Raw genomic sequence first — 288,358 nt, forward strand, 5'->3', positions numbered from 1 at the left:
CGAAGGAATGAAACTAGAACATTTTCTCATACTACATACAAAGATAAACTGAAAGTGGATTAAAGATGTAAATTTAAGACCTGAAACTATACAATTCTGAGAAGAAAAGAAAACACAGGCAGTATGCTCTTAGCAATATTTTTTGGATCTATCTCCTGTAGCAAAGGTAACAAAAGCAAAAGTAAGTAAATAAGACCTGGGCAAACTAAAAAGCTTTTGCAAAACACAGGAAACTATCAACAAAACAAAAAGGCAGTCTATTGAATGGAAGAAAATATTTGCAAATGGTATGTCCAGTAAGGAATTAACCTCTAAAACATAGAAAGAACGTCCACAACTCAATATCAAAAAACAAGCAACCCAGTCAAAAAATGAGCACAAGACTCAAGAATGCATTTTCTAAGGAAGACATACCAATGGCCATCAGACTCAGGAAAAAATGCCCAACGTCACTAATCATCAGGGAAATGCAAAACAAAACCAGAATTAGCTGTCACCTCACACCTGTCAGAACGGCAGTTATCAAAACACACAAGAACTAAGAAGCGTTGGTGAGGACATGTAGGAAGGGGATCCTTTGTGTACTGTTGGTGGGGATGTAAATTGGTACAGCCACTATGGAGGGTGCATAAAAATTAAAAACAAAACAAAACAAAAAAAAACTGATGATACCATATGACCCAGAAATTTCACTTTTGAGTATCTATCTGAAGAAAATTCATAAAAATACATGCACGTCAGTGTTCATGGTAGCATTATTTACAATTGCCGAGATATGAATCAACTTGTGTCCAAGATTGTATGGTTTTATTAATTCTGATCAATTTCAGCATGCTTAAAAAGGTTAGGCTTAGAGAAATATTTTAAGACTGGAGAGGAAGTTAGATGCCAGGAGACCATAAAAATGATAGTCACAGAAACTGTTGTCTGCTTAGGTCTCAGAAGGTCATTTGTTGTTTGCTTGTTTTTTGTTGCTAGTGGTAAAAAAATAGACCCTAAAGGATTCCAGCTCCTTGAAAGGTTTTTCCTTTCGAAGTAACCCAGCTGTCCTCCGCGCCCTGTCCCCCACCCACCGCCCCCATCTCCTTTAGCCCCTCGTGAGGACTGCATTCCTCCCCTCAGAGGCCGGAAGGGGACACGCGCGCAGCCGGGACACCTCTGCAGTCCCGCCCGGCCCACCTCTCGCCACGCTCGGGCTGTGCCGCGGGCCCCGCAGCGCCCAGACCGCACCGGCGCGGACACCACGGCGCAGGCTCCTCGGCCGGAGCAGGCGCGTCAGCCCACCGCGGGAACGCGGGGACGGGGACGCGGGGACGGGGACGCGGCCGCTCCCCCCGCGGCCCCCCTCCCGCACCGGCGCGTCCGGCGGAGCGCGCGTCCTCCCGGGGCTGCGGGAGGGGCGCCTCAGGTAAGTCGGCTCCGGGAGAAGGGGCGGCGCGGGGGTCCAGGGATGCGCACCTCTGCGGCAAGGCCTGGCGGGGGCACCGGGCACTGCGGCGGCGGCGCGAGGAGGAGGGAGAAGAGGAGGAGGCGAGAGCATCCCTGGGGGTGGCGGCGAGCGCATCCCCGCGGGTCAGCGGTGTGGGTGTGCTCGGCTGGAGGGATGCTGGCAGCGGAGGATCAGAGGCGCAGTTGGCGTCCTTTGGTCTGGAGGGGTCCCTCAGTTCCTGTAGCCAGCCCCTTCGGAAGGTGGGGGGGTGGATAGAGAGAGACGGTGGAATTTCTCCACCCTCAGACCTCCAGGGCCTCTGGGCTCCTGGGCTCCTGGGGCTGAGTGGGCAAAGATGTGGGCACAGTACCTGCGGCCTTGGGCAAAGGTGTCTGCACCAGATGTCCCCCTAGGCTGGGGCGTGGGGGGAGGGGTCGGAAGTCTAGTGTTGCGAGTTGACTGAGGGCAGCTTGGGGGCCTGATAAGTCCCCTCTGTCGTGTCTTCAGGAGAAAGACCAGGGAGGAAGCCCTCACTGCTTGCTTAGGGACTGTGAAGAATAAATGTGGGAAAATAAGAGTTCCTAGGAAGAAGATAGGCGGAAAACATGCCACAGGAGAAGCAAAAATATGAGGAGTTGGGAATCAAGTTAATGTTGGGGAACAGGCCGGTCTCTTACTCGGCAGGAAACAAGGAAGGAGAAACAGTTTATGGTTTGGGAATGAAGGATGCGGCAGAGATTTAAATATTCCAGTGTTTAGAAGATACTTTAAGTTTTTATTATTGTTGTTGCATCAGATAGGCAAGAATGTAGTTCTCTTGGAGCATGAAAAATGTTATTAAAATATGGCTAAGAAGATTATTTGGAGGAATCTGACTATAGTTGCTAATTTATTTCTTGCAGTGTTGCCTAGAATTTCTAGAGTCAGAAATCATCTATTGAATGAGAAATGTTAGTACCATCTGAGTAGATCAGGAGAGCACTAACTTAAAATATTATGCACCTTCCTTTTTGGGTAAAAGGTAACTTGCAAATTTAATGTATGTAAAAATAACCCATGAATAGAGGGTGAAACTTTGATACTATTTTTTTCTTTTATTTCTGTCAGTCCTTTAATAATTAGAATTAACTTTTTCCTTGAGAATAATTTATATTGTTTTTGGAAAAATATACAAAAATCAAAGAACAGAAGAAATTTAAAAAATAAAACATAAATTTAAATGTACAAGCACAATCTTCACACCTTGTAAACATCTTTCCAGTTATCTTTCTAAGCATGTATTGATACACTCTGTAACTCAGTATTAATTTATAATTTTGTGAAACTATATAGTAGAAAATTTTACATACTTACTTTTTATTCCTCATGGTCTTATTTTCTATGAAGCAATTTTTAAACTAACTTTTACTATGAAACCATCACAGAGCGTCACAAAATATAAAGTAACATGCAGTTATTACAGAGATACAATTTACAGAGTTTTTCTTTCAAAGAAGAGAAAGAAGAATAGAAAATTTTACTGAGTATAATGTATTTAGTAAGCTTAAAATATGACAAAGCCTTCATGTTTGTGCATGTATGGAAGACAGATGTTTGCCAGGAGCAGTGAGAATGTGATGTACAAGCTCCCTGTCCATGGTAAAAACAGTCATAATCCTTAAAGAGTCATGTAATTGTCATTTGTCTCATGAATGTAAATATCTTCTTGTTCTTTCTTGTAGATCCATCTTCTGAAATTTAAATTTTCAAGATGAAGTTTTTATTGGCAGTGGCCTTTTTTATTTTAATTTCCTTGTGTATTGAAGAAGCCTACTCAAAAGAAAAGTCTTCAAAGAAAGGGAAGGGGAAAAAGAAGCAGTACCTATGTCCATCGTATGTCCTTCATGTCTTATATTCTTATACAGAGAGATGTTATTGCATTTTTATCAAAGTAAAGTGGTTTACTGAAACACGTCATCGGGACTATTCCAATCAGAATATGTACCCATTCGTTTCATAGGTAGAAAGTGACAGAGTGAGGAAGGCTTTAGTGTGTGAAAGCTAGTTCTCAGCTTTCAGATGAAGCTAGTAGAGTTTTATCAAGTTTGTTCATGCCCTGGACTTATATAATTTTACACATCTTTTATAAAAGTAGGAAAGAAGTTATTTCTTTCTTACCATGAATTCTTTGGATACTGAGATTATGTGTTTTGAGCAAGTACCAGTTCAAAAAGTTGACTTTTTAAAAACCACTTCTAAAAATGAATATTCATTAAAAAATCAGATACCTGGAACTATAATTTTAAGGTCTATTTAATTCATATTAATGCATGGCAAGAGAAAATTCACATGGTAGATCAGTTTTCCATTTCAGTGTATTTTTTTTTTTTTTGGTAAAAGATTTATAGTAGGAAAGTAGGATATTTCTCAGAAAATGTCATTAATTTTAAAGTTACTTATAAAAAAAAATCTAAGCCCAATTCCCACTCCCTCCCCACTCAGAAAAAAACCAGCAAGGTTTTGTGGTTTGGATTCCATTTTGTAAAATAAAGAGTTAATATTATTGGTGAATAATAGTATATATATAAATAACTGTCACAAAATATGCGCTTTTAGGTAGTAATGTTACAATGTGTGCAGTTATCTGGAATAAAAATTAATTTGCTGATACTGATTATTTTTACATTAAGATTTCTTAAGTGCCATATTGATCTAGGGTAACGTTATTCCAGCATCATCATTATTTAAATATAGACTGTATAGTTTCATAGATGTTCCATAAAAATTTTTAAGGTACATTTTAGGAAGTGTATTTTTTAAAGAAAATATATTGGAGTTTGTATTCAGGGTGGATGTTTGTATGAATATGTGAGACAGAAGTTCTGGGGCTGGTATGGTGACCCACATAAAGCCTTATTGTGCATAAATCTCTCTTGTTAAGCAGTACCTCCTGGTTTACAACTATAACAATTCTGCTTATTCCAGTTTACACAGTCTGATGTCAGGCCAGGTTCTGGGTGTGACAGGATGGCCCCAACTGCCTGGCTGAGTGTGACCTCCTGCCTCTGTCACTCAGCTTCACTGATACAGTTTTTGTGCAGCAGCTGGGAGATGAGCATTTTAGGGAACTGGACATGGTCAGGCCTTACTCTTCCCAAGCAAAAGGACACATTGTCTTGTTTTGGATCTTCTTTATATTAACCTTTTATTTGATAAATCATAGCATATTGACATGAACTGTTGCATTTGTCTTATAGTCCTAGTGATTCGGTTTATGCAGTCAAGTCATCTGTGATTACTGAGGAAGCTGATAGGAATCCTGTCTCCCTGCCCTTCTCCCACCCAGTCCCCCATCAAATGTCATGAACCAGAGTTCTGAATGTGGCAACTGCAAGCCTTATAACTATCACGTATCTTATAAGAGTCTTTTAGAGGGCATCCTGATAGCATAGCTGGTAAAGAATCTGCTTGCAGGAGACCCTGTTCGATTCCTGGGTTGGGAAGATCCCCTGGAGAAGGGAATGGCTACCCACTCCAGTATTCTGTCCTGGAGAATTCCATGGACAGAAGAGCCTGGTAGGCTGCAGTCCATGGGGTCACAAAGAGTTGGACACAACTGAACGACTTTCACACTTACCCTTTCCCACAATTATTCTATTGCCTAGGGCTTCCCTGTTGGCTCAGATGGTAAAGAATTTTCCTGCAGTTCAGGAGACCCAGGTTGGATCCCTGGGTTGGGAAGATCTCTTGGAAAAGGGAATGGCTACCCACTCCAGTATTCTTCCTAGAGAATTCCATGGACAGGGCAGCCTGGTGGGCTACAGTCCCTGGGGTCGCAAAGAGTTGGACAAGACAGAATGACTGAACACACACATATGAACTGACTTGTATATGCTTAGGGTGTCTACCATTAAGACAGATTTTTAAAGTTAAATCTGATAAAGAGTGAAACTCCGAAGGTTCTCTTTGGCACATATTGGTGATCTCTAAGTGGAAGGCCCAATATATACCTGGTAAGCCCATATCACAGTATTTTAGATATGTTGAGAAATCTATCTCAACCACAGTAGTCAAATTTTGATTATATTACTTCCTTTTGTGTAATAATAATGAGACTAAATAAAACTTATTAACAGCGGCCATAGCAATGCTACCCCAAATCCAACTTATTAAAAAGTAGATGTACTTTGGAGAGTTAGACTAGTATAATTTTTCTTTGAGCATTTTATAAGGAATTTTGATTTTAAGTGATCACTAAACCTCTGAAGGGAGAAGGCAATGGCACCCCACTCCAGTACTCTTGCCTGGAAAATCCCATGGATGGGGGAGCCTGGTAGGCCACAGTCCATGAGGTTGCTAAGAGTCAGACACGACTGAGCGACTTCACTTTGACTTTTCACTTTCATGCATTGGAGAAGGAAATGGCAACCCACTCCAGTATCCTTGCCTGGAGAATCCCAGGAACGAGGGAGCCTGGTGGGCTGCCGTCTATGGCATTGCACAGAGTCGTACACAACTGAATTGACTTAGCAGCAGCAAACCTCTGAAGACTAAGGTTTTTTTCTTTGAACATCCAGATTTGGAATCTCAGTTAACAATGGGCTGAGAAAGAATATGCAAGTTATTTGTATCTCATATGGTTCAGTTTGCCCATCTTGTATAAGTTGATTAAACATTAATCATCTTGATTAAGAGGAGTATTTGAGATCACAAAACCAAGAAGTCAGGTGGACTACTGTATACTCTTCAATATGGTGAAATTTGCCCAGTGATATTTTCATTTATTTAAACTATTTTTGGAATAGAGTTGAATAATGGAGTTGGATGGATAGACACAGTTAATGTGTTGTATTCATGTTGCAAACATGAGCAAAAACTTCCCATTTTACTCTTTTAACTTTTCCTTCCAAAGATGAGAAATAAGGGGGGAAATGTTTTTAAATGTAGAAAAAATAAAGAATTTAGGACCCTTCATATTCTAGGTCAGCGTGAAGCTTGAATCTTATGATAAACTTTTCCTGGCTTTTTATTATTTTTTTAACCTACATTGTTTTGAGAATCTTGGCTCACAAATTTATGCCATTATTCATTTTTTATGGTCTGTAATGAAAACAGCAGTACCAGGTTGACAAACTACCTGATAAATTTGAGTTAAAAATTTTCAAAAATTTAGTTTCTATTAATAAATATAAAATAAACTTAAAGTTAGAAAATATATTTTAGATTAAGTCCTTGGACACTGTTTAGCTTTCTCTTTTACAGGTTGAATTTTACATTGATGTTAATCTTTTGGTCTTATTTCCTATATATTCTGCTTTAGTGGTTGTGTCCAAATCACTGACTGTAACTCCATCCATTCACTATTAACTCCTCAGGCTCTGGTTTTAGCTCAGACCTCTCTTAGCTCAAGCCATACTCATACATCCAACTTTTCTATTAGTACCTAGTTATCCTGTCTTGATCTTAAAACTCAATTTAAAGTGATAAAAACCAAGTATTGAAACCCTCCCATCCTTTCCCAAAGTGCTGTTTCCATTTGCATTCTTTTCCATCCAAGCTCAGATCCTGAGGATTACCTGGGACCCTCTCTCTACCTTAGCTTCTCAAATCCAGTCAGTCATCACACAGACTCCAAGGTCAGAGTCTGCACAATGTTAGGAGTGTGTCAGTCACTGCCATCCCTATCATGCCCCTGCTTTCTCTCCACCTCTCACCTGTTTTGCCTGTATTAGTTCCTGGTATTAGTCTCTTTCCACTTTATTAGTCTCCTTGCTTCTTGTCCTTCATCAATTCCTACCCCACATCAACCCTAGCGTGTATTTTCTTCAATCTACTCAAGTTATTCCAATGCTTAGAGCCCTTTTAGGGATCCCATAGCCTCTAGAAAAAGTTCTCATTTCTTGGCACAGAACTCCTGCTGAACTGGCCTCTGACTCCCCCAGCTCTATCTCTCCATCCAACCCACACCCTTACTCAGGTGTCATATACACTTGATGTTTCAGACCTCTGAAATGTTCTTCCATTTTACCAAAATGCCAGAGGTTTCCTTCTTTCATTAACTTCTGACTCGGGGCTCTTATTCAAATCCACAGCTGCAAATACTACTTTTCACTGTTGACTTCTATATGTCCAGCCCAGATGTGTCTAGAGAGCACCACACCCACACAACCAACATTTAAATCTGACTGTTCTATAAGGACCTCAAACTCAATTCCACACAAACCTTTCTGTTTGCTCTGGGAGACCTTTCCTAAGCCTAACAATCTGATTTCTATAATCACACTCTGTTCCTTTGTGGTTCCCTAATTGCCTGTCCCGTTTATAAGGCTATCCGATGATATCGCCTGTAATTGTCTGCTTTCCCACTAGACTGTAAGCTCCTTGAGGGCAGCATCTTACTGCCTTAGTCACCAGAGATCAACATAATGCCAGGTACTAAACATACATGGAACAAACATTTGTTTAAAAAATGAATACAAACATCAGATCTTTGAATGACTTATGTCATTGTATCTAGATTTTGTTACAGTGCTGGAAAATAATATATAGATCTCTGTGGAATTTATTTAGACGTACAGTCTGAGTACTGGGAAAATTAGTTAACAACTAGGTAGCTAGTACAGCATTTCAACCTGCATGATGTTTCCTGATGAAAGTTTGGCGTCGTCATGTTAAACATGTTTACCAATGGCTAAAATAAGACTGTACAAGGGAAACACTCAAATGAAATAGATGGTGGATACGTGAGATAGAATTAAGATCTAATATGGTCTTGAATGTGCTTCCCTGGTGGCTCAGGGCTTAGAGCATCTGCCTGAAATTCGGGAGACCTGGGTTCGATCCCTGGGTCAGGAAAATCCCCTAGAGAAGGAAATGGCAACCCACTCCAGTATCCTTGCCTGGAGAATCCCATGGAGGGAGGAGCCTGGTGGGCTACAGTCCACAGGGTCGCAAAGAGTCAGACACGACTGAGCAACTTAACTTTCACTTTCACTTTTCATGGTCTTGAATGGCCAAAGTGAGGGGCTGAATCTAACAAAATTGAAGTATAAACTGCACTTTGTTTCAGAAAACATGTGTCCAAGTATATAGAATGGGGAAAGCATAGATTGACAGAGAGCAAATGGAAAAAATGTTAGATGCTATTAATAGTGTTTAAAAAAAAAAAGAAAGTGAAAGTGGCCCTGTTGTGTCTGGCTCTTTACGACCCCATGGACTGCAAGGCTCCTGTCTGTGTAATTCTAAGGCCAAAATACTGGAGTGGATAGCTGTTCCCTTCTCCAGGGGATCTTCCTGACTCTGGAATTGAACCAGGATCTCCTGCATTGCAGGCAAATTGTTTCCCTCCTGAGCTACCAGGGAAGCCCTATTTATAATATATTAATATTGTAACCAGTATATTAACAGGTAACCATGATACAGATGAAGCATTATGTAACATAATATAGTATAATAGAGAATAGTATATTAGAATATACATGATACAGATGAGTAACTATATACTTTCTTTCCATATCTTTCTCAGCTGTATATAACTATATTTAGTTACTTAAGAAAGAAATTAGTGTTAATATTTTACTAATTCTGTGTTAAGCATATTACTTCACTTAAAAGAATTCAGTTATTTAGAGCAGGTTTTACAGAGCTTTCTGTACTGTGATAGTTGGTACTTTCAGGGGAGAGAAATAAGAATAGCTGAGGTAATTACCATAATGTCATATTTGGAAGAGCTAAAAGAACTGAGGTATTTGACAGTTGTCTTTAATTTTTTGAAAAATTGTGATTTAGATGAGAAAGTCTTTGCTGCTTGACACCAATAGTTAAAACAAGGACTAATGAGTAGAAGACACGAGGAGGGATATTTTTGGCTCCAAATTAGGAAGAATTTTCTGATAGCAGTCTGCCAGATATAATTGCCTAGGCAGGGAGATAGTGGAGTTCCCAGTGACTCCAAGCACTCAGCCATGGGGATAATCGCTTGGCGGCATATTTTATAGAAAGTTTGGGTGTTGAATAGGTGGTTAGGCCAGATGGCAATATTTATGGACATTTCAGTTTGTGAGATTTTAAAGATTCTTTGATTCTAATATATTGTATGTGATGATAGCCTTATGACTATCCAACAGTAGAATGATACAGAATCATCTTTTAAAAATTTTATCTCCATCCAGACTTAAATAGATCAGCTGCTATTTTTGGTGCATTGTCTTGGAAAGCTCTACCATATAAAATAAATATATCTTGGTCTAATAATAAGAATTTAACAACTTTCAGTGATAGCATTTCTTCTTGAAATTTCATGAGTAATCAGATATTTTTTAGTATCTTTTAAAACCACACAATCTTTTTTTCTGGAATAAGCGTGTTAAGCTACTATTAATTTCAAGAAATAGTCATTGACAGATGACAAATATAAATTATCTAATGAATGCCTGCCATAATTGATATGCAGGAGGCATAGATTTATATTTATATCTCTATTGTATATGAAACCAGAACTTTCTAAAATATACTTACAGAATTTTTGATTGAATAAGCAAAAGCAAAACAAAATAGAACTATCACAACCAAAACCAAAACATAATTTATCATGTTTATTTGTGCTCATGGCAGACATAATAACACTTTTTAATACTGAATTTGGCCAGATCATAACCTTTTGGTACATATTACCTTTTTCTGCATCACTGAGTTAGGGAACCTTCTACTGTTAATGAAGGACTGTTTGAATTTCACCTGCTCACTCACTGATAGGTGTAACTAATATGCTTGCAAGCTATGTTTGAAATCTCCTTTCTCAGGCTTCCCTGATAGCTCAGTTGATAAAGAATCTGCCTGCAGTGCAGGAGACCTGGATTCAGTCCCTGAGTTGGAAAGATCCCCTGGAGAAGGGAAAGGCTACTCACTCCAGTATTCTGACCTGGAGAATTCCATGGACTGTATGGTCTATGGGACCGCAAAGAGTTGGACATGACTGAGAGACTTTCACTTCTCCCATTTTGGGCCCATATTCTATGTTAGGTGTGAAGAAGCTGTATAAGAAGCCCTTACTTGATACTTGATGAGGCAATGGCACCCCACTCCAGTACTCTTGTCTGGAAAATCCCATGGACGGGGGAGCCTGGTAGGCTGTAGTCCATGGCGTCCCTAAGAGTCGGACACGACTGAGCGACTTCACTTTCACTTTTCACTTTCATGCATTGGAAGAGGAAATGGAAACCCACTCCAGTGTTCTTGCCTGGAGAATCCCAGGGATGGTGAAGCCTGATGGGCTGCCATCTATGGGGTCGCACAGAGTCGGACACTACTGAAGCGACTTAGCAGCAGCAGCAGCTGTTATTTCTGAGTGTGTGGTCATGTTTGCATGTATTTATCTTCTTAATGATCTTTCTGTCAAACTGTTGGTGCATGCATGCTCAGTCATCTCCTACTCTTTGCAAATCTATGGACTGTAGCCCACGAGGCTCCTCTGTCCCTGGGATTCTCCAGGCAAGAATACTGGAGTGGGTTACCATTTCCTCCTCCAGGGGATCTTCTTGACCTAGGGATTCTATCTCCTATGTCTCCTGCATTAGCAGGCAGATTATTTACCACTGAGCCACCTGGGAAGCTCTCTTACTGTTGGCACTCTAGCTTTAAAATCATGGCATAAAGATTTGTGGTTCTCTCTGTGTGTAATGGGAAACAATATGACTTATTTTTACCAGTTTGTTCACAGTCTGAGAAAGTTGTGTGTGTATAAATGTGTTCGAGAATTTTTTGTCTCCTTGAGAGAGCTGTCGTACCATTTAATGACAGCATCTGTATACAACAGTTCTGTGTAGTAAGGAGGGTTGGATTACTGTGAATGATTAAAGCCATCATGTGTTTTCTAAATAATGTTAGCCGTTTTCTTCCTATTCTGATTTTTTTGCCTACTATAAAGTAGGACTTCCCTGGTGGCCCAGACGGTAAAGTGTCTGTCTACAATGCAGGAGACCTGGGTTCAATCCCTGGGTTGGGAAGATCCCCTGGAGAAGGAAATGGCAATCCACTCCAGGACTATTGCCTGGAAAATCCCATGGACAGAGGAGCCTAGTAGGCTACAGTCCTTGGGGTCGCAAAGAGTCGGACATGACTGAGCGACTTCACTTTCGCTTTTTGTGCATTAATAGTAATTAATTCTATTAATATAATGGGTTGATTTTTCAACTACCTAATGGGAATGTTCAAGAAAAATACATTGGCAAGAAAAATGGAATGCTGGAGAGCCTGTACAATGGATGCAATTGAAAATTGCCTATATTATTATCACTATAACGAAGTAGAGCAAATTTTTCATCGATGGGCAGTTATGTATTTTCTTACTAGCCATTGAACAGTTCTAATTTAATGACATGCTATTAATTTTCAGTCAGTTGAATTAATGATCTTCCTTTTACAAATAATTCCCTAGGTTTTAAAATAAGCTTCTTCGTTATTTCAGTTATTTGGGCATGAAGCTTAAATGCAACCTGTTTTCTCTTAAAGTGATCTCCTATATCTGTCCTATTCATTGCATCTGTGCTTACCATCATGTTCAACATATCTGCTACAATAGCTTCATACTTATTTACTGTATTTTTTGTCTGCTCATTGTTATTCGCCTTATATATTTTTTCCATTTTCATCTTGTTAATCTAATGTTCAAGACCCACAATGTTGTCTTATTCTTTGATGGATCCAGGGCAGACTCTTCATTATGACTTTGAAAGGCCTCTCTGATTCACATGCAGAACTTTGCATGAAACTACTCGCTTATCTCAGAAGGGCCAGTCTGTCATTATGCCAGTCTGCCACTTATGCTTAGACAGGCGTTTGGTGAGGATGACAGTTCAGTTCAGTTCAGTCGCTCAGTCGTGTCGGACTCTGTGCGACCCCATGCATTGCAGCACGCCAGGCCTCCCTGTCCATCACCAACTCCCGGAGTTCACTCAGACTCACGTCCATCGAGTCCGTGATGCCATCCAGCCATCTCATCCTCGGTCGTCCCCTTCTCCTCCTGCCCCCAATCCCTCCCAGCATCAGAGTCTTTTCCAATGAGTCAACTCTTCGCATGAGGTGGCCAGAGTACTGGAGCTTCAGCTTTAGCATCATTCCCTCCAAAGAAATCCCAGGACTGATCTCCTTCAGAATGGACTGGTTGGATCCCCTTGTAGTCCAAGGGATGACAACTTCCTGCTTAATCTATGCGGTCCTTCCAGGCACATCTCAGCTATTACCTTGCTTTATGAAATTAAAAATATATATATTTTATTTTGGAGTATAGTTGATTAACAATGTTGTGTTAGTTTCAGGTGTACAGCAAAGTGACTTAGACATATGTATGTGTATGTGTTTTATATATGTATATATATAATATATTCCTTTTCAAATTATTTTCCCATTTATTACTACAGAATATTGAGTATAGTTCTCTGTGCTATACATGAGGTCCTTGTTTATTTTATATATAATAGTATTTGTTAATATCAAACTCCCAATTTATCTCTCCTCCTACCTTTCCTCTGGGTAACCATGTTTGTTTCCTATGTCTATGAGTGTGTTTCTGTTTTGTAAATAAGTTCATCATATTACCTTGCCTAATGAAACTTGTAAAATGATTAGAAATTTCCATTGAGAAAAATATTAATACAAATTAATAGCATGCTGAAGTTGTTAATAAACTGAGTTCTTAGACCTTGATGGAAATACAGTGTTTAGATAGAAAAGAATGTTAATTTCCTGGCAGGTATATCATAACTGGAACCTTGTGTGGAATTCTGGCTGCTATTGTTTATGAGGGTTGGATTTACATGAGAATTTCTTCCAAGAACCATGATCAGGGTTTGCTGGAACATGAAAGTCTGTGGTTTGATCGATTGTACTCTGAGTTGTTTTCTTTAAGAATAGATGAGGAGTTTGTATTTAGACCTCAAGTTACAGAACCAAGACCAGAGAGAGAAACATAGAAGAAGACATTTCAGTTTTATAGTTTAGGATATAACTATCCAAAGAAAAAATGAATTTCCTTGGGTGGTTCTTTGCCACCAGAGTGATCAACATGCTTGACTAGGGACAACACTCAGACCAAGCGTCACTGGGAAGCTTGATTAGACTTTATGAATATAGTATTGTAAAGTAAAATAAAGTAAAAATAAAAATAAAAATAAACTAAAATTAAGCTTCTTCTTGACCTCTTAGAATCCTTTTTGTTTATGTTGTATGTTTTGACAGTTGATTAGATTTAATATTATTACTCTTTATATGATAGCTTCTATTTTCTGACTGAAATGTTTATATTAACTCTAGCTAAATTACAAATACTTGAGATGAGATGTGCACTCTCTCCACTTTCATTATAGTATATACACTTTAACTTAGGAAGCATAAATGAAGCTCTTATGCAAAGAATTTTGATGTAGGCAGAATATATATATATTTAAATATGTATATACTTTATGAAAGTGTATGTGTGTATATGAATAGTTTCTCTAGTTTCTTATATAGAATATAGATATGAATATGTAGTTTCATATGAAATTATATATAGAATTTCATAAATTATATAGTTTCATATTCTGCCTACTTCAGAGTTCTTTGTATTTGAGCTCTGTTTGTATTAATACTTAATAAAATGGAATCAGACAGGTGATGGAGTATATAGAAAAATCATAAGTTAATCATAAATTAATTCAGCGGCTCCCTGGGGCCCTATTTAGAGACCAGCTTGGAACATGTGCCATTTAAATTCCCTCTCTATTTCTGTTTAATCTTGATGGGATGAACACTGTAATTGGAGAGAAGGAGCACTGCTGTATCTCAGAACGGTTGCTGATGGGCTTTATAATTTTCAGTAAGTCATTTAATTTATCTTGGTATCAATTTTCTCATTGCATGGTGAAACAGTTTATCTCAGTAGTCTCCTCATTTCATTTATTTATTCCAGTTCTATCTATTATGATACAATCCTGTTTTATTTATGATTGTTTTGGTACCTTAATATTCAGGGCTATTTTTTTTGTCACAATCTTTTTGTTTTCTGATTTAGAACCAATCAAGCCTAAAAAATGGAAAGAGAATATACAAAATTCTATTTCTTAAGCAAGTTAATTACTAAGGGATATGATTGCAGATTTGACTTAGCAAAATATAGGTATGTAACTGTCCTTCCAAATCAAAGAATGGCATGTGTCCAAGGTGAATAATCAGTGTTCTTAGCTCTATAACGCTTTTTTAAATTTTTTTAATTTTACTTTATTTTACTTTACAATACTGTATTGGTTTTGCCATACATCAACATGAATCCGCCACGGGTGTACACGTGTTCCCAATCCTGAACCCCCCTCCCACCTCCCTCCCCATACCATCCCTCTGGGTCATCCCAGTGCACCAGCCCCAAGCATCATGTATCCTGCATCGAACCTAGACTGGCGGTTCGTTTCTTATATGATATTATACATGTTTCAATGCCATTCTCCCAAATCATCCCACCCTCTCCCTCTCCCACAGAGTCCAAAAGACTGTTCTATACATCTGTGTTTCTTTTGCTGTCTCGCATACAGGGTTATCGTGACCATCTTTCTAAATTCCATATATATGTGTTAATATACTGTATTGGTGTTTTTCTTTCTGGCTTACTTCTCTCTGTATAAATCGGCCCCAGTTTCATCCACCTCATTAGAACGGATTCAAATGTATTCTTTTTAATGGCTGAGTGATACCAATTAGCTCTATAGTTCTTTACAAGTTATAATTATCAAAATGTGGAATTTGACTCACAAACTTATGCCTCGTGTTTGCTTTTTGTTTCTTTTGGGGTTGAATGCTTTCTGTAATGCAGTACAGGAAGCAGTAGCTTTGCAAAAGTTTCCTGTATTCTCCCTACGCTACTGCCTGAGAAAGGCACATCACTGCTGTCCTCCTGAGAACAGAGAACTCTTCATAAATGAGTTCTTCTGGCCCCAACATTTTTATGGAAATTTACATGTAGAATTCATAAAGCAAATTATTCAAATTTATGTACATATAAATAGCTCCTCTGAGAGATGATGTAAATAGGAAATTACATTTCTCAGAGCTCTGATTGGAATAATAGCAAAACACCGATTAAATCACTAATAGACTCTGTTAAAGAATGTGAAATATCTGACCTGTATGAGTCCTCCTATGAGAAGACAGTGGTAGAAATCCATGATGATTCAGGATTCAGGGAAGTTTAGGACTCTGAGCCTGAGAGCAACCAAATAGAATAGGCCCACCTTTAGTGAGTGGATTTGCAGCCTTCTGTGCATCACTGTTCAGCCCTGAGTTACACTGTGAACCTTGCGGCTGAGACACCCCCAAGGTCTTATTGCAACATTCTTTGATATCTCCTAGAGGTTCCAAACTTATTTGATTAGAATGTCTATAATGTTTTTATTTCATTTTCCAAATGTTGCTTGGAATCTCCGTTGGTTTGTTTTGTGTGTTGATCTCGCCTTTTCTGGGTCTTCATTGCGGGGCCTCCACATTTACTTGGCTCTTAGTGGCTCCATTGTTCTCTTTTCCTAACAGCGGTTTCAGTCCTTGATCAACAGCCCTTTCAGTCCTTGCCTACAGTGTGAACTTCAACATTAAAGGAAAAGAAAAAATAGAAGCCACTGGACAGTTGCTCCCCGAACCCCTCCTTCTTCCCTCCAAAGCTGCCCATGCCATCATCCTTTCTCTTCTTGCCTCCTGACCTAGAGGAAGGGTCTTGGATTCCACCCCCCACGCCTCTGAGACTTCCCCATCATTGCACTCGGCTCTACCACGTGTCATCATCTTCTCTTCTTCGACTCTTTTTTCCAAGGGCTTAAAAATACGCTGAAGTTTCGCCTACCTGAAAAAGTGTGTAATTTTTTTTTAACTTTTAATTTTTGTTTGGGTATAGCCAATTAACAATATCATGATATTTTCAGGTGAAAAGCAAAGGGGCTTAATCATACATATACATGTGTCCATTCTCCCCCTGAACTCCCCTCCCGTCCAGACTACCACATAACACTGAGCAGAGTTCCTTGTGCTATACAGTAGATCCTTATTCACTATCCATTTAAAATATTAAAAGTGAGTAGTTTTTATATTCCTGTTTCATCAGCTTTGTTTCTTGCCCTATGTTCATTGTCACGCTTCTTAAACTGACAGCCCACAGCAGCCTCTACTTTCTCAGCTCTGTTGTTGACTTGCCCACTCCAACTCTTTGCAACCTCATGGATGGAAGCACACCAGGTCTCTCTGGCCTCACCATCTCCCAGAGTTTGCCCAAGTTCATGTCCATTGCATTGGTGATGCTGCCCAGCCATCTAATGATCTGATGCCCTCTTCTCCTTCTGCTCTCAATCTTTCTCAGCTTTAGGGACTTTTCCAATCAGTCACCTCTTTGCATTTGGTGATCAAAATACTGGAACTTCAGCTTTAGCATCAGTCCTTCCAATGAGAGTCCAATTTAACCCTTAAGATTAACTGGTTTGATCTCCTTGCTGTCCAGGGGACTCATGACTCTTCTCCAGCACCACTTTGGCATTCTGCCTTCTTTATGATTCAGCTCTCATAGCCGTATGTGACTGCTGGGGAGACTATAGCCTTGACTATATGGTTGGTTCATTGTTGGCGGAGTAAAGTCTCTGCTTTTCAACACACTGTCTAGCTTTGTCACAGCTTTCCTGCCAAGAAGCAATCGTCTTCTGATTTCATGGCTGCAGTCACCATCTGCAATAATTTTAGAACCAAGAAGAGGAAATCTGTCGCTCCATCCACCTTTTCTCCTTCTATTTGCCATGAAGTAATGGGGCCAGGTGCCATCATCTTAGCTTTTTTACTATTTAGTCTTAAGCTAGCTCTTTCACTCTCCTCCTTCATCTTCATCACAAGGCGCTTTTGTTCCTCTTCACCTTCTGGCATTAAAGTGGTATCATCTGCATATCTTGATCTGTTCAGCATCTACTAGGTCTTTACCATTTATGTCCTTTATTGTGCCCATCTTTGGGCAAAATGTTCCCTTGATATTTCCAATTTTCCTGAAGAGATCTCTAGTATCTCCCCTTCTGTTGTTTTCTTCTAATTTTATACACTGTTCATGGAAGAAGGCCTTCTTGTCTCTCCATGCTGTTCTTTAGAAATCTGCATTTAGTTGGGCACACCTTTCCCTTTCTCCCTTGCTTTTCACTCTTCTTCTTTCTTCAGCTATTTGTAAGGCCTCCTCAGATAACCACTTTGCCTTCTTGCTTTTCTTTTTCTCTGGGATGGTTTTGTTTACTACTTCCTGTACAGTATTACAGAGCTCCATTCATAGTTTTTCGGGCACACTTTCTCCAAGTTCTAATCCCTTGAATCTATTCGTTACCTCCACTGCATATTTATAGGGGATTTAACTTAAGTCATATCTAGCTGGCATAGTGATTTTCCCTGCTTTCTTTAGTTTAAGCCTGAATTTTGCTATGAGAAGCTGATGATCTGAGCCACAGTCAGCTCCAGGTCTTGTTTTTGCTAATTGTATACAGCTTTTCCATTTTTGGCTACAAAGAATGTAATCAATTTGATTTTGATATTAACCATTTGGTGATGTCCACATGTAAAGTTGTCTCTTGTGTTGTTGAAAAAAGGTATTTGCTATGACCAATGGCTTCTCTTGGCAGAATTCAGTTAGCCTCTGCCCTGATTCATTTTGTTCTCCAAGGCCAAACTTGTCTGTTACTTCAGGTATCTTTTGAGTTCCTACTGTTGCGCTCCAGTCTCCAATGATGAATAGAATATCTTTTTTTTTTTTTTAATTTGGTGTTAGTTCTAGGACGTCTTCTAGGTCTTCATAGAACTAATGAATTTCAGCTTCTTTGGCATCAGTGATAGGGACATAGACTTGGCTTACTCTGATGTTGAATGGCTCGCCTTGGAAATGAACTGAGATCATTCTGTTATTTTTCAGGTTGCACACAAGTACTGTATTTTATACTCTTTTGTTGATTATGAAGGCTACTCCATTTCTTTTATGGGATTCTCGCCCACTATATATTCTATATATATACTACTGTACTATATGCTATTTCCCTGATGGCTCAGGATAAAGTGTCTGCCTGGAATACAGGAGACTTGGGTTTGATCACTGGGTTGGGAAGATCCCTGGAGAAGGAAATGGCAACCCACTCCAGTACTCTTGCCTGGAGAATCCCATGGAGAGAGGAGCCTGGAGGGCTACAATCCACAGGGTCGCAAAGAGTCGGACACGACTGAGTGACTTCACTTCACTTCATACTATATACTATACTATATAGAATATATGCTACTATATTCTATATAGTAGATATAATGGTCATCTGAAATAAATTCATCCAATCCCATCCATTTTAGTTCATTGACTCCCAAGATTTTGATGTTTATTCTTACCATCTCCTGTTTGACCACATCCAATTCACCTTGATTCAGTAACCTAACATTCCAGGTTCATATGCAATACTGTTCTTTGCAGCATCAGATTTGACTTTCATCACCAGAAATCCTCAAGTGAGCATCGTCTCCGCTTTGGCCCAGCCACTTCATTCTTTCTGGGGCTATTAGTAGTTCTCCTCCATTCTTCCCCAGTAGCATATTGGACACCTTCCAACCTGGGAAGTTGCCGTATCTTTCATTGTCATATCTTTGTCCTTTCATACAGTTTATGAGGTTCTCATGGCAAGTATACCGGGGTGGTTTGCCGTTCCCTCCTTCAGTGGATCACGTTTCGTCAGAACTCTCCACTATGACCCATCCACCTTGGCATGCCTCATAGCTTCATCAAATTACACAAGCCCTTAGCCACAACAAAGCAGTGATCCATGAAGGGGGATCACTGAGATCATTCTCAGTTCTAATTCACTATTTTTTCCTTTTTTTACTTGAATTCCTTTAAATTACAAAAGCTGGACATTACTGTTGTAACAAAGGAAGCAATGCAACCTCAGTAATTCTCCCATTCACGTTGACTCCTGTCACCATTCTCTTTTTTCCTTAATTTATTTATTCATTATTTACTTATTTGTTGTTGTGTGTGAACTTTCTCTAATTGCTTCCTGGTGGCTCAGAGGTTAAAGTGTCTGCCTGCAATGTGGGAGACCTGAGTTCAATCCCTGGGTCAGGAAGATCCCCTGGAAAAGGAAATGGCAACCCACTCCATTATTCTTGACTGGAGAATCCCATGGACGGAGGAGCCTGGTGGGCTAACGTCCACAGGGTTGCAAAGAGTCGGGCACGACTGAACGACTTCACTTTCACTTTCTCTAATTGCAGGGAACAGGGACTAATCTAGTTTCAGTGCTTAGGTTTCTTATTGGGGTGACTTGTTGCAGAACAAGGGCTCTAGGGCGAGGGCTCAGTAGCTGTGGCACACGGGCTTCATTGCCTCGTGGCAAGAGGAATCTTCCTGGACTAGGGATTGAACCCATGACCCCTACACTGGCAGGTGGATTCTCAGCCACTGGACCACCAGGGAAGTCCAGCCATTCTGTTTTTTGATGAAGATATTCATTTTGTCCCTTTAAAGAAAATATGCTAAATTTGTTTTGAGACCTTATAATATTTGATAAGGACTAATGTTTGTCTTCTGTGTCCTGAAATGACCATGTCCCCCACCAGTCCCAATTTGCCTTCCAGCATGTATCTGGTTAGACACCTTCCCTGGCTATTCCTTTATGTCTGTCAAGAAATAGTGGATTTTACCAGATATCCATATCCTCAGTGCTGCTAGAGGTTCATCCTTGGTCCTTTTATTTTCTTAGCACGTTCCTCCTAAGTTCTACTTGTATCTGTGGGTTATGCATACATCCTTATCTCCAGGTGTAGTTATTCTTGTGAATTCCAGTTAATTATGTGTAACTTCCTCTGGATCTCAGAGTTAATGTATCAAGCTGGCTCTGCTCTCAACCTTCCTTAGCTTTGCACCTGGCCTTTCATGAGAAAGGGCTTAAATATCTTCCATTCTGTCCCAGGCATTCACCTTAATCATCTCATCTTTATTAATGTGGATATTAATGTGGACAGATATTAATGTGGAATTAATTGAATTGATACAGAAGAGGAAGAATGGGATTGAAATTCAGAAAAATGGGGTTCTAGTTCACTCTGTCACTAACTTTCTTTGTGTCCTCAGATAAGTTGCTGTGGACCTTAATAGTCTTGATCTGTAAAATGAAAGAACTGCCAAAAGAATTAATGAATTTTTCATAGTCAATGGAAGAGAAGTTTGCTCTGGAGGTTTAATAGGTGGGAACAACGTTGTCTTGAGTACAAAGAGACTATTCTGGGATGGATCACTTAATACATTTGTGACCTTTCTTTTGACCCACCTGTGCTCAGTTCTCTTATCTGTAAAATAGAAATGATGAACTGGTTTACAGTGTTTATCTGACAATATAATTTGGCATTGTGTATGAAATTATCTTTTGAACCCTAAACATTCTGTAAAGTGGACTGCCTGTGTTTGTGATATTGAGTTTCTTTGAAAGAGCTCAAAGGGGTTTTGCATATGTTACATGATTCTAGCTGTTATTCTTCTATTGTGACTTAAGCTAATTTTTAGAGACAGAAAACCTAATTTTACAGCTAAACAATACCTGTGTCACTTTATTGCACATATTCTCCTAACATTCAGGATTTTAGGACTGGGGTGAGTACAACACATGTCCCACCTATCTGTGCCAGGCCAGCACTGTGAGCTATGTGTGAGACTCAGAGCTGGGCAGATTCTCAGATGAGTTGATACAACAGGCAGTGCCACCCTCCCTTTACACATGAGCAACTTGTGGCATGTGTTTCTTAAGATCATAAGATTAGTCAGTGATATTCCAGTGATACTCTCTGGTGGGTATTGTGGCTCATTTTTTTGATCATTGGGTACATGTCATAGTTTATCCTGTTTATCTAGGAGATAAGAATGCTGGGGTCCCAGGAGGTAAGATTTTTTTTTTGCCAAGGGCATAGTCCTGGCCAGGAGCCAGAGGAGAACATAGACTTCTGATTTCCAGTCCAGGTCTTTCCATGAGCTTCCTTACCACCATGTTTGTGGTTTTTTAGTTGTTGCCCTCACCAGTAAGAACACTTTATCTTGATTTCACTTTGTATATTTTTAAGAAGCATTCATTAGGTTTATTGTAGGCTTTTCCTAAGACTTAACACTTATTGAAGTACTTTGTAAATAACAAGGGATGCATTCTTTGTAAATAACAGAATGTGACAAAATTGTTTGTGTGTTATTGTTTTTAAACATTTTTAAAGTGTAATTTGCATATAGAAAGTGCATTTATCTTAAGCACACAGCTTAAGTGTTCAGATGTAACTATGTAACCAGCACCTGGATTTGTAAATAGAATATTGTCAAGTTAGAAGCTGCTTATTGTCTGCCCATTTTTGAAATATGCTAAATGGAATAATCCTATAAATATATGTAAGATTGATCCATAGTGTTAAATGTAGCAAGAGTTCAACCATTTTTCATTGCTGCATAATAGTTCATGATAGAAATCACTGTCTTTTATTTTTCTCTCCTTTTTGTAGACATTTGTGTTGTTTCCAAATAGATAGACACACGCGTGCACACACACACACACAGCCTAATGAAGACTTTTATGGAGAATATATAAGAAACGTTTAGAAATCATTAGGAAAAAGGCAGACAGCATAATTGGATATGCCCAAATGATGGCAGCCAAAAGGCCAGAGCCGTATTTAAAAATGATCGACTGCATTACTCGTCAAGGAAATAGATTAAAATGCCAGTGGGACACTATTCTATCCTCAACAGAGTGGCTAAAGTGGAAGTGAAAGGGAAATACTAGATGTGCATAAGAATGTGAACAGGTACAATTTCATTCTCTGCTGGTGAAAGTCCACATAGGCAGCACCATTTGCTAAGCCACTTGGCAGTGTCTCCCGAAACTGAAAATACATACACCCTATGACTCAGGCATTCTATTCATATATATAGATACTGAGCAGAAACATGTATACATGTTTACCAAAATACAGAACAAAATGTTCATACAAGCACTGTTCGTAATTACCAGAAGTATAATTCATCTTTTTTAGCTTTGTCTATGCTTTTTTGATTCCAGAGGATTCAAAATTTTTCAGACTAAAATAATATTTAACATCACTCACGCTAGGTGACCAGAACTTTAGTAGTACTAAAATAGATTGAGTTGGTTAGAATAAGAATTGTATGAAAAAGGCAAAATTCACCTTTGAAGCTGTAATTAAAATATCCAAGATAAAGACAAACCCCTGTAAGTTATCCCTGGAATTATCATGCATCTTTTTGCTTAGCAAAATTAGATGTGTCTAGGCAGCTCTGAATTATCAATGAAATGGTAATAGTCTTATAGTTAACTCTAAATAAAAGGTACAATCATTAGTACTTTGAGTGCATTTATAATATTCTATTCTGGGATTTCAGAAATCTTAAGCAAACTTCCAACTTAGAGTAAATAGAAAATGATTTCTCTATGACTCATAACTGGCTTGCTGTTTCTAATTTTATTTTTTAAAAAGGGAATTGTTTAACTTATTCAATTACTCTTTTTTCTCTCTCTTTTTTTAAAATAGGAGTTTCTTTTCTTTCTTTTTTTTTTTTTTTAAGTAGGAGTTTAGTTGCTTTACAATGCTGTGTCAGTTTCTACTATACAGAAAAGTGGATCAACTGTATGTATACCTGTGTTCTTGTTTAGTCGCTAAGTGGTACCTGATTCTTTTGCAACTTCATGGCTGTAGCTGGCCAGACTCCTCTGCCCTTGAGATTTAATAGGCAAGAATACTGGAGTGTGTTGCCATTTCCTTCTCCAAGGATTCTTCCAACCCAGGGATCAAACCCACATCTCCTGCTTGGCAGGTGGATTCTTTACCACTGAGCCACTTGGGAAGCTCAGCAATCCCATACATATGTATGCCTATATCCTCTCTTTTTTTGGATTTCCTTCCCATTTAGGTCACCACAGAGTACTACGTAGAGTTCCCTGCGCTGTACAGTATGTTTTCACTCATAATCTATTTTATACATAGTAGTGTATATATGTCAGTCACAGTCTCCCAGTTCATCCCACCCTTTTGCCCTCACCCTTGGTATCCAAAGGTCCTCTATGTCTGTGTCCTCTATGTCTGTGTCTCTGTTTTTGCTTTGACATAAGTTCATCAGTACCGTTTTTCCTACGTTCTACGTATTGAGCTTCTTCACTGTGCACCTGTTAACCTTACCGTTTATTCTGTGCTAAGACACAGATTCAAGGCAAAATACTTTACATACATATAAGTTCCATACACAGCTATAAGAGTCAATATCTTCTGATGGCAGAACATAGCGGTATTTCTTCTAAGCCTCTGTTATAGAAGCACACAGGATCTGTAAAACCTGTGTAGGCATTAAGTGACCGTGCTGTGCAGTGGATTATGGGTGTGGTTCATCGTCCTGTTTCCCTGCATTCCAGGAGATTCGTTTACAGCATTTCAGATTGTTTTCTCTACACATATTTGTCTGTCTGTCTTTGGAGGCCTATTTCTAAGCAATATTGCTCAAATAACCTTTCAAAAGTGTGTAACTTTTTACAGGAAAACCTACTTGAATGGGAATATTAAAATAAGACTTCCTTGTGGATAGCAGAAAATAGCATTGATTACGACATGATTCTCTACTCTCTTTTACATGCTATTGTAAGCGCTTCACATCAGAAATGAAACATTTTTGAAATAGTTTTTATTAGCTCTTTATGTCAAAATGATCAATGGCTCATTCAATTATTAAGTATAATAGAGAATTTGTATTTAATTAAAAAAGCCAACTTATTAAAATTCTAATTGATAATGTTCATAATTCTTAAATCCTACCTCGTGTGAAAATTCTTAAATTTCTACTTTAAAGAGCCTGCATAGCTTATATCATATATTAATAATATCTGCCTATATTAATTCACAGTCACTTGTCACATTAGAAAGTCTTTTGTCCTCAGAGTGTGTCCTGCCAGAATCCAAAATAGACATGATAATTGATTGTTTGTTATTAAGGACCATATTAGTTAATTATATTTAATTATTAAGTAAATAGTACCTTTACTTATGTAACTTATATAAGTAATCTATAATTATATTTTCTTTTGGCAATAACCAGAGGAGGGGAGTTAAAAGTTAGCTCAGTATGTCCGGAATTTGAAGTAGGATTTTTTTCTGCATCAGTTTTAGTGAGGTTCCAAAGGCCAAGAACAAACATGCCTGCATCCTAGAGTTGGGAAACAGACCTCTGATGCAGTCATGTTCGTGGGACCTGCAGCCCACCATCTGCATCCATGGCCCAGCAGAGTTAGAATGGAGAAGACCAGTGGGAGAGCCTCTTTGGAGGAGATTGTGGAGGTGTTGTGGCAGTTCTCATGGTCCCCAGCAGATGGAGAGGATGCTTTTCCTTATCTAGGTGACTCCAGAGGCAGAGTCACCTGTGTCCCCCGAGTGGGGGGGCTCATGGCCACCTGGTCCCTGGACCCCATGGAAGTGAAGGGATGGCTGTAACTGTGGGTGGCAGACAGGAACAGACAGAAGAGGTTGCTGTGAGTGGAACTATGTTAACTATTTGTCAGGAGAAAGAAAGTTTGAGTCCTTCCTGCAACTCAGATGTGGTCCCAGGAGAGAGAGGAAGAAAGTGCAGTGTGAAATTAGCAGTAGAGGAGCTATGCCTGGAGGCCCAGGAGGGTTCTGAAATCCAGGCGTGCAGGCTACAGGATGCTTGGGCGTAGGGTTGGAATCTGATTTGCCAGCTGGAGCAAAGCCCACAGTCATCATACATGGGGAATATAGGCAAAGCAAATTAATTGGGAATGAGGATATTTTTCGTAACATTTCAATAACCGCCTTTTTATAACTGTGGCTGGATAGTGGGTATTTGAAACCATATCAAATGCAAACCTTAGCACTGACTGATATTCTTTTAGGACTGGAAACTGGGGGTTTGGGGATTCCTATCCAGTGATTATACAGTGGAAGTGAGAAATAGATTTAAAGGACTAGATTTGATAGACAGAGTGCCTGATAAACAATGGGCAGAGGTTCATGGCATTGTACAGGAGACAGGGATCAAGACCTTTCCCTGGGAAAAGATATGCAAAAAAGGAAAATGGCTGTCTGAGGAGGCCTTACAAATAGCTGTGAAAAGAAGAGAAGCAAAAAGCGAAGGAGAAAAGAAAAGATATAAGCATCTGAATGCAGAGTTCCAAAGAATAGCAAGAAGCTATAAGAAAGCCTTCCTCAGTGATCAATGCAAAGAAATAGAGGAACAGAATGGGAAAGACTAGAGATCTCTTCAAGAAAATTAGAGATACCAAGGGGACATTTCATGCAAAGATGGGCTCAATAAAGGACAGAAATGGTATGGGCCTAACAGAAGCAGAAGATATTACGAAGAGGTGGCAAGAATACACTGGAGAACTGGACAAAAAAGATCTTCATGACCCAGATAATCACGATGGTGTGATCACTCACCTAGAACCAGACATCCTGGAATGCGAAGTTAAGTGGGCCTTAGAAAACATCACTACGAACAAAGCTAGTGGAGGTGATGGAATTCCAGTTGAGTTATTTCAAATCCTGAAAGATGATGCTGTGAAAGTGCTGCACTCAATATGTAAGCAAATTTGGAAAACTCAGCAGTGGCCACAGGACTGGAAAAGGTCAGTTTTCATTCCAATCCCAAAGAAAGGCAATGCCAAAGAATACTCAAACTGCCGCACAATTGCACTCACCTCACACACTAGTAAAGTAGTGCTCAAAATTCTCCAAGCCAGGCTTCAGCAATACGTGAACCATGAACTTCCAGATGTTCAAGCTGGTTTTAGAAAAGGCAGAGGAACCAGAGATCAAATTGCAACATCCACTGGATCATAGAAAAAGCAACAGTTCCAGAAAAGCATCTATTTCTGCTTTATTGACTATGCCAAAACCTTTGACTGTGTGGATCACAATAAACTGTGGACAATTCTGAAAGAGATGGGAATACCAAACCACCTGACCTGCTTCTTGAGAAACCTATATGCAGGTCAGAAAGCAACAGTTAGAACTAGACATGGAAAAACAGACTGGTTCCAAATAGGAAAAGGAGTATTTCAAAGCTGTATATTGTCAACCTGCTTATTTAACTTCTATGCGGGGTACATCATGAGAAACGCTGGACTGGAAGAAACACAAGCTGGAATCAAGATTGCCGGGAGAAATATCAATCACCTCAGATATGCAGATGACACCACCCTTATGGCAGAGAGTGAAGAGGAACTCAAAAGCCTCTTGATGAAAGTGAAAGAGGAGAGTGAAAAAGTTGGCTTAAAGCTCAACATTCAGAAAATGAAGATCATGGCATCTGGTCCCATCACTTCATGGGAAATAGATGGGGAAACAATGGAAACAGTGTCAGACTTTATTTTTTTGGGCTCCAAAATCACTGCAGATGGTGATTGCAGCCATGAAATTAAGAGACGCTACTCCTTGGAAGGAAAGTTATGACCAACCTAGATAGCATATTGAAAAGCAGAGACATTACTTTGCCGACTAAGGTCCGTCTAGTCAAGGCTATGGTTTTTCCTGTGGTCATGTATGGATGTGAGAGTTGGACTGTGAAGAAAGCTGAGTGGCGAAGGATTGATGCTTTTGAACTGTGGTGTTAGAGAAGACTCTTGTGAGTCCCTTGGACTGCAAGGAGATCCAACCAGTCCATCCTAAAGGAGATCAGTCCTGGGTGTTCATTGGAAGGACTGATGCTAAAGCTGAAACTCCAATACTTTGTTCACCTCATGCAAAGAGTAGACTTATTGGAAAAGTCCCTGATGCTGGGAGTGACTGGGGGCAGGAGGAGAAGGGGACGACAGAGGATGAGATAGCTGGATGGCATCATCAACTCAATGGACATGAGTCTGAGTAAACTCCATGAGTTGGCAATAGACAGGGAGGCCTGGCGTGCTGCGATTCATGAGGCGCAGAGAATTGGACACGGCTGAGCGACTGAACTGAACTGATCCAGTGACGATTACTTCGTGAGTCAGGGATTGAGCTCTGTGAGGACGGTGTGTTTGTATGTTGTTTTGCTTGTGCATTTCCAATGTTTAGGAAAATACTTAGCTGCGGCTGGCTCATTGTGTAATGCTGTGTATGCCGAATTGAAGTTTTGTTTAAGTTTGAGTTCTGTGAGGGAGAATTATTTGCAACTCTTTGAAAATTTGCTTTCAAAGAACACCCCCATCCCCAAAATGTAACAGATATAAGCAACTATAAACCAATTGAAAATAACCATGCTTAGTGAGTCATTTTGCAACAGTCCTAAAGAGTTAATTTCAGAATCAGTTACACTGATGTTTTGCTTACCTTTACTGTTTAAAATTGTTTTAAAATACAATTCAGTGAATTTCATTTATCTTCTAGGTGTTTGTGTGATAACTTAATTATTGGCAGGTAAACAGGAAAACTGTTCTGGATTGCTGTCATGAAGCTTTTGAGGACAGGACGTCTGTCTGACTCGGCTATCCCTAGGCATGTGATCCTGCCTGTGTCCTCTTCTCCCTTCATCTCTTTCAGAGAAGGGGCTCCCTTCATCCAGCCAAGGCTAATTCTCTAAACCATGATGTAGATTTCATTGACTCCTGTTTTTTGGGGGTAATCTGAAATTGAGATTAATGTGTTCAGGTTTATCAACTCAACTGCATCTTTCATTACATACTTGGATTTTGCATCACAGACTAAGGTGAACAGAAATGTCCATGTGTCTCTGAAACCCTTACCTCTTTCTAGTCGCTTGTTCTCCTTTTCTGGAATCAGCAGTCAACGTCTTCTTTGGGGGGGAGGGTGAATTAAAAAGGTAGATTTATTTTATTGATTTTTGAAGTTGAAGTGTTCATGAAATGTATTCAATGATGTTTTGTCCTGCTAATGTTCAGTTTTTTATCTCTTCATGGGCCAGATTTTCCTTAGAAGGAAGCCAGGGCTTTACATTTGGCTTTTAAATATTAGCTATGGAAATAGTTTTAATAATCTATTTGATTTTTAAAAAAGGCAAACTAATAATTTAACTGCTTTTTTCTCTATTAAATTGAGCAGTAACTCAGTTAAAATAAATAAAATTAAAAAAACAAAACAAAACAAAAAAAATAATATATGTATACATGAAGTGTGGATTTTCTTTTGGGGGAAGTTGTTACTGAAAAATTTTTTTGACGACCCTGTATGCAAGTCAGGAAAAAAGACACAGATGTGTATAACGGACTTTTGGACTCAGAGGGAGAGCGAGAGGGTGGGATGATTTGGGAGAATGGCATTCTAACATGTATACTATCATGTAAGAATTGAATCGCCAGTCTATGTCTGACGCAGGATACAGCATGCTTGGGGCTGGTGCATGGGGATGACCCAGAGAGATGTTATGGGGAGGGAGGTGGGAGGGGGGTTCATGTTTGGGAACGCATGTAAGAATTAAAGATTTAAAAAAAAAAATTCATTGTGGCAAGGGCACTTAACATGAGACCTTCCCTTTTTCACCAATTCTTGTGTCCAATACAGCATGGTTGACTGTAGGTAGTTGTACAGGGGATTTCTAGGACTTATTCATCTTCCTTAACTGAAATTTTAAACTTGATGAGTGACTCCAGTTCCCGCCCCCACTCCAGCCAACTCCCATTTTTTCCTTTGCTTATGTTAGTGTCTTTTTTAGGTTTTTCATAGAAGTGGAATCCTGCAGTTTTTGTTCTTTCCCTGGCTTATCTCACTTAGCATCACGCCCTCCAAGTCCATCTGTGTTGTTGCATATGGCAGGATTTCCTTTTCAGGGCTGAGCAATATTCCATTGTATGCATAAACTGCCTTCTTAAAAAATGCATTCATCTGTCAATAGACTTTGGGTTGTTTCCACGTGCTGTCCATAGTGCAGAATGCAGCAGGATTCCAGGGGGTGCAGATATGGGGAGGATCTGGGGTTTCAGAGCCCAACACTGTGTGCTAACGGGGCAGGAAGGTTGCCACCGGTGCCCTTCATTCCAGTCCCAGCTTTGTTCTCAGTGGTCCACAGGGAATGGAGGCTGCCAGCCCCTTCATGGTCCTGAGACTGGAGAGCTAGAAGCCTGTCCCTGGGGTGGTACCTGGGTGAGCTGGGATGCTGGTCCCACTCTTTCCCTGTTCTCAGTGGTCTATATCTGGGAGTGGGTGCTCTTGGGGAGATGGTATCTCCCCTTTTCCTACTGGTGCCATTGGGGCTGGTTAGGTGGAGAAGCCTCTCAGCTAATTTCTGGATTTCTCACAAAGGGAATGGATCTCTGAGATGCTCTTGAGTCAGTGTGTCCACAGGGGAAGGAGAGTACAGCAGTTCTTGCTCTGATTTCTGAAGTCTCTCCAGTCAAGCTCTTCAGTCCTTATCCCTCCCTACCTCTGACCAATCCACCCACTCCAGTGTGGCTTCTATTTCTCCCTCATCTGGAAACACCTCTCCCTTTTGCTGAATCCTTGGAAAGGTCTTTGGTTCTCATCTTACTGACCTCTCAGCAGCCTTGGTCCTGTGAACCAACCCCTCCATCAGATATTTTTTCCTGGATTTCTGTTGATACCACACCTATGGGTTTCCTCTGTCGACTTAAAAAATTCACAATCTTAATGTTGGAGATTATGTTTTATTTGGTGGACAAAACAGAGGATGTAAACCTGGGATGCAGCATCTCACATAGCTCTGAGGGATGGCTCCAAAGAGGCAAAGGGGAACCAGGCTATATAAGAGTTTCCGCAACAAAGATCAGGCAGTCAAAACTTGAAAAATTACTGTTGATTAAGGAAAACGAGATATCTCAAGTTAAGGAATTTAGTGCTTTCTGTGTATGGGAGAATACAAGAGTCTGGGCTCACTGAAGTCATTTCTTTGATGTGTATCTCAGCTGTCTGGGGCCAGCATCCTGTGAGTCTCATCCTAAATCCCCTCGGGGTACATAGCTGGGGCAGTTGCAGCAGCTGACGGCTTGATGGTTGCAGCATTCTTTGCTTACTAATGGGGCAGGTGACATTCGTAGGTCACACCTCCTTCTTGGGCAGCTCATTCTTCGTTTTAATTGTTGGCTTGTGCTCTTCCATCTGCTCCTTAAATGTTGGGGATCCTCATATTACAATCCATGTCTGCTTCTCATGGAGCTTTGTTTTCCAACAAGTGATTTGTCTAACCATTCAGATCATCTGAGAAGCCTTTAAAATCCTGATCCCATGTTGACTCAACCTGAAGGTGGGGTATGGGGCTCAGCACCTGCAGTTTGCTGAGATCCTCAGGTGGGTTCAGTGCAACCAAGCTTAGAATTACTGGACAAGTTCATTTTATGTCAGAATCATCCACATGTGTGTTTGACTCTTCTATGCATAACTGGCACATGGCATGTTGTGAATGCCAAGAGCTTTCTTAAATGAAACCTTTTTAAATTAAATTAAATTAAAGTAGAAGAGACATGTAGCATATTGGTAGTTGCATTACTGGTGAAGCTTGGTGGTTCTTTAAGGAATCTTATTTAGTTTATATCATCAGTTGAATTTTCTCAGAAATAGCCTCTGAGATGAAGATTTCCCTGTAGAAAGAGATTGTTTCTAGAAAAAGACCTCTTGGATCTGAGAGAGGTGGATTCAAACACAGGAACAATGCAGATGAAACTGAGGCTTTAGTTGGTGCTGCGGGAGCTCTGAGACTGGGATGGACTTTCAGAATGGCCGCTAAAGTTAGTAGAGAGGGACTTGGTGCCTTGGTGTCCCCCCCACCACCCCATCAGAGTCTTCAGAGTCAGGTTGCCTCCAGGGCAAGCCACGTCCTGTCAGCTAAAGGCTGTTCCCAGAGTTTTGCAGCTCAGACCTCTGAGCTCTCGGCAGCCTCAGTTCTGCTGGGTGATCTGAGGGGCACAAGGTCTCAGCCTTCATCACAGGGCGATTCGGATTGTAACCTGAAGGATCTTATCAGTCACCTCATTTAAACCTTCATTTAAAGTGCATGGAATACACGAAGGCTCAGAGAGTGTAAGTGATTCACTGCTGTCACATCGGACCCTCACAGCCTGTCTGACACTAGAACACGTGTCCACCCTTAAGGGTTTCTTCAGTGATATTCGCACTTAACTTTATTATGTGACTGTGGGGCTTCTCCTATTACCACTTATATTAAGCCAGACAGGAAATATTTTATATTAATGCTGTGTGTGGGAAAAGCTGAGTGAAGATAAGTCCTGTTCCAGTTGTAATTAGTCTCAGAGTCAGCAGTATTTCTATGGATACCAATCTGCTGGGCTAGGTGGAATACGATTTCTACATAGTATGGAAAATAATTGCACAGGAAACATTATCTTTGGATTGAGGTTTAATTCGTTGTGTCATGAGGCTTCTATCCAAAGGACCGTAGTCTTTGATGAGTTTTGGAAATTGTCAGTATCCAGTATACAGCGCCTCTCAAAGAGGTGTTTCTACTTTGTGAAATATATTTTTCAAAGAGCCATGGATAAGTAATTGCATAATTTAAGATATGAAAGATTTTAAAATGTTTCCATGGAATTCATCAGTTCCTTAAGCCTAACTGGGGTGATAAATAAAACAATTGCTGAGGAACACTGTTGGTAATTACAATTCTTAGCCAATTATAACACAACACACTTTACCACCCACATACACATATACCCATAAACACATTCTTTTCAAATACTATAAACTAATTAAACTGACCTAGTGATGGTAGAGGGTATCACTCCCTGTATGTTTAAACCTTCAATTCATAATTTAATCTGGGAAAACCAAGTGGAAAATAAATACAAACGATTTCAAGAGAAATGATAATAAATTACACTATAGTTAGGCAAATAATAAACAAACTAAAGTACTCTATAATAACCCCAAGATTATCTAGATTCTTGAGATTCTTAAATAACTACTGACCAAATTTATTACCTGGATATAGAAAGTGTTTATCTATCTTTGTATGTCTATCTGATTATCCAACTGAAAATTATTCCATGTGGATGAATAATGGAACCTTCTGGTGAGGCGATATGTACGGACTTGTAGCAGCGGTTTATCATAAGCCGCAGCCTTCACATATGATCATAGTGTCAGTTTTACACGATTTTATACAGAGTTTACAGAGTTATGAAGTAAGAAAGATTTTAGGATAAGAAAGTGTAATTGCCTCTCTTGAATCTTTTAGCTTCTTTCCTGTTCCTTTTTTTTTAAACTTTGCTTTTCTAGAGCTTCTTTAGATTCATAGCAAAATTGAGAGGATGGTACGAGATTTCCCTGGTACCCTGCTCAGCCTCCCACATCATCAACATCCTCCACCAGATGGTACCTTTGTTACAGTCGATGACCCTGCCTCATAATCACTCAAAGTCCATGGCTTACATGAGGATTCACTCTTGGTGTTGTCCAAGTTCTGTGGATTTTGACAAATGTATAATGGTGTTATTCATCCATTACAATATCCATTATCATGACGTCATATGGATTGTTTTCACTGCCCTAAAAATCCTCTGTGCATCATCTGGTCTTCCTTCCTCCAAACTTCCAACCTCTAGGCAACCACTGGTCTTTCTGCTGTCTCTCATAGTTTTGCCTGTTCCAGAATGCTATATAGTTGCAAATGTACAGCCTTTTCATATTGGCTTCTTGTACTTTCATGGCTTGACAGTTTATTTTGTTTTAGTGCTGTTCCACTGTCTGGATGTTTGCCAGTTTGTTTATCCATTCACCTACTGAAGGACATCTTGGTGGCTTCCAGTTTGGACAGTGATGAATAAAGCTGCTGCTGTAAACCTTGTGTGCAGGTTTCTGTGTAAACATGTTTTCATCACCTTTGGGTATACACCAAGGAGTGCTATTGCTGGATCATACTACATAAATAGGTTTCGTTTTGTAAAAATCCACCAAATTGCCTTGCAAAGTGGCTGTACCAGTCTGCTTTCTCACCAGGAATGAATATGTGTTCCTGTTGCTCCATATCCTTGCCAGCATTTGGTATTGTCAGGGCTCTGGATTTTGGCCATTCGAATAGGTGTTCTGTGGTACCTCATTATTGTTTTAATTTGCATTTCCTTGGTGATACAGGATGTGGACCATCTTTTCACATGCTATTTGTCATCTTGCTCACCTTTGCAGAGGTGTTTATTATTATTATTTACCCCCTCTTCTTTTTTTCTCAAATACACTTTGAAAAAGTTATAACAGCTTTAGACTTGACATTTTAAAATGTCAATTCTAGAATTGACAATTTATAGAAAAATTGTCAAAGTGATATAGACTTCCCAATACTCTGTGCCTAGTTTTCTCTATTATTAACATGTTATATTAGTTTAGCACATTTTTTTACAATTCAAGAATGAATATTGGTATACCATCATTAACTAAAATTTATGCTTTATTTATATTTCTTAGTGTTTATTTAATGTCTTTTCTCTGTTCCAGGATCTCATTCAGGTTATAAATTGCATCTAGTCCTCATGTCCCCTCAGGCTCATGTTGGCTGTGACAGTTTCTCCGACTTTGTTTCTTATGACCGTGGCAGCTTTGAGGAACGGTGGTCAGGTAGTTGCAGAACATCCCTCCACGGGGACTTGTCCACTGTTTTTCTCATGGTTATATTGAGGTTATGTGTTCTGCGGAGGAAGAACACATGTTTAGAAATAACATTCTCATCATACTATATTGAAGGTACACAAAATTAGCATGATTTATCATGGGGTTAACAGGTTAAGTTTAATCACCTGGGTAAGGTTGTATTTGTTAGGCTTCACCAGTGTAGAAGTTGCTGTTTTTCTCCCTTTCCATCCTGTGGTCTTTGGAAGGATGTCTCTATGCACAGCTCATACCAAGGAGGGATGTGATGCTATACCAGTTTGAGGACAGAGATCTATGCCAGTTACTTGGAATTTTGCATGGGAGATTTGTCTCTTCTCTACCGTTTATTTATTTATTCAATCAGTCATTTTATTTACATCTTTATGGACTTATGGGTTTTTATTTTGTACTTTGGAGTATAACCCAACTTGATTGTATTTTGTTGCTGAAATCATCCTAGATTTGGCCATAGGAGGCTCTTTCAGTTTGTTCCTGTGTCTTTTTGACAAAGTCCCATCAGAGTCTCATTAAAAAAGAAAAAAATCTTCCATTATCTCACTTTAGGTGAGGATGACAGCACTAGTTTCCATGAAGAATGGTTTCTTTTCTTTCTTTCTCTCTCTCTCTCTTTTTTTTTTCTAGCCATGATCTATGGCATCCCAGATCTTAGTCCCTCGACCAGGGACCAAACTTGTGTCCCCTGCAGTGGAAGTTCAGAGTCCTAATCACTGGATTGCCAGGGAGGTCCTGAACGAGGGTTTCTTAATCTGTGGGGCACAGTCTGGGAAACCTCAGAATTGCAAACTTTGTGGGCAATTTTTAAGGAAAGAACATAACTTTTATCAGATTCTCAGCATGTCTGTGGTGCTAAAAAAGAATGAAACAACCACTGCCTTGTAAAGAGGAAAAATAATAAAACCTACACATTGTGCAAACTTCACTCTTTGCTTGCTGTCCTGTGCTTGTAGGAAACTCTGCAGCTCCCATCTTAAGATGACCCAATCTGGAGAGATCCATGCCACACCCAGGTCTGAGAAGATGTGTGATATTGTTGCTGCATTGTACCTCACCGGAAAAACAAAATGATCCTTTGTCTCAGGTTCCTAGTTTGAGGGAGGACATATAGCCAATATGTCTGTGCACCCCAGTTTTGAAGTGCTGCTGTGCAGTGTGGCCACTAAAGGGTCACGGAAAATAAGAACATTCTGCCGTTAACAGAAAACTGAGCTTCCCCCTTTGGAAAGACATTTCTGGATTTTCCCTTTAGTTCTGGAAAACATTACATCATCCAGCTATACAGCCTGGTCCATTCCATGCATATCTTTATATATTAGTCATGACATCAGTTCAAGTTTAGGCAAGTGAACAAAAGAGGACAGACTGTAAAAAGGCTTTTGGTCCAAGACATTATTTTCTCTAGTCATCTGATCACTTTGCCAGAATAGACTCAATTATTGTCTTAAATTAATATCATATTTCCATGAAATCAATCTTGTTGTATAATAATATCAAAACTGTTGACAGATTGGTTGAAAGAAAATAAAGTGGCTTATATATATATACTTAATGGGTAAATATGACTTTAATGTTGTTTTAGGATTGATGAAGCTGAAAAAAAAAAAAATTCTGTTTTTTTAGATAGGGAAAATGCCCTGGATTCATGTATGTGAAAAGAAACTACATGAGACTTCACTTAAATTTTAAAATATCTTTGAATTTCTAATATAAAGAAAGTGTTAATTAAAGATTCATATCCAGTTGCTTGCAGCAAAGACATGAAAATATGTACTGACACAAATAAGAATAAAGAAAAATACCTATAACATATTTGATATACTCTTGTTTTCATTTCAAGAGATTTTTTTTTGTCAACCAAAACTACTTTTGTGCTTACTAGCAAGTAAGATATTTTAAAGTTTGACTGTGGAGAGAAGTCCAAGTGTCTGAAGATGACTACAGGAAAGAGAGACCCTGGCAAGTTGTAGAAAGGGTAACTTCAGATTGTCAGGATAAATGATTTTGGAAATTGGTAAGATTAACGTCCTCTATCACATAAAGGAGCATATGCTGCTGCTGCTAAGTCGCATCAGTCGTGTCCGACTCTGTGCCGACCCCATAGATGGCAGCCCACTAGGCTTCCCCGTCCTTGGGATTCCCCAGGCAAGAACACTGGAGTGGGTTGCCATTTCCTTCTCCAATGCATGAAAGTGAAAAGTGAAAGTGAAGTTGCTCAGTAGTGCCGAACTCTTAGCGACCCCATGGACTGCAGCCCACCAGGCTCCTCCGTCCATGGGATTTTCCAGGCAAGAGTACTGGATGGACAGTAATAAAAAATAGATAATATTCCATTTTTATTATGGCAAGTTTGTGAAATGATGGGTGGTAGTGGGGGTTACCAGGGTTCATTCTTGACTCTCCCACCTCGGAAAATCTCTTAAGCTTGCTGTGTCCTGGTTTTCATAGATACATACCTTATGGCCCCATTTACTTTGGCCACTTCATGCAATGAGTTGACTCATTGGAAGACTCTGATGCTGGGAGGGATTGGGGGCAGGAGGAGAAGGGGACGACAGAGGATGAGATGGCTGGATGGCATCACTGACTCGATGGACTGGAGTCAGTGAACTCCGGGAGTTGGTGATGGACAGGGAGGCCTGGAGTGCTGCGATTCATGGGGTCGCAAAGAGTCAGACATGACTGAGCGACTGAACTGAACTGAACTGACTCATCTATTGCTCACTCGCTACCTATCTCTTTTTTCCTCTTTCTCTGCTGAAAAACTATTCTCTCTGTGGTTCATGGCCCTCCGATGTAACCAAGTGAGTGAGTGTGATGATCAAGTGAAATCGTGTAAGGGACATGGTGGTTGGTTCTTCAGTATTTGTTCTTTACCAGACTATAGATCTGAGCCAATCATGATTGCTTTTTCCTCCTTACTAGTGATTGGTTCAGGAGTGGCCAATGCTGGGAAGCTTCTGAGAAAAAACAAAAAACAAACAAAAAAAAAAAACCTTTCTCCTAAGAAAATTTCTGAAGAGCAAATGCTCTTCATGTGGAAATGTTGAGCAAAGCTGCTGCCACTATAGTACAGCCCAGCATCCAGAGACTGAAAGTGACGTAGAAAAGCTGGCAGGTGGAGAGTGCCTGGTGTATTATATATTTATTGCCACATGAGTGTAGAGAATTACAAAACACAGAAGCTATGGTTCCCTCAAGAATCAGTCAGTACATTCAATATAATTAGCAATATACACATAGATATGAAAAAAGCTATCAAAAATTCAGTCAGTTCAGTCTCTCAGTCTTGTCCTACTCTTTGAATCCCATGGACTGCAGCATGCCAGGCTTCCCTGTTCATCACCAACACCCAGAGCTTGCTCAAACTCATATCCATTGAGTCAGTGATGGCATCCAACCATCTCATCCTCTGCCATCCCCTTCTCCTGCCTTCAGTCTTTCCCAGCATTAGGGTCTTTTTCAATGAGTCAGTTCTTTGCATCAGGTTGCCAAAGTATTGGAGCTTCAGCTTCAGCATCAGTCCTTCCAATGAATACTCAGAACTGATTTCCTTTAGGATTGACTGGTTGGATCTCCGTGCAGTCCAAAGGACGCTCAAGAGTATTCTCCAACACCGCAGTTCAAAAGCATCAATTCTTTGGTGCTCAGCTTTCTTTATGGTCCAACTCTCACATCCATACATGACTCTGGAAAAACCATAGCTTTGACTAGACAGACCTTTGTCGGCCAAGTAATGTCTCTGCTTTTTAATGTGCTGTCTAGGTTTGTCATAGCTTTTCTTCCAAGGAGCTAGTGTCTTTTAATCTCATGGCTGCAGTCACCATCTGCAGTGATTTTGGAGGCCCAAACAATAAAGTCTGTCACTGATTATATTGTTTCCTCATTATTTGCCATGAAGTGATGGGAACAGATACCATGATCTTAGTTTTTTGAATGTTGAGTTTTAAGCCAGTGTTTTCACTCTCCTCTTTCATTTTCATCAAGAGGCTCCTAAGTTCCTCTTCACTTTCTGTCATAAGGGTGGTGTCATCTGCATATCTGAGGTTATTGATATTTCTTCTGGCAATCTGGATTCCAGCTTGTGCTTCATCTAGCCTGGCATTTTGCATGATGTACTCTGCCTTTAAGTTAAATAAGCAGGCTGACAATATACAGCCTTGACGTACTCCTTTCCCAATTTGGAACCAGTTCATTGTTCCATGTCCAGTTCTAAATGTTGCTTCTTGACCTGCATACAGATTTATCAGGAGGCAGGTAAGATGGTCTGGTATTCCTATCTTTTTAAGAATTTTCCACAGTTTGTTGTGATCCACACAGTCAAAGGCTTTGGTGTAGTCAATAAAGCCGAAGTAGATATTTTTCTGGAACTCTGTTGCTTTCTCTATGATCCAATGGATGTTGGCCCGAGTATATTTTTCAGTTTGAGTTTATTAGAGTAAACCAGTATAATTGAAGCGTCATTTTAGAGGGGCAATATTAAAGAACAGTGTAGATTAGTTCAATGATGAGTAGGAATTATGATTTTCCACTAAGGGGGGCTGACAATCGGGAGAAAAATAAAATCTGGTAGTGAGTTGAAAGGGCTAAAAGATGAGTTTGGGTAACTTGACTTACAGCTGTAAGGGAGAAAACATTTCTTTTTCATCCCCATCCCATCCTCAATAGCTGGGTCTGTGAAGTAGTCTGACAACAGGCATGCTAACAGAATAAAAGGTATGCACATTTATTAATTTTTAATGTTATGTGCATATGGGCCAGCATCAGAGAAAAACAAAATTGATTATGGGAGAGAGTGGTGAGTTTTGGGAATTTATATATCATCTTGAAAGAGGGAGGGGAGGAGAATGTGGGCCTCCAGAGGGAGTGGATGACTTTTAGAAAAGATGACTGGTCTGGAGAAGAAGAGATGAAAGAGGTGTGATGTTTGTGACTCAGTTTTCTTGGGTGTGGATCAAGTGTTGGTGTCCTCTCCCGTGATGAGTCATCTTATTCAGTTGATGAAACCTCTGGGAAGGGGATTGAAGACAAGAGGGTTCCTTTTACAGAAACTCTTTCTCTGTTTTTTTTTTTTTTTTTTGAACTTTTTATTTTTTATTGGGGGTATAGCTGATTAATAATATTGTCATAGTTTCAGGTGAACAGCGAAGGGACTTAGCCATGCATCTACCTGTATCCATTCTTCTCCAAACTCCCTTCCCATCCAGGCTGCCACATAGCATTGAAAAGAGCTCCACATGCTCTACAGTAGGTTCTTGGTTATCGATTTTAAATATAGCAGTATGTCTGACTGTAGGCAGATAAGAATTCAGAGAAATCTTGCCCCTCTGTTTGCTTTTCTTCAAGTGCTTTTGGTTCAAAATAATTTTTATGCTGAAGAGGTATAGATTGTGGGGTGTTGTATTCTGCCTCCCTTCACAGCTAGGGAAAAAAAAATTCAGGCTGAAAAGTTCTCTACCACAAAATTATTGTGAGACTTGGCTGATATTTAGGACTCCACACTTCCAATGCAGGGGGCATGGATTTGAGCCCTGGTTGGGGAACTAATCCTCCATGGCATGGCCAAAAAAATAAATAGATAAATTATTATTTATTGTCTTTATGATGTCTGGTTCTTCCATTACTTAGAAGAAACAGACTTTTGAAAGATTTTACTTTGAGAGATAACAATAACAGTTCTTAATTGAGCCTATTCAAGTGTAGTTTGTAATCCATCAATTCTATCTTCCTTCCTTGAATGAGAAAACCTGGAAGATGAGTTTGGACACTAATTTGCATCCTAATATCCAATTTTCTGAAATAGCCTCATTTTCTTTGAAGTTTTCTACCTTTTGCTTAGGAATGACAGTTGGCTCTAAGAAGGTTACAATTTCCCTTGCAATGAAATGGAAAAATCTCACTACCAGTCCCCCAAATCTGCAACTAGGTAGGATGTGAGAGCTGATAAAGTCAAGAGATACAACTTAAACCTACTTAATCTCCTGCTCTTTGGGGAGATTTGACTAATTGGTTTTCACTTTATTTCTCCAATGTTTTGGATTCTTTCTGATAGCTACTTGAAAAGTTTATCTGTATCAACTCATGGTATTTTTAGATTTTTTTTTGAATGCTAGTTAATGTCATATTTCACCTATAGTGGTTATATATTACCAGCACATAGTAGCATAATTAACAAAGAACAAAATTGCCTGATACATCAGAGCTGGGATCTCAAAACAAAGCAAGTGTATTACATTATTTGCTTCCTATAAATTAATGTCAGTTATGAAATTGACACTTTTACCATCTCAATGGGGTTTCCCAGGTGGCTCAGTGGGTAAAGAATTTGCCTGCAATACAGGAGACGTAGGTTCAGTCCTTGGGTCAGGAAGATACTCTGGAGGAGGACATGGCAACCCACCCCAGTATTCTTGCCTGGAGGATTCCATGGACAGAGGAGCCTGGCAGGCTACAATTCATGGGGTTGCAAAAGAGTCAGACAGGACTGAAGAGACTGAGCCACAGGGGCGCATCATATTAATACAGAATAGACAATGCTGGGTGCTCAAGTGTAGTTTTAATCTTCCTTGTGATTTTCATGGATATTATTTTTGGACTGTGGTATTGGAGAAGACTCTTGAGAGTCCCTTGGACTGCAAGGAGATCCAACCAGTCAATCCTAAAGGAAATCAGTCCTGAATATTCATTGGAAGGACTGATGTTGAAGTTGAAACGCCAATTCTTTGGCCACTTGATGCAAAGAACTGACTAATTTGAAAAGACCCTGATGCTGGGAAAGATTGAAGGCAGGAGAAGGGGACAATAGAGGATGAGATGGTTGGATGGCATCACCGACTCAATAGACATGAGTTTGAGTAAACGGGAGTTGGCAATAGACAGTGAGGCCTGAAGTACTGCACTTTATAGAGTCGCAAAGAGTCAGACACAATTGAGCAACTGAACTGAACTGAACTGATTTTTGGATGGGGAAAATGATTATATGATAAGATTTTATAGGTGGTAATAGATCCCAAACAAACAGTAGACAACAGAACAGTTTTCAAAGACCTCCAAGGAAGAGTTTAAGTGCTCCCAAGCAGCTACCAATTTAGTCAAGATTCATTGTTCAAAGTTAATTACAAAAGAAAAATATGGCAGTTTTTTCTCTTTTTGATAGTTGATAGCAAATATGTACATATATTGAATAAAAGAAAAAGGCAGCTGTATCTCAGACCTCTATACTTTCCTTAATTTAGTTGCTCTGATAGTAAAGGAGCTGCTTTTACCAATCCAGAGTTAATGGCTTCCCTGATGACTCAGTGGTAAAAAATCCACCTGCCAATGCATGAGACTAGGGGTTGATCGCTGGGTCCGAAAGATCCCCTGGAGTAGGAAACAGCAACCCACTCCAGTATTGTTGACTGCAAAATCCCATGGACACAGGAGCCTGGCAGGCTGCAGTCCATGGAATCACATAAGGGTCAAACACGACTTACCAACTAAACAACAACGAACTCCAGAGAGAGCGTTCATTGCATGTTTCTTACACAGTATCATTTTATAAGTGTCAGATGACTTTTATAAATTTTATAAATTCTTGTACTGTCTCTTTGTCCATATCATCTTGTAGTCTTCACATACATTTTTGCTTAGATAGAAGGTTAACATTATATATTATTCAAAAACTATCTCTTTTTTCTCTTAACTCCTTGTCTGCCCTTCCTTTGTGCTTGTCTAGATTTTGATTGCATACTGCTTCAGGACAAGTAAGAGGTCTGCTTAATTTTATTTAAAAGAAAGAAACATGGATTATCTGGGGCAGTGTTTTATGCATTTGTTAAAATTAAATGCTGCATTACTTTTCTGTTTTTTTTTTTTTTTAATGACAGATATCTTTGGGGCTTCTGATAATATCTATTACTTTTCACTTCTGTTTGGAAAAGACATGCTATATATTTGTCTCAAAAAGCAAAGTCTTTCCTCTAGTGAAAATCAGCCATGCCTGTTGCTTGCTGTTTCTAAATACTTACCAGGGTTTTGTTTTTTCTCTCATAGGCAACAGTCAGCAGAGGACCTAGCCCGAGTACCCGCCAACTCCACCAGCAATATCTTGAACAGGCTGCTGGTCAGTTATGATCCCAGGATAAGACCAAATTTCAAAGGTTTGTCTCCCCCCCATCAATATCTCCATTCTTTGCAGTTTAAAACCTAATTTTATCTGTGTAAAATCATTTGTTTTGGATATTCAAAACAGTAATAACTGTTCTGTAATGTTCTTATGTCTGAGCAATTAAATGCAAAAAATGTTTAAAGATAAGCAAAACCTTACTTGTAATAGTTGTATATGGTTCTAGGGTTTAAAAGAAAAAGGTATATTGTGAATCAATAGGCTAATCCAAGTGACGGGTTTTCTATTGTGAATTAATAGGCTAACCCATGTGATGGGTTTTCTAAGTACTTTGTATTCTTAACCTTAATAATTTAAATTTAGGCTCTGGCTCTCATTCAGACACCAAAGTTCTACTTTGTAGGAGAACAGCCATATACTCATTTCAGAAGAGAGAAAGCTCTGATAGGCATTTACATTATTTTTTTACTCTTTGTTAGTTTTTTACATTGATTAAAAAAAAAAAAACCCTCTATGTTTTGGCTGAAAAAGAAGCCATATGGTTTTTAAAAACATGTTAACTTTGTGAATAAACGTAACTATATTTTTACTCAAGTAAAATATTACCACCTGTCACACCATTTAAAAACCGAAACTGTACTTGCAGTAAAAGTTGTGGGAAGATTGTATACGTTTGCCTGCCTTTCTTTCTGCCTTCCCTCCTTTCTTTCTTTCTTACTTTCCCTCTTACTTTCTTCCTCTTGCTGAGTTAGGAAGTTATACGAACATATCTCTGGAAAACTGCCATCTTTGTTGCTGGCTAAGGACAGGTATTAATGTAGATCACATTAACATTAAGAGGCTTTTTTTTTTTTTTTTCCTTTACAAGGAAAAAAAACAAAAAACAAAAAAACAAAAGTAAAGCCTGCAGCTGCTTCTAGTCAACTGAAGTTATACAACGATGTTGTAAAAACAGAGTTTTTTGTTCATTACCAGAACCTACTCTGTTACTTTCAACAGCGCCATGGTCTGGGTTGTCACATGTCTACCATGTATTGATTGGACACCTGTTTTTCATCAGTCAGAGGTTATGTGGCCAAAAGGCTAACTTCACATTTTCCCTTTGTTAGCCCAAGCAGCAACCCACAATGAGTGAAAAAAAAAAAAAAGAAAGCAAAAAAGAAATTGGCAACATTATACCTTAGTTCTCACTCTATGAACTCTAAAATTATTTTCCAACAGGTCAGGCAAAAATCTTTATAATAATTCTGTTGTATGTCTGATTGTTTACATTTTCATGGATTAAAAATCAAAATATAGTAATTGTTGTATTCTGCTTGCCATTTAAGCTAAAAATTTGAAAGACTATAAAATGAAAAACATAAATCATATTTTAGGTAATGTTTAAAAAATAATTTATAATATCTTAAAGTAAATGCATCAGCTCAGTTGAAAAATTTTTAAGGTAAATGTATTTTCCCAGAGTCCCTACAATTTAAGAGAGAAATATTTCTGAATAAATAATGCTATGAAGAACAACATAACTAATTTTTTGTTTGTGTGTTGATCCCTATTTAGAAGAATAAGTTAATAGCAATTGTGAACATGTATCTTGAAACCATAGGTTTATACATCTGTGTAGATTGGAGAAAATATAACAATCAACTGTATAAACCATAAAAATATGAAGATTCTGACAAGGTTTTTACAGCCACTAAACTATATCCTTAATTTTTACTGACAGGCATTCCTGTTGATGTAGTAGTCAACATTTTTATCAACAGCTTTGGATCTATTCAAGAGACAACAATGGTAAGATTAAAACTCATTTCGTATTTTTAGTTGTGAATAGTTTAACTGGAAAATATTAGAAGAAATTATAACTGAAAAATAAGGAGTAATTTCCAGGAAAAAGAAAATGCATGCTCTTTCCTAGTATAAATATTCAAATTTCAGGGTTTTGTTGAATTAGTGATTTCAATGCCTTTGTATTTTTGCAGTTCACATTTAGTCTTTATACTGCATTGAAACTTACAGAATTGGGAGAATTAACATTTTCACTCTGAACAACTAAGTGGATGCCACCTGGGAAAGGAATTTGTGCAATTAATATTCTGGTGCAACATTGTTTCCTAAGACACTTTCGTGTATGAACATTAAAAAATATTTGTGTTCATGGTCTTTTTTGTCTTCTAGTCTCCTGAGGATAATCTTTGTTTTCTCTCTTGTACTAATTTTGTGATATGTGAAGTAGAGAACTGTAAAAAGCAAATTTGATTTTCCTGAAGTAGAGCAACAGAGCTCCCTGAAAAGATTATGTTATAGGAAGAAAGAACAAGGAAAGGCCCAGGAAGAAAAGGAAGAACAGGAAAGAGAGGCTTGGGATGGGGCTGCTGACTGGCATGAGTTGGGTGTTAGGGACAAAGAAGCTTGTGAAGGATGATTTGTGGATTCCCTGAGTGACGTGTGGTTCAATTACCCTTCAGCTTCTCAAAGACATTCAGGAAAGTCCACTTGCTTATTAATGTTTTAAAATACTAATATACCCTTTCTGAAAACCACATGCTGAAATGGTATTTCAGGTGGGAGGAAGAAGGCTTAAAAGTTTTGTTTTTGGCATCATTTTTTGAGATACTTATATGTTTCTTAAGTAATAATATAAGGTGTAGATTAAAAGCTTAATAGTAATGATTAGAACACAGTGTATCTTTTCAGGGAATATCTCAGACCAGAAAAAGAATGTATTCCTGTATTCCTAGGAGCAGCATAGTATGTTATAAGATTGTATGTTGCATTTAAATTATGACACATTTTTATATTAATTAATATCATAGTAAAATATATTGTGATGAGAATGTTATTTATTCTTCATACAAGCATGTCTTTAACTCTGAATACTTAATTTTTTTAGAGAGTGTGTAGTTTGAATAATTCGTTATTTTGAAATCAAGTCCAAAATTCACTCCAGTGACTTTTAGTTAACCTAAATGGCTGTATATCTAGTATATTATAGATCAAGAAAGCTCTTAAACAATGTAAAGACAAATATGTATCACTGAGGAGACAAGAGTTGCATTCATCATTTGAAAATATGACTAGTTTAAGCACTTCCCATAAGAAGAGTGAGAAATGTAATTCTCTCAAGGTGAAACTTCTAGGAAATTTATTTGGTATCTGTGCTTTTCCCTGTACCCTGTTTTATCTTTCATGGCACCACTATACTACCCCTAAAACACCATGATTGAGCTGTTACATCCTGTTGGAAACATCCCCAATACTATCCCACATTTTAGGACAACTAATACAGGTTTTTTTTTTTTTTCTCATTTGCACAAGAGCAACACATGTGTCCTAGCTCATTAAGTACCATTAATGTATCTATTCTTTAATAAATATTGAATGCCTTCCAGTTAACAGACACTGCACTTCTTTTGGTCCCATCAGTCCATCTTTGATTGTATCAAGCTGAAAATACCTGGGGTAAAAGGCTGACAGAAAAGGGGTAGGAACTTTCTCACAGGTTATTTGAGGATCATAATATAATAGTGCATGGTTTCTCAATATGATCTTCTCTCATCCTTCTGCTCACTCTTCACAGTAGTGAACCCAGAGAACCAATTGCTGGGGCCAGATTCCACCGGTTTTCAGCCTGCACTCTTACCTCTGACCTCCATCTCTTGTCTGAGCAGAGCCTCTTACTCTGAGCTACACTCACTCACTCTCTGCCGCCTTTTCCATCCATGTCTTTCATCTCTATCATTTATTTGTTTGTTAAACTGTTCACTTCTTGACTGTAATTCAGCTCTTTTTGTGTGTTTTAATTTTGTTCTCTGATGGAGTATTAATCTCTCAAAGTCAGAAACAGTGCGTTCTGCTTCTTCATTTTCCATAAAATACAGAAGACAGTAGGCCCTCAATGAGTGAGCCCATAAATAATGCCGTATTATTAACTAATATTGATTAAATAAATTAATAAATTCTGCTTTTGCCTAGCAAAAAGTGAGCCCAGGTCACCGTAAAAGTATTGGCAGAGCAAACTTTAAAAATAGACTCGTGTTGAATGTGTGCATGTGTACGTGCCAAGTGCTGCAGCCATGTCCAACTCTTTGCAACTCCATGGACTGCAGCCCACCAGGCTCCTCTGTCCATGCCCTCCTCCAGGGGATCTTCCTGACCCGGGAATTGAACCCGAGTCTCTTACATCTACTGCATTGGCAGGTGGGTTCTTTCTACTAGCGCCACCTGGGAAGCCCATGTTGAATTTATTGATTAAATAACAGAGTAAAGAATGCTGTTACAGTAGAGTGTTAGTTTTGTCAATTTAGAGCCCTTTATGCAGGGGAGCCAAATTATTTATATTTGCTATTTCTTTTCAGGAAATAACCAATCTTTCCCTTTGTGTTGTGCAGATATAGCCTACAGGTTCAGAATTGAAACAATGCTCATCAAATAGACTTAAATAATCTACTTTATTGTAATGATTATTTTTTTGGTTTTGGCAATGTTTATTTCATACTTCTAAGACAGATTTTTACAGATGTCTCTTTCAGGGCTGTGATATTTTATAGATTTGCTCACTTTTTCCAAAAAACAAACTCTTTAATACCTTGTTGTGTAATAGTTAGGAAAGGTACAAGCTATTATCCGTATAGATGTGACACTATATGTCTTCTAAGGGGAAAAATGTGTTGAAGACAAAGCTTGTTCTTCATGACTTGTTACAGATAACAATTGGAAATCGTAGCGATGACTCAGGAGGGTAACTAAGAAGATACACAGGTGTGGAGAGCAGTTATATTATAAGCAAGTATTTCTTTCTTTTTCCTCCTAGTCACCAAGAGTGGGCTTATTTACTTTTCAGCTTTACTGAGGTATAACTGACAGGTGAAATTGTAAGAAAGTTAAGACGTGTGTGATGATTTGATATGCTTCTACATTGTGAAAGGATTTCCCCCATCGTGGTAATTAATACATCTATCATCTCGTGTCTATTTTTTTTCTTCTATAAGAACATTTAAGTTCTGTTCTCTTAGCAAATTTCAAGTACACAATAGTGTTAACAACTGTGGTCCCCATGTTACACCCTAGATCCTCAAACCTTATTCATCTTATAACCGTACATTTATACCTTTTACCAACCTCTCCCTGTTTCTCATACTCCAAATTCTTGGCAATCACTTTTCAACTCTTCATTTCTATGGATTTGACTTTTTTTTTTTTTTTAATTCGACATATAAGTGATACCATGGTGTATTTGTCTTTCTCTGTCTGGTTTGTTTTACTTAGCATGATGCTCTTCAGGTTCATCCATGTTGTTGTGAATGATAGTATTTTCCTTCTTTTCTTAAGGCTGGATAATATTCAACTTTATATGTATGTATATGTCCGTGTGTGTACCGCATTTTCCTTGTCCATTCATTCATTGATGGGTGTCTAGGTTGTTTCCGTACTCTAGCCATTGTAAATAATACTGTAGTGAACATGGAAATGCAAGCATCTCTTCTAGATGTCTCGTTTCCTTTGGGCATATACCCAGAGATGGGATTGCTGGACCTTATGATAGTTCTATCTATAGTTTCTTGAAGAATCTCCATCCTATTTTCAATAGTAGCTTTACTGGTTTGAATTTCCACTAATAGTGTATAATCTCTTCACATTCTAAACAGAACTTGTTACTGCTTCTCATTAAAAAGAAATTATTATCATATAGTTGATTTACAAAGTTCTGTTAGATCTCGTCTTTTTTTGGTAATAGCCAATTGCAGATGGTGACTGCAGCCATGAAATTAAAAGACGCTTACTCCTTGGAAGAAAAGTTATGACCAACCTAGATAGTATATTCAAAAGCAGAGATATTACCTTGCCAACAAAGGTCCATCTAGTCAAGGCTATGGTTTTTCCAGTGGTCATGTATGGATGTGAGAGTTGGACTGTGAAGAAAGCTGAGCGCCGAAGAATTGATGCTTTTGAACTGTGGTGTTGGAGAAGACTCTTGAGAGTCCCTTGGACTGCAAGGAGATCCAACCAGTCCATTCTGAAGGAGATCAGCCCTGGGATTTCTTTGGAGGGAATGATGCTAAAGCTGAAACTCCAGTACTTTGGCCACCTCATGCGAAGAGTTGACTCATTGGAAAAGACTCTGATGCTGGGAGGAATTGGGGGCAGGAGGAGAAGGGGATGGCCGAGGATGAGATGGCTGGATGGCATCACTGACTCGATGGACATGAGTCTGAGTGAACTCCGGGAGTTGGTGATGGACAGGGAGTCCCGGCGTGCTGCGATTCATTGGGTCGCAAAGAGTTGGACATGACTGAGCGACTAAACTAAACTGAACTGAAGGAGCATATATCTTTAAAAACAAAAGAAAGTAAGCAAAAAGATATCTCCAGAACAAAAGGCTGGAAAAGTAGAGCGACTTAGATTTGTCTAAATACAGAATATATGTTCATGGAAATAGTATGCTGAACAGTATTATATGGTAATAGTTCATGGTAATAGTATGCTGAACAGAGAGGCTTGTGCTTGAATCTTTTGTGTACTTGATGTGTTACACCCTAAAGTGAGTGAAAAAACTACAGAAATTAAGGAACAATATTTTTTCTGGCATCGCCACCCTAAAGGACATTGACTGTAGGGTTGTGATGCATCTGCAAGTTAATGTCATATTTTACAGTAGAATCTCATCCTAAAGAAAATGAACCATTTGTTAGTAACTCTGTTGTACAGTTGAGGTTTTGTTTATTAATATCCCCTTAGAAATTTCCCTACAAAGGTCTGCTGAAATAAAGGAAGTCCCAAAATTTGGAAGCTTCAATATTGGCCAGAGCTTTCGTCTGTAGTTCAAGCCTTTCTGCTTTAACTCCAGAGCCTGGTGGTGGATGCAGCATTAAGAGCTGCAGACAGAGGTGGAGCAACTTTTGAAGGAAGGGGGCAGCCCTTTTCCCCAGTGTATAAAGTTCATTATCTAACAAAGAATCCATTGAAGTGATGGGCATTAACACTATAATGATATTTTAGCCAATTCTGTTTGTAAAACATTCCTTCCTGCTTATTTGTCTTTTAATTCAGATGCTAAATGTCAGTGGCTAAACAGAATGCAGTTTCACATTTATTCACAATCTGTAACTGTGTAGTAGAAGAAAAATCACAGCCATATGAATACTCCTGAAACTCTCCAACCTCCAGGGCTACGTGCTTCTTCAGCTTGTTTTCGCATCTCAGTTTTTAGCTTTATGGTTCCTATTTCTCATGTCTGTGTCTTCATCTACATTCTGCTGCCTTCCATTTCTGTAAGGTCTCATTATTAATGCTGTAATTCCCTGGTGGCTCAGATGGTAAAGCGTCTGCCTGCAGTGCGGGAGACCCGGGTTCAATCCCTGGGTTGGGAAGATCCAATGGAGAAGAAAATGGCAACCTACTCCAGTACTCTTGCCTGGAAAATTCCATGGACTGAGGAGCCTGGTAGGCTACAGTCCATGGGGTCGCAAAGAGTCAGACATGACCGAGTGATTTCACTTTCACTTTCACCAAAATCATCAAATAAATGTAATCATCCTCTTTTGAAGTTGTTACAACAGTCATTTATTATATCAGTTTATATGCTGGTGACAACTGAACTAAGACCCTCAAATCAGTGAGAATATAGGTTTGTTAGAGGCAAAGTGGCATCTGCTCTACGGTTATGCTGAAAATATTTGTTGATTTCTCCATTCGATTCCTACCTTTGGCTGAAATCTGTGGGTTTTTATAATAGAAAATGTAAACTTTTATACTCATGGGAGACAGTTAAGTATTATGATATATTATAACAATCTATATACATATTTTGCCTTGTCAGAAATACATAAGAACTCTTTCATGGAAATAAAGCCTGTTTATAAAATCCATTTTCTTTAGTGTAGATATGCTTTGTAATTATATCGAATTATTGTTACACTACAATCCATGATCCTGCCAAACTTTCTATGCCTTTCCGCTGCATGAGTTTTCTGTGTGTTTTAATAGTAGGCTGCCGGGGTCCAGCCCTGTGGATCCAGGGTGATTCAAAGGTGGGGGGACGGCGTTGGCGTCTTTGGAAAAATACATATTTAATTACAGATATAGAAAGAGATTAGAAACGGATAGTGTAGTAGGAAGATTAGTGGAGAAAAGGAAGCTGAATAACTTGGATTACGTGGAATAGCATCCATGCTCCAGATGGGAATTCGGCCAGGAAAACGAGGAGCAAGAAAGAACGACATGGGGGAATCAGTCTTTCCAGAAACTGATCCAATTTCTTTATTTTGGGGTTTGCTTATATACCTTTTGTTATACATAGGGATGAATACAGAGCCATGCGGGAGTCAGCAGTCCTGACCTTTATCGAAGGTGCTTCACATAAATGTATAAAAAAGGTACATCATCTTCTGGCCATGAGTGAGACCTGCTGACATTTTATGATCCTTTCTTTCTGATAACCAAAAAACTTATTTCTTCCAAGGGTGTTTTTTCTTAAACGAGACACCACCCTCCAAATAAAGTTACATTCCTATAGGGTGAGGGTGTAGTGAGTTACAGTCAAGAAAGGAATTTATTTAACCCAAGGTTAACATGATTAGTCTTAAAGGTTAATACTTATTTCTCCTATATGCTTAAATGTTAATACTTATTTCTTCCTATATGCTAGTTATATTCATTATAAGGGCAGGGAACATGGAGATTTAGCAGCAAACATCAGCCCAACAAATGAAAATCCTTTCACCAATGCTCCCCTTAAGATCTATTTAGTCTTAAGATAGTGATAAAGTTACATTTTTACATAGCAAGAACACAGTGATTTATAACAAAGTACAGTGATCTATTACAAAAGAGAAAATTCATTAACTCAAAAAGTCTAGTAATGCTAACATCAAGAGCTACTATATTTCCTTTTCTATATTCCAAATACATTGATTAATATATTCCCAGGTGCCTAAGGATATGGAGGCCTGGCGGCAATCATTGACTCAACAAGAAGAAAAAGCCCTGTGCTAATTAAGACTCTCAAAATACTCCAAAACTCTCTGTGCTGTTTATGGTTGAGAGGTAGTAAACAATCATGTGCCTAGTGGCAGCAGTATGGATAATCCTGTCACACAAGCTAGTCTGTCAGCAGAGAAGTTTGACCTGAAACATCCTTGTCCCACCCAGAGCAGGGAATTAGCAGCAATTATTGACACAACAAATGAAAAACCCTTCACCAATATAATTCCTAACCAACCCACTATACTAATAATTTCTAACTCCCCATAAGAATTTGCCTTTAGTAAGTCTAAAACACCTCGTGCCTCTCAGGTTGGGAGGCTGTAAACAATCACATGTGGCCAGACGAACCTATACAGGTGGGCTAGATAACCTTCAGAGGAGTTCGTAAGCTGAAACACTCTTGTTACGCCCAAGAATTTTTATTGCCTTGGAGCTTCACGTTTACTCCTTCTCCAAGAAAAACGGTTATGGAGGAGAGCATAAAACAGACTCTGGTTTTGGGGTTTGATGCTCGGGAACAGGGAGTTTCCTGAGGCTTGATCACGCCTTTGCATATGCCAAGCCTCCTTCCTCATGACCTTTGCCATGGGCAGAGTTCCTCACGCTGGCTCCCGGCAGTAGGCTTCATTTCTGTTTGGGCAACACAGTTGTACCTGACAAGAAAAAACTCATATTTGGGTTCAGCTAAAACAGCAGTGGCCACAGGGCTGGTAAAGGTCAGTTTTCATTCCAATCCCAAAGAAAGGCAATGCCAAAGAATACTCAAACTACTGCACAATTGCACTCATCTCACACACTAGTAAAGTAATGCTCAAAATTCTCCAAGCCAGGCTTCAGCAATACCTGAACCGTGCACTTCCAGATATTCAGGCTGGTTTTAGAAATGGCAGAGGAACCAGAGATCAAATTGCCAACATCCACTGGATCATGGAAAAAGCAAGAGAGTTCCAGAAAAAGTTCTATTTCTGCTTTATTGACTATGCCAAAGCCTTTGACTGTGTGGATCACAAAAAACTGTGGGAAATTCTGAAAGAGATGGGAATACCAGAACACCTGACCTGCCTCTTGAGAAACCTGTATGCAGGTCAGGAAGCAACAGTTACAACTAGACATGGAACAACAGACTGGTTCCAAATAGGAAAAGGAATATGTCAAGGCTGCATGTTGTCACTCTGCTTATTTAACTTCTATGCAGAGTACATCATGAGGAATGCTGGGCTGGAATAAGCACAAGCTGGAATTAAGATTGCCAGGAGAAATATCAATCACCTCGGATATGCAGATGACACCACCCTTATGGCAGAAAGTGAAGAGGAACTCAAAAGCCTCTTGATGAAAGTGAAAGTAGAGAGTGGAAAAGTTGGCTTAAAGCTCAATATTCAGAAAACGAAGATCATGGCATCCAGTCCCATCACTTCATGGGAAATAGATGGGGAAACAGTGTCAGACTTTTTCTTTTTGGGCTCCAAAATCACTGCAGATGGTGATTGCAGCCATGAAACTAAAAGACGCTTACTCCTTGGAAGAAAAGTTATGACCAACCTAGATAGCATATTCAAAAGCAGAGACATTACTTTGCCGACTAAGGTCCGTCTAGTGAAGGCTATGGTTTTTCCTGTGGTCATGTATGGATGTAAGAGTTGGGCTGTGAAGAAAGTTGAGCGCCGAAGAATTGATGCTTTTGAACTGTGGTGCTGGAGAAGACTCTTGAGAGTCCCTTGGACTGCAAGGAGACCCAACCAGTCCATTCTAAAGATCAGCCCTGGGTGTTCTTTGGATTGAATGATGCTAAAGCTGAAACTCCAGTACTCTGGCCACCTCATGCAAAGAGTTGACTCATTGGAAAAGACTCTGATGCTGGGAGCGATTGGGGGCAGGAGAAGGGGACAACAGAGGATGAGGTGGTTGGATGGCATCACTGACTTGATGTACATGAGTTTGAGTGAACTCCAGGAGATGGTGATGGACAGGGAGGCCTGGCGTGCTGTGCGATTCATGGGGTCGCAAAGAGTCAGAGACGACTGAGTGACTGAAATGAACTGAAAAGAGCTTGATTCTGGTTCTTGGAAATTACTTATCTTTGTTGTTTTAAAACAATTTTATTTTATATATTTTCTCCTATATGTAAATTTAAATTTCTTTTCTTAAAACTTGTCTTAGTTTACTATTCTTTTTGCTTTTTGCTTAATTTTTCTCAATATGACATTTTAAAAAGTTTTATTAAATACTGTTCTGTTACACTGTATGACTATCTAAATTTTTCTTATTGCTTTTGTTATTAACTTTCCAATGTTGTTTCATTTATTATAGGATAATATTGACATGCTTGCCCCATTTTTTTTTGTCTACTTTGCATCTTAGATACTCGAATCTTAAAATATTTAATTTCTTCTCTTGCTATTCATCTTCAGGGCTTGTGCCCTGTGCTAGGCTAAATAGTTGTCCCCTAAAGAGGACCTTTTCCTGATCTTTGGAACCTGTGAATATGTTATTTTACACAGTGAAAGAGACTTTGCATCTGTGATTAAATTAAAAGTCTTGCAATGCAGATTATCCTGATCATCAAGTGGGCCCAGTATAATCACCAGGGTCCTTAGGAGAGGAGACAGGAAGGGAGAGTCAGTAACAGGAGATGTGATGTAACCAGTGCTGTGGAGGTGACATGAAGAGGATCCAGGTGAAGGGATGCAGACAGCCTTGCCATGGTGGGCAAAGCAAGGGATCAGACTGGCTGCTCAGACCTCTAGAGGGAACCAGCCTGGACCTCAGCTCAGTGACTCTGATTCTGATGTTCTGAACTCCAGACCTAGAAGGTCAAGATTGGTCTTGCTTTAAGCCACTGACTGTTGGTAATAGTTTTAGCAGCATTCAGGAACTGATACACATGCTGGTGGACACTAGTTAATAATTTTTTTCCTCCCAAATTCTCTTGGAGAATTATCTGATTACATATGACTTTCTCCCAAATGCTGCTAGAGGGCTATCTGATTACGTACATTACTGTTTCCATATATGGAAATGCCAAAATAGCCAGTCATTTTTTGTGCAGTGATTATTAAAAGTCTTACTCACTCAAGTTAATCATCAAAAGGACATAACCAGAAAGAGAAGCTATGTTTTTATTAGTTATTATATACTGTATTTCTGTGTCTTTTCCTTGTCAGTTACTTTTTAGTGGATTTACCTCAAAATGATGGTAAATCCTTTTTACTCTATTTCTTCTAGCTGTTTCGTTCAGAAGCTTTGGTGATTCAACATCATAAGTCATAGTATTATGCAGTTGGCTCTTGAACAACACGAGTTTGAACTGTATGGGTCCGCTTTTACCGTTTTCACCATAGTACTATCTGTGTATGAGGTATGGCTGTTTGGTTGGCTTAATCCATGGATACAGAGGGCCAACAATAAAGTTACATGTGGATTTTTAGCTGCATGGTGGGTAAGCACTACTAACGCAGTGTTGTGCAAAAGTCACCTGTCTTAGACAATCAGGAAAGATGAGAAACACCCCAGTTTTGTTTTCCCTTCCTGTAATTTGTCACTATCAACTGATAAAGAAAATTTGCACCATTACATAAGTGGTGTAAATAATGCTGGACCAATCTCCTAATCTGTTGAAATGTCATGGAAATTACTTCTTCACTACTGTGTTTAACAGAAATATATTGAGAACTTTCTGTGTATCTGATCTGGCAGATGGCAACGTTTATGGAGGTTATAGTTAAAGTGGCCACATTGCACCACATAGCAGGCACCCCCAATCAAAATGGAATATTGGCATAGATCTAGAAAAATTTAGATAGTCATATGGTGTTACAGAACAGTATTTAATAAAACTTTTTAAAATGTCATATTGAGAAAAATAAAGTGTAACCTAAGAATTTTTACTGACGTTTGGTTAGCTTGCAGTTCTTGCATGAAATGTCTAACCTCACCAAGGATTAAATTTAAATCCTTTTCAAACCAGGCTTGGTTGAAAAACAAGCTCTGTTGCTAGAACTTTAAATGTAATCCTGCCGGATACCATGAGATTTGATCTTCTTTGTTTCCATGAACACCATTTTTTATCATAAAGAAAATAAAAGAGTAAAAATTGCATATATAAGTGTTAGGTAAAAATTACAAGTAACCGTGCTAGCTATCCTAATGATAACACAAGATATAAAACAGTTCTTAAAACTAAAATATCATTAATGAAACAAACTAGTTTTAATGTCTTCTTGTGAAATTTTTATTGCCTTGAGAAGTAGCTTAATTTGGGTGTTAATTGGTACTGAAAATCTTGGAGAACATCCATTTTCCAGATCATGACTGTTAGTGTGCTATTTGTGATGAACAATGATAGTATTTGTCACCAAGTTCTTTCAAAACAATTAAGTAATTTTCCAGTGATAAAAGAAGTCTTTCCGATGGGAATTTCTTCATTGCAAAATAATATGATAGAGTTTTAAATATAGTGATTGAGTAATTGAAAATGAAAATAAATAGGTTTCCAAATTAGTTATCTTAACATAGAGCATTTGAAATGCCAGTAACTAGCAATTATTTAGAAATGCTCATTAAAAAATGAACGAAAGCATCCTAACTAATAAGCTTTTATCTTCTAATGAATGTGGAGCCAAAGCTATTAATTTAAATTGTAAAAATTTTAAACACCCCTTATATAAACTTGCAACAACTTGTATTCACTATAATAATATGTAGCTACGTAGCTAATAGAAAAGCATCTTGGGAGGACTTTAATAATGAGATAATAAATTGTAATGACCAAGAATAATACAATGAAGTAACTGATTTCCAGTTTTTCAGTGATGCTCATTCTAAAACAACTCTGGAGTTCTATTAAGAAATAAAATTTGATACAGGATTATAGTAGAGAGCCCAAACTAATAGTGTTTTGAGCTTATCCCAGTGCAGCTAGAAGCAAGAATTTCAGTAGATGCTCAAGGCACAGTTTCAAGATTTGTGACCTTAGAAGGGGATTACTATTTAGTGCAATTGTAGGTCAGTTGGCACAGTACTGAGCAAACCCAATGAATTACAGTATAGGCAGGATTTTTTTTTAAGCAAAAAGCCTATTAACCACTATTAGCAACATTATAAAAGAATAGCAACATAATGAGTATGTCCCAATAAAACAAAATGCTTGCTTAGCACATAATATAGTCAGGTGAAGTTCATGTACTTTACGTATGTTTTCCCATTTATTCCGTATGAAAACCCTGTAATGTGGGTGTGTTATTTTATCTCCATCTGATAGATAGGAATCTTTGTTCACCTCTTAACCCTCTGCCATCTTCTTTCGTTATATGCCACTCTGCTGTGGGTAGTCACTCAGTCGTGTCTGACTCTTTGTGATTCCATAGACTATAGCCCACCAGGCTCCTCTGTCCTTCCATGAGGGTTTTTGCTGAAATTGTCAGTGGCTTCCTCATTTGCTCAAGGTATTCAGTTTGATTCTATTTGACCTTTGATGGTGTTTGCTCTGTTGACCATCTTAAAGCTTTTGACTCTAGTTTGGTGAAATCACATTCCCAGGGTTTCCTACCTTTTCTCAGACTTCTAGCCAGCCCTTTAAATGCTTTTCTTCCCCAGGGTTAGCTTTGCCTTTGTATCCCTGCTCTAAGTAGTAATACTAGGCAAATTCTTCCTTAGTCCTGATTTTTAGGGGTTAATGTTTTCAAGAGTCATTCATGCTGTAACATGTAACCCAATTTCTTTCCTTTTTATGGCAGAGTAATAATCCATGATGTATATGTGTGTGCAACACTTGGTTTATCCATTCATCTGTTGATGACACTTGCACTGTTTCACCTTTTCACTATTATAATTAGCACTGCTATGAAAAAGGGTGTACAAATATCAGTTGTCGTCTCTTCTTTTAATTTTTAGGGGCACGTGCCTAAGAGTGGAATTGCTGGGTCATATGATACTTTTGTGTTTTGCTTTTTGAGAACAAAGCACAATTTTTAAAAGGTTGAAACAACTACATTTTGTGAGGACATGTCAGTGATTCATTTAACGCATTAAAAAGGGAATCAGCATCCCGATTTTAGCAGCTACACTGGCAAAGTTGCCTGGGAGCCATGCCTAAATAATGCTGAAAGACTCTTGTCAGTATGTGGCAATTTCTCAACAGTTACTTCACTTTTATCCAGCCCTGTTTCTAGAGGTGATTTGTGGTATCTAATAATAACAAAAATACGATGAAGTAATTGAAATAGTACTAAATGTTCAGCAGCCATACAATAATACTCATATCAGGAAGTGAGCTATGCATTAATTCAATTGGCTATAACAAGGATCCCTAAATCCCCAGGCTGGGAACCAGTACCAGTACTTGTTAGGAAATGGGCTGCACAGCAGAAGGTGAACAGCTGGTGGGGGGGGGCGAGTGAAGCTTTATCTGCCACTCCCCATTGCTCACCTTACGCCTGAACCACCCCACCCCCTACCACATTCATGGAAAAATTGTCTTCTAGGAAACCAGTTCCTGATGCCAAAAAGGTTGGGGACTGCTGGGCTCTATGGCTTAGCTTTTAGTTCCCTGAATGCCAGACAAAAAGGAAAACATGATGATAGGCTTACATTGTATTTCCCAGTAATAGGAAGCATATACAAAGATCTTTTGTAAGGCACTTAGATCAAATATGCCTAGCACACAGTAAATACCTGTATAATGATATTATAGTTTTATATGGATTAAACAAGTGAAAAATTAAATCATCTTCAAAATTTTCATGTCATGATCACTGACCGAAATAAGATAACATGGCTTTAATAACAGGCTTATAAAAGATACATCAGCACTGTTATCTGACCCTTAAATATAAGTTTAGGACATGGTATTTTATCATAATACCACAAATGCATATTTGAGATACTGAGGATTAAAGATGCAGTTTTTGATGATTTGATAAGACATAGTAGTTATGTTGTTGTTTACGTGGCTAAGTTGTGTCTGACTCTTTTGTGACCCCATGGACTATAGCCTGACAGGCTCCTCTGGGATTTTCCATGGGAAATTCCAGTCCATGAGATTTCCCAGGCAAGAATACTGGAGTAGGTTGCCATTTCCTTCTCCAGGGGATCTTCCTGACTCACGAGTCTAACCCATGTCTCCTGACTTGGCAGGCAGATTCTTTACTGTCTGAGCCACCAAGGAAACCCTCCACAGCAGTTAGAGGAGGTAATAAAATAGCTTTTAGTGTGTATACTTTTGGAATACCAATCATTCTGACTGATTATTCAGTGCAGTTCAGTTGCCTAGTCATGTCTGACTCTGCGACCCCATGGACAGAAGCAGGCCAGGCTTCCCTGTCCATCACCAACTCCTGGAGCTTACTCAAACTCATGTCCATTGAGTTGATAATGCCATCCAACCAACTCATCCTCTGTTTTCCCTTGCCCTGCCTTCAATCTTTCTAAGAATCAGGGTCTTTTCAGATGAGTCACTTCTTCACATCAAGTGGCCAAAGTATTGGAGTTTCAGCTTCAGCATCAGTCTTTCCAAAGAATATTTGGGACTGATTTCATTTAAGATGCACTGGTTGGATCTCCTTGCTGTCCAAGGGATTCTCAAATAGTCTTCTCCAAGAACAGAGTTCAAAAGCATCAATTCTTCTGTGCTCAGCTTTCTTTAGGAGAAGGCAATGGTACCCCACTCCAGTACTCTTGCCTGGAAAATCCCATGGACAGAGGAGCCTGGTAGGCTGTGGTCGATGGCATTGCCAAGAGTCAGACATGACTGAGCGACTTCACTTTCACTTTTCACTTTCATGCATTGAAGAAAGAAATGGCAACCCACTCCAGTGTTCTTGCCTGGAGAATCTCAGGGATGGGGGAGCCTGGTGGGCTTCCATCTATGGGGTCTCGCAGAGTCAGACACGACTGAAGTGACTTAGCAGCAGCAGCAGCAGCAGCAGCTTTCTTTATAGTCCAACACTCACATCCATACATGACTACTGGAAAAACTATAGCTTTGACTAGATGGACCTTTGTTGGCAAAGTGATGTCTCTGCATTTTACTATGCTGTCTATGTTGGTCATAACTTTCCTTCCAGGCAGCAAGTGTCTTTTAATTTTATGGCTGCAGTCACCATCTGAAGTGATTTTGGAGCCAAAAAAAACAAAAGTCTGTCACTATTTTCCACTATTTCCCTATCTATTTGCCATGAAGTGATAGGACAGATGCCGTGATCTTAGTTTTTATGAATGTTGAGCTTTAAGCCAACTTTTTCCACTCTCCTCTTTCACTGTTGTCAAGAGACTATTTATTTCCTCTTCGCTTTCTGCCATCCTTATGGGATGGTGTCATCTGTATATCTGAGGTGATTGATACTTCTGGCAGACTTGATTCCAGCTTGTGCTTCATCCAGTACAGGCATTTCTCATGATGTGCTCTGCATAGAAGTTAAATAACCAGGGGTGACAATATACAGCCTTGATGTACTCCTTTCCCAGTTTGGAAACAGTCTATTGTTCCATGTCCAGTTCTAACTGTCACTTCTTGACCTGCATACAGATTTCTCAGGAGACAGGTCCGGTGGTCTCATAGTCCCATTTCTTGAAGAATTTTCCAGTTTGTTGTGATCCACCTAGTCAAAGGCTTTGGGTGTTCTGGAACTCTCTTGCTTTTCCCATGATCCTGCAGATGTTGGCAATTTGATCTCTGGTTCTTCTGAAGTTTCTAAATTTAGCTTGAACATCTGGAAGTTCACGGTTCATGTACTGTTGAAGCCTGGCTTGGAGAATTTTGAGTATTACTTTACTAGCGTGTGAGATGAGTGCAATTGTGCAGTAGTTAGCATTCTTTGGCATTGCCTTTCTTTGGAATTGGAATGAAAACTGAGCTTTTCCAGTCCTGTGGCCACTGCTGAGTTTTCCAAATTTGGTGGCATATTGAGTACAACACTTTCACAGCATCATCTTTTAGGATTTGAAATAGTTCAACTGGAATTCCATTACCTCCATTAGCTTTGTTCATAGTGATACTTCCTAAGGCCCACTTGACCTCACATTCCAGGATATCTGGCTCTAGGTGAGTGATCACCACTATTGTGATTATCTGGGTCTGAAGATCTTTTTTGGTATAGTTCTGTGTATTCTTGCCAACTTTTCTTAATATCTTCTGCTTCTGTTAGGTCCATACCATTTCTGTCCTTTATTGAGCCCATGTTTGCATGAAATGTTCCCTTGGTGTTTCTAATTTTCTTGAAGAGATCTAGTCTTTCCCATTCTATTATTTTCCTCTATTTCTTTTCATTGATCACTGTGGAAGGCTTTCTTATCTCTCCTTGCTATTCTTTGAAACTCTGCATTCAAATGGGTATATCTTTCCTTTTCTCCATTGCTTTTTTTTATTTTAAATATACTTTTTTTTTTTTAATTTTAAAATCTTTAATTCTTACATGCGTTCCCAAACATGAACCCCCCCTCCCACCTACCTCCCCATAACATCTCTCTGGGTCATTTGTTTCTCCTCTTTTCACAGGTATTTGTAAGGCCTCCTCAGACAGCCATTTTTGCTTTTTTGCAATTGTTTTTATTGTAGATGGTCTTGCTATTTTTCTTCCATTCCTGTCCATTTTAGTTCGCTGATTCCTAGAATGTGGATGTTCACTCTTACCATCTCCTGTTTGACTACTTCCAATTTGTCTTTATTCATGGACCTAACTTTCCAGGTTCCTATGCAGTATTGCTCTTTACAGCATCAGACCTTGCCTCCATCACCTGTCACATCCACAACTGGGTGTTGTTTTTGCTTTGGCTCCATCCCTTCATTCTTTCTGGAGTTATTTCTTCACTGATTTCCAGTGGCATATTGGGCACCTACCGACCTGGGGAGTTCATCTTTCAGTATCCTATCTTTTTGCCTTTTCATACTGCTCATGGGGTTTTCAAGGCAGGAATGCTGAAATGGTTTGCCATTCCCTTCCTCTAGTGGACCACATTTTTCAGAACTTTCCACCATGACCCGTCCATCTTGGGTGGCCCTACACAGCATGGCTCATAGTTTCATTGAGTTAGACAAGGCCGTGGTCCATGTGATTAGATTGGTTAGTTTTCTGAGATTTTGGTTTTCATTCTGTCTGCCCTCTGATGGAGAAGGATAGAGGCTTATGGAAGCTTCCTGATGGGAGAGACTGACTGAGGGGGAAACTAGGTCTTGTTCTGATGGGCATGGCCATGCTCAGTAAATCTTTAATCCAAATTTCTGTTGATGGTGGAGCTCTTTCTCACTTCTAATAGTAATATTAGATCTTATTATTTAATAAAAGATAAGCTATTATCTCTTCCTGTTTAAATATTTACATTTTGATTTGAAATGATGATCTGTTTCATTTTTATCATATCAAAAGGCTATGGATAGGTAATATTTTCTGAATTTTGATAACTTGAAAATAAGGATGCTTAAGTCAAAGTGGTTTACACCTTGGACATTTTTGTGGCGTATTCTCAGTTCAGCATCTAAAATTAAAAAAGACCTGAGCATGATGCCACAATGCTGAGTTTGAGTTTATATATTAACAAGCCAATGTGTGTCAGAATGCCATTTCACTGGCAAATAAATGTATTAAGGTGTTAAAATATGTTTCTAGGGTCATATCTTCTTAGAATCTCTGTGTCTTGATATAATTCAAGTTTTACAAAGTTGTAAAATTAAAACTTTAGAGAGAGGCAAAAAACTGAGTAAGCAGCTATTTAGTGGATTTCCAAACCTTTTTCTACTATTGTTGAATATAGCATCACATGTGCAAATTTTGTACATACTTTTGTGCATACTTTCTACTCTTTTGCATAATCCAAATCTTATTTGAATACCTCTCTAATCATTTACTTATATGAGTTATTGAGGATAATTTTTCTTTTCTTTCTCAAATATATATATAATCCAGTGTTATATATAGTTTTATTTTTATTTATTTCACTTTTATTGAAATATAGTTGATTTGTACTGTTAATTCTGCTGTACAGCAAAGTGATTCAGTTATACATAGGCATAGTCTTTTTTCATATTCTTTTTCATTATGGTTTATCACTAGATATTGAATATAGTTCCCCATGTGCTGTACAGTAGGTCCTTACTGTTTATTCATTCTATATATATAGTTGCATCTGCTAATCCCAAACTCCCACTTCATGCCTCCACCACCACCCTTGTAGTTTTATACACATATAAATTATTTTTGTAATTTGCTGTTGAGTAAAAGACAAGTGAAATATTTTCTCTTGGCTTCTTATTTATTTTTAACTAAAATTTATCCTACTTTGGTGGGAAGAATAATGGTAACATTTAGCAGTCCATATGCTTTTATGGCAATACAACTAACCCCCTGGTATAATTAGTGTTTGTGTTAGGGTAAAGCAATTATTGGTAAAGTACTGTGATGGCGTTTGAACTTGCAAGTGCTAAGAGGATAGCTTGTAGAGTCATTAGAAAGACACAAACGATACCTGAGCTATTGTGATCCTAGTTGATGTTAGACAAGCAAGCATGTTTGTGCTGCTAATCTTTGAACCCTTTTTTATTCTGGTGCTGAACGTGTTCTTAAAAATAGCAGTAAACACACACATGCACGCATATTTTTTTCCAGGATTATAGAGTCAACATCTTCCTGAGCAAAAATGGAACGATCCCAGGTTGAAGCTCCCTAGTGATTTCCGGGGCTCAGATGCCCTGACCGTGGACCCCACAATGTACAAATGTCTGTGGAAACCTGATTTATTTTTTGCAAAACGATTTTTTTTTTTTTTTTTTTTTTTTTTTTTTTTTTTTTTTTTCACCCAAATCAAGGACTATCTGTGTATGAGGTATGGCTGTGTTGGCTTAATCGCATGATACAGAGGCCAACAATAAAGTTACATGTGGATTTTTAGGCTGGCATGGTGCGGTAAGCACTACAGGACGGAGTGGTTGTTGCAAAAGTCACCTGTCTTAAGACAATCAGGAAAGATGAGAAACACCCAGTTTTGTTTTCCCTTCCTGTAATTTTGTCACTATCAACGTGATAAAGAAAATTTGCACCATTACATAAGTGGTGTAAATATGCTGGACCAATCTCCTAATCTGTTGAAATGTCATGGAAATTACTTCTCACTACTGTGTTTAACAGAAAAGATTGGAGAACTTCTGTGTATCTGATCTGTTGCAGAATGCAACGTTTATGGAGGTATAGTTAAAGTGGCCACATTGCACCCACATAGCAGGCACCCCCAATCAAATGGAATATTGGCATAGATCTAGAAAAATTTAGATAGTCATATGGTGTTATAGAAACAGTATTTAATAAACTTTTTAAAATGTCATATTGAGAAAAATAAAGTGTAACCTAAGAATTTTACTGACGTTTTGTTAGCTTGCAGTTCTGCATGAAATGTCTAACCTCACCAAGGAATTAAATTTAAATCCTTTCAAACAGGCTTGGTTGAAAACAAGCTCTGTTGCTAGAACTTTAAATGTAATCCTGCGGTATACATGAGATTTGATCTTCTTTGTTTCATGAACACCATTTTTTTATCATAAGAAAAATAAAGAGTAAAAATATATAAGTGTTAGGTAAAAAATTCAGTAACCGTGCTAGCTATCCTAATGATAACACAAAGTATAAAACAGTTCTTAAAACTAAAATATCATTAAGTGAAACAACTATTTTAATGTCTTCTTGTGAGAATATTTTATTGCTTGAGAAGTAGCTAAATTGGGTGTATTGAATGAAACTTGGAGAAATCTTTCAGATCATGACTTGTTTAGGTTGTGCACGTTTGTGATGAACAGTGATAGGATTTGTCACCAAGTTCTTTCAAAACAATTAAGTAATTTCCCAGTGATTAAAAGAAGTTTTTCGATGAAAGTTTTTCATTGCAAAATAATTGATATAGAGTTTTTAAATATAGTGGATTGAGTAATTGAAAATGAAATAATAAAGTTCCAAATTAGTTATCTTTAACATAGAGCATTTGAAATGCCAGTAACTAGCAATTATTAGAATGCTCATTAATGAACGAAAGGCATCAACTATAAGCTTTTAATCTTTAATGAATGTGGAGCCAAAGCTATTAATTTAAATTGTAAAATTTTGAAACACCCCTTATTATAAATTGCAAACAACTTGAATTCACTATAATAATATGAGCTACGTAAGCTAATAGAAAAGATCTGTGGGACTTTTAAAATGAGATATAAATTGTAAGAACCAAGAATAATTACAAGAAGTAAGATTTCCAGTTTTTCAGTGATGCTCATTCTAAAACAACTCTGGAGTTCTATTAAGAAATAAATTGATACAGGATTAAGTAGAGAGCCCAACACAATAGTGTTTTGAGCTTAATCAGTGCAGCTAGAAGCAAGAATTTCAGTAGATGCTCAAGGCACAGTTTCAAAATTTGTGACCTTAGAAGGGGATTACTATTTAGTGCAATTGTAGGTCAGTTGGGCACGTACTGGAACAACCCAATGAATTACAGTAATAGGCAGGATTTTTTTTTAAGCAAAAAGCCTATAACCACTATTAGCAACATTATAAAAGAATAGCAACAAATATATGTCCACATAAAACAAATGCTTGCTTAGCACATAATATAGTCAGGTGAAGTTATGTACTTTAACGTATGTTTCCCATTTATTCGTATGAAAACCCTGTAATGTGGGTGTGTTATTTATCTCCATCTGATAGTATAGGATCTTGTTCACCTCTTTAACCCTCTGCCATCTTCTTTCGTTATATGCCCTCTGCTGTGGGTATCACTCAGTGTCGTGTCTGACTCTTTGTGATTCCATAGACTATAGCCCACCAGGCTCCTCTGTCCTTCCATGAGGGTTTTTGCTGAAATTGTCAGTGGCTTCCTCATTTGCTCAAAGGTATTCAGTTTGATTTCTATTTGACCTTTGATGGTGTTTGCTCTGTTGACCATCTTAAAGCTTTTGACTGCTAGTTTGGTGAAATCAAATTCCCCAGGGTTTCCTACTTTCTCAGACTTCTAGCCAGCCCTTTAAAATGCTTTTCTTCCCAGGGTTAGCTTGCCTTGTATCCCTGCTCTAAGTAGTAATACTAGGCAAATTCTTCCTTAGTCTGATTTTTAGGGTTAATGTTTTCAAGAGTCATTCATTGCTGAAATGTAACCAATTTCTTTCCTTTTTTATGGCAGACGTAAAACCATGATTGTATATGTGTGTGCAACACTTGGTTTATCCTTCATTCGTTGATGACACTTGCACTGTTTCACCTTTTACTATTATAATTAGAACTGCATGAAAAAGGGTGTACAAATATCAGTTGTCGTCTCTTCTTTTAATTTTTAGGGGCACGTGCCTAAGAGTGGAATTGCTGGTTCATATGATACTTTTGTGTTTTGGCTTTTGAGAACAAAGCACAATTTTTAAAAGGTTGAAACAACTACATTGGAGTGGAATGTCAGTGATTCATTTAAAACCATAAAAAGGGAATCAGCATCCCGATTTTAGCAGCTACACTGGCAAAGTTGCCTGGGACCATGCTAAATAATGCTGAAAGACTCTTGTCAGTATGTGGCAATTTCTCAACAGTTACTATTTTATCCAGCCTTGTTTTAGAGTTGATTGTGGTATCTAATAATAACAAAAATACGATGAAGTAATTGAAATAGTACTAAATGTCACAGCCATACAATAATACTCAATCAGAGTGAGCTATGCATTAATTCAATGGCAACAAGGATCCCTAAATCCCCAGGCTGGGAACCAGTACCAAGTACTTGTTAGGAAATGGGCTGCACAGCAGAAGGTGAAACAGCTGGTGGGGGGGGGGGAGTGAAGGCTTTATCGCCACTCCCCATTGCTCACCTTACGCCTGAACCACCCACCCCCCTACCACATTCATGGAAATTGTCTTCTAGGAAACCAGTTCCTGATGCCAAAAAGGTGGGGACTGCTGGGCTCTATGGCTTAGCTTTTAGTTCCCTGAATGCCAGACAAAAGGAAAACATGAATGATAGGCTTACATTGTATTTCCCAGTAATAGGAAGCATATACAAAGATCTTTTGTAAGGCACTTAGATCAAATATGCCTAGCACACAGTAAATACCTGTATAACATGATATTATAGTTTTATATGGATTAAACAAGTGAAAAATTAATCATCTTCAAATTTTCATGTCATGATCACTGACCGAAATAGAAACATGGCTTTTAATAACAGGCTTATAAAAGATACATCAGCACTTGTTATCTGACCCTTAAATAAAGTTTAGGACATGGTATTTTATCATAAAACACAAATGCATATTTGAGATACTGAGGATTAAAGATGCGTTTTTGATGATTTGATAAGACATAGTAGTTTATGTGTTGGTTTACGGTGGCTAAGTTGTGTCTGACTCTTTTGTGACCCAATGGACTATAGCCTGACAGGCTCCTCTGGGATTTTCCATGGGAATTCCAGTCCATGAGTATTACCCAGGCAGAATAACTGGAGTAGGTTGCCATTTTCCTTCTCAGGGGATCTTCCTGACTCAGAGTCTAACCCATGTCTCCTGACTTGGCAGGCAGATTCTTTACTGTCTGAAGCCACCAAGGAAACCTCCACAGCAGTTAGAGGAGGTAATAAAAAGCTTTTAGTGTGTAATCTTTGGAATACCAATCATTCTGACTGTTATCAGTGCAGTTCAGTTGCCTAGTCATGTCTGACTCTGCGACCCATGGACAGAAGCAGGCCAGGCTCCCTGTCCATCACCAACTCCTGGAGCTTAACTCAACTCATTCCATGTAGTTTGATAATGCCATCCCACAACTCATCCTCCTGTTTTCCCTTGCCCTGCCTTCAATCTTTCTAAGAATCAGGGTCTTTTCAGATGAGTCACTTCTTCAACTCAAGTGGCCAAAGTATTGGAGTTTCAGCTTCAGCATCAGTCTTCCAAAGAATATTTGGGACTGATTTCATTTAAGATGCACTGGTTGGTCTCCTTGCTGTCCAAGGGATTCTCCAATAGTCTTCTCCAAGAACAGAGTTCAAAAAGCATCAATTCTTCTGTGCTCAGCTTTTCTTTAGGAGAAGGCAATGGTACCCCACTCCAGTACTCTTGCCTTGGAAACTCCATGGACAGAGGAGCCTGGTAGGCTGTGGTCGATGGCATTGCCAAGAGTCAGACATGACTGAGCGACTTCACTTTCACTTTTCACTTTCATGCATTGAAAGAAAGAAATGGCAACCACTCCAGTGTTCTTGCTGGAGAATCTCAGGGATGGGGGAGCCTGGTGGGCTCCATCTATGGGGTTCTCGCAGAGTCAGACACGACTGAAGTGATTAGCAGCAGCACAGCAAGCAGCGGAACTTCTTTATAGTCCAACACTCACGATCCATACATGACTAACTGGAAAAACTATAGCTTTGACTAGATGGACCTTTGTTGGCAAAGTGATGTCTCTGCATTTTACTATGCTGTCTATGTTGGTGCATAACTTTCCTTCCAGGCAGCAAGTGTCTTTTAATTTTATGGCTGCAGTCACGCATCTGAAGTGATTTTTGGAGCGCAAAAAAAACAAAGTCTGTCACTATTTCCAACTATTTCCTATCTATTTGCCATGAAGTGATAGGACACGATGCCGTGATCTTAGTTTTATGAATGTTGAGCTTTTAAGCCAACTTTCCAATCTCCTCCTTTCACTGTTGTCAAGAGACTTTATTTCCTCTTCGCTTTTCCTGCATCTTTATGGGATGGTGTCATCTGTATATCTGAGGTTGATTGATATCTTCTGGCAGACTTGATTCCAAGCTTGTGCTAACCAGTCAGCATTTTCATGATGGCTCTGCATAGGAATTAAATTAACCAGGGTGACAATATACAGCCTTGATGTCTCCTTTCCAGTTTGGAAAACGTCCTAATTGTTCATGCGTTCTACTGTCACTCTCTTGACCCTGCAACAGATTTCTCAGGAGACAGGTCCGGGTGTCTCATGTCCATTTCTTGAAGAATTTTCCAGTTTGTTGTGATCCACCTAGTCAAAGGCCCTTTGACGGTGTTTCTGGAACTCTCTTTGCTTCCATGATCCTGCAGATGTTGGCAATTTGATCTCTGGTTCTTCTGAAGTTTAAATTTAGCTTGAACATCGGAAGTTCACGTTCATGTACTGTTGAAGCCTGGCTTGGAGAATTTGAGTATTACTTTACTAGGTGTGAGATGAGTGCAATTGTGCAGTAGTTTAGCATTCTTTGGCATTGCCTTTCTTTGGATTGGAATGAAAATGAGCTTTTCCCAGTCTGTGGCCACTGCTGAGTTTTCCAAATTTGTGGCCCATATTGAGTACAACACTTTCACAGCATCATCTTTTAGGATTTGAATGATAGTCAACTGGAATTCTTAACCCTCATTACTCTTGTTCATAGTGATACTTCTAAGCCACTTGACCTCAACATTCAGGATATCTGGCTCTAGTGAGTGATCACACTATTGTGATTATCTTGGTCTGAAGATCTTTTTTGAATAGTTCTGTTATTTGCCAACTTTGCTTAATATCTTTCTGCTTCTGTTAGGTCCATACCATTTCTGTCGCTTTATTGAGCCACTGTTGCATGAAATGTTCCCTTCGGTGTTTTAATTTTCTTGAAGAGAATACTACACAATTGCACTCTCTCACATGCTAGTAAAGTAATGCCAAAATCTCCAGAGCTTCAGCAATATGAACGTGAACTTCCAGCTAATGCCAAAGATCTTGCGCTGGAAAAAGCAGAGAGTTCCAGAAAACATCTATTTCTTGCTTTATTGACTATGCCAAAGCCTTTGACTGTGTGGAATCACAATAAACTGTGGGAAAATTCTGAAAGAGATGGGAATACCAGACACCTGACCTGCCTCTTGAGAAACCTGTATGCAGGTCAGGAAGCAACAGTTAGAACTGGACATGGAACAACAGACTGGTTCCAAATAGGAAAAGGAGTATGTCAAGGCTGTATATTGTCACTCCTGCTTATTTAACTTCTATGCAGAGTACATCATGAGAAACGCTGGACTGGAAGAAGCACAAGCTGGAATCAAGATTGCCGGGAGAAATATCAATAACCTCAGATATGCAGATGACACCACCTTATGGCAGAAAGTGAAGAGGAACTAAAAGCCTCTTGATGAAAGTGAAAGAGAGAGTGAAAAAGTTGGCTTAAAGCTCAACATTCAGAAAACGAAGATCATGGCATCTGTCCCATCACTTCATGGGAAATAGATGGGGAAACAGTGTCAGACTTTTTTTTTGGGCTCCAAAATCACTGCAGATGGTGATTGCAGCCATGAAATAAAAAGACGCTTACTCCTTGGAAGAAAAAGTTATGACCAACCTAGATAGCATATTCAAAAGCAGAGACATTACTTTGCCGACTAAGGTCCGTCTAGTGAAGGCTATGGTTTTCCTGTGGTCATGTATGGATGTAAGAGTTGGACTGTGAAGAAGTTGAGCGCCGAAGAATTGATGCTTTTGAACTGTGGTGTGGAGAAGACTCTTGAGAGTCCCTTGGACTGCAAGGAGACCCAACCAGTCCATTCTAAAGATCAGCCCTGGGTGTTCTTTGGAAGAATGATGCTAAAGCTGAAACTCCAGTACTCTGGCCACCTCATGCAAAGAGTTGACTCATTGGAAAAGACTCTGATGCTGGGAGCGATTGGGGGCAGGAGAAGGGGACAACAGAGGATGAGGTGGTTGGATGGCATCACTGACTTGATGTACATGAGTTTGAGTGAACTCCAGGAGATGGTGATGGACAGGGAGGCCTGGCGTGCTGTGCGATTCATGGGGGTCGCAAAGAGTCAGAGACGACTGAGTGACTGAAATGAACTGAAAAGAGCTTGATTCTGGTTCTTGGAAATTACTTATCTTTGTTGTTTTAAAACAATTTTATTTTATATATTTTCTCCTATATGTAAATTTAAATTTCTTTTCTTAAAACTTGTCTTAGTTTACTATTCTTTTTGCTTTTTGCTTAATTTTTCTCAATATGACATTTTAAAAAGTTTTATTAAATACTGTTCTGTTACACTGTATGACTATCTAAATTTTTCTTATTGCTTTTGTTATTAACTTTCCAATGTTGTTTCATTTATTATAGGATAATATTGACATGCTTGCCCCATTTTTTTTTGTCTACTTTGCATCTTAGATACTCGAATCTTAAAATATTTAATTTCTTCTCTTGCTATTCATCTTCAGGGCTTGTGCCCTGTGCTAGGCTAAATAGTTGTCCCCTAAAGAGGACCTTTTCCTGATCTTTGGAACCTGTGAATATGTTATTTTACACAGTGAAAGAGACTTTGCATCTGTGATTAAATTAAAAGTCTTGCAATGCAGATTATCCTGATCATCAAGTGGGCCCAGTATAATCACCAGGGTCCTTAGGAGAGGAGACAGGAAGGGAGAGTCAGTAACAGGAGATGTGATGTAACCAGTGCTGTGGAGGTGACATGAAGAGGATCCAGGTGAAGGGATGCAGACAGCCTTGCCATGGTGGGCAAAGCAAGGGATCAGACTGGCTGCTCAGACCTCTAGAGGGAACCAGCCTGGACCTCAGCTCAGTGACTCTGATTCTGATGTTCTGAACTCCAGACCTAGAAGGTCAAGATTGGTCTTGCTTTAAGCCACTGACTGTTGGTAATAGTTTTAGCAGCATTCAGGAACTGATACACATGCTGGTGGACACTAGTTAATAATTTTTTTTCCTCCCAAATTCTCTTGGAGAATTATCTGATTACATATGACTTTCTCCCAAATGCTGCTAGAGGGCTATCTGATTACGTACATTACTGTTTCCATATATGGAAATGCCAAATAGCCAAAACCAGTGTGCAGTGATTATTAAAAGTCTTACTCACTCAAGTTAATCATCAAAAGGACATAACCAGAAAGAGAAGCTATGTTTTTATTAGTTATTATATACTGTATTTCTGTGTCTTTTCCTTGTCAGTTACTTTTTAGTGGATTTACCTCAAAATGATGGTAAATCCTTTTTACTCTATTTCTTCTAGCTGTTTCGTTCAGAAGCTTTGGTGATTCAACATCATAAGTCATAGTATTATGCAGTTGGCTCTTGAACAACACGAGTTTGAACTGTATGGGTCCGCTTTTACCGTTTTCACCATAGTACTATCTGTGTATGAGGTATGGCTGGTTGGCTTAATCCATGGATACAGAGGGCCAACAATAAAGTTACATGTGGATTTTTAGCTGCATGGTGGGTAAGCACTACTAACGCAGTGTTGTGCAAAAGTCACCTGTCTTAGACAATCAGGAAAGATGAGAAACACCCCAGTTTTGTTTTCCCTTCCTGTAATTTGTCACTATCAACTGATAAAGAAAATTTGCACCATTACATAAGTGGTGTAAATAATGCTGGACCAATCTCCTAATCTGTTGAAATGTCATGGAAATTACTTCTTCACTACTGTGTTTAACAGAAATATATTGAGAACTTTCTGTGTATCTGATCTGGCAGATGGCAACGTTTATGGAGGTTATAGTTAAAGTGGCCACATTGCACCACATAGCAGGCACCCCCAATCAAAATGGAATATTGGCATAGATCTAGAAAAATTTAGATAGTCATATGGTGTTACAGAACAGTATTTAATAAAACTTTTTAAAATGTCATATTGAGAAAAATAAAGTGTAACTAAGAATTTTTACTGACGTTTGGTTAGCTTGCAGTTCTTGCATGAAATGTCTAACCTCACCAAGGATTAAATTTAAATCCTTTTCAAACCAGGCTTGGTTGAAAAACAAGCTCTGTTGCTAGAACTTTAAATGTAATCCTGCCGGATACCATGAGATTTGATCTTCTTTGTTTCCATGAACACCATTTTTTATCATAAAGAAAATAAAAGAGTAAAAATTGCATATATAAGTGTTAGGTAAAAATTACAAGTAACCGTGCTAGCTATCCTAATGATAACACAAGATATAAAACAGTTCTTAAAACTAAAATATCATTAATGAAACAAACTAGTTTTAATGTCTTCTTGTGAAATTTTTATTGCCTTGAGAAGTAGCTTAATTTGGGTGTTAATTGGTACTGAAAATCTTGGAGAACATCCATTTTCCAGATCATGACTGTTAGTGTGCTATTTGTGATGAACAATGATAGTATTTGTCACCAAGTTCTTTCAAAACAATTAAGTAATTTTCCAGTGATAAAAGAAGTCTTTCCGATGGGAATTTCTTCATTGCAAAATAATATGATAGAGTTTTAAATATAGTGATTGAGTAATTGAAAATGAAAATAAATAGGTTTCCAAATTAGTTATCTTAACATAGAGCATTTGAAATGCCAGTAACTAGCAATTATTTAGAAATGCTCATTAAAAAATGAACGAAAGCATCCTAACTAATAAGCTTTTATCTTCTAATGAATGTGGAGCCAAAGCTATTAATTTAAATTGTAAAAATTTTAAACACCCCCTTATATAAACTTGCAACAACTTGTATTCACTATAATAATATGTAGCTACGTAGCTAATAGAAAAGCATCTTGGGAGGACTTTAATAATGAGATAATAAATTGTAATGACCAAGAATAATACAATGAAGTAACTGATTTCCAGTTTTTCAGTGATGCTCATTCTAAAACAACTCTGGAGTTCTATTAAGAAATAAAATTTTTGATACAGGATTATAGTAGAGAGCCCAAACTAATAGTGTTTTGAGCTTATCCCAGTGCAGCTAGAAGCAAGAATTTCAGTAGATGCTCAAGGCACAGTTTCAAGATTTGTGACCTTAGAAGGGGATTACTATTTAGTGCAATTGTAGGTCAGTTGGCACAGTACTGAGCAAACCCAATGAATTACAGTATAGGCAGGATTTTTTTTTAAGCAAAAAGCCTATTAACCACTATTAGCAACATTATAAAAGAATAGCAACATAATGAGTATGTCCCAATAAAACAAAATGCTTGCTTAGCACATAATATAGTCAGGTGAAGTTCATGTACTTTACGTATGTTTTCCCATTTATTCCGTATGAAAACCCTGTAATGTGGGTGTGTTATTTTATCTCCATCTGATAGATAGGAATCTTTGTTCACCTCTTAACCCTCTGCCATCTTCTTTCGTTATATGCCACTCTGCTGTGGGTAGTCACTCAGTCGTGTCTGACTCTTTGTGATTCCATAGACTATAGCCCACCAGGCTCCTCTGTCCTTCCATGAGGGTTTTTGCTGAAATTGTCAGTGGCTTCCTCATTTGCTCAAGGTATTCAGTTTGATTCTATTTGACCTTTGATGGTGTTTGCTCTGTTGACCATCTTAAAGCTTTTGACTCTAGTTTGGTGAAATCACATTCCCAGGGTTTCCTACCTTTTCTCAGACTTCTAGCCAGCCCTTTAAATGCTTTTCTTCCCCAGGGTTAGCTTTGCCTTTGTATCCCTGCTCTAAGTAGTAATACTAGGCAAATTCTTCCTTAGTCCTGATTTTTAGGGGTTAATGTTTTCAAGAGTCATTCATGCTGTAACATGTAACCCAATTTCTTTCCTTTTTATGGCAGAGTAATAATCCATGATGTATATGTGTGTGCAACACTTGGTTTATCCATTCATCTGTTGATGACACTTTGCACTGTTTCACCTTTTCACTATTATAATTAGCACTGCTATGAAAAAGGGTGTACAAATATCAGTTGTCGTCTCTTCTTTTAATTTTTAGGGGCACGTGCCTAAGAGTGGAATTGCTGGGTCATATGATACTTTTGTGTTTTGCTTTTGAGAACAAAGCACAATTTTTAAAAGGTTGAAACAACTACATTTTGTGAGGACATGTCAGTGATTCATTAACGCATTAAAAAGGGAATCAGCATCCCGATTTTAGCAGCTACACTGGCAAAGTTGCCTGGGAGCCATGCCTAAATAATGCTGAAAGACTCTTGTCAGTATGTGGCAATTTCTCAACAGTTACTTCACTTTTATCCAGCCCTGTTTCTAGAGGTGATTTGTGGTATCTAATAATAACAAAAATACGATGAAGTAATTGAAATAGTACTAAATGTTCAGCAGCCATACAATAATACTCATATCAGGAAGTGAGCTATGCATTAATTCAATTGGCTATAACAAGGATCCCTAAATCCCCAGGCTGGGAACCAGTACCAGTACTTGTTAGGAAATGGGCTGCACAGCAGAAGGTGAACAGCTGGTGGGGGGGGGCGAGTGAAGCTTTATCTGCCACTCCCCATTGCTCACCTTACGCCTGAACCACCCCACCCCCTACCACATTCATGGAAAAATTGTCTTCTAGGAAACCAGTTCCTGATGCCAAAAAGGTTGGGGACTGCTGGGCTCTATGGCTTAGCTTTTAGTTCCCTGAATGCCAGACAAAAAGGAAAACATGATGATAGGCTTACATTGTATTTCCCAGTAATAGGAAGCATATACAAAGATCTTTTGTAAGGCACTTAGATCAAATATGCCTAGCACACAGTAAATACCTGGTATAATGATATTATAGTTTTATATGGATTAAACAAGTGAAAAATTAAATCATCTTCAAAATTTTCATGTCATGATCACTGACCGAAATAAGATAACATGGCTTTAATAACAGGCTTATAAAAGATACATCAGCACTGTTATCTGACCCTTAAATATAAGTTTAGGACATGGTATTTTATCATAATACCACAAATGCATATTTGAGATACTGAGGATTAAAGATGCAGTTTTTGATGATTTGATAAGACATAGTAGTTATGTTGTTGTTTACGTGGCTAAGTTGTGTCTGACTCTTTTGTGACCCCATGGACTATAGCCTGACAGGCTCCTCTGGGATTTTCCATGGGAAATTCCAGTCCATGAGATTTCCCAGGCAAGAATACTGGAGTAGGTTGCCATTTCCTTCTCCAGGGGATCTTCCTGACTCACGAGTCTAACCCATGTCTCCTGACTTGGCAGGCAGATTCTTTACTGTCTGAGCCACCAAGGAAACCCTCCACAGCAGTTAGAGGAGGTAATAAAATAGCTTTTAGTGTGTATACTTTTGGAATACCAATCATTCTGACTGATTATTCAGTGCAGTTCAGTTGCCTAGTCATGTCTGACTCTGCGACCCCATGGACAGAAGCAGGCCAGGCTTCCCTGTCCATCACCAACTCCTGGAGCTTACTCAAACTCATGTCCATTGAGTTGATAATGCCATCCAACCAACTCATCCTCTGTTTTCCCCTTGCCCTGCCTTCAATCTTTCTAAGAATCAGGGTCTTTTCAGATGAGTCACTTCTTCACATCAAGTGGCCAAAGTATTGGAGTTTCAGCTTCAGCATCAGTCTTTCCAAAGAATATTTGGGACTGATTTCATTTAAGATGCACTGGTTGGATCTCCTTGCTGTCCAAGGGATTCTCAAATAGTCTTCTCCAAGAACAGAGTTCAAAAGCATCAATTCTTCTGTGCTCAGCTTTCTTTAGGAGAAGGCAATGGTACCCCACTCCAGTACTCTTGCCTGGAAAATCCCATGGACAGAGGAGCCTGGTAGGCTGTGGTCGATGGCATTGCCAAGAGTCAGACATGACTGAGCGACTTCACTTTCACTTTTCACTTTCATGCATTGAAGAAAGAAATGGCAACCCACTCCAGTGTTCTTGCCTGGAGAATCTCAGGGATGGGGGAGCCTGGTGGGCTTCCATCTATGGGGTCTCGCAGAGTCAGACACGACTGAAGTGACTTAGCAGCAGCAGCAGCAGCAGCAGCTTTCTTTATAGTCCAACACTCACATCCATACATGACTACTGGAAAAACTATAGCTTTGACTAGATGGACCTTTGTTGGCAAAGTGATGTCTCTGCATTTTACTATGCTGTCTATGTTGGTCATAACTTTCCTTCCAGGCAGCAAGTGTCTTTTAATTTTATGGCTGCAGTCACCATCTGAAGTGATTTTGGAGCCAAAAAAAACAAAAGTCTGTCACTATTTCCACTATTTCCCTATCTATTTGCCATGAAGTGATAGGACAGATGCCGTGATCTTAGTTTTATGAATGTTGAGCTTTAAGCCAACTTTTTCCACTCTCCTCTTTCACTGTTGTCAAGAGACTATTTATTTCCTCTTCGCTTTCTGCCATCCTTATGGGATGGTGTCATCTGTATATCTGAGGTGATTGATACTTCTGGCAGACTTGATTCCAGCTTGTGCTTCATCCAGTACAGCATTTCTCATGATGTGCTCTGCATAGAAGTTAAATAACCAGGGTGACAATATACAGCCTTGATGTACTCCTTTCCCAGTTTGGAAACAGTCTATTGTTCCATGTCCAGTTCTAACTGTCACTTCTTGACCTGCATACAGATTTCTCAGGAGACAGGTCCGGTGGTCTCATAGTCCCATTTCTTGAAGAATTTTCCAGTTTGTTGTGATCCACCTAGTCAAAGGCTTTGGGTGTTCTGGAACTCTCTTGCTTTTCCCATGATCCTGCAGATGTTGGCAATTTGATCTCTGGTTCTTCTGAAGTTTCTAAATTTAGCTTGAACATCTGGAAGTTCACGGTTCATGTACTGTTGAAGCCTGGCTTGGAGAATTTTGAGTATTACTTTACTAGCGTGTGAGATGAGTGCAATTGTGCAGTAGTTAGCATTCTTTGGCATTGCCTTTCTTTGGAATTGGAATGAAAACTGAGCTTTTCCAGTCCTGTGGCCACTGCTGAGTTTTCCAAATTTGGTGGCATATTGAGTACAACACTTTCACAGCATCATCTTTTAGGATTTGAAATAGTTCAACTGGAATTCCATTACCTCCATTAGCTTTGTTCATAGTGATACTTCCTAAGGCCCACTTGACCTCACATTCCAGGATATCTGGCTCTAGGTGAGTGATCACACTATTGTGATTATCTGGGTCTGAAGATCTTTTTTGTATAGTTCTGTGTATTCTTGCCAACTTTTCTTAATATCTTCTGCTTCTGTTAGGTCCATACCATTTCTGTCCTTTATTGAGCCCATGTTTGCATGAAATGTTCCCTTGGTGTTTCTAATTTTCTTGAAGAGATCTAGTCTTTCCCATTCTATTATTTTCCTCTATTTCTTTTCATTGATCACTGTGGAAGGCTTTCTTATCTCTCCTTGCTATTCTTTGAAACTCTGCATTCAAATGGGTATATCTTTCCTTTTCTCCATTGCTTTTTTTTTATTTTAAATATACTTTTTTTTTTTTAATTTTAAAATCTTTAATTCTTACATGCGTTCCCAAACATGAACCCCCCTCCCACCTACCTCCCCATAACATCTCTCTGGGTCATTTGTTTCTCCTCTTTTCACAGGTATTTTGTAAGGCCTCCTCAGACAGCCATTTTGCTTTTTTGCAATTGTTTTTATTGTAGATGGTCTTGCTATTTTTCTTCCATTCCTGTCCATTTTAGTTCGCTGATTCCTAGAATGTGGATGTTCACTCTTACCATCTCCTGTTTGACTACTTCCAATTTGTCTTTATTCATGGACCTAACTTTCCAGGTTCCTATGCAGTATTGCTCTTTACAGCATCAGACCTTGCCTCCATCACCTGTCACATCCACAACTGGGTGTTGTTTTTGCTTTGGCTCCATCCCTTCATTCTTTCTGGAGTTATTTCTTCACTGATTTCCAGTGGCATATTGGGCACCTACCGACCTGGGGAGTTCATCTTTCAGTATCCTATCTTTTTGCCTTTTCATACTGCTCATGGGGTTTTCAAGGCAGGAATGCTGAAATGGTTTGCCATTCCCTTCTCTAGTGGACCACATTTTTCAGAACTTTCCACCATGACCCGTCCATCTTGGGTGGCCCTACACAGCATGGCTCATAGTTTCATTGAGTTAGACAAGGCCGTGGTCCATGTGATTAGATTGGTTAGTTTTCTGAGATTTTGGTTTTCATTCTGTCTGCCCTCTGATGGAGAAGGATAGAGGCTTATGGAAGCTTCCTGATGGGAGAGACTGACTGAGGGGGAAACTAGGTCTTGTTCTGATGGGCATGGCCATGCTCAGTAAATCTTTAATCCAAATTTCTGTTGATGGGTGGAGCTCTTTCTCACTTCTAATAGTAATATTAGATCTTATTATTTAATAAAAGATAAGCTATTATCTCTTCCTGTTTAAATATTTACATTTTGATTTGAAAATGATGATCTGTTTCATTTTTATCATATCAAAAGGCTATGGATAGGTAATATTTTCTGAATTTTGATAACTTGAAAATAAGGATGCTTAAGTCAAAGTGGTTTACACCTTGGACATTTTTGTGCGTATTCTCAGTTCAGCATCTAAAATTAAAAAAGACCTGAGCATGATGCCACAATGCTGAGTTTGAGTTTATATATTAACAAGCCAATGTGTGTCAGAATGCCATTTCACTGGCAAATAAATGTATTAAGGTGTTAAATATGTTTCTAGGGTCATATCTTCTTAGAATCTCTGTGTCTTGATATAATTCAAGTTTTACAAAGTTGTAAAATTAAAACTTTAGAGAGAGGCAAAAAACTGAGGTAAGCAGCTATTTAGTGGATTTCCAAACCTTTTTCTACTATTGTTGAATATAGCATCACATGTGCAAATTTTGTACATACTTTTGTGCATACTTTCTACTCTTTTGCATAATCCAAATCTTATTTGAATACCTCTCTAATCATTTACTTATATGAGTTATTGAGGATAATTTTTCTTTTCTTTCTCAAATATATATATAATCCAGTGTTATATATAGTTTTATTTTTATTTATTTCACTTTTATTGAAATATAGTTGATTTGTACTGTTAATTTCTGCTGTACAGCAAAGTGATTCAGTTATACATAGGCATAGTCTTTTTTCATATTCTTTTTCATTATGGTTTATCACTAGATATTGAATATAGTTCCCCATGTGCTGTACAGTAGGTCCTTACTGTTTATTCATTCTATATATAATAGTTGCATCTGCTAATCCCAAACTCCCACTTCATGCCTCCACCACCACCCTTGTAGTTTTATACACATATAAATTATTTTTGTAATTTGCTGTTGAGTAAAAGACAAGTGAAATATTTTCTCTTGGCTTCTTATTTATTTTTAACTAAAATTTATCCTACTTTGGTGGGAAGAATAATGGTAACATTTAGCAGTCCATATGCTTTTATGGCAATACCAACTAACCCCCTGGTATAATTAGTGTTTGTGTTAGGGTAAAGCAATTATTGGTAAAGTACTGTGATGGCGTTTGAACTTGCAAGTGCTAAGAGGATAGCTGTAGAGTCATTAGAAAGACACAAACGATACCTGAGCTATTGTGATCCTAGTTGATGTTAGACAAGCAAGCATGTTTGTGCTGCTAATCTTTGAACCCTTTTTATTCTGGTGCTGAACGTGTTCTTAAAAATAGCAGTAAACACACACATGCACGCATATTTTTTTCCAGGATTATAGAGTCAACATCTTCCTGAGGCAAAAATGGAACGATCCCAGGTTGAAGCTCCCTAGTGATTTCCGGGGCTCAGATGCCCTGACCGTGGACCCCACAATGTACAAATGTCTGTGGAAACCTGATTTATTTTTTGCAAATGAAAAAAGTGCCAATTTTCATGATGTCACCCAGGAAAACATCCTTCTCTTCATTTTTCGAGATGGAGATGTCCTTGTCAGTATGAGGTACTCTTTTTATGGCTTATATTTGTGGATTTATATTTTTCTTTAAAAATCAATGTGTCACTGAGGCATGTGTTAAATGAGTTCTAAGACCTCTGCTTCTGCTTTCAGGTTATCTATTACTCTTTCCTGCCCTTTGGACTTGACCTTGTTTCCCATGGATACACAGCGTTGCAAGATGCAACTTGAGAGCTGTATGTAAATGAGACCCTAAGTGACTATAGGAATAAAATGCTTAAAATTTCGAGACAATACGTGCTACTAATATCATAGATAACAATGCTGAAACTAATGCTTTTGATTGTAAATAGGCATTAGAATTGGAGAAGGGAAAGGCTACCCACTCCAGTATTCTGGCCTGCAGAATTCCATGGACTGTATAGTCCAAGGGGTCGCAAAGAGTCGGTCAAGACTGAGTGACTTTCACTTCACTTCATTTCAGGCATTAGAATGGTAGCTCAGAAGGTAAAGAATCCACCTACAATGTGGGAGACCTGGGTTTGATCTCTGGATTTGGAAGATACCCTGGAGAAGGGAACGGCTACTCACTCCTGTTTTCTTTGCCTGGAGAATTCCATGGACAGAAGAGCCTGCCAGGCTACAGTCCATGGAGTCCCAAAGAGTCGTACATGACTGAGTGACTTTCAGATCACTTCAGGCAGTAGAGTAATTTATGTAGGGAAATTATAAATTTTATATTTAAAATATTTTATATTTTATTAGAATTATGTTTTACTATATAATTTGTACTAAGATAATCTTTTTGCTATTTTGTTTTGGCATTTTATTAGTTTTTTTAAAATTTCAGTTGAGTTGTTTAGGTGTAGTTTTACAGTTCTAACTTATTCCAATTGCCATCTTGATCTGAATTAGTAATATAGACAATGTAAAGGAGAAAATGATGTCTGTCCTAATAACTTTTCTAATGTTAAAACTATATTTATCACAGCAAAAAATTTGGAAAACCCTGAAAAAATATTAACTAAATTTTACCAGGCATTCACTTTCTATGGATCTATAAAAATATTGTTTACAAAATTGGATTTTGTATTTTCTTTGCTTCTGTGATCATGTATTTTTCAGTTTCTGAAAGATATATGTCTTCACCAAAAAGACTAGCTCTAAAATAAGGTAAATTGCTATGAATCTTGTCATGTGAAAATAAAAGTAGGTAATAAAACATGAAAAAATAACACTAGTGTAAGGAGTCTTCAGCCTGAATACCCATATTCTGTGTCCTATTTCTACAGAGAATAACCTTATAAAATGTATTGTATGTACTTGATGATACACTTTACAGTTACTTAGTGGTTATTTGTTGTTGTTGCTATTTATTTTTAATTTACTGAAGCTGGATCCTAAATTTGAGCAATATTTATTGCTTTCTGACTATAATTTGAGATTTTGCAGATGGAAGTATATGTATGTACTTTGTGAATGTGTTGTATATGTGTGTCTGTGAATCAGTATATATTTGTATAAATTTCAAATGTGTATATATATTCACTTCTGTTACTGTATACACTAAAGTATGGCTTTTAAAAATACAGGCATGTAAGAGTTGAATGGTAGGCTATTACATACCATAAACCCATGGGCCCTTGCATTATAGCCAGGTTACCTAAGCCCACAGTGTGGGCTCCCAGAGGCACTAGTGATGGAGTGATGTCCCTCTGAGGAGCTGTTTTACTGTTTTTCTGAGGCCATGCAACTTCTTTAGGGAAGTTGGTAGTTAATTCTTCCAGAAAATTTGTTTTGGTGCTTAAGTTTCTCTAAAAATTTCCAGGTAGCATATGGGCATGGTTTGTCAATGTTTACATTCAGGAAGCTAGTATCACTTATTTCTTACTATTTTATTGATGACAGTTCAGAATTCTGACAAAGACAAATGTACTACCATTTTTGACACCCTGGGATTTTAACCATTTGCCATATGCCGATTACTTTAGTTTGTCATTTCCTTAAGCCAATTATCTGTAACTTTTGTATGAATACTTGCATTAGTGGCCATAGATTTTTACCTCTTTACATTTCTAACAGAAGTTTCATGTAAGAATGGCCTATTGTTTTACCATTTCTATATTTAATATTTGGATGTTTCAATATTGAAAAAGTGTTAATGTTATATCCCAAGCTAGTATTTTGTTTATTTTTGTTTATAGTTGGTTACACAACTGATGACTTAAGATTTATCTGGCAGTCGGGGGATCCTGTCCAGTTAGAAAAAATTGCCTTGCCTCAATTTGATATTAAAAAGGAAGATATTGAATATGGTAACTGCACAAAATACTATAAAGGCACTGGTAAGTAATGTCCTTTAAATTAAACAAAATGAAGTCTTATTCCAAAGATTCATTTCAATACTGTATATGCTAAGGACAGAATAGAGTAAACTAGTTAAAAAGTTCAAAATTTATAGATGGTTCATACTGATATATTTAAATCTTTCATAAAATTACATTCAGTAAAGTTAAACATTTTTTTTACTCAGTAGATAGTTCTGCTTTTCTTTATGTAATTACAAGTAAAAGAGTTTTAAATTTTTTTTTATTTTATATTTTATTTTCCAGGCAGTGATATTCTTAGATGTTGCCAAGAAAGTCTGCTTTGGGAAGGGCAGACATTATGGATGTGAACCTTGTAACCCATTTATAGTCATCTGTTGTCATTAGGGCAGTTTTTTGATGTTAGTTGACTGCATATTCTTGATTTTCAAAAGCATTCATGTGTATACTCTGCAGGAAATAATTAGCACATGAGGTAATTGGGCATTGGTAAATAGTCACTACATAATATTCTCAGCCTAGGTTATGGAGCAGCCAATTGTGAAATCTCAACAAATTAATCTTATTCATTAAATTACATCAAGCTTTGCAGAAGTGAAAATGCAGTACTCACTGATCAATACTTTCATAATATGATTAGTATTCAAACCTTTGTGTCTCCTATGGTAGTTATAGGTTATTGAGGACGTTAGATATTAAATATAGTTAAAATCTTAAAGTTTAAGATTTTGCAACATTTATGTTGACTTTGCAAAAATAAAAATATATAGTATGATTGTGGAAAATTTACAGAGATCAAATGTTTCCACTAAAATTCTGCCATTGTGACATCATTAAGCAAGGACAAGATATGACTTAAAACATTCCTATCTGACACTAGAATAGAAGCGTGAACAGTTGCATATCTGCATCATTGTAATAAACACATGACAGAGGCCAGGTCGGAAATAAAGTTAGTTTAAGCATCTGTTATCACTGACCTTCAAATAAATTAACAGATTATATAACATTTATATATAAAGAGTCCCTTCTCTTGTAGAGTTTATAGTATTTTAGGACAAGAAGCAAAATAAGCAAATACACTACTGAAAGAATTGCCGATTTTTTTTTACTGGAAAAAAGGAGCACTCTTAAAAATCTGACCGTCAGTGTACTCAATGAAGAAATCATAGATTTCAATGATTGTCGGATATGGACATGATCTTTTTGCTTATTCTGAGCCAGCTCCTGTATTGAACACATAAAATAACTAAAACACACAGCGAATGACTTACTGAATGTCAGGGGACAAGTCATTGTCAGCTGTGACCTGGGCACAGTGTTCTTTCTCCTCTCTCTGCTCCTCACTCAAATTATAGAGCCTGACTACAGTTTTTAGGGATTTTTACAAATCAACTGAAAAAATGAACTTGAAAGCCGAGAGAGGTATTTTTGGGAGGATTGTTGTATAGAAACACATTTAGTAGATGGCTTTTTGAGTTATTGCTGTAAGGCATTGTTTTAAGTGCTTTGTAGGAATTCCATAATTTAATCCTCACAGGAATGTTACGAGTTCAGTGAGTGTTATTTTACTTGGAAAATAGTTACCCACATCCAGATTATATGCTTCACATTTTAAAATGAATAATCTCTAAATTGTTTTGAGAAGCTTGAAATATCTTTTATTGAAGTTTTAAACTTCATCTAGAGATGAAAATAAAATTAGTAATTTTATATCTAATTTTATGTAGTATAAGATTATGTAAAAGCATTGAAAACTCTGGTGTTATTCATTTTTTCACCTTTAAGCTCTGCATTTAAAAGTTGTCATTTGGGGATTCAGCAGAAAATTAAGGATAGACCCCTGCTCCTTTATAGATCCAATGGCAAACAAATAAATGAAATATAATCCCTTTTAGTTCGAAGAAGGAACTAGGGTGTGCTGTGGTGGAGAGTATTTGGGGAAATACTCAAGATTTATGATTAGCAAATCTTTCCTAGATTTTTGTGTATGGTATTTTTTTGATTTATCATAAATGAGTCAATTATATCTCATTATTTACAGAAAATAACAAAAACTCATGGCTAAGAGAGTAATAATTGAAACTATATTTCAGTAAACATGCTTTATCAACATTTATATGAATCATTGTATGTCTATAAGAAACATTTTAGTGTTTGGATAATACTTAGAAATGTATGTAGAAAAATAGAACATTCAAAATATATGGAATGCTTAACAGTGTAGAATAGTAGATAAGACAGAGGGCAGCATGTACAAAAAGGATGGCCAATATTTTCTTTAATTTGTATAAAATCATCCAAAAATCATGATTTGGCTTTAACTGTATTAAAAATTACTGTTTTGTAATTATAGAAATTACACAGATGGAGAAAAATACAGGTATGCAAGTATAATTCCAACTTCAATTTCTATACTTACATTGGAAGCCTGAGTGAATAATAATCAAATAAAGCCTCATAGGAAATAGTAAATTGAATTTGCCAATGAACATTTATATCAATTAGCTGCCCACCTGCCTCTAATAAATTTAACAGTACCACGAAAACATCAAAAAAAGATCAAGAAATGTTTCTGATAAAAGCTTATGGAACAATTCACTGTTATATCCAAGCATGTATTTCTCTGCCAAATGCATCCAAGTCCTGGGAAGTTCCCCCAGGGGTTGCCTTCAGATGAAGGACTTAAGTTTCTAGGCTGTCATCTAAATGTGAGGGGATAGGATACAAAATACATTTGACTGTATTTTGTTGGCTGCTCACATATGTGAGCACACATATAAACACATATGTGTCCTTCCCTACTTCATAGGCACTAGGTGGATGTGAAATTACCTTGAACAAGTAATGCTCTTATAGAAAATTATTATGATATTTGTGACAACCTAGGCTCCTCAGTTCAGTTCAGTCACTCAGTCGTCTCCGACTCTTTGTGACCCTATGAATCGCAGCACACCAGGCCTCCCTGTCCATCACCATCTCCCGGAGTTCACTCAAACTCACGTCCATTGAGTCAGTGATGCCATCCAGCCATCTCATCCTCGGTCGTCCCCTTTTCCTCCTGCCTCCAATGCCTCCCAGCATCAGAGTCTTTTCTAATAAGTCAACTTTTCGCATGAGGTGGCCAAAGTACTGGAGTTTCAGCTTTAGCATCATTCAATCCAAAGAACACCCAGGGCTGATCTTTAGAATGGACTAGTTGGATCTCCTTGCAGTCCAAGGGATTCTCAAGAGTCTTCTCCAACACCACAGTTTAAAAGCATCAATTCTTTAGTGCTCAGCTTTCTTCACATCCATACATGTCCAACTCTCACATCCATACATGACCACAGGAAAAACCATAGCCTTGACTAGACGGACCTTTGTTGGCAAAGTAATGTCTCTGCTTTTCAATATGCTGTCTAGGTTGGTCATAACTTTTCTTCCAAGGAGTAAGCATCTTTTAATTTCATGGCTGCAGTCACCATCTGCCGTGATTTTGGAGCCCCCAAAATAAAGTCGGACACTGTTTCCACTGTTTCCCCATCTATTTCCCATGAAGTGGTGGGACCAGATGCCATGATCTTCGTTTTCTGAATGTTGAGCTTTAATCCAACTTTTTCACTCTCCTCTTTAACTTTCATCAAGAGGCTTTTTAGTTCCTCTTCATTTCTGCCATAAGGGTGGTGTCATCTGCGTATCCGAGGTGATTGATATTTCTCCCAGCAGTCTTGATTCCAGCTTGTGTTTCTTCCAGCCCAGTGTTTCTCATGATGTACTCTGCATAGAAGTTAAATAAGCAGAGTGACAATATACAGCCTTGACATACTCCTTTTCCTATTTGGAACCAGGCTCCTAAAGATACATAATAAACACATGTGTGTCCTTCCCTACTTCATAGGCACTAGGTGGATGTGAAATTACCTTGAAAAAGTGATGCTCTTACAAACCAAGGTACTTCAGAACCGCTCATAGAAAACACTGTGGGCCTTCTTGATCACAGCAAATAGACTTGTAAAAGATGACTTTTTGGAAGTTTTGAACATGATTGTTAGTTGGAAGCTTTTGTTCTTATTTGTCCAGGAAAGAGGCTGAAATAAGAGATGGGCATTGAAAAAGGAGAGGAAGTTTCCATCGGTTTGCCTTTCATGTCTTTTTAGAACCTGTGCACGATTTTCACAAATTGCTTAGTTTTAATGAAATTAAAGGGAATGGCAACCCACTCCAGTATTTTTGCCTGGATGATTGCATGGACAGAGGAGCTTGGCAGGCTACAGTCCATGGGGTCGCAAAGAGTCGAACACACTGAGCAGCCAACACTTTCACTTTCAGTGAAATTAAAATTTAAAAAAGACAAACACTGTACATTGCTTTTATTGATATAATATGGAAACATTTGGCATAATTAGAATTTACTTCAGTTCAAATCAGCTCTTTATATTTGTTGCATATTAGCCCTAATATCTTTCTAATCTCTCCGAGGTATCAATCATTATAATTCACATTAGGAAAAGGATAGATTTCTAATCTAAGCTATTTGATAAAAGGATAAGAATAGCCATTCTTTTATTCAACAGTTTTTAAGATGTGGATTGTGTGCCATTACTAATCTAGATACTACTAACGAATAAAAATGACATGACAATTATTCTAGCATCTGAAGTATATGTCTTCTTTCCAACTAGAAAAAAGAGATAAATACAACTTTTTAAACTAAAGCATAGTAAAAAGTAATATTGCCTTTTGCCCCATAATTATTTTATTTATTCACTGTTCATTCATTTGTTTTGACATTTGAAAATAACTTTGTACAGTTTAAGCTGAGCACAGCTGAGAATATTTTAACTTTTTGAAGTTCATACATAACCTTCCTTTTGTTGAATGGGAAATGACATTTTTATCTAAAGTAAGCATTAAAAGAAATCATCTCAGACATCTGGAAATGTCTCTTCTATGCAAGTGCTGCGAGAATATTTGTGTCACTTATTTTCTTTCTCCAGTCAGCAAAGGTTTTTATGAGGCTGGCCATAATTTGTGATTAATTTGGGAGACTAGTTGATATCATGGTAGCTCTAGAATGATGTTGTAAAGTGGTGTCTGCTTTAGTCTATGTCTGTGAAAGTGAAATCCTTTCCCTCAATTAGGGAACATTCCAGGTCCTGGAGTGGAGCCAGGGGAGGCTGGGGAGAGATATCAGATGTCTGCTGTCTGTCACCTTTCATCTCCATGGACTGGGGACATTCATTTGTTATCCTTGCTAATGTTTACCTCTAACACTGTCTTCAGGGTTAAGGTATAAATATGCATATGAGCAAAGGAAAGATGTAAGCATCTGAATGCAGAGTTCCAAAGAATAGCAAGAAGAAATAAGAAAGCCTTCTTCAGCGATCAATGCAAATAGAGGAAAACAACAGAATGGGAAAGACTAGAGGTTTCTTTAAAAAAATTAGAGATACCAAGGGAACATTTCATGCAAAGATGGGCTCGATAAAGGACAGAAATGGTATGGACCTAACAGAAGCAGAAGATATTAAGAAGAGGTGGCAAGAATACACAGAAGAACTGTACGAAAAAGATCTTCATGATCCAGATAATCATGATGATGTGATCACTAATCTAGAGCCAGACATCCTGGAATGTGAAGTCAAGTGGGCCTTAGAAAGCATCACTACGAACAAAGCTAGTGGAGGTGATGGAATTCCAGTTGAGCTGTTTCAAATCCTGAAAGATGATGCTGTGAAAGTGCTGCACTCAATATGCCAGCAAATTTGGAAGACTCAGCAGTGGCCACAGGACTGGAAAATGTCAGTTTTCATTCCAAATACAAAGGAAGGCAATGCCAAAGAATGCTCAAACTACCGCACAATTGCACTCATCTCACATGCTAGTAAAGTAGTGCTCAAAATTCTCCAAGCCAGGCTTCAGCAGTACATGAGCCATGAACTCCCTGATGTTCAAGCTGGTTTTAGAAAAGGCAGAGGAACCAGAGATCAAATTGCCAACATCCACTGGATCATGGAAAAAGCAAGAGAGTTCCAGAAAAACATCTATTTCTGCTTTATTGACAATGCCAAAGCCTTTGACTGTGTGGATCACAATAAACTGTGGACAATTCTGAAAGAGATGGGAATACCAGACCACCTGACCTGCCTCTTGAGAAACCTGTATGCAGATCAGGAAGCAACAGTTAGAACTAGACATGGACCAACAGACTGGTTCCAAATAGGAAAAGGAGTACGTCAAGGCTGTATATTGTCACCCTGCTTATTTAACTTCTATGCAGAGTACATCATGAGAAACGCTGGGCTGGAAGAAACACAAGCTGGAATCAAGATTGCTGGGAGAAATATCAATCACCTCAGATATGCAGATGACACCACCCTTATGGCAGAAAGTGAAGAGGAGCTAAAAAGCCTCTTGATGAAAGTGAAAGGGGAGAGCAAAAGAGTTGGCTTAAAGCTCAACATTCAGAAAACGAAGATCATGGCATCTGGTCCCATCACTTCATGGGAAATAGATGGCGAAACAATGGAAACAGTGTCAGACTTTATTTTTTTGGGCTCCAAAATCACGGCAGATGGTGACTGCAGCCATGAAATTAAAAGACGCTTACTCCTTGGAAGAAGAGTTGTGAACAACCTAAATAGTATATTCAAAAGCAGAGACATTACTTTGCCGACTAAGGTCCATCTAGTCAAGGTTATGGTTTTTCCAGTGGTCAGGTATGGATGTGAGAGCTGGACTGTGAAGAAGGCTGAGCACCGAAGAGTTGATGCTTTTGAACTGTGGTGTTGGAGAAGACTCTTGAGAGTCCCTTGGACTGCAAAGAGATCCAACCAGTCCATTCTGAAGGAGATCCACCCTGGGATTTCTTTGGAAGGAATGATGCTAAAGCTGAAACTCCAGTACTTTGGCCATCTCATGCGAAGCATTGATTCTTTGGAAAAGACTCTGATTCTGGGAGGGATTGGGGGCAGGAGGAGAAGGGGACGACCAAGGATGAGATGGCTGGATGGCATCATGGACTCGATGGACGTGAGTCTGGGTGAACTCCGGGAGATGGTGATGGACAGGGAGGCCTGGCGTGCTGCAATTCATGGGGTTGCAAAGATTCAGACACGACTGAGCGAGTGAACTGAACTGATGCATATGAGCTACTGTAGCTATCTGGCCAGTCCTCCCAGATAAGAAGTGGTTCACAGGGCTGAAAGTTATGTTAACAATGCATAATCCAGGAGTGTTTCTTTGTAGATTTGCGCTGCTTTGATTTGCTATTCCCAGTGGCTCTCAGAGTACCCAAGGATAATAAAAAGTTTGTCATTGAAAAATCTCTGAACAAAGACTTAAAATTTGAGACTGGGTATCACAGAGCAGCATGGATGTCTGCTTCTCAATCTCACAATGGAGTTGCGAAAGGTTGGGTGAAACAGGTCCCATAATTCCATCCTCTTAGATCACATAAATGATGTATATCTACAGAAAAAAATACTCCATTTTTGGTGGAGGTCACTTTGTGAAACTGCCTCAAGCAGAAATGACTCCTAATTTATGTGCACACTGATTTTGCAGTCGGATGTGTCAGGAACCTCACTCCTGTCTGCCTCTGTGTCTGGCAGGGTACTACACGTGCGTGGAAGTCATCTTCACCCTGAGGAGGCAGGTGGGCTTCTACATGATGGGCGTCTATGCCCCGACCCTGCTCATCGTGGTTCTCTCCTGGCTTTCCTTCTGGATCAACCCCGATGCCAGTGCTGCCAGAGTGCCCCTGGGTAAAGTGTCTCTCTCGGGGGGTCAGGAGCGTGCTTGCATCTTTATAGAAGTGACTGCATAATTTTGAATTCATACTAAATCATTTAGAAACAATGAGTCTTGGAATGGTTTGTGACTTCCTCAGACTTTCTCCAATCCTTGACATTGAACTAGATTTTCACTCTGTTTATGCATTCTATAATTAAACCAAGTTTTCTATTTTTGTGTCCTTGGGGTACTTTAAGCAGTTAATCCATGCTAAATTGATGCTCATGAAATAATTATTAATAAGCGATTTTCATGGATAATGGAAGCCTAAAATCCCCAGTAGTGCCAAGCTTGAAAATGAATGACTATTTGGGTAGAAATCTTTCTAAATCATTTTATATACTATCTCATACTTTTCATCAGGAAATGTGTAATAACATTTATCATTTTAAAAATGACTTGGCATCATTTTCCTGAACACTAATTATTGTGTGGGTACCATCAGGAGAGCTAGAGAAAATAGAATCTGGCGATCCTATAGATATATATCAAGCCTGTTTGTTATTTTTAATGCTCTGTGACATAGAAACACCAATTGCCAGAGTTGGAAATTATATCTGTATTAAGGCTTAAATAGTCTCTGGTTGGGAAAATAATTGAGAGTCTTTATTATGGGTAAAGTGAATAAACTTCAAAGTAAGAGCATCGTAACAACACATTTTGATTGCGTGGAGAGTTTTAAAATTTTTCGCTCATGTGTATGTGTGTGTGTTTTCTGAACATCACATGGAACTTATATAGGTAAGTCTATGAAATATCTGACCTCTCAGCAACCTGATTAGTTTCAGCATTTTTTTTTTCTATCATCAAAAAGGCCTTGTGCAAGCCTTCCTCCTGACTTACTGGAGGAATTAAATGAAATACAGATATTAAAGAATAAGAAATCAGGAAAGAGCCAATGAAAATGACAATTTTATCCAGATAAGAAATTTGGTGATTTTTCTCTAATAAAAACCACAGAGACCAGATCTATATCTTAATAAGCAAAAAAAGTGAGAAATTTCATTCTAAGAATTGTGTATCTCTAATGAAGACAATACAATTGATAGATTAATCCTGTGGAAAGTAGAATTAACTTTGTAGATATTGTACTGGGACTAAAACACCTCAAAACTTGATTTAAAGTCTTGTGCTTGTCAAAAATATCATGCTTTTCCCTTAAATTGCTGAGAGTTCTCTTACTCTCATGCAGTGATATAAATGGAAATGTCAGCCTTCCAAGGATGCTGTGGAGACATCCCAATCTCTGACTTGTTTTTGGAGGAAACTCTCTGTAAGCCCTCATCTCTTATAGGACTTCTGATTATAAAATTCTTGAGCTATCACTTAGCATCCAGCAGACACACTACTCAGAAAGAAGTTAATGGTTAAATATCAATCTCTAGAATCAAACCAGGTCTGAATTCCAGCTCTGTGCCTACCAGTTGTAACAACTAGCCATCAGATCCAGCCTCTATGAACATACTCTTGGACATCAACAGGGATGGAAAAGTACTGCAGGGACTTTTGGAAGTTTGGGAAAAAAAGTGAGTGTTAAGCCCATTCATGAGTTCATAATGTGCCTCATTTACATATTACTTTACAAAGCACTTAGACACATTCTAGTTTATTCAGGAGATACCTATGGAGTACTGACTATGGGCTAGGTACTATGCAAAATGATGGGGATGTGGTTAAAGAGTAAGTAGTGAATAAATAGTTTATAAAATAGATTTTAAAAAGCACAACTCAGCCTCAGTTAATTTATGCTCTCTTGGGAAGAAAGAGACACCAAATAAGTACAGCATATATGTAAGATGGAGACACAGAATGGAAAGTTGAGGGCAGCAGCCTGCTTGTGGAGAATTGCCTCAATGAGAAAGTGATGTTGAGAAGAGCAGGAAGGAGGGGAGTGAGTGGACCACTGTGGATTTCTAGGAAGGGAGTGTGACTGGTCAGTGATCAGGGCAGCATCCTTGAGGCAGAAGCCTCCCTAGGACACTAAGGAGTCCAGTGAGAGAAGGGGGAATCAGTAGATGAGATCAGAAAATTAACAGTGGTGAGAGATGGGCTATGGAACATTTCATAAGGAATTCTGGTGACTTTGGCTTTTATTCAGAGTGAAATGTGAAGGCCCTGAGGGCTTTTGAGTATGATCTGATTGAAACTGTAACTGTATCTATTTACTCCTTTGTTTAGAATAGGCTGAAAGGCAGCAAGCGGCAAAAATAGAAGCAAGGACAGCAGGTAGGAAGCCTGAAATAATCTCTGGTGTGAGCCAGGAAGTGTTAGTGGAGGTATTTATGAATATTCAATGATGGATGTGGTAGAGAGAGATTTGTAGATGTGTTGCATGTGGGATTTAAGAAAGTAGAATAAACTTAAGAGATGAAATTGCCATTAACAGAGGTGAGTAAAGCTTCAGGTAGAGTAGTTTTGAGAATGTAGGGAGGTTCTGGATGTACTGACTTTGAGATATCTGTTAGGTGGAGATAGCAGGTAGGCAGTAGGCTGTACAAGTCTAGGGTGTCTTGGAGAAAACAAAATTGGAGATACGAATTTGAGATTTCTCAGGATTTAGATGGTATTTAGAGGGATGAGTGGAATGGAGGTAGCAGAGTCTCAGGGCTAAATCCTTGAGATTGAGAAGATGAGAAACAAACCATGTGATGTGGTTTCCTAGAATCCTGCCAAGTGGATAATTATGTGTTTTCAGGGAAGGAGAGTGACCAGTCAGTGCCTGTAGGTCAAGGCCAGGGCTAAAGATTGCCGTTGGCTTTAGCAGCCTGGGGAGTCGCTGGCGTGCAGGACAAAGAGTGTCCATGGAGTGAGGAGAAGGAGAAAGCCTGGTGGGAGTGACTTCAGGAGAGCATAGGAGGGGGACGTGGAGATGGGCAGTGTGAACAACTTGCTGGACACTGTTAGGTGCCAAAAGTAAAAGAAGATGGGTAAATGGTAGGGGTGGGAATGGGAGTCAAGAAGGTTTCTTGGTTTTTTTTTTTTTTTTTTTTTTTTTAAAGGCAGACTATCAGTGCATGGTTATTTTCGGTGGAAAATAATCAGTAGGAAAGGAAAAACTTAGCAGTGGAAGAAATGCAGCAGTAGTGAGGGAGGATGAGTGGTAGGGAAGGGAGAGACTGGCCTTTGCTAGATCAAAGTCAGTTTTTCCCTGGGGTCGGCAAACTCCTTCTGTAACAGACTGGAGAGTAAACATTTTAGGTTTCTGTTGAGACCCCCCAATCTTCTGTCATAGTGCTAAAGCAGCCTTAGACAATACATAGCTGAAGAAATGAGGATGTATCCCAATAAAACTTGATTTATAGAAATAAGCGGTGAGTTACATTTGCCCTGTGCATTGAGATGACTGACCCTAGTCTGTAGGATCAGGAGAGAGGGCAGAGCAAGTGGGCACAGAGAACGTGGACAAATGTGGTCGTGGGGCTTGCCATTGAGTTTGGTTTCTTAATAAAGGAGTAAGAAAAATCATGAGTTGCAGGTGTGGTATGAGAAAGTGTTGTGGGTTTGAAGGGAGAGAGAAAGTAGTAAAGGAACAGAGGAAATACACCCTGACTACCTGGTAGGATCCTGGACTTCTTGAGGTCAATGATCATAAATTTAAACTGGGATCAGTCAATATGTTGGTAGCATATGTCATAGCTGGGCTTCCCTGGTGACTCAGACGATAAAGAATCCACCTGCAATGCAGGAGACCTGGGTTTGATCCCTGGGTCAGGAAGATCCCCTGGAGAAGGAAATGGCTACCCACTCCAGTATTCTTGCCTGGAAAATCCTATGGATAGAGGAGCTGGCGGGCTGCAGTCCATGGAGTCGTGTCACAAAGAGTCAGACAGGACTAAGCTAAGTGCACATGTCACGGCTACAGTCTGGTAATCGTGTAGTTAACTTCTCCGCCTGGTGGGGGTTTCAACATCTCCATGACGGCTCACAAGATATGACTCAGAATATTATCTCTAGCTTCTGAGAAGGAACTAAAGATTCTTGTGCATGCATGCACACATGCTTAGTCATGTCTGACTCTTTGTGACCACATGTACTGTAGCCCACCAGGCTCCTCTGTTTACAGGATTTTTCCAGCAAAAGTACTGGAACGGGTTGCCATTTCCTCCTCCAGGGGATCTCCCCAACTCAGGGATAGAACCTGCATCTCCTGAGTCTCTTGTGTTGCTGGAGGATTCTTTACCACTGAGCCACTCGGGAAGCCAAAGGTTTTTGACGATGCTTAACGACTAAACTATTATTATTTGGTGTCCTTTGTTTTCTTTTGTTTCTGCATTTTCTCACTTCTCTGATTAAACTTATTCCTTGGCTTAAGTTTTTCCACAGACAGACGGCAGACAGAAGACATGAGGGACAAAGACCATAGGGTCCTGCTCCACTTCAACAGTAGGCTTTCCTGTTAAACAGTTGTTGGAGATTTGGGTTGTTTCCAGTTTTGGAGTATTACAAATGATGCTAGGAATAATTATGTGCAAGCCTCTGTGTGGGCATATGTTTTCATTACTTTTAGATAAACACCTAGAAATGAGATTTCTTCATTTTATGGGGAAAGTATGTCTTACTTTTCTAAAATAGTGTTTATCAATGTAATGATACCGTTTTGCTTGTTTTATATACTCCTCTGTCACATACTCCCCAAACACTTAACTTTTCTGTCTTCTTGTGGTGCCTCTAGTACAGTGTTGAATAGAATTGTGAGAGTTGTTTATTCCTGACCCTGGGTAGCAATAGTTGAAGCATTCACTGTTGTGTATAATACCGGCTCTCTATTCCAACTTGCAAAGAGTCAGACACAACTGAGCAACTGAACTGAACTGAACTGATCATGACTGTTGAATTTTGCCAGTTGCTTTCTCTGTGTATGTTTAAATGTTTATGTTGTTTCCCTTTATTTGATGAATTTTACCAATTGATTCCTAGGTGATAGATGAGTTGGAAAAAATTATTAGCACAAACATGTTCATAATATTGATTTTTTCCTTTTAATGTCTAGCTGTAGCAATATGTTCATTCCTATATATTCCTGATATTGTTAACTGGTGAGGTTTTTTTTACTGCTCTAGCTAAAGTCTTATTCCATTTTCTTGGTATTTTCAAAACATCAGCTTTGATTTCATTCATTTTTTCTATTTGTTTTTCTTTTTCATTGATTTTAGCTCTTTATTCTTTCTTTTCACTTAGTTTAGATTTTTAATTTTTTAAAATTAATTTGTTAGGAGCAATAATTTTTATTGCAGCATAGTTGATTCATAACGTTGTGTTAGTGTCTGCTGCACAGCAAAGTGAATCAGCCATACAGAAATATACACCTACTCTCTTTTAGATTCTAATAGATTTTATTTGATCTTTTTTTTGATGCTTTAAGTAGAAACTCAGTTCATTTTAGGTCTTCTTTCTATTTTAATTTTAGCACTTAAAGTTACAAATTTCCTTTATAAGCCCTCCTTTAGCTAAAGTGCACAAATGTTGATATATTTTTACCTTCTTTCATTAAATTTTTTTTCTTATTTACATTATGATTTCTTATTGGGCCCATGGATTTTTTTAGATAATGTGTAGTTTGGTTTCCAAATATTTAGGATTTTCATAAGTACTTGAATACGATTTGTTTTTAATTTTATCAGGGAGCAAACTTTATGGTTTCAATACTTTTATGTTTACTGAGCCTTCTTAATGGCCCAGCCTAGCATGTTTCCTAGCATCATCCCAGGTACACTTGCAGTGCTTGTTTGTCATTGTTGGTGTGGTATTCATAAATAAGAATGCAGTCAAGTTAGTTGATAGTACTTTTAAAATCTTTCCTGTCTTTTGTCTAGGTCATAGTTATTGATGAGGGTATTGTTAAAATCTCCAACTCTAATTATGGAATTATGCTTCAGGTATTTTGAAGCTCTGATATTAGACTTACACATATTTATAATTTTACCCAAAAAGAAAAATGAAATCATGTTACTGACTTAGATTAAATTTCAGGATATTCTGTCAATATGGCTATTTTGCCCCAGTGTATATTTCCTTTCTCTATTTTTTCCCTACATTGTTTCAAAAGATTACAAAATTAATTTTCCAATCTTTTCCTAGGATGGCTCATATTATTTTTCAAAATTTAGGAGAAAAACATGTATCATTTACCCTAGATTCATTTTGCTTTTTTAAAGCGGTTTTGTATTCTAGCTTTATTTTTCTTCCTGTCTTTTTGATTTACATTCTTTACTGTTAACAAAAATCAAAGCTTCTGTGAATTTTACGTAGGCTTTGTCTCTAGCTATTTCTTTAACTATAAAAGTGATTGTCGCAGGAATGTCTTATACTTTTTACTCTAAGTAAGCTTTAACATTTTTTTCCCTGGTAGATAAAATGCTTTCGTTGCTGCTAAAAAAGGATTTTTAAAAATAAATAATTTTAATCATAAATGTAAAAAGATGAGTAACTCAGGTCACAATTCAGATCTCTAGCAGGCCACGTATAGTACCTTTCTTGATTCTTATAGTCTTTTCTTATCATCTGGAGCATGATTCAAGATCTTTTTGATTGTAAGAAACTCCTTCAAAAATTTCAAAAGTATTTTTTGGATTTGCACATGGTAGCAACTGTAGTTTTGCTTTTAACTGTCCTTTGGTTAGAGTGATGTGAAATGATAACATGCTGATACAATAATTTAGCAGTATTTCTAAATGAATTTTCATGTTATTAATAACAACTACATACATAGGAATTTAGAGAGTATTGTAATTCATTTCAGTGTGGGATAAAAAAGGTTTTAGGTTTAGATAGTAGCTGCTATGCACAATTTCTCCTAAACTCGCTCTGTTGGTTCTATTTGTTGTGAATAGAACTCCCTTTCTTTTCCTTTCCATTCTTCACACTTTTCCTTTTTTTCTTCTTTTCCTTTTTTGGTCTTCTAGTTTTGGGTATTTCTCTTTAATTAAGTGCATTCCTAGCATACATGCTATTAAAGAATCATCCTACAGATGTTTCCTCTGAGATTGGCCGAATGAGAACTCTCTGGACATCCCGCAGTCAATCAGAGTTCACTATAAAATAGTGGTCCTGTAAGGATTTTATCACTGTAGTATTTTCTTTATACTGATGAGCTAAACAACTTTCTCTTCACCCTGAATTCTTTATAAACGTTTTTGTCCAAGTCAATTCTTCATGTAATTTATTATTGCTTCAATTTATATTATTTGTCAGCCGTAACATTTAATATATGTAGACCTCCACATCTATTTATCAGAATTGATATAAATGTTATGGCATATTCCCTGATTTGAAGTCTAGACTTGATTTGTTTTCACACTGCTGCTGCTGCTGCTGCTGTCGCTTCAGTCGTGTCCGACTCTGTGCGACCCCATAGAAGGCAGCCCAGTCCCTGGGATTCCCGTCCCTGGGATTCTCCAGGCAAGAACACTGGAGTGGGTTGCCATTTCGCACTAGGAAGAGAAAACTAACAAATGACAAATAAGGACTATATATTTTAAACATTTTTAGAAATATTAAACCAAGAAGTCCTGACATTTATTAGAGAGGTGCTCCATTAAATAGGGATATTTTATTAACAATACAATATTAAAATTATAAAAATCCACATTTGTATGAATGATGGGCTTCACGTTTCTTTTTATTGGTTCATAATATAGTAACATTCAGGCAAATTTTCACGATGGATTAGTTAGAAGTGAAGTAATCCCATCTGACAGCTGTCTTAAGAAAATACTGAATTATTTGTCTAGAGAAATGTTATTTTCTCAAATTTCTTATTTTAGGATAAAAGAGCAAATGGACGTTTCCTATTTTAATGATTTCCTATAAACAAGGTACACAGTCATGTCCCTCAGTCCATCTCCATTTCCATTCCTGCTTCTTCAAAATGGTACAAATCTTAGTGGAATTGGCCACCATGGTTTTTATTAACTTAACACCTGGGACTTTAAATACCTCTCAAATGTCCATTAATATTCTATTCCTCCTAATGCTTCTCTGCTCCTTTGATCCCCTGTTTCTGACGCCCGAGCATCCCTTCCTGAGTCCCTCCCCTTTTCACCATGACGCCCCTGAATGATACTGACTGACCAGTTTGTCCTTTCACAAGTTCCCAGGTGCCCGGTGCTGAGTGGTGGTTACCAGTTTTTTGTTTCTAGACCCTTATCTGACCTAACTAGGTATTTTCCTTTCAAAGTCACATCTTTTCTATGGCCTCCTACTCCTATCATGTATTTCGTGCTTCCCCAGTCGTTCTGTCCAGAGATTTGCCTCAGTCTACCTTCTTTCTTTAATCAGTAACCAAGTTTTAAAAAATGTTTCCTCCAAAATCCCTCTTTCTACATCAATCCTATCATTCATTTTGTTATTCTTTGTTTCTGCAGCTCCTGTTTTCTCTTTCTTAGTCTATTTCTATATCCCTACTAGAGGGGCATTGCTGAAACATTCTTTTGATAATATCATTTCTCTACCAAATACAATTAGAGATCCACACTAGGACTTTCAAGACCTTCTATAATCTGGCACTATTCTCCATTTCATTCATAAGGTTGCTAATATGTCAAGATAAAAGTTAAGGTATGCTATGAAACTTGCTACAATGTGATACATTCTGTTATTGATGAGAATGAAATGCTATGAAAACACAGAATGGTCAGTATAGTCTATCTCAAGGCCCCTTTTTACTTAAGTTGACATAACATTTGATTAAAAATTAAGAAAAAATGATTTGGAAAAATGACTTACCTAATGAGTGCCCATAAGTATAACTAACTGAGGTTAGGGCAATGATTGAGAAGATCTTGGATTTTTATGCTACTTTTCACTTCCAGGTTAGAAAACATTAAAACTTATGTTAACTTTTAAAATATAGTGCTGTTACACAATTAGTTTTCATCAGGATGAAGGATAGTTACTATAATAGCAAATGAGATGTTTAGCAAGCCTAAATATATATGTAATATTATTATATACATGTACATATGTAATATTGTTATATATGTACATGTATATACTTAATATTGTTTCTATCTGCAGAAGTTATATTTTACAAAAAGTCTCTCTTTCTGGGAGTCTCTTAGCTCTTCTTCAATATAAAAAATCTCTACACCTCTCAGGAGCCTCTGAAATGACGCAACTGGTGGAATATATATTTTTCAATGTTTTAGCTGATTATTGATCCTAGTATAGTACTTACTGTATTCCCAGTACAAGAGCAAAGACAGCCAAGTACATCTTTCATCATTAGGGTAATACATTCACTGGCTCTCAGAAGTGGTCACATCTAGGAAGAGAAAGGTGCACACAGCCCCATAATTGAAATTCACTCTCAGAGCCAAGGTAAAACCCGCTCCTGCTTGACTTAGGGTGAGGCTTCCTTGACTTTCCCTGAGGCTTCAGCCCAGTATGTGGTGGTGATTTTCCCAACAAGTCAGGCTTCCCAGCCCCTCTTCTGAAAATACCGAGGAAGGAAGACCCGGGGAAAGCTTAGGAGTGTGGCAGGAGGGGAGAGAAAGAGGGAGGTGAATTATTGCTATTCTCCTTTGAGATTTTATACTTATTTGTCTTAAATTGATACACAAATAGTTAGCATCCCACGAAAGTTAATAAAACATATAGGAAGATTTCATGTTTTCCTTAAAAAACTAGAATCATTTGTTTTCCCTGAAATAATCCAGGATGTTCTTTGCTCTGTCTTTTCTATTAGATTTTTAAAAATTTTGAACCTTATCAGAAAATTGCTTTATATGTTCTATTCTTGTTCTGACTTAGTAGTTCAGGGAGCAAAACTCAGCACTATAAATGTTTAGAGTAAAGCTAAGAAGTGAAATAACTTCTCTAATCAGAGAGCTCTGTGGCTTCCTTAGAGATACTATGGAAGAGTTTTAGATATCTTTAATATTTAGATAAGGTCCAAATGGTGGGTTTTATACCTTGGTTTACATTTATATTTATTTTTTAAAACATGTTAGGTGTTTACATGCATCCTCACTCACATTAAATAATTCGTTCATAAAAATTATATACATAGTATTTCTTGTACTCTTTTTGCTTTAAAGGAACTTGAGTGGCAGTGGGTTATTGGAGAGGTGGTGGTGGTTTAGTCTCTAAGTCATATCTGACTCTTGTGACCTGAATGGATTGTAGCCCACCAGGCTTCTCCATCCATGGGATTTCCCAGGCAAGAATACCAGAGTGGGTTGCCATTTCCTTCTCCAGTTACTGGAGACAGATTTCATCAAAGAGCAGTGATTGTACAACATTTCATGGGAGTAAGAAGCATCTTGGAGAAGGAAATGGCAACCCACTCCAGTATTCTTGCCTGGAGAATCTCGTGGAGAGAGGAGCCTGGTGGGCTGCTGTCCATGGAGTCACACAGAGTCAGACACGACTGAAGCAACTTATCATACATGCATGCATTGGAGAAGGAAATAGCAACCCACTCCAGTATTCATGCCTGGCGAATCCCAGGGACAGAGGTGCCTGGTGGGCTGCCATCTATGGGTTCGCACAGAGTCAGACACAACTGAAGCGACTTAGCAGCAGCAGCAGCAACAAGACGCATCTTGAATTCTGGTCTCTGTCCTGCAGGAATCTTCTCAGTACTGAGCTTGGCCTCTGAGTGCACAACCCTGGCTGCAGAACTTCCCAAGGTGTCCTACGTGAAGGCGCTGGACGTGTGGCTCATCGCATGTCTCCTCTTCGGCTTTGCGTCCCTGGTGGAGTATGCAGTCGTCCAGGTGATGCTCAATAACCCCAAGCGAGTTGAAGCAGAAAAAGCCAGAATTGCCAAGGCTGAGCAAGCAGATGGGAAGGGGGGAAATGTGGCTAAAAAGAGCACTGTGAATGGCGCAGGCACACCTGTTCACATCAGCACCTTGCAGGTAAGGATGGCGTCTGACGTTGGCCAGTGAAATGCGTTCTGTGGGTGTAAAGGTTTGTAGAATTGATTCACACTCATTTCTTGCTCACAGATGAGAAGGGATTAAGCTCAATCTACTTTTTTGGAAAAGAACAGAACACTTAGCGAATCAACCATCAAATTGATAGATGACTTCCGTGGAATTCAAGGATGCTTAAATTCCTTCAGTATCATGTTCACAATCAAATGTGGAGGTCTTGCCCAAACTCTAGACCCCAAACTCCAGTCTTTCCTACAGTTTCTTATGTGCCAATCCTTCATGAACAGCCAGGGGGCTGTCAGGGGAGCGCTGAAAGCATAGGGAGTCCATGTTCTTAATTCAATCTCCCACCTCTTCCTCATCAAGTTGGAGGGCTTCACAAAGCACATGTCAGGCAGGCTACTTCTTTATTGGATGCCTGGCCCATAGGGAAACTATGCCCATGGTTTGGTATATGTCCAGTGCAGGGTGAGTAGCTGGAGAAGAACTGAAAAAACATAACCTCGCCTTGTCGCTTGGTGATCGGCTAAGAATAGTGAACAATGCCTCCAGATTCAGGAAATGATAAGTCCTTGAGCCACAGGCAATGTCATGGGTTAAGGACACCTGTCCACTTATGCCATTATGCCTACTTGATATCCTCAAGTCGAGAAGACCCTTATCCAGGGGACCAATTCCATGGAACTTAGCATGGGAAGTTCCACAAGAGACTAACAGGTCCAGACCATTCTGCAGCTGGGAAAGCTTGCCTGCCTGCCTACCCTGGCCCCGGACCATGTCCATTTGCTCACCACCGCCACCACCAGTGAACCCTAGAGTTTTAGACACACTTTTAGATACAGAGGCCAGTAAACTGTGCTCAGGTGGTTCTGCCTGCAGCTCTTTTTTTGTTTTTCTGTCAAGTCATCAACTCATTTTCTGGGCCTTCAGTCAAGTCTGCTTGCAAATTCTTCATTGCTACCTTATAGGGAGGTTCCTCAGGCCCTAGAGCTCTTTATACCCTATTCCTCTTCATGAAGAATAAGTATAAAATATCCATTAATGTGGAGTTATCATGGCCTTAACGAAATCGTGTCTTTAACATATCTCTTTCCATCCTTTTCCATGCATCATGTCTATATCATTCTATGTGAAGTGAGTTTCTTGTGGGCAACATATGGTTGACTGATGGCTTTTAATCTTCTTTGCCATGGTTGTGTTTTAATTTTTATGTTTAGATCATTTAAATTTAATGAATTTATTGATATGTCAGGGCTTCAGTCTATTTTAAATTTTATTTCCTGTGTATTCTATATTTTTTAAATCTTTCTTTTTTTCCCGGTTGTGTGGATTGCTTGTACAGTTTCTAGCATGACATTTTGAGTTTCCCATATTGTTTGTAAGTGTATCACTACCTTGCTTGATCATTGTTCTAGGTGTTACATTATATATATACATGACTTCTTCACACTCTTAATGTCATTATGTTACAAATTTGTGTGATGTTACCTCTCTTAACACCTTTTATTTTCCTCTCTATATGACAGAATTATTGAAAATATTCCTTAGAACCTAATTAGAAAGTGTCATAATTTTTGCTGTGCCATCAAAAATAATTTGGAAAACTCAAAGGGAGAAGGAAATTTTTTTGTATTTGTGGATACTTTTCATTTCTTTGATCTTTCTTTTTTTGTAATTTTGCAAGTTCTTTTATTATTTTCTTTCCTTTTAGAGAATTTCCTTTATCCATTATTTTAGATAGCTCTTCTGGTGACAGGTCCTTCTAGTTTTCTTTCATCTGGGAATGTCTTGGTTTCCATTCATTCCCAAAGGATGCTTCCACTGGGAATAGGATTCCTGGTTGATGATTCTTTTATTTCAGCACCAAAAAAATACTGTGTTCCTTCCTTCTGGCCTCCGTGACTTCTGAGAACTCTGTTTCATTCACATTGTTTTTCTTCTTTAGGTAAAGTCATTTTTCTCTGTATGCTTTTAAGACTTTTTTTTTTGTCTTTACTGTTGAGAAGTTTAATTATATATTTTGATGCAGTTTTCTTAGGGTTCATCCTGTTTGGGGTTTGTTCAGCTTGTTAAAAATGCAGGCTTTACTGTATAGCACATGGAACTCTGTTTAATGTTATGTGGCAGCCTGGATGGGAGGGAAGTTTGAGGGACAATGGGTACATGCATATGTATAGCTGGGTCCCTTCGCTGTTCACCTGAAACTATTAAATCGTTAATTGACTATGCTGCTGCTGCTGCTAAGTCACTTCAGTCATGTCTGACTCTGTGCAACCCCCTAGACGGCAGCCCACCAGGCTCCCCCGTCCCTGGGATTCTCCAGGCAAGAACACTGGAGTGGGTTGCCATTTCCTTCTCCAATCCATGAAAGTGAAAAGTGAAAGTGAAGTCGCTCAGTCGTGTCCGACTCTTCGAGACCTCATGGACTGCAGCCTACCAGGCTCCTCTGTCCATGGGATTTTCCAGGCCCCAATATAAAATAAAAAAGTTTAAAATAAAAAGATGCAGGCTGTACATAAGTTCCCGTGGCAGATTCATGTTGATGTATGGCAAAACCAATACAGTATTGTAAAGCAAAAAAAAAAAAAAAAAAATTTAAACTGTATAGGTAAAAAAAAACCCACTGCAATATTATAAAGTAATTAGCCTCCAATTAAATTAATTTTTAAAAAAGAAAAAAAGATGCAGGCTTAGGCTTCTTGCCAAATGGGAACATTTTTCAGTGATTATTTCTTTGAGTACCTTTACCTAGTCCTTTCAGGACTGTGATGCCAGAAATGTTAGATGCTCTGTTATGGGCCCATATGTCACCAATGCTCAGCTCATCATCCTAGGCAGTTCTTTGCCTTTTGTTCAGACCCAGTAATTTCTCCTGTTATATCTTTAGTTTATGGATTCTTTACTCCACCCTTCATCTTCCTGTTGAGCCTATCCACTGATATTGATATTTTGGTTTAACATGTTTTTCAGTTATAAAATTTCCATTTGTTTTTTTTTTTCTTTCTTTCTTTCCATTCCTTCTTTTCTTTTCTGTCTGTCTTTTCAGGGATTTTGTACTTCTTTTCTCAGGCTCCCCATTTCTCATTTGTTCCAAGCATGTTCATAATTGCTGATTGATGCATTTTTGTCATGCATGCTTTAAAACCTTTCTCAGATAATTCTAACATGTTTCACCTTGGTGTTAATCTCTACTGGTTGTATTTTTTTTTATTTCAATTTTATATCTTCTCCTGCTGTTTGTATGATGAGTGATTTTTCTGTTGCAACTTGGACATTTCATATTATGTGATAAGGTTCTGCCTCTGTAAACTTTCTGTTGTTGCTGCCTTCCCCTGAGTGTTCTTCCAGGAGAAGGAAGACTGCTTTTCCTTGCTGCTAGATGGGCCCCTCACAGTTAGGTGAGAGGTCCCATTGCTGTCTGGTGGCATTGGGCATTTTTTTCTTCCCGGTGTAGCCTCCTGACACTGGGGTACCTCCGTATGCCTGGCCATGGGGAGAGCCCTTCCTCCTAGGACAATGACCCAGGGGAAGGGGAGAAGCAATGTGGTGCTTGCTGCTGGGTGGGGAGGCAGCCCTGCCTGCACCATCCCCTCCAACACCCACCGCTCCCCAGGGAGCAGGGCCTGTTACTGGTCCAGGTGGAATGAGGGCCAGCTCCCTGCTTGGCCTACTGCAGTACCCTCCAGGGAGGGCTGGGCACCTGTCACAGCATCTGGAAGGCAGAATGCTGCTACCTGCCTGGTCCTTGCTGGTGTGAATAGGGGTGGGGCCACAGCTGTTTCTGTGACGCTGGGCTCCAGTAGAGAGGTTATTGTATCAAAGATTTCTGTCTCCCTAAGCTGCCCCTTCCTTTGTCCTCTGTCTAGAAGGAGGGGCTGTTATTGGGGCTATTTCTGTCTATACCCATTGGCATTTTCAGTTCCTAATCTAGGACATCTGAAGCAAAAAAGAAATGCAAGAACTCACCACCGTGTCCTTCTTTGGCCCCCAAGGTCTCCAGTTGACCTGCTTCCTTTTCTCTACCTCCGCAGCCTTATGTTAGCTTTTTATAATGTCCAGGGTGTGCCCCCTCAACCTTCCTGGGGCAGAAGGGCCCCATGTTCTTTCGAGGGCCCTCAGCATTCCTTGTAACTGTACCTTGCCTCCTTCATTCTCGTGAATAGAGAGGTATCATTGGGCTGCTCTTAAGCATCTGTTCATGTTGCAACCCTCCTATCTACTAATCCAGTTCAGACCTACTCCCTTCATGCATCAGGAACACACCTTCTCAAAGAAATCACGGTTCTCTTTCCCAGGATTTTACTTTTTTCTCTGTTACCACCAGTGCCACCCAGTGGTACCTAAAAGAGCCAATGACTGATGAAAGGCTCGTGTTGGCACATCAAAGAACTGGCATTTCTTTATGAGAAGCTTAGATTTCCTTCTGAAACATACATGTGTTTCTCCAGGGCACTAACAGAAGGAGGGATCCCTGAGGCCCTTACACCCCAGGGTGATGTTCACTCTTTGGGTTTTTGACTCTGTCAACCACTCCATTCATGTCTCCCTGTCTTTTCCCACTTCCTCATGTTTCCAGCCCACTGATCCCCCAATGCACTGACCTGAACCCTGGTCAAGAGATCTGGATTCACACAGTGAAGCTGTGCTGAAGAATAGGTGTCCGATCTCCAGCAGTGTCAGAGTCAGCTGCGTTGTCTGAAATGTCCTGGAACCTGACTAACTGCAGAAATTCCCAATCACAGAGAATGTCCCATGAACTTGGAATCTTAACATATTCTGCTGACTGGAGAAAAATGCACAAACTAAAAGTTGAGATTTATGTTCTATTTGGGGGGTATTCTTAGGACTTCAGTCCTGGGAGGCTGCATCTCAGAGAACCCTGAGAGAACTGCTCCAAAGAGGAAGAGGGGAGCCAGCTTACACAAGAGTCTTTACAAAAAAGACTAGGTGGGTGGAACAAAAGGTTATTGTTAATCTTTTAACAGATTAAAAACCAGACTTCTCAAGGTAATGAATTTCGCTCTTTTCTCTGTAAGGGAAGATGCGAGAGTCTGGGCTTAGTGAAGTCATTTCTCTGATGTGCACCTGTGTTTTCTCATCCTGAGTCTCCTTCGGATGCATCATTGCAGGTGGCTGCAGGACTGACTGCCAAATGAGGGGCATCCTGTTTCCGTCCTGAGTTCCCTCAGGGCTCACTAGAGAGGGAGGTGGTGGCTGTTACGTGATTGGTTAATGACTGCAACATTCTTTGTTTACTGATATGCCAGCAGAATTTTAGGTCTTCATTTTACGAACCAGTGCCTTGGTGGAAGCAGATTCTTTACACTCAGATTTTCAGAGTAATAGAGAACATGCCAGCATGATCTGTGAACATAGATATAAAAGATAAGTAGGATCCAGGATATTAGACTGAATCATCCTAAATTTGTCTTTCAAGCTTTAAAATAACTACCCAATGAATAAAACAACATATTTAAATAATTTAAATAAACACACACTTAAATAAATCAACATATTTTAAAACTCCTATGTTTTTATTCTCTATGTTTTTAGCAACGAGTAATAGCATACATGCCTGGATTCTGAAACTACTAGAACATTTTGATACTAAAGTCATAGAATAATGCTTTAGAGTTGAAAAGTTGACCAGAGGTTTTCATCTCCATGGTTTTCCTGGTAGCTCAGCTGGTAAAGAATCCAAATGCTGTGCAGGAGACCCCAGTTCGACCCCAGTTAGGAAGATCCGCTGGAGAAGGGATAGACTACCCACTCCAGTATTCCTGGGCTTTCTTAGTCTCTCAGCGAGTAAAGAATTCACCTGCAATGCGGGAGACCTAGGTTTGATCCCTGGGTTGGGAAGATCCCCTGGAGAAAGAAAAGGCTACCCACTCCAGTATTCTGGCCTGGAGAATTCCATGGACTGTATAGTCCATGAGATCTCAAAAAGTCAGACACAACTGACTGACTTTCACTTTTCATCTCCAGAAATCAATTTAAGATACTCTTATTTCTTACAAAATGAACATTTGAAGATGCACAGGAACCTATGTGAAATTTGTATCCTGAGAAAATCTTCAAAATGAAAATGAGTCCAAAAATAACTCAACCTTAATAGGCACATCCAACTTACAGCAAATGTGTAAGACTGACAGATTCAGAAGATTGTTATACATTGACACGTGAAAGAAAATATGAAAAAGGAAGTTTAAAAACCATTGCCCTTTTAATTTATTGAATTTGCTGATGTAAAATATAATTATGACTTTAGTTTCAAAATACTTTGTTCTAGTATATTTTTGCTTTTCAAAATACAAATTTTTGCTCAGTAACTTCAATCAGGGAATATATCACTTATTTTCAGACAGAATAACAATAGTGATTAATGAAAACACAGTGAAACTTGAATTGTAGAAATATTTTGATACTGATTTTTAAGATCACTTGCCATCAGGCATATATAATTGTTTAGGTTTCTCCCTTCCCCAAATCTGGTACTTCCTCCACAAATCCTAATATTTTGTTTATTGATTTGTTTCATTCATATATTTCTACTTTTATTCAGTCAAAACAGTTGAGGACTTACTGCTGTTCACATGAAACTATTTCCAGCCCCTAGTGTCCTTCATAGTCTTCCTTCATAGCTCAGTAAAGAATTTACCTGCAATGCAGGAAACCAAGGTTTGATTCCTGGGTCGGGAAGATCCTCTGGAAAAGGAAATGGCAACCCACTCCAGTATTCTTGCCTGGAGAATCCCATGGACAGAGGAGCTTGGCAGGGGTCCATGGGGTCGCAAGAGTCAGACATGACTTAGTGACTAAACCACCACTAGCATCCACCAGATGAGTCAGAGCTGCATTTCATGCAGCATGAATATGATTGCTATTTCTTTATGATAATGATATGTACTTTAAAATAAGAATTGATTTAAATATGGTTAAGTATATAGGAGTTATTCCCTTCTCAGAATCTTTATCATCTGTGGAGGATACCTTTATCACCATGAAATCACACCTAAGTCTTCTGGCCAAGAAATATCATCATTGAAAAAAAGAGAAAAAGAGTTTATTTTTTGTTCCAGCCAACATCTCCCTAAAATTAAAAAAAAAAAAAAAAAACGTTGTTGACTGTGATTCACTTTTGCATGTGTGAAGATTCAAGCTGGGAAGGACCACAAAGACAATCTTAGAGGCTACAGCTGGGAGCCTTTGGAAGTTCTTATGTGCATCATTTTTCATCCTCGACAGTCTCATTATTGTAGCACTAATGCCTCATTTTTGCTACCAGTAATTTTCAGAAATGACAACTTTATATGATGAAAGTAAATGAGTCATATGTTCATAAGAGGAGCAATGGGGGAATTATAAATTAGAGAATCATAGTACCAAGATCACCTTTAAGAATGTGTTAAGGAGGGTTACTGTCTTACTTTAAGTAGTTCATTTAATCCCTATGCATATAATATTATGATGCTTAAGATAGTATTTATTTTGTCAATAATAGTATTTACTAAATAATATTTATTTAAAGTATTTATTAAATAGTATTTATTTTGTAAGTACAAAATAGTATTTATTTTATCTTTGTACTCTTGTGTAAAGGTTTGATTTGATATCAATGTGCAGAGTGATAACCAAAGAAAGTTGTGTTTGTATAAAGTCTTTGATGATCAGAAGATGAGACCAGTTAACTAGATAAAGAATTATGAGTGGTAGCGAACCTAATTTAACTCCTTACTCAATTCTGTCACATCATTGAAAATTACTTCCATTGTAGACATTCTCCCCCCCAACACACACACACACATACTCACACTCCTCATTTCAAATACCAAAATCTCCAAATACATTTATAGAAGAGGGTTTAATAAATTAAATGATTAAAAATTTAGTATAACCAAACTGAAGCTTTTAGGGGTACTTTTTCATGTTATCACTTTAACATTGAAGTAATTATTCTTCTTTTAGGTATTTACTATATTTAAACAGTCTTTCAGAATAAATAACATGCATTGTCTGCATTTTTAATAAACTGTATAGATATTAATACAATTTTATAATGATTAACATTGCTGGCTGCTAAGTCACTTCAGTCGTGTCTGACTCTGTGCGACCCCATAGACGGCAGCCCACCAGGCTCCCCTGTCCCTGGGATTCTCCAGGCAAGAACACTGGAGTGGGTTGCCAGTTCCTTCTCCAGTGCATGAAAGTGAAAAGTGAAAGTGAAGTCACTCAGTCGTGTCCGACCCTCAGCGACCCCATGGACTGCAGCCCTCCAGGCTCCTCCGTCCATGGGATTTTCCAGGCAAGAGTACTGGAGTGCCAGCAAAATCTATTAATAAGAATAAATTATGTTTAAAAACTAGAAAATTTGAGGTGTTTAAATGTATGACTTCGATTATGGTATATAAGTTTGGCTACTTGTCTGGTTACTTACAGATAATGAAATCATTCGTGAAGTCATGAATAAAATACAGCTCAGAGTAAATGCATTTCTGTAGTAAACGTGTACAGCCTTCTTTGTGAAAAAGTAAGAAAAAGAAACTGATAAGCATCATGCTTCCTGATTTACTTTCAGAAGCTTAAGTCCTCCTTTCTTTTGATATGTGGATTCCAAAGCATCATTAGTGCTTTTGGAGTGGAGGATTCTAAAGGGAGGAAGGGTCTGAAGTACCCACAGAAGGCTGCTCTGAGAGTGAGAATAATGCAAAGGTTTGTTACATAGAGGCTGTTCCCAATTTCTGTTCCAGTGCAGGTTGTGATTCAATTTTTATGCAGTTCGCTTACACATACTTCAAACTACACTGAAAAACTGGAGCTTCAAATTGTGTCTTCTGTTTGTGACACTTACTGGGAGGGTGTGTGAGTGGAAATGTGTGTGTGTGTGTGTGTGTGTGTGTGTGTTTGTGTATGTGATGATGGACTGCTTGCTGAAAGTGACCTTTTAAAATTTCAAATTGGAGAATTTCAATAGATGACATGGGAGTAAATTTTAAATATATGTATTCATGCATATATATGAATGATTCCCCAAAGTTGCATTTAAATTACTTCGATTCTAGTTGCTAGCGTTGTTCTGTCTCATTATATTGATGAGTCTTTATTTTCTCCAGACATTTTCCTAGATGCTGTGTAAAATTGATTTGGATCAGACTCTGGATCAGTAGTGACTCCATCAAGACATAATTCCCCTTTAAGCCCCATTGAGCTCTCACACTGGGGTGACTGAAATTGCACATTAAAAAATGGGGATCAGGATCCCCTTTTTTCAGGTTTGCTTCCTTTAGCTCAAAGTCCAATCAAACCAGGATGAAGCTAGATAGGCATTTTCTAAATATTTTAATATGTTGATGATTCCCCCCCCCCTTTTTGTTTTAACATATAAGACGCTCAAGAAGGATGAACTTCCAGAGCCTCCATCTCATTCCCACTTATTAACAGTCTCTTGTATACTCCCTGTTTATTATTTGTTTCTTTGGTTGCTCTGGGTCTTAGTTGAGACCCATGGCATCTTCTGCTGTGGTGCGTGTTATTATTTGTTTCTTTGGTTGCGCTGGGTCTTAGTTGAGACCCATGGCGTCTTCTGCTGTGGTGCGTGTTATTATTTCTTTCTTTGGTTGCGCTGGGTCTTAGTTGAGACCCATGGCGTCTTCTGCTGCTGTGCGTGGGCTTCTCTAGTTGAGTCGCGTGAGCTCAGTAGCTGTGAGTGTACAGGCTTAGCTTCTGTGCAGTATGTGAGATCTTAGCTCCCCAGCCAGCAGTCGAACCCATGTTCCCTGCAATGGAAGGCAGATTCATAACCACTGGACCAGCAGGGAAGTCCACTTCTTGTGTGCTTTTGTCCTATGATATTACCTAAACTATTTATTTACCTAAACATCTTTTTCAAAAGTTCTTACCCAACAGGACTGTACAAATATCTATGTGGTCTAATATAATGGTAAAGCCAACATTTGTAAACCAGCTTTAAGAAGCATTACTAGTGCTTGTTCAAGATTGAAAAATATAGAAATAACTTAAATGCACAAAGCCAGGATGATGTGTAAACATGTTTTCACTTGTTTTTTGACTCAATGTATGTTGGTTGTCTTTGCTATCCACCTCTAAACACTGCCACTTGACTTGGCCCAGAAAACATGCCTCAATGTCTGTTCAGATAAAGGACAGTGTCCTGGTACCTGGAAGACTGCTGGAGAATAATTTGTTTATGTCTTACATTGAGCGTCATTTTTACCCAGGTGTAATCTAGTAAATATAAATAGAATTCAAAAAATTACTCAACATATTATAATAATAAGGCAAAACCTAGTGTAACTCTAGTATACTGAGAGTTATGGTAACATGGGTTCCTTTTTTGGTAAAAGTAGTAAATATTTTAGTGAAGACTCCAAAGGTGAATCACGAAGGTTGAAAGTAAGGACAGTGGTAGATTAAGCAGTGGAGGCACTGCTTAAACCACTGGTCAGCACTATACATCTGTCTTTTCCAGGAACTTTTCTGATGGCCAGAGAGAGTTCAGTGTGAAATAATGATTTTGTATATTATAGGAAATTGAGTCAAATTTAGAAATTCAGAGATGATCAACTGAATATTTTCTGTAGGATATGATCTGGTTGAAATATACCCAATTTCTTTGGATTCTCTAGCTATTTTATCTTTAGTCAACAAGTGGTGAGTGCCGTTCATTCATCAGTCTTTGGTTCATGATCATTGTGACCATTTTTAGTTCTTTGTGAGTGTGGTTTATAGATGCAGTCTGTCTCACTGAAGGGATACATGCTTCAGTCATTTATAAACCACTCAATTTGGAAATAGAATCCCTAGGAAAGTCAAAGGTTAGAAGCACCAGAAGATGTTTGTATTCTGTATCGTCTACTAATGATATGTGTCATAGTTCAATGTTGGATTTTTATTATTAATCAGTCTTTCAGCTGAGAACTCTCACAAGCCTGGAAGCACCTAAGATAAACGACGATAGATACCTTGATCCCTTAACATAAAACAACCTCCTGAAAGTTTATGTCCATGACTTAAGCCTTGTTACATAGGCAACATTTTAGAGCCCTGCATGTTCAAGTAATTATGTGGTTTAATCAGTGGACTATTATTTCTGTTAGTGGATTAAATGAGACACTAGCCAACTGAATAAACCATCAAATTTAAAAAAATACATTTTTGAAGATTCTTTATAAATAGAAAAATTCTCAATACCCTCTGTCTTTAATTGTTATTCTCAGGTTGGTGAGACCAGATGCAAAAAGGTTTGTACGTCCAAGTCTGATCTGAGATCTAACGACTTCAGCATCGTGGGAAGCTTACCGAGAGATTTTGAATTGTCCAATTATGACTGCTATGGAAAACCCATTGAGGTCAACAACGGACTTGGGAAGTCTCAGGCCAAGAACAACAAGAAGCCGCCTCCTGCCAAACCCGTTATTCCGACAGCAGCAAAGAGAATTGACCTTTACGCGAGAGCCTTGTTTCCTTTCTGCTTCTTATTCTTCAACGTTATCTACTGGTCTATATATTTATGATAAACCCTTTCCATTCATATGAAGTAAAATCCCATTGCATTGTGACCAACCTCGTTCATAAATGCCAACCTGTGAACAATCTTTGCATTTTCATAGCAGTGTATTGCATTTTGGATGCCATGGGATTGTAACACAAATATGGCACCCTCATGTGGAATGGCAGCATGACTGTGTTACGTCTGTGCTCTAATCATGATGTACTTAGGTAAAGCAAACATAATTGCTTCAGGAATAAATGAAGGATAAGCATACTACATAAAATAAAACCCAAACATTTCTCTCCAGTTAGTGTAAATTGCAAACACTTCTGATAATTCTGATAATAAAATGGTATGCACGCTGAACCCTGTTAAGATCAGCATCCCAATGTATGTAGCATTTCAAATCTTCCTTGTAACTTTCAGAGAAAGCCATCTTATTCTTGTATAATTTTAGATGGTATTATTACAGATAAAGCAAAATTATATTACATATGGTATAACTTTATAAGTAGAAATATATCAGCTATAATTATGTGGGGGCTGTGGAGAAATAAAGTTCAAAAAGATTCCTAATTTGTAAAGTCAGCTAATTTTAAAGTGTGCCCATGTTGGCAATGCCAGAAAATAAAATCCAGTAAGCATTTTTGAAACAAAGGGAAATCTAGATTTACCTACATTCGTGCTGAATTCTGGTTTCTGATAAGAAAGTAGATATATTGATTAAATATTTCTGATAAAAGAAACTCTATTTAGTCCACTTTAAAACCTAAATATATTTTCACGAATTTTATTTTGTTGATACAGAGTATACAGAATCATTGTGCCTTAAAGAGTCATAAATATTTTAAATTGGAATATAGTAATGAATATTGTGATTTCATACCATTTTTAAGAAACCAAGAAGAAAATACCTTATTACTAGAAGTAACTTGAGTTAGGAAGAAAAATCCATAATCATTAAATTAAAATCATTAAAAGATTTTAGCTTCTTTATTTTATTAAAATGCTAGCATATTTTAAAGTAAAATTCATTTTTTTCATTTCCTTTTTTCTTATTTGAATAATGTTTGACTTGTTACAAAACATTTAACAATTAAGTAAATGATTACTTCATTAGGCCTCACCTCTAGTTGGATTTTCTTTCTTGCTGAAAGTCTGGACTACTTAAATTTACTTGCTTTGATCTTGTTCCAACTTGAAAATAAGTACTTTCTGGTCTATAAGACTTGAATTTCCTAGTAATATCAGAGCCAAAGTACCTTTTTATTTCTCCATAGCTGATACTAGGACTATCAGTAATCCACGTAACATAAACATGAGGCCAAATAAGTATATTTACATTATGTGAAGAATTTCATAGCAGCTGAGATCTTGGATGGTTAATTCAATAATAAAGTGTGTTTACATACAGTTTATGCAAACTGCAACCTATATTTCAAGGCTATTTTATTGAAGACTTTAATTTGTAAAAGAGTCACTGATTACTAAATCTTTACAAAATGAGATGTATCTAATCCTCTGTGGTCTTTCAGCACCCTCTAGTTGCAAAAGCTTAGCCATCTGAATCATTTTAAAATTGCCACAAGTCACCCTATCGGTAGACTTAACATCCTGCTAGGACCCAGGGCAGTAGTATCTTAATGGTACTGTGATAGGAAAAAAGTGTCTTGAAAAAGACTTAGACCATTTAAATTTGTATTAATAATAATTATACTTCCTTATAGTCTCTTTTCTTTACCCTTGCAAATTTCATTCATATTAGGGAGTTTGATTTCCATACAGTTTTAAGTGGGATATGTACCCAATGGAAAATAGCTCTCATTTTGTAAGAATTTATTTCTTGAAAATAATGTGAATGAATTTCTTTCTGTAATATAATATTGCAGCCTCCTAAGATCCATTTTACTACCCAAATATATACAAATAGCCACCCCAGGATTAAGTGTGTACATATAACTACAAATAGAACATTACACAGTGATCATAATGCAGCACAATCAGTGTCCACTAACAGTTGCTTTCTATCGTTACGTTGAGAATTTAGCCAGTTAACCCCAGGGTAGTTCTGATCTGTGTACTTTAAATATTATGTCTTTCTAGGAAACTTGCAGTATTTACCTGGATATCAGTGTTGCAAATTTGATCTTTCCAAAATAAAAATGATCTTCTCCTTACAAATCAGTGGCTTCTCTTATTTTCTGTTCCTGATTAAAAAAAAAAACAAAAAACAACTCACTATTTCAGTCCTCTGAAGTCCATCCACCTTCCTTTCTCACATGGTACCCGATGTCAAGTTCCAAGCCCTAAACTTCTCTCCCTTATTTCTCTCCCTGGTCTCCATTTCTGCAAACACCACCCAATTTGTTTCCCTGTTATGTTCATCAGACTGTTACAGCAGTCTGAAGGCTCCCTCCTTCATAACTCTGTTTTTGAATTTACTTTGTGATGTTTATTTTTTGATTGCATAAGTAATACATAGATATCTTGTTGCATTAGAAAAACAGATGTATTTAAAGTAAGCACTTAATGCTGGTGTTATCACCTTCTTTCTACAAACTCTCCTCTCTTCCCAGAGGTCACCACTGTCTTTGAGCATCTAGACCTTACTCTAAGCATCTACAACCTGTATCTACTTTTTAAATATAAAGGACAATTTAATATCAATGGAATTTTACCATATGTACAGTTCTTCAGTTTATTAATTTTTCATCTATTGGGGATCTTTCTATTTGGAGTCATATCAGATGTCCATACACCTATATTTGAGTGAGTGAAGTTGCTCAGTCGTGTCCGACTCTTTGCGATCCCGTGGACTGTAGCCTACCAGGCTCCTCTGTCCATAGGATTCTCCAGGCAAGAATACTGGAGTGGGTTGCCATTTCCTTCTTCACATCTATATTTGGCCTCCTATTATTCTTCAGTGTGAATGTACCTGAATTTAGCTACTTTTTAAACACAAATTTTTATTGTTTTTGCTTTCTTTTTAAAAAAATTATCTTTTTTTTTTTTTAAAAAAATTCATTTGGCTGCACCAGATCTTAGTGGCACATGGCATCTTTAGTTGCAGCAGCTAGAATCTAGGGATCAGTCATTTACCTGGAACCCCTGCTTTGGGATAGACTTTTAGCCACTGGACCATCAGGGACATTCTGTTTATCCCTTCTAATGCAAAACAGCATTGCACTAAATGTTTTTGCTCACATATGGATATATTTCCACAAGGTAGATATCAGAAGAGGAGTTACCGAGTTGAAAAATGTCTGTTTTAATTTCTGGTGTGTGTGCTCAGTCTTGACCAACTCGTGGCCCAATGGATGGTATGTGGCTTGCCAGGCTCTTCTGCTCCTGGAAGATTCCAGGCCAGAATACTGGAGTGGGGCGCCATTTCCTACTCCAACCCACATCTCTTGCCTCTCCTACATTGGCAGATAGATTCTTTACCACTAGTGCCACTTGGAAAGCCCATTAAATTCTGGTAGTTTCTGCTAAAAGTCCTTCCAAAACTCCTCTAAAGTAGATTGTCAGGATGCTGTGTGCAAACATTCACAGCCTAGCCATCTCTTAACCTGTTGTATGCTGTGGACATACTACTTTTCTTTTTTAAACACTTTTTTGAGATTGTTTCAAACTTTCAAAAAACGTGCAAAAATATTACAAAGAATTCCTGTGCACCATTCATCCAGGTGCCCAAAGGTTAGTATTTCATGACAGTTGCTTTATTTTCTTTCTCTCACTTTGTGTGTGCTAAGGAGAAACTTTTTTTCTGAAACATTTAAAAGAAAGTAGCAGATATGATGATGTTCCTTTACACTTACACCCTTCAATGTGTGTTTCCTAAACAAGAAACTCCTTTCATAATTACAGTGGTACTAGGTAAAGTGGAGAAGGAAATGACAACCCACTCCAATACTCTTGTCTGGAGGATTCCACAAATGAAGGAGCCTCGTAGGCTGCAGTCCATGGGGTTGCAACGAGTCAGACACGACTGAGCGACTTCACTTCACTCACTTCATACTTAATCGTTGGAGAAGGAAATGGCAGCCCACTCCAGTACTCTCACCTGAAGAATCCCATGGACAAAGGAGCCTGGCAGGCCATGGTCCATAGGGTGGCAGAGAGTCTGACATGACTGAAGTGGCTAAGTACGCACGCATTAGGTACCCAGATCAAGAAATTGACATTGATGAGTTAGTATACTCTAGTGACTTTATTCAAATTTGCCCATTGTCCCACCTTTTTTTTTTTTTTCTTTTTTTGATCAGGATGCAATCCAATATCACATTCTTTACTTGTTTGCCATGATGTTAATTTCTTTAAAATAAAGGTGAAAGTCAGTTTCACTGGTGGCTCTGTGGTAAAGAATCTGCCTGCCAATTCTGGAGACATGGGTTCAGTCCCTGTTCTGAGAGGATTCTACATGTTCCAGAGCAGTTAAGCCTGTGGGCCATAACTGTTAAACCTACGCTCCAGAACCTGGGAGCCTCAACTGCTGAGCCCACGTGCAGCAGCTGCTGAAGCCCGCACGCCCTAGAGCTTGTGCTCTGCAACGAGAGGCCACCACAGTGAGGAGCCCACACACCGCACCTACAGAGTAGTTGCTGCTCGCCACCACCAGAGAAGAGCTGGCATGGCAAAGAAGAACCAGGACAGCCATTAAAAAAAAAAAAAAAAAAAGACAGGAAAGTCAATTCCAGAATGAAAATCCTCACTTGAATTTAGAACAAGGAAAAGTTAGAGATTACACACCCACCCTTCACCCCACACACACACAAAGCTGAGATCATGGCATTCTGCTCAGGTATCTTTAGAGCTTTGTGTTGCCCAATGAGCTAAGTAAAAAATCCACTCTCTGACATATAAAATTCAGATTGTTAAATGTTTAACTTATTTTGTAGCCATTTCATACTGCTCACATCTTAAATGCCAACCAAACCGAAGCTGACCTTTACGTTTCACACTTAGCACTGGCAGGAATGCTAAGTTCAGCCAGGTTCCTTTCCTTTTAGGCTAGTGGTTAATTTTACGTCTCATTATTTCTCTAAAGTGGATCGTTCTTGGATGGTGTGTCTTCAAATACTTATTTTAACTGAAGTGTTTTCATTCAACATTAAGCATTTTTCAGTTATGCAGTTTCCTCTCTATTAAATAATGAAATTAAAATATTTACCATTACATATGCAGCATAAAGATTAAGCTGCTCTAAAACCACTCAATTTATCATCATCCATATAATGGAAAATTTCAGTTTCAATAAACAGTTGGGTATAAAATTTTAAAGTACCAAGCCTAAGATAAGAAATAGTTTAAAACAATTTTTATAACCTTTAATAAGGATTTATTGTTAGAATATCATTACCTTGCTTTAGAAAAGCAGAATTTGCCACTTATATTTTCAAATTAAATTCATATGCTTATACAACATATCAATGATCTAGCATTCAGTCACTCCCCTCTAACTTTTTTTTTTATGAAACTAGTCTTAACCTTTTAAAAGGTTAGTGTCCAGTTCTTTCTTTACATCAATGGAGTATATATCTATACTTTACAGACTTTCTTGTGATTGATATTAATGGGTAATAGAGATGCCATATTCAAAGGTGATTATAATGTCAGTGTGTGTAATATGCATAAACTTGATATTTTTAATTTTGACACAGACATGCATTTTCTCTCTATACACACACACACACACACACACGTATTATTAAATTTTGTACTTACCCAGTAAGAGCAATGAGAAAATTCATGAATTCTGTTCTACTTGGAATTTCTGTACTCCAAAAAATAAGTGCATTTTGACTCCCATAAGTATTTTTTTAATTTCTCAAACCAGAAGTCAAGGGATACCTGTGTGTGTGTGTGTGTGTGTGTGTGTGTGTGTGTGTGTGTGTTAGTCACTCAATCATGTCCGACTCTTTGCAACCCTATGGACTGTAGTGCCCCAGGCTTCTCTGTCCATGGGATTTCCCAGGGAAGAATACTGGAGTAGGTTACCATGCCCTTCTCCTCAAGAGATACCTGGGTAGCAGGCAAGTTGGGCCTTGGAGAACAAAGTGAAACAGGGCAAAAACTAACAGAGTTTGCCTAGAGAAGGCACTGGTCATAGCAAGCACCATCTTCCAACAACCCAAGAGATAACTTTACACATGGACATCACCAGATGGTTAATACCGAAATCAAGTTGGTTATAGTCATTGCAGCAAAAATAAGACTGGGAACTGACTGTGGTTCAGATGATGAACTCCTTACTGCAAAATTCAGACTCAAATTAAAGAAACTAGGGAAAATCGTTAGGCTATTTAGGTATAAACTAACTCAAATCCCTTATGATTATACAGTGGAAGTGACAAATAGACTCAAGGGATCAGATCTGATAGACAGAGTGCCTGAGAACTATGGATGGAGGTTTGTGACATTGTACAGGAGGCAGTGATCAAGACCATACCCAAGAAAAAGAAAGGCAAAAAGGCAAAATGGTTGTCTGAGGAGGCCTTATAAATAGCTGAGAAAAATAGATGGAGAAACAGTGGAAACTGTGTCAGACTTTACTTTTTTGGGCTCCAAAATCACTGCAGATGGTGACTGCAGCCATGAAATTAAAAGATGCTTACTCCTTGGAAGAAAAGTTATGACCAACCTAGATAGCATATTCAAAAGCAGGGACATTACTTTGCCGACTAAGGTCTGTCTAGTCAAGGCTATGGTTTTTCCAGTAGTCATGTATGGATGTGAGAGTTGGACTGTGAAGAAGGCTGAACGCCGAAGAATTGATGCTTTTGAACTATGGTGTTGGAGAAGACTCTTGAGAGTCCCTTGGACTGCAAGGAGATCCAACCAGTCCATTCTGAAGGAGATCAACCCTGGGATTTCTTTGGAAGGAATGATGCTAAAGCTGAAACTCCAGTACTTTGGCCACCTCATGCGAAGAGTTGACTCATTGTAAAAAACTCTGATGCTGGGAGGGATTGGGGGCAGGAGGAGAAGGGGACGACCGAGGATGTGATGGCTGAATGGCATCACTGACTCGATGTACGCGAGTCTGAGTGAACTCCGGGAGTTGGTGATGGACATGGAGGCCTGGTGTGCTGCGATTCATGGTGTCGCAAAGAGTCGGACACAACTGAGCAACTGAACTGAACTGAACTGAAAGGCAAAGGAGAAAAAGAAAGATATATCCATCTAAATGCAGAATTCCAGAGAATAGCAAGGAGAGATAAGAAAGCCTTCCTCAGTGATCAATGCAAAGAAATAGAGGGAAATAATAGAAAGAGAAAGACTAGAGATCTCTACAAAAAAAATTAGAGATACCAAGGGAATATTTCATGTGAAGATGGGCACAATAAAGGAGAGAAACAGTATGGACCTAACAGAAGCAGAAGATATTAAGAAGAGGTGGCAAGAGTGCAAAGAAGAACTGTACAAAAAAGATCTTCATGACCCAGATAACCACAATGGTGTGATCACTCACCTAGAGCCAGACATCCTGGAGTGCAAAGTCAAGCAGGGACTTAAGAAGCATCACAACAAACAAAGCTAGTGGAGGTGATGGAATTCTAGTTGAGCTCTTTCAAATCCTAAAAGAGGATGTTGTGAAAGTGCTGTACTCAATATGCCAGCAAATTTGGAAAACTCAGCAGTAGGCACATGACTGGAAAAGGTCAGTTTCCTTCCCAATACCAAAGAAAGGCAATGCCAAAGAATATTCAAGCTACTGCACAGTTGCATTCATTTCACACACTAGCAAATTAATGCTCAAAATGCTTCAAGCCAGGCTTCAACAGTACATGGACCAAGAAATTCCAAATGTTCAAGCTGGATTTAGAAAAGGCAGAGGAACCAGAGATCAAATTGTCAACATCTGTTGAATCATAGAAAAAGCAAGAGAATTCCAGAAAAAGGTCTTCTTCTTGCTAAAGCCTTTGACTATGTGGATCACAACAAACTGTGGAAAATTCTAAAGAGATGGGAACACCAGACTACATTACCTGCCTTCTGAAAAACCTATGTGTAGGTTAAAAAGCAACAGTTAGAATCAGACATGAAACAATGGACTGGTTCCAAATTGGGAAAGGAGTATGTCAAGGCTGTATATTATCACCCTGGTTATTTAGCTTATATGCAGAGTACATCATGAGAAATGCTGGGCTGGAAGAAACACAAGCTGGAATCAAGATTGCCGGGAGAGATATCAATCACCTCAGATATGCAGATAACACCACACTTATGGCAGAAAGCAAAGAGGAACTAAAGAGCCTATTGATGAAAGTGAAAGAGCAGAGTGAAAAAGCTGGCTTAAAATTCAGTATCAAAAAACTAAGATCATGGCATCCAGTCCCACAACTTTATGGCAAATAGACGGGGAAACAATTGAAACACTGAGAGACTTTATTTTCTTGGGCTCCAAAATCACTGCAGGTGGTCACTGCAGCCATGAAGTTAAAAGATGCTTGCTCCTTAGAAGAAAAGCTATGACCAAACTAGACAGCACATTAAAAAGCAGAGATGTTACTTTGCCAACAAATGTCCATCTAGTCAAAGCTGTGGTTTTTCCAGTAGTCATGTATGGGTGTGAGAGTTGGACCATGAAGAAAGCTTAGTGCTGATGAATTGATGCTTTTGAAATATAGTGTTGGAGAAGACTCTTGAGAGTCCTTTGGCCTGCAGGGAGATCAAATCAGTCAATCCTAAAGGAAATCAACCCTGAATATTCATTGGAAGGATGATGCTGAAGCTGAAACTCCAATACTTTGGTCACCTGATGCAAAGGAGTGACTCTTTGGAAAAGACCCTGATTCTGGGAATGACTAAAGACAGGAGGAGAAGAGGACAACATAGGATGAGATAGTTGGGTGGCATCACCGACTTGTTGGACATGAGTTTGAGCAAGCCCATGGAGTTGGTGATGAACAGGGAAGTCTGATGTGCTGCAGTCCATGGGGTTGCAGACAGTTGGACCCGAATCAGTTACTGAACTGAAATGAACATGTATCATGCCCAAAACAGTCTTTCTAAATCTTCTCAGTGTAGAATAGTAAATAAAAAATTGTAAATACATAAATGCTTATTGGGTACTTAAAAATATTCAAGGTCTTGTGTTAGCTTAAAATGAAGAAAACTTTTAATGGTGGAATTATTCCTTATTGATAGTCAACAGTATGAGAGAGAAAAGTATGTTAATTGCAGAAATCACTATAATACAAATCAGAATGCATAATGCGTATCATTTAAAAACATAAGAGAAGAAAATCATTAAAATTAAATACCTTGTCTTAAAGAAAAATAAGGAAAAATTGCTTCAGCCAAATAAAGGTCATTTTACTACAGATCACAGAATTTTGAAGCTGGACATTAACTAAAAGAAAAAGTTCTAACTGTAAAGTGTAGAAACATTGCCATTAAAAGTTAAAGTGCCATTTGAATTTTATTTCCTAGTTAATGTGACGGAGCAAATAATGAACAGGAAAGCAAACTTTCCATAGCTGATGATGTAAAACATTTACCTAGTGTTTGTTTCTTAACCAAAATCCCCATCTGATCTTAATCCTATAACTTGAAACAATTTTCCGGAAAAAAAAAAGTCCCATTCGTAGCCTGAGGCAATGGCAGTTCAGTTAATATGATTCACAGTGAGGTGAGCAGGAGTCAGAGTGCTCTGTGATGCAGTGAGAATGCAGTCAATTACCTCATCAAATAGGGATTTTATTAATCAATTAGCATTACCTTGCCCCCATGCCTTGGCTGACACATAACAGAAAACCTACTTTGTTAGATGGTAAACAAGATGAAGCGGCAAGTGATTTTAGCTTTTGAAAGTCTCAGCTGAGCTTATTGTATGTTCTCAAGGGATGTACTTTTAAGTGTTTATAGGAGTTGCAAATGTAGCCGAAGGAACACGGCACTTCAAAATATTAAATGCTCTGGCTTCTTTTCTTGCAGGACCACAGCCTAGTTCCATAAAGCTTTTAGAAACCTCCTGAGGACATGAACTTGATACACAAGAGCAGGAGCATCTCTGCTGCTTACTAACAAAGTTAAGCATTTTTTCATAAATCTAAGTCAGAATCTGCTGGCTTGTCAGCTACAAAGATGATATTTCACTCACTGAGAAAATATAACATGGAACTCATTAGCAGGAATACCTAATAAATTTTGCCTTGGACTATTATAAAGCCTCTTTCTAAGCCCAGCTGCCTGTCTGTGGTTAATTCCTTTGTATACGCAAAAGCCCTTTCATTCAAAAATCACTAGAGTCTCCTATCAGTCCACTGGCATCTCAGAAGCATTCAAATTTCCAAGGAATTAACTTAAATGTCCAAATAAAAATGTGAAATTTCCCAAGAAATATACATGGGACATGCATCCTACAGAAATAATCACAGAGTCTATGCTGTGTCAGAAGCCTATCCAGTATGTAGTCACAGAGGGAGCAGGAGAGAGTAGAAAGATTGGGCTAAAAGAAATAATAGTGTGTAGTTATATCTTTGGGTTTGTCATTTACAACCCTGCCGACCTTGTTAAAGAATCTTCTTCTCAATTACCCTATTTTCAAAGAGGGATTAAAAACAACCTAAAAATTACCAATTACAGCATACAATTCTATCTTTTGCAGTGTTTTACAACAAAAGACTTTGAAGCAGGTAGTCTGAGGTAGCGTCCCATTCACTAGAGTAAATGTTGGCAAATTTTTTAACATCCTGAGCCTCACTTTCCCCAATGGAAAGAACATAGTAACATTAATGTGAGGATATAATGTATTATTATACTTAGACTCAGCAGAGTTCCCAGTGCAGAGTAAGTGTGCTGAAAAGCATGGTTATTATTATCTCCTTTTATCTATTTTTACTACTACACTATTTCTAGCACTACGCGACTTTTAATGAAGTTTCAAACTTTCAAAATTCCTTCATTAGTGCAAAATCTCTCTATTAGCTAATAATGTGCACTGACATCCATAATCATTGAGCTCGATTTTGAATATAAAACAATTTAAAGAGAGTAGCAATAGCAGGAAATATCAATGTACATTAAAATGTTCTTGGAATATTTTAAGGAGTGTTTGGATTATTTAATTGGAGACCCATAATTTAGGAATTAGGCTGCGGCCAATGGAATGTCCAAAATTCAGAATCTACATAGTTAAGGGTAATATTTTACATTTATCCTATAAAAAGAAAAATAAATAAATGAGAACGCTTCAGAATTTAAAAAAAAGAATAAGGAAAAGAATTTCCAAGATGCATTAAACAGGCTGTACAAATGAAGGCTATAATAACTCATGCATGTATGGAAGTGATTCATGTATTACATGATCTCTTATAACTCATGCATGTATGGTACTAATAAAAGATAATTAATGCTCATAATGATCATCCTGGAAAAATACATCTTTGCAAAATTCTTTCAGAAACAAAGAGAGAACACTAAATTATGTTCAATAGTATTGTTGTGTAAATATTTTATTGTATTCTCCTTCTTTGAAGATTTGTAATTCAACTACTGAACAATGGTTATTCTCAATTAAAAAATATCCAATTAACTAGTTCTGTATAGATGGTAATGTGCTGCATTCAGAGTTCACATTAAAAATGTGTGAGACCAACCTCTAGGTAATAAAACCATGTTTAACTCTCCTTAAGGTAATATGTTTGATATTATAGTCACAGTATTTATCCATTTATTGAAGAAGGCTTGCTAAATACTTAAAACATAAGCATAATTCCAAGAAGATACTAGATTTTAAAAATACATACATACATACAGACATATGAATGTATATTATATGGATGTATGTATATACGTGTGTTTGTGTGAATAGGTTTATGCAAATATATGTATATATTTGTATATGTATATTTGTTAAAAAATGTTATTTGCTCAGTCATGTCCAACTCTCTGCAACCTCATGGACTGTAACCCCAGGTTCCTTGTCCATGGGATTCTCCAGGCAAGTATGCTGGAGTGGGTAGTCATTCCCTTCTCCAGGGGATCTTCCCAACCCAGGGATCAAACCTCAGTCTCTTGTATTGCAAGCAGATTCTTTACTGTCTGAGCCACCAGGCCAGCCATATATACATACATATAGTATGTCACATTAATTGGTATTTTATTTGCAACCAAGAGATACTCCATTTTTGCTCTTTAGGAACTCCTACAGTGTACCTATTTCATGTATATCTGAAACAATTTCACATGAATGTTACATTAGGTGCTCTTTAAGGGAATGCCTATTTAAAGATCAAATAAAATAAGTGTATGCTAATTAATATGAACCAGATGGCCCACAGAAAGAAGACTTAGTCTCAACAGATTGTTCCACTTATTTATTTATATGCAGTACACTGAAACACACTCTCACTCTTGAATGTATCTCAGTTCCATTCTGTCCCAACTCATAAAATGCACAGTCCGTTCCCCTACCCCATCATTCCAGACATCAAGAGCAGCTCTTCTTTTCTACCTGCCAAAAGGTTCTAGCAGGAAAAATGCCCAGTTGCATCCATACTCACTTTGTCTTATTCTTTTGGACTCACATGCTCTTTAGGGTGAATCTAAATCCTTCCACATACACCAAGTCCTCCAGGGCATTTTGACACTTGCAGAATGTCCCATTTTGTTGGGATGTATATCTTGATACCCCACTCTTCTATCTTATTTCCTTTGTGCCTGCTAGAGTGTCTGTGCCATTATAAATTAAACCCACACATCCTGAAGCTTTCTGTGTTTTACTTCTATCTCTGCCATGCATGCACCTAACCAGAACTGTCCAGAGAATTGTTTAAGTTAGATGTCAAACCATGAAACAGATCTCAAGCTCCGTGTGTTACAAGTAGCACCTGTTTATTTTCCTTCACCATCTAGGGATATGGGACTCTAATTAGCATTTTCCTTGTTCTCTAATGCTCTCAAATAATCTCTCCTAGATTATTTATCTACCTATGTGTAGAGACAGAGAAGGCACTGGTGACCCATGCCAGTACACTTGCCTGGAAAATCCCATGGACAAAGGAGCCTGGTAGGCTGCAGTCCATGGGGTCGCTAAGAGTTCGGCACTACTGAGCAACTTCACTTTCACTTTTCACTTTCATGCATTGGAGAAGGAAATGGCAACCCACTCTAGTGTTCTTGCCTGGAGAACCCCAGGGACGGAGGGGCCTGGTGGGCTGCCATCTATGGGATAGCATAGAGTTGGACACGACTGACGCTACTTAGCAGCAGCAGCAGCAGCATGTGTAGAGAAATACCCATAGGTACAGAGCTTAAGCTTTAACAAATCACCATAGACTGGGTGGCTTAAACCACAGACATCTATTATTGCTCATGATTATGGAGGATTTAGGCCCAAAATCAGGGTGCTGGTGTGGTCAGGTTCTTGGAGATGGCTCCTTCCTGGTTACAGAGGAGTGTCTTCCTGTCTCTTTCACCCTCACATGGCAGAAAGAGAGCTGGCCAGCTCTCTGTCCACTTGTATAACAGCACTAATCCCCTTCAAGAGAGCTCCACCCTCATGACCTAATGACCTCCTTAAACCTCAGTTTCCAAATACCATTACATGGGGGTTGGGGTATCAACATTTCAACATATGAATTTGGGGATAGCAGATATTTACAACATTGCACTATGTAAAATTCCTTTCTTTTTTTTTAAACAAATGGTGTGGCTGTGTGCCAATAAAACTTTATTTATGAACGCTGAAGTTTGAATTCCATGTAATTTTTGCATGTCATGAAATCTTTTCTGATTTTTTTAAAAAACTACTGTAAAATGTAAAAACCATTCTTTTTAAAATGTTTTTTCGATTGTGCTAAAAGTCATATAAAACGTACTATTTTAACCCTATTTAACTGTGCAGTTCAGTGGCACTAAGTACATTCACATTGTCGTATACCTTTCACCATCATCCATCCCCCCAAATTTTTATCTTCCTAAACTGGAATGCCATCCTCATTAAACACTAACTCTCCATCCCTCTCTTCATCTCTCCCAACCGCCTCAATCCCCTACTCCTACTTGTACTATCTCCCTGTTTTATGCTTTTATTTTGTGTATATGAGAGATAGATTGAGAAAGAGAGACACACAGATAGGGGTGTGAGTCCATAAAAATCAGAAAGATGGTAAAGGAAATATAATAATTACCTATATTCCAACATAGAATTAAATCACCTCAACTTCCCAGAATATTTGATTGAAGTTTTATTTTACTCTTTTTATTGATAAATAATACATGAACACTTTGTCTTAAAAAACAAACAAACAAAAAAACACCTTTAAGATAAACTTGAAGTCATCATGACCTCCAAGTCTTTATCTTGATTCTCTGTATTTACTCCTAGAGAGAACCATGATTATCAGTTTGTTTGTATTTTTCCAAACAAATTTAATACTATTTTAAAGAAAAAAGTATACAAGTATCAATGTTTTTAAATTTACATTAATGCTAACTGTATGCATCACTCACAACATTAGGTTTTTTGAGAACTATTCACAAAGATACACAGATTATTTAATCATATGAATTATCATATTTTACTTAATTAAGTAATTATATTGTTTCAAAATTTTAATTTCAAACAATGCTGAAATAAACATTTTTTGGTTTTGTGCTCTATTATTTATCAGAGAATGACTTTGTGTCGCAGATAACTACAGATAGACCCTCTGTGCAATTAAAAAATTAGTTGGTAACAAAATTTTTCTACAGTAATGGTATCAAATGACACTTCTGTCAAGACTGTAAGAAAGAACTTATTTCACACCCTCAATTCAACAAGTGGTGTAATCAGAATTTAACCTGTAGAAATTTCACCAAGCTGATATGCATAGTTCAGTTCAGTCGTTCAGCTGTGTCTGACGCTTTGCAACCCCATGGACTGCAGCACTCCAGGCCTTCTTGTACATCTTCCCTGTCCATCACCAAATCCCGTAGCTTACTCAAATTCATGTCCATAGAGTTGGTGATGCCATCCAACCATCTCATCCTCTGTCATCCCCTTCTCCTCCCACCTTCAATCTTTCCCAGCATCAGGGTCTTTTCCAATGAGTCAGTTCTTTGCATCAGATGGCCAAGATATTAATGTTTCAGCTTCAGTATCAGTCCTTCCAATGAACACCCAGGACTGATCTCCTTTAGGATTGACTGGTTGGATCTCCTTGCAGTCCAAGGGACTCTCAAGAGTCTTCACAACACTACAGTTCAAAAACATCAATTCTTCGGCACTCAGCTTTCTTTATAGTCCAACTGTCACATCCATACATGACTACTGGAAAAACCATAGCTTTGACTAGATGGACATTTGTCAGCAAAGTAATATCTCTGCTTTTTAATATGCTATCTGGGTTTGTCATAGCTTTTCTTCCAAGGAGCGTCTTTTAATTTTATGGCTGCAGTCACCATCTGCAGTGCTTTTGGAGCCCAAAATGATATGCTAAATAAACTCATTGTCTCAATTTGCAGCTACTGACACAATTATATTGCTTTTCTCTCATGAACTGTAACATACTGTGTTAAAAGACTTTCTAACTTGAAATAATATCTGGGATAAACTGTTTTTTTTGTCTGTGACATATTTTTTAGCACATTCATTTTACATTTAGTACAGTCTTTAAGAGTTATGTGAATTGTTTTATATGTATGTAAGTGACATTGGCTAATAATATCATTTTCTTATAGCATCCATATTCTATTTATGCTTCAAGATTATACTCATTTCATAAAATGTACCTTCTTATTTCTTCCTAGACTGGAAGAAATTAAATAAGCCTGGAGCTTTCACTCCCATAAAACACATCTAGCGTTCTGCTACTGAAGGTAAATTGAAAGACATTTATTATTCTAAGTACATTTTTTTAAAAATGCACATTGGTCTATGCAGATTCTTTTCTTCTTAGATGAATTTTGATATGCATTTTTTTCCAGGAAATTATCCATTATATTTGGTTTTAAAATTACTGACAATCGAAGAAGGCGATGGCACCCCACTCCAGTACTCTTGCCTGGAAAATCCCATGGACGGAGGAGCCTGGTAGGCTGCAGTCCATGGGGTCGCGAAGAGCCGGACACGACTGAGCAACTTCACTTTCACTTTTCAATTTCATGCATTGGAGAAGGAAATGGCAACCCACTCCAGTGTTCTTGCTTGCGGAGCCCCAGGGACAGGGGAGCCTGGTGGGCTGCCTTCTATGGGGTCTCACAGAATCAGACACGACTGAAGCGACTTAGCAGCAGCAGCATCCATGAAATAATGCTTTGGAGCATCTATACTCTAATATGATTCGTATTACTTTCTATCTTTGTGATATTTAGTCATAACTTCCCTTTTCTTAATCACAGAAATGTTTTCAATTTTGCTAGTCTTATGAGAGAACTGGTTTAGCTTTTTATTGACCAACTCTGATTTGACGCATATTCTACTTCATTAATTTATCTTTTCTCTTCAGTATTTTCTTTCTTCTATTTTCTTTGGATTTATTTGGATGTTCTTTCCTAAACTTTTTGATTCAAATGCTCAGCTTGTTTTTCCAATCATTCATATTTTCTGAATGCATTTACTGCTATAAATTCCTCTTTAATTACTGCTGCATGCCACAAATTTTATATGCATTTCTGTTGAAGTTGAGTTACAAAAGATTTTATTTTTAGTTTATTCTGTAACTAAAATTACTTAGAAGTGTGACTTCTAGAATCCAATATCATGGTATGTTTGGCTATCATTAGGGGTAAATTATGGGGGACCTACTATTTTATTGTTGATATCTTTATTTACTAGATGTGATTGTGAAAAATGACTTCTCTGATGGTCTCGTGGTTAAGAACCTGCCTGCCAATCCAGGGGACACAGGTTCGATTCCTGCTTTGGGACGATCCCACATGCTGCAAGGCAACTAAGCCCATGTTTCACAACTCCTGAGCCTGTGCTCTAAAGCCTAGGAACCATAGGTACTGAACCCATGCACCTAGAACCTTAGCTCCACAAGAGAAGTTACAGCAATGAGAAGCCTGAACACCGCAAACAGAGTGGCCCCCACTCACCACAACTAGGAAAAAGCCCACATGTAGCATCGAAGACCCAGTGCAGCCAAAAATAAAGAAAGAAATAAATCATTTTTTATTTTTTTATTTTTTTTAATCATTTTTTTAAATCTGTGGAAAAAATGCTTAAAATTTGTCATTTTCTTGTGGTGTTGGAGAAGACTCTTGAGAGTCCCTTGGACTGCATGCAAGGAGATCCAACCAGTCCATTCTAAAGGAGATCAGCCCTGGGTGTTCTTTGGAAGGACTGATGCTAAAGCTGAAACTCCAGTACTTTGGCCAACTCATGTGAAGAGTTGACTCATTGGAAAAGACTGTGATGCTGGGAGAGGCAGGAGGAGAAGGGGACGACAGAGGATGAGATGGCTGGACGGCATCACCGACTCGACAGACGTGATTCTGAGTGAACTCCAGGAGATGGTGCTGGACAGGGAGGCCTGGCATGCTGAGATTCATGGGGTTGCAAAGAGTTGGACATGACTGAGCGACTGAACTGAATTGAACTGAACTGAATCCCATTAGATTTGGCTCTGTATATTTTGAGACTTCATAAATATTTTTCTCTATATATATTACACACACACACATATATATAATTTGCACACATTTGAATTCAAGACTGACATTTTGTGTTGCATTACTGCATTTGGTTGCATTTTTTCCTAAGAATGGTGCTGTTTAGCCTCATTTCACACCTTTCCACTTTAATTCTACATTTTATTTTGCCTGATGTTAGTTTCATCATGTAACTTTCTCTTTGTTGATCTTTCCATCTTTTTGGTGTTCCTTGGCCTTAGTTGTGTTCTTTACAAACTTTGTATGACTATGTTATGTGGGTTATTTTAAAATCTAACTTGAACGCTGGCTTCATCATAATAAAATGTTAGAGAAAGTCAAACTGAGGGACATTCTGTGGCAACTTGACTAGTCCTCTTTGAAAGTGTTAAAGTTTAAAAAAAAATACGGAAACACTCATGGTTTGGAGGAAGCTGGGAAGACATGAGAACTAAAGGCAACATGGAGAGACCATGGAACATTGACAAAAATCTTAGGGATACAGAAGGGAGTCTGTAACTCAGCTACAACACTAATGTTAATATCCTAGCATTTGATATGCATACCATGTTTATTTATTATGTCAATATGAAAGAAAGCTGGGAGAAAGGTAAAAGGAACTCTGTATTTTCTTTGTTACTCTTCGGTAAATAGACTTTCATTTAAAAATGAAAGTCCACAAATATAACTTGAGGCAATCCTCTAGTGTGTGGGGGCCCCCGCTCAATACCCCCATCTTCCTGCCATTCTTAAATCCATCACTTCTATTTTATTTATTTTTGTAATTTTTATTTTTAAATTTTATTGACATATAGTTAATTTGCAGTGTTGTATTAATTTCTGCTGTACAACAGAGTGACTCAGTTATATATATATATATAAGCATTCTCCTCAGATTCCTTTCCATTGTGATTTATCACAGGATATTGAAGAGTTCTCTGTGCTATACAGTAAGACCTTGCTTATCCATCCATATATAATAGCCTACATCTATTCATCCTACTTCTGTTTTATGAATGAATTTTGCTGTGTGGCTCTCTTCCAGTGAGGATGCTTCTAAGACATCACCTCAGTGGTCATCAGCATTTCTGGCCTTAGATTTATTTAACCCCTTCTGTGGTGGGAAAGATTGAAGGCAGGAGGAGAAGGGGACGACAGAGGATGAGATGTTTGGTTGGCATCATCATCTAAATGGACATGAATTTGAGTAAGCTCAGGGAGTTGGTGAGGGACAGGCAGGCCTGGGGTGCTGCAGTCCATGGGGTTGCAAAGAGTCGGACACGACTGAGCAACTGAACTGAACTGAACTGAACTGTGGTGGGTGAAGTTTCCATTAACCTAATTACAAGAGAACACTTTCCTTTCAAGTAGTCTAGAATGAATAGCAGTCTTAAGAAGTTCTCAGATCTGAAAACTTTGAGGTCTCATCTGGGGAGGCTATTTCAAATTTTTCCCAAAGATTTATTCTGTGTCTATTTGGCGTGCACCTTGGTCCTAGGGGCTTATGGTGGCTGCTGGAGACACCACTCTGTAACTATTTAGTGCTAGCTTCTACTCAGAGCCCAATTCTAATTCAGATTCCCTTAAAATAAGTAACAAATGAGGACCTACTATATATGCAGTATACATATTGGGAACTATATATATACATATATATTCCTGTATATACATACTGGGAATTATACTCAATATATTGCAATAACCTATATTCCTGGATTAGGAAAGTGATTTTGACAACAAATCAAATAAATTGAATGAGTCAGAAGATTCACCCCCATTGAACCTTTAATCATCTATTGTTCATCTTTTGCTCCTGCCTGACATACTGGCTGAATAGAATTGTGACAAAGGGAATTACCCTTTAATCATGTCCTTTATCAGTATAGTGATTGCTTATTGTCTTTCTGGATTTTTATCTCTTTGACCTAGATAACCAAGATGGTCACTCACCTAGAGCCAGACATCCTGGAGTATGAAGTCAAGTGGGCCTTAGAAAGCATAACTACCAACAAAATTAATAGAAGTGATGGAATTCCAGCTGAGCTACTTAAAAGTCTAAAAGATGATGCTGCGTAAGTTCTATGTCAATATGTCAGCAAATTTGGAAAACTCAGCAGTGGCCATAGGACTGGAAAAGGTCAGTTTTCATTCCAATTCCAAGGAAGGCAAAGCCAAAGAAAGTTCAAACTACTGTACAATTTCACTCATTTCACATGCTTGCAAGGTTATTCTGAAAATCTTTCAAGCTTGGCTTCAGAAATACAGGAACTAAGAACTTTCATATGTACAAGCTAGATTTAGAAAAGTTAGAGGAACCAGAGATCAAATTGCCAACATCTGTTGGATCATAGAAAAATCAAGGGAATTTCAGAAAAAACATCTACTTCTGCTCACTGACTATGCTAAGGACTTTGACTGTGTGGATCATAACAAACTGTGGAAAATTCTTAAACAGATGGGAACACCAGACCACCTTACCTAACTCCTTGGGTATCCTTACTCAGCATCTTTGTTGCCTCTGGGATTCAATCCTGGGCCTTTCTTGCACAATACATGCCTCCATGAGGATGACCATACTTTGAGCCCTGAGCAGGGAGGCATGTCCTTGGCATCTTAGTCCAGAAGCTCAGTTCATTCTCACCCGCTTCCTCTTTGCCCTATATTGTTCTCCTGGTCACTTGTACTTATTGAGAATTTGACAAGTGCTATTGCAGACCCTTCTGCATTTCCCAGATCCTCTCAGATCTGTTTCTAGCATCCATCTTTCAGTTCAGATGTATCTTTATGTGGAAAGACCATGGCTAAACCTGCTTCAGGGGGTGCTCTGGACACGGATGTGGCCTGGTCAGTGGAAAGGGCCCCCAGCTCATGTGTTTTCTGGTCAGGACAGCCTGAACCTAGAACCGATTGTGTGCATGACAGAAGTCCAGATCCTTCACTCTGAGGTGGGATTTACATTTCTAAATCCCCAAGGATTCCCTGAAGGGTCAGATTGAACCTGGGGCTCCCTGGGGAAGTTGCGCTCTCCTCAGCGTTTTCCCTTTTGGCTCTGGCTTTTCTTTCTCTACTTGGTTTCTCCTGAGGGCAGCTTCATATGTCACTTGCATTTGGATCTGTCATTCAGGTTCTGCTTCTAGGGAATCTGACTGGAGATATTGAATAACACCCAACTCTTGCCCAACCTTCTTTTCCTGGTGAATCTCATTGGGTCTTGCTTTGTCTCGAAAGAACTCAGAGATGAAGCGGTAGGTAAGAAGTGGATCTATTTAGAGAGAAACACACTCCACACACAGAGGGTGGGCCAACTCAGAAGACAAGAGAGAGCCTTGAAATGTGATGTGGCTAAGTTTTATGGGCTGGGCGATTTCATAAGCTAATGAGTGGGAGGATCATTCCAATTATTTTGGGAAGGGGGGGCGGAATTTCCAGAAATTGAGCCTCTGCTCACTTTTTGACCTTTTATGGTCAGCCTTGGAACTGTCATGTCACCTGTGGGCATATCATATAGGTGAAGTGTGAGATGAGTGTATAATGAGGCTGAAGGTATAGTGGAAGTTGACTCCCTTGCCATTCAGTTCAATTGCTCAGTTGTGTCTGATTCTTTGCAACCCCATGAACTGCAGCTTGCCAGGCCTCCCTGTCCATCACCAACTCCCGGAGTTTACTTAAACTCATGTCCACTGAGCCAGTGATGCCATCCAACCATCTCATCTTCTGTCATCCCTTTCTCCTCCTACCTTCAACCTTTCCCAGCATCAGGGTCTTTTCCAATGAGTCAGTTCTTCACACCAGGTGGCCTTTAGGATGGACTGATTGGATCTCCTTGCACCTCAAGGGACTCTCAAGAGTCTTCTCCAACAACACAGTTCAAAAGCAACTGTGGTTCTTTTGACTCCCCCGCCATCTTGGATCTATTTTGTTCTAATCAGTTTATGTCATGTCCTCAGGCTATGTCTTTCTTTCAGAGATTTTGCCCTGACCCCTTCACACTTGTTTCACTTCTGGTTAAGGCTTCTGTCTTAGAGAATGGGTTGCACTTTGGCCCCAGGCTCTCCTCTGACCTCCTATCCTGTCTCTTAACGCAGCCATGGTACACATCCTGCATCTTCCCTGCTAACCTCAGATGCCGCCTTGGAATTCTGTCCAACAAGTTTTTGAAAACCCCTTAACTGTTTTCACCTCAATAAAAAACAATAGCAATACATAATAACAAATCTGTGCCTTTAACCACTCACTCTTCCCAGCCCCGCTATCTGGAGAATTTCCAGTGTAAATACGACTAAATCCATGCCATATTCTGAGCTGCTTAGTCTGCTTATAGGTAACTGTGCACTGATGTTTTCTTCTCTTTTCAAGAAGGAATTTTAAAAGGATTCTGCAACTACGTGGCCGGGGAGAAAGAGCACAGTATTATTTTTTTCTTAATTTATTTATTTTTAATTAAGGGATAATTACAATATTGTGTTGGTTTTTGCCATATATCAACTTGGATCAACCATAGGTATACATATGTCTCTTGCCTCTTGAGCCTCCCTCTCACCTCCCACCCCACCCTACATCTCTAGGTTGTCACAGATCCCTGATTTGAGTTCCCTGAGTCATTCAGCAAATTCTCACTGGCCATCTATTTTACATATCTTAGTGAATATGTTTCCTTGCTACTTGCTCCAATCATCCCACCTTCTCCTTCCTACTCCCCCCTCACTCTGTCCATAAGTCTGTCCTCAATGACTCTCAGCATCTCCATTGCTGCCCTGCCAATAGATTCATCAGTATCATCTTTCTAGATTCCATATATATGTGTTAATAGACAATATCTGTTTTTCTCTTTCCAACTTATTTCACTCTGTATAATAGGCTCTGAGTTCATCCACCTTACTAGCACTGACTCAAATGCATTCCTTTTATGGCTGAGTAATATCCCATGGTATATATATACAGAAGCTTCTTTATCTATTCATCTGTCAATGGACATCTAGGTTAACACATTAATTTATTGTTGATCACTGGGGTATCTTGGGGCAATCATCAGTTTCCCTGGGGTGTGCCTCTGGCTCCTTTGAATGACATGAACCCCAAAGCTGAACTTGGTAAATGTGTTGAAAGATGTGGTTCTTTCTTCTATTCCTTTAGATAACAGCTTTAAATTGACTTTTCAGATGACTCTACATTAAAAGACAGTGCTGTCTGTCTACTTCTTCCCGTTACTTATGTAGACTTGATAATGTTTGACTTTCCATCAGAAAACATTAAACAAAAATTTCATAAGAACAGGAAGATATCTGACATGTTTGTCTTTGGATACCCAACACCACATTGCCTGGCACAGAGGGCTTCAAGAATTATGTGGTGAACAAGTTAGTGATGATTGAAATAGTAGGAAGAAGCATGCATATATCTAGACAATGGAATATTATTCAGCGTCAATATAGATGGGTCTTCAGGGTATTATGATAAGTTAAATAAGCAAGGCAATGAAAGAAAGATACTGCATGGTAGCACTACTATGATTTTAGTATGCATTTAAAATGTAGAATCGTGGGTCACATATGGTTTTAGAGATGAGACACAATCTATATTTACATCCTTTGTCTGCCATTTACTACTACGTCAGGGTGACGTAAATTTCAGGACTGTTCCCCTTTAAAATAATATTATGCAGAATAGGGTTACAATGAAGATAGAATGAGGCAGTATCTGGCATATAGTAAGTACTCAGTAAAGATAGCTGTTTAGAACTTCCTGCATACAACACTATTCCTTTTTATGCACTTTGAGCGTAAATGGAATGAAGCAATACTACTCAACATGAACGATAGCAATACACACTAGTGTGAACACAATTTTATTTACCTGAACAATGATATCTTGGTTCTAAATTGTAGCATAAAGGCTGGAGATCATCCCGCCCACCATTCCACTAATCAATTTCAAGGTTAATAACCAAGATTTGCTGTTCATATTCCTTTGGCAATATAAAATAATTTTGAAACACTGTTGGATTTTAAAAGCTGCTTTGAAATTTCTACACCAAACATAACAAATAGTAAACAGAGAAACACCATTTAAAGAATGCCATGGATATGTGTGGTTCTTTTAGGCTCCGATTTCCTTGCTTATCTATGGAGAAATTTGAGGTATATGAATTTTATTCTACTTAACCTTAGCCTTCTTCCTGTACCTTGTTTTTATCATAACTGGAAAGCAAAGTAGTTCGGCTAGTTTCTGTATATGTTTGCATTTGCAGAAAACGTTACTTGAAAAGGTCCAAAGTTTCTGTGCTCTGGTGACTCTTCCCTACCGGTTTGTTCTCTTATTAACTCTAAAAGCTGCTTGGTAGCAAGTGTTCTAAAGATACCTCTACCCGAGTCTGTGGCTGTTGTCATCCTAATACAATAAATTCTGTCTTCATCTCATTCTGTTTCCACTTTAAAAGGGGCTTTAATGTCGACTGAAGCATTTTAAGTAATTCTTTCTATCTTCTGTTTAGAAGTTGAAGAAGGAAATTTTTTTGATATTTGGAAATGGCAACTCAAAGAGAATTTTGATGGTTGGTGTCAGCTGGACAGCAGCGCTGAACAAAGGTTAAAATAACAAACAGAGAGTGTGATTTCCACTTATACTTGTAAGGAAGTGTCAACTACAAATTGGCACTTGCCACGGGCACTTGCCATCTGCCTCTACAAGGATTAAATCATGTGCTACTGCAGCTGCTGACCATTAACACCTGAACTCCTTAAAGAGCAGAAATGCAAAGAGCAGTTTTGGAGAGCAGAAATGAGACACTCTTTGCTCAGGGAAAAATGACAGAATAAGTCCTTAGATAGCTACATATTTTCAGGAGCCAATTTTATGAGCCCAATTCTTGTATCTCCTCGTACCTAGAAGAGCACTAAAATCTTTCATGGTGGTGACTGTTCCTCATGGCTAGCCCTGTGGTCTGGGTGCGGGTTGGAAAAGAATTTCCAGACATGAGACAGAATGAGAGGGAAGTAAAGTTTATTAGAGTGGGAGACGCTGTTAGAACAGCGGGCCAGCTCAAGGGAGGACCGACCTTGAATGGGGGGTCTTAGTTTGCTTTTATACCCGGGGTACAGGGAGTGGGATAGGGTTCTTGCAGGTCATTTGCTAATTGGGTGAGGCATGTGTACTGGGTGGGAGGAAGAGTAAGGCAAATGCCTCCTCCCCAAGTGGTAGGTGGGGAGACAGGTTATACTGTTACAGTAATAGTTACAACATAGGGAAAGGAAGGATGATAAGGGTCTGGTTTTTCCATTCCTGCATTCCAAGACCCTTCTTGGTTTTATCTGCTCTTTCGTCCTTGGGTCACCATAGCTAGTAGAAACCTGCAAAAAAATGTGTACTAGAATGCATGTACTCTCCCTTCACCCAAATCACATATATACGGATGTACCCACCTGCCTATTGGGAGTAGTGTCTCAGAGCTCTCTGAGATGCTGTCTCCCAGGCTGCACTTCTCACTTTGCCTCAAACAGAACTTAACGTGCAACTCTCCTGTTGTGTAATTTTTTTTTTAAGTCAACAGAAGGTACAAGAAAAGTCTGTAGTGCCCTTATTTTGCTAAACTTAATTGAATCTATGCCCTCATTTCCCCTGGGTGGTGAGAAATTAAAGTTTGTCAGTACTTTCTATTTCAGAGGACCCTCTCCTTTCAGATGGTGAACTGGAGAACTTAGCAATGCTTGGCAAATATGAGAAAGAATTCCTGTTTCCAGGGCATCAAGCCATTTTCTGAGGTGCATGATCTTTCAGATGCTGTGAGCAGCTCCATCTTTCCACTGGAGCCTGAGCACAGAAACTTTGCCCAACATCAAGGCCATGGTGCTTAGGGTTCTCTGTCCAGGTCCTCACATGCCACCCCTTTTGGGCTTCTGCCAGCCCCCAAGCCCTTCCATATTTTCCCACGTCTTGCAAAGAACCCCATTCCTCACAACTCTCATGAAAAATAAATCCAAAGTAAACAAGAAACCCATCTCCATCCTTCACATCAGAGAAATTGTCTCACGGTTGAGACATTTTCAGTCTTAACTTTCCGGTAACTTCAGAACTACACCCTTCAGTGTTTGACACTTTAATTCAAAACCCATTAAATATGACCCTAGGACTAGGGCATCCTTCTGCCTCTAGGACTAAAAACCCATGACCCTAGGACTAGGGCATCCTTCTGCCTCTAGGACTAAAAACCCATGACCCTAGGACTAGGGCATCCTTCTGCCTCTAGGACTAAAAACCCAGCAAAACATTTCAAAGGGGGTTAGAGGTGAGAGAAAGAAAATAGTTCCCCTTCTTTAGGATTCTTCTGAAAGACGGAGAACAAAAGCCTTCTTGCCATTAACATCCGCTCTGTGATGCATTTCAGTGAAAAGGAAGGGGAATGAGGCATCTGAATGAGGTTTTTGTGTCTAATTTGACTGAAGTGCTTTTTCAAAATTAATAAAAACCTACATAAACAGTGAAAATTTAAAATTAACTTTTGCAACTTCAGGTGGTTGGTTTCCTCATTTTGGTGAGTACTTTTCATACCTAGGTGAAATAAAGTGTACTTGAACTGAGATTCTGCTTTAATGTCACCATCAGAAAAATGTTTTTTGGTTACACTCTTCCGTATGGAGCAGCAAAAATCTCTCAGACGTGGCTCTGGTTTTAATGCCTAGTGAGAGGAAGAAAACAAACAAAAACCAACCAACAATAAAAACAAGTCTTGTCTTTCTGTCAGGACATCATAAAATTTTGTTAAATTGAATTTTTAAAAATAGCTGTCCAACCATGCACAGTCACATAAAATACCTAATTAGTGTGGCCAAAAAGAATTTGAACTAGGATGTTTGTGGGCTAGAAATTCTTTTATGGAACTCATTAGTGATATCAGACCCAAAAATATTTATGATGTTATAAAACTGCTGGGAAAAGAGATGGTATTTAGTGCAGTTGAGGGTTAATTTGGGCCTCAAAGCACTTTCACGGCCTTGAACTTTTCTCAAGCTGTACTGCGGTAGCAAATGATGCTGTTGCACCAGAGTTTATGGTGTGAGCGGAATTTATACAATGTTCAAGGAATAGCCTTTGAAATGAACAGAAGGCTATAATCATAGCACATAGTATTTAAGTGATTGAATCAATGTAAATGCTTCTAAGATGAGAGAAAGCATGTTTCTCCTATAAAGTCATAGAATTTCTCCTTTATTAGGATTATGCTCTCTGGTGGACAGGATGATCTCTCTGCTTTGCACTCCTTTCTCCCTCCTTCTCCTTGGTCACAGCATCACACAGCCACTAACTCCTGGCTTTAGTGGTGAGTCCCAAATCCAATCCCTATTATTTCTTCTTTCCTGGACACAAGCACTAGGTTAAAGCTGGACATGTGACCTAAACAAGTCCATAAACATATATCTTAAATCTTCAAATGTTTTGTTGGAAAGTTGAAAAAAAAAGTGCTTTTGCTTTGGCTAGAGGAAACACCAGTTGCTACCACCATGAGACTTCATCTTTTTAAAAAATTGAAGTATAGTTGACTTACAATGTTATATTTGTTTCTGGTATACAGGAAAATGATTTATATATTCATATACCCTTTATACACATATATCCTTCAAACATCACTGCCTTGTCATGGCATAGGAGCTTGTGCAACTCAGCGAATCTATGAGCCATGCCAGGCAGGGCCACTCAAGATGGGTCAAGTGACGAGTTCTGACAAAACGTGATCCATTTGAGAAGGAAATGGCAATCCACCCCAGTATTCTTGCCTAAAGAACCCCAAAGACAGTATGAAAAGGCAAAAATATATGATGCTAGAGGATGAGCCCCTCAGGTTGCAAGGTGTCCAGCATGCTACTGGGGAAGAGTAGAGGGTAATTACTAACAGCTCCAGTAAGAATGAAATCAACTGGGCCAAAACAGGAATGACACTCAATTGTGGATGTGTCTGCTGGTGAAAGTAAACTCTGATGCTGTAATGAACAATATTTCATAGGAATCTGGAATGTTACATCCATGAATCAAGGTACACTGTACATGGTCAAGCAAGAGATAGTAAGATTGAACAGTGACATCTTAGGAATTAGTTCAGTTCAGTCGCTCAGTCATGTCCGACTCTTTGCGACCCCACGAACTGCAGCACACCAGGTTTCTCTGTCTATCACCAACTCCTGGAGCTTGCTCAAACTCATGTCCTTTGAGTCAGTGATGCCATCCAACCGTGTCCCCTTTTCCTCCTGTCTTCAATCCTTCCCAGCATCAGGATATTTTCTAATGAATCAGTTTTCACATCAGGTGGCTAAAGTATTGGAGCTTCAGCTTCAACATCAGTCCTTCCAATGAACACCCAGGACTGATCTCCTTTAGAATGGACTGGTTGGATCACCTTGCAGTCCAAGGGTCTCTCAAGAGTCTTGTCCAACCTTACAGTTCAAAAGCATCAATTCTTCAGTGCTCAACTTTCTTCATAGTCCAACTTTCACATCCATACATGGCTACTGGAAAAATTGTAGCTTTGACTAGATGGACCTTTGTTGGCAATGTAATGTCTCTGCCTTTAAATGTCTAGGTTGGTCATAGCTTTTCTTCCAGGGAGCGAGCATTTTTAATTTCATGGCTGCAATCACCATCTGCAGTGATTCTGGAGCCCAAGAAAATAAAGTCTCTCACTCTTTCTGTTGTTTCTCCATCTATTTACCCTGGAGTGATGGGACCAGATGCCATGATCTTTGTTTTTTGAATGTTGAGTTTTAAGCCAGCTTTTTCATTCTCCTCTTTCACTTTCATCAGTCTTTAGTTCCTCTTTGCTTTCTGCCATAAGGGTGGTGTCATCTGCATATATGAGGTTATTGATATTTCTCCCAGAAAGCTTGATTCCAGCTTGTGATTCTTAGAAATAAGTGAACTAAAATGGACAGGAATTGATTAATTTAATTCAGATGACTACTGTATCTACTACTGTGGGCAAGAATTCCTTAGAGCAAATTGAGTGCCTTCATAGTCAACAAGAGTCCAAAATGCAGTTTCTGTGTGTGTGCTAAGTCACTTCAGTTGTGTCCAACTCTTTGCCATCCTATGGACTGTATCCTGTCAGGCTCTCTGTCCATAGAATTTTCTGGGCAAGAATACTGGAGTGGGTTGCCATGCCTTCCTTCAGGGGATCTTTCCAAACTAGAGATAGAACTCATGTCTCTTAGGTCTCCTGCACTGGAAGGCAGATTCTTTACTACCAGAGCCACGTGGGAAGTCCCCAAAATGCAGAACTTGGGTACAATCTCAAAAAAGACAGAATAATCTCTGTTCATTTCCAAGGCAAACCATTCAACATCACAATAACCCAAGTCTATGCCTCAACCACTGATGCTGAAGAAGCTGAAGTTGACCAGCCCTATGAAGATCTATAACACCTCTAGAACTAGCAAGAAAAAAAAAAAAAAAAAAGATGACCTTTTCATCATAGGGGATTGAAATGAAAAAGAAGGAAGTCAAGAGATACATGGAAAACAGGCAAGTCTGGCCTTGGAGTGAAAAATGAAGAGGGCAAAGGCAAAGAGGGCAAACATAGTTTTGTCAAGAGAACACACTGGTAATAGAAAATACCCTTTACCAACAACACAGTAAGCGACTGTACCTATGGAGATCATCAGATGTCAATACTGAAGTCAGATTGACTATATTCTTTGCAGCTAAAGATGGAGAAACTCTATATAGTCAGTGAAAACAAGACCTGGAGCTAACTGTGCCTTAGATCGTGAGCTCCTTATTGCAAAAAGCAGGCTTAAATTGAAGGAATTAGGGAAAACAACTAGCCTATTCAGGTATGACCTAAATCAAACCCCTTACTGATTATACAGTGGAGGTGAGGAATAGATTCCAAGGATGAAATCTACTAGACAGACTGCCTGGAGAACTGTGGATGGAGGTTCATAACAATGTATAGCAGGCAGGGACCAAAGCCTTTGCAAAGGGGAAAAAAAAAATGAAAAAAGTCAAAGTGGTTGTCTGAGGAGGCTTTGCAAATAGCTGAGGGAAGAAGAGAAGTGAAAGGCAAAGGAGAAAGAGAAAGATATACTCAACAGAGTGCAGAGCTCCAGAGAATACCAAGGAGAGATAAGAAGGCCTTCTGAAGTGAATAAGGCAAAGAAGAGGAAAACAATAGAGTGGGAAAGGCTAGAGATCTTTTCAAGAAAATTAGTGATACCAAGGGAACATTTCATGCCAAGGTGGGCACAGTAAAGGACAGAAACAGTATGGACCTAACAGATGCAGAAGATATTAAGTAGAGGTGGTAAGCAAAGGCATTAATGACCCAGATAACCACAGTGGTTTGATTGCTTACCTAGAGCCAGACATTAGGAAGCATTACTAGAAGCAACGCTAATGGAGATGATGGAATTCCAGCTGAGCTACTTAAAATCCTAAAAGATGATGCTGTGAAAGTACTGCACTCAATATTTCAGCAAATTTAGAAAACTCAACGGTGATCACAGGATGGGGAAAGGTCACTTTTACTCCAATCCTAAAGAAGGGTAATGTCAGAGAATGTTCAAACTACCATACAACTACACTCAGTTCACATGATAGCAGTATGTGAACCGAGGACTTCCAGATGGACAAGTTGGGTTTTAAAGAGGCAGAAGAACCAGAGATAAAATTGACAATGTTTGTTGGATCATGGAGAAAGCAAAGGAATTCCAGAAAAAGACATCTATCTCTGCTTCATTGACTATGCTAAAACTTTTGACAGTTTGGATCACAACAAACTGTGGAAAATTCTTAAAAAGTTGGGAGTACCAGATCACCTGTCTCCTGAGAAACCTGTATGGATGTCAAGAAGCAATAGGTAGAACGGGACTTGAAGCAATGACTGGTTCTAAATTAGGACTCTCCTAATTTTGAAATATTGCCACCTTCTTTATTTAACTTCTTTGCATAGTGCATAATGCAAAATGCTGGACTAGATGAATCACAAGCTGGAATTAACATTGCCAAGAGAAAAATCAACAGCCTCAGAAATGCAGATGATACCACTCTAATTTCAGAAAGTGAAGAGGAACTAATGAGTTTCTTGATGAGTATGAAAGAAGAGAGTGAAAAACCTGGCTTAAAACTCAGCACTAAAAAAGTTAAGATCATGGCATTTGGTCCCATTCCTTCATGACAAACAAAAGGGAAAAAATTGGAAGCAGTAACATATTTTACTTTCTTGGGCTCCAAAATTACTGTGGACTGTGACCAGCCATGAAAATTAAAAGACCTATGTTCCTTGGAAGAGAAGCTATGACAAACCTAGACAGTGTATTAAAAAGCAGAGACATAATTTTGCTGAGACAGGTCCATATAGTCAAAGCTATGGTTTTTCCATAGTTATGTATGGATGTGAGAATTGGGCCATAAAGAAAGCTGTATGCTGAAGAACTGATGCTTTTGAATTGTGGTGCTAGAGAAGACTCTTGAGAGTCCCTTGGACTGCAAGGAGATGAATTCAGTCAATCCTGAAGGAAATCAGTCCTGAGTATTCATTGGAAGGACTGTTCACTGATGCTGAAGCTCCAATACTTTCTGCCTGATACAAAGAGCCAACTCATTGGAAAAGCCCCTGATGCTGGGAAAGATTGCAGGCAAAAGGAGAAAGCTGTGGCAGAGGATGAGATGGTTACAGAGCATCACTGACTCACTGGACATGACTTTGAGCAAACTCTGGGAGACAGTGGAGGACAGAGGAGCCTTGTAAGCTATAGAACATGGGGTCACAAAGAGTCGCACATGACTTAGGGACTGAACCACCTAAGACAAACTTCCTGGACGTGGAAGAAACCTAAATGTCCATTGACAGAGGAATGGAAAAAGAAGATCTATATAGATATCTATCTATCTATAGATAGTGGAATGTTACAAAGCTACAAAAAGACAAAATCATTTAGCTTCATCCTCTTTGCCATTAGCAGTTGGGGTATAGACTTAGATTACAGTGATATTGAATGGTTTGCCTTGGAAATGAACCGAGATCATTCTGCCATTTTTGAGACTACATCCAAGTACTGCGTTTTGGACTCTTCTGTTGACTATGAGGGCTACTCCATTCCTTCTAAGGGACTCTTGGCCATAGTGGTTACCTGAATTAAATTCACCCATTTCCATCCATTTTAGTTCACAGATTCCTAAAATATCAGTGTTCACTCTGTCACCACCTGTTTGACCTCATCCACTTTACCTTGATTCATGGACCTAACATTCCAGGTTCCTATGCAGTGTTGTTCTTGAGCAAACTCAGGGAGATAATGAAGGACAGGGAAGACTGGTGTGCTACAGTTTAGGGGATCACAAAGAGTCGGACAGGATTTCATGACTAAACAACAGAAAACAAAATGCCATTTGCATCACCACGGATGCAGCTAGAGATTATCATATGAAGTGAAGTAAGTCTGACAGAGAAATATAAATATGATATCACTTATATGTGTAATCTATTTTAAAAAAGGGAGAGAGAAGATTTCATCTTAAGTCTTAGATGACAGTGATTAGGTCAATCAAATCCTATTGTAAATCTGGTATTATAGTTCTATGAGTCAATATAGTTATTTTATTTTTAAGGCATATGGAGCCAAATTTTTGTTGTTGCTATTTGTATAAAACTTCATGAACCAAACAAATTATTTTTTTTTTAAGAAAAGGAAACTGTTCTTCAATCCTCTTTCATTCAGATATAAGAATTTAAGCATGACCCTGTTAAAATAGATTAATATTTTCAATCTTTAATAGTTATGTATTTTCCCCCCTTCAAAGAAGAGCTTTGTAAAATATATGACAGAGCTGTAGCTATTGCTCTGAATATCCAGAACCCTTGCAGTGACTTCTTTCTTCTCTCTGTTAATGTGGAAGTGAATCTTAAACCTCACAGCAAAGTTTCACAGGGAATTAGGGCAAAGGTTACATCTTAGCAGGACAAGCTAACTTGGAATACTAGATTCATTTTTTTTACTAAGTACTTTATGTCCTTTTTCCCAGGAATTTTTGACCATCTTCTCTGTAGGATCCTGGTTCCTGCTATGCTGTGTTTCTTCACTTCTCCATTTTCTGAGTCACTTATACTGAGTGTCTCCTGGAAATTCAACTCTATTCCTTTTAAAAAATAAGTAGAACCTAGTTTCCTCTGCCTCTTCTTAGCTATAGATCCACTTTTGCACATCCAAAGACTTGTTAAAATGCTCTGTTAAATAAAACATTAATCCAGCTCAGCCTTACATTTTGCAGTTCAAAACTGGCAGAGACTTTAAGATTGAAATCTTTCTTATTTTGCATTTCTACAGGTCTCTGTGGGGGGAAAAATTTTATCTTCTCTGTCATTAGAATCATGCCTCTTCTTTTTTGAGGAAAAGTAACTTCCTATAACATTTTATTCCTTCATTGCAACAAATTGTTTCTCTCACTAAAATAGGTGCTTTCTGAAGGCAAAAACTATCACATTAACCTCAGTTTCACTGGTGCTCAACATACATGACCAATCATATTTATTGAATGGATTAAAATGTAACTGAGCAATAAAAAATTCAGTATATAAAGAATTTAAATTGACTTGATCAAATATAAGCATTTGTACAATCCACCCAAGTATTATACTCACTTGTTATTCTCCATATGATATCTTAAAAAATTTTTTTATCAGAGCATTGTTGCTTTACACTGTTGTGCTCTTTTCTGCTGTACAGCAAAATAAATCAGGCATATGTATATTTGTATCCCCTCTTTTTAAAATTTCCTCCCCACCTCAGTGTTCATTACAGCACTATTTACAATAGCCAGGACATAGAGATAACCTAAATGTCTATTGACAGAAGAATGGATAAAAAAGATGTGGTGCACGCACACGCGCACACACACACACACACACACACACACACACACATATATATAATGAAATATTACTCAGTCATAAAGAGCAAAATAATGCCATTTGCAGAGACATGGATGGACCTGGAGACTAACATACAGAGTGAAATAAGTCAGAAAGAGAAAAATATTGTATATTAACACAAATATGTAGAATCTAGAAAAACGGTGTAGATCAACCTATTTCCATGTGAAATATTTCTAAAATTATACTGTTCATTCTTTAATATTATTTGTATTAGAATTCCTTAGGATAACTGCTCCACTAATAAAGCTTTTTATAAATTATGTTTGCTATATTCCAGGAAAAAAAAAAACTACCAGAGGATATTTTTTAATACTTATTAGTCTATATTGAAAACAATGACAAATTTGTGTCTTTCTACATCCAAAGGTGAGATTGTATTCCTATTAATAATGTTACATCTGAGAAAGTTATTACAGAAGATCAGAATAATTTCAAGTTTGGTCATAGGAAAGGTAACTAATCCCTTAAAAACTGACCCCAATGGTATAAAATGTGTTTCCCCAGGTCTCTTCAGGCTATGAATTCAAAATTGGTAATTTTTAATAATAATGCTCAAAATTTGATTGGCTTTTGTCTTCTGCAAAATACAGTACTTTGCCCCAAAGTACTGTACTTTGAGAGTCTCTGGTGTTGTTTCATGGGGACTCACGAAGTCCTGCCCAGGTACCCGACTCTGGCCCTTTATCAATCCCTCGTGGATAATGAAAGCATTTTACATTCTCACCTCCGATGCTAGTGCCCTATGTGAGAGCATCTACGTGCTTTAGGAGGTGTTCCTATAGTGACAAAGACCTCACGCTGCCAAGCTGGCATAGAACTGCTTGGCTCTTCATTCTGGCCATAATAGCAGGATCCCCACAGAGCCGGGGAAGGGCTACTCTACTGTGGCACTGACTGCACCACAGTGGCTCACAGAGACTCCTGTGAAATCATTCCTCCATTACGTTCTCTCTCAAGGTACAGTAAGTGTATCTGAACCCAAATCAGCCAGACGAATGCTGTCTGTCCTTTTCTGCCTTTCCTCTGGGAACTACTGCCAAGTGGAACAATCAAACAAGCCATCTACTTGTAAACCACTGAAAATGAAAATAGTGTCTTCCCCATAGATAGCTGTCATGAAGCAGTTTATCTCATATTCTACCCTTTAACTGAATCTCAATCCTGTTTAAGAAATAATGGCAAAACCAATACAGTATTATAAAGTAAAAAAATAAAATTTGAATTAAAAAATAATAATAATGGCTCTTATGTACGGGATATATCTTCATTTCTTCTTCAAGTTCACTCCCTTCCCTTCTCTATCCTGTAGAAGCTCACCTCTAAGAGTGACATTAATCATTAATAGCTTTCCTCACTCTGCTTCCTGTTGACTTTAGCCAACAGGGAGCTTGCTCAGGTGACTAGACGAATAAAGCAGAGAGAGGTTAGGATATTTCTTCCTCCAGCTTCCTTCTGACAGTTCACTTCAGGTGACTTGGGTCCTTTAGCCAAAGATCACTGTACCTTTCAAGATGGCCATCTCAGAACTGTCCTTTTGGGTTCAGGTTACCTGTTTACTCTCTCATCGCCTTCTGCTTAAAGAGGTCAACAGCTCTATGGCTACTATCCTGGAATTTTTTTGTTTTTACTAAATTTTGAGGTTTCCTTTGCTCATATGCACTTTGTAAGTAAAATACCCTTGAAACATTCCTTTGTGTATGTCATCTATTTTATGCTAGGACCTAGACAGAGAGTAATTGGTGTTGCAAATGGCCCTAGGAAACAGAACCTCATGATGGAATTCAAGGATTGGGTTGCTCACACATTTGAGGAGCAAGGGATGTGCTTTTTACAAAGTGGGTGGGTAGGACTCGGGTAACTTCTGGCAAATGGTGACATCATCATTATCAGCATTGTCACTAACAAAGGGCAGAGGGGGCTGGAGGGAAGTCAAGTAACTGTGGTGTTTTGTGGATATGACAGCAGCAGTGCTTTGAAATACTGGAGCTTTCCAGCTTCTTTTTTCTGGTCCCAGAGGACAAACACAGGGGAACTGAGAAATTAAAACCTATGAGCATAGAATTCACAGTATGCATGGAGAACCAGGAAGCATCTTTGAAGTTTGAATGAGTATCTCCTCTCATATAGTAGCAGGAAATTTATGGCTTGGGAAAGCCTAAGTAAACAGTGTGCACTGCCAATAATTAAGGGCTCTGCCACAGGGCCCTAAAATAATGGAGCTCTGGTGCGTTGAATGAAGACACTGGTACTGACTTGCGTGAGGCTAGAAACCTAGAAACCCAAAATTTCCCAGAATTCCTGTGCAAACAGAAACAACCTTTTAACTCTGTAAGGGAAAAGTGAAAGTCGTTCAGTCGTGTTCGACTCCTACAGCACTGAATTGTAGCCCACCAGGCTCCTGCGTCCATGGGATTTCCCAGGCAAGAACACTGGAGTGAGTATCCATTCTCTTCCCCAGGGGCTCTTCCTGACCCAGGGATTGAACCCAGGTCTCCTGCATTGCAGGCAGATTCTTTACCGTCAGCCACTAGTGAAGCACCATCCCCTATATGCAAATATATATGCATGTATGTGTGTGTTGCGTGCCTGCCTGCTAAGTTGCTTCAGTTGTGTCTGACTGTTTACAACCCAATAGACTGTAGCCACTAGGCTCCTCTGTCCATAGGATTCTCCAGGCAAGAATACTGGAGTGGGTTGCCATGCCCTCCTCCAGGGGATCTTCCCAACACAGGGATTGAACCCAAGTCTCACATCTCCTGCATTAGCAGGCAGGTTCTTTACCACTAGTGCTGCCTGGGAAGCATATCCATGCAAGAAAATTTACTTCCAAAAAGAAGCCAGTTCTTTCTCACACCAACATCTTTCATTGTCTTTAGGCCAATAATAAGAGTTTTATCCTGCCATTTCCTCAAGAGAGACACAGAAACTGCTCTGGATGTGATAATCTCTACAGCAGAACTTTAAGTGGGGTACATTATATTGATGACACTATGCAAACTGCACCCTATAAGCCAGAAGTAGCAAGCCACTTAGATGCCTTGTAAAAACATGTGTGACAGAGTATGAGAGATAAACCCCTCAGAGGTTAGAGTGTTTGCCTCACAGGTAAAGTTTTTAAGCATCATTGATCTGAGGTTCGTTGTTGGTTTTGGCATGTACCACACAGAAGAAAGGAAAGCCTGGTAGGTCCGCTTGGATTTTGTGTACTTGGATTTTTGTGTACAAAACAATGTGTGTACGCATCATTTTGCAGATGATGTGTACCACATGTAGGCTTGCTGCTGTGTCATATTTATTGGTATTCACATATAAGGCTGCCGGTTGGGCCCCAAGAAATAAACTACAACAGTAGGTACAGGCTGCAGGGCAGGTTACTTGACATCTAGTAGACCCAATGGTATTTGAAGTGTCTGAGGCAGACAGATGCTAGTACAGAGACTATGGCAACCTCTAATAAGAGAATCACAGCACAGATGCCTGAGGTTTGAGGTAAGACCTTGTTCCCTGCTGCTTGCAACTCTTTTCCATTGCAAAAATACTTTCTGACTTGCTACTGGGCACTAGTAGACTCTTGACTTCTGTCCACAGAATACAACATGATTCTATAACCCAATATTTCTGTCCTATATTATCCACTGAACCATGAGACCGCACATGCATGACAACATGCCATGCTGAAAAAATGGTGTGCCCTGAACTGGGGAGAGGATAAATGTATATACAGTAGAGAAACGATTCACAGCCTACTGCAGTGTCTCTTGTATTCTCTTGTCCAGTAACCACCGCAAAAGAAAACTCCAGAAGTTCCAAAAAGGGAAGATCAGAAGGGACTCACATCCTGGAGGAATGAAAGTTTGGGTTCTATACATCAAAGAAAGACTTCTGACTAGCTGACGTGCTTACAGAAGTAATGTGAAGGGTTTGACTGGTGGCTCAATGGCAAAGAATCTGCCTGCCAATGCAGGAGACACGGGTTTGATCCCTGGTCCGGGAAGATCTCTCATGCAATGGAGCAACTAAGCCCGTGTGCCACAACTACTGAACATGTGCTCTAGAGTCTGGGAACTACAACTACTGAGCCTGCATGCCACAAATACTGAAGCCTTCGTGCCCTAGAGTCTGTGCTCTGCAACAACAGAAGCCACTGAAATGAGCAGTCCAAGAACCACAGCTAGGAATTAGTCCCTGCCTGCCACAAGAGAAAGCCCATGCAGCAATAAAGACCTGGCACAGTCAAAAATAAATAAGTTTTTTTTTTTTAATTTTTATTTTAAGTGTATTTTACTTTACAATACTGTATTGGTTTTGCCATACATTGACATGAATCCACCATGGGTAAGTTTTTTAAAAAAGTAATGTGTATGGCTTATTCATGTTGATGTTTGGCAAAAACCAACACAATTCTGTAAGGTAATTATCTTTCAATTAAAAAATAAATTAATTTTTGAAAAGAAATGTGGAAAAGGAGAGAGTGAAGAAAGAGGCTATGATTACATATTAAAATCTACTAACTATGTGCAGATTTGGAAACATTTGTAGCTATGTTTTATATTATTTATTTGTTTCTTTTCTTCTCCTTTGGCCCCCTCTTACATGACATGAGAAATACAGGGGAGGTCTGCTAAATAATTTTGGTTAGCAGCTTGCCCTTCTCATTTTTGCTTTTACCCATTGAATGAGAATAAAATGTATTTTTTTAAAAAAAGAAAACTTTTTTTGATAGTTGGAATTTGATATTGTGATTATATACTTTCGTTCAAATACTTTGTAAATTGTAACATGAAAAGACAAATGTTGAAAACTCTGTTGAACGTTCTGGAAAGAATCAGTCATGCAAGTAGGCACAGAATTTTATTTTGGTTAACAGTGAGTAAGGTTATCATAAAATACTAGAAAAAAATCCTAAAAATGGAAAAGGACTTAGTGTTAAATTTCTTCACAAATATTCTTAAATTCTTGTCCCACTTTAAAGTAAAGACTGAAATGGGAAACGGTTCAGTAGAGGCATGTTCAAGGTAATGGTCTGGATCCTCCTCAATTAAATGGGAAGAAGGTGCATTTATCAGTGTGAAGTGAAGGCAGGATTTTTAAGGTATGCATATGTCTTCTCTTTTTTGGGATTTTTGCTTTAACTGCCTTATTAAAAAAGCAGTAACTATCATGTGAAACACCAAAGGCTGATGATTCTCAAAATTAAGTTCTAGATGTAGTCTCTTCCCTGAATCTCAGAGTTAGTGTCAAGAGCTAACACACCAGCTTGAGTTGGTGTGTCCCATAGACCCTATAAACCCAAGACCACCACCTTGCTTGCATATCTCCTTTCCAATATTCTCTACAGCCCATCCTGAGACAAGGCAGCATTCTCTTGGGCACTCAGCCTCCTGTCCTGGTAATAGGATTTGTTTCTTCTTAACATTATCTCCAGCACATACAAGTTCATTGATGATTTCCACTAAGTCTTCATCCTAAATATTTTCTGAGACCAACTGTTCCTTATTCTCTTAATCCAGAGTCCCATCACCTCCACCAGAAATACAGCCCGTTACCTGGTATCCCTACATCCAATATATTACTCCAGAGACACATTCTCTACCCAGGATACAGAATGTTCCGTCTAAAATACAAGTCTTAAGAACTCATCTCTTGCTCTTCTGGATCAAAATGGTAGAGTAGAAGCGCATGTGCTCATATCCTCTGAGAGCACCAGAACTGCAACAAGCTTTTGAACAACCACCCACAAAATTCACCAAAAAAGTATGCCTCATATTCAAAGACAAGGAAGAAGCGACAACAAGATGCTAAGGAGGGGTGCAAACACAATAAAATGAGATTCAATATCTGCTGGATGGGTGACCCACAAACTGGAGAACAATAATACCAAATAACTCCAGTGGTTATGAAGGTTCTGAGCCTCATGTCAAGCTTCTCAGCCCTGGGGATCCAGGAAAGGGACTGGGAATCGCCAGGGAACCTGACTTTGAAGTCCAGCAGGATCTGATTACAGGACTTCACAGGGCTGGGGGAAACAGAGACTCCACTCTTGAAGGACATAAACAAAATCTTGTGTGTACCAAGACACAGGGGAAAGGAGCAGTTAATCCACAGGAAACTGAACCAGACCTACCTTCTTATGGTTGGGGTGTCTCCTGTGGAGGTGTGGGTAGGCAGCAGCTGCTGCTGGGGTGGGGGCACTGGCAGCAGCACTCCTGGAAGGTGCCCTTTGATATAAGTCCTCTTGGAGGTACCCATTAACCCTACTATATAGCCCGTATACCTCAGAACTGGGTCACCTCAGGCCCAACAACTAACAGGGAGGTAGTGAAACACCACCCATTAACAGATAATTGGATTAAAGTCTTACTGAGCACAGCCCTGCCCACCAGAGCAAGACACAGTTTTACCTAGTCCCTCCCATTGGGAAACTGACACGTCTCTTAGCCGCATCCACCAGAGGGCAGAGAGACTAAGCAAGAAGAACAAAAATCCTGCAGTGGCTAGAATGGAAAGCACCTTACAGAAAGCTAATCAGAATGAAAAAGCAGAGGGTTATGTGTCAGATGAGGGAACAAGATAAAGCCCCAGAAAAATAACTAAACGAAGTAGAGATAAGCAATATTCCAGAAAAGAAAATCAGAATAATGATAGTGAAGATGATCCAATATCTCAGAAACAGAATGGAGAAAATGCAAGAAAGGTTTGCTAAAGACTTAGAAGAACTGAAGAACTAACAAACAGAGGTGAACAATACACTGCTGCTGCTGCTGCTAAGTCGCTTCAGTCGTGTCTGACTCTGTGCGGCCCCACAGACGGCAGCCCGCCAGGCTCCCCTGTCCCTGGGATTCTCCAGGCAAGAACACTGGAGTGGTTTGCCATTTCCTTCTCCAATGCATGGAAGTGAAAATTGAAAGTGAAGTCACTCAGCCGTGTCCAACTCCTAGCGACCCCATGGACTGCAGCCTAGCCTACCAGGCTCCTCCATCCATGGGATTTGCCAGGCAGGAGTACTGGAGTGGGGTGCCATTGCCTTCTCCCGAACAATACACTAGTAACCATCAATAGCAGAAAAACTGAGGCAGAAAAACAGATACTTGACTTGCAGAACAGAATGGTGGAAATCATAGCTGCAGAACAGAATATAGAATAAAGAATGAAAAAAAGTGAAGAAAACCTAAGATATCTCTGGGATAACATTAAACACACCAACACCTGCATTATAAGAATCCTAGAAAAAAAAGAGAGAAAGAACCCAAGAAAATATTTGAAGAGATAATAGTTGAAAACTTCCCTAACATGGGAAAAGGAACAGTCAACAAAGTCCAGGAAGTACAGAAAGTCTCAGGATAAACCCAAAGAGGAACACACTGAGACATATAGTAATCAAAATGATAAAGATTAAAGACAGATATAAGATAAAATATTACAAGTAGCAAGAGAAAAGTAGCAAATAACATACATAGGAATTCCCATCAGGTTGTCAGTTGATTTCTCAGCTGGATACTGAGAAATGGAAATGGAAGCTCCGCAAGCCAGAGGGAATGGCATGATATATTTAACGTGATGAAAGGGAAGAACCTATAGAAAGAACCTATAACCATGAATATTCTACCCAGCAAGACTCTTGTTCAGACTTGATGGAGAAATCAAGGCTTTCCAGGTGAGCAAAAGTTAAGTGCCACCAACCCATCTTTACAGAAAATGCTAAAGAATCTTCTCTAGGCAGGACATACAAAAGAAGGAAAAGACCTACAGAAAATAAACCTGAAACAATTAAGAAAATGGTAATAGGATCATGCATGTTGATAATTACCTTAAATGTAAAGGGATTAAATGCACCAACCAAAAGATGCAGATTGGCTGGATGGATGAAAATATATACATATATGTGCTTCCACTTACCACATCACTCTACTTAACCTGCCTAAATTGTATGTAATTATTTTGCATAGTTAGGTTAATTATGTTTCCATTACAGCTTGCAATTGTAATTATTTTTTTATTTTTTGACTGGCTATTGATTGTGAAAACTGATAAAAATTTTTTCTGATAAACATTTTTTACTAATGTAACTATTAGATAACTATTATTCACTTAATACCACCTGGAGAAGGAAGTGGCAATCCACTCCAGTACTATTGCCTGGAAAATCCCATGGACAGAGGAGCCTGGTAGGCTACAGTCCATGCGGTCTCAAAGAGTTGGACTTGACTGAGCGACTTCACTTTCACTTTCACCATCGGGAAAGTAGTACATCAAGGCTGTATATTGTCACTCTGTTAATTTAACTTATATACAGAGTACCTCATGTGAAATGCTGGGCTGGATGAAGCATAAGCTGGAATCAAGATTACCGGGAGAAATATCAACAACCTCAGATATGCAGATTATATCACATTAGGGGCAGAAAGTGAAGAGAAACTAAAGAGCCTCTTGATGAAAGTGAAAGAAGAGAGTGAAAAAGCTGGCTTAAAACTCAACATTCAAAACACAAAGACCATGGCATCTGGTCCCATGATTTCATGGCAAATAGAAAAAAAGTAGAAACAGTGACAGATTTCATTTTCTTGGCTCCAAAATCACTGCCATTGGTGACAGCAGCTACAAAATTAAAAGATGGTTTCTCCTTGGAAGAAAAGCTATGATAAACCTAGATAGTGTATAAAAAAGCAAAGACATTATTTTGCCGTCTAGTCAAATCTATAGTTTTTCCAGTAGTCAAGTACAGATGTGAAAATTTGACTATAAAGAAGGCTGAGCACCGAAGAATTGATGCTTTCAAATTGTGGTGCTGGAGAAGATGCTTTAGAGTCCCTCGGACTGCGAGGAGATCAAAGAACTGATCCTGAAGCTAAAGCTCCAATATTTTGGCCACCTGATGCAAACAGCCAACTCATTGGAAAAGACCCTGATGCTGGAGAAGATTGAGGGTAGGAGGAGAAGGGGACGACAGAGGATGAAACGGTTGGATGGCATCACCGACTCAATGGACCATGAGTTTGAGCCAGCTCAGGGAGATAGTGAAGGACAGAGAAGCCTGGTGTGCTGCAGTCTATGGAGTTGCAAACAGTCAGACGTGACTTATCCACTTAACACAAGGGGGACAACAGAAAATAATAGAACTGTATCACCATAACTACCATTTAATAGAAAAATCTATAGTCATTTTCTAAAATCTAGATGCATATTGGATTTATCTTCGAATTTTTTGAAAAATACAAATTTCCTGGTATTCTTTCTTTTCTCCAAAGCTCCAGATGTGTTTCCAGTGAGCAGCTGTGTTTAAAAACAACTGGACTATATTATGATCTTTTATTTTATCTAGCTTGTTTCATTTTTTCTATTTCATATTCAGTGCTGCTCTTTCATTTAGTTTATGTTTTCCAATTTCATTATTGTTCTTTCTCAAGCCTTTATTATGCATAATAAAAAGCTTTTGTATACATATATATAAATAAATAGTATATATATAATATATATTTTTATGAATTTCTGAATTTTTGCCTGCCTAAAAAATTTGTGATATTTTGATTCCACTGTTTGACTTAGTATGAATAGAATGCTAGATTTCTAATTTATATTCACTCAGAAATTCATTATAGTTCCATTTTGTTTTGGCATCTAGTATTACTGCTAAAAGTCTAGAAAATTTACCTTAGTGTTTTTAAAAAAAAAATTTGAATGAGGCTTGAAACTTGTAATCCAATTCTGAGACTATAAAGAAATACTATGGTGCAAAAAAACACAAAAAAACAAGAAATTAATATGTACTACAGTATTATTGATTAAAGTATATATCTTATTCAAATTTCACAAAATTTTATACTAGTGTCCATTATTTTTTTTCATACCTTATCCAAGACTCTACATTGCATTTAATTGCATTAAGTAGCCTCAGTTGCCTGCAACAAACTCTGGTAAATTCTCTTTTCATTTTTATTCTTTGTAAATATTTCCTAATTTTCTTTGTAATGGCTTCTTAGATATACCTATCATTTAAAAATGGACATTTATTTTCCAAATTCATGGGATTTTTTTAAGTATCTTTGATATTAATTTCTCCTTTAAATACTTTTTTCTCTGCAATCACCTTCTGTGTTTTTTCATTCTAACTTTTTTGAGGCTTTCAATGTTTAAGTCAAAGCATCTTTTGGTAAATATCACATTGTACTTGAAAATATGTGGGTTGTTTTCACAAATCTTTTGATATTGACTTCAAACATAATTCCATAGTGATAAAAAAGAGACTCTGTATGATTTCAATATCTTTAGACCATGATATTTTTACACCTTGTTTTATGTCCCTGGATATGTTCCAGAGTATCCTGGTTTATAATCTATGGGAACTTGAGTAGAATATGTATCCTACTGTTATGTTAAAATTGTATAAATCTTAATTATGCTGAATTGGTTCATAGTGCTTTTCAGGTCTACTGTATCTTTCTACTTCTCTGCATATTCATTCTATGAATTTTTGAGAGTTTGATATTCAAATTCCACCTAAAAGTCTTAATTTATCTACTCAAAAAATAATTGTAATATACAATAGAATTATATGTAACCTTGTTATGAATTTTCAAGTCTCCTGTAAATAAGTTATCACACTTCAACAATTTAAAAATTAAAAAAAGAGAGATCTAAAAAAAAAGCAAAAAGAAAGAAAAAAAAAACTCACCTCTTTCCTTAAAACTCTCAAATGGTTCTGCTTTCCTGTAGGATAAGGTGTATATTTCTTACAATGGTCTGGTGTATTCTTATTACTCCTTGCCTTTCACTTCCTATCCTGTGAACAATGCATTGTGTCTAATATCTGGATCACGCTAATGCTTTTCCTGATGGGACTGCATTTAAATGAAGTGTTCTTGGGGTCAAGTAAGGTTGCAACACAGGAGACTCACTGTGGCTTGTCTGTCTCAGGGTTTAGCACAGAGGAAGCAACAAAAATGAAAGGGATCTTTTGAGTCTCCTAGGATGTAAATACAGAAAATATGGCTAATATTTGTAATGACTTTAAATGGAGCATAATCTATAAAAATATTGAATCACTACACTGCGCACCAGAAACCAATATCATATTGTAAATCATTGATTAAAAAAAAAAAAAGTTGCTGTAGAAGGATCAGGCTTCTGACTTAGCACACAAATACAGGTAGCCAAAACCCTCCCTGCAGACTGGGGAAGCTTGGGGCACCTCTTCTGCTTTCTCCCTGCAGTCCTCTCTAAGTTGCCCCAGATTTTATGGCTGCTGCCCAAGGGATGTGTCCCAGGATCACCAGCTCTGATAGCTAACAAGGCTTGAATTCATAAAGAAGGAGTTCTTAATGGTTGTAGGAGCACCCTCTCCATTCTGTTGTGGCAGTACACCACAGTCCAGTACAGAGGGTGCAGGAAAAACACACATCTTTAAGTTTACCCCTGGAAGGAGCTTAACCATTAACTACCCCAGCTGCTGAGAGAGGACCCACTTTCCAAGCAGCCTGCATCTGTAGGTGCAGAATATGATTCGCCAATTTGGGCCACTGACATGTTCTCAACTACTGAAACAAGAATGAAGATGGTGGCTTGGACAATTAGGAAGGTTTCAGAGACAATCAGGAGCTTAGGCCAGTCTGACTGACAAGGATTATCTTCCACCCCGGACCACTCTATCAAGACTGGGAGAGGTGGCCATTTTATCTAATGTGCAGAGAACAACACACAGAGCCAAGGAAAATGAAGAAACAGAGTAACACATTCTAAACAAAGTACAAGATAAATCTCCAGAAAACAGATCTTATTGAAATGTAGATACACAAGTTACTCGATAGAGAGTTCAAGATAGTGGTCATAAAGATTGAATCATGAAGAAATATAGGGTCTGAGCATACCAATTACCAGTAAAACGATTGAATTAGTAAACAAAAACCTCCAACAAAAAAAGCACAAAATATTATGGTTTCTCTGGTGAATTCTACCAAATATTTAAAGAAGAATTAATACCAGTCTTTCTCAAAAACTTCCAAAAGTCCGAAAAGGAAAGATCTCTTCCAACCTCATTTGATGAGGCCCTAATCATTTGGAGAAGGAAATGGCAACCCACTCCAGTATTCTAGCCTAGAGAATCCTGTGGACAGAGGAGCCTGGAGGGCTGCTGTCCATAGGGTCGCACAGAGTCGGACACAACTGAAGTGACATAGCATGCATGCAATCATTTGCTTATTTGAATGAAGTCTGGAAATTTCCTGTGGAAGGCTTCTTTTCTGTCCATCTTTTACCCATTGTGTCAAGTTCATTATCTAGACTCTTCCCAACCCAGGGATTGAACCCAGCTCTCCTGCATTATAGATGGATTCTTTACCATCTGAGCCACCAGGAAAGCCCAAGAATACTGCAGTGGATAGCCTATCCCTTCTCCAGCAGATCTTCCTGTCCCAGGAATCGAACCAGGGTCTACTGCATTGCAGGCAGATTCTTTACCAACCGAGCTATCATGGAAGACATTATCTAGAATATCCTTGTCATATTTAGTTTGTTAAATTAATTAATTAATTGAAACACTTTTCCAATTTCTGCTACAGGATCATTTGTGGGTTAAATTAATTGAAATCCATATAATCAGAGCCCCAAGGAAATTAAAATGAAAACTTCACTTATTCATTCAATTTTTGGACTTTATTCTAAGTTCATTTTACAAAAAATACACAAAAGTTTGACTTCAGATATGTGTTTTGAATCATGCAGTTGATCTTATTCAATCAGTGATTTAAAAGTGTGTCGCAAAGAAAAGAATAATCAATACTGTCTCAATCTGAATAGCTTTTTTTACTAGCATTATTCATTATCTTAATTAAAGAACTGAAACTCCCCAGAATGAATATCTCTATTTCCAATCCTGAGTGATTAAAATCCTCATGTTTTCCCTTCTGTTTTATAATTTTTCTGTCTCAGTCAATAATGTCTCATGTTTGGGACCTAGGTTCATTCTGTAGGATCTGCTACCCTTGCTATCTTTTGCTGAAAGGAGCATGGAGCCACTTTCCTTTTTAATGCTGAGTTGCATCCGAGCCTTTCAAATAGCCTTCCCAGTTCCAGAGGATCAATAGGAAGGCAGGAAACTTCTTGTCACTTCATTGCTTGGAACCATGATGCTGACATTTATAATCCAATTTTGATAAGGAATTCAGCTAAAATTTGATCTGCCAGTCATTTCAAAGTTGTTACCCTCACACCCCACCCAACCCCTCCACAATGATTTTCCTAAATGCTTTTTCATTATGGAACACAAATTAAAACTACACAAAATTCATAAGCGTATATAAAATCTTAACCATTTCAAAGCAGATTTTAAAAGAAAATAATTGCATCTTATACTGAAGAAAAGACTGAGTAAAATAGAAATGAAAATGCTATGTATAATATTGATTTCTAGCCTTAATGCTAAGATTATATTTAAACATACACAAAAAACAGCAATAGTGAAAGCGATCAAACACACAAACTAATGCTAGAATGGTTAAATTTTTATTTCTTCCATTTTTACTGTTATTTATCCTTGTTTCATAACAATGCTTGCATTTTAGATAATTACCAAAATTGAACAGCAGAGGGCAGAGAATAGCAAACTGTGTCTTTGAGCACACTATTCTATTCAATTTTAGTCTCAGTAGTTTTGAAATTTTCAAATTTGATTTTACTACTGATCAATATGAGATATATTCTTGAAACAGGAAGTTTCTAAGTATTAAAAATAAATTACAGCATTTTTCATTTATTTGCATAACCACTTCCTTCAGCCGATTTAAATTTATTTCATAGTATTCTGTGCCTGAAAAATGCTATATGATAAATACTATCGTGAATTTGAAAAAGTTCATTAATTATAATACAAGCACAACAATGCCAATGCTGCAAGAGATGTATCTGTCTATATTTGATGTGAAAGGTACATGCCTTGTGAAAAACAGTAACAAAGTAATAGTTGAATTACAAGTAATGCCTACTAAATTATTTATATTTTATATATAAATTATAGTTGGTCACTAAACACTAATATTTCCTTGAGATCTTACATATTATTTACTAGGAAAAATGTTTCTATGATTCAGCAAATTCTTATTTTATATTATTTATTTTTATAGATTGTAATTCAGTCAATTCTGGGTTCACCTTTGTCCTTGACTTTGAAATAGATTACGATAAAAATAGCTTTTGAAGCGACCTCTTTAAAAAAAAAATTAATTTACATTGACCCATTCTTTAAACATGACCAATTCTCCACATTTAACCTTCTCTCTCTCTCTTCTTTCATTATTAGTTACTTAAAAACTGAATGAAGAAAAATGATGGCTAAAAAATTTTCTATTTTGCTATGAGTTGTTATTCACTCTTGTATAATAAAGAGCTCAAATAGAGAATAATGCAAATCATTTTTGTGCCTTATATCACTACTAGTGATTGAATAGATCAGATGTATTTAATTATCCTTTATACTGTTAATATGGATATATATTTATGTATGTCTTCCTTACTATTTTCATTCTTAATTTAAAAAAAAAAATAAAGGAATTTTAACTCACAACACCTGTCTCATATACAAAGAAGTGTATATTAATGGACTAAAGTAAATTCTTGGTGATAGAATTGAGTGGTATTTTTACCTGCAGTATAAAATCTTATTAATAGGTTATGGATTCTTTTACTTCCTGGCCTAGGAATATATACAGATAATCAAAAAGAGGGAAAGACTATGACTTGGAATTCCAGAATTCCATGATTAGAGAGCCATAGAGTCCACTTTGCTCATCTTTCTCATTTTAAAAGTTGAGGCCCAAAGTGATTAAGGGGAAGTATAACATGCCACAGTCAACGAGGAGGCTATACTAGTGATATTATTGTGACAATTGCATGGGAAAGCAGACTAACTCTTGGCATTCTGAAATATTACTAGGCTACTCCTTCTGTGATGTGGGATCCAATCTCCTGCCTCCTGGAACAGTCTCTTGTACTCAACCATCCTTTATTGCTTTGTTTAAACCACTAAAGCCATAAACTCAGTGAGGAATTTCTGCCAAAGCAGGTCCCAGGCGTCGGCTTGGCAGGCTGGGCAAGTCACAGCCCGGTGGAGCAGTGTAAAAATGGGATTTCCATGCAAAGAGTTCCAAAGAGTCAACCTTGATCTTCTGCTATGCGGTTTTGACCTTTATAGACAGAATTTTAGGTTTTCCTTGGATCCTGCTACGTCCCATTTAGCTAAAGTTCACACTTTTGGAGCACTTCTTCATCAGTGTTTTGTTTGCTTTCCTGCGGGTCAGGTGAGGTGGGTGGCAGAGTTTCCCTATTGCTAGGTGGGATTTACAGGCTATAGAAGATAAAAAATAAGCATTGCTTGCATCCTAAGACAGCAGGCCCTGGTGAGAGAACGCTTCACCGCCAACAGCAATTAGCAGTTTGGCTTTTGCACGGCAGCCGGAAGTGGGCTTTGCTGCATTTGGTCCAGGCTGGAGCATCTATCTCCGCTGCAGTGGCCGCGGAGGCAGAAAGGTAGCGCGGCACCGAGTGGGGCGCTGTCCGCGGTGCTGAAAGGCAGATCACTGGTGGGCGCGACAGCTCGCGAGACCCGAGGTCTCTCCCGGGGGGCAGAGGCGGCCGGGCTCGGAGCCTCGCTGCCAGCCCTGCGCGCGGGAGACGCCGGGGCGCGGGGGTGGGCGGGGGAGGGGCGCGCCAGCCGCCCCCCGCGCCTCGCGCACGCGCGCCGGGCCCGCCTGCCGGTCTGTGACTCGCGTGTGTCCGTGTGTGTATGTGTGTGTGCGCGCGCGCGGGTGTGAGAGAGGGGAGAGGGAGAAGCGCGCGAGGGTGAGTGTGTGAGCGCATGGGAGGGTGCTGAGTGTTCCGAGGCGCTGGGACCACAGCGGCAGCCTGCTGGAAACTGCATCTAGCCGGTCCTCCGGACTTCGGAGCAGGCGCGGGGCGCAGGGCGGCAGCCACCCGCAGGACCTGGAAATAGGGATTCTTCTGCCTCCACTTCTGGTTTTTAGCAGCTTGGTGCTAAATTGCTGTCTCAAAATGCAGAGGATCTAATTTGCCCAGGAAAACGGCCAAAGAAGGAAGAGGAGGAAAAGGAAAAAAAAAAAAAGAAAGGGTATTTTGTGGATGCTCTACTTTTCTTGGAAATGCAAAAGATTATGCATATATCTGTCCTCCTTTCTCCTGTTTTGTGGGGACTGATTTTTGGTGTCTCTTCTAACAGCATACAGATAGGTAGGTACCCTTTGTGCTCTGCTTTTGAATTGTGCATAATTTGGTGGTAATCTTTGTTCACGATGGACAAATTAATTCATGTCATGTAGAGTTATGTCATACCTTGACTGCATTCCAGATTTAAACTGCCTAAAATATACATGTTTTTCTTAGGATAAAGCAAAGGCAAAAGACTGTGTCTCTGACACAACAGAGGGAAAGGTCTCTTTTCGAACCCCCAAATTTTATTCATTTCGCCTTAACAACATTTTCCCGTTTGTTCAGAATCTCTAGGGGTCTGAATGCACAGCTTGTGATCACTAGGGAAGGAGAACGTTTCTGGCCACCCACCTGACCCTCGAGCTCCTTCGTGTCTTGATCCCCTCCGTGTCTGGTCTATACCCTTTGGATATCCACCCCAGCTCCCCTGTTGCCCGGGTCCAGGGATGTGTTTATTCGTCCTATTAACGTTAACCAGGGACTCCTGGGCAGTCCCCCGCTAGCGGGTTCCTCTCCTCCTCTCGGGCACTGACACTGTCCTCCTTGCTTGGTGTTTGTTCCTTGCAGGGGGGCTGTTTCCCAGGGGCGCCGATCAGGAATACAGTGCATTTCGTGTAGGGATGGTTCAGTTTTCCACTTCGGAGTTCAGACTGACACCCCACATCGACAATTTGGAGGTAGCCAACAGCTTCGCAGTCACCAACGCTTGTGAGTAATGAATATTCATGCCCTTTTGGGCGCCGCACGCGGAAAGCGGGCTGGTGTGTGTGTGTGTTTCTGCGTGTCAGTGTGCGGGTGTAGTGACTGCACACGCGCGTGCGTGTGACGGCGTCGGGAGAAAGTGGCTGCGTTCTCGGGGACCCCCGCTGGCTGAGAGTTGGGGGCTGAAAAGGAAGCGAGAATTAGGGGAGAGTGTGCGCACTAGGGAGGGGGGTGGGTGTTGAGATCGAAGGGGCTTCCTTAGGTTCCGGGGGTCTTGGCTTGGCTGGAGTCTTCAAAAGAAGCCCCCTTCCCCTGCTGGCCTGGTGGCACCCCGCGCGAGGGGAACACGCGGTGCCCCAGGGCGCGCCGTCGGGCTGCGGGGTAGATCCCCCGGCCCCGGGGTGAAATCGGCAGGCCTCCCTCCGGGTCACTGCGTGAACCCCGCGAGCCTGTATTCTGCCCCGAGACGGGACAAGTTGTCACACTGGTCCCATAGTCGGCTTGGGGTCGTTACATAAGGCCCACCGAGGGGTGCAGCGAGGCTGACGCAGGCCGGGGAACCCGTACAGTCCTTCCTCGCTGCCCTGGGAGCCGCAGCCTGAGTCCCGGGGCGATCGTGTGCCGGGCACCGTGGGCCCTCGCGGGCCGGGGGCTTTGTTCTCAAGTCGCGGGGCTCCCACAGAGGATGCGGGAGGAAAAGGACTTGAAAGAGGTGGCATGCGCCGAGTTTGGAATCTGGAGAAGTAGCCAGCCGATCAGCCATTTTAGTCTTCGCAGCCATCCTGTTAGTCCCAGCGCGGCGTGCAGTACTTGGGGACCCGCCGTGAAGCTACATCCAGGCTTCAAAGTAATAGGATTCAAGCAATTAAGTCTCCGCACGGTTCAGTGGAAAGACCGCTTGGCCCGGGTCCAGGCGCGGCCACCCCCGATCGGACGTGGGCGGTTCGGCTACCGCCGGACCCCCTGCCCTCTGCCGGCAGCTGCTATCCTGCCCTGGCGACTAGGTTGGGGCGACTGCTTTCTGACTTGATGTTCTTGGTGTTTATTTCAGAGTTGACTGTTTCGCGGGGGGATTTGCAGATGGTTCACCTCCCACTCTGGCTTCCCTGTAAAGGACTGAGCGGAAAATTACCACCGAAAAATCCCAACTGCAGTGTCCCCACGTTAGACAAACAACTGGTTATCATCCCACGTCCCCATGTTGAGCTTTAATCGTATTCCATGGGTTAGCTTGATTGTAGTATCAGGAACACCCTCAGCTCGTTTTGAAACTGCCATCAGCCAAATGAATGAAGGAATGAAACAACTGTCTGATAGAACAGGGGTCATTATTATGGAGCTGTTTGATGCTTAGAATTCAACTGTTTATGAAAGCATATTTAAGATTTCAGCACTGTATATATTTTTTCACATGTTGATTCCAGGAGAGAAAAGGAACTGGGCATGATGGGAAGGAAGTGGGAGGAAGAGAGACTCAGACTTTAGTAAATTTTCAGTTAAAAAAAATCTTCCTAAAAGAATGTAAGAATATCTTAAAAAATTTTAGCATGTAGATACACAAAGAAACCAGCTGTAGTTTAATTTTTGAAGTCCTTTATAATTTGACCTATTTATCTACCAGAATTAGATTATTCATTTGAATTGATACCAGGTCTCCAGTTTTTTTCCCCCTCTGAATTGTGAGTTTAGACACAATTGGTCTAAAGATACAACTGTTTGTAATTGTATATTAATGTGAAAATGCTGTGGAAAGTAATGAACCTAACTCAAGACTAGGATTATTGGGAGGATTTAGGTTTTAAAAACTAGGTGAAAAGAATCGATATCTCTATGTTTTGAAAACGGTCAATGATGTAGAAGTTCATTCATTGGTGAGAATTATGCCAGGGCCTGGCTGAGAGCAGAGGAGTTAGGTCCACTGAAGGAAATGAGTATTTCCTCATTCCAAATGCTGAATGACTATGTTGGGGCTTGTAAAGACTAAAGATTATGGTCAGTTAAGGTTAAGTGACTAGTTTAGGTCCTCAATCTCAATATTTTTGAATAATTTATTTAATGTAAATTTTATTGAAATAAGATACACAGGCAGAAAATATACACATATTAAACACAGATATAAATACATAAAGTTCCACAGAATGGATACATCCATGTAATAAGAGACAGATTTCATTAGAAAAACAGAGACAAAATTTAATTTGCTTGACAATTCTAAACCATCCAAGTGAGTGGAGTGAAAGTCACTCAGTTGTCAGACTCTACGAACTCATGGACTATACAGTCCATGGAATTCTCCAGGCCAGACTACTGGAGTGGGTAGCCTTTCCCTTCTCCAAGGGATCTTCCCAACCCAGGGATCGAACCCAGGTCTCCTGCATTGCAGGTGGATTCTTTACCAGCTGAGCCACAAGGAAAGCCCAATTCTAAGAAAATGGGCAAATCAAATCTTCATTTTACATGGATATTTTGTGTTTCTCAGAAAATAAAGCTGAAATAAAAGATTGCATGTCTCCATGTCGCAAAGTTACTCCTGCATGGATTACTCAATGACACTAAAATAATGACAGTGAGGATCTGAATGTATTTTCAAGTTTCTGGCATGGGAATTCAGAACCATGGCCTCTGCAACTCCTGTGCTATAAGCAATCTTACTGATTGCTGAATAGAACTAGTTACAGAAGAAAAAATTCTATCACTCACTGAATAGAATTTTCAGGAGTTGACATTAACTCATCTACTCGGCACCTAAAATTTCTGTGGCTCAATTTTTTCATTCCTTTAGGAATTTTACAATACAGAGTTTGCAAAATGAAATGGAGTGTTTGTATCCTTCTTTTCTTCTTTTTAAACTAAAAGTAATAGAGAATGTAAAATTATTTTATTTCTTTTCAGAGGGAGAGATGCTAACATATAAAATGCACTCACAAAGTGAGCAGTCCAGAAATGAGTGGAAATCTCTGATACCGAATTTATTAAAGATGAGTCTTGATCACTTAAATCCTGCTCAAGGCATTTTCTCCAATGCTTAGCCTTTGTTTCCTTGGCTCCTCAATCAGGGGAATCCTTGATTCTTTCCTTTATGAAGTGGAAGCAGCAGCGTCAAACATGCAGGTAGCGGAAACCAACCTGACTTTCTCCCACTTCCTACAGAAATCTAAGGAATTCTACTTCATAATTCTACCATTAAAATATGTATCATCAGTCAGCGTTCATAAATTAGCTTGCCCTTCCTCTGAGTTAAAACATAAAAATCCCATAGGGTAAATTTAACCCTAGGTATAGTATATAAATTTAATGCATTAAGAAAGTAAATTTGTGAATCTTAACAATGTAATTGTAAAATAGCAAAGACTTTAGTTTGCTAATTTAATTGTATTCCTGAGATGGAAAGGCTGCCTTGGGAATGCTGAGACGGACATGGCAGGATCCACTGAATGGGTTAAGGTTTTGCAAATGAAATAAAGTCATTACATTCTGAACCCAGTAAATGCTGTGCAGGCTCTGAACTCCCTCCCACGCCCTCTTTCACAGTCACAGTGGGATAATTCAAGTACCTACTTGTTCCCATTTGTTTCCATGGTACCTGAGGAAATAAAGACAGATTTTCAGTTTTTTGCCTTCTCCTTTTTCTGCCTCCCTCCCCATTTCCTTTCTTCCTTCTTTCTTCTTAGAGAGCCTACTAAGGTTTTATTTTTCTTCCCCCTCAAGCCTGCTTCAACGTAAGACTTCAACATGAGAAAGTCCATGAAACCAGAAAAATAAGTAACTTAGCATCCGATGTTCAACAGTTAAATCAGTGATGGGCCTCAAGAATTCTTTCCTTGCTCGCTCCTTTCCTTCTTCTCACCTCCCGCTTCAGCTTCAGTGTTTGTTGAGTACCTTCTAGTCATCAGAGAATAAATGAATGCTATTCCTATAGCAACTCATTTTCCCCTAACCTTTCCCCTTAATTCTCTTTCCTATAGTTTTCAAATCCTTATGGGCCTGGAGGCCTTCCCTGTACACTGCCACTGGGTCTTGTCTAAGCAGTTTGGTCTGAGGATGTGATGATATTCTAATAGTTTTTCTACAAAATCAATTTATTACAGTCAATATTTTTATGAAAATAATAGATGTGATATGCACATATTGTGGAGAAGGCAATGGCACCTCACTCCAGTACTCTTGCCTGGAAAATCCCATGGACAGAGGAGCCTGGTGGGCTGCAGTCCATGGGGTCGCTGAGCTGGACACAACTGAGCGACTTCACTTTCACTTTTCACTTTCATGCACTGGAGAAGGAAATGGCAACCCACTCCAGTGTTCTTGCCTGGAGAATCCCAGGGACTGGAGAGCCTGGTGGGCTGCCGTCTATGGGGTCGCACAGAGTCGGACATGACTTACTGACTTAGTAGCAGCAGCACATATTGTATATAGGTTAACAAAATCAACAAGTTTTAGGAAATAATAAACATTTTTACATTCTAAAAAGTTTTGATAAACTTTAATGTTGTGCTTATTATTAAAACTTGGTTTAAATAAAATTGTCTAAAAGAGTTATGAACATATTTGATCACATAGGGCTTTGGAATTAAAATTATTAAATGTCTTCTTCAAAATTGTTCCTATTTTTTAATGAATGACTAATAGCTATTAATCTATTTAAAATAATTTAATACTTTGATATTTCAATTTCATGAAAAATAAATTGTAAAAATATTAAATTTAAAGAAATAGCAGATAAAAATCTGCTTTTTCTCTAAGCCAGTAGATGGAGATGTTGGAGAAAACATAGTTCTTTCGTAAAACTGTTGCGCACACTGAATACCCTTTGAAACATTGTAAACACATTTATTTAGAGAAATTGAAAAACTATGTATAAGTGGCATCTGTTTTAGAAAAATTCATTTAACATGAGGTATTTGAAAAGTAACTCCTACTGCCTTTTATTTTTGATTTTATTTTTTAAATAGATTATCTTAAATATCCTTGTGAATTTGATTCATAAAGAAATTCAGGAATAGCATTGATTATATACTCTTGGAAGAAAGAATTCTAAAAGTATGTTTTTTGGCTTTTTAACCTTGATTCTTCAGGTGTAATCTATTTATCTATTTATTTTATTGAGTATATTTATTTTATTGAAGTGTAATTAATTTGCAGTGTTGTGTTAGTTTTATATGTGCATGCATGCATGCTAAGTTGCTTCACTTTTGTCTGACTCTTTGCAACCCCATGGACTATAGCCCCGCAGGCTCCTCTGTCCATGGCATTCTCCAGGTGAGAATACAGGAGTGGGGTTCCATGTCCTTCTCCAGAGTTTCATATGTACAGTAAAGTAATTCAGATAAATATATGTATGTGTCCTTTTCCAGATTATTTTCCCTTATAGGTTATAAAATAATAACCTATATAATATAAAATATTGGTTTTATATTAAAACCAATTATATAGATTAAAATAACCTATATAATATAAAATATTCATTATAGTTCCCTGTACAATACAGTAAATCCTTCAGGTATTATTTTAAGGTGTATTTCTTATCATTGCATTTTAGTCATGAATTATTGAGACGTATATCTGTGTTCATCACATTGATGCTTGCTAAATTTGTTACGCTTTGCATGAATTTTTCTGTGTGTGTGTGTGTAATTATATTGTAATTATGGATTGTGAGTAGCTATAGTTTGGGTAGGCTATCATGTTTTATTATTCTATCAAGATAATTACCAAAGCCTAGAGTTATGTATTTTAATGTATGCAAAAATTTTCATACAACCAGAATCAACTTGGATACTCTTAAGCAATCATAAGAATTTGTAGTGTACCAGACGCAATACCTTATAACCTGAGGTTAAATCTTTGATTAAAATCAATTGGAGGTTACGAAGAATAAAATAGCTCTTTAAATGTAAGAATAATTAATTTGTTGTTGGATTTTTTTTTTTTTTTGTAGTTAAGTTTTCAAACTCCAAGTATCACAAGAGAATTTTAGGAAAATCAGACATTATATTCAACAGAATTTTAAAAAATGGCATTGGTTGAAATACTCAGTTTAAGATATGAGAAACTGAGTATTTAACTAAAAATGAGTATATGAAACTATAGGAATTTAGTAGTAATCGGAATTTACTCTTATACTATTATTGCTTTTTGAGGTCTTGCAGACTTCCGCATACTGACTTGAGAAGTCTGGGGCTTTTCCCTTTCATATCAAGCCTTTATAGTGAAGGGGTCGTTGCACCTTGACATTAAGACAGTAGAATGCTGATTCATGTCAGAGCCTGTATCTTCTTGGAATTTCTTCCAAAAACCACCTTTCAAGCTTCCTGGAGCCCTGACCATTTTTGGGAAGGCAGTAGAAGACCGGTTGTTTCCTGGTTATTCTATCAGGTGTTGCTGTATGGTTGACTTTTCAAAGAGTGCACTTTTTTTTCCCCCCTCTTCCTCTGTTCTTCTTTTCCCTTTTAAAAAGTCAGCGAAAGTGCTTAATCTGCACAGCAGATGCTACTACAAGGAAGTAAACTTAAATTGAAATGTTTTTTATTTTTTTAAGTAAGCAGAGGATATATTACAAAGAGCTAAAATCTTGTATTAATAGTAGATTTAAACGTTTTATTGGGATGCTATTGGCCAGTGGGTAAATGTATTTCCTTTCTTCTTTAATTGAGTTCTACTGAAGATTCCCCAAACAAAATTGAAATACCAGATTTTTTTTTATTATGCCAATTTTCATTCAGAATTTCTGAGATTTTCTCTAATGATCTGAACAACTCATTGCCAAATGTCTTAAATGACTATGCCTCTTCAATAGGATAGGAAAAATCATTGTTGAATTAAAATCTACCCACAATTTCTTTCTCAAATCTCAAAATCACCCATAATTTAAAATTTTTCTAGCAATAAAAATATTTTTCAAAAAAGATTTCACTAATTTTGGAGAAAAATGAATCTGCTTCTTACAGTGGTGTTTGTTAGTAGTCTAAAACCTGTTATTTTTGGTTACTATTCAAAGTATCTTGTCATTTTTTATTATTACAATTCATAGAAACATTTAAAATTAACATGGAGAATGAAAATATGCCTTTCTTAAAGTCAGGGTCATGCCACTGTTGGCTTTGTATGCGTCATGATTTTTAATCTATTAAACAGACTTCATATAGCAGAATTTCTTGGTATAGAATTATATTTATTAAATTCAAAATATTGCTATTACTCTACATTTGGATTTTATAAGAAACAATTTCTTTGGTATCTGCTTCCAGTCTTATTCAGATAGAGCTGTGATGCATTTTTCATTTTCATCTACAGGTTAGATATGTTCAAAGTTATTTTTTCCCCTACAACTACATCACTCTGTGTTAAAATGCTTTGCTGAAAGATGGGATGATGCAGAAGCCATGTTGCAGTGGTTAACATACAGGACTCTATTCTCAGTACTCTGAGGGCTGTGGGAGTGTCGGTTGTCCATTTTTGTTTGAATTTTCGCAAAACATGACTGTACACGTTTCCTTGAATAGCCACAAAATTATCTTAGTCTCCCCCTCCATCCCCATCCCCAGGATATTATATACCATGATTTTCTGTTAATTCTTTTAGAGTGCCTGCATTCTAGTGTGTCTATAATACTTTGAATAGGGCATCATATTTCTACTGAGCTATTTACCCTTTGTGTAAAATTAATTTCAAACTATAACTACTGTGATATTCACTTACTTTATGCTACTCTAATTCTTACACTCTGATTGAAATTCAGTGAACCTCAGAATGTGCAATTCAATGCAAATATTTTTAGTCTAATCTTTATAAATACAAAGTGATACTGATGGAAATGATAGAAATATATTTGTATAATCTGAGTATACCTATGCTTATTATGAAATCAGAATAAATGTTACCTAATTCTTCATCCCTTTGGCAGAATATCAGTCATATCTAACTTCAGCATAAAATTGACTGAAACTCATGTTACATAATTTAAGAAAAGGTTTTTTCAGACAGTAAAGCTTTTGCAGCTTATACTAAGGTTTTGCATTAAAATACTATTCTCTTTCAGAATTAGTATTCATTTTCCAATTTCCCTTGCATTAGCATTTGGTCCACTGCAGTAAGACTATGTCAGCCATGTGATTATATATTTTTTATTACTTACACAAGAATAAAAAGATAGGTTGAGCATTTTGAAATAATTATTTTTTTCCAAAAGGGAAAAAAAAATATTTTTCTTCATTGTAGATTGAAATTGAAAATTTTCTTTAAGTGTAGTGATGGTGCCATGGACAAACAGGGAAATCTTCGAGAGGCAGCGTAACTTGGTGTGTAGTAGGCAAACGAGTAGGAATTTGGAACTGAAATTTTTTTTTTTTTTTCTTTTCATTCTCTCTTGGTTTAAGCTTCTTCTTTACCTGGTGTTTGCTTTAGTTTGCCTGTCTGCAGTCAGGCTTCTACACTACCACTGAGCTAGTACAAAACAATGAATTCTTATCATAATATTACTTTTGATGGATACAATTGGCTGCTGCTGCTTCTGCTGCTAAGTCGCTTCAGTCATATCCAACCCTGTGCGACCCCATAGACGGCAGCCCAGTAGGCTCCCCCATCCCTGCTTCCGGAGGGAGACAAGAAAGAAAAGAAGCATTCTGGATCTTTTATAGGCAAAAACACCACTTTCAGGCACTTTATTATTCAGGGCTGGTAAAAAAAAAAAAAAAGTGATTCTTGTTAATCATGAGGTACTAAAACACTGTAGCTAAAATACGTAATGTGGAAGAAATATACTACTAGAATTTGAATTTATGAGTTATAATAAACTATACCTCCTATATGGGGTTCTTGAGACATTATAGGAACACATCAACTGATGGGGTTTATTTGCAGAACACAGAAAAGTTTGTCTTTTTGATTGTATTCTGGTGGTGATTTATTGTTCTTTAACATCTGGATAATAGTTTTAACAATCCTCAGTATATATTAAAATGTGTCAACATGTCTTACAAGAATATTTAACAAAATTAATGATACTTCTCGAACAATATGTAAGTTTTAGTCATTAAGGTTAATTATGCAAAAAATCATTAAAGCACAGTTTGGGGCTGAAATGCAGGACATAATGAGCAGTTTCAATTTGAAGAATAAGGATGATCAGGAAAGGGGAAATCGAGTTTTATCGACATACTGGGAAATATTGTCATCTACATTTTAGTGGCACTCATTTGGAGTATTTTAAAGATATTCTTTAAAGGCTTCATGTAAGTTATTTGTTAGGAATTGCAGATTTTAAGGGATTGTCTGTTTTCAATAATCCAGCTACCACAGAAGTAGCTCTTTCAATTCTCAAGTGGGAGAGGGGCTTCTCTTTAAAATAAAACAGTCTCTCTTCCTCACAAGAATTTAGCAAAGAAAGTCCTGGAAATGCCAATCTCCAGGAGGGGTAGGAAGTGTGTGTTTGCTAGTTTTTCTTGGAAAACACAGTTCAATTTAGAACGTGAGTTTTAAATTTATTTATGTCTTATCCTTTGTTTGGGAGGGATTGAAAAATTTCAATCTTGTTTTTAGTTTATGTGTGAAATGGAGATATTGAACTTTATGATTTCCAAGCACTTTACTATTTGTAGCTTTATTTGTTTTATCAGTTGTTGTTGTTGTTGTTTTAGTTTTTACTGGTTTGCAATGTTATTACTAATTTTCATGTGGAGAGGAAATCTTAGGAACAGAGGCAAGAATTCAGAGGAAGTATCAAGAGTTTCAGTTTTTTCCTTTATCTCTTAGAACACAGCCAGGTCAAAATCATCATCTTAATGATAAATGTGTAAGTGCTTTGTGTATGAAAATAAAAGACATTGATTCTTTGTAGTTTGCAGCCATGGTATTGTAAGACACAAAGTAGCATTAGTCAAATCTGAACTTGGAATGAAATTCTGATCTTGCTCTTAGGTGTGTGACACTGGACAAGTTTAATGCAGTCTAAGTCTGTTTCCACCGTTGTAAAAAGGAATCATATGTTATAGGACTATTTTGAAAATAGAGAATAGGCATAAAAGACTATGTGTTTGGTGCATCTAAGTGCATTGTAATTAGTGGACTTTATTACTTTCTGGTTTAGATAAACACTTTTTGAGGACAGAAGAAAATGCATTTCTAGTTTCTTGCTGGAATCTTCTGTTTCTTGTACACCAGGGCAGGCCTGTTTGGTGACAAAGGAGAAACCAACGAAGCAAACCACATAAGTCACTTAAGGATATGTTTAATGCATTGAAGAGGAGAATGGTTTTCAAAAGCTGAGATGCTGAAACGTGAGCAGTATCACATCTTTTCTTTGGTCACATGCCACTTCCATGAAGATGTTCAATAATGTGGAGCTCTTTCATTCCCGGTGAATCTCGCAGCACATAATTAAGATACGTCCACACATTGTCTAACTGCACATTTTAGATTCCTCATGGTTTATTTCACCTAATTAATCAAATTATATCTATTTAAATGAAAAGCAGATGAGAGAATACAAGCTTTAGAACCAGGGTTTGAATAGGATTTGTAGCTTTGTGACATAAAACATGTTTTATTTTCTCTTTGTGGAATAAGGCTGTTTCCTCATCACGTAGATGTCATTATTGGGGGTTTAAATGAGAAAATCAGTGCCTTGATTAGTTTGTCATAAGTGATCCCAATATGCGCTTCTTTCCTGTATCTCAGCCCTTTACAGTGAATGGAAGAGTGTGCTCAGATCAGTGGAGGAGAATAACATAGAGATCATTGCCTTCAGAGAGCTTATGTATTTGGTAACTTTACATTTACATATAACTTTTATCTTTTCAAAACACTTTCACAGCTGTTTGGTCTTCACTGTAGCTCTCTGCAGTTTATAGGATAAATGAAATTATTATTATATTCATTTCCAGATGAGAAAGCAAATTTAAGTGAGTTATTTCTAACCTGCTTTAAATTTGTGGGGAACTTCTTTTACTTTTTTATTTTTGCATATGTGCCTATTTGATTTTAACTTACTATTTTCACTTTTAACTATAGAAAAACATAAAAGCACATACCACCACGTTTAAAAAAAATAGTTGCTTAGTATTCTCTTTCTAAAGTATCCTTGCTTTGGTCATTTCGACTTTTTCCCATTATTTTTCATTCCTACAGATATTGCTCTGGCGATCATTCTTTCATACTTTTACCTCTGTTTGTGGATACGTATCTGTGGGGAAATTCCTGGAAATATAAGTGCTGGGTACATTTGAAGTTTTGCTGGGCATTGCTTGCCAGGAAAGGTTGTGCCCATTCAAGAGAGCTGAGCTGAGCTTCTGTGAACCTCCCACTTGAGGAGGACAGGTTTCCTGTGCCCCTGACATTGTGCTGCTCCTCTTGTCTGTTGCATCCACTCTAGTGGTCGAACCTTCTTGCTTAGCTGCTGAACTGGAATTAATCAGAGGCAAGATCTTGGCCAGGTTTTAGAAATTCAGCTGCAGGCATCAAGTGGAAGAACTCAAGACTCTGCCTGGAATGCCCACCCTCGGTCCTCATTAGACCAACTGGCTGGATGACTACTTTGGCCCAGCTCTGGGGGAACTTCTTTTAGAAAAAAATGTATTATTTTAACATCTACTGTGTGGTTGTCTCTGTTATGGATATTGAGAATCTAAAGAAGGTGAAGTTGTAAGTTTACACTGTAATTGCTGAAAAAAATGTTTAAAAATGCACTGGGCATTATTATGCAAAACAGGTGTACATACTGTTTTATTGAAACAGAGAAATCCAATTCTGAAAAGTAAGAAAATTGGTAAACATGGTAATGCTCTGCTGAAAATCTTGACCTTCTTCAAGAAAGAAGTAGAATGGAATTGGGTAAGAGCATGGTTTCTGAAATCAAAAGACAGAATTCAAGTCTAACTTCTAACTCCCATCTTGTAAGGTAAAGCAATGAAAACCACATTACTTAGCATTTATAAAATTTTCTATCCTTTCTAACAACTTTGGAATAATAATGGTATCTATAAGTAAAGTTTAATAATGAAAATTACACATAGGCGTCTGATTTTATAATTTAAATATGTATGCTTACTAAATCATAGCCTTAAAATGTATTTTGAAGAAAACCAAATTCAATGACAAAATAATTGGAAGAATGGAGACCTGCTTCCCTTCTTCTTTTCTTCTTTCTTTCGTCCCACTTTCTTTCTTGCAGGATTTAGAATATTAATATTTCTTCACAAATCAATAAACAATCAATAAGAAAGAGTAAATACGTCTGCTGCAGCCTGAGTCAGAGTTTTTCCAATGTCGGATGGCAGTGTAGCCAGTTTATTAAAATAAGCAGATTGGGTGTGATATGATGGCTCCAAAATTTACCAGCTGTGTGACTTTGTAAGTGTCATGTAACTTTCTAATTTTCTTTCTTCCCCTGTAAAAGGGAGGTTATTATAATACCTGCCTCCTAATGAAATTGTCAGATTCAGAGGGTAATCACTGCCCTATATAACACAGAGATTGATGCTGCTAATTTCACTGATTTCCAGTCCCCTGAGTGCACATTAATTATATACACTTAGCTCCATGCTTGTAGATTCATGGAAGGGAAGTAGCTACGGAGATCTAATAGAGCTTGCTGTGTAATTTTCAAATTAATGAGCTTCTTTAATACAACCATTTGAGCTAATAGTGGAGACTAGAGCTTTATTGTTTTCGTTTTTAGAATACTAATAAATACGCACAAATAAGAATGATGGTGGTTGTTCTCCATGATGAGGATGACATCAGACCTGGGACTGGCTCTTCCTGTTGTGGCTTCTTCCCTGTGGATCAGTCCTCTGCCTCTTAATGCTGGTCGAGAGGCCCTTTCACACTTTCCCAGGAAGTTCCTGCCTCAGTGTGAATAAGGGAGGCTATTTGCCTGTTCCTTGTCTGTCAGAAAGGTCTTGAAATTGAAAATTTTTCAAATAGTTTCTTGTCCAGAGATTACTTTCTTTGGAGAATGGAAAAAGAGTTTTTGAGGAGATGTAATCACTAAGGGTTTTTCCTGTGGTCATGTATGGATGTGAGAGTTGGACTGTGAAGAAGGCTGAGTGCCGAAGAATTGATGCTTTTGAACTGTGGTGTTAGAGAAGACTCATGAGAGTCCCTTGGACTGCAAGGAGGTCCAACCAGTCCATTTTGAAGGAGACCAGCCCTGGGATTTCTTTGGAAGGAATGATGCTAAAGCTGAAACTCCAGTACTTTGGCCACCTCATGAGAAGAGTTGACTCATTGGAAAAGACTCTGATGCAGGGAGAGATTGGGGGCAGGGGGAGAAGGGGACGACTGAGGATGAGATGGCTGGATGGCATCACTGACTCGATAGATGTGACTCTGAGTGAACTCCGGGAGTTGGTGATGGACAGGGAGGCCTGGCGTGCTGCGATTCATGGGGTCGCAGAGTCGGACACGACTGAGCGACTGAACTGAACTGAATCAGTAAGGAAGTCCCATGAATGAGTTAAATATTTTCCTCGTTTATAAACCATTCACTCCCTTACTCTGCATTGACTTTCTTTATTCTGAGCCTTCCTCGTGTTGCAGAAAACAGCAACATGGAGACTCTTACATATAGGGTGGTAAGGACTTAGGTCAAAATTTCTCTTTTAAAGCAAAGGCATGTGTTTATAAGATATGTTGTATTGGTGACTTTGGATTTGGGCCTGAAGTGGGAAACATTGGGGAAAAAGTCAAATGCTTGTCTTCAGGATGCTTCCATCCCCGTTGCTTGCATGTATCAAAATCCATCGCAGGATTCTCTTTTTTTACCGTTTCTCAAACTTCAGTAGATACCTGTTTAACGCCAGTCTTCTAGGTCATGTCTCAGGTAACAAAGAACAGGATAAGTTTCCATTTTGGAAATTATTCATGGATGCAGAATTATTTTTATGGCAAAGGTAGAAGCAATTAATCCAGTAGAAAATCTACATGATTTTCTTATTATTTTAGCATGTGAAGAATAGTCATTGTTTCCAGGTCATTTGTAAATATTGTTCTATAACTTGGAACTATATTTGAATCAAAGTGTCGTAAAGAGCAGAAATGGTAATTGTAAAAATTATGAAGAAAACGTAAAAGAGATGAACACTAAAAAGCCATTGTCTTGCACACTGATTTAGACTATGTTGCTGAAAATGGGGTGATTAAATGAGGAGTTGGTGATATTAATGGTGGTGTGCATTTCAGATCTTTTAAAAGCAATTTTAATTTTTGAATCATGTTTGGAGATGATAATTTATATTTTATTTTGCAAGTTTTTTCCCTTTTTGGCTTCTCTGCTACATGTTCTTCAATTTAGTTTGAAACATCTTGGAGACACTTACACCTTGCTAGTTCTCTTGTAACTATACACATAACTATTAAGAGCTTGAAAATTTCAAGTGGCAAAATCTTGAATATCTGAAAAATATGATTTGGGTTTAACATAGAGAAAAAAGTATATAAAAGGATTAAAATATTTGTTGGCAATTCCTTTTAGGTATCATGGGTGATTTAAAACTTATAACCTGCAAAAATGACAATTTAGATTCTAAAGGTTTATGTTTTGAAATTTAAACATTATGAAGTAACTCATGGTAATCTTTAAACTTTACAAAAGGGGTATAACAATTGCTGTCTATGTCTCTTCTCCTCTAATTCCCCTTCTCTCAGATAATGATCATCAGTGGTTTACAGAAATGCTAGCATCATAAACACAATGTTCTTTCTGTATCTTGCTAATTTCCTATTTAACATAAATTGGAGACCTCTTTTATCTGCAGTTTCCTCCTTCTTTAGGGTTCCCACATGGTATTCTACTGTTATTTATTCTGTCATTTATTGATAACTTTCTAACTTTTCCTGACTGTATTAATAATATGTGCAGATGGGTTTGCAGAATTAATTTCTATGAGTGGTATATCTCAGTCAAAGAATGTTTGCGTTTAAAATTTTGCTGAATATTCAAAAAGATACATGATGTACATCCTACCTAAAGCATAGGAGTGTGCCTACTCTCATCTGCTCTCAAGAGTAGTGTACAATGTTGACCTTGTTTAGGCTTTGCTATTGTTATTTCACTGCTTAAATTTATAGCAATAAGTTTTGACTGAAGTTAAATATTTCTCACCACATTATTTGCCTTTCTGTATATAAGTGTGTGTGTGTGCTTGCGCTCAGACTCTTTGCCCATGTTTCTCTTGGGTCGTGGCTCTATTTATTATTTAGCGATACGATATCTGTTAAAATAATATGTACTTGTCACAAGTTGTCACCATCTTACCCAGTTTTTTAAATTGAAGTATAGTTGATATACAATGTTGTGCTAGTTTCTGCTATAGAGCAGAATGACTCAGTTATATATGCATTCTTTTTCATATTCTTTATTCTTTCATATTCATTATGGTTTAATCATGGGATACTGAATATAGTTCCCTGTATAGTAGGACCTTGTTGTTTATCCATCCTGTATATAATAGTTTGCATCTGATAATCTCAAATCTCAACCTATTCCTCCCCACCTCCTTCCCCCTTGACAACCACAAGTCTGTTCTTTATGTCATTTTTCTTTTAATCTGTTTATGATTTTTTAAATCATATTCTTAGATTTCCTGTAGTCAAATTTAGAGATTTTTTATTTTATTGCTTTAGGATTTTTGTGCCTTGCTCAGAAAGCCTTTTCCCATTCAAGGTGCTTTAAAGAAAAAGAACTGCTATTCCTTTTATTTAATACCCATCCTATTTTGGTTTCAAGATTGAAAATGAATGTTTCATCTGGATTTATTTGGTATAAATACTAAAACAGGTATACAGCTTCTTTCATAAATTTAGCCAAATTTCACAGCCTATAAACAATCTAATTTCCTCCCTGCTTGATTTGAAATGCCATCAGAAATTCTAAACTGTTCCTCAGGAATTTAAAGACAAACAAGGAACTTATACAGAAAACAAAATAAATAATATTAAAACTCTATTACAGGCAAGAGAACGTAATTTCTATAAGGTACTTGTTTCCTGAGTAATGCTGTCTCTATAAATTGTGCTTCTGTGTCATTGTGGTCTCATATCAACAAAAAGGATGTCAGACTGAAGGTTCACTGAGCCCAGAGGGATAAATAGAGGACTGTGTTATGCTTTTGGCTTGCATTACAGTACTAATATCACTTAAATGGACTGCTGGTTTGTGTATTTCTTAACCTATGTCAAGGCTTGAATAATGGGTTATGATTATTACTTGGTTTTTGAATGTCACTTTGAAGACAACTTAGTGTAAAATTCAAGGGTTCACAAATAAAATATTAAAACTAGAGACTGCAATGCAATAAAGGTAAAGGAATTCAGATGCTCATGGTTTTATTAACTAATATATAGTTGCAGCTTCAGTTTGTCTTAAAAACTAGTTATGTGGTCTCTCTAAAGCCAGTATCAAGCAACTTAATTTAAGGTATAAATCTGATTTAAACTGAAACACTAGATACAATACTAAACTGTTACTTTCATCAATAAATAATTTCAGTTTGCCTTAAGGTGTATGACGTGCACTGTGTATTTTTGTCCAAACATCAGGGAATTTGTACATCTTTTCATGATAACTTTTTGTGGAACTCTGAACTTAATGTGGCCTTGAAGTGCCTTTCCATAATTATTAAAATGGAAGGATTCTGACTTTCAAAACAGTTTCATAAAACGTATTTTATTAAGTTTCTTTAGGATTCTACTCATTTGTTTATATTTATAATACCCTTTATCGAATAGAAAAATATTACCTGGGTGAAAATGTAGAAAAAAAATTTGCATCAGCAGAACCACAGTGTTCATTTTTTTTATGCTAATACTTTAAACAAACTGAATATTTTGCAAACATTGACTTGAGCTTCCCTGGTGGCTCAGACGGTAAAGCGTCTGCCTGCAATGTGGGAGACCCGGGTTCAATTCCTGGGTCAGGAAGATCCCCTGGAGAAGGAAGTGGCAATCCACTCCAGCACTCTTGCCTGGAAAATCCCATGGACGGAGGAGCCTGATAGGCTACAGTCCATGGGGTCGCAAAGAGTCGGACACGGCTGAGCAAGTTCACTCATCTCATACTATTCCTAAAGGCAGAGGAAAGTAAGAAAAAGCCATCTGATGCCAGGATACTAAAGATGCTGATGCACCATGAAGGGTGTCCATAATGCAGTTCTAGTCTTATAGTTGAGCAGGACCAAGGTATGCTAAGCAGACAGATTTTTCTAAAAGATTCCATGGAACACAGACCCTCTTCTCTTTTAAGGGATGACTTCTGCTTTTCTTGGTGTTTTTGTTTGTTTGACTTAACACTTGCGTCTAAGTGGATAATAACTTTTTTGTTTTGATTTAAGAACCTCAATGTTTGGTTTACTTTCCCATTTAATTTTCTTGATGGTGGTGGTTTAGTCACTAAGTCATGTCTGACTATTGTGACCTCTTGGACTGTAGCTGGTCAGGCTCCTCTATCCATAGGATTTTCCAGGCAAGAATACCAGAGTAGGTAGCCATTTCCTCCTCCAGGGGATCTTCCTGACTCAGGGACCGAACCCAGGTCCTCCTGCACTGCAGGCAGATTCTTTACCGACTGAGCTCCCAGGGAAGCCCTTAATTTTCTTTGGCACATTCAAATTTCGAAGCACTCTATAACCATATTTGTCTTGTTTCCATTCACTTTTCTTTATCTCTAAGTTTTTTTTCAAATTGCTTGTGCATCATAATGTTTCTCAGGTGAATTTAAATCTTCCTCCAAAATTAATATAAAACCTTTATGAGGTTCTGAGTAGACAGTTCTTCTAATTCTAAAAGTACTTGTTCAGATGGAAAACACAAAAGAAAATAAAAATCAGCATTCATTTTACTCAAGGAATAATCATTTGTTAATATTTACCCTTATTCTTTTGTACTTAATGTCATGCCCAGATCTTTTTGATGGCAGTAAAGCCATGTGTAAACTTGATTCTCATGGCTTTGTAATATTGATCTGTAGCTTAATTAGTCAGGTCCTATTTTTACAGATTTTTTTGTATCCTTCTTTTATCCATATATTCCTGCAAATGAAAATCATCTATGTATGTATTTTCCCTCATTTCTGATGATTGAAGTATTATTACTGGATAAAAGGCCATCAAGCATTTAGTTAAGTATTTCTGAGTAACACAAAGGAAATCCACACCAATTTATAAGCCTATCAACAGTCTATGCAAAGCGTAATCTCTCAGCATCATTGCTATTTTTAAGCGTTTTTATATATTTCATCACTAAAAGATCCTTCTTGTTATATAAAACATATTTCATATTAATTACTCATTTATGTTTCTTTTTTCAAAACAATCTTATACCCAATTTTCATTGCCATCTTGATATTCTTTCCCATTGAATGGTATGAGTTATTTATTCAAGATCAATATGGCAGGGGAGTAAGGGGTTGTTAGGCAGTTGTCTAGCCAACAGTTTAATTATCTGGCTAGGACAAGGACCAGGCCACTCATCCGTTTCATTGGGTAGAGTTGTTCACATGGAACATGTTGTTCATTGGGACATGCCATTGAGTTGTTCACATGGCATGTCCAACTCCAAGGGAGTGGACACTAACTGCCCTTGTGTCCAGAAGAGGAGAAGATTTTTAGTGTCTCCAACAGGTAAGATTGCTTCGCCTGTCAAAACCTGCTTTATTTTTGCCTTAGTTTTATTTTTCCTTTCAATTTTGTATAAGATTATTTTTAAAATATTATTTCAAAGTGTTTTGTTGTTTTGGAATTTTTCCTCTCCAGTATATATACATGTTTAAAACTTCTAATCAAATAGGAATGCAAGGTGGAAAAGAATTTACCTTTGTGTCTCCTTACCTGCCTGTAGTTTCTTCCCTAGAGGTGACCAGTTTTAACCATCACTGTCATTCTTCTGGTGGTTAACTTTATATTCATAACCACTATATCATTAATTTTATATTTCTGTTTTTCATTAGAGTTTGTATTAATATACTCAAAACCATATTTCTTATTTTGACAGTTAGAGATGTTCTTTTTCAACTGCCTACCTGATGAGTTGATAGCATTGTTGAATCTAGATTAAGAATATTTACATTCTACTCTGTGTTTATAATAGGTCTGACATACATATCTTTTATATATAAGTTTATTCTAAAAGCTTAAAATTAGATAAGTATTATTTATATAATGATCTGTAGCTATTTGGGGCTTCCTTGGTGGCTCAGACAGTAAGGAATCTGCACCTAATGCAGGAAACTGGTTTGATCCCTGGGTGGGGAAGATTTCCTGGAGAAGCGAATGACTACCCACTCCAGTATTCTTGCCTAGAGCATTCCGTGGACAAAGGATCCTGGCAGGCTATAGGCCATGGGGTGGCAAAGAGTCGGACATGACTGAGCTGCTAATGCTTTCACTTTCATAGCTATTTTACTATTTTTTGTTGTTGAGTGTTTTTTCTTTCCTGGACATTTGAAATTCCCAATTTTCCTCTTGCATGATGTATCCTTAACGTATCTGTAGGCTGTTACTATTGTATATCTGGTTCATGAAATCTAGTCTTCCAGAGACTTCCATCCACCTTCCTTATGTAGCCTGGACTGACTGCTCTGGATCCTTCTGTGCAGCTGACACTTGGGATGGCACCATCTTTCTGTGGTTGACCATGTTTTTAACTCTTGGCTTATTTCCTCATAAGCCAAACCCATTTTTCTCTATCTTTTATAATAAATTTTTTAAAACAACTTTCTAAAATAATGAAACTTCATAACTTCATTCTCTCTATATATACACACACATGCACAAGCACACACACACGCACAAACACATTCATGTGCGTGTACACATACACAGATACAGAAAACCTTGTATACTGATTTCGCACATATAAATCACATTTTCTTAGAACTAAGAAGAAATTCTACACATTTTCTATTATCCTGGTTCTTTTGGGCATTTATTATTCCCTTTTTGAAAGCTTTATCTTTAGTCTCCTAAAAAAAAAAATCACAGTGATGGTCCCAGATGGGTATTTATTTCCCCATCATATTCAATATTCAATTTGAAAACAGACTCCTATTTTAGATCCAGGAAATTTTTAATCAGTATTATTTAGAGGATTTTCCCTCCATTTTCATGAAACTATACTTCTAAACATTTTATTAATATAATGCTGCTAAAATAAATTACATAGTATTTATTTGGCTAAAGATAGCACTAGCCACTTAATGAGATTGTTTTGAACATTTATACCCAATAATACTTAACCAAACATCTGCCTTTTCCCTGCCTAGTCATTACATGACTATATGGAAATATAGCTTTTGTGGAATTTTGAAAATGATAATTACTGGGCTAAGAGAAACATTTAAAAGTGATGATAAAAACAATACAAAAGCAAAGACTGACCTTTAGAATGAGGAAAATAGATGAGCAAGTGAAAATGAGCAATGACTTAAGTAATTTTAGATATTTGATTTGTATATTCCACATTACTGGCTCTTGTCTTGTATTTAATTATAAGGTGTTTTTTTTTTTCTTTTGCAACAGTTCTGTAAAATTTGTACATAGTTGACCCTTTGTATCTGCTGTTCCTATGTCTGCATTCAACCAACCAAGGATCAAAAATATTTGGGAAAAAAAAGTTAAAGTTCTCAAAAGCAAAACCTGAATTTACCTTTTATGGGTAACTACTTGCATAGTCAAGGCTATGGTTTTTCCAGTAGTCATGTATGGGTGTGAGAGGTGGACTGTAAAGAAGGCTGAGCGCCAAAGAATTGATGCTTTTGAACTGTAGTGTTGGAGAAGACTCTTGAGAGTCCCTTGGACTGCAAGTAGATCCAACCAGTCCATTCTGAAGGGGATCAACCCTGGGATTTCTTTGGAAGGGATGATGCTAAAGCTGAAACTCCAGTACTTTGGGCACCTCATGTGAAGAGTTGACTCATTGGAAAAGACTCTGATGCTGGGAGAGATTGGGGGCTGGAGGAGAAGGGGATGACCCAGGATGAGATGGCTGGATGGCATCACTGACTCGATGGACATGAGTCTGAGTGAACTCTGGGAGATGGTGATGGATAGGGAGGCCTGGCGTGCTGCGATTCATGGGGTCGCAAAGAATCGGACACGACTGAGTGACTGAACTGAACTGAACTTGCATAGAATTTGCATTATATTAAGTATTAAGAGATGATTTAAATTATATGGGTCTGTAGGTTATAGGTAAATATAATTAATATATATTTTATACAAGGGACTTGAGCATCCTTAGGTTTTGGTATCCAAGGACCAGTTCCCCATGGATTCTAAGGGACGACTATATTCACAACCTTCATCTTTGCCATCTCCTTCTTTTGGGAGAGTCTTTCTATGTTGCCAGCATAGTTGAATCTTTTATTAATATATCTTTTTGATATTAAACCATAGGCATATGGATTTTGAATTTTAAAAGTGAAGATTACCATAAACTTCATTTCTAGGATCTTAACTCTAAAAGTGAGCCAGGTTGAGGCTTCACCTATGTTTTACCAGATACACCACTAGTGATCAAATTGGCTAAAAATGTTAGGTAGAAAATATATTAAGTATTTGGTAGAAGAAAGAGAGCCCTGGAGATTTGGGGGATTTATTTTAGTTGTTAATGTTTCCTTTTTCTTGGTGATAATGGAGATCCCTAGCTTCAGAAAATGAAAGAACAGCTTTCATGACTAGGTAACCACGTGAATAATGCATTTCTAGCTGGGAGAAAGTACAGTTCCCGAAATATTAATAATATGTTTTCTGGTAAAATTCAGGAAGACAGATTTGAATGCTTTCTGATAATAGAGGCTCTCCTGAGGTTACCAGTGTCACGTAATTCTTCAGAAGAGTATAGCACTCCTTTTAGAAAAGTACTGTTGATTTTCATTATTCACTGTAGTTATTCTACGAATCACTGTGAACACTGAATTAGTGAATACTGACCATTGCTCCTGGGACATATAGAACCTCTGGTCACAACATTGTCATCAGTTGATCAATACATGACTTTGATGTGTTTCTCTGTTTCAGATGCCTTATTGAATATATATTGTTGATGCCCTAATGTTGAACTTGTGGCCAAAAGCACTATAACTCACACCTGGACAAAGATGAAATAAGAGTCAGTAATGTGGCATGCGTAAACCTGATACCTAGTATTACTGAAGTCATCACTCACATTTACGTGCTCATCTGTTTTCCTTAGGTTACTGTTCAGTCTTTGCTGCTTGTATTGGTTCTATCATTACTCTCAAATATGTTTCTCTGATCCCAGTGATTTTCTGTGGTTTTCAAAATTCCACAAAGGCTATATTTTCATGTAGCCATGCAATGGCTAGCTAGGGAAAAGGCATATGTTTGGTCAAGCATTATCAGATATAGCTATTCAAGATAGTCTCAGAATTTGTTGGTTTTCTCGTTAGCCAAACATATGCCCTTTTGCTCTCAGGAACACAAGACTTCAGCACTGTGCTTGGGGCCATTTTAAACAGCACAGGCACTCACAAAGAGACATTTGTATATAGTATGAGGGCTGGAGCAAGAGGCAGTGCCATCTTATTTGACCTCAGCTGGGCAACCTGAGTATTGGGCGACCCTTCCACATACCTATGAATCACTGCAAAAAAAAACTGCAGGTATTAATTGTGTGTGTTAGTCACATAGTCATATCTGACTCTTTGCAACCCCATAGACTGGGGTTGCCAGGCTCCTCTCTCCATGGAGTTCTCCAGGCAAGAATACTGGAGTGGGTTGCCATTTCCTTCTCCAGGTATTGATTAAGGGCTTATAAACAGATTTGAGTGAGTAGGCAAAGTTTCTCATACAAAATTTGTGAATGATGAGAATTGACTCTATTTGTTTGATTTAAACCAATTTTGGCAAGTCAAATGGCTCTCTGTGTCTTTTGGTAGTCTGCTATGGCTTAAAAGATTTCACCCAGCTTTGAAATGTTTGTAAATACCTATGCTGACAAAGCTCCTCAGATTTGAAAGGATAAGAAACCAACAATTCTTTAAACTCTGCTGAAGGAGGCAAAAGGAGAAGAAAATACTTTTGCCTACAAATTCAAGTTCATGATGGCACAGCTGAAGGATGAACGTTTTATTTTTTTTTTCTCCTTAATAAACGTCCCCTAAATGTGAAAAGTCTAAAGCACTGAAGGGCATTAAGCTCCTTTGAAGTGTTGAGGAAGCAATCATTCTTGTGAGTTGTGTCATCCTGGGTTATTTTCCACTTGTGTTTTGCCAGGCTTCTCACCAGGAAGGTCAAAGTGCCAAAGGAGACAAAGAAAAGGTGGGAGGTGATGGTGGTTGTGTGTGTCTGGACACCATGTGCACATGATTTGGCTACATGTGGTGATGGATTTAGGCTTCACATGGGCTTATGGAATCTGGTATCTCTCCTGTCTCTTGTGAAGGATGGCTGTAAGCACAGGGGTCGTGGTGAGGAATCCTGGGGAGGTGTGGTCCTCTGACACTGGCATCAGGGTGGGGTGAGTGATAACAAATCCATAAGTAGAAAAGACACACTTATAGGTTGGGATATGAGTTTGAAAGGAAATCCAAATATGATGGGAGAACCGGATGGAGAAACAGACCAGGCAGAGAGAGTCACCTGAGAGGTGAAGGTTTGGGGACAGAGCAGCCCCGGCAGGGAAGCTGGTTCACAAACTGGCTCTTATAAAGGGCGAGCAGGAAGGACCAAAGAAAGAGGCAGACACTTCAGACTGGAAGATTTGGCTTTAATAAACAAGGAACTTGACCTAGGGGATGTTGTGGGCAGCCTGGAGGGAAGTGGATCTCCACCAGCCCAGCAGAACCTTCAAGGTTTATACAGAAGCCTTCCTGGGTTCAGTCACATGCACCATCCAGAAGTCCTCAGCCCCGCTTCACTTCTCTCCAGGCTGTGTCCTTGAAGGGCTTCTGGGCAGGAAGTGTGAGTGGGAGGTACAGTCCAAGGATGGGTAGAGGGGAAGGGGCCACAAATAACCCAGGTCCAGTGGAGGCTCCATGGTGATCATGTCTTCTTGACGATTCTCTTCAGTAAGGGGACAGGGAAGACCTACAGGAGAAAGACACGCAACCTCTCCCAGGAAGGCAGGCAGCCTGCAAGCAGCATGGTGGGCAAGCAGAAGGCCAGGGAGCTGAGATTCCACGGGAGGGAAAGCACAGGTCTACTAAGCCCTGGTTTAACTTAGGCATATTGAAGATTCATAGGCACCTCAGACTGTAAGGTAAACCTAATGGCAACTCCAAGGTCTTAACCCTCTAATTCCTCAGCTTCATCAGAGCAAACGACAGCAAGAATATTCACTGAGATGGAGCAGGTTCTGTTTCCACACTCACAGAACTGTTTGATGAGGACAGAAGAGCTTCATTTGAGGACATTTGGGTTTTTCTTCTTTTCGGGGGAATGGTCACCTGTTTATTATGAATAGAAATGCCTCAAGAAATGTCCTAGGCTGGCTTCTGATGCTAATGGGTCCTTGTGATCTGTGGGTTGTGTATCGGTCTGTATATACGAGGCAATGATGCTGTCATGAAGTTATAAATCGCCAGGACATGGAAACAACCTAGATGTCCATCAGCAGATGAATGGATAAGAAAGCTGTGGTGCCTATACACAATGGAGTATTACTCAGCCATTAAAAAGAATACATTTGAATCAGTTCTGATGAGATGGATGAAACTGGAGCCGATTATACAGAGTGAAGTAAGCCAGAAAGAAAAACACCAATACAGTATACTAACACATATATATGGAATTTAGAAAGATGGCAATGATGACCCTGTATGCAAGACAGCAAAAAAGACACAGGTGTGTATAGCGGACCTTTGGGACTCAGAGGGAAAGGGAGAGGGAGAGGGTGGGATGATTTGGGAGAATGGCATTGAAACATGTATACTATCATGTAAGAATCGAATCACCAGTCTATGTCCGATGCAGGATACAGCATGCTTGGGGCTGGTGCATGGGGATGACCCAGAGGGATGTTATGGGGAGGGAGGTGGGAGGGGGGTTCATGTTTGGGAACGCATGTACACCCGTGGTGGATTCATGTCAATGTATGGCAAAACCAATACAGTATTGTTAAGTAAAGTAAAAATAAAAATTAAAAAAAAAACAGATAACTGATATATATGAGTACATGATAAAATCGAATAAAGTCCGTTTAATATACAAAAAAAAAAACCCATAATATCAGAAGGATTGTCAGTTTTCTAAAAGTTTGTGTTATACCAGGTTCAATTCTCTCATGGACAAAAGCATGCATCCACACAGAAAGTGGGGATCTTACTACACAAACAGTAGCACTCATGCAGAGTGGGTACACAGATCTTTCAGGGAAGCTGTGTCTCTCACCACAAACCAGCTACTACTTGCTTTCCAGGTAATAATTAAGTAGCATCATGTACTCAGGTTGTGTTTACACTGTCAGGTTTGATTTGTGTCCAAGGAACCCTGCCTTTCTTGTGAGGGAACCCACTCCGTTTTCCCTTTCTCTTTATGTGAGTGATAAGAGACTCAGACTTCCATGTCATTCAAAGGCATAGCATCCCATCTAAGAACCCGAGGCCTCTTGATTCTTATCCTATATCTCTCCTTGGGATTTTTATGTTTCTTCATGGGTTAGGAACAAGGTGTCCTTGGGTGAGCTGTTAGAACTGAATGACTTTATAAAAGGCAACGATTAGGAGCCTTTTTGCATTATTAGACATAAGTGAAATGAAATCCAACTGTAAAATTGCAGAGCTCGGGAGCCCAGGATGGAAGTTATGCTAGAAAACACAGGTAGTAATTTGTCTGTCTTTAAGGATGCTTTCTAGGAAGAAAGATTTCAAGAAGTCTCTGGGTAGTCAATTGAATCACCCAATAACTCTTGTCAGAAAGTTCTGCCTTCTGTCTAGCTGAATTTTCTCTTGCTGTAATTTACACATTGTTTCTTTTAATAAGCCTCCAAGGAAGAGACAGAAAGGTCTCTGCTTCTGATAAGGTCATGACTTCCTCTACCTGAGGACAGCACATGAACCACTCTTGTTTGCTGTGTAAGGAACTCAGCTCTTCTCACAGCACACGACCTTGTTCTCTGGCTTCTTTTTCTCACTATGTATGACCTCATTCCAACTGTGCTTTACTTAAAAATATGAATTGAAGTCTACAAGGTGAAAATTCTAGCTAATTTTTATAGTGGTAGAGGTTGAAAGCAAAAGTGAAGTCGCTCAGTCGTGTCCGACTCTTTGCGACCCCATGGACTGTAGCCTACCAGGCTCCTCCCTCCATAGCATTCTCTAGGCAAGAGTACTGGAGTGGGCTGCCATTTCCTTCTCCAGGGGATCTTCCCAACCCAGGGACTGAACCCAGGTCTCCCGCATTCCAGGCAGATGCTTTAACCTCTGAGCCATTTATATTGAATGCATTCCAATATTACCTTGAGTTTAAAAAACTCAATCATGTGGAAGACGTATATGCAGTGGGTCTCTGACCTTTCTTGCTTGTTTTTACTTTTTTTCATTTTTCTTGTGTTGGGTAGGAATCCTAGCTCTGCTGCTTTTTAGCTATGCTATATTGGACAGAGTAGTTATCCCTCTTGCCCTCAATAACTTTGCTTGTGAAATTTGACTAATGTGATCTTGTCTCCATAAATACAATGTAGTAAGAATACAGAAAGTGCTCAAAAATGCAATTTTTTTCCTGAGTACATTTTAGTATTTTATATACAATATATGACCTTAATTGGCTTCTCTGGTGGCTCAGATGGTAAAGAATCTGCCTGCAGTGCAGGAGACCCAGGTTTGATCTCTGGATTGGGAAGATCCCCTGGAGGAGGGCATGGCTACCCACTCCAGTATTCTTGCCTGGGAAGTCCCATGGACAGAGGAGCCTGGCAGGCTATGGTCCAAAGGGTGACAGAGAGTTGGACACAGCTTGGCGACTGAACAACAAAGTGGCTGTGGGCTGCATACCTTATTAGGTTCTCTGTAATACCAAGTATTAAAATTAAGATGAAGTTATGTACAATTCATAGGTTTTCTTTTATACTTCTGTAGGGGTTTTCACTTCTGAGCTTCAGACTGGTTTTTCTCTTTAGAAAGACTGAGTGGGTATCATTCTTGATCTTTACTGTTCCCTTAAGTGCTTCAGAAAAACAGGTTTTCAGACTCAGTATAAAAATATATTAAATTTAAATTCTCATCTTTCATTTTCTCTCTACTTCACTTTTCATTTTTATATTCTTATTATAAAACTAGTGGTCAAAATTGAAAGCTACCTTTTTAACAATTTAATTTGCAATTATATTAATTATGATTTAATTCTTTTTTTTTTTTTCACTAGTAAGTAAGAGTATTTTTCTTGGCTACTCATTTTATTTTGCCTCATCCAGGTAAAGATGAAAGTCTGTAACACTTGGGACTCATCAGGTAAGTTTCTTTCTTTTTTTTTTTTTAAATTTTAAAATCTTTAATTCTTACATGCGTTCCCAAACATGAACCCCCCTCCCACCTCCCTCCCCACAACATCTCTCTGGGTCATCCCCATGCACCAGCCCCAAGCAAGCTGCACCCTACGTCAGACATGGACTGGCGATTCAATTCTTACATGACAGTATACATGTTATAATTCCCATTCTCCCAAATCATCCCACCCTCTCCCTCTCCCTCTGAGTCCAAAAGTCTGGTATACACATCTGTGTCTTTTTTCCTGTCTTGCATACAGGGTCGTCATTGCCAACTTCCTAAATTCCATATATATGTGTTAGTATACTGTATTGGTGTTTTTCTTTCTGGCTTACTTCACTCTGTATAATTGTTAGAATGCCCGATGCTCTTCATAATCAGTACATACTTTGTGGGGGTGTTTCCTGGGCCTTTGTGCCAGGTTCTCTGAAGGAAGGAACTCAAAGTCATCTTCTCCCAGCACATAAGACAGAAGACAAACACACTGAATACTTGGGAATGGGAAACTGTGTCCCTTCGTACATCTCATACATGGATCTATAGAAAATGGAGAGATCTTTGTGACTGATGAAATAGGGAAATAGCCTTGTGTTTAGAGTACACGAAAGAGCGAGCTTATGGTCGTATCTTCTGATTCTTACATTAGCAAGGTGCCCAGACATGTACCTAGTGTGTGTGTAGAAGGTATTCAATGAAAGATGTGACAGGAAGTCCAAGGAATGGCTGTTCTGGGCCAGGCGGTGGTGGTGGGGCACATGCAGAGTCACGCAGAAGACTTGTTAGGTTAGCGCAGGACTGGGACCAGATCAGCAGTATGGGAAGGTCACCTGGAGCGGTGGCTGCTGGCACAAGCTCGGCAGCTGGCTGCAGGGTGATTTGGGGATGCAGTACCTGTCCTGCTCTGGGCCCTGGGGAGAAAGCTGAGATCCAAAATCTCCAACCAAAATGAAGACTGAGTTGAGTTCTGACTGAAAGGGAATTTCAAATTTTAAACCAGAGCAAGGACACAAGCAGGGATGTGCAAGGAACTGGATTTCGGGGAGAGGAGTTGGTGAAGGGGGCAAAGGGAAGTCATCATGCAGGCAGCATGTACTGTTATTGGGAGGAAGCTGTAGGGTCTGACTCTGTTTACAAGACAGAGATGCCTAATCTTTGTTTTTGTTGTTCTCTCTGGGAAATTATCTGTTATCATTTTATCATGTATCGACTCCGCCAAATTTATGACTTCCTCCCTTCATATCTCCAGGGAATGAATTCTCTGCTCTAGTCCATATTATCTTTTTTCCCTTTTCTCCTAAAAATATTTTCAGCACTTCTTATGCAACAGACATCATGTTAAGGGATAAGAAACTGCCATCAAGGACTCTGCACTCTTGGAAGGGGCTTTGTGAACATCTAAAGCTGTTTTAAAATTCTTGTGCACTTCCTGTGTGATGAACCTTCAAGTTTTTCTCTGTTCAAGAACTTCCTGTAAACTAAATGTAGACAATTGTTATTTGTCAATCATACATCAGTAAAGTTGAGGAAAAATCTTTCTCTTCCTCTCTCTTTCTCTGTATGTATGTACATATATATCTCTAAAAGATAACTATATATTTATATTATATTTAAAAGGTAATATATATATTTACATGGGCTTTTCAGGTGGCACTAGTGGTAAAGAACTTGCCTATCAATGCAGGAGATGTAAGAGGTGCAACTTTGATCCCTGGGTTGGGAAGATCCCCTGGATGAGGGCATGGCAACCCACTTCAGTATTCTTGCATGGAGAATCCCATGTACAGAGGAGCCTGGTGGGCTACAGTCCAAAGGGTTGCAAAGAGTTGGATATGACTGAAGTGACTTAGCAGCCTGCATATGGCAACCCACTCCAGTATTCTCACCTAGAATATCCCATGGACAGAGGATCCTGGTAGGCTACAGTCCATGGGGTCGCAAAGAGTCGAACATGACTGAGCAACTTCACTTCACATATATATAAAAGAAATATATGTATTTATATACATATTTAAAAGATAAATACACACACACAGACACACACACACACATGTATATACATCCTTCAACACAAATGTCAAGTTCTTATCTACTCTGCAGCCTTTCTGGTAATTATAATCCTCATTGTCCCTCATGTCTGTAGAACTTTGGGGAACTGCAATATTCATAGTGTGAAATTATAAACTCTTCAGTACTGGAATAGGTTTACTATCTCTTACTTAACAATTTTTAACCCTTGGAGAAATTCATCCCAGAAAAATGAACTGATTTGGTTGAGTAGCACCGCTCTTTACAGAAAAACCAGAATTTGTATAGAATGGCTTAGATGATAAAGAATGTGCCTGCAATGTAGAACCAAGTTCCATCCCTGGGTTGGAAAGATCCCCTGGAGAAAGGAATGGCTACTGACTGCAGTATTCTTGCCTGGAGAATCCCACAGACAGCTGGACATGACTGTGTAATTTACACTTTCACTTTTTCACTTTCTTACTCTAAAATTGATCAGGTACCCAGCAAATTTCCTGGTTATAGAAGATGCTCAGTGAATTTCTAGCTTTATTCGCTAGGTGTCAATCTGTTCCTCACTAGATTGCAATTTCTTTAAGAATAGAGATGCTTTACCCTTGCATTGCATATTCTGCAGACCTGATGTGGAGCTGAAGCAGTTGTTGATGGTAAGCCTATATTTACTGATTAATTGTAAATGCAAACTTCTTTCTCATTATCTTCATATAAAGGAAGCAGAAATCTTAAAAGAGAATCACCACGTTGACGTTAAGATCTGCTGTCATTGTGTCTTTAGCATAAAGAAGGATGTTTATGGTTCCTAGGCCCTGCAGTCAAGCAATGGGCTTGTCTTGGGACCATTACTCAAGTAAAGATGATTATTTATTGTTTATATTGCAAAGAACTGGCTGTTCAGATCTGCAAATATTTCCAAAGTCACCATAATACAGACATTCCTTAAATTGGAGTTAGTGATTATGCATTATCGGAACTGCCAAGAACCATTGCATCCCACAAATCAAAGGAAAATGGCTTCCTTTTTGTTGAGAGATATTCCAAGCTCCAAGCTTTAAGTTCAAGGCACAAGTTTAACTGTTTCACCACTGCATTCCTTGAGGGAAGATATTGTTTCCTATGGAGAATAAAATTAGAAGCATGAAACCTATGTGATTAAAGTTTTACTTGCTGAAGACTCTTACTGAATCAATGTATATCTGAATGTAAAGCACATTTCTGTATTTTAGGAGACGAGGTGCTTAGGACAGAGACCATCAGGTTGTGATCTGTACTGTCACTGAGATTTGGGGAGGTTAGCTTCTGGGGTGCAAGCTGAGCAGGGTCCATTTTCATAATTGAAGAAATGGGGTTATAATGGTGGATCTTTCTTCTTGTCTGTGAGATGTATGTATTAAATAAACATCTAGGGCTTCCCTGTTGGCTCAGTGGTATAGAATCTGCCTGCCAATGCAGGAGACACAAGTTCGATCCCTGGTCTGGGAGGATTCCACATACTGAAGAGCAGCTAAGCCTGTGCTAAAAGTTGCTGTTGAGCCTGTGATTTAAAGCCCAGTAGCCATGGGCTCTGAGCCCATGACCTGCAGTTGCTGAAGCCCACACACCCTACAGCCTGTGCTCCACCACAAGGGAAGCCACTGAAATAAGCCCCTGCATCACAATATAGGGTAGCCCCTGCTCGCCACAATCAGATAAAGCTCACACAATAACAAAGACCCACCACAGCCCGAAAGTAAAATAATAGATAAATAAATCTTAAAGAAATAAAATAGACATCTAGAGACCCTACTTTCTTATTCATTCTAAAATGGGACCAGATCCAGTTTTGAAGATTTCAGTGGGCTGAGTCCTTTCTAACGATTGCAAGATATACATCTATAGTGAGTGCAAAGGTGATAGAATATAAACACACCTGAGCACCTCCGCTATCAAATTCAAACTCAGCATTAAACCGAGAACACCATCTTGCTCCTCTGCAAAATAGCAAATAATGAAAAGGATATGAAACCATGAGATATATATATATATATATATATATATAAACTTCCCTCATCCTTTTACAAATACATGATCTTAAATTATTCTCAAAGTGAAACTGCTTATCACCTCACGCACTTTGTGATCCTGGAGACGTCTTAGGACATCACCCCTGTCATGAGAAAGTGATCAGAGAGGGCATCTCACCATCCTGCTCTGTTGGCTTTGTTCCCTCTCCTCCTCCTCCTTCTTCTTTCTCCTCCTCCTCCTTCATTTCTCTCCCATCTCCTAAGTTTTCTTCCTTTCATCTTTTTTTCGGAGGGCCTTCGCAGGTGGCCCTAGTGGTAAAGAATCTACACGCCAGTGCAGGAGGAGACCGGGGTTCAATGGGTTGGAAGATCCCCTGGAGCAGGAAATGGCAACCCACTCCAGCATTCTTGCCTGGAAAGTTCCACGGAATGAGGAGCCTGGTGGGCTATAGTCCATGGGGCTACAAAGAGTTGGACATGACTGAGCAACTGAGCACATCATATTTTAGGGGGTGAGGAATGTGAAAAATAAACCTTGGAAATAGAAACAGAAATCTAATTTCATCAGTTCCCTGGGCTTGATGCTTTATGGCACCTACGAACAAGTCTTATTTGTATTCAAGTTTTATGCTTCATTATGTCATTTCAAATGAAGCAATGCAATAAAAACCAGGAGAGAGTGGGACTCCTGTCATGGTACCAGAAGATATGGAGGGTCATCAAAAAGAGACATGCCATTGGAGTGTCTTTCAAAATATCTAAAACGCTTAAAAATGTTTTCTGACAGGGTGGATTCTTAGAAGAGAAACAGTATCATTCTTTTTTTTTAACATTTAATATTGTTTTATTTTTTTATTTTTATTTTTCTTTATTTTACTTTACAATACTGTATTGGTTTTGCCATATATCAACATGAATCCGATTCCACTAGTATCCTGGAAGGGACTGGACAAAACCGATAGGTATTCCCAGCAAGATGTTGTTCTTTTTTCTTTTCATTTCCTTCTCCTCCTCTTCCTCTTCCTCCCCCCTCCTTCCCTCTCCTTTTTCCTCTTCCTCTTCTTTTCTCCTTCCCTTCCTCTTCCTCCTTCTTTTTAGAAAATTCCTTTTGGTTCATTCATTCACTCATTTGCTTACTTACAGAATAAAGCCTTTCCCTTGGACTCCGTTCAGTTAAAAACTTCATCTTAGGAGCTACTTTATTCCACTAGTGCTTTTTTTCCTTTCTGGTTTTGCCTGCTTTTTCTTGGTGCTGACAGCAGCTGATGGCCGCCAACAATGCTGACATTATGAATGGGTTATGAAGGCAATGAAGATGCTTACCTTTCTAATCAAGAACAACAAGCAGAAATGAATGTGCTTCCACTGGCAATACTCACTGCAGACACGTCACAGTAATGTGTCCCTGTTTTTAGGATTAGTTTCTGCTTTGTGTCACTGTGGGTATGGAAATTCAGGGGGAACTGATATTTATTTGTTCATTCATTTAAAAAAATCTATAGTGGAGTATAATTGATTTACAATGTGTTGGCTTCTGCTGTACAACAAAGTGAATCAGTTATATATATATATATATATTCACTCTTTGTTTTATATATATATATATATATATATATATATATATATATATATTCACTCTTTGTTAGCTTCTTTTCCCTGATAGGCCATGACAGAATATGGGTAGAATTCCCTATGCTATATAGTATGTCCTCATTATTTGTTTTATATATAGTTCACTCATTCATTTTAAGGTTCGTGTAATCAGTACTCAGTATTAAGCCAGAAGTCTTATACACTAATCTAGTGTCTAAAGACCCTGAGGATTCTTGAGACTATGTATAAGTAGGTTCTTGAAGTCAGAATTATTTTATATAATGTTAAAACATCGTGTTCCACTTTGTTGACTTTGAGCTGGTGATGCAAAAGCATTAGGAACCAGGATTATGCTCCTGGACCCTACTGAGAAGTCATGTGTTCATTACTGTCACACACTGACAAAATAAAAGGGTTTTTATTCAAGAATATCTATAATAAAGCAGTAAAAGTTATTGATTTTATTAAATCTGATTCTTTAAATAGAATATTTTTTTGTATTCTGTGAAACAAGATCGAAAGTATGTATCAAGCACCTAGTTATTTGTTTACTTTCTTCATAAACTGCCTCTTTATTTGAAGGAGGAATTGACATCCTGTAATTATTTAGATTTTATTATTTCACCAACATTTTTGGGAAAAGAACAAAGTCAGTCACTTGAAGGTAAAATACTGACAATTTGGGGTGCCAATGACAGTATTCAAGATTTTAAGTTAAAAATAGGATTTTGGAAAACTTGAATCTGCCACTGTGAGTTTGTCACCTCAATAATTAAAGGCTTCTCTGAAAAGATGAGCGCTGATACTGAGAAATGCAAAATTCTGATGTTGTATAATGAGCTGTACCAACATTTGGAATCTCTGCTTAGCTTAGTGAACAGATATTTTCCAAATGACTGCTGCATAATATTGAAGAATTATGCATGAGTGAAAGAGACACTCAAAGCCCAAGATACATCAGTAGTTCTTGATGGAACAGAATGCTAAAAAGTTCATTTATATGGTTTCAGATTCCACACAGCAACTAACCTTTAAGAAAGTACATGTTGCCAACTTTTGGTGTGGTTTGAAATAATAATATTCACAATTATCTGAAAAGGCTGTCAAAATACTTGCCATTTTTGAAACTATTACATACGTATGTGAAGACAAATTTTCTTAATATATGTCCACCAAAGTAAAATATGAGAATCTAGCTGTTCTTTTTAAAAAAACATTCAATGGATTTGCAAAAATGGAAAGCAGTGCTACTCTTCTCATTCTTTTGGATAATACAATTATTTTTCACAAAAGATATTGTTGTTAATAATAGCTTGTGGTGGGCTTGTGGTTTTAAATTAACTGATCAAACATCATTTTGTTTTTAATAACATTTTCAAAATTTCAAACGTTTTAATTTAAAACATAGGAAACTGGACTAAGTGTAACTCATGTAAATAAAGACTTGTTTGGGTGCTTGATCATCTTTAAGACTGTAAAACGGTAATGAGCCTCAAATATTTGAGAGCTGCTGTCTTGGTCTATGGAGATTGTCTGCCTTTGGGACTTAAAGGCTTGAATTGAAAAGGCCATGGAACCAGTACTTGCAAACTGAGAACTTCAGTTTTTTCTTTGGTTATTTAAATTACTATATTTGGGGGAAATTGCTTCTTTTAAGGCTCAAAATATTCATTGTGATTCAGTTGTTTTTCCTCTTTCAGATTCTGCAAAATTGATCGAGGCAGAGAATGTCACTGAAATTTTTAACATAATGCCATGTTGAGCTCAACATCTGTTATCTTCTTGCCTTTGTTCCTGCTTGTAGTAGAAATCCTGCCCCCCTCACATCCTCTTCACCCCCAATTCGCATTATCTTATGCAAATAATGGAAAAGCAAAGTAAACATTAGATAAAAGTTCTTTTTGTGTATTCTTTTAAAAGATTTGTCAAATACGAGTAAAAATAAATCTATTTGGCCCAAGTAGTTTTTTTTCAGAAATATTTTAAAGTGAAAATACACATATACACCTTTTTTTTTTTTTCTTTACAGTGGTGGTCATGGGGTTAGACAAAAGATGAGAGAAAATAATTCTTTATTTTTCTGCCCAGAGACTCAAAATGCATATGTGTGATTATGCACTAACGATAAAGAAAGTCATTCAGTTACTGAAGCGAAGAGTTACATTAGTCTGTTAATGATTTAGGGACAATTAGATACCTACTGGGAAAGATAACATAAGCTCTCTGCTTCTTATATGTACTGTAAGAAAATTTAGGTAAGTCCATTTATTGTATAGGGATAGAGGTGGTCTGTCTTAGCATATATCCAAAGAACATGAGCCACAAAGGAAAAGTATTCGTAGGTTTGATGGCAGAAAGCTAAAAAATCTTGTGTTATTCATTTGAAAAAAAGTATTGGGAATTTTTTAATATATGTAATCAACAAATGATCAATATCCATAGTGTATAATATTTGTAAAGTGAAAGTGAGGTCACTCTGTCATGTATGATTCACATATATGCTCAAAGATAAGTAGAGGATGTTCATTGTTTTCAACAATAAAAATAGTAGTAACCAATAATAAATTAAATAAATGATGGCAAATCATCTTGACAGGTTCCTGTGCAGTTGCAAAAATATATGTAATTTTATATACAATGAGTACACATATTTTATTGTATGTTCAGTATAAAAATGTTGTGATTCTTTCTATAAAAATATTGTGTGTTTTTACAGTTCTAGCTATAAAATTCTATAGAATCTATCTATAAAATACAAATTCTATCTATAAAAATACATGTATAATACAGGTCTATATGCATTGATCAACTGTCTTTGGAAGGTATACACCAAGTATATCTTCCTATAGTGAGAGCTGCTTTGCATCAGTGATGCACTTGTGAGAGATTTTGTTTTTTTTACCAATTGATTTATCTCTTCTAAACTTAAAAAAAATTACAATGAGCATATATTAATGGTAAATGTAATTAGATTGAAGTCTGTCATTACCAGACACATTACTTGAATAAAGTAGGTTTGTTAATGTTAATTAAATTTTCGTGGTGAAATTAAAATAATGCAAACAGCTCACAAGATGGATGCAACTTAAACCATTGATTTGAGATATAAATTAATTCTTGAATTATGACCACATTGCACCTTTTGAAGCTTAGGGAGTAAACTTTCTATGAGCCCTTCTCTCCTTTTAAGTAATTAACTTCTTAAAATTGAAGTTTGGGCCATTGCAGTCTAGTTGACACTTCCAAACTCTCCCTGTAATACAACACAGGATGAATTTAAACCTGAAAGCAGGAGAAACAACAACTTTTCTTGTATCATGGCTGGATATCTAGAAAGTAGGATGAAGTCAGAGATGCATAGAAAGGAAACTGATCCTGTAGTCAGGAGAAACAGTTTCTTTTTTTTTTTTTTTAATTTTTAAAATTTGTTCATTTGACTGCATCAGATTTTAGTTGCATTGTGTGAGATCTCTTTCCTTGTGGCACGTGGATTCTCTACCTGTGGCACATGGGCTCCAGAGCATGGGTTCAGCAGTTGGGGTGGGCATGCTTAGTTGCTCCATGGCATACGGGATCTTGGTTCCCTGACCAGGGATCAAACCCACATCCCCTGCATAAGGCAGATCCTTGACCACTGGACTGTTAAGGAAGTCCCAGGTGAGCCAGTTCTGAAGATGCTCTATAAATTTCTTGATTTCCCTGATTCTTAGTATTAACAATTATGAATTTGGATTTAAGCTACAGGCGATTGTATTGAGACATTTTTGTCCAGGAATTATTTTTGTAGTAGAGTTATTTGAAAATTTAAAAAACTCATTATTCTAGTTTTAATAAAGCCGTTGGAAAACTAACCCAAGTTGAAAGAAATAAGCTCTCTTGTGAAATAGATTTTACCCCTGAATGTAATGACTGCAGATTGGAAGCACTGTCCCCTCTGTTACCTTGAGATGTAGTTTTACTATTGTAAAAAAACTATTGTAAAAAAACTATAAACTCAAGGGAAACAAAACAAGGAGTTGTCTGTTAGAGATCAGTGTCAGGTAAATGTCAAATAAAGCCTAGTCAAAAATAAAACCACCAAAGCAAAAGTGGTTTCGCTCCATACTTGGAATTGTGGTAGTTTCCATGAAGAATGCAAAACAAGATGCATGAATGAGGTGGCATGTACGTTGTCTGATCAAATCTTACAATGTACTAAAGAATAACACCCTTTGATATAGTATGTATGTAAAATATTGAAATGTTGACTATTAGTATAGGGTGAAAGTGAAAGTGTTTGTCACTCAGTTGTGTCCGATTCTTTGCGGCCTCATAGACTATAGACTGCCAGGCTCCTCTGTCCATGGAATTTTCCAGGCAAGAATACTGGAGTGAGTAGCCACTCCCTTCTCCAGGGGATCTCCTGACCCAGGGATCAAACCTGAGTCTCCTGCATTGCAGACAGATTATTTACCTTCTGAGCCACCAGGTAATGAATGTCAAAAATGCAGGTCTTGGATTAAGAGAGTACGTGAATCACTAACTAATTACAAGCCTTCAGGAGGTGTAACCTCAGAAGACGGCACTATGGGATAATCTGGAACCTGAACAGTGAGGGGAGGATGCTGAGCTGGGTCTGGAACAATAGATAGGATTTAGTTCAGATGCAGATCTATGAGGGCCTGGAATAGGTTCCAGAAATAACAGAAATTACCGGCAACTCTCCCATTCACTTATGAAGCATTTTCTGTTATTTGTGATGAATTAGGGGAAAGGGTTTGATATAATGTCCCTGATAATGATTGTTACCTTCTAAAATTTTAAACATTGTGCTTTATGAATAAATAAATGAATAAAAGCTATAAACTATTAGCTAGGTGGGTGATTAGCATTTAAAGACCCATTTTTCCTTAAATATTCTTTTTTTAAAAAATTGATGAAGTATAGTTGATTTACAATGTTAATTTCTTTTGTAGAGCAAAGTGACTCAGTCATACATATACATCTATGTACCTTCTCATATTTTTTTCCATTATGGTTTATCACGGGATTTGAAAATAATTTCCTGTGCCATGCCTTAGCACCTTGTGGTTTATCCATCCTATATATAAAAGTTTGCTGAATATTACTCAGCCATCAGAAATAATGCCATTTGCAACAACATGGGTGGACCTAGAGATTATTATTCTAAGCTAAATAAGTCAGACAAAGACAAATATCATATGATATCACTTTATGTGGTATCTTCTTGTGTATTCTTTTTAAATCATATTTACAGTTTCTTTTTTAAAGTGAGCCTTCAGTTCAGTTCAGTTCAGTAGCTCAGTCATGTCTGACTCCCTGCAACCCCATGAATCGCAGCACGCCAGGCCTCCATGTCCATCACCATCTCCCGGAGTTCACTCAGAATCACGTCCATCGAGTCCGTGATGCCATCCAGCCATCTCATCCTCTGTCATCCCCTTCTCCTCCTGCCCCCAATCCCTCCCAGCATCAGAGTCTTTTCCAATGAGTCAACTCTTCGCATGAGGTGGCCAAAGTACTGGAGTTTCAGCTTTAGCATCATTCCTTCCAAAGAAATCCCAGGGTTGATCTCCTTCAGAATGGACTGGTTGGATCTCCTTGCAGTCCAAGGGACTCTCAAGAGTCTTCTCCAACACCACAGTTCAAAACCATCAATTCTTTGGTGTTCAGCTTACTTCACAGTCCAACTCTCACATCCATACATGACCACAGGAAAAACCATAGCCTTGACTAGACGGACCTTAGTCGGCAAAGTAATGTCTCTGCTTTTGAATATGCTATCTAGGTTGGTCATAACTTTTCTTCCAAGGAGTAAGTGTCTTTTAATTTCATGGCTGCTATCACCATCTGCAGTGATTCTGGAGCCCAAAAAAGTCAAGTCTGACACTGTTTCCACTGTTTGCCCATCTACTTCCCATAAAGCGATGGGACCAGATGCCATGATCTTCGTTTTCTGAATGTTGAGTTTTAAGCCAACTTTTTCACTCACCTCTTTCACTTTCATCAAGAGGCTTTTTAGCTCCTCTTCACTTTCTGCCATAAGGGTGGTGTCATCTGCATATCTGAGGTGATTGATATTTCTCCCAGCAATCTTGATTCCAGCTTGTGTTTCTTCCAGTCCAGCGTTTCTCATGATGTACTCTGCATAGTAGTTAACTAATCAGGGTGACAATATACAGCCTTGGCGTACTCCTTTTCCTATTTGGAACCAGTCTGTTGTTCCATGTCCAGTTCTAACTGTTACTTCCTGATCTGCATACAGGTTTCTCAAGAGGCAGGTTAGGTGGTCTGGTATTCCCATCTCTCTCAGAATTTTCCACAGTTGATTGTGATCCACACAGTCAAAGGCTTTGGCATAGTCAATAAAGCAGAAATAGATGTTTTTCTGGAACTCTCTTACTTTTTCCATGATCCAGCAGATGTTGGCAATTTGATCTCTGGTTCCTCTGCCTTTTCTAAAACCAGCTTGAACATCAGGGAGTTCACGGTTCACGTATTGCTGAAGCCTGGCTTGGAGAATTTTGAGCATTACTTTACTAGCATGTGAGGTGAGTGCAATTGTGTGGTAGTTTGAGCATTCTTTGGTATTGCCTTTCTTTGGAATTGGAATGAAAACTGACCTTTTCCAGTCCTGTGGCCACTGCTGAGTCTTCCAAATTTGCTGGCATATTGAGTGCAGCACTTTCACAACATCATTTTTCAGGATTTGAAACAGCTCAACTGGAATTCCATCACCTGCACTAGCTTTGTTCATAGTGATGCTTTCTAAGGCCCACTTGACTTCACTTTCCAAGATGTCTGGCTCTAGATTAGTGATCACATCATCATGATTATCTGGGTTGTGAAGACCTTTTTTGTACAGTTCTTCTGTTTATTCTTGCCACCTCTTCTTAATATCTTCTGCTTCTGTTAGGTCCATACCATTTCTGTCCTTTATCGAGCCCATCTTTGCATGAAATGTTCCCTTGGTATCTCTAATTTTCTTGAAGAGATCTCTAGTCTTTCCCATTCTGTTGTTTTCCTCTATTTCTTTGCATTGATCGCTGAAGAAGGCTTTCTTATCTCTTCTTGCTATTCTTTGGAACTCTGCATTCAGATGCTTCTATCTTTCCTTTTCTCCTTTGCTTTTCACCTCTCTTCTATTCAGAGCTATTTGTAAGGCCTCCTCAGACAGCCATTTTGCTTTTTTGCATTTCTTTTCCATGGGGATGGTCTGGATCCTTGTCTCCTGTACAATGTCACAAACCTAATTCCATAGTTCATCAGGCACTCTATCTATCAGATCTAGTCCCTTAAATCTATTTCTCACTTCCACTGTATAATCATAAGGGATTTGATTTAGGTCATACCTGAGTAGTCTAGCGGTTTTCCCTACTTTATTCAATTTAAGTCTGAATTTGACAATAAGGAGTTCATGATCTGAGCCACAGTCAGCTCCTGGTCTTGTTTTTGTTGACTGTATAGAGCTTCTCCAACTTCGGCTGCATAGAATATAATCAATCTGATTTCGGTGTTGACCATCTGGTGATGTGAGCCTGGGAGAACTAAATTTATTTAAAATCTACTGTCAGTTGCTGTCCTCTTTTTTCCTTAGAAAAGCCTTGGTGTAGGTTTGTTTCCTTTATTCTCTGAGTGAGAAGATTCAGGCAGAGAGAGAGATTTGCCTAGTCTCATGTGTTCTAGAAGATCTGAGATGCGTGCACAGCTCCAGTGTTTCATCATTCTGTGATGCTGTTGTTCATTCATTAAATTTATTGTACTCTTGCACACCATTGAAAGAAGATTTTGATTTTACTGCTCTGGAGCCTGAAGAGTGAATGTGTCTTGAAAACACAGGTCTAGCTGCTAACAGAGATCACTGAGCACTTGACTACTTCCCTTAAATATTATTTACAGTTGGTGTTTTAATTGTGTCCTCATCTGAAATGCAAGAAATGCAAGAACATGCAAAGGAAAGGCATTCATGAAACTCTTTAGGGTTCTCTTCAAAAGTGTCATTCACCACAGTGCCTCAGCCTTACTGTTGACATCCGAATACAATTTTCTTTTTGGCATTAGTCTTTTCATCTGGAAAACTATGAAGATAATGTATTTAATTAAATGAATAATTATGGGAACAGAGAATCCCCTGGTCCAGTGGTTAAGACTTGGGCTTTCACTGTGGTGGACCTGTGTTTGATCACTGGTCAGGGAACTGAAATCCCACAAGCCATGCAGTGCTGCAAAAAAAAAATTATGGGAGCAAACTGAATTTTCTACTACAAATAAGTTTATCCAATAGAGTTGAAGGGAATGAAAAGTCAATTGCTATATTATCTTGCTAATGGAACCTCAATCTGACCAAATCTTGAAAAGATCTCAAGGACCAAATAGTTTTGAAGCAGAAGGAAGTTTTCCAATGGTGTGTTTTCCTTGTGTTTCCAATGGTCTCTTAAACTTGATTAGAATTTAACACACTGAAAAAGGAATCTTTATAACCCACTGCCAAGCAACACAACTAAAACTGCACTCTTTCCTGTTACTTCACTGGACTAAGATTGTCTTTGACTGCAGTAATTATTTACATATTGCTCACAAACACCCCTCTCTGACTAGTTTAAATACATTCACAATTTCATAAGTTCTGTCTCCAAATTGGAAGATTTCTCCTCATTCCTGTTCTTCCTGTTGTCGCCACAAGACATGTCAGACTTTTATGACAACAGAGTTCATTTTTTTGTGTCCAGTGTTTCTCCCTTAAGTCTCGTCTACACACTTTGCTTCTCTTTCTAATGTACATATTTGACCATGTCTTACTTCTTTAGAAAGGACTCTGTGGCCTTGCCCTGCAGAGAAGCGACCCTTTTCAGTCTAGACCCTGCAGGGCTTCACTTTCTGGCCTCACTCTTCATTCCAACTACGTCTCCTGGACATCTTGTCCTTCAGTCCTACCAGAATACCTACCATTTTTGAATCCATGCTGTTAGTTACAATATAGATTTTGCTTTGTGTAGAGGAGACCCCATGGCTGTGACTTAACCCTGTAACAACTCAGGGGTGGTCAAAGACTGCTATATGCATCTACCCAGTCATCTCGGGACCCAGACTCTGCCCTGTGAGGTGCTTCGCCTCTTTCTGCATCACCAGTGTGATGCAGCGCCAGGTTCCCATGTCCAGCAGCTCAGAGGAGGAGGCGAGGAAAATGGACAGCATCTGCACTGAAAACACATCCTGGAATGTGGCTGAATCATTTCCTCTCAATTATCATTGGCCAGACCTTAGGGACACTTAGTCACCTCGTCAGACTAGTTACTTAGAAGGCAATGTTTTGGTTCAATCTTGGAGACCCCAGAAGAATCAATACAGGCTTGCATGAATCAAGGTTCCACTGGAAGACTTCATTAGTGAGACCTTGTAAGCGTCTTATATCAGTCTTTGTGTGGAAGCTTGGAGAAGATAAAAACTCTGCACTTTAAGCAGTTAAACTCCAGCTTGTCATCTCTTGCCCTCTTTCTGCATCCTTCAGTTTAGTTTGGTTCAATGGCTCAGTCGTGTCTGACTCTTTGAAACCTCATAGACTGCAGCACGCCAGGCCTCCCTGTCCATCGCCAGCTCCCAGAGTTTACTCAGACTCATGTCCATTGAGTCGGTGGTACCATCCAACCATCTCATCCTCTGTCATCCCTTTCTCCTCCCACCTTCAATCTTTCTCAACATCACAGTCTTTTCAAATGACTCAGTTTGCATTAGGTGGCCAAAATACTGGAGTTTCAGCTTCAACATCAGTCCTTCAAATGAATATTCAGACTGACTTCCTTTAGGATTGACTGGTTTGATCTCCTTGCTGTCCAAAGGACTCTCAAGAATCTTCTCCAACACCACAGTTCAAAAGAATCATTTCTTCAATGCTCAGCTTTCTTTAGAGTCCAGATCTCACATCCATACATGACTACTGGAAAAACCATAGCTTTGACTAGACAGACATTTGTTGGCAAAGTAATGTCTCTGCTTTTTAATATGCTGTCTAGATTGGTCATAAATTTTCTTCCACGGAGTAAGCATCTTTTAATTTCATGGCTGCAGTCACCATCTGCCGTGATTTTAGGGGCCCCCCAAAATAAAGTCTGTCACTGTTCCCACTGTTTCCCCATCTATTTCCCATGAGGTGATGGGACCAGATGCCATGATCTTAGTTTTCTTAATGTTGCATCCTTCAGTGCAGTTCTGTTCACTTGCTCAGCCATGTCCGACTCTTTGTGACCCCATGAATTGCAGCAGGCCAGCCGTCCCTGTCCATCACCAACTCCCGGAGTTCACTCATACTCATGTCCATTGAGTCGGTGATGCCATCCAGCCATCTCATCCTCTTTCGTCCCCTTCTCCTCCTGCCCCCAATCCCTCCCAGAATCAGGGTTTTTCCAATGAGTCAACGCTTCGCATGAGGTGGGCAAAGTATTGGAATTTCAGCTTTAGCATCAGTCCTTCCAAAGAAGACCCAGGATTGATCTCCTTTAGAATGGACTGATTGGATCACCTTGCAGTCCAAGGGACTCTCAAGAGTCTTCTCCAACACCACAGTTCAAAAGCATCAATTCTTCAGCACTCAGCTTTCTTCACAGTCCATCTCTCACATCCATACATGACCACAGGAAAAACCATAGCCTTGACTAGATGGACCTTTGTTGGCAAAGTGATGTCTCTGCTTTTTAATATGCTATCTAGCTTGTTCATAACTTTACCTCCAAGGAGTAAGCGTCTCTTAATTTCATGGCTGCAGTCACCATCTGCAGTGATTTTGGAGGCCCCAAAAATAAAGTCTGACACTGTTTCCACTATTTCCCCATCTACTTCCCATGAAGTGATGGGACCAGATGCCATGATCTTCATTTTCTGAATGTTGAGCTTTAAGCCAACTTTTTCACTCTCCTCTTTCACTTTCATCAAGATGCTTTTTAGTTCCTCTTCACTTTCTGCCATAAGGGTGGTGTCATCTGCATATCTGAGGTTATTGATATTTCTCCCAGCAATCTTGATTCCAGCTTGTGCTTCTTCCAGCCCAGCGTTTCTCATGATGTACTCTGCATAGAAGTTAAAGAAGCAGGTTGACAACATACAGCCTTGACGTACTCCTTTTCCTATTTGGAACCAGTCTGTTGTTCCATGTCCAGTTTTAACTGTTGCTTCCTGACCTGCATACAGGTTTCTCAAGAGCAGGTCAGGTGGTTTGGTATTCCCATCTCTCTCAGAATTTTCCGCAGTTGATTGTGATCCACACAGTCAAAGGCTTCGGCATAGTCAATAAAGCAGAAATAGATGTTTTTCTGGAACTCTCTTGCTTTTTCCATGATCCAGCAGATGTTGGAAATTTGATCTCTGGTTCCTCTGCCTTTTCTAAAACCAGCTTGAACATCAGGAAGTTCATGGTTCATGTATTGCTGAAGCCTGGCTTGGAGAATTTTGAGCATTACTTTACTAGCATGTGAGTCTAGTGCAATTGTGAGGTAGCTTGAGCATTCTTTGACATTGCCTTTTTTGGGACTGGAGTGAAAAACTGACCTTTTCCAGTCCTGTGTCCACTGCTGAATTTTCCAAATTTGCTGGCATATTGAGTGCAGCACTTTCACAGCATCATTTTTTAGGATTTGAAATAGCTCAACTGGAATTCCATCACCTGCACTAGCTTCGTTCATAGTGATGCTTTCTAAGGCTCACTTGACTTCACATTCCAGGATAATGGCTGTAGGTGTGTGATCATACCATCATGATTATCTCGGTCGTGAAGATCTGTTTTGTACTGTTCCTCTGTATATTCTTGCCATCTCTTCTTAATATCTTCTGCTTCTGTTAAGTCCCTTCCATTTCTATCTTTTTTGAGCCTATCTTTGCATGAAATGTTCCCTTAGTATCTCTAATTTTCTTGAAGAGATCTCTAGTCTTTCCCATTCTGTTGTTCCTCTATTTCTTTGCATTGATCACTGAGGAAGGCTTTCTTATCACCCCTTGCTATTCTTTGGAGCTCTGCATTCAGATGCTTATATCTTTCTTTCTCCTTTGCTTTTTGCTTCTCTTCTTTTCACAGCTATTTTTAAGCCCTCCTCAAACAGCCATTTTGCTTTTTTGCATTTCTTTTTCTTTGAGATGGTCTTGATCCGTGTCTCCTGGACAATGTCTTGAACCTCCGTCCATAGTTCATCAGGCACTCTGTCTATCAGATCTAGTCCCTTAAATCTATTTCTCACTTCCACTGTATAATCAAAAGGGATTTGATTTAGGTCATACCTGAATGGTCTAGTGGTTTTCCCTACTTCCTTCAACTTAGGTCTGAATTTGGCAATATGGAGTTCATGATCTGAGCCACAGTCAGCTCCCGGTCTTGTTTTTGCTAACTGTATAGAGCTTCTTCATCTTTGGCTGCAAAGAATATAATCAATCTGATTTTGGTGTTGACCATCTGGTGATGTCCACGTGTGGAGTCTTCTCTTGTGTTGTTGGAAGAGGGTGTTTGCTATGACCGGTGTGTTCTCTTGGCAAAACTCTATTAGCCTTTGACCTGCTTCATTCCATACCCCAAGGCCAAATTTACCTGTTATTCCAGGTGTTTCTTGACTTCCTACTTTTGCCTTCCAGATCCCTATAATGAAGAGGACATCTTTTTTGGATGTTAGTTCTAAAAGGTCTTGTAGGTCTTCATAGAACTGTTCCACTTCAGCTTCTTCGGCATTACTGGTTGGGGCATAGGCTTGGATTACTGTGATATTGAATGGTTTGCCTTGGAAACGAACAGAGGTCATTCCGTCGTTTTTGAGATTACATCCAAGTACTGCATTTCAGACTCTTTTGTTGCTCATGATGGCTATTCCATTTCTTCTAAGGGATTCCTGCCCACAGCAGTAGATATAATGGTCATCTGAGTTAAATTCACCCATTCTAGTCCATTTTAGTTTGCTGATTCCTTAGGTTGACAGTCACTCTTGCCATCTCCTGTTTGACCACTTCCAATTTGCCTTGATTCATGGACCTAACATTCCAGGGTCCTATGCAATATTGCTCTTTATAGCATCGGAACTTGCTTCTATCACCAGGCACATCCACAACTGAGTATTGGTTGTGCTTTGGCTCCATCCCTTCATTCTTTCTGGAGTTATTTCTCCACTGATTTCCTGTAGAATTTTGGGAAGCTACCGACCTGGGGAGTTCCTCTTTCAGTATCCTATCATTTTACCTTTTCATATTGTTCATGGGGTTCTCAAGGCAAGAATATTGAAGTAGTTTGCCATTCCCTTCTCCAAGGGACCACATTCTGTCAGACCTCTCCACCATGACCTGTCTGTCTTGGGTGGCCCTACATGGCATGGCTTAGTTTCATTGAATTAGACAAGGCTGTGGTCCATGTGATCAGATTGGCTGGTTTCCTGTGATATGGTTTCAGTGTGTCTGCCCTCTGATGCCCTCTCTCAACACCTACCATCTTACTTGGGTTTTTCTTACCTTGGACGTGGGGTATCTCTTCACGGCTGCTCCAGCAAAATGGCTTGGTCCTTCTCAAATAACAGTGACATCTGCTGTGGATGGGCTCTGATCTCAGGTTCAGCTCTGCCTGTGTTTCTCTGGCAGTCACAGCAAAGGGGAATCAGGAGGAAGTTCAGTGCTTTCTTCTAAGCAAGTTGATGAGCTCTTGAGAAATCTGTCCAGCTAATCGTGTATGATGCTTGGAGGGTGTCGAGAATGACCCTGAGGGCCCCCAACTGGCTTTTGAACCATTGTATAGCTTTTCTCTGAAATTTGTTCATAATTCTGACCCATCTTACAGGACTAGGTTCTATTCTTGCCCTCATTTAATCAGCTACCTTTGTCCTTCCTTCAAACAAACCTCTGGGTCCATATTGGCTTCTTACTGTCACACAATAAAGTCTTACTCAGGTCAGTCTTCCACTTTATTCTTCTCTCATTAACCTCTCAAAAAAGGCACAGTACAGAGATACAGAAACAAACATAAATATTCCATTGGGAAAACTTTTCATTTCTTTTTTCCAATCATATTGATATTTCCAAAATGTTTTATAACTGATCAAAGTAATATATGTTGGAGGAGAAAAAGAAATACAAAATTGAATCCTCAGCAACAACCTGTACTTTTATAGAAAAGACAGATAATGTAATCCATTATGTATTTATTTATTTAGACCATGGCAGTTCACATATGCTTACTTAAGATGTGAATTTTCTGGTTGTCATGTACATTTGTCTGAGTAAGCCAAGGGCTTCCCAAGTGGCACTAAGTGGTAAAGAACCCACCTGCCACTGTAGAAGACCTCAAAGACGCTTGTTTGTTTGATTCCCTGGTCCAGAAGATCCCCTGGAGGAGAGCATTGCAATTCACTCCGGTATTCTTGCTTGGAGAATCCCATGGACAGAGGAGCCTGGCAGGCTACAGTCCATGGGGCCACAAAGAGTATCAGACACGACTGAAGTGAGTTGGCATACAGCACACAAGAGTAAGCTAAGGGTAACAAAAGAGTTCCACAAACCAGGTCACAGTCTTACACTGTTATTTCCTTTGATTGGAGAAGCAGAAAATATGCCATAGTAAGGTCTTCAATTCAGAGTAGTTGATGTTAAACCCTTGTTTCTTCTAAGACATTTCTTTCTTTCTTTCTTTTTTTTTTTTTTCCCACTTCTCTCATTCCCCAGTGCATACCCAAAGCAGTAAGTGGACACTGATCTCTTACTGTGAAGATAACTTTCAGATTGCTCTATAGAAATTACAACTATTTAGACTGCTTCAAATGACGTAATTTCTCCATTTTGGATGTCTACATTTGGACAGTTCACTCTGTAGTCGCTGAAGTATTTTACAAGTGGTTTAAGAGTTGACTACAACAACAACAAAAATCCGTTTGCATTCTTGTTGATGTTTAAAGATGCAGACCTCATATATTATAATTTTATTCCATCTTATTGGAGTTACTTCAGAAAATATGGCCAACCAGGTGGTATCAAAGGGTTTTGCTACTTCTGAAGACATTAGCATATAAACACACCACAACATATGGTTAAAGCTTCATTTACAGGTGTGACAACATCTGCATTTTATACTAAATCAATGTAATAGTGTACTGAGCTAGCTGCCTTGGCAGAAGTATTCAGCTGTTTTTTTTTTTAATTTATATACACAGTATAGATTCAGTGAGCATTTATTTTGATTACAATAAATTCAGTAATTCTGTTGTCTTGGAGAGGCAGGAAAGTGAAATTATCTTCCCCAGGGGAGAGTTAAGGTGCTGATCTTTCCAGGGGGAACTTCTACTCAAACATCCTGGAATCATTAAGATTAACTATATTTTTCTGATATTTTTGTCTCTGTACCTTTTTCCATTCTTGAACTTTATTGCTAGTTACAAAAAAGCAAAATGTTATTATCACTTTCAGTGGTGAAATATATTAACAAAAGAAGACAGGAGAATTTTAAAGGACCCAAATGGAAATATCTGAATGAAATACTATAAATTCAGGGAGCACTTTAGAAAATTTCTCATGTCTTGATTTTTTGAATTGCATGCAGGTTTTATGAGTTCACAAAAAATTGGTGGGTGATGTTTTAGTTTCTTACTGCTGCTATAATAAATCACTACAAACTAAGTGGTTTAAAACCACCACAATTTATTATCTTATATGCTAGAGGTCAGAAATCTGAAATTGATCTTGATAAGCCAAAATCAAGGGTCAACCAGACTGTCATCCTCTTCGGCGGCTCTAGGGCATGGACTCCCCTTCCTTGTCTTGTGCGTCTTCTGGCAGCTACCTGTGCTTCCGGCTCCACTCTTCCATCCTCAAATCCAGCCATGTCAGGGCTTTCTCACTTGCTCTCATACTTCTCAAATTGCAGCTTTCTGGTACTATTTTGCTTCTGCTCTTTATCTGACTTTCTGAAATTCTAATCATACTTTAATTTTGTAAAATTTTACCCAGCTCTGAAGGTCTCTCTTTCAGTCTGTAGCGTTTAAGAAAAAAGGTTTTTTTTGGGGGGGGGGCTGTAATCATACTGGAATGCCTGATTATTCTAAAATAATCTCCGCCTATCAAAATCACATGCTTAACAACCTTAATTCCAGTTCCGGTCCTCATTCTCCTTTGCCATATAGTCTCAGATTCTTGGAATTAGAATATAGAAATCACTGGGAGACTGTTTTTCTGTCTACCAGGGGTGATGGTGCCATAAAATAAAAACCAAGGACTAGAAAGTGTGAACGGGGAAAAAAGAAAAAAAAAGTCAAGAAAGAGCTTACTAACTCCAGCTGTGCAGCCAGCTAGCAAGGGAACTCAGTAAAGCTCTTCTTTCCCTTTGTTTCACAGCTTATCATTTCAGTAAATAAACATCAACAATAAATAGCATTCCCTGGCAGTCTCTGATGTTCTGTTCTCTGTGTGTATTGAGATGTGTATTATCTCAGTTAATCCTCAAAACAACACTAACTGCCTCTGTAGATAGTAAAATTGAGGCACAGAGAGTTCATGTATCATGTTTTGATCATTCAGCAGTAGGTGGAGAGGCAGGATTTAACCCATAAAGTCTGGCCTAACAGCTTATATTTTAGCCAGTGGGCAATACTGCCCTTACTGAAATAGGATAACAATTTATCTTTGTATTTATTTCTTTAATTGGTAAATAAATATTAATTGGGCACCTGCTGGCAGATTAAAGACTCTGCTAAGCTTTAGAAATATGGTGGTGAATAAACAAAACAGTTTCTCTCTCTGTGGGCTGGAATATACATAAGATGGAATCTAGACATTTGCTCCTAAAATTGACTGTGTAATAAACCAGCCCCCAAATTGGTGGCTTCACAACTCTCATCATCCCACATGATTTTTTAGGTTTACTGGTGTCATCTGGGCAGTCTTCTTGTCCCATGTAAATTCAGCTGGGCTTCATGGAGCTGGAGCATGTAGGATGGCTCACTTTTAAGACAGGCAATTTGTGCTGGCTGGCTGAGAGCTCACCGTGCAATTTGGGCTTCTATTAATAATTGCATGATGGCCACGTTCCAAGGGGGATTCCAGGATGAATATTCCAAGAGGAGGAAGCATGTGCTGCCAGCTTTCTCAAAGACCAGGTCTGGGACTGACCCAGTATCACTTCTGCTGCACTGCATTCCTGGTATTCAAGAGGATGATAAATATGTTTGAGTCTTTTATGGGCAGAGTGACCAAAAAGCTGTGGCCCCACTTGGAGTAATGGCAGACCAGAACGTGGGATTCATCCACAAACATGGAATGTTAGGAGCTGAGGCTGGAAGAGGGAACCAGTTGCTAATCTTACAAGGGCCACACAGGGATTTTTGAAGATGAATTAACAGCATTAGAAAGTATTTGGGTGGTTTTAAGGGAGAAAATATAAGCACAATTCCGAATTAAACTACGGGTAAGATCACTACAGTGTGAAATCCAGGATAGTGAGAGTGGTGGCTTTGACCAGGTGGTTAGAGATGAAGGGAAGACACATCTCAATGATGTTTAAAAGGTATAGTTGACAAGACATGGTGACTGACTCCATGTGGAGGGAGAGGTAAAAGAAAGAAAGATGTATTTTCCGTCTTGAAAAAGTTAGAGTGCTGTTTATCAATTAGCTTGCAAAAGGAGACAAAAAGTTCTTTTTATATTTTTGGCTGCATCAGGTCTTAGTTGAAGCATGTGAAGTTTAGTTTCCTGACCAGGGATTGAGCCTGGGCACCCTGCATTGAGAGTGTGGAGTCTTAGCCACACACCAGGGGAAGTCCCAGAGAAAAGGGTTCTGAAGGGAAAATAATAAGCTCAGCTTTGGAACCATTCAAAGGTCCATCTAGTCAAAGCTATGGTTTTTACAGTAGTCATGTATGGATGTGAGAGTTGGACCATAAAGAAAGTCAAACACTAAAGAACTGATGCTTTTGAACTGTGCTGCTGGAGAAGACGCTTGAGAGTCCCTCGGACTGCAAGAAGATCAAACCAGTCAATCCCAAAGGAAATCAGTCCTGAATATTCATTGGAAGGATTAATGCTGAAGCTGAAGCTCCAGTCCTTTGGCCACCTGATGCGAACTGACTCATTTGGAAAGACCCTGATGCTGGGAAAGATTGAAGGTAGGAGGAGGAGGGGACAACAGAGGATGAGATAGTTGGATGGCATCACTGACTTAATGGACATGAGTTTGAGCAAGCTCCGGGAGTTGATGATAGATAGGGAAGCCTGGCGTGCTGCAGTCCTTGGGGTCACAAAGAGTCGGACACAACTGAGCGACTGAACTGAACTTGGAACCATTCAGTGGTCTTTGAGATTCATGACATATCCAAGTGAAGTTGTTTGGAAGGTGACTGGATGGATGGCCTGGAATTCAAGAGCAGTATCTGGGGTGGAGATGGAGGTTTTGCAATTTTCTGCATGTAATTGAAGGTATAACTACAGATAAAGGTGCCAAGGAGAGATGGTGATTTGAGAAGAAAGTATGCTTAGGACAGATTTCTGAGGAAAACCAACATGTCATGTTTGGAGAGAAGGACAAAGGTCAAAGGTGACCACGAAGGAACATTTAGGGAAGTAGGAGAAAGTGTTTAGAATGGGGTGTCATGAAGTATAAGTAAAAACAATTTCTTTTTTCTTTAATTTTTATTGGCATATAGTTGCTTTATAGTGTTTTGTAGTTTCAAGTGTATAGCAAAGTGAGTCTATTATAAATATATTAATACATGTATCCACTATTTTTCAGGTTCTTTTCCCATGTAGGTCATTACAGAGTACTGAGTATAGTTCTCTGTGCTATACATTAAGGTCCTTGTTGGTTATCTGTTTAATGTATACTGGTGTGCATATGGCAATCCTGGTCTTGTAATTTATCCCTCCCTCATCTTTCACCTTTGCTAACCATACGTTTGTTTTCTACTTTTGTGACTCTGTTTCTATTTTGTAAATAAGTCCATTTGTCTCAGATTTTTTAGACTGCACATATTAATGATATCATATGATATTTGTCTTTCTGTGTCTGACGCTTCGCTTAGTATGCCAGTCTCTAGGTCCATCCATGTTGGTGCAGATAGCATTATTTCATTCTTTTTTATGGCAGAGTAATATTCCAGTGTATATGCAGCACATCTTCCTTATCCATTCCTCTGCTGATGGACACTTAGGTGGCTTCCATGCCCTGGCGACTATGAGTAGTGCTGCAATGAGGCACCCCTAAGGAGTTTCCTAGTAGTTTGTACAGGGTTGCCCTGGGGTGCTGCCCACAGGTCATGGAGAGGGAAGCCCCAGTGGTTTGTTAGATGGAGCAGCAGGAAAAACACCAGAGACCTTGGCTGATGCATGTGGCACAGAGGATTTGTAGATTTTTTGGAGTGGGCTGATTAGTAGTAAGCAATGGAGATGGTATGCAACCCATGACCTTGGAGATGTATGCCTGTGGAAAAGGTGAGAAAGGAGAAACAAGAAAGTGGGGATGGGGTGGAGTTGTATCATTTTTTAAGTCGAGAGAATTGAAAAAGAGAAGAAACCAGTTAGAAAAAAATGATGCAAATGAACTTTTTAAAATAAAACAGAAACAGACTCACAGATCTCTAAGTCAAATTTATGGGGAATGTGGGAAATATGGGGAAAAGGGATAAATTAAGAGATTAAGATAAACATATACACACTACTCAGAGAAGGCAATGGCACCCCACTCCAGCACTCTTGCCTGGAAAATCCCATGGATGGAGGAGCCTGGTGGGCCGCAGTCCATGGTGTCGCTAAGAGTCGGACATGACTGAATTACTTCACTTTCGCTTTTCACTTTCATGCATTGGAGAAGGAAATGGCAACCCACTCCAGTGTTCTTGCCTGGAGAATCCCAGGGATGGGGGAGCCTCATGGGCTGCCGTCTATGGGGTCACACAGAGTCAGACATGACTGAGGCGACTTAGCAGCAGCAGCAGCATACACACTACTATATATAAGTGAAAGTGAAAGTCACTCAGTCGTGTCTGACTCTTTGTGACCCCATGGACTATACAGTCCATGAAATTCTCCAGGCCAGAATGCTGGAGTGGGTAGCATTTCCCTTCTCCAGGGGATCTTCTCAACCTAGGGATCGAACCTAGGTCATAAAATAGATAATTAATAAAGACATACTGTATAGCACAGGGAACTTTACTCAATATTCTGTCATGGCTTATTTGGGTAAAGAATCTGAAAAAGAGTGGATATATGTATATGTATAACTGATTTAGTTTGCTGTACTCCTGAAATTAATACAACACTGTAAATCAACTATACTCCAATAAAAACTTTTTAAAAAAGAAATAAAGAGGAGAAAATCTGGGAGAAAAAGATTGCTTGTTTTCTGTGAAAATTATTTTCACAATTGCCTTGAATCTTAAATGTGGCAATGCTGTGAAAAGCAAAATTGCTAGTACTGGAAGGAATTATTGCAAGAATTTTGCCATTAAAGACCTACAGTTATTTATGTCATTCTAATTAACAATACTGACATTTTATATCTTGTTTGATAAATTTTAAGATATGAGGATGCTTTTGAATTGGAAAATATATGAGCAATCAGTTTTCTCTTTCATTAGAACACGATTTAAGAAATGGACATAGTGAAATCGTCCTTGAGACTTTTTTTTTCAATGTCACTTAGAGCAGAGACTATCTCAAAATCAGAATTTTTTACTTTTAGAAACACTTTCTTTTAAATTCTTCTTGACATGACTGAATAACAAGTTTCTGGTTTCCTTTGAAATTTTAGGACTTTGAAATTGGAACTGTCTCACCTCTTGAATTTTTTATTTAATGCATTTAAAACAACTCTTTGGGAAGTCAGAAAGGAGAGGTGATCAAAGTTTATAAAACTTAGAAGAGACTAAACATGAACTTATTCCTCAGATTTCAAAACATGTTATTATAATTCAAGGACTCACCTTGATGCACAAAAGAAGAGGTTTAGGTCAAATCAAAATATTATTTTAAACAGTCTGTTTTAAATTAATAAAATGTTAACCAGAGAGATGAGACAAAGTGAAAATACAAACAGATTAAAGGGGTTCCTGAATGAGACAGATCTGTACAACCTTAAGTTGTTCAAGGTTATGGTGAATGTTTGGCACATGCCTTCATAGGGTTTCACAAAAATGGCCTTCCACAGGACTCTCAGATAATAAATGACATGTGGCCTAAGGGGAACCTTGGTCTTTCTGATGTAGGATTGGTGTCTCATATGTTTTCATGTCTTAGAAGTTAATAGCATACATATTAACTGAAATAATTAAACCTAGAGCCTGTAAGAGAATGCAAGTTCCCATGGTGTTTCTGGGCCAATTATATAATTGTGTTTAATTTCCTCACACAGTGAAATAGTGAAAATAGTATCTATCTACCTTATAATATTTATGCAATATTAAATGTATCTTTTTTATAAGAACTTGATGTCTTTCTTTTTTTGTTTTTTTTTCTTATTTTTTTTAAATATAAATTTATGTAACTAAAGGTTAATTACCTTACAATATTGTATTGGTTTTGCCATACATCAACATGATTGTAGGTGTTAAAGCAAGATATTGTGATACTGGCTTTGTTAAAATGACATTTTAAGGAAAACTATAAGAAATTTTAAATTGAACTCAATACTTCCATATAAGTCACTGGGGGAGGGTGCTAATAGTCCAGGAAAATTTCAATTTTATGAACGTAAAATTTGTTTTGTGAATAATTAGTTTTGTTAACCTACTAGATCACTTAGTATACATCTATTTAATTCAAAATTTTTTCTGCCTGAGTGATTATTCAGTTTTAAGTTCTGGGCATCCATTTTTTCCCTAGGATGTACATTTTCTTTTCTTAGTAATGATTGATTGAAAAATTGAACAGGAAAAAAATGACTTAAAAGCGAGAAAGAAAAGTAGTTGTATCAAAGTTCCATAAATAGTTCTTTTCTCCTTTTTGATCTGGAAAATGTGTGTATGAGAATGGGTTGGAGAATATTAGAAGAGTGAAAGTGTTCCACATGAAACCCAGTATAGGTTGTGTGTATACGTGCACATGTACGTGTGAGTATACATAACACATATCAGGTAGGCTGTGGTTTAGTGATGATTGTTGACAGGGGGTGGGGTTAGTGGTTCAATTAGGATAAATCTTTTTTTCTCCTCACTTCTGTGTGCAGCCATACTCTCATTCCATCTGGTGCCTCAAGGGAAAAGGGGGTGAGAGGAAAAGTATGGCAGAAAGAGAAGCATTTTCAGAATCAAGGAAGACAGCCAAGATTACGTTCCCTCACTTGGAAGAAAGAGGAGAGAAGGTTGAAGTTCGAAGGCATATGACCTAAGAATGTGGACAGAAGTTGCATTGGCTATCTGTTCATGTCCCATCTATGCTGGCTTCCAGAAGCAGTTCAGAGGCACAATCATTGCGTCTGAGTGTTGGAATTGGAAGGGACAAAGGCGTTATCTAGTAGCAGACACTCATTTTATAAATCTGTAAGCCTATGCCCCTAAGCTTAAGTAACTTGGCCAAGATCTTCTGTCAGTTTAGATCTAAAGCAACAGTGGAATCCTGAGTTCCTGGCTGGTCTGAACTGTGTCACTGTCCCAGTTTCTCTCGAGGCTCCATGCAGAGTTCACCTGATTTTTTTTCTCTTTTCTTTTAGCAGTAAATTAATACAAATCCAGGTGTTTCCATGTTGAATAACTATATTATACTATAGATATCAAAATATTATTTGGTTATTTTATTTTTTAAAATCACTTATAGATTACTTAAGCCGTTTAAAATATAAACTTAAATGTGTCTATTAAATTTTGTATACTAAATTTTTATTTTGGCACCTATAAACTTTCTATGATACAGGCATTTTTTCTACTAAGATAGGTATTAGGGATATATTTTGAGCTTTCCTTTCAGTTCAGTTCAGCCGCTCAGTCAAGTCTGACCCTTTGTGACCCCATGGACTGCAGCATGCCAGGCTTCCCTGTCCATCACCAACTCCCAGAGCTTGCTCAAACTCATGTCCATTGAGCTGGTGATGCCATCCAACCATCTCATTCTCTGTCATCCCCTAGTCCTCCTGTCTTCAATCCTTCCGAGCATCAGATTCTTTTCCAATGAGTCAGTTCTTCACATCAGGTGGCCAAAGTATTGGAGTTTAAGCTTCAGCATCAGTCCTTTCAGTGAATATATCTTTCAGTTCAGTTCAGTTCGGTTGCTCAGTCGTGTCCGACTCTTTGCAACCCCATGAATCACAGCACGCCAGGCCTCCCTGTCCATCACCAACTCCTGGAGTTCACTCAGACTCACGTCCATCGAGTCAGTGATGCCATCCAGCCATCTCATCTTCTGTCGTCCCCTTCTGCTCCTGCCCCCAATCCCTCCCAGCATCAGAGTCTTTTCCAATGAGTCAGCTCTTCGCATGAGGTGGCCAAAGTACTGGAGTTTCAGCTTCAGCATCATTCCCTCCAAAGAAAAAGGATATTGAAAAGTGAGCCCATCAATTCTTTATAAATGAATTCATATTTTCTATCTTCTATAATTCAGAATTGCTACATTAATATCTAACTTTTTAATAATAATTTTACAGTAATAATTTTACTATTAAAGTTGGCTTTTTAAAAAACTGTATTTAAATGTGGTTTTGATAAAATTCCCTTTAAAGTTTAAAATCTTTCCATAACTAATTCAAATAGTGTACCTTTAATTTGCATAACTTTCCAATTCATGCATGATAGTGGGTTTTCTGAAAGAGAGTCAGAGCTCTGTCTGGCTGAGGAAACTTAGTAGGTGAGTTGATTATCTGTTGGCCTTGGATTTAACTTGTGTTGATGATGATGATAATGATGATGGTGATGGTTGTGATTGTGATGGTGGTAGTGACGACGAGGATGGCAGTGATGGTGATGATGGAGGTGATGGTAGTGGTGATGGTGAAGGTGTTGGAGGTAATGGTGATGATAGTAGTGATTATGTCAGTGATGGCGATGGTAATGATGATGGTGATGGTGATGATGGTGGTTGTGGTAATGATTTCACACATGCTTTCTTTCCTGATGAAGAAATGTGCCTACTAATTTAGGTGTAAATGATTTCAAGTGCTTCTCTCTTTCCTCTGCCTTTTACCTTTTCAGAAACTTGGCATGTGTTCCCTATAATGAGTCCCTTGGGGACACCTGGAATTTTTGATGCTCCAAAAGGCAATAAGCCACTAGCTTTAAGGTACTGGTTCAGACTGAAGACAGACAGTCCCTGGTGCTTCCACAGTGTACTCTGAGGTTTCTCTTTGGCATGGAACTCAAGCTGCTCAATTTGTGTTAGAAATATTTGCTGATAAAAAGAAAATATGTCAGAAATTTAGTCATCTTTTTCTTGATAATTAAGGTAACTCAAATAGCTTTATTTGCTCATTATTTTATTCAAGATTCTTAAGCCTTTTCTGGCTACCTATTCTAGGCCAGTTGCTGTGCTAGGAATTGAGGATGCAAAAGTAAAATATAGACTCTTTGATTCAACTCATAATCTGGCTGGAAAAGCACACAAGGAAACTGATTATTAGATGATGGCACCTTCGTGTGCACCCTTAGGGTAAAAAGTTGCATGAGGAGCTATGGCATGGGCTTTAGGATTGGTGTGGGTGTCAGGAAAGAGTTCAGCAGGATGTGAAACATTCAGGTTCTTCTCTGTAGTATAGACAGGAGTTGAATGCATGGGGAATTGGAAGGACTGTTCATTACATTAGTGGGTTGAAAGAATATTGTATATGATAGAAACTGCAATTTTCTTTCAGTTTACTCACTTTAAACATGAGCTGTTTGTTTTCATGAGATATTTTTCATTTTCAAATACTAAGCTAACTCTAAGTTCTTAAGAGAAGATATTTGACTCATTTTAATGAGGCATAAATATATTAGAATGTAGGCATGTGTGTGGTTGTGTGTGTGCTCACTCAGTCATATCTGACTCTTTGTGACCCTATGGATGGTAGCCTGCCAGGCTTCTCTGTCAATGATATTTTCCAGGCAAGAATATTGGAGCAGGTTGTCATTTCCTCCTCCAGGGGATCTTCCCAACCCAAGGATCAAACCAGCATCTCTTGCGTTTCCTGCTTTGGTAGGTGAATTCTTTACTGCATAGCCTCCTGGGAAGCTCTAGAATATAGGAACAGAGCCTATTTATAACTGGTTAATACCAGTAGGTTGCTGTGTTCTCTTATTGCAAAAAGTGTTTCTTGGTACTAGACGGAATGCTTTTTGGAGGCCTGAATTTTTTTATCGGCAAATTTTAAAATGTGTACATTAAGGAAAATTCATTATTATGACATGATAGATCAATCATTTGTGAGCTCTTTTATTTTATTTATTTATTTTTTATTTAATCAATTGGATTGGCCAAAACATTCATTTGGGATTTTCAGTAATGTCTCAGAAAAACCTGAACAAATGTTTTGGCCAACCCAATAAATAGCTATTTGCTCTTTTACATAATTAGACTTCATAATAAATCTGTGATGTAGCTAATGCTATTCATATATATGGAACAGAGAGGGACATGGAGGGAAAATGACTGATAGAAATCACAATGATAAATTCAGATGTCAAACACAGATTTCTGAGTTTCATATTTGCCAATCCTTGATTTCCTGTGTTAAAAAACAACCAAATAATCATTAGTGATCATGACTCAACTTTATGCCCTTATATGGTCATCCCTATGTTTCTTTACAGATTTATTTTCTAGAAGTATCAGACTGAAGACCTTTTAATTAATTTGCCTAATTATTCAATTCTATTTCTAAAATAAGATTGGATCAGTTAGTCATACTAAGAATAATAGTATAATATTAGCAAAATAGTATAATAATAGCATGATAAGAATAATAGTATATTCCTATTGAGTGCCTATATTTGTTCACTGTTTATACAGGGGATAAACTGTTAATAGATGACAAAGCTGGCTTTTAAGTTCATCTGACCCTAAAGTGTTTCTTTCATATTATATTGTATATTACACATATGAATCAAATGAACAACTTGAATTGTTATTTGACTGAAAGTATGGTTATGTTTCTAAGTAGCAAAATATTTGGAACATTAATGCTCTTATGAATAAGATAAGGAACCATAAAGATTGTGATTTGAAGAGTCAGAGGAAAAGAGAACTTACTGAAATCCTTTAGAAAAAAAATAGGAGAGAAATAAATAGAAAGTAGCAGCTAGAGCAACAACCATCAGGAAAATTTCTGGGTGTCTTGGGAGAAATCAGGCAATAAATAGCAGTGATAGAGAAGAGGCGGTTGTATCAATTATATTTTACTGCATATACTGCCCTGCAAACAATGACTGTAAAAAACCATTTTGCTTTCCTCATCATGTGTGTGAGCTGGAAGTTCTTCAGCTGGTCTTGTCCAGGTTCACGTAGGGGTTTGCATTGTGTCAGTGAGCTCAGCTGGGATGACCCAGATGGCTGGATCTCTTTCTCCTGTGTGTGTCTGTTAATTTCAATGAGACCACACTTAAACTCTTCACACACAACCTTAAAACAGCATTCTAAGAGGGCAAGGCTCAATGTATACATGCTTAAAATTCTGCCTGTGTTACATTTGCTCAGATCCTTAGTGATCAAATCAGGTCACATGGCCACAGTCTGCATTGGGGAGGGAGAGAAACCCACACAGGCATCACTAACGCAAGTCATGACTTAGTTGGGTCCATGAGTGTAAGAGTCTATCACAGGCTGCCTTCTGGTCCCAGTGATTCATGTGTGAAGTATACTTACCTGCTTTCAAGACCTTCAAAGTCTCATCCATATAGGGTACCAAGCTCAGCACCTGAGCTCAGCATCTGCATCAGATAAGCCATAGATGGATCTAGTAAATGCAGCTCTATGGGGACAACCTGCCGTGAACTTCCAGTGATAACTTATATTTCCGGGACAACCTGCCGTGAACTTCCAGTGATAACTTTTATTTCCTCCTCAATACCCTCTGCACATACCTGACATCAATGGTGAAGGACAGGATAATCCCCAACAATTCAATTCCGTAATGGGGTGAATGAGAGACACAGAAGTTACTGGTCCACAGCGTTGCTATAATCCAGTGGATATATAACCTTAGGTAGGGAATCTTCCTTAACTGGGTCCTCTGCTTTCTGGAAGTTTCCTTCATTCATGGCTCTCTCTTGTGGTTGTTTCTGTCTTTTGGGAACCTGGGTTTGACTTTCCTTTTTGATAAAGGGTATTCCATTTTGCACTTGGTAAATTGCTTTCTCAACCTGTTTATTTCCATAGAATATTCATTTTGAAATACACTTTACACTTTAGTCCAAGTGGATTCAACTCCCTTAAACTTTGGTGAACTTTTAGTGGATCTGACTGGAGTTCACTTCATGCCCCTAGTAGTAGTGTAGTGAAGTTGCTCAGTCGTGTCCGACTCTTTGCGACCCCATGGACTATAGTCTACCAGGCTCCTCCATCCATGAGATTTTCCAGGCAAGAATACTGCAGTGGGTTGCCATTTCCTTTTCCAGGACCTTGCCCCTGGAGCCTCAACCATAATTATTTTTCAAAACAATTTCTTTCTATAGCATTCCTTAACCTTCATAAAGGCCTTTTTGTCTTGCTGTGAGCCTCTACTCCAGCAACACCTTAAATCTTCCTGAGGTCCCAACAAGGGGTCTTCTAGCAACATCTGTGCTTCAGTCTACCCAGAGGCCATATGCTACTTTGCCAAGTGGAAATACTGGCAACATGAAAGTTTACTCTCCAAGCAGTATGCCCTGGCTTTTCTGTGTTTTCTCTGAATTCTACCTGCACATTGAACAGACCTTTCTCCAGATTTCTGACCAGTGCCTCCTTGTGTGCCTTTGTGCATACTAATTTGCTTCACTTGTGTCTGACTCTGCAACGCTATGGACTATAGCCCACCAGGCTCCTTTGTCCATGGGATCCTCCACGTAAGAATACTGGAGTGGGTTGCCGTTCCCTCCTCCAGGGGATCTTCCCAACCCAGGGACCAAACCCATGTCTCTTATGTCTCCTGCATTGGCAGGTGGGTTCTTTACCACTAATGCCACCTGGGAAGCCCAGTGCCTCCTTAGAAGCTGCTAAAATATGCAAACTGATACTTTCCCCATTCTGTCTCAAAACGTTCTTAGCCAGACTTACAAGTTTGTATGGCACATTTTCAGTCTTCCAATTGCTGCAACGGACAGTTTTGGCAGTGTGCTCACACTAACAGAACATGGATGTCCATCTTGCCAGCATCCAGTAGCAGTTTTCTGCTGCCTTCTTGGCCTATATTAACTCTTGGTTTGCCTTTTCTCCAACTTTCACTTACAGGCTTCTTGCTACTTTTCTAGCTCCTGCCATTTCTTAGCCCCCAAACCAACATCAAATTTTCTAGGCTTTAAGTTATGACCAACCTAGACAGTATATTCAAAAGCAGAGACATTACTTTGCCAACTAAGGTCCGTCTAGTCAAGGCTGTGGTTTTTCCTGTGGTCATGTATGGATGTGAGAGTTGGGCTGTGAAGAAGGCTGAGCACTGAAGAATTGATGCTTTTGAACTGTGGTGTTGGAGAAGACTCTTGAGAGTCCCTTTGACTGCAAGGAGATCCAACCAGTCCATTCTGAAGGAGATCAGCCCTGGGATTTCTTTGGAAGGAATGATGCTAAAGCTGAAACTCCAGTACTTTGGCCACCTCATGTGAAGAGTTGACTCACTGGAAAAGACTCATGCTGGGAGGGATTGGGGACAGGAGGAGAAGGGGATGACAGAGGATGAGATGGCTGGATGGCATCACTGACTTGATGGACGTAAGTCTGGGTGAACTCCCGGAGTTGGTGATGAACAGGGAGGCCTGGCGTGCTGTGATTCATGGGGTTGCAAAGAGTCAGACACGACTGAGCGACTGAATTGAACTGAACTGAACTGAACCCTACCTCTAGATGCCAGTCTCTGATTCAGAGCTTACAATAAACTATCCCCAAAGTTAGCAGCTTAGAAAGACCACCATTTCTCTGCTGAAATTCTGTGGGTTGGCTGGGGGCCTCTTCTGCTTGTCTTGCTTGGGGTCATCCTTGGAATACAACCCGCTGGAGGCTGTAGGGGCCGAGTCCACCAGGGCCGGCTAAAGGACTTATGGTATTTTAGCCTCCAAAAGGCCAGACTGTGTTGCGGCTGTGACCCAAGAAGGCAAATTGATCCAGAGGCACTTGCCAAGTCTGTACTTTCATCCTGTTTGTGCATATCCCCTTGGTTAGAAGAGGCAACCACCTGGCTAAGCTTGGGGTTAGTGTGGGAAGAAGTAGTTAAGAGTGTAAATACTGGGGGAGGTGATTTTTTTGCGGGCACAAGTAACCATCTCCAGTACTACCTATGACAACAGGCACCTTTCTTAGTAAATGGTAAGCAGTAGGCCATTTCAAAGAAGATGATAGAAAAAGAGAATCTTCACAGGTAAGTTAGCTTCAAGAAATTATCAGGACTAGGCAATAAGGATTTAGGAATAGTTTAAGAATGAGGGGACTAGTGGTGAGTGTTGTTGACATGGATTTTCAAGGGCTTGGTGGGAGTTGATGGAAGGAGATGTATGGTTGAGATGAATGGAAATGAGGCAGATGAAGGAAAATGGAGGTCAGGGGTCTGTGTTTTGAATCCAAGAGAGATGGGGAGATGTGACTTACACTGTTCCTCTATAGGAACAGCAATTTTGTTTTGTGATAGGCTTTGCCTCAACCAGAAAACATATTACTGAAAACATAAAAGTTCTGAACAAATATCACAATGAACATTTCTCCATATGCTGGTATAGAAACAACACTCAGGTTTTTTTTTTTTTCCTGGCAAAATTTACCAGTCACTGTTATTGGCCTGAACCCAGGAAATCTGTATGAGCTGAGACTCAAAGCAGAATGAATGCACCGATTTCACAAAAAAAATACTGAAGCAAGCTGGGTCAACAATTTTATTCACTTATACAGTTTGCTTACATATTTTTAAGGTGCTCTCTTTTACAACCTCAAATATAGGTCAGAAATACTCTAGAAAAGTGAGCATTACAAAAAATACTTACTTTTTCTTATGTTGTGAGCAGTGGGTGTTTAGACCATTGAAATATCTACAACTTAATCTTCCTGTTTTCTGTAGCTGCCTGCTCTCAAGTCCCAGAATCTCCTCCCAGTTATTTTAAGAACCCCTCAGAGCAAAGAGTCTTTTCATTTAATTTTGTTTCTCCATAATATAGTGATGACAGCTAAATAGCTTGAGCTCAGCAGACTTTGCAGCCCAAGAGAAAGTCCTGGCTGAGGGAAGAGGTGGTGATTTATCTTTCTAGGAGCAGAGGCAAATCTCGATGAATAATCTGAAACTTAAAATTTTAGAGGGACTTGCCTGGTGGTTCAGTGGCTAAGACTCCATGCTCCCAATGCAGGAGGCCCAGGTTCCATTCCTGGTCAGGGAAATACATTCCACATGCCGCACTAAGAGTTCACATGCCACAGTTAAGATGCTGTACAGCCAAATAAATAAATAAATAGTTAAATGAAATAAAATGTTAGGCCTACAGTGAAAGAGACAAATACAAAGGAAATCGTGATGATAAGTGTGCTATTATCTAAGCATTAATTTTTTGTAACAGAAGTACTATAAGTATATTAGAAAGTACTATAAATATATTAGTGCCTTTTTATCTTAATTAAATAAACTTTTAATGAGCAGAAACAATTTCTTTGGTGTAAAAATCCATCTGAATCACTGGCATCGTATGTGCTGGTGATAAGTCTACTATATTTTTGCCAGATAAGTCTACTATAGTTTGATTGTATGTGGAAATAAAATGTTTAAATGCAAATCTGTGAATTTTATACATATGTTAATTATATATACATCAATCTCTCTATATATTATATATTCATATATATGACCATATTCATAATTATGGTACATATGGTATACATATTCATAAATATGTATATATTCATACATATAAATTAATTTACCCTCATATTTTTCAGCATTGACCTTTGATTTTTAAAAGTGAGTAGAACTTAGTGTGGATTTTTCTGAGGTAAATGAAGACATTCTCACTAGTATTTTTTTATGGAAAATCAATCAAATCTTTACTTGGGAAAGAGATAATAAAATTTGCCTTATTACCCTGTGATTCTATTATAAGATCAAAGATCTGCTAGGCATAGAATCCTTTTCCAAAAGTGAAGGTGTAGAGTTGTCATTAATTAATAATTAATAACCTAATTTTTAATAATACCCATTTTTTGATGATGCTGGGGAATCTTTAATATTGTGGCATCAATATAACAAACTCATACTTAGTAGAAAACAAAGAGATTTCTGGAGAAAAGCGGGCCTCAGATTTCACTAATGCAAAAGCACCTTGACATTTGTCATTTTAATTTGCTTGCAGAATGACCTGCAGTCACTTGACAAGACATAACATAATACTTCTGAGAGCAAGTCTTAGAGGAGTTGGTGCTACATGAGGAGAACTGGGCCAGCTAGCTTGCTTCATTAAGCAGTCAGCATTTATTTCTTAACATAGCTTGCTAGCTTCTTTATTGAGAACGAAAGAAAAAAGGCACAACCCACTAATTAGGACACTGCAAGTTCAACTCTCTCTACTTAGACTGTAGTGGATTGACATTTGACATGTGTTTTCAGTACCTCATCTGATCCTTAGTGACTTTCATCAGATTTTTCTTTTTAATTTGTCCTGATCGCCAAAGCATCTATAATTCATTTAAATCATTTTTACTAAATGTATCTGACTTAGAAAAAATTACACAACAAACTCAAACCAACTTCCTGACACGTAGGGCCCAGCTCCAAAAATAAAACTAATATATTTGAAATGCCCTGGGTTTCCTCCACCATTGTAAACGCTCCATGCAACTAGTGATGTTTATCATTTTTATTGCATTATATTTTTAACCCTCATATGTTTATTCTGAAGAGTATATAGCTCTTTTCAACTGTATATAAGCAAATTATTCACCTACTGTAACTTGGTTTTGTTGTATTCAGTATCTTTTGAGATTTATATTCAGTTTAATATGAAAATAATGACATAGAAATGAAACACAGTAGCTTTCACTGCTGGGTAAACTGCCCAGCTCCAAAAAAAAACTTTAATATATTTGAAATGCCTTGGGTCTCCTTTTTATGCAATGTTTGTTTATATAAAATTTTCAATATTTTATATGGAGTTCTTTTTCTTAGTGATCTTTAGTTTTTTATTTAACCAGGATTCTAATCCACTTTCACTTATAGAGGGTTGCATATGCCTTGGCCAGTGTTATGACTTGCCATTTTATTTGCATTATAGTGTTTTTCATACAAATTTTTGCAAAAACTCTTAAAAGCATTGAATTTACCGGTATTGTCCTTTATGATTTTTGCTTCTTTTGTCTTTCTTAAGAAATTCTTTCCTATATTCAGTTCATAAAGATGTGGTCTTGTATTTTCATCTTTTGGGGGGGACCATTTTTAAAGTCTTCATTGAATTTATTGCAATATTGTTTCTGTTTTATGTTTTGATGGAGAGGCATGTGGGATCCTGGCTCCCTGACCAGGAGTCCAATCTGAGTCCCCTGCACTGGCAGAGTCTTAACCACTAGACAGCCAGGAAAGTTCCCATCTGTTTTTTTCTTTTTTTTTTTGGGAGGCCCCAAAATTTTAGTTTGATGCCAATTTTGGCTCCCCGCACTCAAGAAGGGGCAACCACAGAGAAGGCAGGCACTAGCCCGCTCTCCTCCTGTACCACCCTCCAGGTTAGAGAACGCACAGAATGTCCTGCAAGATGGAGTCAAGCCCAGGATGACCCCACAGGCCTGACGAGACTGGCGTTTGTCCCTTGCCCCGGCCAGCTTCTTTCAGTTCATCCTCAGGCCTCAGTTGACCCCTTCCTTTCTGCGTCCAGGACAGGCAGACAGGCGGAGATGGCAGGGCTGAGCTCTGGGCCCCAGGCTGCATGGAGGAGGAACTAGGGGGGCAACTGGGCAGGGTGGGGGCCCAGCCCAGAGGTACCGCAGGGCAGCCAGGCCCCTGAGCCATAGGCTGGGGAGGGAACTACCTCAAGCTGGGGTCCAAGGATGCTCAGCTGTCTAGTGGGCTGTGTCTTCCAAGTTAGAGAAAGGACTGTGCTTTGGAGGTGCCCACTGGCTCTGTCTGGAACTGCCCCTCTATCAGACAGACAGGTAGAGAAGCAGGCAGAATCCCTGACCCCAGGGAGGGGAAAGTACACAGCAGGACCGTGGGCCTACAGTGGGTGACTTCCAGAGAAGTGTGTGTGTGTGTGTGCGCGTGTGTGTGTGTGCGCGTGTGTGCATGTGTAGGGCTAAAGGGCAGGGTTGTGCCTCCTCTCCAGAATTCTCCTCCAGACTATGCCAGCATGGTGAGTGGGCTGAAGTGAGGGCATTTATAGCCTGGCAACCTTTGACAAGCCCACCCGCTTCTGGTCCCGGGAGGAACACAGCTATAGTATCAGCCAATAAAGACATCGCCCAAGATCCAATAAGAGGTTTTATTTTTAGATTTCATTCTTTGGCCCACTTAGAACACTTTCTCTCTGTGTGACACAGAGCTCTAACTGAGCTAAGTTAGCTGAGTTTTTCCTTAGGGTTCATCATATTGTCCCAGAACCTCCTAAATGAAGTCTCGATGCTTTCTCCACTCAGCTGCTAGGTCACTTCTGTTCCAGTGATTTCCCCTTTATTATTAGGAAGGTTTGTTTCCAAGCTCTGTTTACTTTTTTGTTGGCCTAATAATAGTTAAGACTGTCTAATATCTTTGGCTCACTGCTTTTGTCCATTTCATAAAAATATCTATCAAAATTATTATTGGATTTTTTCCCTGTGATTTGGGGCAGGTTATTCAACCACTCTGATGTCTCATTAACTCGTTATCAAAATGGTGACAATCTGTGGTATGTATATATTGTGATATGGTGGCTCTCCAGGTCTCTCAGTGGTAAAGAATCCGCCTGCTAAGGTGAGAGAGAGACACAGTATGATTCCTGACTTGGGAGTATCCCCTGAAGTAGGAAATGGCACCCCACTCCAGTATTCTTGCCTGATAAACTGCATGGACAGAGGAGCCTGGTGGGCTGCAGTCCATGGGGGTTGGAAAGGGTTTACACCAGTAAGCGATTGAGCATGCACATGGGTGGATTGACTGGGTGGATCTCCTTGCTGTCTAAGAGACTCTCAAGAGTCTTCTCCAACTCCACAGTTCTAAAGCATTAATTCTTTGGCGCTCAGCCTTCTTTATGGTCCAACTCTCACATCCATACATGACTACTGGAAAAACTACAGCTTAAACTATACGGACCTTTGTCAGCGAAGTGATGTCTCTGCTTTTTAATACACTGTCTAGGTTTGTCATAGCTTTTCTTCGAAGGAGCACCCTTTAGGTGGTGTTGTAAGCAGAGGGCATGCACAGTACCCCGCTTTTGCTCCAGACGCTCTGCTTTTGCATCTGACCTTTCAAAGGTGGCAGTTAGGTTTTGTCTTTTTGAATCTTGTGTCCATCATTTGCCCCCAACTGCACATGTACACAGTTAATTTTAGTCCCTTATAGTTTCTTTGTATCTGTTGCTGGAGGAGATGTTTGCCAGGTACAAACACTGCAGCAAAGTGTCCTGGGTCCCAACCTGTCTCGTTTTCTTTCTGTCACCCGGTTCTGTCCTGAAACAACTCCAATTATATGTTTTATGTACCCATCTCTTATTTTGATGATTCTGGGTGACTCTTGGTGAAACTGCCAGTTCACTACTTCTTTCCAGTTGATCTAATATAATGTTTAATCTTTCCATTGGGTTTTTAATGTTAATTTTTATATTTATCTTTATGGAAATAATTTTTATTTCAAATACAATAGACTTTTATGGCCTCATATTTCTTGCTCATATTTAAAATATCCTCTCTACTTTTTTAGATACTTAAGATTATTTTACATTGCACATATGAAGTGAATTTTTGCAGATTTTTATATGTCTATTGATCCCTGTTCCTGATTGCTTTTTTGTGTGTATGTTTATTTTTTCTTTTTAAAACATTTTCTTCTTCATCTTCTCTCTCTCTCTCTTTTTTTTTTTAAGGTTTTGAACTCATATTTAAATGCTGTTAATCTGTTGTACACCAAGGATCCTGGGTTGAGGCTACACTTTTTTAAAGATGATGGCTGTTTTTTTTTGTTTGTTTGTTTGTTTCTGCTTGGTGATTGGAGTTCAAGCCAGAATGACTATAAGTTAATTTCCATGATTGGATTTTCCCAGATATAAAGGCAAACTGTGAAACTGGTGGCTTGTGTGATCTATGGCTGTGGTGCTAAGGGGTGACCTTGCTTTTCCACTTATAGCAAAGCCAAGTAAGAGACGATCCTGATTTTCCTTCCTTTCACTGTTTTATCTCACGTTCTAACTTTGGGAAGCATCTAAAGCCTTCCTTATTCTCTAGTGACCCATTGCATCCAGGGTTCTTGGTCACCCTGAAAAATACCAAGGCAGAGAGTCTTCAAAATCCTGCCTTATATTCCTGCTCTCTCTCTTATTTTGGATGGTTTCTTTCTTGTAGACTTGACTCTGCATATATAATATTATTTAGGAGTAAAAGATAGGTTTTTGGGCTACTGAGCCAGTCAGATTGCTGAAAATGAAAGTCAACCCAGTATGATCTAAGAATATTGAAAAAAACTCCTAATAAGTATTAGGACTTCTGTTTGGGAATATTAAGAAGTAAAACATTTGCTGTCCCCAGTTTTCAATGATTTTCTATTCTAAAAGGAGCAGAGTCATGAAGTCTTGTACTCATAAATGTGAATGTTCTCAGATGTTGAAAGAGTCTCCAATAATTTAGTCTCTAAAGTGAAAGGAATCTTTGAAGTCATCTGGTCTCAGTGGCAAAACAACAATAAAATAACAGTCAAAACTAAAACCAGCTTACATTTTTTAGGTACTTTCCATCTATCAGACACTGTGCTTAGTACTTTATTTTTCTCTTTAGACATATTTTTGCCTTTAACTTTATTTTTTCAGATCTCAGACAAGAGCTTGTCTGACCTCCCTCTGGAGCAACTCTGGGCCATGAGCCCAGAGCTTTACAACTATGGCCATCGAGTCCTAAAAATGTTACGGGAATTATCTAGAGCACTATCGTGGATCCTATGCTGTCTGGCTTCCAACTCAGTACTGCATTTACTACAGTACATATGACCTTAATGGGTGCCAAAATTCTCCTGTGCAGGCCTTATATAAAATAAGATCTTTTTCAAAATTCAGGGAAGATGGGCTAATTGTTTTTCTCACTTAACAAACAATTTAACTTGCTGTTAGGAACGAGACATATATTCTTCTTCTAGTTTATATTCAAACATGTGCTCATTTTTTCCAATGATGTTGAGGAGATTAGGGACATAGTGATGTATCAGAAGACCTAGCATTTAGTGTTTTCTCATGAGGTCTTACATTTCTTCACCCTGTATGATTTTTTTTAAAAATTCAACTTTCTTTATATATTTTTGGTTTTACCGGGTCTTCATTGCTGCACACAGCTTTCTCTAGTTGTGATGAGCAGGGGCTGCTCTCTAGTTGCCCTGTGCATGCCTCTCATTGCTGTGGCTTCTATTGTTGCAGAGCATGGTCTCTAGAGCATAAGCTCAGTACTTGTGGGGCATGAACTTAGCATGTGGAGCCTTCCCACACCAGGTGTCAAACCCAGTGCCCTGCATCAGCAGGCACACTCTTAACCACCGGACTGCCAGGGAAGGCCCTGGATGTTTTGAGTAAATTTGCGTCTTTTAATTTTGATGGGATATTTGTAGTATAATGGTGTGATAACTGGAACACAGAACAGATACAGAAGCGAAATTGAACCTTGCTAGTTTGGGGGTGAAATACTGAAAAGTCTACTCCAACTTCAATATCTATTTGCTTTTGATATTTACCTTGCTCTGCAGTTTCATTGCTAACCCAGACGTGAAATTTAGTTCAGTCCAGTCACTCAGTCATGTCCAACTCTTTGTGACCCCATGGACTGCAGCACACCTGGCTTCCCTGTCCATCACTAGCTCCCAGAGCTTATTCAGACTTATGTCCGTAGAGTCAGCCATCCAACCATCTCATCCTCTGTTGTCCCCTTCTCCTCATGCCTTCAGTCCTTCCAAGCATCAGGGTCTTTTCCAATGAGTCAGTTCTTCTAATCAGGTGGCCAAAGTATTGCAGTTTCAGCTTCAGTATCAGTCCTTCCAATGAATATTCAGAATTGATTTCCTTTAGGATTGACTGGTTTGATCTCCTTGCAGTCCAAGGGACTCTCAAGAGTCTTCTCCAACACCATGGTTAAAAAGCATCAATTCTATGCCATTCTCCCAAATCATCCCACCCTCTCCCATGGGGAGGGAGGTGGGAGGGAGGTTCAGGATTGGGAACACGTGTACACCCGTGGTGGATTCATGTTGATGTATGGCAAAACCAGTACAGTACTGTAAAGTAAAATAAAGTTAAAAAAAAAAAAAAAGCATCAATTCTTTGGTGCTCAGCTCCACTCCAGTACTCTTGCCTTGAAAATCCCATGGGCAGAGAAGCTTGGTGCAGGCTACTGTCCATGGGGTTGCAAAGAGTCGGGCACGACTGAACGACTTCACTTTCACTTTCACTTTCTTTATATTCCAACTCTCACATCCATACATGACTACTGGAAAAACGATAGCTTTGACTACATGAACCTTTGTCGGCAAGGTAATGTCTCTGCTTTTTAATATGCTGTCTAGGTTGGCCATAGCTTTTCTACCCAGGAGCAAGCATCTTTTAATTTCATGGATGCAGTCACCATCTGCAGTGATTTTGTGTGACGTAGAAGAAAGTAAAATGGAACTCTGCTCCGACCAATCAAATTTGATTTATAATCAAGTCATTCTGCTTATGAATGTCCTAAAAACTGTTATAAATGAAAAGATCTACCTGAATGTAGACTTTTTTTCAAAATTGTAACTTAAATGTTACTTAAGTATTTTCCAGAATAAAGTGGACATAAAGACATATAATTTTAAAAATGGCTTAGGTTTTAGTACTTCAGCATTGATGAAAGTAAAGAAAGCCCATATAAGAATATCAGTGCCCCCAAGCATTATATTTATAAAAGTTAAATTACAGATTACAGTTATCTGAAGATATCAAATTCATAAGACTTTGCCTAATTATTTGATGTGGAGATGGTGATTACATTAGGCAGATTCCTGACATTGTTTGCTGGTTGTAGAAATAAATTAAGAAAATAGAGAAATAAAAGATTTTTTAAAGCCCTGTATATGTAACTAAATTCATATATAAATACTTAACTTCATGTAGTTTAGTATCCTAGAGTTATTTTCTTGGGACTTATTCACAGAAAAGTTACAGTAAAGTTAGAATCTGCAAAAATTATAAACATGGACAGATAAAGTTTCTAGCTAGAAATTTTTTATTTGAAAACATATTAAAGAGAAACCTGCAAGTATTGCCTGCACACAACTACACACACCACATACACACGCACTATAGATCCATATATTAAGAATATATATTAGAATATAGCTTTAGATTAAAGACTAGAGAGATTATTTTCCCTAATTGAGAATTATTTCTCAATATTTTACTTGAGATATCTGTCATGACTTTGGAATTCATTTTCTCATGTACTTCAGTATGTTCCCAACGTTTCTTTTTTTTTTTAAAGTAATTAATTAATTACATTAAAGTTTTAAAGTATAGTTGATTTATAATATCTTGTTAGTTTTAGGTATACAGTACAGTGATTCAGCTTAATATATTGGTTTGGCCAGAAAGTTCATAAGATGTCACATAAAAACTTGAACAAAATTTCTGACCAACCCCATATACAGGTGAAAATATACCTATGTGTGTGTATATATAGGTGTTTGTTATTATTGTTCAGTCACTAAGTCGTCTCCAACTCTTTAGCAACCCCAAGGACTGAAGCCCGCTAGGCTCCTCTGTCCTCAGGATTTTCCAGGCAAGAATACTGGCTGCTAAGTTGCTTCAGTCGTGTCCGACTCTGTGCGACCCCATAGACGGCAGCCCACCAGGCTCCGCCGTCCCTGGGATTCTCCAGGCAAGAACACTGGAGTGGGTTGCCATTTCCTTCTCCAATGCATGAAAGGGAAAAGTGAAAATGAAGTCGCTCAGTCGAGTCTGACTCCTAGCGACCCCATGGACTGCAGCCCACCAGGCTCCTCCGTCCATGGGATTTTCCAGGCAAGAGTACTGGAGTAGGGTGCCACTGCCTTCTCCGAACATCATGAGAATACTGGAGTGGGTTGCTATTTCCTTTTCCAGGAGATCTTTCCAACCCAGGGATCGAACCTGCATCTTCTGCATTGGCAGGTGGATTCATTACCTTTGAACCACCAGGAAAGCCCATATATATTCTTTCTAAGATTCTTTTCCCTTATAGGTTGTTACAAGGTATTAAGTATAGTTTCCTATGCTATATACAATAGGTCCTGGTTATCTGTATTATGCATATTACTCCCAAACTCCTAATTTACCCCTTCCCCTTTGGTAACCATAAGTTTGTTATTTGTATCTGTGAGTCTCTTTTGTAGTGTGGAGAAAACAGAACTTTCCTATACTGTTGGTGAGAATGTTGATATTTTTGAAAAACATTGCTCAGTGCTCAGTCATGGCCGACTCTTTCGAAATCTTTTGGACTGTAGCCTGCCAAGCTCCTCTGTCCATGGGATTTTTTCAGGCAAGAATACTGGAGTGGGTTGCCATTTCCTCCTCCAGGGAATCTTCTAGACTTGGATCAAACATGTGTCTCCTGAGTATCCTGCATTGCAGGCAGATTCTTTATCTATTGATACAGCCACTATATGTGTGTTCAGTCACTCAGTGTGTCCGACTCTTTGCGACCCCATGGCCTGCCAGACTCCTCTGTCCATGGGATTTCCCAGGCAAGAATACTGGAATGGATTGCCATTTCTTCCCTCAATAGAGAACAATATGGAGGTTCCTTAAAAAACTAAAAATGGAGCTACAGTATGATCTAGCAATCCCATTCCTGGGCATATATATGGAGAAAGCCATAATTCAAAAGAGACATTCACTCCAATATTCATAGCAGCACTATTTACCATAGCCAAGACATGCTGCTGCTGCTGTTGCTGCTGCTAAGTTGCTTCAGTTGTGTCCGACCCTGTGCAACCCCATAGATGGCAGCCCACCAGGCTCCTCTGTCCCTGGGATTCTCCAGGCAAGAACACCGGAGTGGGTTGCCATTTCCTTCTCCAATGCATGCATGCATGCTAAGTCACTTCGTTTGTGTCCGACTCTGTGTGACCCCATGGACAGCAGCCCACCAGGCTCCTCAGCCAAGACATGGAAGCAACCTAAATGCTCATTAACAGATGAATGGATAAAAAGATGTGGTACATATATGCAATGCAATATTACTCAGCCATTAAAGAATGAAATCATGCCCTTTGAAGCAATATGGATGGACCTAGAGATTATCGTATTAAGTGAAGTCAGACAGAGAAAGCCAAATATATGATATCACTTATTTGTGGAATATAAGTAAAAAGGTACAAGTGAACTTATTTACGAACCAGCAACTACCAGTGTTTCTCAAGTCACATTTTCTAGTTAGTTCAAGCTATGTGGGTTTATGTTCTTGCTCCACTGTCGCTAGCTGTAACTTGGGAAGCTTAAAATCCCTGCCTGTTGGTTTAGGGGAGAATTAAGGGACTTAGCATAGTCGCTCTAAGAAGAGCTCCTGCTGCTTCATGTATTGTGTCAGTTTTAGCTATTACTTCCAAAAATACTGGTCATGTAGAGATCAAACTCGCTGTACTTATTTCCAATTTGTTGCTGTTGTTTAGTTGCTAAGTCATGCCCAACTCTTAGGACCCCGTGGACTTGTAGCTCGCCAGGCTCCTCTGTCCATGGGATTCTCCAGTCAAGAATACTGGAGTGGGTTGTCATTTCCTTCTCCGGGGGATCTTTCTCACCCAGGAATTGAACCCAGGTCTCCTGCATTGCAGGCAGATTCTTTATTGACTGAGCTATGAGGGAATCCCCACCTATTTCTAAGGCTTTTCCTTTATGTCACAATTAAAGTGTAGATTCTTTTTTTGTCTTTTTTTTTAGAGGGATGGTACGGGGAGGGAGGAGAGGGGGTGTTCAGGATGGGGAACACATGTATACCTGTGACAGATTCATGTTGATGTATGGCAAAACCAAAACAATATTGTAAAGTAATTAGCCTCCAATTAAATAAATTTATATTAAAAAAATAAAGTGTAGATTCTGATTATCACATAATAGCAGGAAATACAGCATACCACTTTAAGGGAAATTCCATCTTATGAAAAATATAATTTCACAAATAATTTGGCCAAGTTTTATCCAGTTAGCATCTGATTGCTTGGGGTCTTATGCTGCTTTCTGATTCTTTGAGAGCATGACATGTGTTGGATAAAAGAAAGTTAGATTTACACCCATGTGTGGCTGCTTCATCAATATTCATATCATCTTGGACACTCTGCAAGATTAGCATGTATAAAATACCAGCCTTGACTGGATACATCATTGCTTTCTCCTGATAATACCCCAGAAGGAACAGTTTCATAGGCATAGGCTATCAATTTGGGGTATATACTGGTTTAGAGGGTATGCCTTAGTTTTCTTCGCTGTGGTGCTAAGATTTACTTTTTGTTTTTCTCATTGATGAAAGATCTATTGTCATCCTGACTGATGTATGAAAGGCACTATGACTTTAATTTGGTCCATTTTGAAATCAGAAGTTTCTTTGATTCCTTTAGGAATTATTTAATTTTTCTTCTCCCTAGCTTGTTGCTTCCCCAACATAGTACACTAGGGGCCTGACAACTATCTAGAAACTCTGAAAAAGGTCAGGAAACAAATTGAGTAGTTCAGATTTCAGCAGAGAATTTTTGTTTCTGCTTTATGTTTCCACCATTTGAATTTAATTTAGCCACCTCAAAATGGCCAATCTGCCATTTATGCTGTGACTTACGTACAAAACCACACATGTTCTTCAGAACAAGACACCCATTCATTTAGGTATCTTTGAAATGAAGGCTTTAACTGAATTCATGTGTGCCTATTTTCAGTAATCACATGCAGCTGAAATAACTTATGCTGCAAAGTATAAGATATATACAAAAATTAATATTTGCCTTGCAGTTAGCTGCTCATTTCTATTTTCAGCATTGTCATTCATAGAAACCCAATAGTTATTGCAATACTAATTTAGATTGAGCTCTCCTGCTCTCTTCCAGAATGCCCCTCTTCAGCAATTCATTTTTTATATACTTGCTTTCATCCCTCTGAGCACTTTTACTTCATCTTCCCATCTTTATCAGGGGAAAATTATTTCTTAGCTAATTATTTTTTCCTTTGCTTTGATGCACCTATGGTGTTCTGTGACTAGGGTATGAATAATTACAAAATTGTATTGTTAATGACTAAATATTGATGTTAGGTAACTGCCATTATATTTCCCCCAATTTTTTTTTCATTCTTTATGGACCACACAGTAAATTAAGTGGAAAGCTGAAACAATTATTCATACAAAATAGAGGCTTTTTAAAAAAGCCGTTATATTACGGGAACAGAATAATTATGGGCTGTATAAAAGAGTTTGATTATATAGATTGATCAAATATATCAAATAATTTTTCAACTTCACACTCAATTTTAATTGCTTGGAAACCAGATAAATGGTATGCTTTTCAATTTATTATTATTTTAAAAATGTAATAGAAATACAGAGAATGGTCCAAAAGTGAGGTGGGTAAAAATTTTTACACCAAAATGGTTTTTACATATAGAAGAATCCAAGAGAATCAAACAGAAGCTAACAGAACTGTTTAGAGGTTCAAAAACCTAGATATATAGGTTTTAAAGTCAATAGCTTTTTTTATTTTAAAGTCAATAGCTTTCCTAGGTGCTGGTAATATCTAAGATAGAAACTCTAAAGAACAAACTTCTGATAATACCGATAAAGCTACACAATAATTAGGAATAAACCTAGTAAGAGGTGTGTAGGGTATGAATAAAAGGGTAAAACTTTGCAGAAATCAAACAGATCTGAGTTAATAGAGCTTGACTTTAAAATTAATATTGTAAATGTTTGTCTCTGCCAGTTAATTTGTGTTTCAATTCAAGCCTAACCTAAATTTGAGGGAACAAATATGTTAATCAATAGGTCAGACAGCTTTGCACAGTAATTTCTATTTCCAAAAAGGTGTAGTAATTAAACACATATGTTCATCTTCAGAAATAGATCCCAGCATTAGAGAAGCTTAGGATATGATAAAGGTAACACTTAAAATTAAGAGAAATCAATAACTAAACTAAGGGGTTTGGAAAGTTGAATATCTCTGTGGAAACAAAATTGGAGTTCTTCTTTGCATAAAAACCAAATATTTGCATTAGAAGAATTTATTATAAAAGGACAATTATAAGATCAAACATAAAACATATTCTGAAAATCTTAGTATGGGAAATCCTTATTAAAAGAGACAAGAAATCTAGAAGTTATCAAGCAAAAGATTGAGAATTTGATCGCAAGTGTTATAATAAATGAAGTGAAAAATAAAAGAAAAGGAATAAAAATATAAATTTAACATAGAGAATTACATCAAAATTTACATGGTAACCTAATAGGAAAATTGTGCAAAATATAAGAATTGTTAAGAAAGGAAAAAGTAAAAGTAGATGTACTTTCTTATAAGTAATAATGGGAAACCAGATTTTTCTGTTTACCAGTAGGAAATGCTGGAGAAGGCAATGGCGCCCCGTTCCAGTACTTGTGCCTGGAAAATCCCATGGACAGAGGAGACTGGTAGGCTGCAGTCCATGGGGTCGCTAGGAGTCAGACATGACTGAATGACTTCACTTTCACTTTTTACTTTCACGCATTGGAGAAGGAATTGGCAACCCACTCCAGTGTTCTTGCCTGGAGAATGCCAGGGATGGGGGAGCATGGTGGGCTGCCGTGTATGGGGTCACACAGAGTCAGACACGACTGAAGCGACTTAGCAGCAGCAGCAGCAGTAGGAAGTACAGTGGCTGACAGAACAAGCTCTGGGGAACTTCCCTCATGATCCAGTAGCTAAGACTCCACACTCCCAATGCAGAGGGTCCAAGTTCAATCCCTGGTAAGGGAACTAGATGCCCCATGCTGCAACTAAGAGTTTGTATGCAGCAATGATGATCAAAGATCTTGTGTGCTGCGACTAAGACCTGGCACAGTGAAATAAATTAAGTAATTAATAATTTAAAAAAGAACAACTCTGTGGTCAGACTGCCTGGGATTGACACCTCATCATTTTTTAGGGAGGTGCTCTTAGTATTCTCAAGTTTTTCATCAATAAAATGTGGCTATCTTAGGATATTTTGAATTTTAAAATAGTTAATATGTGGGAAAAAACTTAGGAATAATGCTTTCTACCACAAACGTACAAAATATAACTTGTTATTATTAAAGCAAAGATGAAATGCAATTTTACATATTCCATTAGTCATTAGTAAAAGTTAAAGGTGAAACATATTCAATCTTAGTGAAAAACACCAAAAAGAAAATTTAAAAGGAATTGATCTTATTTTCATGGGAGTGTAAATTAGTATTTGGGTGACAATTTGAGAGCAAGGATAATATTAGCCAGTAGTAGGTTCAAGAAAGTATTTCCACTTTTAAACATCCGTCCTGAATCTCAGGGACAGGGGAGCCTGGTGGGCTGCTGTCTATGGGATTGCACAGAGTCGGACACAACTGAAGCGACTTAGCAGTAGCAGCAGCCTGCGGAAATATTAGGACAAGTGAACAGAGATGCATCCACTGAAATATTTGCTGCAGCCTTGTTTGCAGTAGTAAAAATTCTTGACAAGCTAAATATCCCTGTTCAGTTCAGTTCAGTCGCTCAGTTGTGTCCGACTCTTTGCAACCCCATGAATGGCAGGACGCCAGGCCTCCCTGTCCATCACCAAATCCTGGAGTTCACCCAAACTCATGTCCATCAAGTTGGTGATGCCATCTCGCCATCTCGTCCTCGGTCGTCCCCTTCTCCTCCTGCCCCCAATCCCTCCCAGCATCAGAGTCTTTTCCAATGAGTCAACTCTTCAGATGAGGTGGTCAAAGTATTGGAGTCTCAGCTTTAGCATCAGTCCTTCCAATGAACACCCAGGACTGATCTCTTTTAGAATGGACTGGTTGGTTCTCCTTGCAGTCCAAGGGACTCCCAAGAGTCTTCTCCAACACCACACTTCAAAAGGATCAATTCTTCAGCACTCAGCTTTCTTCACAGTCCAACTCTCACATCCATACATGACTACTGGAAAAACCATAGCCTTGACTAGATGGACCTTTGTTGGCAAAGTAATGTCTCTGCTTTTTAATATGCTATCTAGGTTGGTCATAATTTTCCTTCCAAGGAGCAAGCGTCTTTTAATTTCATGGCTGCAGTCACCATCTGCAGTGATTTTGAAGCCCCCAAAAATAAAGTCTGACACTGTTTCCACTGTTTTCCCATCTATTTCCCATGAAGTGATGGGACCAGATGCCATGATCTTCATTTTCTGAATGTTAAGCTTTAAGCCAACTCTTTAACTCTCCACTTTCACTTTCATCAAGAGGCTTTTAAGTTCCTCTTCACTTTCTGCCATAAGGGTGGTGTCATCTGCATATCTGAAGTTATTGATATTTCTCCTGGCAATCTTGATTCCAGCTTGTGCTTCTTCCAGCCCAGCATTTCTCATGATATTTTATCCAAGCCAGGGAATACTAAACAGTAGTTTGAAAGAATGAACCAAGTCTCTATCAGCAGGGCAATTTCTCTGTCAAATGTCAACACAGGTCATGGAACAATTGCCCTATGATCTCATTGATCAAAAACATAACTCAAACTGAAACAAACAAAATCAACTCTTATTGGGACTAGAAATGTGAACGTGTATCTGCCAAATGTTTGCTAGAAGGGCTGGCTTCTGGGAAACATAGAGAGTAAAGGGAAATTATAGCCTTCCCTGGTGGCTCAGAGGTTAAAGCGTCTGCCTGCAATGCAGCAGACCTGGGTTTGATCCCTGGGTCGGGAAGATCCCCTGGAGAAGGAAGTGGCAACCCACTCCAGTATTCTTGCCTGGAGAATCCCATGGGCGGAGGAGCCTGGTGGGCTACAGTCCACAGGGTCGCGAAGAGTGGGACACAACTGAGCGACTTCACTTTCACTTAAGTGAAAGTGAAAATGTCAGTCACTCTGTTGTGTCTGACTCTTTGTGACTCCATGGACTGAATATACTTGTTCAAATTTTTTGACTTTGTTCTTGCTATTTCTGAGTTACACACATTTTGTGTATGTTATTCAGATAAACTGTCATTTAAACTTGTGTTTCCTTATTGATTTTCTATCTGGATAATGTGTCCATTGGTGTAAGTGAGATGTTAGCATCCCACTAATATTGTTACTGTTGATTTCTTCTGTTATAACTGTTAGTGTTTGCCTTATGTATTTAACTGTTTGTATGTTGGGTACGCATATATTTATAATTGCTATATCTTCTTCTTGGATTGATCCCTTGATTATTATGTAGTGTCCTTCCTTGTCTCTTGGAATATAAATGGACAGATTGGGAGTTTGGGATTCACATATACACACTGCTATATTTACAATAGATAACCAACAAGGACCTACTATATAGCACAGGGAACTTGGCTCAATACTCTGTAATAAGCTATAAGGGGAAAGAAATTGATGCATGGATATGTGTAACTTTGCTGTACACCTGAAACTAACACAATATATTTAATCAAATATGCTTAAATATAAAATAAAAATTAAACAAATAGATAAATAGGAGGACCAGAACATCAGTGAGTTACTAATCCTTTCTCTAGGCACTCTTCATCTCTCTCTAGCCCTGCTCCTAATATTGACGGGAAGTGTATCAGTGAAGCAGGCACACCCTTGGCATGCCTCAGAGCCAGGTGCCATGCTTGCTCACCAGATGCTAGGTCCTAATTTTACCAGGACCAACACACTAAGCATGAGCAAGTCCACTGTGCTGACTTTAATTACTTCAGGTACTTGGCAATGGGACATCCAGAGCTCTTCCTAGTACATCTGCAAAATTGCTCATTATATATTGTTCAAAAAATGTTTCTTTTAATGAACTTATGTGGGTTAACACATATGTGCAACACATATTATAGATAGAAACCCTCTCACTTACCAACAAGTAAGCTGAACAAGAAGTTCATGAAAGCCTCAGGAACTCTGAGCCATTCAGAGGCAAGAGGGTTATCAGATCCAATATGAGAGCAGTCAAACGATAAGGCCATAAATGAAAAGCTCAGTCATTTTATTTGCCTGACAGTTAAAAAATTCCTGTTAAGTATTAATCCTCTCATTTTTCAATTACATATTTTTTCAATTTTTAAAAAAATTTCCAATTTTTGAGAAGTGTTTTAATTCAATTATTTTTCAATCATGTTTTTAAACATAGATTTTGATCAGAAAAGTTAATGTGTTTATATATACTGAAATAGCATCTAATCTGTATTTGGTGAAAAAAAAAAAGGAAAAGAAAAATCCTTCATTTGAATCAGAATCAGGTAAGACGGTAGAATTTTTTCAAGCATCATGATCAGGAGTGGCTACGGAGCCGAGGATATCCGTAGCACACTGAAGGCACAGATAAACAGCAAGCAGTAACGGGAAAGTAAAAAGGAAATAGTATGAAGTGGTAAGGAGAAAAATATAAAAAGAAGAATGAAAGACTAATGAAACATGCAGAAAATAGAATTTAATTTGAGAAAATCTATTGCATCACACACACTCATTTTTCATGAGTAAAGATGTGATGAATAATAAATATGCAGTACCTACATGTTATATTGGCATATAGTTAATTAACAATGTTGTGTTAGTTTCAGGTGTGTGGAAGTGTTAGTAACTCAGTTGTTTCTGACTCTGTGACTGCATGGACTGTAGCCCACCAGGCTCCTCTGTCCACGGACTTTTTCAGGCAAGAATATTGGAGTAGGTTGCCAGTCCCTTCTCCAGGGAATCTTCCCAATCCAGGGATCGAACCTGGGTCTCCCGTATTTGCAGACAGATTCTTTACTGTCTGAGCCACCAGTGAAGCCCAGTTTCAGATGTACAGCAAAGTGATTCAGTTATAGATATATATGTATCTGTGATTTTTTTGAATTCTTTTTCCATACAGGTTATTACAGAATATTAAGCAGAGTGTGTATGTCAACCCCAAACTCCCGATCTGTTTATCTTAATAACATAAATAAAATGTGTATAACTCAAAAGTAGCAAAAATAAACTCAAACTTTGAAGTTGGCCACCTGAGCCCAAGTCTGAGCTCTGGGGGACCGCAGAGAGCACAGAGACCTTTGAAAGCTGCCTTTTATGAGAAGCATACAGATGGCTGGTGTTACTATTGGACTTGGAAGCCAGGCCTCCAGATGCTGCAGCTGGCATGCTTTACCCACACACTCAAGTCCCATCAGAGAACACAATGCTCAGAACTTATACAGAACCTAAGTCAGGCAAGAATCTGTAGAGAGTAGAGCTATGTGTATTTATGGGGAGGAAATACATGTCCAGGAATGAAGAATAGGACTGTCTTTTGTGAAATAGCATCTTCTATAAACAGAGGTAATTCTCTTTCATTTATGTGTCCAGAACCCATCATTAAAATTCACTTGAGAGTTATTGCCTATTACGGCCAGGTCTGCTGTTGCTCTCCCAAGATGATGAATGAAACCAGAATAAATGTTATAGATTTTTTCAAGCTGCATATAATATGAGCAATGGCAATAAACTTATGACATTTCACCTCACTCAGCAAGTGTAGCACGAAGGTCAGGAAGGATAAACGTTTGTTAGAGGGAAAGAAAAATGTATTATTACAACTTCACTGTTCTCTGCTCCTGAGTGATGATGCTGAATCCTATTTAGTATTTGTATGAAAAATGGGATAAAAATGTATGCATAGGAGAAGTGATTTCTCATAGTAACGACTGGTGGCAGAGCTATAGGGAAAATCATCAGCAAGGCAATTTATAGAAAATGTTGTTATGGTCTGTGTGTATTATCCTTCACATCGTCTTTGAATCATTGAGTGTTTCAGGCACTCCCTGTAAATGGAGTGTCCATGCCAGGAACTGTGCTGGCTTCTGGAAGACAGCAGTGGACAAGCAAAGGTTGGCTTTTAAAGAGATGGGCCTTTTAGAAGAGATGTTGAACTGTCAGCTCCTGAGAGTGAAATCCTTCTGTCACTTGATGGGAAAAGAAGGTGCCCCAGTATATATGTAAACTTTTAAATAAGGCCATCAATGGACAGTAAGTAGTTTTACTCCATTTCGTTATGAGAAAAGGGTATTGATTTATCTGAGAAAGGGTATTGATTTTCTAAGAAAGAAAGACAATTCCATTTTTCACATTTTCCCAAATTTTTATATAGAAACCAAATGTCCCAAAACCTTTATATTTCAACAGTTGCACTTTTTAAGGAATAAATGTTGCTCATAATAAGTTTTCAGGTTTGAACAATTCCATTGAATTATATAAGACATTTGAGATTGTGAGAATCCCTGAAGATACTTTCAAGTACAAAATTTGCTATTGGATGTCTGTAGACATCCAACTTCACTGGGTGACATAACAACTTCCAAGACAGAAGTTCAGGTCTTTCATTCACATTTTCAGTTGTATCCAGAACTACGTATTTTTTCAGGTTGGTACCTTCACGTCAGTTGGTTCAACTTCTCCACGTATAAAATACATTTTGAAAATTTTAAATAATTAAATTTCAAAATATTCCAAAGATTGCCTTCTCAGATTCATAATTGTGGGTTTTTTTTTTTCTTGGTATGAGAAATGATAGACTAAATTTCTTGCACTCTGATAGTTGAAGAAAATATTGTTATGCTTTCAGAAATACCAGTATTAACAGTATTAACAAAATGAAATTAACAGTATTAACAAAAATGAAATTTCATTAATAAAAATCTTTGTTATACAATTAGTTAGGTTCATGTATTCATTCAACAAATATTTGATAATGTAATTGTGAAAGTTCCTGAACTGGGTTAAAGGACACAATTCATTACACTTGGACTTATTGTCATTAACACATTTATGTAGTGATTTATATTCTCCCGAGGACTTCTTGCCATATTTCTAATTTAATCTCTCAAGATTTCCTATAAGGAAGGCAGGATACAAATCAGCATCCTCATTCAGTAGATTAGGAACCTCAGGCGCAGGCTCAGTGATCCTTTTGCTAGGTGGCCAGGAAAGGATGGAGATGAGCTTCTGTTTCAAGTGATTTTACGCTGTTCTCACACTGAACCCTTCTCTCAAGGAGGTCACAGATCCCTCCCTCCCCCAACCACCGCCAACATACACATGCCCACACACTCAAACACACTGTGTTTCAGGCCACAAGGGAGGTAAAAGCCGAGTGCTGATGGGGATCAGATTCAGGAAAAACCATATTCAGTTGATGGTAAGAAGGACACTTTTCATGGAAGAACTGCTATTTTATTACATGACATTTATCAAATGCCAATGTGTGCCAAATATGGGCCGGACTGTGCTTGGAGATAAATAACACTTCCTTCTCTACTTTCAATTAGCTGTCAGTTCAAGGGCAAAGGTAGTAATTTATAATTCAGGCTGAGATGTAGAAATGCAAACTGCATTAGAATCACATGTGAGAGCCATGTGACTCAGACCACACATAGTGGGCAGCACCTGAGCTCTGGAATGTAGTTTGTTCTCTAAGCACTGGGGAGACAATGATGAATTTTCAGCAAGGGCATTATATCTGCCATGATAGGAAAGAGATTTATTATAAAAAGGGCTATTTGGGAGGTTATTGCAGTGATCTAGCCAATAAATGTTGAAGGATCGTATTAAGGCAGTGTTGGCAGAGCTGGAGAGTGCAGATTTGAGATGACAGATTGGCATTATTTGGTGACTGTTTCATTCTGGGGATAAACGAAGGCGAAAAATCTGGTGTGATTCTCACATTCTGAAAAGATAGGGTAGATTTTTGTAAACATATGAATACTTGTCCTTTGGATTTGGTGAATTTTATGCTAAAGGAAAAGAATGAGTAAAATCCTGGTGCATGATTAATAAATAGTTAATATCAACATTGTTAAGAATATGGAAAATAAGAAGGCAGGTCATGAGAAACTTATTGGGCCTTAGTAGTTGCCAGCACTGTTTCAGCTTATCTTTTCTTCCATAAGGCCCCATTCCAAATTAAATAGGTGGGTAGCATGATTATCTTCCTTTACAGTTGGCTGAACTGAGACATAGAGAAATATGTAACTTGCCCAACCAAGTCAAACTAGGTAATAGCAAAGCAAGATTCAATCCCTGGTTATTCTCACTTGTAGCTCTACAATTGCTCCATCTGAGGTCAAAGCCCAAGATCCTTGGATACATAATAATTTTTCTATGACATTTAACACTTGAGATCAGTGTTACAGGATTTTAAACAATGTAAAATAATGATATTTTATGGATTTCTTTCCATTGTTTCTCTTTTTGTTTTGAGAAAACTCATATTTGAGGTCTTGAAAGAATTAAATATTATAACTAAAAATCATACTTGCAAAGAAATAAATATAAAAATGCATGTGTGTTCAGTAGTATCTGGTTATTTGCAACCCAGTGGACTATAACTCACCAAGCTTCTCTGTTCATGGAATTTTCCAGACAGTAATACTAGGAGTGGGGTGCCATCTCCTACTCTAGAGGATCTTTTGGACTCAGGGATTGAATTTTGTCTCTAGCATCTCCAGCATTGGAAGGCAGATTCCTTCACCACTGTGCTGTAAAAATACAAAATTCAAAAGTTATCATATGCAGTGTTTGTATTATATACACAGTGTCTATAGTATATTTGCTACATAATAATATACAGTATGTATTTTCTCAGTAAGTAAATAGGTAAAGGGAGGCAATTGTTGTAATGTTTCAGGTCTGGGAAACATTTGCACAAGAAAATGGAATTTGGCCTTGTTAAAAGAGATGATACCATTAAGAGATAGAATGTTAAAAAAAGGAACAGTTGGAAGACTGATCCCTGGAGAATGTCAATTACATGGTATTCTTTAAGAAGGCTCGCATGCCAAGAATATGATTTGGAGGAAGATGAGAGAGGATGTGGGAAAGAACCAAGGAAAAATAGAACTAAGGTGCAAGAAATATAAAGTGTAACACACAAGCTTCATGTAAGTAGGGATCTTATCTATCATGCCCAAAGCTATCTTCCCATATCTAAACAGTAATCTCAGAAGTTCTTAAATATACTTGGTTAATGGAACAAGTGTAATAGAATAAAACAGAATTGGTTATAGATGACATGAGCAGGACAAGGAAGAGTAATGAATTAATTATTCTGAAATATCAAAAATCAATGATTGCAAGAGTTATGATACCATCAGCAGAAAAAATTAAAAAAAAAAACAGTACAAAGACATGATTTGTAGGTTAATGTTTTCAAGGTTGTCTTTCCTTTTTTTTCTAATGGAATTAGTTTGAGTGATATAGAATAAGAAGTTCTCCAGTAGATGATAGATTGGAATTGAGCTGTCATCTCCAGCCAGGAATATACCATAAGAGGTTGAGATCAAGATAGTTTGAAATCCAGCTGAACTAACAGGAAGCCTGTAACAAACAGCTCCACTGGCAAAGAGCATGCACACTTGCTTACTCCCTAAACACAAAGTAGATTGAAACCGTAGGGAACTATGGACAGTTTTCTGACACTGCCCAGTGCTTGCCCCAGCCTGAGCCTCATGCCCACTGAGCCCTACTCACCCCAAGCAAGGGCAAGGGCTGCCACAACTGAGGTGAGTTCTAGGTCACAAGTGCTAGGTCATGAGAGGTGGAGATGGCTAAGGCTTGGAGTGGCTTCTAAATAGGGTGAAGCCAGCCCCAACTATGTATGGTGACAGCAGGTCAGGAGTAATCTGAGACTCTGACTGGGGTTGCAACCACCACAGCCGATGCTCTGACCCACACCAAGGTTCCACGCCAGCTTTTCTTGGTCCAGCACTGCTGGGAGGAGGGGAGAGTACACACTTAGTGGGACTGGAACCAGCTCAGACCAAACTTCAGGGCTTCTGCTCCAACAACTGGGGACCTACCTCTGCTCCCACTTAGGTGTGGTGGCCCCTGAGCAGTGGAGAAGTCCCGGCTCACACTTGGTTCTGGCTCTAGCCCCTCTTTCTCCAGCCCCACCTCCTACCAATGTGATAACTGCCAGGACACCCTGAATAAATGTGACTTATGCTCATGTCAAACCTAGCTGTCCCCCAAAGTCACTGGGCACATGCAGGCTGCATAGGGATGCTCCCACACAAGAACATCCTTCAAGACCGGGGTAGATAACTGTTTCAGCTACCTATCTCTTTTCCCTAGAGACAGAGAAAGTTAAGCAGAATGAGAATACAGGGAAGTTTGTTTCAATCAAAAAAGCAGGAGAGAAACCCTGAAAAACAACTAATGAAAGAAATAAATAATTGTCTTACAAAGAGTTCTTAGTAATCCCTTGGATGGAGGAGACTGGTGGGTTGCAGTCCATGGGGTCGCTGAGAGTCGGACATGACTGAGTGACTTCACTCTCACTTTTCACTTTCATGCATTGGAGAAGGAAATGGCAAGCCACTCCAGTTTCTTGCCTGGAGAATCCCAGGGACAGGGGAGCCTGGTGGGCTGCCATCTATGGGGTCACACAGAGTCAGACACGACTGAAGTGGCTTGGCAGCAGCGGCAGCAGTAATAAGAATATTGACCTAGTTAGGGAAAATAATAAACAGTGAGAATTTTTAAGGGCTTAAAAAGAAAGTGTATATAAAGTAAACATAATTAAGAATACAATAACTAAAATGAAAAATACACTAGAAGGAATTGATAGCAGACCAGATGATACAGTAGAATGCATAGGTGATCTGGAAGAAAGAATAAAAGAAGTCACCCAAAAAGAAAAAATAAATGAGAACAGTTTAAGGGACCTCTGAGAAAACATTAAGCATATTTTATAGTCTAAAGTTCTCAGGAGAAAGAGATTGAAAATGTACTTGAGGATATTATGGCTGAAATTCCCCAAACCAGAAGGATACTGATAATCAGGTATACAAAGCACAAAGCATCCCAAACTAGATGAACCCAAACAGACCCACACTAAGACATAGAATTATTAAAATGGCAAAAGTTAGAGACAGTTCTAAAAGCAGCAAGAGAAAAAGTCATATATGAAGGAAACCGCATATGGTTATCAGCTAATTTTTCTGCAAAAACTCTGCAGGCTACAAGTGATTGGCATGCTTTAGTTAAAGTGCTAAAAGAGAAAAAACCTACAACCTAGGATACTCTACTCAGCAAGATTATCATTTAGAATTGAATGAAAGACAAAGAAGTTTTCAGACAAGCAAATATTGAATTTGTCAATATTAAACCAAACCTGTAAGAATTGGGGCTGGTGCACGGGATGATATGGGGTGGGAGGTGGGAGGGAGGCTCAGGATTGGGAACTCATGTACACCCGTGGCTGATTCATGTCAATGTATGGCAAAACCAATACAGTGTTGTAAAGCAAAATAAAGTAAAAATAAAAATTAAAAAAAAAGAAGTGTGAAAGAAAGGGTCTTCTCTAAGTGGAAAAGAAAAGGCTGCAGCAGGAAGTAAATATCTATAAGAAAGGAAAAAACATCCCACTAGTAAAGGGAAATATATAACAAAGTCTAAGGATCAACCACTTAAATAAGCTAATCTGAAGATTTAAAACCAAAGAGTTGTAAAATCATATACACTTATACACTTCATATACACTTATTATAATTGCAATAACAAGTGACGGGATGAACGTGAAGGTGTTAAATATAATGTAAAAAGACACAATGTGTATGAAGGGAGTAAAAAATGTTGATATTTGAGAATGTGTTTGAACTTTAAATGAACAGTAGTTTGAAACAAATAGATATAGTTATGGATCAACATCTGTGAACTCCATGGTAATCACAGATCCAAAACAGATCAGTTCAGTTCAGTTCAGTTCAGTTGCTCAGTCATGTCCGACTCTTTGTGACTCCATGAATCTCAGCATGCCAGGCTTCCCTGTCCATCACCAACTCCCAGAGTTCACTCAGACTCACGTCCATCGAGTCCGTGATGCCATCCAGCCATCTCATCCTCTGTTGTCCCCTTCTCCTCCTGCCCCCAATCCCTCCCAGCATCAGAGTCTTTTCCAATGAGTCAACTCTTCACATGAGGTGGCCAAATTATTGGAGTTTCAGTTTTAGCATCATTCCTTCCAAAGAACACCCAGAGCTGATCTCCTTCAGAATGGACTGGTTGGATCTCCTTGCAGTCCAAGGGACTCTCAAGAGTCTTCTCCAACACCACAGTTCAAAAGCATCAATTCTTCAGCGCTCAGCTTTCTTCACAGTTCAACTCTCAAATCCATACATGACCACTGGAAAAACCATAGCCTTGACGAGATGGACCTTTGTTGGCAAAGTAATGTCTCTGCTTTTGAATATACTATCTAGGTTGGTCATAACTTTTCTTCCAAGGAGTAAGTGTCTTTTAATTTCATGGCTGCAGTCACCATTTACAGTGATTTTGGAGCCCCCCAAAATAAAGTCTGACACTGTTTCCATTGTTTCCCCATCTATTTCCCATGAAGTGATGGGACCAGATGCCATGATCTTCGTTTTCTGAATGTTGAGCTTTAAGCCAACTTTTTCACTTTCATCAAGAGGCTTTTAAGTTCCTCTTCACTTTCTGCCATAAGGGTGGTGTCATCTGCATATCTGAAGTTATTGATATTTCTCCTGGCAATCTTGATTCCACCTTGTGCTTCTTCCAGCCCAGGGTTTCTCATGATGTACTCTGCATAGAAGTTAAATAAGCAGGGTGACAATATACAGCCTTCACGTACTCCTTTTCCTGTTTGGAACCAGGCTGTTGTTCCATAAACTGAATAGAAAGGAATGGAAGCACATCTCCAGACAGTCATTAAACCACAAGGGAGTAAAGTGAAAGTAGAAGAATAAAAAGAGAAAATGAGACAAAACAAAAACACAAAAGAAGTACCAAAATGGCAATAAGTACTTAACCTTTCAGTAATCACTTAAATGCCAATGAACTAAATACTTCAATCAAAGGACATGGGGCAGCTGACTGAATAACAAAACAAGCTCATCTATGTGCTGCTTACAGGAGTCTCATTTCAGAGCTAAAGACATACACAGACTGGAAGTGAGGAGATGGAAAAAGAAACTTATGCAAATAGAAATGACCAGAAGGTATGTTTAGCAATCCTCAGATCAGACAAAATAGACTTTTTAAAAAGTCTATAACAAAAGCCAAAGAAGAGCATCATATAATGATAAAGGGATCAATACAAGAAGAAGATATAGTAATACAGGAAAATAAAATATATAATGCAAATATTAACAGACATAAAGGGAGAAATTGAAAATAATAAAATAATCAGAGAGAATTTTAATGCCTCACTTGCTGCTGCTGCTGCTGATGCTTAGTCACTTCAGTCATGTCACTTACATCCAGACAAAAAATAAATAAGGAAATAGTCATCTTAACTGACACAGACCATTTGGACTTAATGGATATCTATAGGACTGTCCATCCAAAAACAAGAAAAAAACATTCCTTTCAAGTGCATGTGATATGCTCTCCAGGATAGATCACATGGTAGGCCATAAAACAAATATTCACAGATTTAAGAAAATAGAAATTGCATCAACATTTTTCCTGACCATAATGGTATGAAACTAGAAATCAATTACAGAAAGCAAAATGAGAAAATTGATGCTTTCAAACTGTGGTACTGGAGAAGACACTTTGACAACAAGGAGATCAAACCAATCAATCCTAAAGGAAATCAACCCTGAGTATTCATTGAAGGACTGATACTGCAGCTGAAGCTTTGATACTTTGGCCACGTGATGAGAAGAGTCGACTCATTGGAAAAGACCCTGATGCCAGGAAAGATTTAAGGCAACAGAAGAAGAAGGCAACAGAGAATGAGATGGTTGGATGCCATCAGGGACTCAATGGACATGAGTTTGAGCAAAGTCTGGGAGATAGTGAAGAACAGGGAAGCCTGGCATGCTACAGTCCATGGGATTGCAAAGAGTTGGACACAACTGAATGACTGAACAACTGCAAATCTGTTGCTTAGCTACATGTACTAGTAAATAACTATCAGAAAGAGAAAGCATGAAGAGAATTCCATTTTGAATCAACTAAAACAAGGTAGGGATAAACTTCACCAAGGAGGTGAAAAGACCTATACTCTGAAAAATAGAAAACATTGATGAATAAAATTGAAGATAATACAAAGAAGTGGAAAGATCTCTTGCTCTTGGATTAGAAAATTAATCTCGTTAAATGGCAATTATACCCAAACAATCTACAGACTTAATGCAATTCTTAGCAAAATACCCAAGTCATGTTTTAAAAAACTAGAAGTCCCATATTGCCAAAGCAATCTTGAGAAAAAAGAACAAAGCTGGAAGAATTACATTCCCTGACTTCAGACTATACTATAAATCTATAGTAATCAAAACAGTACAGTACTGGCACAAAAAGAAAAAAAAAGAAATATAAACCGATGGAACAAGATAGAGAGCACATAGATAAATCCATGCACCTATGTCACCTTATCTATGACAAAGGAGTCAAGAATGTACAATGGAGGGAAAGTCTCTTCAAGAAATGCTACTGGGAAAACTGTGCAGCTACATATAGAAGAATGACATTAGAATATTCTTCAATACCACACAAAAATAAACTCAAAATAGATTAAAGGTGTAAATGTAAGACTCCTTGAAACCATAAAACTCCGTGAAGAAAATGTAGACAGAACATTGTTTAATGCATATTGGAGCAATATTTTATTTTATTGGACTCCTAACACCATGGAAACAATACGAAGAATAAACAAATAAGAACTAATTAAACTTAAATGCTTAATTAAAAGATAGCTTACAGAATGGGATAAATTATTTGCAAATACTATGACTGACTAGGAGTTAACATGCAAAATATTTAAGCAACTCATACAACTCAATATCAGAAGACAACCTGATTTAAAAATGGGCAGAAGACATATAGAATAAGACATATAAATGGCCAATAGACACATAAAAATATGTGCAACATCACTAATTATCAGGGAAATGAAAATCAAACTGAAATAAGGTATCACCTCACACCTGTCAGAATGACCATCCCCCAAAAGTCTACAAATAACTAATGCTGGATAGATGTGGAGAAGAGGGAACCCTTGTACACTGTTGATGGGAATGTAAATTGTTGCCGCCACTATAAAGATCAATATATAGGTTCCCCAAAACACTAAAATAACACTACTACATGATTCAGCAATTCCACTCCTGGATATATTTCAAAGAAAATGAAAACACTGATTTGAAAAGAGATATGCACCTTAATGTTCATAGCAGCATTATTTAAAATAGCCAATATATGGAAGTTACCTAAGAGTGTGTGCATGCATGCTCAGTCATATTCAGTTGTTTGCAACCCCATGGACTGTAGCCTGCAAGGCTCCTCTGTCCATGGAATTTTCCAGATAAGAATACTGGAGTGGGTTGCCATTTCCTCCTCCACGGGATCTTCCCGACCCAGGGATAGAACCAGCATCTCCTGCATTACAGGCAGATTCTTTATCACTGAGCCACCTGGGAAGCCAGTCTAAGTGTCTATCAACAGACAAATGGATAAATGTCACACACACACACACACACACACACACACACACACACACACAGACACTAAAATATTACTTAGCCATAAAAAGAATGAAATATTTCCATGTGCAACAACATGGATGGACCTGGAGGGTAATATGTTTTTAGTGAAATAAGTCAGCCAGAGAAAGAAAAATACTGTATGTTATCACTTATATTTGGAATCTAATAAGTAAAACAAAGGAACATATATAAAGAACAGAAACACACAGATATGGAGGACAAACTAGTTTCCTGTGGGGAGAGAGAAGGGTGGAAGTCAATAAAAGTGTAAGGGGTTAAGAGATATAAACTATTATGTATAAAACAAGTAAGCAACAAGGATGTATTGTACAGGGAAATACAGTCATTATTTTAAAATAACTTTAAATGGCTACTAAGTAAAGTGATCCCATCTTAGTATTCTTTTTAGTATTCATGGCAATCTATAGATTCAATGCAATCTCTATCAAAGCACCAATGGCAGTTTTCATAGAACTAGAACAGATTAATTTTTGTATGGAAACAGACTAAATAATAATAAATTCAGACAGTCCAAGAAAGCTACATATGAGAAAAAATTATTAGATTTAATGATTAAGAGATCTTAAGGAAGATTTCAGTAGTAAAATTGGGGTCTATGTTTACAAGGACGTTGTGCCAAAAACTGTGTGATAAAAGATGAGAGAGATTTTCTTTGGTCTCCAGATTTTGAGGTCGGGCTTGTTTGGTGATGCAGCTTTCACACGGACTTGTGCAGACTTCACACAAGCTGCAAAGCACGGTTCCTGCTTATGAAGCAGACTACAGGTTTCATACCATTCAATGGCAATTTATAAATGTAAAACATGTTAAGCGAAAGCCATCAGGCTCTTTTTTTCTCCCTTTCTACTAAATAATCATGCAAGGTTCTCCAGGCTGTATGGAATATACCACATTAGCAGCACCAATGAGCAGAATGACCTAGGAGAAAAAGATGTGAGTTGGCTGCTCCATCAGCATTGTTATTGACTTGTATCATCTGGGCTTGTAATAAAAAGTAGAGTAATCAGCAAGTTACTTATACCCAGGAGATTATAATTTCTGCTGTTTGACCTAAAGTATCTTTAAAAAGGATTTGCCTTTGCTGAGTTTCTCAAAGTTGATATTAAATATTTAATTAAAGGCATAGTCAGAGCATCTTTACCTAATATTTTACATTCAGCTTGGAATTTTAAGGCATAAATACAATTCTAATGCTATTTAGCATAAGAATTCAAAAGTTGATAATAGTGTTTATATACAGAGGGTAGTTGTGCGGGTCATGAATCTAGATGTGAAGCTGGGAGTTTTCTCTTCCTTGCTCTCCCTCCAGAGGTGACACGGGAGAAGGTGACTATATGGGGTACAGTATTGTCTAACTCATTCTGATGCCACCTGCAGCAACATGGGTAGACCTAGTGATCATCATATTGAGTAAATAAGTCGTACAGAGAAGGAGAAATATCATATGACATTTTTTATATGCGGAATCAGAAAAAAATTATACGAATGAACTTATTTACAAAGCATACAGACTTAAAGAACTGTGAGTTGTTATTGTTGCCAGGGAAGAATAAGGGGAAATGACAGTTAGGGAGTTTGGAATGGACATGTACACACTGCTATATTTAAAATAAATAACTAGCAAGGACTTCCAGTATAGCACATGGAACTCTGCTCAATGTTATATGGCAGCCTGGATGGGAGGGGAGTTTAGAGGAAATGGATGCATGTATATACGTGACTAAGTCCCTTTGCTGTTCCCCTGGAGCTATCACAACACTGTTAATCAGCTATTGTTCAGTCATTCAGTCATATCGGGCTCTTTGTGACTCCATGAACTGCAGTGTGCCAGACTCCTCTGTCCTTCACCATCTACTGGAGCTTGTTCAAACTCATGTCCATTGAGTCAGTGATGCCATCCAACCATCTCGTCCGCTATTGTCCCCTTCTCCTCCTCCCTTCTTTTTTCCAAGCATCAGTGTCTATTTCAATGAGTCGCCTCTCTGCATCAGGTGGCCAAAGTACTGGAGCTTCAGCTTCAGCATCAGTCCTTCCAGTGAATATTCAGGATTGATTTCCTTTAGGATTGACTGGTTGGATCTCCTTGCAGTCCAAGGGATTCTCAAGAGTCTTCTCCAACACCACAGTTCAAAAGCATCAATTATTTGGCACTCAGCTTTCTTTATGGTCCAACTCTTTTTTAAAAAAATATAAATTTATTTATTTTAATTGGAGGCTAATTACTTTACAATATTGTATTGGTTTTTGCATACATCAACATGAATCCGCCACAGGTATACATGTGTTCCCCATCCTGAATCCCCCTCCCTCCTCCCTCCCCATACCATCCTTCTGGGTCATCTCAGTGCACTAGCCCCAAGCATCCAGTATCATGCGTTGAACCTGGACTGGAGATTCGTTTCATATATGATATTATACATGTTTCAATGCCATTCTCCCAAATTATCCCACCTTCTCCCTCTCCCACAGAGTCCAAAAGACTGTTCTATACATCTGTGTCTCTTTTGCTGTCTTGCATACAGGGTTATCATTACCATCTTTCTAAATTCCACATATCTGTGTTAGTATAATGTATTGGTGTTTTTCTTTCTGGCTAACTTCACTCTGTATAATCGGCTCCAGTTTCATCCACCTCATTAGAACTGATTCAAATTTATTCTTTTTAATGGCTGAGTAATACTCCATTGTGTATATGTACCACAGCTTTCTTATCCATTCATCTGCTGATGGACATCTAGGTTGTTTCCATGTCCTGGCTATTATAAACAGTGCTGCGATGAACACTGGGGTACACGTGTCTCTTTCAATTCTGGTTTCCTCGGTGTGTATGCCCAGCAGTGGGATTGCTGGGTCATAAGGCAGTTCTATTTCCAGTTTTTTAAGGAATCTCTAGACTGTTCTGCATAGTGGCTGTACTAGTTTGCATTCCCACCAACAGTGTAAGAGGGTTCCCTTTTCTCCACACCCTCTCCAGTATTTATTGCTTGTAGAATTTTGGATCGCAGCCATTCTGACTGACCTGAAATGGCACCTCACTGTGGTTTTGATATGGTCCAACTCTTGCATCCATACATGACTACTAGAAAAACCATAGTTTTGACTATATGTGAAATTAAAAAAAAAAAAAGAAATGTGTCTTTGAAGCTGTTTCCAGAGCTATGATACATACTTAAATATTGTCTTGATAGTAAGCCTTCCTTCTTTAAGGTAGATATGTTAGGGAAATGACTGAATTTTGGAAGATTGCTAGGGAATAAGGTAGAGGTGAAAATGAGTAATTTTGTTTCTAATCAAGGAGGAGTCCTTTCAAAGTAGAACACTCATGTTCTTGGGTATTATGTCAGTGGGCTCTTGTATCAGTGTAGTACTGGGGAGAAGATCAGTATTATTAATAGCATGCAAACACTCTGATATTTTGGGAGTGGCGTGTTAGGAGCATAGCACTCAGTGTTTCTTGTTGAGATGGTCTTGCAGATTGGGTAAGTGAAACACTAGCTCAAGTAAACATCCTGACTGAGTCCTGGGTATAAATTGCAATGTCATCTTATCATGCTTGGGGACAGGGACAATGACAGACATGAGGTCAAGGGAGAGGAGCTGTGGTGACTAAATGGGGCTCATTGTGTGTGTCGTAAAGGGACACCAAGAGAGGAAGAACCTAAAAAATAGAGGGTATGGGCAAGTGGACAACTGAATATGTGTCGTGAAGAGATGAAGGACAAGGAGGGAGTTTAAGAGGTGGCTGAATAGTCAGGAGGGGGTGGCCATGGTTCTGCAGTTATGGCCACTGGGAAATCAGCTGAGCTGCCTGGAAAATCAGCTGGACTGCCTGCACTCTTTTCAAGTACCTCCTGAGTTAGTGAACTGTCATTTCTGATGAAGCCTTGTGCAGCTTGTGCATATTGTTGGACCAGTGCCAGGTGTTTCCAGATGGTCATGATAACCAGGAGGTCCCTTGACAACTTACTCCAGAGTCTAAAACAAATGGAAAATGAAAGGTAATGGCTCCTTATTCAGACTGTGTATTCAAACACTGGCCTCTTTTACTGAGTGATTCACTGAGAATGGACGAGGAAGCCTCATTAATAAATCATGTTGCCTGATATTCCTATAGTATTTAGGTGATATGCCAGTACTTTGCAGGAAATGAAATAAAATAGACCCAGAGAGAATTTTAGAGCAACTTCTCATTTTTATGTCTTGTGATATCAACAGTTTCTGAACAAGCTTGAGATTTAAGATATACATGTCCGTACATATATATACATGTATAAAATAAATCATGGCAGAATTTACATAGATGAGTTTTAATAGTGAAAGGGCTTTCTCATGTATGTGAGCAATGAGCAAAGTCAGACACATTAAAGGTGGTTTTTCAGTTCTATACTCAGACCAGGACAGAACTATAAGTGTGAATATGTCAGGAATCTCATCTTTGCTTTATGTTAAAGTTTTAAAATAAATGTAAATAAATACACACAGTTATTTTCTGAGATATATTAGTCTGTTGTGCAGAAAATTGGTAGTAAAGATGGCAATTCATATATTACAGAGACCTAGACACATTACACAATGACATATTACACCTAAAATCCCAGAAAATGTCTTATGTTAGAAAGGCAGAAATGAGTTGAAGACTAAAAATATTTAAAGGAAAATAAGAATATTTGATGCATAAAGGCCACTCAAAGAAATAACTAATTAATCTGGCTTTCCTTTCATTTCATATCACCCAGTAGTCATTAGAAATTATTGCCTATCATGTATTGATTGCCTGCAATTAGCTATTATAATCTTCAGCAATTTTCTTATTATGAAACAATGATCTTTACTTATGAAAATAAATAATACTCTTATTTATGAAACAAATCTACTTTTTCTATAGATCTTTTTATTTTTGTGACTAAATTAAAGTGAAATATGATGGTATTGGTTTTATCCTTTAAATGATGTTTAACCAATGTAAAAGGAAGTTTGGATAGCTGACTTTCATATTTTGGATTGAAATAAACTTTGAAATTAAAAACATCAGTCATTCATCCACTCAAAGCATGTAGTTGACCTGAATTTGTTGTCTCAAGTACTGGGGTCTGTGGTTTGTATTGTGTGTTTCAGGGGTTAGTCTTGGACAAAGGAGCCCTACTTCTCAGAAAGATAGGATTAAATTTGTGTTTCGAAAATTATTCTGGTTAAATTGTGGAGAATTGAATAAAAGGGGCATAATTGGATGAAGGAAGAACACTGGGTAGGTATTCCACTAATCTGAGTGAGAAACACAATATTATCTATTAATAAAGAATGTGGACTCTGAATCCCAACTCTTTGGGTTTTAATATAGCATCTCTCATTTACTAGATGTCTGACTGGTTAAGTCACTTCGTCTTCCTACATTTTAATTTTCCTATCAGCAATTTGAAAATAATAATAGTTCCTATTTTGAAGGTTATCACAAGAAATAGGGAAGTTAATGTACCATGCCAGGCCACAGGGCAAGCATCAGGTACATAACATATGCTATTAGTGAACTGGTTGGAGTAGAGAAAGACATAAGGGGACCACCTAGGAGTACATTTAGGTATTCGAATGACCTTGACTTAGTGATGATCTGACTGCGGGGGAGGGTTTGGGAGAAGGTCCTTAACTGAAATACAAGTAAGGGTAGAGAAGAAGGGATTGTGGGAGCGACGGGGACTTCCCAATAAAATATTGTATTTTTTCTTCTAAGAATGATTCTAAGCCAAAGCATTTTGATAATATTTTGTCTCATGTGAAGCAGACACATGCATAAATTAAGTTCATGGGAAAGGGTGAAAAAGATGAGGAGTTCTGCGCTTCATTCAGCTGCTACTTGACTCCGTCTCTAAAGGCAAGAGATGTCCTTTTCAGGTGACATGTGTGTATGCGTGATGCCAGGCCTGCTTCTATCTTCTCTCAAAGAGGTTTTGGTCAGCATTGGACCTTTCATAAACACACCAACTGTGCAGTATAAAAGCATTATTAGCACAATAAAGCCTTTTAAAAGAATCAGTTAATATAAGGAATGAATTCTCATGAATATATATAAATCCCGGATAATGGCAGTTAGTTCTTCTTACAATTAATGATTTTTACTTGTACTTTTTTTTTTATAAAGCTATCCTAAAATATTTTTACATTTATATAGTCTGTTAAATAATAATGTGCATGTTTCCTTTTTTCTTCCAGTTCTGAAAGTGTTAGTCACTCAGTCATGTCCAGCTCTTTGAAATCCCATGGACTGTAGGCCACTAGGCTTCTCTGTCCATGAAATTTTCCAAGCCAGGTTACTGAAGTTTGTAGACATCCCCTTCTCCAGGGGATCTTCCTGACTCACAGGTCAAATCTGGGTCTCCTGCTTTGCAAGCAGATTCTTTACCATCCTAGCCACTAGGGAAGCCCTGTTTTATTGAGATATAATTGACATTCAGCACTGTATGAGTTTAAGGCAGACAGCATAATGATTTGACTTACATATATCATGAAATGATCACCACAATAAGTTTGGTGAACATTCATCATATCACATAGATACAAAATAAAAGAAAAATGTAAACAATTTGAGATGAGAGCTATTTGGGTTTGCTCTCTGAACAACTTTCATATATAACATTCTGCAGTGTTAATTACATTTATTACATTTTACATTAATTACATCCTTGGGCTTTGCTTGTGGCTCAGATGGTAAAGAATGTACCTGCCAATACACATGGAACAGGTTCGATCCCTAGTCAGAAATATTCCCTGGCAAAGGGAATGACTAACCACTCCAGTGTTCTTGCCTGGAAAATACCATGGACAGGGAAACCTGGTGGGCTACAGTCCGTGGGGTCACAAAGAGTCAGGCACGACTGAGCGACAAACACTTTCACTTCACTTCACTTCACATTACATCCCTAATAGTTCTTTATCTTATAACAGGAGTTTCATACATTTGACCCCATTCATCCAATTCTCCCTTTCCTCACTTCCCATCTCTGGTGACCGCAAATACAATCTTTTTTCCTATGAGTTTGTTTATTTGCTTTTGATGTATAATTGACCTCCAGTGCTATGTTACTGCCTGGTACACAACATAATTCCTTATTTCTGTATATTACAAAATAATCACCATGATAAGTCCATCTGTCACAATATACATTTCATCCCTATGACTCATTTATCTTGCAACTAGAATTCGTACCTCTTGATTACCTTCACATATTTCACTCATCCCCACCCCTTGTCCCCACCCCACTGGTGATCATCTCTTTATTCTCTGTATCTGTTTCTGTTTTGTTATATTTACATAATTGTTTTGTTTTTTAGATTCCACATATAAGTGAAATCATATAGTATTTGCTTACTGCACTTAGCACAATATCCTTTAGGTCTATCCATGATTTTTTTCTTTTTTTTATAGCTGAGTAATATTTCCATTATATATGTATATATATATATGTGTATATATATATATATACACACTACATCTTCTTTATCTACTTATATGTTGATGGTCACTTATGTTGCTTCCATGTCTTGGCTATTACGAATAACACTGCTATGAACATTTTAGGGGTGCATTATTTTAGAAAAGTACCCAGAAGTAGAATTGCTTGATTGTGTGGTAGTTCTACTTTTAATTTTTTGAGGAACCACTGTAATGTTTTCCATAGTTGCTGTACAAATTTACATTTCTACTAACATTGTGCAAGGGTTTGCCTTTCTCCATATATTGCCAACACTTGTTATTTGTTGTCTTTTGATGATGCCCATTTTAATGGGTGTGAGGTGATATCTCATTGTGGGGTTTAATTTACATTTCCCTAATATTAATGATGTTGAACATCTTTTCATGTGTCTATTGGCCATCTGTATGTCTTCTTGGGAAAAATATCTACTCAGGTCCTCTGCCCACTTTTTAATTGGGTTGTTTTCATTTTTTTGTTGAGCTATATGAGTTATTTGTATATGCTGGATATTAACCCCCAATCAGATATATAATTCGCAAATATCCCCTCCCATTCAGTAGGCTGCCTTTTTAGATTTGTTGATAGTTTCTTCCACTGTGCAAAAACTTTTAAGTTCGATATAGTCCCATAACCAGAATTATTTTTTAATGTTTTATAATTCTTTGTATTTCTCAAATACAGTAAATCTTCGTAAATTTGATGAATTATCAGCTCTCCCTATGTTTTAATTTGTTGATTCTTTTGTATATTATATAAAATGACATTAGCTTCAAGCAAATGCATGTGATTATATGTCAATTTCAATGATTTATTTTTCTATTTCCCTTGTTCTTCTAGTCTGCTCCCAGTTTTCAAGAGGAGTCTATGCTATTTTTGGATTTTATGACAAGAAGTCAGTAAACACCATCACATCATTTTGTGGCACGCTCCATGTGTCCTTCATCACTCCCAGCTTCCCAACAGATGGCACCCATCCATTTGTCATTCAGATGCGACCAGACCTCAAAGGAGCCCTCCTCAGCTTGATTGAGTACTACCAGTGGGACAAGTTTGCCTACCTCTATGACAGTGACAGAGGTAAGTGACAATGCCTCTCTCTCTGTACTGGGTCAAGTTCAGTGCCCACACAGTATATTCATACTTACACATGATATAGAGCTGTGTGAGTATATTCCAAGGGTGCATGCATGCTTAGTCCCTTCAGTAGTGTCTGACTCTTTGTTACCCTATGGGCTATAGCCCACCAGTTTCCTCTGTCCATTGGATTCTACAGGCAAGAATACTGGAGTGGGTTGCCACGCCCTCCTCCAGGGGATCTTCCCGACGCAGGAATCGAACTTGTGTCTTCTCCATTGCAGGCAGATTGTTTACTGCTGAGCCACCGGGGAAGCCATAGTCCCAAGGGTAACTTGGTTTAACTATGCTCTGAAAATGAAATTCAGTTTGAACTAGGAAGCATATTTAGAATAAAACAATTTATAGAGATAGATTGTCTTCACACAATGCCTATGTGTTGTGTTGTAATATGAAAAGCCCTTTCTGATATCAGCATCTCAGACCCTAGGAGGACTATATTTCCAGTCCAAGGTGAGTGAAGTGACTCCTTGGAAACTAGTTTAAGTAAGATTTGAGTAAATATGCAAATAAGAACATCTAAAAAATGTATAAGTGTTACATATTTCCCATGTAAAAGTTTTACCAGGCAAGGATGGTTGTTATTAACCTTGCTTTGTAATGAGATTCCTGAATCTTAGAGACATTGCAAGATTTTTTCATGATCCATTCATGTGTGGTTCAGCTGAACTCAAGTCTTTTGACACCAAAGCTTTGTGACAAGTCCTTGTGTTTACTTATGAGTTTACTTATGAAGAGATGGTTTGGATTAGCATGACAATTAGAGTCTAGGCTCATTACGCTAGTTTTTATTTCGGAGGTAAGGGCACTTGTTTTGTGTTTCCCACATCATTTGTCCTGAAGTTTGGTACTAGCAGACCTGATTAACCTTACATGTTATAGAATTCTAGGTTTTGCTAACCATTCCTGGGTCTGTGATTCAGCTTCAGTAGGCCTGTGTACTTCCTAAAATAGTATGAACGCTTTGTACACATGGTCATAGGTGATTTTTCTCAAGAGTATCCACCACCAAACTCAGAAGTACTAAGGACCACCATTGCCAAAATACCAGCCTGTTCAGGGAGCAGCAGTGCTTTAAAGGTTTAAGGGAAAACCAGAAGCTTATTCCTACCAGGAGAAGGCACCTTGCTTTCCTGCAAAGACAGCTGAGCCAGGAGCCAGCTACCAGCCCTTCTCCAGGATCAGTTTGCAGACATTGACTGCAGCAATCAGAGCCTGGTGTCAGGTTCTCTATCCTGGTCTCCAGTCCTGAGAGTGAGAACACTGTGGGAGTCAGTCATCACCATACAAACTGAGCAAGTTTCTTCCTGCTTTGAAAAGGGAGAGCTTTGCTCTACCCATGGGGAGTGAAAAACGGAAACACAGAACTGTTTAGAGTAAATACAGATTCCAGTGTGCTGGATTGCTCTGAAGTAGCCTTCTTTTTCATGTGATAAAGGGCTTAGCATCTTGCCCTCTGCTGACTCTTTCACTCTTGACCCCTCTTCGAGGATTTCTACCATCTAAATGACTTTTACTTGTAGCCACTCCTCTGTGTCCTTGCCAAGTCTCCAGGCCCATGTGCTCATCCTTCATCCTTCCATTTCTGTACTTGTTTCTCTTCAATCCACTTTCCATAAAGGAGCAAGAAACTTTGAATTTCTTTAAATTTAGCCATTGCTTTATATTGGGGTAGAGTTGATGTACAATATTGTGTTAGTTTCAGGTGTACAGCAAAGTTCAGTTATACGTATACATATATCCACTCTTTCAGATTTTTTCCCCACATTGAATGCTATAGGATATTGAATCGAGTTCCTTATGCTATACAGTAGGTCCTTGTTGTTTATCTATTCTATATGTGCTGGTGTGTGCATATTAATCCCAAGATTCTAATTTATCTCTACTCTGTTTACCCTTTGGTAATCATAAGTTTGTTTTCTATGTCTGCGAGTCTGGTTCTGCTTTGTAAATAAGTTCATTTTTGGCAATTTTTTTTTAGATTCCATGTATAAGTGATATCATATGATATTTGTCTTTGTCTGACTTATTTCACTTAATATGACAATCTCTAGGTCCATCTATGTTGCTGCAAGTGGCATTATTTAATTTTTTGATGACTGAGTATATTTCATTGTATATACACACCACACCTTTATCCATTTTTCTGGAGATGGACATTTAGGTAGTTTTCATATTATGGCTATCGTAAATAGTGCTGCAATGAATATCACGGTCCATCTTTTTGAATTATGGTTTTCCCTGGATATATGCCCAGGAGTGGCTTCTCAGCTGGCTCAGTGGTAAAGAACCCACCTGCCAATGCAGGAGACACAAGAAATGTGGGTTCAATTCCTGTGTTTGGGAAGATCTCCTGGAGTAGAAAGTGGCAACCCATTTCAGTATTGTTGCCTGGAAAATTCCACAAGGATCATGGTGGGTTGCTGTCTGTGGGGTTGCAAATAGTCTGACAAGACTAAATGACCGAGCACAGCACATGCCCAGGAGTGGGAGTGCTGGATCATATGGTAGCTCTATTTTTTGACTGTTTTATGTGCTTTTCTGGCCACATTGATCCCTTGCTTAATATACTCCAATGACTCTTCATTATAATGAAGATAAAGTTAAAAATTACTAACATGATTTTAGGGTCTTATTTGTATTTGGTTCCTGCCCATTTATACTATGGTCTTGCTCATCTAACAAGCTAAACCCTTTTCACTAACATTCTTTCACTTTCTCAGATGTACCAAACTCTTTCACCTCAAATCTCTGCACATTCTTCTAAATATTTCTGCTTAGGTCTCAGGTTATATAACATTCCCACAGAGATGCATTTAATATTGTTATCTTCTCTCAAAGTAATCTCTTTTTTTCCTCTAGTACTTATCACAATATATAATTAATATTGATGTTCATTCTTTCACCCAAGAATTAAGCTTCTAGTCTGTTCTAGGAACTGTTTAATTACACAGATTTTAATCTCTTTATTTAAGATCTGGCTATATGCCTAGGAAGCCAATGCCCTGGCAGTAACCACTACACTTAACGGTACATACAGTGCTTATGATAATGCTGGAACAGAGTTGATAGTCAATAAATGGGGTTAATAAATGAATGAGCTGAACATCTGTGTGTTTTGAGATGATATTAGAAACTGAATCCTGCTTGCTAAATCAAAGGATCAGAGATGAATTCTCCTTACTTTTTGATGAGGTGGAAGGTGACATTTTATTTTGAGGGACACACTTCACCCTCTCTATGGCGCCCTCTAGTTGACACTGAACTTTTGAGATAATTCAAGGAGACAACAGCTGATATAAATAGAAAAAGAGAAACTCTAGTATTTGAAGAGAGAAGAAAGACAAGCTCTGGGAAATAAAGGATCAGATGATGAGGATAGACTTATGTACTTGTGAAAAGAACCTGAGACATTTTAATGATTTTATTAACACTTTAGAAATATTAAATGAAATTGAAGCGATGAGATAATCTCCAATCATTAAATTATACAAATTGATTTGAGTTCAAGTGCAGCCACAGAGAGGTCACCGTTCAAGTGATATTATTAAGTAGTTGTATGTTAAAGTCAAAATTGACTTTGTGGATACATTTTCAAGTTATTTTCAAATGGATGCTACTGCTGCTAAGTCGCTTCAGTCATGTCCAACTCTGTGTGACCCCATAGATGGAAGCCCACCAGCCTCCCCCGTCCCTGGGATTCTCCAGGCAAGAACACTGGAGTGGGTTGCCATTTCCTTCTCCAATCCATTCTTCAAATGGATACTTATGTTATAATATGAAGAGTATTACACTGGCCTTTTATCTGAATCTGTTTTCAGAAATAAATGTGTAAGACTCAAAATACTGGCAAAAGACTTGTCCTTCATGTAATGTTTTACTTGTCTTATAGAAATGGGATGCTTGCTCTCTGATTTTTCCTTATTAATGACAACTGTTATAACTTTGCTGCTGTATCACATTTTAAAATGTCTATTCATACGTTTAGTTCGTGTTATGTTCCCTCGCCCCACCAATTGTAGACAAAGGAGGACAAAGATACACCCTGATCTTCGTGTAGGTCTTTGATTATTTCAGGTTTACTTGTGATCGGGGTGCCATGTGACCCCTTAGAACTGCTGGAGGCTTCTCTTTTCCAAGCTATGTGACAGCAGCCTGGAACTCCTTGTTACCCCAGCATCTTTCCTAAAGCTCCAGAAAGACTAGCTAGATGGATCTTCAACATATTTGAACTATAGAGTAATGGGGTTACCTATGTTAATGCATTCAACGTAGGTTTTTCTTTGGAACCAGAACTTGCTCAAAATGTGGTTTTTATTTATTGGGTTAGTGTTGATAAAGTAAGGTAATACATTTCTGTAGACAGCAGGTAAAACCAGAGTTAATGATTTATAACTTGGTTTTAATTTTGAACCATACTGTTTTTCCCTGAAGGAAAGGCACATTGATTCCAGTTCTAAAAAGGCACCATGCATAGAATAAAAATGCTTCCAAATTATAAATTTGTTTTACCATGTTCCTGAGAAAGTCAGAGTGGGAGATATATGTTAATCTAATCTGGTCTAGGCATGCTGCTTTGATTTAGTGATCATAAATATTAATTTCTGTGCCTGAAAGATGAATAAGGGCAGTGAATTTTAAATGCAACAGAGAAAATATTTTTAAGAAAAAAGACATGGTCTGAATGAAATAGAACTATTTGCAGTAGTCATTTTTAATCCCATCCATTAATGTGAAAACTCAGATATTTAAGGGGCTTCCTAGGTGTCACTACTGGTAAAGAACCCGCCTGCCAATGCAGGAGACATAAGAGACATAGGTTCGATCCCTGGGTTGGGAAGATCCCCTGGAGAAGGAAATGGTAACCCACTTCAGTCTTCTTTCCTGGAGAATCCCATGGACAGAGGAACCTGGCAGGCTACAGTCCATAACCTCTCACAGAGTCGGACACAACTGAAGTGACTCAGCATGCACCGAAGACATTGAGACTTCACTTGTTCAGGGGCTGTAGGTTTTTCTATAACTTTGTCATAGTATTATGAACACTAGCTCAAGATGAGACTGTTAACTGCTTCTAGTAATACTTGGAGAGAAGATTTAGGGAGATTGTCAGCTTATGAATAGGTTATACAGCTATAACTAATTCAGCAACAGTTAAGCACATGAAGAAGAAATACAGTAAAGAAATAAGTAACAGTACTTTAGCCATTCTTTCTTCTGTTCAGAAATCTGAGCATTTAGGAGAGTATAGAACTTTATTTTAGAGTTCTAAAATATTCTTGAGGTTTTTCAGAATATACTTTAAGTACATTTATTAGCTAGAACAGTTAATTTTCCAGATTTTTTTTTCTATTTGTAGACTGCATAGAAGTTAAATAAGCAGGGTGACAATATACAACCTTGAGGTACTCCTTTTCCTATTTGGAACCAGTCTGTTGTTCCATGTCCAGTTCTAACTGTTGCTTCCTGACTTGCATATAGGTTTCTCAAGAGGCAGAACCACTAGACCATTCAGGTATGACCTAAATCAAATTCTTTATGATTATACAGTGGAAGTGAGAAATAGATTTAAGGCACTAGATCTGATAGATAGAGAGCCTGATGAGAGTCAGTTACTATTACTAAAAAAACAACTCTGAAAATACAGATTAATAAGACATCAGCCTTTCAAAATATGAGACAGATCAGCACACGGTTTGTGAATTATTTCTATTTGTTCTTAGGAGATGATTGAATATTCTTCCATGTCTTCTGATGAAACTAAATTCATTTCTGATGTTGTACCATCTGGGCAGTTTAGCATCAATAAATGGATGTATTTTGGGGGGTTTTGGAGATTACAATATTGATTCTGAGAGTTTTAATAATAGAATCTGCAACAACTATGTTATTTTTGATACATAAAATGGATGTTTGATTCAGCCATTTCTTTAAAAGCATCTTTATTGATTTTATATTTCATCTCCATATTTGGACAAGGTGAACTGACAGTAAATGTTAGGTTTAGAAATATCATTCAAGATTCATTTACATATTAGCATTTATATTTAAAGTGTCTTGTTATATATGTTGGTTGATAGGTGTGCGGGCATGTTACTGTTTTGTGCATCTTTTTGCAACCCTACAGACTGTAGCCTACCAGGCTCCACTGCCCATGGGATTCTCCAGGCAAGAACAGTGGAGTGGGTTGACATTTCCTCTTCCAAGGGATCTTCCCGGCCCAGGGATCGAAACCACATCTCTTGTGTCTCCTGCCTTGGCAGGGGCTTCTTTATCACTGAGCCACCAGGGAAGCCTCATGGTGGATAGGACTGAATATTAAGAATATCACCACTTGAAATTATAATTCAGTATGTGGTAAACTTCATAATAAGTGAAAACAACATGAAGTAATTTATTGCCTGGAAGAAAGGAAGCTCATGTATAAGTACCATATGACAATTTATAACATAGATCACCACCCATGATATGATTATTTAAGGTGTGCAAAAAGAGAATTTTTATTTATGCATGTATATAATAGCTTCAAATACTAAGTATAAAAAACCAGAATAATGTATTTAAAGAGGTCTTGGGTTAGGTGAGTTTAATATTTTTCTTTTTGGAGTGTAGTTGTTTTACAGTGCTGTGTCAGTTTCTACTGTGCAGCAAGTTAATCAGCTTCACATTCACATACATTCCCTCTTTTTGGATTTCCTTCCCACTTAGGTCATCACAGAGGCTGTCAGAGTGAAGTAAGTCAGAAAGAGGAAAACAAATACTGTATATTAATGCCTGTGGAATCTAGAAAAAATGGTATAGATGATCTTACTTGCAAAGCAGAAATAGAGACATAGATGAAGAGAACAAACATTTTATACTAAGGGAAAGAAGGGGGCTATGAAATGAATAGGGAGACTGGCGTTGGCACATACACACTATTGATATTATATATAAAATGGAAAACTATAGGGAATCTACTGTATAGCCCAGGGAACTTCCTCAGTGCTCTGTGGTGACCTGAATGGGAAGAAAGTCCAAAAGGAAAGAAATACACATACGTGTGGGCTTCCCCGGAGGCTCGATGGTAAAGAACCAGCCTGAAATGCAGGAGATGCAAGTTCTATACATGGGTCTAGAAGATCCCCTGGAGGAGGGCAGGGCAAGCCACTCCAGTATTCTTGCCTGGAGAATCCAATGGACTGAAGAGCCTAGAGGCCTACAGCCCATGGGGTCACAAAGAGTCAGACACTACTGAAGTGACTTAGTTGCACATGCATGCATATGTATATGTAAAACTGATATGCAGTTTTTAAAGAAGTGGCAAAGCAGAGTCACATCATGATTGGAATGTGAAAAGGCAGGACCTTGACAGTGGAAAAAGTTTAGAAAATTAGGTTTTTTTTTTTCCGTACTAGAAAACTGAATGAACTTAATAACTGTTTTCAAGCACATTAATAGCTATCAAATTGATTCTGATGACCAACTGTGGTACTGTCCTCACTGATGATGAAAATCAAGAAAAGGACTTGAATTACATCCTGGAAGGATTGTGTCTCTTGTGCTTCCTGCACTGGCCGGTGATTCTTTACTACTGTGCCATCTGAGAAAACTGGCTGTTTATTTACAGTGAATAGAAATCATAGGCGATCCCTGAATTTTTTAAAAGAAGTCTTCATTAATATATTTTTTACAATGGCATGTAGTCCCTATTTAAATTATCCCTTGAGAAAATCTTGTTTATTTTAATTTTGCTTTTATTGTTCTTACAAGACCAAATGGAGGAAACTGAGTTTGTTGTTTTGCCACAAAACTCCACATAATTCATTTTAAGTTTAATTTATGATTCTACTTTTCAATTTGAAATGGAGTAAATTATTTTTAATTTTCATTATGAAATATTTTAAATAACAACAAGGACAGAATAATATGGAGACCCTCCAGCCTGGAGAATCCTAGGGACAGGGGAGCCTGGTGGGCTGCCATCTATGGGGTCGCATAGAGTCGGACACGACTGAAGCGACTTAGCAGCAGCAGCAGCAGCCAGCACCCTTAAGCCAACTTTATTAATGACTGATAAGAGGAATGTCATTTTATCTCTGTCCTTCTGCCCTTCAGCATTATTTTCAAGCAGATACTTCACATCCTGTTATTTCATCAGTAAATATTTCAGTTTGTATTTTGAAAGACTAATTCTCTTGGTTTAAATATAACCACAGTATTATTACCATATATAGGCAAGTCAACATTAATTTGTTTCTAACATCATCTGCTTTTTTCACAGTTTGAATCAGGATAAAAATGAGCCCCATATATCCAGTTGGTTAAAGTATATCTTAAGCCTTTTATAAGGTGATATAGAGACTTCCCCACAGTCAGTCAGTCAGTTCAGTCTCTCAGTCATGTCCCACTCTTTGCGACCCCATGAACTATAGCATGACAGCCTTTCCTGTCCTTCACCAACTCCAGGCACTTGCTCAAATGCATGTCAGCTGAGTTGGTGATGCCAGCTCATCCTCTGTCGTCCCTTCTCCTCCTGCCTTCAATCATTCCCAGCATCAGGGTCTCTTACAATGAGCCATTTCTTCACATGTGGTGGCCAAAGCATTGGAACTTCAGCTTCAGCATCAGTCCTTCCAATGAATATTCAGGACTGATTTCCTTTAGGATTGACTGGTGTAATCTTGCCTCCAGGGGGCTTTCGAGAGTCTTCTTCAACACCACAGTTCAAAAGCATCAATTCTTCAGTGCTCAGCTTTCTTTATGTCCAAATCTCACATCCATGCATGACTACTGGAAAAATCATAGCTTTTACTATATGTACCTCTGTCAGAAAACTAATGTCTCTGCTTTTTAATATGCTGTCTAGCTTTGTCATAGTTTTTCTTCCAAGAAGCGTGTTTCAGTTTCATGGCTGCAGTCACCATCTGCAGTGATTTTCGAGCCCAAGAAAATAAAGTCTGTCACTGTTTCCATTGAAACCCCCATCTATTTGCCATGAAGTGATGGAACAGGATGCCATGATCTTAGTTTTTTGAATGTTGAATTTTAAGGCAACCCTTTCACTCTCCTCTTTCACTTTCATCAAGAGGCTCTTTGGTTTCTCTTTGCTTTCTGCCATAGTGTGGTGTCATCTGCATATCTGAGGTTATTGATATTTCTCCCAGCGATCTTGATTCCAGCTTGTGCTTCATCTAGCCTGGCATTTTGTATAATGTGCTTGCATATAAGCTAAATATGCAGGGTGGCAATATACAGCCTTGGCATACTCTTTTCCCAATTTGGAACCCAGTCATTGTCCCATGTCTGGTTCTAATTGTTGCTTCTTGACCTGAATATGAATATCTCAGGAGACAGGTAAGATCTGGTATTCCTATCTGTTGAAGAATTTTCCACAGTTTGTTGTGATCCACACAATCAAAGCTCTAAAGTAGTCAATGAAGCGTGAAAGTGAAAGTTACTCAGTCCTGTCTGTCTCTTTGAGACCCCATGGACTGTACATTCCATGGAATTCTCTAGGACAGAATACCAGAGTGGGTAGCCTTTCCCTTCTCCAGGGGATCTTCCCAACCCAGGAATTGAACCTAGGTCTCCGACATTGTAGGCAGATTATTTACCAGCTGAGCCACAAGGGAAGCCCAAGAATACTGGAGTGGGTAGCCTATCCCTTCTCTAGCAGATCTTCCCCAGCCAAGAACTGAACCAGGATCTCCTGCTTTGCAGGCAGATTCTTTACCAACTGAGCTATCAGGGAAAAGCCCCAGTGAAGCAGAAGTAGATGTTTTTCTATAATTCTGTTGTTTTTCCCATGATCCAGTGGATATTGGCAATTTGATCTCTGGTTTCTCTGCCTCTTCTAAATCCAGCTTGAGCATCTGGAAGTTCCCAGTTCATGTACTGTTGAAGCCTTGCTTGGCAAATTTTGAGCATTACTTTGCTGGTGTGTGAGATGAGTGCAATTTTGTGGTAGTTTAAACATTCTTTGGCATTGCCTTTCTTTGGAATTGGAATGAAAACTGACCTTTTCCAGTCCTTTGGCCACTGCTGAATATTCCAGATTTGCTGGCATATTGCAAAATATGTGTGCAGCACTTTCACAGCATCATTTTTTAGGATTTGAAATAGCTCAGCTGGAATTCCATCACCTCCACTAACTTTGTTCGTAGTTATGCTTCCTAAGGCCCACTTGACTTTGCACTCCAGGATGTCTGGCTCTAGGCGAGTGAACACACCATCATGATTATCTGGGTCATTAAGATCCTTTTTGTATAGTTTTTCTGTGTATTCTTCCCCTCTCTTCTTAGTATCTTCTGCTTCTCTTAGGTCCATAACGTTTCTGTCCTTTATTGTCCTCATCTTTGCATGAAATGTTCCCTTGGTATCTCTAATTTTCCTGAAGAGAGTCCCACAATTTGGAATTTGATGATTGCACCATTGTGGCATTTAACGCATTGCCTATATTCCTCATGAAAGGATAATTAGTTCTAGATGCTTGTTGAGGTTCACATTAGCTTTTTTGGCGTGAGTACTGCATAGGTGATGTTGAGTATCCCCCTTTGAAAGATAACTTCTGGCCATCTCTCTCTTTTTGTGTTGTTAGCATTAGTTGACCATTGTTGTCTTGATTCATTAATTCACTCTGTGTTGCAAGATTGGTTATAATTCCGGATCTGTATTATTTCATCATTTATTAGCTGGAGTTTTTTCCAAAAATAAAAACCTCCCTTAATTATTACCCTGAGTAGAGTTCATACAGGAAAGGCAGGAAAAAAGCTTCTTTATTTTCCTTTATTTACCAGTTTTCAAAATAATTACTTGGTTCCTTTCAAAAAGCCACCAAATGGCATCTTTCAAAGGCAATCACATGTTTTTATTAGCTGTCATTGCTAATTCATGGATTTAAAAATATATGTATTTAAGTCTTTTGTAGATATTATTCTTACTGATGTTCACATCGCCTCATCTTTATTCAAAGCGATTCTTCTCAAATTGGTTTCTGAGTCTTTGACCCAGTGCTGGTAGTTTTGCAGTTTCCTTGCTTTATGGTGTAACAAGATGTTCTAGACCCTTCTCAACTATCCTTCGCCAGTATAGAATCAGTAAAAACTTTAACAATATTTTCCAGGATCAGGTAATTTTCAACAAGATTTAGAATGCACATATTGTTTTGTTGTGGTAAGTAGAATTACATAAAGTTCAGTACATGAATAAAGCTTTTACAGTCATGCGATTAAATTGGATAAGTCCCACATTCTATGGATAAAAGAGGATCAATAGTCTTGTCTGTCTGGAATAAGGAAGATGATGTGAGGAGACCTGAATTCTTTTTGGAGCCTTGATTTTTATTGTACATTAAGCTCTTTGTAGAAGTGCTGAATTTGTGTTGACTATGAAGAGTTGAAGTAACATGAAAGACACATGTATATACTGGTTTTCCAAATATTAAATGGCAGAATTAACTTTAAGAAAGATGTTCCCAAAGTGTTCCTCCTCCAAATTCTACATGTGAGGTAATGTGTGAACAACTAAAAATAAAAATACCATCTTCTAAGTTGTATGATGCTGTAAGTGATTACTACTAGCAGACTGGTCTCACATTTGGGAAGTTAAGTAAATGTAACTAATATGTGTGAGAAAGCTGGCTGCCCATCTGGTGAAGAGGTGAACATGTAATTTCTGCAGCATTAGTCCCAGTAATACACACAAAAAATGATATAACAGAAGGCTGCGGAAGAAATAACAACTGCTGACTGGAAAACGATGGGAGCCGAAATAGAGCCTCAGAGATGATTGGCTTTTAGGCTCACAGAGACCCACATAGACTAATTTCACTGAAAACAGACTCAGCCTCTTCAGGATAATAATGTGAAATAGACTGTCATAGATAAACAAATATTACTTTTCCATTCTGTACAAGAAAGAATAGAATGTCTTTTTATTTTGTTAAAGCCAGAGATGGAGACTTCCGCAGTCCCAGTGGTCAAGACTTCACCTTCCAATGCAGGGAATGTGGGTTCAATACATGGTCAGGGAGCTAAGATTACGCATGCCTTGAAGCCAAAAATAACATAAATATAAACAACAGAATATAAACAACAGAAGCAATACTGTAACTAATTAAATAAAGACTTTAGAAATGGTCCACATTAAAAAAAAAAAAAAAACTTAAAGCAAAAACATGCAACTCAACAACAACAACAACAACAACAAAAAACTGAGATAGGGAATTCCCAGGCAGTCCAGTGGTTGGGACTCGGTGCTTTTACAGACTGCCAACCTTGCAGTTTCAAACCCTCCTAGGAGAACTAAGATCTCACATGCTGCTCAGTTTGGCAAAACAAGACAAAACAAAACCCCAAAGTATTTAAAAAAAAAAATCACATTTTGGTACTATTCAGAGGAAGACAGTTGAGAAAAGGGGGCTGAAAGAAAGGGGTGTGGTTTTTCCTCAAGCTATGACTCTTTTCATCAAAATAATGGCAGTTAGAGGAAAGAGCCGTTGATGTAAAGTGGAAATGAGTGGATGTTGATAAGGATTTTGGCTGTAGCTTTTTAGAGGTGTTAGTATCCCCTTAATTGCACAAAAATATCAGCCTTCAAAACATATGTGCTGTCAGTTTCCCAGCGCGGTTCTGCGTTTTTCCAGCCTCCTCATCAGGCCCCACGTCTCTCTGCCTTCCTAGGCTTGTCCACCCTGCAGGCCGTGCTGGATTCTGCCGCCGAGAAGAAGTGGCAAGTGACTGCCATCAACGTGGGGAACATTAACAACGACAAGAAAGATGAGACCTACCGCTCCCTCTTCCAGGATCTGGAGCTAAAAAAGGAGCGGCGTGTCATCCTGGACTGTGAGCGGGACAAAGTCAACGACATCGTAGACCAGGTTTGCTCCTCTGTTTCCTAAGGCACCAAATTTAGAGGCTGCGTGCAGTGTCAGCGTTTGCAGAGTGTGTGTGAGATGCTGGTGCAGCAGTTTTTGCCGGTTTAGGGAGGATACAGCACAGATCATCAGTTAGATTATCTCTGGCTTCAGTGAGCAATAACAGGGGGTCCCCAACAGAGCAGACACATCACCCTAATCATTACATATATTCAGTACATGATTCCTGGCTCATGTTGAGTATGGTAATTGTTGTCCTAAACTTCAGTATTTTGAAATGGAAATTTAAAATCCAGTTCCTTTGAACTTTTCAGAGATAAAGACATAGACACATATTAAGTGAAAATAAGTCTGAGTCCTAAGGGAAAATAAGTAATATATGAATTCTTTGGCAAGACATGAAGGATCAAACATTTAGGATAATACAATGTGGTGTGCTAAACCTGGACTGTTGTCTGAGTGGGTTTACGTCTTCAGAAAGAGCAGCTGTTTAGTTTTCCAAGAAGAAATTTTTTCCTCCTAGTAGGTAAGTTTTGTGTCACTTATGAAAATAAAATACATAGTGGAGATATACTTCGTCCTTTCTGTTTGAGAAGTAAACTAGATGTATTAATTTGCAGTATTTTAAAGAATAACATGATACCAGAGATATAGATGCTTTATCTGTGCTCTTCACATGATTTTTCTTTCAAAATTTAAGATCTTTCAGAATGCAACAACCATGTAGTGATATTCAAGGGATAGAAATAAAGTCATGTTATACAGACAGGGGGATGACCAGGGGTGGTGGTGAAAAGCATCAGAATTTACCAACTGAAGTCTCCTCCACTGGGATCTGCTTCTTTTCCAACTGAAAATGTATATTTATATTTTCCTTACAATAATGCTATATACATATATATTCATTTATATGTTATTTACATATATAAATGAATATATATAAAATTACTCCTTGGAATAATATAGGATTGGAAATAAAATATGCAGTTTACCATGCATATATTCTCTCTCTAGGCTTTGAAGAGAAAATTAGATTCATTAATCTGTATAACACAAAACATTTTTGCAAATGCAAATGTTGATGAAGCCTTAATTGATATAGAATAATACAAGGCCTAAGATATACAAAATAGATTTCTCATGAAACATTGAAGAAGTGAACAAAACTAGCTTGTTATGAGGAAGAACAGAATGTTATATGCCAGAGAAGTGAACATATCAGTAGAAAAGTCTTAATCTTATCTCAGGATGTGAGACTGGGATTGTTTTTAACCTGAAGGCCTCTTGTTCAAATGCGACCTCAACAACTCATTTGAATTTCAGAAGAGATTCTCATTAAAACTGAATTTTAATAATAGTCATTAGTCTTTGGTTTTAAAAATGTGTGTGTTCATGACTCATCATAATGCAGGTTGGTGAAAGCCTATAAGAAAATATTTCTTTCAAAACCAGAAGAGAGAAACTATGAGAACAACTGGGAATATAGAGAATGGAACTTCTTAACATTTATTTTATTGAAGTATAGTTGATTTACAATGTTAGTTCGTTTCTCCTATACAGCAAAGTGATTCAGTTATATCTATCTATATCTATCTATATATATACATTCTTTCTTATATTCTTTTCCATGATGGTTTATCAAAGAATATCGAATAGAGTTCTCTGTGCTATACACTAGGACTTTGCTATTTATCCATTCTATATATAATAGTTTGAATTTGCTAATCCCCAAATCCCAGTCCTTCACTCCCCCCTCTCTCCCTCTCGGCAACCAAAAATCTGTTCTCTATGTCTGTGAGACCGTTTCTGTTTCGTAGGTAAGTTCCTTTGTATCATATTTTAGATCCCACATGCAAATAATATCATATGGTATTTGTCTTTGGCTTATTTCATTTAGTATGGTAATCTCTAGATCCATCAGTGTTGCTGCAAATGATGTTCCTTCATGGAATGGAATGTTTTGAAACAAATAATACATGGTTATGATTAAATAAATGTCCATATGGACGTCCATTCAAAATGTACACAGTATCTTGGGCATATATTTTATTTGAATGTACAGTGTGCATGTGTGCATTTATTGAGGACATTATATGTGTCTGGAATGAGGGATACAGAGAAAGGAAAGAAAGCCTAGACCACACCCCATGAATTCACTGTTTAGGGGGAATGAAAGTGTTCACACATAATCAGTACTGCAGTATTACAGGTTATAATGCAGTGTGGTCTAAGAGCATGGAGGAGGAAGTATCTGTCTTAACAGGAGTTGGAAGATTTATGAAAGGTTCACACACGGGTACCACTTGGCTGGCTGGCTTGTGTTCAAGCCTTCATGTGTTTGTTCAATAAATTTCTCTCAGCATCTAATGTTTGCCAGACAGGCACTGCAGCAGATCCAAAAACATAATGTTAAACAGAACTGGCCTGCCCCATCAAGGTGAACAGTCATGATGTTTTACGGTTCAATAAATATGCAACTATAATAATGCTATGTACTATTAAGGAACAGTACAGGATATTATGAGAAAAAAAGTTGAACATAAAAGTAATTTCAATTGAGAGATCATTGAAGGCCTTTGTTGAATAGAGTTTACTAGGCAAAATGTAGGTCTGTGGTACATTTAAAGAAAAGGAAACACTATTCGCTTATTCCCTCTGTCAAGAGAATGGAGATGAGATAAAACTTTATATTCTTAATAGCTTAAATTAGTTAGAAATAGAATTAAACAATGGTAGTCTTGAGTACTTTATCACTTAATAAAATCTTAGAAATGCCTGTTTCTAGTTGTGATTAGGTGGGAAAAGGACTCAGACATCAAAAGCATTTAGAAATTAACAAACTTACTGTTGTTAGTATAATACTAATGGCTCCATAAAACATAAATATGATTGTATGGCTGATACTAATTCTTAGGCAGAAGTAGGGCTAGATCATTTTCATATTTCTTCTTTCTGTCAATGAGCACACAAGTCAAGGACTTCTACTTCTGGTAGCATCATTTATACTGCGATTTTTCTTAATTCCCGGAAGGAAGACATGCATGATTGATACAGTAGGATGACCAGTAAGGAGAGTCAATAGATGCCAGTAGGAAATATGAGACATGATCCTCTAAATTCAGCTTATGTTAGTTAATTAAAATGTATTTCATTTAGGAGGATATCTTTTCTTCAAAATCCTACCTTCAATACAAAGTGTTTTTTCTGGGAAAAGGCAATTTAGTTGTATAACATAAAAAGAAGTTACAAAATAATATAAACCCAAACTCCCTTCCAAATAGTGACCACTTAGAAGCAAAGTCTGCTGTATGAGGTAGTGGTGAAATATGTTGGAATCCTTCTAGGGTTTGGCCCTCCACTTGTTTTTTGATGGAGTTCGATCCCTGGGTTGGGAAGACCCCCTGGAGAAGGGAAAGGCTACTCACTCCAGTATTCTAGCCTGGAGAATTCCATGGACTGTATAGTCCATGGGGTCGCAAAGACTCAGAGAAGACTCAGCGACTTTCACTTGCTCTTTGAGCACCTCACTTTGTCTGGGATGAGGAAGTGGATTCAGGAAGGGAAACTTCTAGGAGGTAGTGATTTAGGCTGGGGTTCGCTGTGCCTCAAGAGACAAAGATGGTGGTGGGGGAACTTTCCAAGCAGAGTCAATGGGATCTATGAAAGCCCTGAGGTGATGGAAAGAAACCTTTTGTGCACAAAGAAACTGAAAGAGGACTCTAACTCTAGTTAGAGAGGGAGAAGGTGGACCTGGATTTTACTACATATGAAGGATTTTGATCATTTTGCTAAAAGCAAAGAGAAGCCCCCAAAATAGTTTAATAAGGGACTGAGCTAATGTTTTCCAATTTTTATTAGCATGTGATGCTTTGCATAGGTGTAACTATTTCCTTAAAAATAGAAATTACAGTTGAGTATCTAAGTACCACTCTACAGCATGGCTATTTCACCCACTTTTCTTTGTCAGTGATTTAGATCAGTGAGGGGTCCAGTTGATTCAGTAATGTCCAAGATTGTTGTGAGCATTACCAACAATTGCTTGTTCCATTTGGTGTTTATCTCACCATTGATTTTTGACTTGGATTTGTGGAGAAAAATTAGCTTCCCTGATATTTTTGCTGCTTCAAACTAGAAATAACAATGTTCATTATAACTAGGCTAAAATTATTTCAAGATTCTTAAGATTGGAATATTATTTTACAGTCCTCTGTTAGAATTCTGTCATATACTTCTTAATATTCTTTTAAAATTCATGTACTATTATAAAATACATGTGTATTTTTTTTAGTTGTTGGCTTCTTGAATGGTAAAATTTATAAAGCACTGAAATGTATGTTTACTTTTCTCAGAGAGAAATAGTCTCTGAATTTGATAATCATGTTTTATCACATTTGACTCTTTGTAGATGATCAAGAAACATAGTTAAAAAAAAAATTAATATTCTGAATCAAGTCATAAGTAATTTTACATTTGCATTACTTACATTTGTTTTTTTTTATCTTCGTCAGGTTATTACCATTGGAAAACATGTTAAAGGGTACCATTACATCATTGCAAATCTGGTAGGTGAATTAATTATAGTTATTATTTTAATACAGATGCCTATAAATTAAGAACAATCAATAGCCAGATTTATCAATGGTATTTTTAAAAACGTATTTTGATTACATTGGTCAGTTAGAAGTGGTGATGTTTTTCTGAATTTGTTATGTTTTAGATTTACTTTCCACTTTATATTTCCTAATCACTTTCCTATTATTATAAATGATGTGAGAAATGATAGAACAATATTTGACAAGCTTATGCTTTGTGTTACAAGTCATATGCTTTGTGTTAACAGAGGGAAAATTTTCAGAAAGATAAAATTTTATTGTCCAAATTTCCTCTTATTTTTGTCACTATAATTTATAAATATTACCCTTTACCCATTTCTTTAAAGTTCTTTGTGTGTAAATGCACATTTGTGAGACTGTGTCTTAGTGCAAAAGAAAACGTGGAAATATCTAGAATATTTATATGTCATACATTGTTTATTTCTGATTTCCTACTTGCTGTATAAGCAACACAATGAAAACTGAATTACTACAGTTGATCACTTTTTCTTTGAGATTCCTCTAAAATTAAGATTATACTGAAACACATGTGTGTATTGCTCAGTTGTGTCTCTCTGCGACACTATGGACTATAACTCACCAGGCTCCTCTGTCCATGGGATTTCTCAGGCAAGAATACAGGAGTGGGTTTCCATTTCCTCCTCCAGGGGATCTTCCCAACCCGAGGATCGGACCCGCATCTCCTGTGCTGGCAGGCGGATTCTTTACCACTGAATCACCCGAGAAGCCCCTATATTGAAACATCCCAGTGGTTAATTGCATCTCCCTTTCTTCAGTATAGTCAAAGTCAATTTAGAATTATCACTAGATGTTTCCGTTTTTCAAAACAATTTTTAAATCAGCAATAAAATGAGCTCCAGGTTTTAGTGTTCCAAAGGTTTACAATCTTTATTAAATGTGACTCTGTATAATTGAGGGCTGCCTCTCCCCAACCTGAGAAAAAACGTGATTAGAAGAGGGACAAAAGAAGAGAATGAGAATGTATTCTCCACAGCATTATCGGACTCTGAGGTTTCCTATTTATACAATGAAGATCTGTGTCGTGGCTTCTGCAATATTAGATTGTTATATCACAAGACATTACTTCTAGTAGTCGTGGAGAGATTGAAAAAGCCCACAATTTTACAAGTGATAAGTATTGTTTTCAGCATTGATAAAGAATATTAAACCCTAGACATACATGCTATTGGGGAAGCTGGTTGTTCAATAAAAAATTTCTGTTTGGCAATGAAATAGCTACTCTAAAAATTCCTTAGAACTTACTTACCAGTTGGCTTATAGACCCTAAATGACTCCTGACTAGAGAAGCAAGAGTTAAAATAAACGCAGCTCTGTAATCAGCCTTTCCAGAACCGTTCTGTGCAAGGAACAGTCTGGACAGTCAGTCCCCATGTGAATTGTGCTATTTGATGAACGGCATAGAGCCACACTGAAAGCTGTGATCTTTAAAAATGTCCAGATGGAGAAGTTATATCAGAACATGGAGAAATAATGACAGAAGGAGGTCCATTTGAGAGTTGATATGAAAAAGGAAATATGTGTTTGAATGACCAAAGTAAAAAGAGTCAAAAATAACAGCAACTTCTTGCTGCTGTCATGCTTCTGGGGAAAAGTCTATCTAATATTTTATCTGAATTCAAGTGGTGTTTTTCCTTTTCTAAATACTTTGTATCCTCACCATATGGAACTTCTGGTGAATCAGTAGATTCAAAGAATCTGTAGAGTGCTGCAGTTTCTGAGAATTTCTAGAGCACTTGAAAATTTCCCTGACATTTAAAATTGAAGAATGCCATCCAAAGTTGAAGGGCTTTCATCTTCTAAACTCTTGATTGGACTTGCACGCTTTCCCTTCCAGTGGCTAATGAGTGTAAGAGGAAGTGGTTGTAATAGATAGAAAAATCCTCAGATATTATTGTCAGCTCATTTCTTCAGGAATTGCTGAAAGCTTGATTAACCTCCCCAACAGGATGTGGTTCCGTTCCCGATATATCATTAAAAGGGATAAAGTGATAAAGAAGTGGTCATAGGGAATGCAATTTTCCTTTCTTCAGCCCTTCATATACAGATTAAAAGCCTTGCCCATCCACCCACTTGACTCTGTCTACAATGAGGCTCACTCATCAACCAGCCCCACTTGGGCACATACAAATTTCAAGAATCATTTCAGCATCTTCCTCTTAGACTGCCAAGCATTACTAGGCATTTGAGAAAAATATTTGCCATGAAGGACACAGTACAAATAAACAAGTAAAGAGAAACAGGGCAGTCAGGAATCAGAACAATGCTTCAAATTTTAAGAATATGTGCAGAGAAAGAGGAGAAAATGTTATACATAAAGAAAAGAAAAGGATGCTAAAAAAAAAGGAACAAGAAAGAGCTCTGGGAAATTAACTTTTTTTTTTTTTCTAAAATCACATGTAAATTGAGTAACTTGGAAGGTAAATTTAAGAAAATCTTTCAAATTATGTAGCAAAATGACAATACAATATAAAATGGTGTGTGTGGAGAAGACTGAGGGACTGAGATGTTTAACCTAAGAGTGACATCTCAATAATAAACTTTGTAGAAACACAAATAGTGGGAAAAAAAAGAAGAAGGAAGTTATCAAAGAAATGTTCAGAAAAATTCCTGGTATTGAATGACACACAACTGCCTCTTGGGTACACACAGTAATGAACGACAGAAGGTTTCGTATTTTAAACAAAATATCATCATGAAATTTCAGAGATAAATAAAAGATCTTAAAGGTATTGACAGGTGTGGGCCAGGGAGGAGTATGAAACAGGTCACATGCAAAAAATGATTAGAAATAGTGATATTGTAATTTTTAATAAAAAACAAAAGTCTCTGGAACAATGCCTTCAGATTATGAGGATTTCAATTTAAAATTGAAATTTTAAGTTTTGACCAGACAAAATACCGGTCAATTGTCAGAGCAAAATAAAGGTAGTTACAGGCATTCGGTGTCTCCAAAAACGTACCTCCATGCGTCTCAGAGGACTTCTGCAGACTCTAGCAGAAGGAAGGAGTAAAACAAGAAAGAAAAATGATACAGAGAATCTGCTCAGAAAAGTGGGGAGGGGCATTTCAGGGGAACGATGGCAGAGCAAATTGAAAGAGGAACCAATCAGGTTGCAGCATTAAGGAGGAAGGCCCCAGGACACAGGAAAAATACATTACTTGCAATGTTTGAATATTTTATTTGAAAAAAGCTTTACTTGTATAAACATGAAATTTTTTTGTGGAGCAACCAGAAAAAATTAAGGATAAGTACAGAGAAAGTTCTAGTAGTGAAAAAAATGCAGATATCATTAACATTAGAAGGAAATATTATGTAAGAAGGAAAATGAAATCCTAGCACATTGTTTGGCTTTACTCTAAATAAGAGAATTTTAAATATGAAAACAGTGAACATGAAAATGGGACAAGAGATAGATGGTTTGGTTACGAGACTTACTCATCTAGCAGAAGTATAAACTCATAAGAAAACTTAGCATGGTTAAGTTAGGAAAAAAAGAGCAAAAATGTTTCATGCAGAAATATGGAGGCAAATACATGAAAAAAAAATTACTGAAATTGATTGTTTTGAAGAGCTTAACTAATGCGTGTGTGGGGCAGAACAGAAAATCTATGATTTTTGTTATATATATTTTTCCTTTATTTGAATTATTTTGATAAAAAGAAAAAACAGAAACATAATTCACTAACAAAATGTAGATAATTATCCTCCACACAAATAATATTAAACTATATTTTTAATATCAGCAACAGAGAAAAGACTCTCTTACATTTTAGACTCAAAATATTTTCACTTCTTTTGCACAGTGATGTGGAATAGTATATAAAGTGAAAATATTTATAATCATGACTTTTAAAAATTGTGATTTCATCATTCGGAGAATGTGCTCCTAAACTGAAGTACAGTTTAAATCAGCACAGTATTTGAAGTCAGTGGAAACACCATGTGATAGTTTTAGTGATGACTGAATTCATCCTAATAGTACAGTAGAAGTGAATTTTTAAAAATTAAATACATTTTATAAAAACTAAGTTCTCAAGTAATGACAAAGCATTTGGAACCTTTCCTTCTCTTTTAAAAGGTTTTATATTATCTGAGAGAATGAACAATTTAAATAGAAACAACCATCTCACAGTGTTGTAGCTCTTGAAGAACTGGCTTAATGTTTAAGTATCTGGTGGTGCTCTGTTATAGATATAATAAATAAAACCCCATTCTTCTCCTTAGATAAGGATAAATAAGACTCCATTTCAATAATCTGGAGAAATTTTATGTAAGTAGGACCAGTAGACATTAATTGATTAAGGACCACGATAACCAAGATGATGCTAAGTGCTGAAGAAGAATATTGGCTGATAAAATGCGTGAAATATTTACTATAGGCTTTTTATATCTCTTTGGTATTTTTGAAATTTGCAAAACCACAGTTTATAGAGTTATTTGGTAAATGTCAAAGTTATATTTGGTTCTTAATAAAAAAATATGACATAAATGTGTTTTCTGCCCAGGGATTTACCGATGGAGACCTATTAAAAATTCAGTTTGGAGGAGCAAATGTCTCTGGATTTCAGATAGTGGACTATGATGATTCTCTGGTATCTAAGTTTATAGAAAGATGGTCAACACTGGAAGAAAAAGAATACCCTGGAGCACACACAACCACAATTAAGGTACATGTCTATCAGGATCTGCCTCCACCTGCGTCTCCACCTCCTTTCCCACTTCCATTCCAGCCTCCACCTCCACTTCCATCTCCACCTCCACCTCTGTCTCTGTCTCTAACTTTTGGTGATTAGCCTGTTCTCTGGGACGTCTTATAAAGAAAAAAAATTTGTTTGAATAATTAACAAAATAAATATAGTGCCTTATGCGATCAGAGAATCTTTGAATGCTCTGTGGGTTTGGGCACATTTAAGTCTTTACTTGTTTATTCAATGTATTTCATTGTGTGTACACATACAGGCCTATATTTACTTCCAAATATGAATATTTCTGCTGTTGATAAGAAGGTTTTTATTTTTCTTCTGTTGGTCACTTTATTGAGAGCAGAGATGAGTAAAACCTAAGGGAGAGTGCATGGAAGAGTGAGTGGGCTGAGATCATGTTCACCTGCTTTATGAAACTAGAGTTATATGACAATTAAAAGTTGCAGAACATTGTCAAATGTGTAGTGATCTGTTCATCTGTGTGTTATTTCAGATGCCCTCACAGTTATGTTGATACATCGTGGAGAAGTTTAGCTGATGCTCTTGTTTTCTGCACAAATGGAAAAAAACAGATATAAATGTTTACCTTTAAATTTGTGTCTGGCTGTGAGTCTGGTGCTAGATAAAAATTAGAAGCTCTGAAGTTTTCTACTTTGGGGTGTGTAAATAGATCCTTTTAATTTTGTGAGAATTTGACACAGAATTAAAGTATCCCATGGGATGTTAAAGAATAGCCCAGAACTAATTTTTCCTCAAAAGTAGGTGGCTTCTTATTTGGTGACCTTGACTGAGATTCAGCACATATGCATTTATAACAGGGTTATGGTCTTGTGGGCGTCTTCGTGCAATGGAATTGCTGAGAGTCCACAAGGGGACAGCCATCAATGTCTGTCTTCACCTGCTGTCAAAAGGGACCTGACTGTGGATCCCATCTGGTGGGATTGCAGGCTTCCCCGCACCCAGACATGGTGCCAGTATAGTTCTCTGACGGAGCTTGCATGTGGCACTCACCCTCAGATGGAGCTGACGTGTTCCTCTGAACACTCTGTTAGTCATCCTGTAGCCTCCCACAGCTGCCGGCTGTGAGAGGATGAAAGCAGATGATTTTTTCTCATGGAAGTCATATCACTATTAAAGTTCATGTGCCATACATCAAAGTTTAAGCAGATTTGGGGGATGAGAGCTTGCTGGCAATGTGTTCTGCCAACAGTATTTGGCAGAACAAATATTCTGCCAAAAATGTAGCCAAGATTGCCAACATGTAGCGCCAGATTTCACTTTGTTGGTGACCTTTCTTGCTGTAGCATTTCAGCAAGACTGAAATGCTGGCTCCCTGATGGCCCCTTCTACCAAGTTTCAGAGAGACTGTGATGGCCCTTCCTTGTGGGGCACTCCAGAGAGCACAGGCTATAAATATAAAAACATAGGCTCTTCCATTTGTTGGGGGGTTTTGTTCCACAGAAAAGCTTAAAGATAAAGTAATGTGTATCCCTGGAGGGGGAACCAGGACCCTGCCCCAAGGCTGCCCTGTTGTCTCTTGGCTGCTCCTTGTCTGCACATCCTCTCCTTTCATGATTAGCAACTGTTTGAACCTACCCTTTGGAACTCAGGGACGGCCATGAATCCAGATTAAAGGAATGAAGGTGCTTCACATACCCTGATCCTTATCAGAAACCCCACCTTTGAACCATGGCTATGAGACTCCTCATCAATTTCTCCCAGATTGGGACACACAGTTTTTTGAGGCATGAGCTTGCTGTGTCCTCCTTTGCCTCACAAAGCAATAACGCTGTTCTTTTCTACTTCATCCCCCCAAACAAGTAGGCTCTGAGTCACTGTTTGAATCTAGGCTCAAAAATAAAACAACATTTACAAAGAAAGACTTATCAATATTTAGCATAGCTTTGGAAACATAGGTGCCAATAGGAGATATATCTTATATGGCCTTTGAATCTTGGTAAAAAGTATTGAAAATCCATGTGGAGGATGTGCCTTTGTCTGGGAATTCGTCATAACATGGGCATGTATTGCTCATGTACTACAGAGCTGGGAACTGAAGGTAATTTTTAAAAAATGACCCTTGCCATTGCTAATCCACAGTCAATGGTGGATACAAACATGTCAGTAAGCAAATATTATATAATACAGAGCAATGCATGTAAAATATGGCAGCTCCTACACTTGATTAGGAGAGTATGGTAGGTAGGATAGTAAAGAAGGCTTTCCAGAGATGGAATGCCTGAGCAGAGCATGGTTGAGCAGGAAAAAAAGTAGAGGAGGATGCTTGGGAAGAAGAACCAGATTGATGAAATAGCATGAGCAATCCAGGGAATTTGGGAGGGGTGCAGTGCCAAGAGATCAAGCTCTTCAGTTGAGTAAGACAGGACTTTCTTGATTGTTTCTCCCATGATTTTTCTCATGGACAGAAGAAAGGAGCAAAATCTAGATAGGGAGCAATATACCATTTCCTAGTATGAACAGGTGGCATATATGATCTGTTCAAGGAAAGGGAGTGAAAGTAATTGCTAATGTGGTTCTTTCTCTGCACATTTTCTTTTGGATCATTGACTGTACCAGATGCTTTGCCTGATCATTTAAATCATGTTTTATTATATTACAATAAAAACTTATGCTATAGGCACGAAAACTTATAAAAATGCAGTTCACTGCATCAAATTCTCTCCGTGGTTAGGCATTGGAAATTGCATAATTTATATTGAGTTGTGGGACTATTAAATTAATGATTATTTTAAAGTTTTAGTGTTCCTTGAAAGTTAATGCAGCTACTGTAGTTGCCTAAGTAAAATCAATCTTATTCAGTCAATACAAGTAAAATCTTAAATTGTCAATATTTCACATATTTTAATAAATACCAAATATTAATTATGAATGTTAAATTTTTTCATGTTTATATCCTGTACGAAAAAGTAACTCTAGAGTTGTGGCACTGAGATTTTAAATCTGATTCTCTTTCGCTAATTTGCTAGTGTTCAGTGATCGTTCATCAATTCAATATACATTTACTGAGTTTTTACTTTGCACGTGGGCACTGTTACAGGTCTCAGAGAAGACAAACTTCTAGTCT

General features: G+C 38.4%; 2 protein-coding genes across 5 annotated transcripts in view; both read left to right on the forward strand.

The window, feature by feature from the left end:
- On the forward strand, positions 1,190–114,321 carry GLRB (glycine receptor beta). Its single transcript, XM_018061476.1, has 10 exons — positions 1,190–1,408; positions 3,151–3,301; positions 42,062–42,168; positions 43,858–43,925; positions 79,464–79,693; positions 79,802–79,884; positions 81,853–81,993; positions 89,571–89,723; positions 100,321–100,613; positions 111,866–114,321. Exons 2-10 carry the CDS (start codon positions 3,180–3,182, stop codon positions 112,160–112,162), a joined length of 1,494 nt encoding a protein of 497 aa, XP_017916965.1. The 5' UTR covers positions 1,190–1,408; positions 3,151–3,179; the 3' UTR covers positions 112,163–114,321.
- The window catches only part of GRIA2 (glutamate ionotropic receptor AMPA type subunit 2), a 197,896-nt gene continuing 70,940 nt past the window's right edge, over positions 161,403–288,358 (forward strand). For 2 of the 4 annotated variants that reach the window (XM_018061479.1, XM_018061478.1), the window contains exons 1-6: positions 161,403–161,872; positions 162,419–162,559; positions 262,783–263,022; positions 275,742–275,938; positions 280,444–280,497; positions 285,076–285,237. In XM_018061479.1, coding sequence (XP_017916968.1) covers positions 161,785–161,872; positions 162,419–162,559; positions 262,783–263,022; positions 275,742–275,938; positions 280,444–280,497; positions 285,076–285,237 — 882 coding nt within the window. In that variant the 5' untranslated portion in view covers positions 161,403–161,784. The remainder of the gene's footprint in view (positions 161,873–162,418; positions 162,560–262,782; positions 263,023–275,741; positions 275,939–280,443; positions 280,498–285,075; positions 285,238–288,358) is intronic. The other 2 variants (XM_018061477.1, XM_013970552.2) reach the window with 2 other exon arrangements.

Source organism: Capra hircus, chromosome 17 (assembly GCF_001704415.2).
Source record: "Capra hircus breed San Clemente chromosome 17, ASM170441v1, whole genome shotgun sequence".
NCBI classification, from domain to species: Eukaryota; Metazoa; Chordata; class Mammalia; order Artiodactyla; family Bovidae; genus Capra; species Capra hircus.

Excerpts from the sequence above, each read along its gene's own strand:
- GLRB (XM_018061476.1), top strand. The coding sequence starts at position 3,180 with ATGAAGTTTTTATTGGCAGTGGCCTTTTTTATTTTAATTTCCTTGTGT. Across the intron at positions 43,926-79,463 it reads CTATTCAAGAGACAACAATG|GATTATAGAGTCAACATCTT; the intron begins GTAAGATTAAAA and ends ATTTTTTTCCAG. Across the intron at positions 100,614-111,865 it reads TTCACATCAGCACCTTGCAG|GTTGGTGAGACCAGATGCAA; the intron begins GTAAGGATGGCG and ends TGTTATTCTCAG.